Here is a 268,872-nt window from a genome sequence, read left to right as displayed (position 1 = left end):
TGAAGAAAGTGCCTTATTCATCCTGGAGGTTAGCAAGGCCTCGGGAGAGAACAGAGGGGCCTGTGTCTCCCTCCGCCTCCTCCATGCTGACCCCGACCTGGCACCACCCACTGGGCCTGTGGATTTACTGAGCTAACATTTACTCAGGGCTCCCCCTGCCAGGCCCTGAGCTTCCTCAGGCCTGGGTCAGGCTGGCCAAGGGCAGAGGGCCAGGTTGGGGTGACGGTGGCACACCTGGACACTGAACCCAGGCAGTGGCCAGGCTTCCGGGCCCCAGGTCCTCCCTAACCGGTCAGCAGAGCCAAGAAGCCATGTCACTGGACCACTCGGAGGGACAGGACCCTCACGTGGCTCAGGAAGAGGGGCTACCCAGTCTCCCACATGGACTCTCTGGCTGGCTGGGTGGCTTCCCAACTTCAGGGGTCCTGTGCTAGCTGAGGCCAGCACTAGCCTCGGACACCTCACTTCACACCTCAGTTTCCTCATCTGTACAATGGGACTATGCAAGGATTTAAAGTTTCAAGCTGGGACAGTGTACCCCACCCATGTACCATTCCTGTGTCCTACTGCACCCAGAGTGGGTAAGGGGTGGCAGGAGGAGTCCTGCCCTCAAGGGCCAGCCAGGACTGGAGGACGCTGGTCTCAGCCTCAGCTGGAGTGGAGCGGAGGGTCTCGGCAGGGCGCCGTAGGAGCAGACATGACAACCGCACCAATCACTCCCACATCCAGCATGGAACACACAGCCATCACTCTCGTCTGGTCAGCCTGGGCTCTGAGCAGAGACCCTCGCCTGGAAGGCCACTGGCAGGACCCAAACTGTCCTCAGCCCCTGGAATCCCCACCCAGTGTGCCCACTGACCACCAGGATGAGCCTTTATTTGTGCTTCCCACCGGAGAAGCAGGAGGGTGTCATCCAAACCCTGGGCCGCGGCCGGGAGGGGTGGGGGCGGTGCTGGTGGGCCTGGTGAGGCAGGAGGAGTGGTGATCGGCTGTGCCCACTGGGTGCCCGGGCAGGCCCAGGCCTCTCGAAGCGTCAGCCCAGTCACTCCGGGGCAGAGGCACCCTCTCAGCTGTCAGACCCGGGGGATGGCAGGATCTGGCCGGTCCTTGTCCTACCGCCGGGTGCAGGGGGCCTGGCCCGCGGAGCTGGCACGCTGGTCATCGGCGTCAGCTGGAGCCTCCCCCGGTGCTCCCGGCGGACGCGGCGAGGGGTCTGAGGAAACACGCAGGCCTCCATGTCGGTGGGGCATGCATTTCTGACAGGTTTGCCGGGAGAGGTGTGAGGGTCGGCAGGCCACAAGCTCCCCACCGGTGAGGGGGGAAGGGGGGTCACTGGGTGCGTGGTTCCTGGGTGGGGGGAGGGTAAGGCCAGGCTCCGGGAGCAGGAGAACCTTGGTCCCTGGCACGGCCGACTGGGCGGACACCCGGGGTCCTCCCCAGAGCCCAGGTCTCAGTGGGTACCCTAGGGGCGGGCCCCGGGCAGACCTGCCGGAGGTTGAGGGGACTTTTGGGAGAGGTGCTGGTTAAGGTGCAGACAAGCTCCTCTGGGCCCAAGCTTGGGGAGCGGCGGACCACAAGGGCTGCAGGGCTGGGCTGGGGGCCGACATCAGAGCAGAGGAGGGCAGGCAGGGAGGAGCAGCCCCATCTGAGGCTGAATCCCCCGGGACTGACCCCTCGGGGGCCCAGGGGACAAAGCTGCCCAGGGCACGGCTCACCCCTTAGGCACCCTCCCCGGGGGCCCGGCCAGCTGCTTCTCCTACGCGGCAGACTGGCTCCCGGCTGACCCCTCTCCTGCCCACACGTCCTCCTCCCAAAACTTCCCTGGCCCTGGCAGCCCCTCAGCCTTTAACCAGGGCAACCGCATCAGGACAGAAGCCTGCCACCAGCTTCTGCAACACCCCCTGCCTTGTACCCACACCCTTACCCCTTCCAGGCCCTAGTGGGCAATGCACACTTGTCCCAGAGGTGATGAATTGTAAGAGCGAGGGGAGAGGGGCCGGGACCGGGTGTTGAGAGGTGAGAGCAAGGGTGCACCTGTGTGCCAGGCCTGGGGCCACACCTGGATGAGGGAAACGTGTGTGCAGATGGTGGGGAGGGTGGCAGGGAAGGCCAGGCCAGGCGGTGCCCAGGCGGTAGAAGCTCATGGGGCCGGCGGATGGGCGGGGTGCGGGCTGGCTGGAGGGGTGGAGGACCGGGCGTCTGACTTCTCTCGGAACCCCTACGGGCTGCCCCTCACTCACCAGCAGCAGCCTGGCTCCGGGCGGACCCCCTCTGGGTGCCCTCTGGGGGCCAGCGCAGCTCCCCGCTCTCCACCGCACCCAGCTCGCTGGGCTCCACCACGATCGAGGGCAGCCGCTGGCCCAGCCGAGGGCCCTTCTCCCGGGCACCCACCATGGCCTGCGAGGGGGGTGGGCAGGGGGTCAAAGCAACAGCAGGCCTGAGCTCCCCACAGCCTGCCTCGCCTGTCCTGCATTGTCCATGGGGAGAATGGGGGTCCCTAACCTGCCCAGTCTCCAGGGCCAGGTGAGCTCCTGCGCATGCGTGCACATCCCCCAGAGGGTCGTGGCCCTCCCCCTCCCACCCCTGGAGCTGGGGCAATCAGCGCCCGGGCCACACAGAGCCCACCTGGGCTCAGCCCTCAAGCCCATTTCACAGAAGGGCCTGTGGCGGGAAAGGCCAAGGTCACACGGTGAGCGAGCTCAGGGCTTTGTGCCTCCCCGGCATCAGGCCCGGCTCCTTCCTGGGGTCTCTCTTAGGGCCCTTGGCCTCCTCCCAGCTCGGGGAAGCAGGGAAGCTGTTCCCATGGCAACCTGAGCAACTTCTCTGGGCTCATTGTTCAGTGCCCACAAGAGCGTGCGGGGGCTGCCTCCCCAAGCCCTCCTGGAGCCCTCGGCATCTCCGCCTCCCATTCAAGGCCTTCCAAGGTAGAGGCCCCGAGGCGCCCCGTGCCGTGCCCAGACCTGCAGCCCTGACTCTCCTGGGCCAACCCACCTCCTCCGGTTGGTCGGGCTGGTCCCCTTCCGGGAGCTCCCACCCCAACCTCTTACCCAGGAGGCCGGCTGCTTGCGCACTCTGCCTTCCCCAAAGGCGGTCAAGGCGGGGAAGAGCAGGCCCACGGCTGGCAGGACTTTGCTACATGGCCCTCGCACCTCCCCGCCCCCCTCAGCGGAACCGTCTGAACATGTGTTTCAGTCTACTGTCTGATCAGCCTTTGAACCAAGTACCACAGAGATCCTGAAGTGTGTCACTAGGCTGGGACTTCTGTGGGGTTGGGACAAGACCGGAGACCCCACCATGGCCCAGGGACTGGATCTCCTGGACCCCCCTGCTGGCCTTGCCCGTCCAGGGGCTGTTTCCGGCCCCCACCCCAGAACCACTCTCCCCCTTTGACCCCGCCAGTCTCCTTCGTGCCCTCCTCCCGGAAGCCCTGCTGGGCCCCACCCAGGGCCACTCCTCTGCCCAGATGCTGCGGGAAGATCTGGGCCAGTGGAGTTTGGTGTCCAACCTCTCCACCAGACTCCCCACCCGGAGGGCAACCCCAGGCCCCAGACCGGGCCTCATGCAGCCCTGGGCTGGGCCCCCTCAGTGGCCCGCTGGCCCCAGCAAGGAGAAGAGCCCAACTCCAGACTCAGAGCGGCAGGCCTGGGCCTCGTGGGCAAGAATCCCTTGTCAGCTCCATCAACACCTCCTGGAGAAGCTGAGGTGAGAGCAGGGGACCCTGGACTGACCTCACCCAGCAGAACGCAGACCAACCTGGGTGCAGGCCCTGGGCTCCCCAGGCCTGGTTGGGGTCTCCCCGAGTCTGGAGAGCTGGGCCTTCAACAACTGTGCGCATCAGACTCCTGCGGAGGGGCAAGTGCCTCCCCCACCCAGATGGGTAAACTGAGGCACCTGCTGTCACAGGCAGCAGATCGCAGAGCCCCCACCGCATACATACCTCTGCTGCGGGGCCTCCAGCCTCCTTGTCTGGGCCCAGCTTGGGCGCGGCGGCGGGCTGGGGGCCACTCATGCTGCGGCCGCCGTCCGGCTGCACGAAGACAAGAAGCAGAACCGGGGTGCGTGTTAGGGCCCGGATGTGGCGCCCCGTCCACTCCCGGAAGCCCCAGACCCCCCCTACCCCAGCCCACACCCACCCCAACCCCAGACCCACAGAAACCGCCCAGGCTGGGTCTCCACCTCTCGGCTCCCCGGCCAAGCCACCATCAGGGGGCGCTGGACAGGCCCCACGTCGGGGGCCCTAGGCTGCAGCAGGAGGGTCCACTCCTCCCCGAGAACAGATGCGCCCCCGCACACACCCGAGGCCCCGCCCTCAACCCCCACAGCTGAAGGGAGGCTGACCCCCTGCCTGCCTGTGGCCACTTCCCCTCAGGCCAGGCCCGGGCGCCAGGGAGCCAGGCCAGAGACCACACAGCGAGGGCGCTGGGAAGAGGGGCCCTGCCAGGACTGCTCGGCACCAGACTCCGACGCTCCACCTGCGCCAGGCTGGGCTGGGTCTGGCGGGCAGGCAGCTAACCTGGGTGGCACCGGCTGGGAGGCAGCCTCCTCAGCGCTGGGCAGATGGGGGGTACTGACCAGCCGGCTCCAAGGCTCCCGATGCCCTGCTGGTCGTGGGGGAGGGGTGCTGGGCACACCCAGCAAGAGGTGGGGGGCAGCTATTCCAGGAAATGAGCTCCTTTGACCAAAACCCAGCTCGGGTCAGCTCGGGTCCTGCTGGGACCCAGGGAGGCTAGGTGGTGGGGGGTGGGCCACGGGTAGCACGGGGTCTCCCGGGCAGTGGGCAGCCAACATACCCACCCGAGCCTCTACCCAGTCCCAGAGCACTTGAGAGCCCTCCCCCAGGCCCAAGACTCCGGGTCACCCATTCCTGGGATTCCACCCCAGGATCCCAGAAGCTCAACTGGAGCCCAAGGAAGCCAGGGCCGAGCCCAGGAAAGTGGACTTAGAGATCCAGACAGATGCGAGAAAGACCGGAGGGAGACGCAGAAAGAAACGCACGGGCCACAGAGAGGACGCAGGGATGACAGAACTGGAGGGCGAGATTCAGAGAGACGACAGAAAGAGGTGAGAGATGATGGAGACGCAGGAGGAGAGAGGGCGGCTGATGGAGAAAGACGGTGGAGCCAAGGGGGCTGCGGGCAGCAGGCAGACACCGGAGGGCTGCCTCCCCGCAGCCTGGCACCGGGGCCCCCTGCCAGTGGGGCATCCCCGCAAAGAAGGCTCGGCCACCCACACCTGCAGCGGCGGCCAGGTGTGGCGGCCAGCCCGCAGAGACGCTGCTCGAGCCCAAAGCCCGGCGTCCGGCAGCCCGGGGCTGGCTGTGGTCCCCACACCGTCCCCTTCTCCAGGAAGCGCCGACTCAAACCCACCCCTCGCCCCTTCCTGCTCTCCCAGACGCCGCGCGGGCTCACCGGGGGGCGCAGGCCGGACGAGGGTGGGGAGGGGGCGCGCCCCCCGTCTCTCTGACACTCACCGCCAGCGGATGCTCGCGCCGGCCGGCACTGTCTGCTCCGCCGCTCGCCGTCTGCCCGCCCTGGCTCGCTCCCCGCCTTCCTCCCGCGCGCTCTCCGCCCACAGGCGCTCCCTCGCCCGGCCCCTCGTCCACACTCACGCTCCCAGGTAACATCCCGGCCTCATCTCCCCGCTTGCCAAAACCGCAGGCCCCCAGAACCTGATCCTGGCCACTCCAGGCACACAGCCTCAAGTTTGAGGTTCAGGAATTCAGGGGCAGAATTCAGGGCGACTAGATACATCAGAGCGAGGACACCCTCCAGTTGGAAGGGGGAGTGAAGAGGACAAGGATCACACCTGTGAGGGCCATTGTGTGTGTGGAGGGAGAGTGTCACCACACCAGTCCCCTCTTCATCCCTGATTCCATTCCCGCAGAGGGACAATCAGTCTCATTCAGCCTGGCGTGTAGACCTGATACCTGAGGCCAGGATGCACGCCTGCTGGTCCACCCAGCCTTCCACCATCCACACCTAACAACCACCATCATCTACCCAACATCCAACACCCAGCCCACACCCACGATTCAGCAGCATCCACTTACCCAGGCACTGTCATCTACTATACCGATCTATTCATGTCTCTTCTACCATCCAATCATCATTCAGCCACTAGCCAACCTCAGCCATCTGCCATGCATCCCCCACCACCAATAAACCAACAACTGTCCATACAACCCACCACCTAACTTCCACCATCCAAGTTCCATCCACCATGCACCCATCCACAGTTTGTTGTGATCCACACAGTCAAAGGCTTTAGCATAGTCAGTGAAGCAGAAGTGGATGCTTTTCTGGAATTCTCTTGCTTTTTCTATGATCCAGCAGATGCTGGCAATTTGATCTCTAGTTCCTCTGCCTTTTCTAAATCCAGCTTGAACATCTGGAAGTTCTCAGTTCATGTACTGTTTAAGTCTAGGTTGGAGAATTTTTACCATTACTTTGCTAGCATGTGAGATGAGTGCATTTGCGCTGTAGTTTGAACATTCTTTGGCATTGACTTTCTTTGGGATTGGAATAAAAACTGACCTTTTCCAGTCCTGCAGCCACTGCTGAGTTTTCCACATTTGCTGGCATATTGAGTGCAACACTTTCACAGCATCATCTTTTAGGATTTGAAATAGCTCAACTGGAATTCCATCACTTCCACTAGCTTTGCTTGTAGTGATGCTTCCTAAGGCCCACTTAACTTCACACTCCAGGATGTCTGGCTCTAGGTGAGTGATCACACCATCATGGTTATCTGGGTCGTGAAGACCTTTTTTTGTATAGTTCTTCTGTGTATTCTTGCCACCTCTTCTTAATATCTTCTGCTTCTGTTAGGGCCCTACCATTTCTGTCCTTTACTGAGCCCATCTTTGCATGAAATGTTCCCTTGGTATCTAATTCTCTTGAAGAGATCTCTAGTCTTTCCCATTCTATTGTTTTCCTCTATTTCTTTGCATTCTTCACTTAGGAAGGCTTTCTTATCTCTCCTTGTTACTCTTTGGAACTCTGCATTCAAATAGGAATATCTTTCCTTTTCTCCTTTGCCTTTCGCATCTCTTCTTTTCTCAGCTATTTGCAAGGCCTTCTCAGACAACCATTTTGCCTTTTTGCATTTCTTTTTCTTGGGAATAGTTTTGATCACTGCCTCCTGTATAATGTTATGAACCTCTGTCCATAGTTCTTCAGGCACTCTGTCTATCAAATCTAATTCCTTGAATCTATTTGTCACTTTCACTGTAAGGGATTTCATTTAGGTCATACCTGAATGACCTAGTGGTTTTCCCTACTTTCTTCAATTTAAGTCTGAATTTTGCAATAAGGAGTTCATGATCTTAGCCACAGTCAGCTCCTGGTCTTGTTTTTGCTGACTGTGTAGAGCTTCTCCAGAGAAGGCAATGGCACCCCACTCCAGTGCTCTTGCTTAGAAAATCCCATGGACAGAGGAGCCTGGTAGGTAGTGGTCCATGGGGTCACTAAGAGTCGGACACGACTGAGCAACTTCACTTTGACTTTTCACTTTCATGCATTGGAGAAGGAAATGGCAACCCACTCCAGCGTTCTTGCCTGGAGAATCCCAGGGACGGGGGAGCCTGGTGGGCTGCCGTCTATGGGGTCGCACAGAGTCGGACATGACTGAAGTGACTTAGCAGCAGCAGCAGCAGTGTAGAGCTTCTCCATATTTGGCTGCAAAGAATATAATCAATCTGATTTCAGCACTGACCATCTGGTGATGTCCATGTGTAGAGTCCTCTCTTGTGTCGTTGGAAGAGGGGTTTGCTATGACCAGTGCGTTCTCTTGGCAAAACTCTGTTAGCCTTTGCCCTGCTTCATTTCGTACTCCAAGGCCAAACTTGTCTGTTACTCCAATTATTTCTTGACTTCCTACTTTTGCATTCCAGTCCCCTGTGATGAAAAGGACATTTTTTTTTTTTTGGTGTTAGTTCTAGAAGGTCTTATAGGTTTTCATAGAACCATTCAACTTCAGCTTCTTCGGCATTAGTGGTTGGTGCATAGACTTGTATTGATGGTTTGCCTTGGAAATGAAATGAGATCATTCTGTCATTTTTGAAAATTCACCCAAGTACCGCATTTCAGACTCTTTCATCGACTATGATGGCTACTCCATTTCTTCTAAGTGATTCTTGCCCACAGTAGTAGATATAATGGTCATCTGAATTAAATTTGCCCATTCCAGTCCATTTTAGTTTAGACTGGTTCAAAATTGGAAAAGGAGTACATCAAGGCTGCATATTAGCACCTTGCTTATTTAACTTGTATGCAGAGTACATCATGTGAAATGTCAAGCTGGATGAAGCACAAGCTGGAATCAAGATTTCCAGGAGCAATATCAATCACCTCATATATGCAGATGACACCATCATTATGGCAGAAAGTGAAGAGGATCTAAAGAGTCTCTTGATGAAGGTGAAAGAGAGTGAAAAAACTGGTTTAAAACTCTACATTCAAAAAACCAAGATCATGGTTCTGGTCCCATCACTTCATGGCAAATAGATGTGGAAACAATGGAAACAGTGACAGACTTTACTTTCTTGGGCTCCAAAATCACTGCAGATGGTGACTGCAGCCATGAAATTAAAAGATGCTTGCTCCTTGGAAGAAAAACTATGACCAACCTAGACAGCATATTAAGAAGCAGAGACATTACTTTGCTGACAAAAGTCTGTATAGTCAAAGCTATGGTTTTTTCCAGTAGTCATGTATGGATGTGAGAGGTGGACCATAAAAAAGGCTGAGTGCCAAAGAATTGATGCTTTTGAACTGTGGTGTTGGACAAGTCTCTTGGGAGTCCCTTGGACAGCACAGAGATCAGACCAGTCCACCCTAAAGGAGATCAGTCCTGAATTTTACTGGAAGGACTGATGCTAAAGCTGAAACTCCAATACTTTGGCCACCTGATGTGAAGTACTGATTCATTGGGAAAGACCCTGATGCTGGGGAAGATTGAAGGCAGGAGGAGAAGGAGACAACAGAGGATGAGATGGTTGGATGGCATCACTGACTCAATGGACATGAGTTTGAACAAGCTCCAGGAATATGCCGAAGAACAGGGAAGCCTGGCGTGCTGCAGTCCATGGGATCGCAGAGTCAGACGTGACTGAATGACTGAAAAACAAAAAAATGCATCCATCCATTCACCAAGAAACAGTACACCGTGGAAATACCCTTCAGTCCTATATTAAGTCACCATCCATCTATCCACCATCATTGACTATCTAACACCTTTCCATCAGTATTTAACAACTGTCTCTCCATCTATGGATGATTTATTCGTTCACCACATAGCTGGTTCTGTCACTAATCTACCACTGGTGCTACTAAGTCACTTCAGCCGTGTCCGACTCTGCAGGACCCCATGGACAGCAGCCCACCAGGCTCCTCTGTCCACGGGATTTTCTAGGCAAGAATACTGGAGTGGGCTGCCATTTCCTTCTCCAAATCTACCGCTACTGTCCATTTATCTGAATTTATCCACCACTCACCTGTTAGCCTCCAGCCAGTCAGTCACAGTTAGTTGTTGTTTAGTCACTAATCCTGTCTGACTTTTTGTGACCCCGTGAATTATAGCCTGCTAGGCTCCTCTGTCCCTGGGATTTCCAAGACAAGAATACTGGAGTGGGTTGCCATTTCCTTCTTGAGGGGATTGTCCCAACCCAGGGATCAAACTCTGGCATTGGCAGGCGGATTCTTTACCACAGAGTCACAATTCATCTATCCAGTCATGGATTCATCTATTCAGTCACCAGTCATGCCCCATCCCTAACCCATTCATACTTCTATGAGCCACCATCTACCATCCACCCACTTCTTATCTCTGTTCACCACCCATCTATCCATTCATTGCCCATCTCACGATATCCTCTATCCATACATACATCATCCAGCCATAATTCATTATTCATTCAAAACCCATTCAAGTATCATCCACTCTAGAAGAATTCATCGAGTGCCCTCTCTACACCAAGCATTATTTTAGATGCGGGGGATAGAGCAGAGACAGCAATGAGATCCATCCACCATTACAAACCACCCAGTAATTATCTGTACATCACCCCCCATTCATTATTCACTACTCACTCAATATCATCTTCACTTATCATCCATTCACATCCATTTGCCATCTACCAATATTCTTCCATCAATACATTAAGTCATTGATTTATAATATAGTACTGAGCACCTACCATCCATCTATGATCTCTTCACCATCTTCCCTTCCACGGTTCACCTTTCATGCATCTATATTCCAAGATGTATCTGTCATTTAGCCATCATCCACTCATCACCTAATTGACATCTATCCATCCACTATCTACCTTCCATCTGCATGTTCACAGCACACAGCCCATTATCTGCTCACCCAGCAACTATCCATATTTGCCATCCATGCACCATTCAGCCACCATTTATTTTTCCACCATTTATGATCCATCCATCAATCATATATCCATTCACATTTATCTATTAATACCATCTAGCCATCCATTCTCTGTGCCTAGATCCTTCATAAGCATCCACTATTTATCCTCCATCCACCCATAATTCCATGATTCAGCTATTGAATAAGCATCCACCACTCACCACTTATTACCTATAATGCACTATCTATAGATTATTTCAGTATCAGTCAGACCCAATTCAGTGTCCAAGTTCACCCGCCCTCCATCTATCAATCTATCCACTCATCGTACTTAACTACCATTATAGATTCATCCACCACCCACCATCGTCCGACCATCAGCACCAGTGTCTACCATGCTTCCAGCACCCAGCCAACCATTATGTGTACACCAGCCACCCACCCACGCACACATTCTGCATCCGTCATCCATCCTTTGGTTCACATCCCCATCCAGTCACTCATCCCCCACCAGCCATCTATCCACTGAGTGACTTACCCATCCACCATTCTGCCATGCATTCATCTATCACTCTTATATTTGTGCCATCCACACACATAAATATAAGTAAATCTTTCTCACTTCTCTTTTTCCACCACCCATCTCCACCCTTCACCCATCCACTCATCTTTTCACCAGTCTCCTGTCCATGCATTCATAAACTAAGCATTTATTTATTAATAACTATTAATATTAAACATAAATATTAAATACTACTCAGTGCTAGTGCTGGATTCTGGAATCAAGATGAATAAGATCCCATCTATATTCAGTCTGATAAATTCAGTCTGATCGTTCAAAAAAGGGAAACATTATAATAGCCAAGACATACAACCTAAATGTCCGTCAACAGATGAATGGATAAAGAACACACACACACACACACACACACGTGCGCGTGCTAAGTCGCTTCAGTTGTGTCCAGCTCTGTGGACTATAGCCCGCCAGGCTCCTCTGTCATGGGATTCTCTAGGCAAGAGTACTGGAATGGGTTGCCAAGCCCTCCTCCAGGGGATCTTCCCATCTCAGGGATCAAACGTGTCTCTTATATCTCCTTCATTGACAGGTAGTTGCTTTACCACGAGCACCACCTTGGAAGAATATATATACTGTGGAATACTACTCAGCCATCAAAAAGAAGGAAATAATGTAACCTGCAGCAACATGGATGGACCTAGAGATTGTATACTAAGTGGGGTAAATCAGACAGGGAAGGGAGCATCATATGATGTCACCTATTTGTGGAATCTAAAAGACGATGCAAATCAACAGATGTAGGAAACAAAAACACACTCACAGATACAGAGAGCAGACTTGTGGTTGTGGGGGTGGGGAGGGAGGGAGTGGGAACCTGGAGTAGCAGAGGCAAACTATTACATCTGGGATGGAGAAACAACAAGGTCATACTGTGTAGTGGAGGGAACTGCAGTCAGTGTTCTGTGACAGACCATGGTGGAAAAAAAATATATATATATGCCATTTCCTTCCCCAGGCGATCTTCCCGACCCAGGGATCGAACCTGGGTCTCCTGCATTGCAGGCAGATGCTTTACCATCTGAGCCACCCTACCTTGATATATATATATATATATTCATCTGGATATCTGGGTCACTTTGCTCCACAGAAGAAATTAACACAACATTTTAAGTCAACTATACGTCAATAAAATAATTTTTTTTTAAACAATGGACCAGGTCAGAGAATGATCGGTGTAAAAATGTGTGTTGTGTCTGAATCGCGGTGTGTCCACCCTCTGGCCACGGCGTGGCTGCAGCTCTTTGCACAGGTTTCCAAGGAGGAGGACGCGGGAGGCGGCGTCAGGGCAGGATCAGCAGAGGCCTGATCTGGGCAAGGAAGCTGCAGTGTGGGCGACCCGATGATGGTGAGGGTGAGAAAAGAGGTTGGCAGATACGTTGCGATGCTGGGAGGAGCGGCCAAGGGACTGGCCCCTGGTGATAGCGGGGAGCTCTGGGAGGGCTTTAGGCAGGCGGGTACCCCGCTCAGCTACGTGCTGAGACGGGACCCCTATACACACATCCACCGCCTCACTGGACAGACCCTGAACCTCAGGGATGGCGGGGGTGCTGCTTTAGGGTCAGGCAGCAATGCTGGGGCAGGCTCTGTGGCTGCAACTACAGCATCGCAACACCCTGGCGCCCTGTGTCAGGAGCGTGCGTGCTGGCATGCCCCCCCACCCCATCCCCCCAAAGGCCATGCCACTTCCTTCCCACCCGGGCGGGATTTTCTCTCCCTCCGCTTTAAAGAGGGTGCCAGCTGTCACCCAAAGCGCTGCCTTTCACCCAAGGTGTTAGCCGACACGGGCTCCTAAGAGGGCTCTCGGGAGTGCTCAGGGTCCCTGAGGTTCAAAGCCCTGGTGGAGGAGCAGCGGACTGGGGTCGGGGAGCCTCTTTAAGGACAGACCTGGAGGCCCAGAGCTGAGCCCACAGCGTCCCTCTTTGGGGCCCATCTTTGCCCCCAGCCTCCAATTCTGCCTCTCCCCCTCCCTGCTGCCCTCCACCCTGGGCCCTTCTCCACTGCGGACAGACAGAGCTGGAGGCGGGAGCTGTGTGTCCCGGTGGCGCCCAGCCTTTGCTGCGTGCCGTCGGGAGGCCCTGCCTGCCCTGGGCCGTGGTGTTCCTGCCAATGCAGTAAGAGAATGTTGTTCCAAATGAAGAGGAAGGACCAACCATCCCTGAGGCTCCCTGGCCTCGGCGAGGCTGCAGTTCTCCTCCTCCCGGCCCCTCCCCTACACGCACCCTCCAAAGCTTGAATGGAGGTGACGGCACCGCGCTGCTGCGGGCTCTCAGGGCGGGTGGAGGCCTGGCTCTGGGCCAGGGAGGCTTGCTCTTGGCGCCCTCTTGTGGCGATTCTGGAGTAAAACATCCCAGACTTCTGCGAGGGCCACACAAGAGCAAAGAGGAATTTCGGTGTTAATTTAATGTGAGCACCGTGGTCCAGGGCTTCCCTGGTGGTTCAGACAGTGAAGCATCTGCCTGCAATGCAGGAGACCCAAGTTCGATACCCGGGTTGGGAAGATCCCCTGGGGGTAGGGCAGTGGCTACCCAATCCAGTATTCTTGCCTGGAAAAGCCTGGTGGGCTACAGTCCCTGGGATCAAAGAGTCAGAAACCAGGGAGAGAGGAACACGTCTCCCTTTCACCTCCTCACGTGCTGATCCCTTGTGAGAGGCAGGGCCAGGACAGAGTCCCTCCGCCCTCGGTGGGCTGCTGGGCGGAGGGTCCTAAGTAAATGACCCCAAGGGAGGAGTGGACGGGGCCCTGGAGATGGGTTGACAATGAGGCAAGAGAGCAGTCCTGGCCGGAGCTGGAGGGAAGGGCCCTGAGGAGGGATTTCCAACCGTCTAGCTCCAACACTGAATCCCCAGCCCCTAAATTAGACGGACTGACCTCACAATGTTTCTGGACATTTCTCTTTAACGTAAACAATCCGATTTCAACCTTTTAAATGCAGCAATAAGGTAATCACACCAATAGAGGCAGCCCCAGGAGGCACCGGCGCCCTTCCCAGCGTCTCCAAGACCCCAGGAGCCGCCGACGTGGCCATCAGTCCCATCACAGCACCCCTCGAGGCCTGCGACGTGTCCACCCGGGCTGAGCGCCGCGCCGGGACAAGTGGGGGTCAGATCCCCCGGGGACAAGGCGGGAACAGACCCCCCCCCCCACCAGGACAAGTAGGCGCTGGGGGAGCCTGTCCTCCCAGAAAGGCTGCAGTGCGGATGGGTGGGGGGGACCCGGATCTGCCCCCAGACCCGAGCTGCCGTCCTTGACCTGCACGGCGGCTGCGCTGAGCCTGACGCGAGACCAGGCAGGTTGGGGTCCTGAGACAGGCGTCCGCCAGGCAGGCCGGCCGACGGCCGCAAGGCTCTGGGGTGCGGGCGGGGCCGTCCCTGGGGCCGCGGGCCTTCTCTCGAGCGCCCGCTCCACCCCGAGATCCTGCGCGGCCCCGGCTGCTCGCGCCCGCGAGCCGGACTCGGGACAGGCAGGTTGCGGGCGGCAGGCCCCGCTCCGACGGTGGGGGCGGGCGGCGGAGGAAGCGCCCGGCGCCGCCGGACACGCGCCCTCGACCTGGACGCGGGCGGCCCGGAGTCTGTCTCCCCGTCTGTCTCTCCGGGTCCCCGGCCCCCGTCTCCCCCCACGGGGCAGGGCGGGGATTCCGGCTGCGGGAGCCAGAGCGGGGCTCGGGCCGACCTTCCTTCCTCGCTCAGCGCCGCCGCCCTGGCCCGGCCTCAAAGACGGAGGCTCGGGGAGCGCGTGGCCTGGGAACCCGAGGCGGAGCCGCCGGGCGCCCTGACACCCCGCCCTCCGGCCGAGGAAGGGCTGGCTCCCCATTTCAGAGCCCCGGGGTGCTCGCTCGCCACCCGCTACCGCGACCCGCGCAGGAGCTCCGCTCGGGAGGACACGGGCGATGCGGGTCCGGCTCCACCCGCCGCGCCTGGACAGGTGACCTGCGACGGGGGCGGGGGTGGGGGGCTGACGGAAGCGAGAGAGGCTGCGCAGGTCCGGGAGGGCGCCGCGGGCCAAGGGGCGAAGGGCCACTGCGGGGTCCAGAGTGCAGGCCACCGCGGAGCTGACCGAGGCCGCGGCCGCAGGGCCCACCCGGTCATCCCGGCCGCAGGGCTCCGCCCGCAGAAGGGCCGCTGTTAGCGCCTCCCCGCCTTCTGCCTCGCCGCAGCCCTCCACGCCGTCCGCAGGGCGAGGACGGGGCTGGGCAGGGCTCCGGGTCCTGGGTTTTAGGCTCTGAGCCTCCCGAGGACCCGCCCACGGCCAGGAGCAGAGGCCAGCACCCAGCAGGCCTGCAGCCCGGAGGCTCCGGGTGTTGCCGCATGTGGCCACCCCCGGCACCCCAGCTCAGCGGCAGTTTCTGCCTCACAGATCCGGGGGCGGATTGCTCTCCAGGTGCATGTGCTCCACCTGCCTCAGTTGCGTCCGACTGCAGCCCGCCGGGCTCCTCTGTCCACGGGGATTTTCAGGCAAGAACACTGGAGTGGGCTGCCATGCCCTCCTCCAGGGGATCTTCCCGACCCAGGGATCCAACCTGCGTCTCTTACGTCTCCTGCATCGGCAGATGGGTTCTTCTAGTGCTGCCTGGGAAGCCCACCGGCGCTGGGACATTAGCAATGACTGTCCTGAGCCCCATGTGTGCTCAGCTCCTAAGCTGAGTCCGACTTTGCGACCCCACGAATTGCAGCCCGCCTGGCTCCTCCATCCATGGGATTCTCCAGGCAAGAGTGGGTTGCCATTTCCCCCTCCAGGGGATCTTCCTGACTCAAGGATCGAACATGCCTCTCCTGCGGTCCTGAGCCCCTTTGCATAATAAGCAGAAAGTTTAAAATATGTGCCCTTTTATGCATGTATACGTTGGTACAGCATTGAAATGTTCTGGAAGCCCAGCGATGTTTTAGCTGAGCCTGCATGTCTCTTCCTGCGTACAAGTCATGGTTTGGTGCTTTGCCAAGCTCATGTAATCTTGGAAACTCTGTGAGATGGTATATTATTATCTCACTCTACACATGAAAAGACCAGGCACAGAGAGGCTGAGGAACCTGCCCGGAGTCACAGAGCTTCGAGGCGGGGCTCTGCTTTGAGTGGGCACGTGAGACCTGCTGCAAACCCCTGGGCTAGGCTGCTGTCCTGGGGTGTGGGGCTGGGGCGGGCAAGGCGGCACACCTCGCCCCACACATCCATTTAACACTGTTGGGCCCCAGCCTGGTCGGGGCCGCCCAGCCGGCTAGGTCCTCCAGACATCACAGCAGCCTGGAATCAAGGGGCTCCGACACCGAGACCAGAGACCAGAGCGGAAAGCGGCCTGCCCCAGGGCTCCCAGCACAGACCCCAAGCTGGGGCTTGAGTCTTCCTAGCCCCTCCTGCCTTTCAAGGGGAGCCCTGGAGTCTTCCCTCTTCCCCCCACCATCCCCACCCCAGGGGCGGACAGGATGGATGGACGTTAAGTCCTTGACCTCATGGAAACTGCCCACTCCCCCCTCCCTCTCGGTTTACTGGTTCTCCGCAGCTGAACTCTAAAAGTGGCTACAGTGGGATGTCCCTGGCAGTCCAGTGGTTAAGACTCTCCGCTTCGACTGCAGGGGATGTGAGTTCGACCACTAATGGGGGGCTAAGGGCCCACAAAGTGTGAGGACAAAAAATTTTAAATTAAAAAAAAAAAACCACAGCCCCTGAGTGACCCCACCCCCGCTCCACGCCTGGGGGCAAAGCCCTGACTGTGGCAGGAGCAAGCCCTGAGCAAAACCGAGGTGGGGCCGGTGGGGAGCAGGCGACGGCCGTCTCCTTTCTGGGACCCAGCCCTGCCTGCTGGTGGGCGCGGAGTGGGGTTCAAGGCCTGGAGGCCCGGCGGAGCTGCAAGCCCAGGCCTGGTCACCGGTCTCCCCGACCCCAACGCCACCCCCACCTCCGGCTGGACCTTCAGCCACGGGGCCACCATTTCCTCCTGTGTCCACTCACCACGTGCCAGGGTGAATCAGCTGCTCGGGGCGCACCTCGCCAGTGGGAGCAGAGACCCCCTAACCCCATGCCCCAGGGCCCCGCGCTCCGGGCCCTTCCCTAGTTGGGCGGGAGGGTGGGGGAAGGCTGGAAGAACTGCTGGGAGGGGTGACCAGGCAGCAGGCCCCATGAGCCAAGACCCCGACTCAGGGGAGTCAGCAGGGGACTCGCCCCTGGGTCGTGAAGGCCGTTGTAGGGAGATTATCCCTGAGCTCGGCTAGCAGGTGCGGAAGGCGAGGGGTGGGGTGTTAGCTCCACCGCAAAAATAGGAATTTTAACGGTAATATAGATGACACCACCCTAATGGCAGAAAGCAACGAGGAACTAAGGAGCCCTTTGATGAAGGTGAAAGAGGAGAGCGAAAAAGTTGGCTTAAAACTCAGCATTGAGAAAATGAAGATCATGGCACCCGGTCCCATCACTTATGGCAGATAGATGGGGAAACGATGGAAACAGTGACAGACTTTATTTTCTTGAGTTCCAAAATCACTGCAGATGGTGACTGCAGCCATGAAATTAAAAGACACTTGCTCCTTGGAAGAAAAACTATGACAAACGTAGACAGTGTATTGAAAAGCATAGACATTACCGACAAAGGTCTGTCTAGTCAAAGCTATGGTTTTGCAGTAGTCATGTATGGATGTGAAAGTGTGAAAGTGAAAGTCCTTCAGAAGTGTCCGACTTTTTACGATCTCATGGATTATACAGTCCACGGAATTCTCCAGGCCATAATACTGAACTGGTAGCCTTTCCCTTCTCCAGAGGATCTTCCCAACCCAAGGATTGAACCCAGGTCTCCCACATTGCAGGCAGATTCTTTACCAGCTGAGACACCAGGGAAGCCCAAGAATACTGGAGTGGGTAGTCTATCCCTTCTCCAGCGGATCTTCCTGACCCAGGAATCGAACTGGGGTCTCCTGCATTGCAGGCGAATTCTTTACCAACTGAGGAAGCTGCATGGATGTGAGAGATGGACCATAAAGAACGCTGAACGCCGAAGAATTGATGTTTTTGAACTGTGGTGTTGGAGAAGACTCTTGAGAGTCCCTTGAACTGCAAGGAGATCAAACCAGTCCATCCTAAAGGAAATCAGTTCTGAATATTCATTGGAAGGACTGATGCTGAAGCTCCAATACATTGGCCACCAGATTCAAAGAGCCAACTCATCAGAAAAGACCCCGATGCTGGGGAAGATTGAAGGCAGGAGGAGAAGGGGCTGACAGAGGATGAGCTGATTGGATGGCATCATCGACCCAATGGACATGAGTTTGAGCAAGCTCCAGGAGATGCTAAAGGACAGGGAAGCCTGCTGTGCTGCAGTCCATGGGGTGATAAAGAGTCAGACACGACTGAGCGATTGAGCAACACCAACAGAGGTGACGGAGAGTGGTTTAGGAGGAGTCTTTTGTGCTTAGTCTGCCTGTTACCTCCCTTACTCCTCACAAATTTGGGAGGTGGGAACGTGCAGCAGGGGAGGGGGATTGGCTGTCAGATGTGATCATCCCTCGGATTCCATCAAGTGAAGGGGGGACTGGCTGGGGCATGTCCAAGCTAGATGTCCTCCCAGAGGTCCGGGCTCCCCCCTCCCCTTCTCACTCAGCTCTGGGGGACTGAGGGGAGTAGGCGGGAGGCGAGTGCTCACCAGGGCCCAGGGCAGAGGCCCTGAAGCGAAAACAGCTCCTGGCGGACCCCAGGCTCGATTGTGGGACAGAACGGCATGGAGGCCCCTGGCCTGGCGGTTCTGGGTCCTCGGGTCTGGGGTGCATTTGTAGCAAGTTCCCAGGGGTTAGACGGAGCCCTGGCCCCTCCATCCACTCCCTGTGTGCCCCCAGACAGGTCTCCCACCCACTCTGAGCCGTGAGCTCCTTGTCTGCACGGTGGGGAGGAGGACAAGCTGTGTGCAGATGAGTGTGAGGCCCTGTGGAAGGTGCTGGCACATAGACAGCGCCAGGGCTAGCGTTCCTCGTGGAGGTTTTGTTTCTTCCCAGGAAGAAGCCCCCAGCCTGGGCTAGAAGGAAGCAGGGAAGGCAGCACAGCGGTGGGCCAGGGTGCCTGGGCTCGGAAGCAGGCCCTGCCACATCCCGGCAGTTACTTGGCCTCACCCAGCCTCAGTGTGTGCCTCTGGGGAAATGGGGTGACTCCTGGCCTGCCTCATCGGGTTCTTAGCAGGCTAGTCTGTAAAGAGCTGTGCTTGCAGTCTTTGCTCTGACACCTTGAAGTCTCCACGGAATCCCCCACCCCACCCCACCCCACCCCACGCCTCCTCCCTGACTTCCTGGTCAGGCCTCCACACCAGCAGAGAGTAATTCCCTCTGGCAGGGCAGTGCTGTAGGCCCTGAGAGGGGTGGTTGAGTCACTCAGCCGTGTCTGACTCTGCGACCCATGGACTCTAGCCCACCAGGCTCCTCCGCCCATGGGATTTCCCAGGCAAGAATACTGAGTGGGTTGGCATTTCTTTCTCCAGGGGGATCTTCCTGACCCAGGGATGGAGCCCAGGTCTCTTGCATTGCAGGTGGAGTCTTTACCAACTGAGCTGCCAGGGAAGCTCCTAGATTAAAGGCTCAAGAGGGCACTCTTATCCTTGAGGGAGTGGGGAGCCACCCATGCAAGAGAGAGCTGCGGGCAGAGCCCACCTTCGGGAAGGTGTGCGTGGCAGCCATTGGCTGCCCCCAGCCAGTGGGTGGGGGACTCCTGGCTCCAGGGGTGGGGGCAGGGGGAGAGGGGGCCGCCTCCTTCTCTCGTCTTCCGCCGCTGTCACTGCCGTTAGCTCCGGCCTGGTCGTGTGACCGGGCGAGCTGCACTCAGGTCCCCGGCGTGGCAGCACACCTGTGACCGTGCTGCAGTCTCCCTGTGACTCTGCCAGTCAGGGTCTCCAGCCCCCTTTCAGACGGGACTCTGGGCTCCCAGAGTCGGCCGGGGTCACGTGCCCCCACCCAGCGCTCGGAGCACCCCGCGTGGGCAGCTGCGGAGGACGGCTGGAGCGGGGCTCAGTGTCTTTAGATGCAGAGAACATTCCAGGTGGCAGTGGGGCGTTTCCTGCAAGGATGTGCCTGGGGGACCAGCGGGGCGGGCGCTCGCAAACCAGGTCTGGGGCGCTGCCCCCCCGACTCTGTCCTGCACACACATCCAGGGGGCACTTTCTCCGGCCCACCCTTGGCAGAGGACTGGCTCATGCCCCTGACCTTCAAAGTCCTCCATGTCGTCAGCTGGAAGGCCGACAAAGAGGAAGAGAAATACCCTTCAGGAAGGGCTGTGGCCTAGAGAGCCGGGCAGCAGGAAACCTCAGGAACCACTGGCGGGGTCACCGTGGTCGAGGGACCCAGGCGGCCACTGGCAGGGAAGACTAGGTCGCTGGGCCTAGCCGCCAAGACCTGGCCACGCACACGCAGGCCTGCCCGCCTCTCTGCTGGTCCGCCTGGGCCGCCTTCGGTTCCCGCTCTGAGCCGGGGAAGCCTCACAGGGCTGCTTCTGCTTCCTTTCCATTCACTTCTCAGTGTCCTGGCGACAGGGGTCACCCCCATCTGCAAGGCAATCCCCGCCTCATCACTGTCAGCACTGCCTCCCAGGCCCTCACTCTCTGAGACGCTCTCTTTCCACTCCTCTGTGCGCAGCTCTGTAATCTGTCCCTGGACCAGAGAGGACGCTCGGGTGACAGTCTTGGCTGCTGCTATTTCTTCGGCATGTGGCATCCCAACGGGGATCGAACCCTCGCCCCTGGCACTGGGAGCATGGAGTCTCAACCACCGGACTGCCAGGGAAGTCCCTGTTTTATTTTTTTAATGTCTCCATGGAATTCCAAACTTTGGAGATACCATTATGTATCTATTTGTCTATTGAAGGACACTTTCGTTTTCATTATTTTAATTGTAAGTAACCGGGTCATGAGTGTTACTGTACGTGGGACTGCACTGATCAGAGTCCCAGCAGAGGCACACAGAAGCGGATGAATCCAGGAAAGCATAAAAGCGGGTTTATTTCCTGGGGTCTCAGCAGGATCCCGGACACTGGGGGAGGGATGGTGGCTCCCGAAGGCAGTGACAGGTAGGTGGGGGAGGGGCCGTGGGAGGGAGGGGTGGCTGGACCCTGGGGGCAGGTGTGTCAAAGAGAGGGGCCCGGGGCAGGCTGTGGGTGCAACTATGGGATAGGGGCTGTGGGGCCGGGATCCCAGTCTTCCTCTTCCGAGCTACCCCCGCCACGGGTACGGCTCGTCTGGGGCACAGAGCAGGCAGAGAAGGGTGGAGAGTGGCCCTGGAGGGGCATCCACCCCACGGCCTTCAGCATCCACCCCTCTCCCCTGGGGGACGTGTGTCCTCAACTCAGGACACACGGGCTGCACCAGCCTCTGATCACCCGGCTGCACCAGCCTCTGATCACCCTGGGTGATAACAACCGAGGAGGGGGCCGGCCTGAAGCTGGAGGCACCCCTCCCCAAATAAGGTCTCAGGGGGTGGAGCCAGACAGCTGAGAAGAACACAGCCACCCCTCCCCCCTGCTTGCTGGGACAGAGTCTGCTTCTGACATGTTCTGCAACCACTGAGCCCTGGGTCAGCCCTTCAGCAGCAGTTTTTTTTTTTTTTCTTTAGTTGCAGCTTTATCTATTTACTGGCTGTATTGGGTTTCGTTGCTTCGAGGGCTTTTCTCTAGTTGCAGCAAGCGGGGGCTGCTCTCCAGTTGCGGTGCGTGGGCTTCTCATCGCGGTGGCTCCTCTTGTTGTGGAGCGCGGGCTCTAGGTGCACGGGCATCAGTAGCTGCAGCTCACAGGCTCACTAGTTTTGGTTCATGGGCTTAGTTACTCCATGGCATGTGGAATCTTCCCCGACCAGGGATCAAACCCGTGTCCCATGCATTGGCAGGTGGATTCTAATCCACTGTGCCACCAGTGAAGGCCAGCAGTGCTTATTTTTTAGCCTTTGGGTGGGATGACCCAAACTTTTGTTCCCTCGGGACCTGAGTGCTTTCCAAGCCCATCTTTAAGGAGCGCCCTTCCTTTTGCCCAGTAAGAACCATTAAGCACCACAGTGAAATCCCAGGGCGCCACACGTAGTCCACCTGGCCCCAACACGTAGCGCCAGTTGGGATCCCCTCTGATGACTGGTATCAGTATGCCCTTCTCTGCCTGCTGGTTCAGTGGCATGAGGAACCAGAAGTACCCAGTTGGGGGAGGAGACAGCCTCAGCTTTAATTCATCCAAAGCATGAATGCGTTTCCTGATGGAGACATTCCTTTCTTGGACACTAGTCCAAGGTCACAGGAAGGAAAGCAAAAATTCCTCCAGTGTGTTCTTTGGTGTAATTGTGGGAGGGCCGACTCCCACCTCCCACTGCTGGATTCCTGGACCCAGGCGTCTGGTCTGTGGGGGAAGGGCACCCTGTAATGCCTGGTTGGTCAGGCACGCCCCACACCCTGGAGAGCAGCACTTACACCTTGCAGGGTGTCGTCTCTCACCCAGCGCAGTAACGAGTCTTCTGCAGACCAGCCCACCATTCTCCCAGGCCAGTTGCTTCTGGAGGATGGGGCATGGGGTAAGTCTCTGGGCAGGAGCTCTCTGCCTCACTATCTTCATCAGAAAATGAGTCCTTCAGCCCAAGGCGATGTTGCCTGGGTTGCCATGGTGATGGATAAATAAAGCATTCTCTGAGTCCACAAATGGTGCTGCCGGTAGAAGGAATGTGACCGGAAAAGCCTCACCTGAAATAGGCAAGGGCAAATTGCTGCCCTTTCCATGATGAAAGAGGTCCTATGTTATCACGCTGACCACCAGCCACCAGACTGGTCCCTGTGGGAAATGGCACCAATTAGGAACTCAGTGTGGGTCCCCGCTGGTGACAAGGTGGACACTCAACCATGATGGAAGCCAAGTCAGCCAGGGTGAGGGTCTGTGTGGCTGAGTCCCTGCATAGACTCCATTTCTGCCCTCTTGGTCACTGGTACATGGACCTGTCGCTCACTGGGGCAGGGGAGGGGAGAGGCTGACGTCCTCAGAAACAGACTGTCTTGTCCACTCGACACTTGAGAACTTCCTCCATGGTAGATGTCCTTCGGTGTGTATTCATTCTCGCTTCATGCCCTTTCTGACAGTTAGTTCCATCTGTGTGCCTTTCCCCCAGATCGCCAAGAAAAAGTTCATTCTTTCCAAGTCTCTGATCAGCTGGCCAACCTGTTAGCCACTGCCCAGGAGTCCACACAGCATCGATATATTTGCTTCCTGGAAGAATTGCTCTTCACCATAGTCTTTTAGGGCTTGTCCTGAGTGTGTCTGTAAAGCCACAGCCATCCTTCTCTGGTGGGAGTCACCACACCAGCCAGACCAGTCTTTAAACCAGACACACACATTTTTGTCCTCCATTGATTATCACAACACTTCCCCTGGGAGCATAGCTGTGGGTTTTTGAAGAGTTGGTAGAACCAGAAGCAGATACCAAGGAGTCTTAAGTCACCTACTCATGAAGTTTACTTGTTCCTTCCAAGTCTGTTTGGGATCACTTCATTTTACAATGGAATGTTATGTACGTATCTACATTTAAGATTTAGTAGGTAAGACAATATCTATTTTAGGATGGACATCTTGAGTCATCATTTCTTGGTTATCCATGGTTAGGCATTAAGTCTCCATCTAGATCCAACAGCAAGCCAGGAACAGTCCTCGAAATGGAGAAGAGTCGTTGGCAGAAGACGACATGGTCTGCAACTTCCCTGGTGGTCCAGTGGTTAAGAATCCACCTGCCAATGCAGGGAACCCAGGTTCAGTCCCTAGTCCAGGAAGAGTCCACTTGCTAAGGGGCAACTAAGTCTGTGCAGCACGTGCTGAGCCCACGTGCCACAATGATGGAAACCCCCACGCCTTAGAGCCCATGCTCCACAGCAAGAAAAACCCTGCGTGCAGCGACAAGCACCCAGCACCACACTCTCCCCACAGACACACAAACCAACCCAGGGTCTGCTGGATCTTGGGCCTTAACTGCTTATGTGGCAGGGGAGTTTGCACCAAAGCCTGGACCTGCACTGTTCGGAACCCACTTTTTCCCTGGGTTTCACTCACAGTTGACAGTCTTCATGGGTACTCAGTAAATGAATCAGAGGACTTTACTCAAGTAGTAAACATGTCTAGAAAAGCCAAAGAAGGGAACCAGGCACTGTCCCTCTGCCTTCTTGGTGGACCTTCATATATCTGAAAGCATCTTCATTTCCACCTTCATTTTCGAAAGATACTTTTGCTGGGAATAGAATTCTAGGGTGGCAGTTATTTTGCATTTCTTTTGGTACTTTGAAGATGCCATTCCAATGACATGTCTTCTCATTTACACAATTTCCAATGAGAAATTTGATGTCATCTTTGTTCCTCTGCACATAATGTGTCTCCCCGCCCCGGCTAATTTTTTCTCTTTATCAACAGGTTCTAAGCAATTTGATCATGATGTGCTTTAGTATTACTTGTTTGTCTGGGGGATTTTCTTATTTTTTCTCATGTTTCTTATGCTTGTGTTTCACTGAACCTCTCGGATTTGTGATTTATGGGTTTCATCGAGTTTGGAAATTTTTCAGCCATGATTTCTTCAGATTTTGTTTTCTGTCCCTTCTCTTTCTTGTTCTTCTCCTTTGGGACCCCAATCCATATATTGGATCACTTGATACTGTCCCACAGCTCACTGATGTTCATTTAATTAAAGAACTTTTTTTTTTGTCTGTTCTGGGTCTTCACTGTGGCATGCAGGCTCACTAGCTGTGGTCTGAGCTCTGGAGTTGCTATGCACAAGCTTAGCTGCCCCATGGCTTGGGGTTTCTTAGTTTTCCCACCAGAGATCAAACCCGAATCTCCTGTACTAGAAGGCAGACTCCCAACCACTGGACCACCAGGGAAGCCCCTTAAATTCTTTTTTTTTTCCCCCTTGCTTTTTAATTTTTTTTGGATAAGCTCTACTGCTGTACCTTCACATTCAGTAATATTTTCTTACATGATGTCTAAGCTGGCATTAATCCCATACAGTATGTTTTTCATCTCAGAAAGTATCGTTTTAATCTCTGAAAATTCTATTAGGTTTTTTTAAAAGTCTTTTATGATTCTACTAACGTTTTGAACATGTGGAATACAACTGCTTTAGTGTCCTTCTCTGCTAATTCTAACATCTGTGGAAGTTCTGGGTTAGTTTTGATTATTTGATAATTCTCTTCATTGTGGGTTGAGTTTCCCTGACTGTTTAAATGCCTAGAAGTCTTTGAGTAGATATGAGACATTGTGATTTTATCCTTTTGGGTGCTGGATATTTTTGTGTTCCTATAAATTTCCTGGAACTTGGTTCTGGGATGCAGTTAAATTACCCGGAAACAGTTTGATACTTTGGGGTCTTGTTCTTATGATTTGTTAGTAGGCAGACCTGGAGCAATCCTCAGTCCCAGGCTAGTTCCCACACCCAAAGCACAAGCTTCTAGGAAATTCTGCCCAGTACTGAATGATCGAGCTTTTCTAGTTTGGCTGGTGAATAACAACACTGGTTCCAATGTATGTGAGTACCAGGCACTATTTCCTGTAGCCCTTTTGAGTGGTTCTTTCCCCAGCCTTTGATAGTTTCCTTCTGCACAAGTGCTGGTCAGTATGCTGCTGGAAACCTGGGGGACCCCCTGCAGATCTCCAGGGGTCTCTCTCAGTGCAGTTCACTCCTCTTGGGTTCTCTGTCCCAAGTCTTTTACTTGCCAGACTCTCAGCACTGCTTCCTCATCTCAAAACATGTTTCCTTGCAGTTTCAGAGCTGTGTAAAGATGCTCTTAAGACACACTGTTCGATTTCATGAGAAAAGAGGTCAGGCGAGAGTGTTCCTTGAGTGTTGACAGCCATACCTGTCGTTACACTGATCAGGTGAGGCTGTGTTGTGGCTTGACTGCTGCATGTTAAGCGTGTTTCAGGGCCTAGGGATAAGGCTAGGCTCAGTGTGATGTTTTTTAGGAGGTGGGGCTTTGGTAAATGATTAGGTCATAAGGCTGGAGACCTCGTGAATGGATCTGTTTTATAATCTGTTTTATAAGAGACCAGAGCTACCCTTTTCCGTCATGTGAGAGCACAGAATTACAGCCCTCTGTAACCAGGGACCGCGCAGTCACCGAGAACCAGACCACACTGGCATCCTGATCTTGGACTTCCAGCCTCCAGAACTGTGAGGAATAAACTTCCGTTGTTTATAAGGCACCCAGCCAATGGTGCGTTGTTATAGCAGCCCAGAGTGATTAGGAGACACAGAGGAACCTCAAGGATGGATGCCTGAGGACTCTGGGACTCCCTGCTCTGGGGAACCCGAGACACTTCACCCATCAGCTGGTCACAGAGCCCCTGCCCCTGGTTTTAGATCTAACAATTCTAGTGCATGACGCCAGCTATCAGTGCGTGAGCACGTGCGCCAAAGGGCAGTTCAAGGTGCTCTTGGGGTATTAATTTAATTCTTCCAGAAACTTACTGAAATAGTGGAGTGGGTCCTATTATCATTCCCTTTTTTATCTTTTTTTTTTTCTCTTTTTTATCTTTGAAGAAACTGAGGCACAAGAAGATTTCTAGTATCCAGACTAATGGGCAAGACACACAGGTACCCACTTTGCCAAGTGCTAAGGAAAACGATGCAGTGGGGCCTGGGGAGTTAGGCAAGGCTGCCCTGAAAGGACAATTCTGAAACAGATTTGGGCTGAGCAGACAAAGTGAAAATGGTCAGGGAGGGGCATCCAAGCTGAAAGGGCTTGGCAAGTGCAGAGGCCCTGAGGCAGGAGGGAGTAGAAACAGCAGAGGAACAAGGCAGTCAGTGAGACTGAAGTCGGAGATTCAGGAGAGGAGAGTAAGGACAGGGCTAGAGGACTGAGCAGGCCCAGGCCAACCCTGCTGTGTCTGGGGGCGAGAGAATACACCGCATAAATGGGGACATCGTTATACATACACTGGGACAATGGCAAAAACTGGGACTGTCCCAGACAAATTCAAAAAGTGACATTTGATCACTTAAAATGTAAGATGTACAGCAGAAACTAACGCAGCATTTTAAATCAACTATACTCCAAAAAACAAACAAAAAAAGATAAAGTGAAGAATTTGGTCTTTACCCTAAAACCAGTGGGGCATCTTTGGTTTTGGGCCACTTTGTCAGTTTGGCCTTTTTATTTTTTCAATTGAGGTATAATACATGTGTTTGTGTGATGAGTTGCTTCAGTCACGTCCAACTCTTTGTGACCCTATGAACTGTAGCCCACCATGCTTTTCTGTCCATGGGATTCTCCAGGCAAGAATACTGGAGTGGGTTGCCATGCCCTCCTCCAAGGGATCTTTCTGGTCCAGGGGTTGAATACGCATCGCCTGCATTGGCAGGTGGATTCTTTACCACTGAGCCGCCTGGGGAAGCTCCGTGACACACATAAGTGTGCAAATATTTAAGAGCATGGCTTATTGTTTTGTTTTGTACCCTATAGTGGCTCAGTTGGTAAAGAGTCTGCCTGCAACACAGGAGACCTGGGTTCGATCCCTGGGTCAGGAAGGTCCCTTTGAGAATGAAATGTCAACCCACTCCTGTATTCCTGCCTGGAAAATTCCACAGACAGAGGAGCCTGGTGGGGTACAGTCCATGGGGTCACAAAAAGCTGGACACCACTAAGTGACTTATTTTTTATTTTTTCCTTTATTGATTAAACTTTACGTATGCATAGACCCATATAGCAAGATGGGTCAAGATACAGAATGTTCCTAGTCCCGCAGCACATTTTTTCCCTGACATATCCACTACTCTGACCTCTAACACCAAAGATTGTTTATGCCTGCTTTTTAAAAATTAAGGTATAATAGGTATGCAGTGACACGCACTACTCAAGTGTACAGTTTAAGAATGTTCCTTCTATGGAGTCCTGCATAACCACCATCCAAGTCAAATTACAGAATATTCCTAGAAGCCCAGAAGGCTCCCTGCTACCCATGGCACTCAATGCCTCCCCAACAGAGGTAGCCACTATTTTGATTTTATGTTCATAGGTTAGTTTTTTCACAGGCTTCTTTACTGCTCCATCTTCAACCACATCTGCTCCGCCTGGCTTGCCCTGCTCCTCCTGAAGCTGCTCCGTCTCCCCTCCTCCCACTTAAGGGATTCCCTAAGCCTACGTTCTCACCGGAAAAGACCCTGATGCTGGGAAAGATTGAAGGCAGGAGAAGGGGACGACAGAGGATGAGATGGCTGGATGGCATGACCGACTCGATGGACATGAGTGTGAGCAAGCTCCGGGAGTTGTTGATGGGCAGGGAAGCCTGGCGTGCTGCAGGCCATGGAGTCGCAAACAGTCGGACACAACTGAGCGACTGAACTGAACTGAACCTACATCCTGGCTCCCCAGCCCTTGCCTGCTCACCCCCAAGGCCTCAGTGACGCCCCACGAGTTCTAGGCTGCCCCTCCTCTTCCGACGCCAAGGGTTCCTCTGAGTGCAGATACTCTCCATCACCCTCTCCTTCCCCAGACACACGCAGAAACCCGCAATCTTAGTACCAGCCCAGAGGAAACGGCAGGCCGCTTCCTACGAAACTGCCACCCCAAGGCATCTGCTTGCATGGAGGGGACAGTGGGCAGTAGAGTTTGAAGCGGCCGTTGGGGGTGCATCACGAATTCATGGGGCGCTGGGTGGCCCCTCTCCGGCAGCCCCCACCCAGCCCGGACCTCAGTCTCCCGCCCGTCAAGTCGGAGCAGGGCCCGCCTTCTCCCAAAGGCCGCTCCCAGCTCAGAGGAGGCCCGCTTTAAAACACCCTGTCGTGCGGTCGAGGTCGCCAGCACTGCGGCAGCGGGGCAGCCTTGACGCTCGCCTTAGCGCACCAACCCCGAAGCCCCCGGGCAGGCCAGAGCCCGCGGGCGTCGCCTCGAGCCTCGGGGTCCCCTCCTGGAGCTGCGTCGCGCGCGCGCGCGGCGGGAGCGCGGGCCCCGCACACAGAGGCCGGGTCCCGCACCAGACGATCGCGCGCGCCGCTCGGCCGCCCCCTGCGCGCGCGCCGGCCCCGCAATCTCGGCGGCGCGCTGACCGCTCGTTTGGCCCGCCCCCGCCGGGCGGTGCTGCCCGCCGACCCCGCCCGCCCGGCCTTCCCAGCATCCCGGCCCCGCTACGGCAAGCGGCGAGGTCCGGCCCCGCCGGGAGCCGGGAGCCGGGAGCGCGGGGCGGGGCGGCGCGCTGAGGTCAGCGCGGCGGCGGCGGCCGGCCCCGCCGTGGTTGGCTGCGCCCGCGCTGGCCGCGCCCTGGTTGGCTGCGGGCCGCGGGGCTGGGCCGCCAGGTCGGGGCCTGGGGTCGGGGCTCGGGCGCCGGCCGGGCTTTGCGCAGTAGCGCTGGGCTCCGCGCTGCTCCAGGCAGACGGCGAGCGGCGGCGGCGGCGGCGGCGGCGGCGGGCGGCGGGGAGGGCGCGGCCGCGGGGCGCGCGGCGGGGGCGAGGCGAGCGGCGCCGGGCGGGGCGGGCGGCGGCGCCGAGGGGAGGGGAGCGGCCCATGGACCCGCGGGGCCCGGCGCCCCAGACGCTGCGCCGCCGGGCCCGAGCCCAGGAGGTCGGCCTAGGCCGGGGCGCGACGACGCGGACGGGGCGGCGGCGAGGCGCCGCGGCTGCCGGGGCTCGCGGCCGCCGGGCCCCCGCGGGCGCGCCCTGACGGACCGGCCGGAGCGGGCCGGCGAGAGGCCCGGCGCGTTGGGAGCGGGCCGCGCGGCACCATGTCGGCCAAGGTGCGGCTCAAGAAGCTGGAGCAGCTGCTCCTGGACGGGCCCTGGCGCAACGAGAGCGCCCTGAGCGTGGAGACGCTGCTCGACGTGCTCGTCTGCCTGTACACCGAGTGCAGCCACTCGGCCCTGCGCCGCGACAAGTACGTGGCCGAGTTCCTCGAGTGGGGTAAGTGACCGGCGGCCCTGCGACCCCCGCCCCGGCGCGCCCTCCCTGTCCTCGGGCGGCCGCCCGCCCCGCCTCGTCACCGCTCCCGGGCCCGCCCGGCCGCTCCTCGCGCCTCTTCGCGGCTCTCGGCCCGGCCCTGCCCTCCTCCCCGGCCTTCGCACGTCCGCGCTGGGCCGTCCCGCCCCCTCATCCTGCCCCTCCGAGCCACATCCTCCGTTCCCACCCCCGCTCCCACCGCCCCGCGCCCCGGCCGCTTCCTAGATCCACCCTCCCCGAGCCTGGATATCGTTTCCTGCAGCCCTCCCCGGGATATCCGCCCCCGGCCCCCGCCTTTGGGGTCTCGAGTCTTCCTCGCCCCCCCGCCCCCCAAACTCGCCCTGCCGGGTCGTATGGGCAGCGGCGCGTGCCTTCTGCATCCGCCTCCCCACCCCCGCGCGTCTCCTGGGAGCCCCTCCTAGGTGACAGCCTGTCCGCATCCCTTGGTGTCCAGCGCCTGAACATCCATTTTACTGTACCACCTCCAAGGGAATTTTAAAGTCGAAAGCCTTCTAGTGAAACGCCATGCGAGAGTCGGTTGATTTTTTTCATTGTAATTTTGCCAGACCCTGGTAATGCTTGGGGGGCAGAGGGCAGGGCAGCTGGAACTGTTAGTCTATGGAAGTCACTGTAAAACTTTCTTTATCAGACCTCTGCATGCTTTTTAATAATTGGTCAGCTAAATTATTATGTTCTACTACGACAAAAATTTGATTAAGCTGTGTAATGGTTAGAACCCCAGAAACAACTACACGTGTAAAGCGACATCTTATCTTTCTCTCTCTCTAACTGGGGCATCTTGTCAAGACCCTCAGCCTCGTTTAAAACTACCTGGAAGGAAGATGAGACGCTTCTGTTCAGGGTTCAGGTCAAATCTATGAAAATCTTATCCTTGGGTCTTTTGTGTCGTTGGGCTCAGACTCTGCCGTTTGAACCAGTAATTTCTAACCTGTGGGACTGATAAAGCTGACTTTTTTACATAAAGAAATGAATGTGTTCTGTAGTTAGGACCCCTGGTCTGCCAAAATGGTAATTGGAATTTGGGATTTTGTTTACCAAATAAAACTTAACGTTGTTACATTTTTTAGAGAGCTTTCTCTTCTTCCCTCTTGAGTGAAATTTTGAAGTCTTGTCAGACCAGCAGGAAAAGGAGGCCCACAGTCCGAAGACAGCCTGTTTCGCGTTGTTTTGGGCTTCATTTTGGTGCTGACCACCCTTCCTGGTTACATACAGTATCAATAAAATGAGAGTACTGTTCATCTTCTGATGTCATTTATTGGTGATGTGATGGCCAGCTGAATAATTAACCTGACTTCCCAGTTGCTTTGAAAGTGGAGTCTTTGAGGCCTCTTACATCCCAGCCTTCTGAGGATCCTGTTTGCTCTTCCTTGCTGGGCATTTGATCTTGGAATCCAGACAGTTTCACAATCAGGTTCAACTTGGTGCTTGGCATGTGAGTCAATGTGTGACTGAAAGGAGGAAGCAGATGGAAGGTTGAGTTAGCAGGTGAGGTGTGGTCCCAGAGGCCTCTGGCCTGGGAACCTGCAGTGCCCAGGAGGGGCTTACTCATCCCAGGGCCGAACAAGGGGTTCCCGTGTAGCCTCTTAAAACCAAAGGGTACCAGCCACTCTGAACTGGTGGGTTTCATTGGAGGAAGCTCTCAGCATGTGAGGCGGTCTTATGTTGTGAGGTTGGACTTTCCCCCAAGTCTAAATAGAAGTTGTGTGCTGTAATATAGAAATATTTTGACTCTATGGAAATTATGATTACAAATAAATGACATTACCTCCTAAGAATTCAGTCTGCACTGAGCTTAAATTACAGATAAGAGAATGAACTCTAATTTAGGTGGCATTTTTCGTGGACTAGTAATATATTTGAGAAGCGGCATTTAGTGTCACGTATGTTAACACATGCGCCATTGTAACCCCACAGGGTGTATCCCTCGTTAGGGTGTGGGCAGTCATTATTTAGTGTTGCTCGGAACGCCCAGTTACTGTGTTGGAAAGCAAAGAGTGGTCTTTCAAATGGAATTGTTTGTGGAGCATTATTAGGTACTCTGACTTCCTAGTGGAATTACTTCTACTCCACTCAAGAAACACATATATAGACCGTCACACTGCGAGTTGTTGATTTACACTCTGCATGATGTTTGCAGCCTCTAATGTGTCGAGTCCTGGCATGCAGAGGACCAACCTTGGTAGGTATCTGCTGACAGTTATGTAGAAGTCTTAAAGCTCAGTGAAGAAAAATACCCGATGCAGCCCAGATTTGACAATTGGGGACTTTGAGGAAATTTGGAAGGTATAAGTAATAAAGTTTTAAGTTTTAAAAGAGAATTTTCCACAGTGGTTGCATGGGACTAGACTCATCCTAGCCTTCACTGTAGATTTTGCCTTTAATTTTCCCTTGATTATGTTTATAGTTTGATTAGTTTCCTCTATGAAATCCTGGACTTTAATTAAAAGTTGGAAGTACCCTGCTTTGCATGTGTATTTCTTTAAGCTATTTTTTAAATGCAAATTTGGTACTGTTTGAAGCAGAGCACGTGAAACACTTTGAAATTTCTACAAGTAAACAGCAACAAATATGGACAACTAAATGAAGTTGTCTTTCATCTTCATTATATAAAAATACTTGTACATGTGTTAAATTTTTTTCCCCCGACTTAAAAAAATAATGACGGGTATTATGTTTGGACAGAGACGATGTTGGAAGTTCCAGCCCATTGGCGTTAGATGGACCACAGTGGTCCTCTGCCCCGGCCCCCAGGTGGCTTGCAGACCAGGCAGGAGGCAGACCTCAGCCTGGTTCCCCGATTCCCAGTCTAGGCCCGCTTCTCGCTCTGTGCCACCATGTTTCCTCTGGAAGTGGTAGAATTCATCTCTGTAGCCCTCTGTTTAATTTCCTCATTGGTGATTTTTCTTAGGAATGAAGCATTACCTTGTCTGGAGTTCTCTCTCATCTGTGTGAATTCCTGTAGCTTTTGGCACGGGGATGCTCAGCGCCCAGTGTGAGTGGGATGTCTCTACCAAACTGAATGTGTTCGGGACTTAACTGATGGTGCTAAATAGCTCAACATACATTTTAATCTTAGTGGCTTCTCGAGAGAGAATTTTTGCATGACATGGAACACTTTTTTTTTTTTTTTTAAGTAACATTTTAAGAAACAGATCTTTTGAATAATAAGATGTAACTTAGTAGAGGAATACTGGGATTGTGTAATAAAAATTAGGTTTAACACAATTTGGATTTGTAAATAGCTATTTGAAGTGCAGAGTGATATTGATTATGGCACTGTGACGGAACAGCTGAAACCATTAAACATTAACCAGCCAGCCTTAGCTTTTCTCTCTTGAAACCTCCTCCATTGACAGCTGGGCTTTGAAATAGACAGCGGTGTCTCTGTTAAGTCTAGACCTGCGGTAAATGAAACTGGAGTTGGAGTGAGTTGCCCTCACTTGAAGATACCACTGCCTGAAAGAGCTTAGGAGGTGCGGTGCATTGGTCTTCAATTGCAAATGCACATAAGGTAAAAACTCCAAACACAGCGGCAGAGTGGACAGGAGCACCCCTTGGCTTTGCCCTGCCTCCTATCGTAGCACCTGACGCCCTTGGAAGTCTTGTCCTGTCTGTGCTGACGTCGGTGATGCCGGATAAACATGCGAGCAAACAGGACTGTTAATTCCAAACTGTATTAAGTACAATGAAACTATTGAACTCTATTCCTGGTAAAGAGACAAAATGTATTTTTTTGAGACTAATAAAGTAAAAGGATCATGCTGGAAGAAACCAAATACATATTTTTACCCTTTTTTCCCCCCTCATCAAAAAGGTGATAAAATGCAAGTAAAGAAGATTTTGAAAGAATTAAAAAGACATAACTCCCTGTAATTCCCTCACCCCAATCCCCATAATATGACATCTTTTAGTCCCTGCCCTGAATTTGATTCTTAAGTTCCAAATGACAGTATGTTAGCGTCATCTGAAATTTGTGTGAGAAACTCTCTTAATAATGAAAATACATGAGAGGAAAATACACTTTCCTTAGATTTAAAATCATAAGTATTTGGGGACTTCCCTGGAGGTCCAGTGGTTAAGACTCCACCTTCCATTGCAGGGGCGGAGATTGACCCCTGGTTGGGGAACTGAGGTCCCATGGTCCTTGGGGGTGTAGCTAAAAATTAAAAAAGACATAAAATCATGAGTGTTTGGCCAATATAAACTTCATATGGTAATTTTTGAAGACTTTATTTAGGCTTAAAATCTATCAGAAATTTTGTTAAGACAATAAAACAGGTACTGTGTATGAGATGAAGGTCACACGTTATAGTATGATTTTAAATATGTTCCATATTAGATATTTGGTCAGTGTTATTGAGTGGTAGGTAACTGGCAACAAAATTGTTTTCAGATTAAAACTTTGTGAAAAGGATCAGTTATGTAATATAATAGACTTGGATATTTTGTTATCTTTAGGAAAGAATTAGAGATTTGAAGAAAATATTGAATTATATAATTTCTTATACTGGAGCATCTTTGAAGACATATGAGATTTACTCTTCTAAGGAGACTGCTGACATTACTGACGTGATGATGCTTCCTCTTCCAAGTTGTGGGTTGGAAAACTTCTGGGAATTTGAGAGAGCGCATGGTCTGTCCTCCACCCCCATCTCCCCTCTCTGTTGGGTAAGCCAGGCTCTGGACTTTTCCCCTGATCATTTCTGAGCAGCTAGCCCTCCAGCCAGGGTTCCTCTCCTCCATGGGCTCCTGGTCAGCCATGGGCCGCCTTGCCGGCACCTGCTATGTAATATCTCAGTTTTATTTTAACTTTTTTTTTCCCTTCATTCCCATCCTCACTGGCCTAGCTGAAGATCTCAAGAACTAAATGAAAGCCTTTCTCCCTTGAATATTTCAATATCTCTGCCTGATTAGTCTTCAACACTGCCTTGCATTTCATCCCTCCCCTTTTGAAAACTTCTGCCATGACTTTGGATTCTGTTGCCTTGAGAAAAATCAGATCTGAAATCTGCGGTCCAACGTTGGAATTTAAAATTGACCTAAAGGGGACTTCCCTGGTCGTCCAGAGGTTAAGAATCCCCTTGCAACGCCAGGACCGTGCATTCCATCCCTGCTCAGGGAACCGAGATCCCGTGTGCTGTGGGGTGGCTTAGCCCGTGGGCCGTAACTGCTGAGCCTGCACACCCCAACTCGGAGCCCGTGAGCCGCATCAGAAGATCCTGCAGACTCAAAACGACGATCCTGCGCGTCGCAGCTAATACCTGCTGCAACCAAAAAAAAAAAAAGAATGAACATTACTCTTTCAAAGTAAATAAATAAAACTTACCTGAGAGATTTCCCTGGTTCAGTGATGAAGGTACTGCACTCCCAGGGCAGGGCATGGGTTCCATTCCTGGTCGGGGAACTAAGATCCTGCACACCGCACAGCACGACAGAAAAAGAAGGAAGAGAAAAGAATAAAGACCTAAAAAGATAACAACTAAGCCTAGTTTTAGAGGCTGAGGTGAGCGGCACATCTGACCATACCCTGTGGAGTGATTTTCTTTAAATGTAATTTTACTTTTATCAAAGTAATGCATTTACTCAGTTTTAAAAGTGAAGTAGTTGACAGAGTTAGGGTGAAAGACCAAAGTCCCTTTACCAGCCAGCCTGCTCTGGGTTCTCACTTCTCAGTAGCAACCAGTTTTAACCCTTCTGTTTCTCCTTATAATCAGCTTACACTGCCAGTGACAGAGAATCAGATAACAGTGACCTAAACAAAATCAGGGCTTCCCTGATAGCTCAGTTGGTAAAGAATCCGCCTGCAGTATGGGAGACCTAGGTTTGATCCGTGGGTTGGGAAGATGCCCCGAGACTGGAAAGGCTACCCACTCCAGCATTCTGGCCTGAAGAACTCCATGGACGGTGTAGTCCATGGAGGCGCAAAGAGTCGGACATGACTGAGCACGTTTCACTCACTTCAAACAAAATCAAGGTTGATTTGCCTTTCATGCGACTTGTGAGCAGTCCAGGGCTGGTTTGACAGCCTCATTCCAAGAAGTCTTCAGGGACCTGCCCTCTCCTGCCCAGTCTGCTGTCTAGTCTGAGGGTGACCCTCTTAGCTACATTCCAGACAGAGGGCGAAGGTGCTATTAAGTGGATGGGAGAAGAACCTTGGGTGCTGATGCTGGGGTTCTTGAGTCGCTAAGCTGTGTCCGACTCTTTGCAGCCCCATGGACTGCCGCACGCCAGGCTTCCCTGTCCCTCGCTGTCTCCTGGTTTTTGCCCAAGTTCATGTCCATTAAGTCGGTGATGCCATCCGACCATCTCATCCTCTGTCGTCCCCTTCCCCTCCTGCCCTCAATCTTTGCCAGCATCAGGGTCTTTTCCAGTGAGTCGGCTCTTCGGATCAGATGGCTGAAGTATTGAAGCTTCAGCATCAGTCCTTCCAGTGAGTGTTCAGGGTTGATTTTCTTTAGGACTGACTGGTTTGATCTTGCTATCCAAGGGACTCTCAAGTCTTCTTTAGCACCACAATTTGAAAGCATCAGGTCTTTGGAGCTGATGATTACTTATTTAGCAATTCCTGCCTCAAATTTCATGTGTCTCTGTAGCATGCTTATGCTGCTTATTTCTGATTTTCCATTTTATATGTTATCTTTTAACTTTCTCTGTGGAAGAGAAGGCTGTAGAACTTTAGGTGTCTACTGCCCTGCATTGCCGAGACACATACACCCTTCCTTCTTCATTTTTCCAAATCTGGCTATATAATAATTAGTTTAAATTGATATTCAGTGTTTATTATCATTGGGTAAACATCTTAACGGCTAAGCCACATAGGATGCAGTTAATTCCCTCCCAGTCTACTAAGACAAGGAATTATTTTTGTGTTAATTGGAATGAATTATTTTTTCTCTCCCTTAGCGTGGATGCAAATGTATAGTAATGAATTCAGTGCAGGTTTTAACTAGAACTCCCCAGTGCAGTCAGCCACGTCGAGTGATCTCTCACTTTTCAGCCCTTGTAGAGCCTTTCATTTTCCTGTTCCACTTGAGGCTGTGTCTTCTGTAGGCCTGCTGCTTAGCTGCCATCCTGGGATTTCTCTTCATTCCTTATGGGAATTCTTTCTGTGCCTCTTCCTCTGTTGAGTGAGAATTCCGGGACCCCGTGTCTTATGTTCTGGTGGCTTCCCTGGAAAGAGTTCATCAGAGAGATATTTTTGAGAACTAAACTGTCTGAAGATGCCTTTTCTTCCTTTGTATTTGAATGGTAGTTTACCTGGGTATTGAATTCTAGGTTAAAAGTCATTTTCCTGCAGAAGTTAGAAGGCCGGACTCAGCTGTCTGCTGGCCTTTGTTGCAAGGGGAAGCCCGAGACCATTGTGATCCCCACGCCTTGGTGAGATTTGTTCATCCCCAGTGTTCCTTGGGGGTCCTTTCTGGGGGTGGCACTTGGGTCCTTCAGCTCTCCAAAACTTTCCTGTATTATTTCTCTATGAGCTCTGATTTCTTTATTCTAGCCTTTTTGATTGCCTGTTATTCATATGTCAGATCTTCTGAGTTTTCTGTTAATTTCCTTTCTCCTACTTTTTTCTAGTTGTTGACTTTTTATCCTTCTTTTTCTGGGAGAGATCTCCAACTTTATCTTCTAGTCCGTCCATTGCATTTTTCTTTCTGCCATCATCATATCTTTCATTTCTAAGTGTCTTTGTCCCTAGTATTCCTTTTTTATAATATCTTGTTTCTGTTTCATGAAGGCAGTCATCTTAAAAACCATTTCTGTTTGTTGTTCAGTGGCTAGGTCGTGTCCGACTCTTTGTAACCCCATGGACTGCAGCATGCCAGGCCTCCCTTTCCTTCAGTATCTTCCAGAGTTTGCTCAGACTCATGTCCATTGTGTCAGTGATGGCATCCAACCTTCTCCTCTTGCCCTCAGTCTTTCCCAGCATCAAGGTCTTTTCCAGTGAGTCAGCTCTTGGATTGGATGGCCAAAGTATTGGAGCTTCAGGTTCAGCAGCAGTCCTTCCAATGAATATTCAGGACTGATTTCCTTGGGGATTGACTGGTTTGATCTCCTTGCTGTCCAAGGGACTTGTAAGAGTCTTCTCCAACAACACAGTTCAAAAACATCAATTCTTCGGCACCCAGCTTTCTTTATAGTTCAACTCTCACATCCATAGACAACTACTGGAAAAACCATAGCTTTTAACTAGATGGACCTTTGTCGGCAGTGATGTCTCTGTTTTTTAATATGCTGTCTAGGTTAGTCATAGCTATTCTTCCAAAGAGCAGGCATCTTTTAATTTTGTGGCTGCAGTCACCATCCACAGTGATTTTGGAGCCCAAGAAAATAAAGTCTGACACTGCTTCCATTGTTTCCCCATCTGTTTGCCATGAAGTGATGGGACCGGATGCCATGATACTAGTTTTTTTAATGTTGAATTTTAAGCCAGCTTTTTCATTCTTTCACCTTCATCAGGAGGCTCTTTGGTTCCTCTTCACTTTCTGCCATTGAAGTGTGTCATCTGCATATCTGAGGATGTTGATATTTCTCCTGGCAGCCTTGATTCCAGCTTGTGATTCATCCAGCCCAGCGTTTCGCATGGCGTACTCTGCACATGCGCACGTTGGAGTTATGCAGGCGTTTTCTTTTTTTTCCTCTGTTGTCTTCTGTCTCTTCTGAGTCCTTTTTATCTGGTTTCCTACTTTGGTCTTTGACGTCAGAAACTCTTCGTCAAATGCCTGGTGATTATTGGCTGTCTTCCACAGTTAGGAGTGGACTGGTTGGAAACTCTTGTGTGTGCGTAAACTTTACATGTGAGCCTCACCATTAGGAAATAGGATGGGGCCCTGGCCCACTTGAGGGGCACTAGCAGAGTTGCTAGAGTAGTTCCTTCTCTGGGCCCGTCGGTTTTCCCAGAGCAGGGCTTCTGGTCTCCAGCCTGGATGGTGGCGAGTGTGGTACAGGCCCAGCTGCCAGCATTCTGGGAAGGTGGGGCGAGCTGGGGGTGGGGGGTGGGCAATGGGATGGGGGTGGGAGATATCTGGAGTGTAACTGCTTCTTGTGCAGACTTAAAGCCCATTCTGTTCTCTGTCCCTTACTGTTTGCATGCGTGTTTAGTCACTCAGTCCTGTCTGACCCCCTGTAGCCCGTGAGGCTCCTCTGTCCATGGAATTCTCCAGGCAAGAATACTGGAGTGGGTAGCCATTCCCTCCCCCAGGGATCTTCCCCACCCGGGAATTGAACCCACGTCTCTTGTGTCTCCTGAGTTGGCAGGTGGATTCTTCACTGCTGTGCTGCCTGGTGACACTCATTTCTGTTCAGTTTGCAGGATACTGGTGCTGCTGGTGATCCCTGTTTCTTATCCCTCCCTCACATAGTTAACTTCCGCTTTTCTATCTTGGCTGAATTAGTTGCTGCTTGTTCATTTCCTCTGTGCAAAATTGTGTTGACTTCTCTAGTCTACTGTCATCGTCTATCATTGATTCAACAAGTACTCTTTTGGACTTAAGAAGTGCCCAGGCACTGCAGTGGTGAACAGAATTCCTGTTCTCTGGAGCTCATGCTGTCCTTGAGGCTACGTCCCATTGTAATCCATGCTATCATTTTAGTAGAGCTTCCAGATGGTGCAGAGATAAGGCTGTTCTATACAGGAGAGGTAACTGAAAGGTACCCTGGTTTTCATCTCTAAATGAAGTCAGGGTGTACAATTACCATTTTAGTTTTTTTGGCTGGATTGTGTTTCTGTTATATTTACTCATGTATTAGAAAGCTTCCCCTGTAAGTAGAAGGGAGAAATGCAAAGACGGTAGGGCAGCGTTTTTTCCCAGTAATTGCACAGCATTGGAAGAGAGAGAAAGGCGAATGGGTAAAAGGGCGTGAAAATGGGGGACTTGGATGTTTTGAGAGCTGAAAAGTGTCAGGAGGGATGCCGGGGCAGCACCCTGGGTGGACTGGGGGTGAGGCAGGGGCGGTGTCTGAGCTGGCCGCTTGTGCCTCAGGGACCCTGTGCATGAACTTGATCTTTCTTGAAGTGACGCAGACTGGTTTTGTTTAACTCCAAAGCTTTTGGTACGTAGGAAGAAATCACTAATTTAAAACAAAGAATAGAATAAGAAATGCTCTTGCCAGTCATGATTTTCTAAAACCATAAATAAATGAAATCCAAAGGTAGACAGACCTCCCTTAATTAACCATGACACTCAAACTGCATTTTAAGACTGCTGTTCTCTTGTACTTTACCCCATTCATATGAAAGAATTCAATTGAAAACACTGAGTTTCTCTCTTTTTTGTTTAAAAAATTTAAATTAGGGGGGTTAATTTAATTTTTTAACTTACTATTTTTAACTTGAAATAGCATCTGTATTGATTCTTTGTTGAGAAAGATGTTGATTTTATAATCAATGAGTTTGCAGCAATTCTTTTTTTTTTTTTTTTTCTGCAGCAATTCTTAAAAAACTAATTTTGCAGCTCAGATTTGTTTCTTTTTTAGCCCTGAGTGTTTGAAATCAGATTGTTGAAACATCTTTAAGTATATTAACAAATCATCTTTCAGATGAATCTGGGAGAATGGTGATGAGGTATTGCTTTCAAATATGTAGGATATATTGTCTAATTGGCAGCAGATAGGGAAATTATTGAGAATGCTCTATGCCAGTTTCACCAATTAAGCTGTCAAGGGTAGCATTTATATTAGACTGTTATTAGGACATAAAAAATGTTCTCAAGACATCAGGCTTTATTATGGTTTTATGTAATCAAAGTGATAAGCCTGGATAAATTTTCTCCTACAAATATATATATTTTTTTAAAAAAGCAAGATTTGTGTTCATGAAGTTTTGATAATTTTTGTGAAATGATATGTTAAGAAGGTTACTGAACAGAAACCAGAGGTCTGTCAGCAGTATGAAGCTTGAATTGAACTGTACAGCTAACTGATTATTTTAGTGAAAAAGGAAGATTTCTCTGCCATTTACAGTTATCAAATGATTTCTTTTGTTTGTAACAGTTTTATTGAGATATAATCCACATGCAAATTACCTGTGTAAATTGTAGAGTTCAGTAGTTTTAGTATTTCACAGAATTGGGTAGCTATCTGTGTTATTTATTTCCAAATATTTTCATCACCTTAAAAAGAAATCCTAAACCCTTTAGGTATGAGTCGTAACTCCTTCTTTCCCTCACCACGCCCAGGCAGCCAAACATCTACTTTTATTATATATTTGCACATTCTGGCCATTTCCTACAGATGGAGTCATGTAATACGTGGTGTTTTGTGATGGCATTCTTTTCACTTAGTGTAATGTTTTCAAGGGTATGTCTGTGTTCCATTCCTTTTTATTGCTGAATAATGTTCCGTCGGATGGATACTCCACATTTTGTTTACACATTGCTCGGCTGATGGGCATTTGGGTTCTTTCTCCCTTTGAGCTGTTCTGAGTAATGCGGCTGTGAACGTTAGCGTACAGGTTTTTACGTGACACGTGTTTTCATTTCCCTTGAGCATGTGCCTGGAAGTGGAGTTGGTAGGTCCTTTGGTAACACCGTGCTCTGCATTTTGAAGACCTGCCAGGTGGTTTTCCGTGACAGCTGTCCCAGTTCACATTCTCGCCGGCAGCGGTGGGGTTCCAGCTTCTCCTCATCCTCACAGATGCTTGTCGTTATTTGTCTTTCTTATTCTAGGCATCCTGGTGTGTGTGTGAAGTGGTGTTTTGCTGTGGTTTTTTTTGCTTTTGCTTTTGTTTTGTCTTGCTAATGATGTTGAGTATCTTGTTTATTGTTTTGTTATTGGCCGTTTGTATATGTTCTTTGGAGAAATGTCTCTTCCGGGTCTTTGCTCATTTTTTAATTGTGTTGTCTGTCTGTTTTTCTGTTGTTGTAAGTTATGTACCTTCTGGATACAGATCCTACATCAGACCTGTGATTGACAGATATTTTCTCCTGTAGGTTGTCATTTCACGTTCTTACAGGTTCCCTCTGAGGCCCAAGTTATTTATTTTGATGAAATCCAATTTGACTTTTGTTGCATTTGGTGTCATATCTAAGAATTTGTTAAATCCAAGATCACAATGATTTTATACCTGTGTTTTCTTCTAGGAATTTCATAGTTTTTATAGTTTTAGCTTTCACATTTAGGTGTTTGATCTGTTTCTTTTTTTTTTTTAAGAAATAAGGTGTGAGATGGGAAGTTCTAATTCATTCTTTTTCATGTAGCTGTCCTGATCTCCCAGCAGCATTTGTTGAAGAGACTCCCCGCCCCCCCACCCCCCCATTGAATAGTTTTGGCCCCCTTGACCATAAATGTGTTATTTCTGGGCTCTCAGTTATGTTCTGTTGATGTATATGCCTGTCTTTGTACTATATAGTACCATCCTCTCGTGATTACTGTTGCTTTCTGCTAAGTGTTGAAATCAGGGAGTTTGAGTTCTCCACCTTTGTTCTCTTCTAGGATGGTTTCGCTGTTCTGGGTTCCCTGACTTTTCATGTGCATTTTAGGACCAGTGTGCCAGTTTCTATAAGGAAGCTGTCTGGCATCCCGAGAGGGACCACGCTGAATCTCTAGGTCACTTTGGGGAGTATTGCCGTCTTACAGTATTAGGTTTTGCTGTGCATGATTATGATGTGGCTTTCTGCTTATTTAGATCTCCAAACTGAAATGTGTATGTGTGTATATATATATATTTTGTAGTTTTCAGAGTTTAACTTCTTTTTACTTTTTTATTGTGGTAAAATATATATGATACAAAATTTGCCATTTTAGCTTTTTAAGTGTTCATTTAGCAGCATTAATTTCATTCACAATGCAAAATGTCAGATTTGTACTAATTTTGTTAAATTATTCCGAAATGTCTTTTTAAAAATTCTATTATAAGCAGAATTGTTTTCTTAATCGCATTTTTGGATTATTTATTGCAAATTTATACACATACAATTGTTTTTTTTTTTTTAATAGCGATTCTGTATACTGCAAAATTGCTTAACTTTTTTATTAGTTCTAATGGTTTTTTTAAGTGGATTTCTTAGGATTTTTATATACAAATTCATGTTACCTGTGAATAGAGGTTGTTTTATTCCTTCCTTTCCGGTTTGGATGCCTTTTGCTTATTTTTGTTGCCTATTTGTCCTGACTAAAACCTCTAGGACAGGGTGGAATAGAAGTGGCAAACATGGACATTCTTATTCATAATCTTAGGGAGAAAGCATCTTAAGTCTTTCACCATTAATTATGCTTTTTTCTGTGTTTGATAAAAGTCAGCTATGAAGCCAGCTGGGCTTTCTTTGTGATTAGTCTTTTGATTACTAATTCAGTCTCTGTAATTTTACATCTGCTCACATTTTCTGTTTCTTCTTGAGTCAGTTTGGTAGGTTTTGTCTTTTTAGGAATTTGTTCATTTTGTTCAGGTTAGTTTGTTGGCATACAGTTGTTTGTAGTATTTCTTAGTCCTTTTATTTCTGTAAGATCTACAGTAATATCCTTCTTTCAGTTTTAGCCATTTGAGTCTCTTTTATTTTTTAAAAATGATTAAAATGACAAATTTCATATTATATATCTTTTACCCTAACAAAAAAGTAATTGCAAATGAAAGTGATTGAGATCCATCCGTGTTATTGAGTGTAGGTAACAACAGCTAGTTCTTTCTGGTTGCTGTATTCCACTGAATTCCTTCCCCACGGTTTATCCATTCATTCAGTGTACATCTCAGCTATCCAGCTTGGGGCTATTAATGAAGAGTGATACTACCAGAAATTGTTTTGGCTTTTAAAATTCTCCAGAGAGAATAAATGATTTTTTAAATCCACTGCCTGTTTCCCTTAATGTTGACTTCTGTTACAGTTCATGGATGGTGGTCACAGATGGTCCAAGTCACAGTTCTTTGTCATTTAGGATTGTCCTTTGTACCAAGCATTAAAAATGTCAGCACCTGTATCACAAAAATTGTATTTGGCCAGTACTGTTTTTGTTTTAAGTAGTGTTAAAATTATAAAAAATGACATATGCTCCTGGTTTAGTGAATTCAAGCAGTATAGAAGGGTATGTCACAGAGGAAAAAGTCTTCTTCCCTCTAGTTGTATTATAACTTCTTTTTAGATTTTAGAGCATAATCTAGAATTTCCATTGAAATTGAATATTGATTTGAAAGGTTTTTTTAATATCAAAATATGTTTATATTTATTTAAAATTTTTCATAAGAAATTAATGTTGGAATATGGCTTCCCTTGTGGCTCAGCTGGTAAAGAATCCACCTGCAATGCGGGAGACCTGGGTTTGATCCCTGGGTTGGGAAGATCCCCTGGAGAAGGGAAAGGCTACCCACTCCAGTATTCTGGCCTGGAGAATTCCTTGACTGTACATAGTCCATGGGGTTGCAGAGAGTTGGACACGACTGAGCGACTTTCATTTTCACTTCACTTTCACCAATTTTATGTTGTTAGAGTTTATAGCATTTATGTTATATTGTAACTTACAGAAATCTTTTTTGTTTTGTCTAAGTTGGTTGTAGGATTTGGAAACTAATAAATAGAATTTAAAATAGTTACAGATATGTAACTGTTATTCACTGTGAAACCCAGCTGTGTGACTGGACCCAGAGAGAAGGCGCCTATCCTGCATCTTGAGCGAGAGGGTCATCCAGGTGCTGGCGCTGAGGAGTGCCTGGGCTTCCTTCCTAACTCCTTTGCTGCCTCTGGGTCATACGCAGCTGCCTCTGTTTCTTATGCTCATGTCACTTTCTTGGGCTAGAGTCTTTACATGGTGGACTAATGCTGAGTTGCTTCAGTCGTGTCCGACTCTTTGTGACCCCATAAACTGTAGCATGTCAGGCTCCTCTGACTATGGGGTTCTCCAGGCACGAATACTGGAGTGGGTTGCCATTTCCTCCTCCAGGGGATCTTCCCCACCCAGGGATCGAACCCACGTCTCTTAGGTCTCCTGCATTGGCAGGCAGATTCTTCACCACTAGCGCCACCTGGGAAGCCTTTCATGGTTGGGGGGATATGTATATGTTATACATACACACATTAGTGTATATAGCATTTCCCCCCCATGTAAGATTCAAGGGTGGTAATCTTTCCAAGTTATTGCATTTCTAAAAATGTCTTCCAGTGCCCTCATTTTAGTGGTGTGTGTTTGACTGAGAATGGAACTCTGGGGTCAGAATGTCTCCCTCTTGGAGAAGATATTGCTCTTTGATTGTGGTGAGGTGCAGGGTGGTAGGAGGCTAGACTCTCTCCTCTCTCTGAGAATATTAATCAGATTTTTTTTTTTTTTTTGGCTGCACTGGGTCTTTGTTGCTGCAGGCAGGCTTTCTCTAGTTGTGGTGAATGGGAGCTCCTCTAGTTGCTGGCTTCTCTTGGGTTGTAGAGTATGGGTTCTATGTGCATCGGCTTCAGTAGTTGTGTGTGGGCCCCGGAGCGCAGGCTCAGTAATCATGGCACATGGGCTTAGTTGCTCCACAGCATGTGAAATCTTTCTAGACCAGGGATTGAACTCATGTCCCCTGCATTGACAGGCATATTCTTAACCACTGGACCACCAGGGAAGTCCATTAAAGTTTTCTTCTTCCTGATTTATCTCTTTCCTCTGGAGTCAGTTCTTTGTTCAGCTTGGAACTTTTCCTCTTAATGATTTTCCTTCAATTACTGATAATCCTTGGTGGTTCTTTTTGTCCTGGAGTATTTAGAAAGCTTCCCTAATAATAATATCGAGTTACTAGTTGTCCCTGTTGAGGGTGATGTTTTTGAGTACTGCTAGATCCTTAGTCCATCAGGTTTGATAATTTTCTTCTCTGATAGCATTTTTGTAACAACTCTAGTTTGTAATATATGTATAAAACTTGATTTCATAAGAATAAAAAACAAAAAATTCATACCATTCTTAATATCCATTTCACAGTACCACCCGTGTTATCTTTTCTTATGGCTTATTTTTTTCCCCACTACAGTAATTATTTTGAATTGGAAGTTTAATGATGCTTAAAATATTACATTTATTATCTGAGAAAAATATCCGACAATAAAGTGGATTTTAAATGTTTTTTAAAATGAAGTTTGGAGTGGAGAATTTTAGCTGTTTTCCCCACTTCTCCCACAGTGTTCTCACTTCCCCACAGTGAAGGAGATCCTTCGGTGAACGTTCAGCAGTCGGAGCATCACCTGGCCCTTCTGAAAGTGGAGTTTAGAGTACGCAGTGCTGTACTAGCATCGGTCAGGTCAGGGGAGAGATCTGTTATGCGGAACACTGAAGCTGTTCGTCATGGCAGCTTTTCAGTGTTCGTATGAAATGTTTACCAGCTCATAAAACTGTTTTATGATCCAGAAGGAATTCCAGCAATAAAGCAAATGAACTCATAACAGATAACCTGGGCATGTAGTTGATTTTTGTGCCCAGATACGCTTCCAGTGAGGAAAACTGCTGTGTGGTTTGTGACAAGAGAAGAGCTCTGGTGATCTGAATTCTTTCTGTTTGGAATTCAATTGGTTTGAGTATTTGTAAAAGGAAACTAATTTTTCAGAAACTTCTAACCTAATATCCCTTGTCATGCCTTCAGTTGTCCTCCATTTAGATATGAAATAGTCAAGGACACCATGTTTGAAAATGTCATTGTTCCTTTTTGGAGGGGCTTGAATTTTTCATATATTGATACTCTTTGTTTTTATGATTAGTGTTAATAAAAGTGATAGCTATTGATTATAATTCCATTGAAAATTTTTACAATAGGGACTTCCCTGGTGGTACAGTGGGTAAGAATCCACCCGCCAATGCAGGAGCCACAGGTTCTGTCCCTGGTTCAGGAAGATCCGAGCCGCCATGGGGCAGCTAAGCCCATGTGACGCGGTTGTTGAGCATGTGCTGTAGAACCTTTGCTCTGCAACAGAAGCCACCACAGTGAGAAGCCTGCATGCCACCATGAAGGGTAGCCCCCGCTCACCGAAACTAGAGCAAGCCTTGCACAGCGACAAATAGCCAGTGCAATCAAAAACAAAATTTATTATAGGAATCTTGAACGTGTTAAAAAGTAGGGATAATTGACTAGTGAACCCTTGTTTCAGTTACTCCCTTCAACAGTTGTTAAGTCACTGTCCATCTTCATTTTGATACCCTTTTCCCCCCAAAAGAGTGATTTTCAGGGAAATCCTAGATATCTGTCATCTCATTTGTAAATATTTCCCTGTATGCCTCAGGAAGATAAGGCCTTAGCCACATAAACATAACATATAACGTAAAAACATAGTAGTATTATGTCACTGAAAAAATGACCATAATTCCTCAGTACCATCAAATACGCAGTCAGGGTTTCAATTTCTCATTTTCTGCTGTTGTTTTCAGTAAATTTGTCCTGTAGCGGCCAAAACAAAGTTACTCGTGGCGTTTGGACTGCCCACTTCGCCGTTCTCCTTTAACCTATAGGTTTCTTCTCCATCTTCTCCCCAATTGCAGTTTATTTGTTGAAGCAACCAGACCACTTGTCTTATTCTGCTCCTACCATTTGAATTTATTTCTAGCTGGACAAATTTGGCTTTTGACAAATCATTCCTATACTATTGGCCCTGTATATTTTGTGGAAAATAGAGCTATTAGGGGACCAAACTGATGTAAAAAATCAGATGTTTCTTTCTTCGTTTGAAATCCCCCTTTTGTGAGGAGTATCGCAGTCAGTACCTGACTTGGCCTAAGATCCTGTGTGGGCTGGGTGCCCGAGGGTGCTGTGCCAGAGGTCAGTGGTTGGCAGTCTGGGTGGTGATGCAGGGGCTTGGTGGGGCCTGGGGTAGTTACTGCCTCTCCCGCTCGGTCCCTGTGGAGACGTGGAGGCACCAGCTTGACAGTGGGCACCTGCCTTTCTCTGGAGCCCACCTGTCTGATCTGCCCCTCCTATCCTCTTGCCCCCCCTCCCCCAGTGAACACCGTGTGACTATTTGAAGAGTTGATTAATGTCTAGCTGGTATCCTTGCCCTTTCTCCATGCATCATATTGGTTTGTTCCTAGAAATTTCTTAGAGCTTTATGTTCTAACATTCCCTGATATGTCCCTGTTATATTAGAGGAATTAGCCTCTTTTCTGTAGTCTTTACTTAATAGTTTTCCTTTGGTTTTTGTCAGTACTTATTGGTGATTTGTTCTTAGTTTTAATACTGCAAGTTGAAGTGGAGGGTGCCAGGGTCTGACATTTCCGGTGCTGGCCCCTTCCTGTGCCTTATGCTCCCATTTCCTGTGCCGAATGCTCCCACTTCCTGTGGTGGATTCCCTCACTTCCTATGCCAGATGCCCCACTTCCTGTGTGGGTTCCCCCACTTCCTGTGTCAGATGCCCCACTTCCTGTGTGGGTTCCCCCGCTTCCTGTGCCAGATGCCCCACTTTCTGTGGTGGGTTCCCTCACTTCCTATGCCAGATGCCCCACTTCCTGTGGTGTGTTCCCCCACTTCCTGTGTCAGATGCCCCACTTCCTGTGTGGGTTCCCCCGCTTCCTGTGCCAGATGCCCCACTTCCTGTGGTGGGTTCCCCCACTTCCTGTGTCAGATGCCCCACTTCATGTGGTGGATTCCCCCGTTTCTGTGCCAGGTGCAGCCCGCTCCTTTTCTGTGCCGGATGGTGGGTAAGCTAGGCTCTGTTACCAGCTCCCTTATAGCTTCCTCCATCTGGAGAAAGAGAGGCCTCGCTGAGGTGAGCTGGTCGCAGAGGAAGATGGAGTTTCGCTGGGTGAAGGGGAGCACTTGTGGGGAGCGGGGTGGCGGCGGTGACTATAAGGTGCCGAAGAGTTTCATGGAGGTATGGGCTGGGAGCCGGGAACCCTGAGGCAGGGAAGGTGGGTCAGGGCCAGACGGAGGGGCGAGAGCCGTCCTCAGAGGGTGGCAGCTATTTGGGAGCGGAAGGAGGTGTAGACAGGTCTGGCCTGGAAGTCACTGCCTGCCTCAGGCCCCCCTGCCGCAGCCAGGCCAGCCCCAGGTCATCCCACCAGCCCTCCCCTGGCAGGCCCTCCCTGAAGGACCCTGGGGTTGTGGGAGAGGAGGTGCCATCGCACACGCCCTCACCCAACTCCAGACACACCTCTGGCCAGTTCTGTCTTAGGAGACAGAGAGGCGTTCTGGCCTTCCCGTCACCTCGCACCTTCCCTTCACCACCTGCCCTCTCACGCCAGTGTGGCCCCTCTACTCGGGTCTGCACCTGCGGGCGCCCTCTCCGCCTGTCTTCCTGTAGGATTCTGTAGTGCTTCGTGGGATGCAGGGCAGACCGGAGCCCAGCCGGAGGCGGTGGTGGACGGGGCTCTGGATCCCTCTGTGCCGCCTGCCCACCCCGCCGCTCAGCATCCTCTGTTGGCCGGGTGCTCCCATTCCCCGACCCGCTGCAGAGGTCCAGGGCCTCTAGGTGTGCGGGTGCTTTGTCCCACAGGGAAGTCACAGTGACTCTCAGGCTCTCCTCTTTACTGGGGCTCGCACGGTTAGGGTCAGGATGGGACGAGTCTACGAGGCCGGTTGGGAGGTTGTCCGTGTCATCTGCACTGGAGGAAGTGACACCTCCCCGTGGGGACTGGGATGGCGTCCTGAGACCAAGCCTCAGAGTGAGAAGTGAGAGGTGCGGTGTCGCTTCCCGGTTCCTTCATGTCAGAAACGCCCACGCTGCCCTTTCAGATGCTTATTCAGCTTCGGTGACCGGCAGGGAACTCTGAGAGACACCTTGGCCTCAGAGTGTCAGATATTTTTTTATTATAAGACAGGTCTTACATAGAACATAGCAGTTGTTTGCTGGAGACACTTCAGAATTAACATTGTGACTTCTCAGTTTTTAATACATCTTCAATTAAGTTTTCGGTTTTTTTAATCGGACTTCCAAAAAAGTATTTCCTACTTGTTGGTGTAGGTGTAATGCTGTACTCTCCAGTTCATCCAGGTCTTACTTTTTCTTTAATCCAGTTCTGAAAAGTCAACAGGCCGGACAAATACTGTGCTCTGGAAATATTAGGTGAGCCAGGCAGCTTCCTGCTGAGAACATTTAGGGAAAGAACTAAGTAGGAGTGTGTGTGCAAATTTAGTTCACTCCGAATCACCAGACATTCTGGGAATGTGTGATTTAAAAACAGAACAATGACAACAAAAAATCAAATAACACTTGTAGTATAAATCTTTCATTTTTACTGAAGGATTGTTTAAGAAGAAGGCTGTTTTTTGATTGGTTCTTAGGGCATGCAAAAGTAGGCTCCACAAAACTAAGTGTTCTTTTTTTGAAATGTTAAACATGTGCCAGCCTTTCAGTAAAATTCTGTTGATTTATGGGAAGCTTTTGTCATTTGCTGATTTTCACTGTGTCTCATCTCTGGCCGGCTAGTGGAAAGATGACCATTTACCAATGGCTGGATAAAACCAGAATGACACTTTAAAAAGACTTATGTACAAAACAGCTTCCTTCCTACTTACTAACTCATTTGTTTTGTGATGCTGAGCTAAAGATAAAAGACGAAGAAAGACATTTACTCTCTTTCTCTACTTTGTGGCTTGATTATTTCCCTTTGTGTTTCATTCTCTTTATGCTGACATTTTATTATAGATAAAATATCAAGCAGGGGGCTTGTTTGCTTATTTTTAAAAAGTGCCTCATAAATGCATGGGTTCAATTGGATAATTCAGTGCAGATAGTGTGGCATCCAGTCGTGGACACATCTAATTGTTGATGTTCAAATAAACAGCATTGAATGTGAGTTAAGCTATTTTTATCACATTTAAAATACAACTTCTCCTTAAACAAGCTTCTTTAAAAAAAAAAATCACACAGTTTGGTTCTTCTATACATTCATGAGCATTTTGAAAATGCACGATTTCCATCTTAACCTTACAGGGCAAGGGTGTTGAAACTGCCTCGAGTACCCAGAAGCACAAGCCTCTGTGGGACTGAGGTGGGTGACAGCAGGTCAGAGGTCAAAGCCGCTGGGGCAGGCGGAAAGACCGACTGCTCCCCATTTCCCCCTTTTGGAAGGGAAGTGAGTGTGTCGCTCGAAGGGCCGCTTGCTTGGTTCTTCCCCTGGTTCAGAAGCAGTTGCCTTGAGAGTAGGTTAAGTACTGCAGTTGCTGGGCGAGTTGCTATTGCCGTTTTGATTGTTGTTGTTCTTCATGTCTGGCCACGGGGGGCTTCAGTCTACAGTATTTTTGTCTCCTAAGATGTCTGGCATAGGATTCGGTTCTGGAAAAGGCATATAATTTTTGGTAGAAACACTTCTTTTCCTTCGGAGACATTTATTCCTTGTGTAAAAATATACAAAACTAGTCACTAAGTATGGTAAACAGCTTGAATGAATTTTGGATAAGAGAAGATTACCTGTGAAAAGATTTAACTTTTTCTTTTAAACATCACAGTACTCCTTGTATATCAACCGTCCAACTCAGAGACTTTGTCAGATTGGACTTGGATCATTTAGTATTAAGCTCTGTACAATTGTTATGAACACTGATGTTAAGGTGGAGAAGGTTTAGGAGCCTAAAGAACATGTCCTGTTGGTCTCAGGACGTGTGCTAGAATTTTTTTTTAGAACTGTGACATAAATTTGTTTCTCTGTTGTTTTCAGTTGTATGAGTTTAAGAATAAATAACACTCCCGTTAACCAAGAATTCCACACACTTGCGCCCAGACAGGAGAGTCCACACTGTAAGCACAGATCCCAAGTGCAGAGTATGAGGAGGGTTACACGGTGGTGTTGGGAAAGCCTTCTTGGAAGCAGTAGATCTTGCTTTATTCAGACTGGGTCAGTGCTCAGGGGCCCTTCCTCAGGGCCGGGCGGGGAGTGGCCCTTAGTGAGCGCTGTCTGTGGTCTGAGAGGAGCAGCACAGGCGGTGCCGTGGGGCCAGGCGGGGCCCGTATCCGGGAGAGGGCCGGGCCTGACGCCTGCCTGGGCTCGGGCTCACCCTGGGAGGCGAGTCCAGGTGGAGGGCACAGTGAGTCTTCTCTGCTGAGCCTGCGATCGTACACGCTCACAGCGACCCGCGTCTGGAGACACTGAACTCACGGTCTTCGTCCACAGCTCATGTAATTCTCCTGATGACCCTCAGTCCTGCATTATCCCTCATTTACCATTGAGGAAGCCAGGGCTCGGATCAAGCACTTGCGACACCAACAGGGCCGCGAAGTCTTAAGTGCGTGCTGTCAGTCACTGTGTCTGCTTCATCTCAGTGATTTTTTTTTTTTGGCTGCACCGGGTCTTCGTTGCAGTGCACAAGCTCTCTGGTTGTGGCAGGCAGTGGCCCAGTTTCCCCTCAGCGTGTGGGATCTTAGTTCCCCAACCCAGGACTGAACCTGCGTCCCCTGCATTGGAAGGTAGATCCTTAACCAGGGAGATCCCGGTAGTTTCCGTAAATACCCCTGATGCCTTTTGAATGAATGAATGAATGAATGAGTCAGGAAACGCGCAGGCCCTGCCGTGCGCTCTCCACCGCTCAGTGCACGGCTCCTCCCCAGAGTGGGGAGCCCTGCGTGACCTGCGTCACACGGTAGCTCATGCCCGGGGTTTTTTTTAAGTTTTTTTTTTCAAATGTATACAATTCAGTGATTTTTTTTTCCTTTTTTGTATATTCACAGAGTTGTACAACCATCACCACTGCCTAATTCTAGAACATTTTCATCACCCTGCAGAGAAACGCTATACCTGTTAGTCACTCCTCATCCCCACTGCCCCAGCCCTTGGCAGCTAGTAGTCCACTTCCTGCCTCCATGGTTTTGCCTGTTCCGGGCATTTCATATAAATGGAATCATAAAACACATGGTTTTTGAAACTGGCTTCTTTAACTTAGCATAACGTTTGTAGGAGTCATCAATGTTGTAGTGTATATCAGCATTTCTTTTTTATGGCTTACCTAATATTCCATTGTATGGATAGACAACATTTATCCAATTAAATAGAAAAGAAATTTTCCTTATAATATGATAAAGAGGCACAAACTTTCAGTTACAAAATAAATTGAGTCACAGGTATGAAATGAACAGTATGGGGAATATAGTAAGTAATTATGTATAATTATGTATTCTAAGAGTTCTCATCACAGGGAAAAATACATTTTTAAAATTTGTTTAATGTCCTGTCTGTATGAGATGATTGTTGTTACTCAGCTGTTAAGTCATGTCCGACTCTCTGCGAACCCCTAGACTGCAGTATGCCAGGCTCCTTTCTCCTCTACTGTTTCCCTTAGTTTGCTCAGTTTCATGTCCTTGAGTCGATGATGCCATCCAGCCATCTCATCCTCTGTCATTCCCTTCTCCTCCCACCTTCGATCTTTCCCAGCATCAGGGTCTTTTCTAATGACTCAGTTCTTTGCATCAGGTGGCCAAAGTACTGGAGCTTCACCTTCAGCATCAGTCCTTCCAATGAATATTCAGGACTGATTTCTTTTAGGATTGACTGGTTTGATCTCCTTTCAGTCCACAGGACTCTCCAAGACTCTCTGTTGAAGAGTCTTCGGCACTCAGCCTTCTTTATGGTCCAACTCTCACATCCATTCAAGACCACTGGAAAAACCATAGCTTTAAGGACCTTTGTCAGCAAAGCGGTGCGTCTGCGGTTTAATACAGTGTCCAGGTTTATCACAACTTTACTTCCAAGGAGCACGTGTCTTTTAATTTCATGGCTGCAGTCACCATCTGCAGTGATTTTGGAGCCCAAGAAAAGAGAGTCTGTCACTGAGATGTCCATGAGATGATGGATGTTTACTAAACCTGTTGCAGTCATCATTTTACAGTGTATGTAAGTCAGATCATTACGCTCTGCACCTTAAACTTGAAAAGATTTAAAAAAAGGATTTACTCTCTTTACATCTTGCATATATAATGTACAGCAATGTTATATTTATAATGTTGTACATTGCACCAGAGTACTTACTCTTCTTATGACTGGAAGCATACATTTTTAGTTTTGATGAAGTCTAATTAAAATTTTTAAAAAATTTTCTCACTTGTGCTTTAAAAAGTTCATTGCCTAATCCAAGGTCACAAAGGTTTATAGCATTTCTTTTCTAAGAGGGTGATAGTTTTAGCTCTTCCTTACAGGTTTTTGACCCACTCTTAGCATTCTTAGTTGATTTTCATCTTCGGTCTGAGGTAGGAGTACACTTGTTCTCCTGCGTGTGGTTGTCCACTGTCCCTGCACCACTGGTTGAAGAGACTGTTCTTTGAAGTCTTTGAGTTTCCTTGAAGCTGTGTCTGCTTTGAGCTTCATACAATGAATTATGAGTATTTTGTGTCTGACTGGTTTCTTCTTTCAGGATCATAGTGTGTGCTTTATTTTTGGCAGTGCTGGGTCTTCCTTGCTGCTCTCAGGCTTTCTCTGCTTGGAGCGGGCAGGGGCTGCTCCCCAATGGCGGTCCCTGGGCTCCTTGCAGGGACTTCTCACCGTGGAGCACAGGCTCTCAGGCACGCAGGCTTCAGTAGCTACGGCTCCCGGGCTCTAGAGCCCAGGCTCGGGAGTTGTGGCGCACCCCTCAGCTGCCCCGTGGCATGTGGGGTCTTCCCAAACCAGGGGTCAGACCCGTGTCTCCTGCACCGACAGGCGGCTTCTTTACCACTGAGCCACCGGGGAAGCCCTGTGTCTGATTTCTTGAGCGTCCCGCCCTGTCCTTGAGCAGCATCAGTGCTGTGTGCCACAGCGGGTCACTCTTTGTTCTTGATGAGAAGTATCCCACTGCAGGAATGGGGTTATTATTATTATCACAGGTACTGTTGTTATAATAATAATATTACTATTATTATTATAGTAATAATCTGCTATCACAGATTATTCTCCATTCCCCTGTTAGCGAATATCTGGGTTGTTTTCAGTTTTTGAGGGTTATAAATAAAGCTGCTGTGGAAATTCTTGTATCTTTTTGATAGATGTAACTAACAAGGTCATAGGGTATGTTAACTTAAGAGAAACAGACACAGATGGGGGAATGGAAGGGCAATAAATCAAATACTCTGTTTAGAGGATAGTGAAAGAATAGTTTACTTGGATTACCAGTTTTCAAAGAATTTGAATGAGACCGTTCACTTTCACCTAAAATGATACTGGCTACCACTGACTTAGTCCTCAGGAGATTTACTAGTCATGCAGTTACAAGCAGCTGGTGCTTTCCTGTGCAGAAAGAAAACCAGGCTTTTGTGAATTGCCAGCAATAGTACACAAAATTTTGATAGAATGCTACCTACTCAATGATTAAGAATAACAGGAAAAACAGTGGAGTTAATTTTTTTCCTTTGGTTTTTAACATTGAAAATTTTTAATGTTATAGGAAACATGAAGAGTCACATATGTGGGAAATAAAGATAAATAAGAAGAGAATAAAAATGCCGTATATTTATAGGAACTTGGGCTTTGTGTTTCAGTTGGTTTTTTTATCAGAAGCAGATGATATCTATCCTACAGGTTTTAGAGACTATTTTATGAAATTTCTGAAACATATGTAGCTGTTCAGAAAGTGGTGATGATTTTAAAAACTATTTGGGGTGCAAGAGAGAGTAAAAGACAAATTTAAAGTATTAAGTCAAGATTTTATGTTCTTAGGTTTCTTAAATTGAACCATGCTGTAAGTTTGATTTAATCATAACGGAATGCCAGTGGATATTTTTGGTTGCTAAAAGTTCCCCTTAATGACTGATTAGTGAAAATAAGTTGCCTTCCTTTCAATGTATCAATTTGCTGGTGATTTGCAAACTTCCTATTTCACTCTTCCCACTCCCTTCTTAGTTGCCCTTTCTTTCCAAGATACTGTTTTTATCAACGTCCTTTGTAAAAGAGTAGTGTCTTCTAGGAATGTGCCAGCAAGGCTGGGAGCGGGGGGGAGGGGGGGGGCCAGGAAGAGTGAATGAGGACTAACCCTAACCCTGGTACAGGGTCCTAGGGGCGGGAGCTTTGAGCTCCTCTCTGTCCTGTCTCAGTCTGGCAGGCTTTGTGAATCCATGCATCCTGGGAGGAAGAGCTGCAGACACCCACTTCCTTGTCCTGCTCACGCCTCCTTCCTGCCCGAGGGTCACCGCCCAGTTGTCAGTGCGTGGGAGGGCAGCCGGTCTGGCTGTGTGCTGGGAAAGGGTGAGGAATTCAGGGATTTCTCTTCCTGCTCCACACAGCAGCTCAGCTCATTTCCTGATCCCTCTTCCTGGTGACGGCCTCGCCCTCCAAGGGCGTCTGAGCGCTGGGCGAGTGCCGCGCCCTGACCAGAGGACCCGCCGGGCGCCTGTCACCGCAGGGCGCACTGGGCACCGCCTTCTGCCCTCGGGGGTAGTGTTGATAGCTCAGGGGTGGCTCCCATGTGACTCCGCGACCCCATGGGCTGTAGCCCGCCAGACTGCTCTGTCCATGGGATTTCCCAGGCGTGAATACTGGAGAGGGCTGCCGTTTCCTTCTCCAGGGGATCGTCCCAACCGAGAGATCAAATAGGAAAAGCTGAAGGAAAACCATTCTGTAAAATCAGTCATTTCTCCCCCAAGGCGCTTGTGAGGGTGCCCGGGCGGGAGCCTGGTGCAGGCGAGCAGGCCCCTCAGGGAAGGGCACCGCCAGGCCCTGGTGCTAGCCGGAGATGTGTCCTGGGCCGTTGAGTTCGTTTTAAAGAAATCGCTGTGTTCTGTGGGATGCTATGGTGGGAGCTTGAGACGTTGATCTTTGTGATCTAGAGTCATGGTTGGTTGTTAACAACCAAGCCAGTGAAAATGAACTTTTTGTTTACAACTTCTGACATGTCAGTGATACTCACCCCAGCCCCATGCCGGTGGGCTAGGTGGTCATTGTGATGCCAGCTCTCCGAGATGAGTGGGGATGTGCCCTGAGGGATCTTAGGATCCCCACCAGGAACTGGACCCCGGCCTTGGCAATGAGAGCAGAGTCCTAACCACTGGACCACAGGGAGGTCCCACCGTTTTTTAACAAAACATTTGGTGAAAAAGAATTCAAACATTTAAACTTGCCTCCCCCACCCCTTTTCTTTCTTTAAAGCAGCAGGCTCTGTGGCGTTGTCTGTTCTGTGTCTCCACTCCCTCTTCCCGGTTCTTAGACTCAGTCTAATCAGACTGCTGTCCCTCCCTGCTCCTTCAGACTGCTGCCTTAGTCAAGGCCGCCCCTGGCCCTTAGTTCTCAGCCTCAGGTTGGAGTCCTGGCTTCCTGCGCCCATGCTGGCCGCTCCCCCAGGCTTCCTTCTCTTCTCCCGTCCTCCTCCTGGAGCTCCCTGGGCTCCGTCCTTGCCCTCCTCCTCTGCCCCACTGACTCCCTGGGGCCTTGTCCAGGCTCCCAACCCTAATGCAGTCGGGTCCCAAGACCCCAGTTCCCACCCCCAGCCTGGTCTCCTCTCCAGAATCCAGATTCTTGCAGCGGCCGCCTCGGAGAACCCGCTGGACACAGCAGCTCACCCCGCGGTCTGCGCACCACCGGCGCCATCTCGTCTGAGGCAGCTCCCTCCTCCCGCTTGCTTAGGCCACTCGGATAATTCTCCGGGCACACATCCAGTCCAGCGGAAATCCTGTCCGCTCCACCTTCAAAATACAACCAGGATCCGACTGTTCAGACCACTGTCACCTTGGGAGCTGTATGTGAATCTCCCTGCCCCACCACACTCCCATTTTCCCTGCCGTTTTTTTTTTAATCTGAAGGGTTTACTATTTTCTGTGTCATCTACTTGTTCCTTATATGTGTTTTTTTTTCTTTTCTGTCTCATCCCACTGAAATGTAAGCTTGATGATGTTAGGGATTTTTGTTCACAGGTTTATTCATGCCGTGTAGTGTTGTTCTCTGCAAATAGTGGGCGCAGTCCTGTGTAAACATGCTGTCCTCCTGCTGTGGTGATACAGTGACTACCACCTGATCAATAAGAACCCACGGGGCTTTGTTCACACGTTGCAAAGTCAGAATCAATTAACTAGAAATTTACTAAGTGCCCAGCTTCTTTTCCAGACAGCTTGTCACAGGATGTTGAGTCTAGTTTCCTGTACCTCACTGTCTGTCCATCCTGTACGGAGTAGTTTGCACCTGCTGATCCCAAGCTCCTAGTCCAGCCCTCTCCCAGCCCCTTCCCCCGTGGCAACCACAGTCTACTCTCTGTTTCCCTGATTCTGATAAATTATGAAAACTTTATGAGTTAAATTCTGGAATGGGGTACATTAGAGGGTAACAAAGCCTAAAGCTTTTCTCCGTTTATATCCGTCTTTCCAGTGTATCCCCCAAAGCCAGAAGGTGGCTTAGGCGGGATCTTGGGGAAGATTACTGGAACTGACCCTCCTGACACGGTCCTAGCACTTTCTAAGCTTCTAGCTGGCGCCTCGTTTTTCTTCTGTTGGATTATCTAAGACACAGAAGGACGAGACAGCACTCCCCACCAGCCCCAGAAACCCGACCCCAGGGCCCTGAGAAGACCCAGACCTGAGGCCCTGCTCTGGCTTTGGGTTCGAGAAGCTCTCTGGTGAGGGCGAAGATCCATAGTCCTCTTGCTCGTAGGATGGGGTGAGGCTGCCAGGCTTGTGGGGCGGTGGGCGCGGGACTCAGCGCATACCTGCTTAGGCCTGGCGCCCACTCAGGGCTCCGTTCAGTGGCCACTCGGCTGCTGGCTCAGCCGCGTGAGCACTAGGAGAGGCTCTGAGTCGGTGGGGTCCTGTTTCAGTCACGCTCCCTGTAGACTCCGCCCTCCTCTCTGCCCTCGACCTGTCTTAACCAAAATGAGGTCAAACAGAACAGAAGGAGAGCTAAAACTCTTATATCAGAAATTCTACTTACTGCAGGAAAAAAAAATACGAATCTCTTAAAAGGTTTTTGTCCCCTTTTCCCCAAAAGCAGAAAGGCGCCAGCCAGACCCACTGTGCTCTTTCAGGCCTGTCTTCAGCACCTGCGTTTTGCTGGTCGCTGTACTGTAATTAATTTTGAGCAGGTCTGGGAAGCTGACAGCGGCTGAAAGCCCTGACCTAGGGGCCTATTGGCCTCTGCCTCAGGCAGAAATTTTACTGCAGTGACCCTTTGTGTTTTACGTTTAGAAATAGGTTCTTAAACTGAAAGAAAGTAATTTGTGTGTGGAGATGTGAAGGTCGTTACAGCGGTCAGAAGGTTCTGCCACGCCTCCCACTGGTCACGCTGCTGCGGTGTGTGCTGGGCGGGCAGTAGAAAAGCTGATTACAGTAGGGGGTCAGTGCCGCCTAGTTCCCTGGGGGTGGGGGAGGCAGAAGGGAGGCTGTCGGGGAGTCTGGACCTTTCGGGTGAAGTTGCCCTCCCTCCCCTGGTGCAGCAGCTCCAGGAACCTCTGCTCCGCGGCGGCGCAGCTGGGTGAGGCGTGCCTGTGGGGTGCGTCACGCCCTTCTCTGGAGAGACCACCCCCCGGGGCTGTGTGGGGCCCTCTTGGAGCACTCGGTCTACAGGGCTGATGAGCTGCCGTCACTGAGTGCCACCCAGGAGTCACCTGCGTGTCCCCTGCCTGGTGGAGCTTGTTCATAATGAGTGTCCCTTCTTGGTTGGTGATACAGCTGGGTTCTAGGATAATTTAGGCGGGGGTATCCTTTGTTGATTTGCTGGTTGCAGTTGTTCAGTCGCTATCCCGTGTCCAGCTCCTTATGACCCCATGGACGGCAGCACGCCAGGCTCCTCCGTCCTTCAGTGTCTCCCGGAGTGTGCTCACACTCCTGTCCCATCCAGTCGGTGATGCTATCCAACCATCTCATCTCCTGTTGCCCTCTTCTCCTTCTGCCTTCAGTCTTTCCCAGCATCAGGGTCTTTTCCAGCGAGTCAGCTCTTTGCATTGGGTGGCCAAGGTATTGGAGCTTCAGCATCAGTTCTTCCAGTTGAATATTCAGGATTGATTTCCTTTAGGATTGGCTGGTTGATCTCCTTGCGGTCCCAGGCCCTGTTGGTAAATATGACATATAAACAAAAACAAAAAGAGAAGTGTCACCCAGAAGTAATGGCAGAGCTCCCGAGCAGTGAGAACATACTGTGTGCTGGCCCAGTGCTGAAAGCTTTGTGGGTTGGTCGGGTCTAATGCTCCTGTAACTCCTTGGATGCGCACTCTTACTCTCCTTCTGCAGGGGAGGAGACAGCCTCGGAGATGCCTCGTTAGTGTGCCGGGCTCCTGCAGCGACTTGTGGTGTTGGGCTTCACCCCTGGACCCACAGTGGTTGCAGTTGGCCTGGCCACGTGGGTGTGCCTGTTACTGAGTGACAGGAGAGTGATCTTCAGCGAGCTTCCCCTCCCCTGCCAGTTGGTTACCCACTCTTCATTCTGGACTCCTGAATTTTCTTTTCCTTAAATTTAGCAGGTAGGTGGCAGGATGGCTGTGACTCAGTTGGAAGGGCCTGGACGTGCACGGCCTGCCTGGGGCACCCGTCGAAGCATCTTGCCGTCGTCTCTTGTTCTTAGGTCACGTTTTTGCAACATGTGCACGGGTGTTCCTTGCTCATCAAAAATTAGGTTTTTGTGCAGGACCTATACTAGTACCTGTTCTTGGTAACGAAGAGAAATTCTTGGACAGTTTTCACGTTTAGGAAAAAAAAGGCAAAAAGTGAAAATACTGATGAGTATGTATGTTGCAGAGCACCGTTTATAGAGGCAGCACCCCCAGCAGTGAGGGGGCCCCGCCAGGCTCCCTTCCCAGGAGCTCCCCCAGCTCAGCAGTGTCTGTGAGCATCGTCTCTGTGGATCAGTTAGCAGACATGTCCTGAGGCGATAGCATCTCAGCTTAGGAAAGATTTCCATTTCCTTCTCCAAGGGGATCTTCCCCACCCAGGGATCGAAGGGTGTCCTGCACGGCAGGCTGGTTCTTTACCATCTGAGCCATCAGGGAAGCCCCAGGGGAGATTTCCTGGGAGCACTCTATTTTGGGTAGCGGGGAACCCGTGTGTGACTGTTGGCTCTTCCATAACGTGGCATTGTACACTGGGATTTTTTTTTTTAACAAAACATATATTTGTATTCACATCCTCGAGGGATCTGGCTTTAGAAAAGAGACACATGTTGTGAAGGTCACTCACTTTACACGGGTCTTTGCTTTGACAAAGGAGCCGCAAAGGACAGGGCCGCGGCCGCTCGCCGGGAAGACTCCGTAGTTCCCGACTTACTGCCTCCTCGACTGGGAGCTGCAGGCAGGAAGGCAGGCAGTTCTGAGTGATGCCCGTTAGTGAGGCAGCAGGGTTTTATTGCAGTGATGGCAAAGCCAGAGGGACCACATGAAGAGGAATTGAGGAAAGCAGTCCATCGACTCTGGAGTGGAGGCAAAGATGCATGGTCACGTGACCGACCCCAGGGTCTGTCAGGGCAGGCTCGCCGCCTTCACATGACAGCAGGCTGTTGGAATGAGATTTTTCCTGGTTTTCTGTTGACTCACTGCGGCCTCCCCACCCCTGCTTCTCAGATTTTCACTGACTCAGTCTGAACCTTACTTGTCTTCTGAGTCAGAGTATTAAAGGACTTCCTTCTCAGTCCTCTCAAAATCTTACACTTCTTTAGGTTAAAATTAATGTTTGTTCACTTCACAGTATTGTACCCTGATTATCAGCTTATCTGAAGAGTTCATGTTTGGAGAACTTTTATTTGGGAGTTAAGGGCTTCTTGGAAGCTTCCACTTTCTCAGCTCCTTAGAAAGTATAGTATTCTGTCATTTAACAAAAGATCTTCATTGCTACAAGTTGTCCATTTAATGTAACCTAAGCACATTTTCCACAAACTCGGACAGGTGTGACTCCCATCGGGGTGTCGGATCTGTGCTGTGGGGACAGACCATCACCCCGTCTTGGAAGCGTGAGCTCCCCGGAGCTGGTGCTAGGGGTGGCGTTTGCTTCCTGCCCGGCGGGGTCCGACACCCCGGGAGCCCTGCCCTGGGCGCGCAGGGGCTGAGGTCACGCCTTGCGCTTCACTCTCCTCCGGTGGCCGCAGTCCTGGGTCCTCGGGGTGCTGTCCCGCCTCCCTCCACGTGGGATGCCCATCGCTGCACCCGTGAGTGGTGGGGGTGGAGGCCTCCCCGGGATTGGGGCTGACTGTTCGCAGAAGAAGCAGAGCTGCCCCTCGCTTCCTCTGCGTGTCGCCTGGCCCTTAGACTCGTGTTTCCTCCCTGGTACTAGGTGACCTGAAAGGCTGTTGCCAGTTCCCGGGTGTGAGTGCGGCGGGGCTGAGGCCGGGCCGGGGGTGGGGGCGCAGCACGCCCCGCCCTGCGCCACCAGGCCGCCCCTCCCTGCAGCCACCAGGCCGCGCCTCCCGGCACCCCTTCCAGCTGGTCCGCTCTTTCCTCTAGATAAACAAGCTAGAGGGCGGGGCATCAGTTCTCATTTCACATTTTCAGTTACTTTCAGCGAAAGTGTCTCCCTCCGCCCCAGTCCTTCCTGGGAAAGCCATTCTCTGTTTAGAGGGAACACAGGGATCCCCGTTTTCCCTTGCAGTTGGGACCTCACATTTGCCAGTGGTTGTCCTTGCTTGGCTGATTGATTCATTGCCCTTTAGAATCATGAGAAGTTCTGTAGGAAGAGTCTTAGGTTGTAGAAGAATGAAGAGAATAGGAAGATTTTTTTCCTAATCAAGGGTTACCTGTCTAAGGGCTAAGCTTTATTCTGTTTTTTTTTTTTTTTTGTGGAAAATATCCCAAGTTGTTGAATGTATTCTAAAAAAAAACAAATAAAGGCACTCTCAGTGGAGATGGTCACTTTTCCTAATGACTGGTTGCTGAGGCAACTGTGTTTGCTGGTTCCCTGTGTTCCACTTGTGGGGGGCGTGGGGAGCGGGGTACCCCTCACAGGGCCCTGCTTCGGAACACCACCTTCAGGCCCGGGGCACTGAAAGGTGGGTGTCGTGGGGCTGAGGGGCGCATGGGGTGTTGTGGGGGAGGGGCAGCAGCAAGCTCTGTGAGCCTTTAGGTTCTGTTGAAGGATGCTCAGGAGTCGTCAGCAGGGAAGTGATGGGACGGTGCTGGTTTGGGAAAAGATGGTGCTGGGGGGCTGGAGGGTGCATGCAGGCGGGCACCCGAGGGCGGGATGGTGGCTTTGTGATTCCTGATGGGGTGGGCTCTTGGGGGTGGTCTCGGACGGCAGCTGCAGGTTGCCGTGCGTGTGGTGCGGGGCTCCGAGTGGTGCCCACCCCAGCAGTCGCTGAGCGCGGGTCCCCACGGGCTGGCCAGCCCGCGCCCGCCGCGCTGCCTCAGTGCAGAGCCCCCCCCACCGTGTTTGCCGGTTGCTGCATGGGAGGAGAGGGTCACCTCACTGTTTCTAAGGTTCGGAGTAGTTGTGTTGTCTTACTTCAGAATCCAGTGGTTCATTAATGAATCTGTTTTCTTCAAGTTACCCATAATACCTGACTTCTGAGAGAATCTTAGTGTAAGTCATGTTTACAGCGAATCCCTAACGGCGTTTTGGCAGTGGTGATCTTGCTCTGCAGCCTGCCTGTTCCAAGTGTCCTGACAAGCTGCTTGCTCCCCAGCGGGCAGGGCTCGTAGAGTCCTGGCGGTGACGTCCTGTGTTCTGAGGGGCACCGGAGCTCTGGGCTTGGGCAGGGAGCAGCCTTCAGGGTGCTGCTGCCGGGGCTCCCTCCCAGGGGTCTCCAGTTTCCTCCCAGCAGGAGACCAGAATCAGCAGTAGGCTCTTGTGAGAGCAGGCCCTTGGTCTCTGTCTCTGACTCTGCAGCAGGAGCCCTGAAGCCTGTCCGTCACAGCTCCCCTCCCACTCGCGCTGGAGTCTTGCCCTGCGTCAGGCCGTCACCCTGCAGTCCCCCTGCTCCGCCCACATCGCAGGCAGTGCTCCTCCAGAGGGTGACCCGAGGTGGCACCGTCATCCTCTCCCATGCTCCCTCCCGTGGTGGGAGGCGGCGCCCCCAGCCCCCCCACCATGCCTGCCCCACAGGCCCCGCCCGCTTACCTGATACCTGATCTTTAAGAAGACATTAAATTTTTTTGAAACAGTTTCAAACTTACAGAAAAGCTGCAGATAGCAGTATAAAGAATTCCCTCAACAGGTTGAGGGGGAATTGCTTACAACCCCCCCCCCAAGGTTGAGTGTGTGTTCCTGGCCCCCGTAGTCTGCACCCCCAGGTCAGGACTGTAGCCCTGCGCTCCCCCAGCCCCGCCGCCCCACCTTCTCCCGCAGCAGAGGGCCCGAGATCCCAGCCCCCTGCGCGTCCGTCCTGTCTCCCTCCCTCAGCGGGGATGTGCCTGGCTTTGCCCAGCTGTCATGGCTGAGCCCTCTGAGGCCAGTCATCTCGTGGACCATCTCCACAGCTTCGCTTCCCTCCTGTGTCCTGGTGATGGAGTTCCCGGCGCAGAACGCGGTGATTCTCGTCGTGTCCTCTGGGTGGCGCAGTCTCACTCCGATCCCCGAGTGTCGGCCAGGCTGCACTGTGAGGTCGCTGTTTATCTCTTTGATCCATAAGTATCTCGTTTGGATGTGCTTTGAAACTGTAAATATCCCCTTTCTCATCAGATTTGAAAACTTCTCGATTAATTTGTTATCCGTGTGTGTCCTGAGTTTGTTTATTTACTGGGCGGGATGATCTGTGACTGAGTGTTTGTTTTGGTTCACCCTCCTTCTTGGCGCGCTTGCTCACTTTCCGGCACAACAGGGCGCTCCAGGCTCACCCGTGCTTGCCTGACCCAGCTCTGGAATCGATGGAGGAGCCCTGGTTCCTTAGTTGGAGAATGGTGTTTAGAAACCAAGATCTTTCCCTAACGATGCTTCTTGTTGAGGTGCTGCTGCCTCCTGGCCCTCCATGGAGACAGCGGGGCTTCTGTGTGTGTGCACACCCGTTACGTCCACACATTGAAGACAGTTCTCACCGCTGCCTCCACTTCTAATCCAGTTCGGCAGGGCCTTTGTTCTCCCTTTTCTGACAGTCGTGACCCTGGCTCCCATTGTCCTGGGTCTGGTTACTGAGGCCATCAGGCTTTCCGTGTGTAACAAGCCCCCTATGCCCGCTGTCACCGTGTCCCCCGCATGGATGTCTTCCTCACCTCAGCATCGCCCAGTTTGGGCTCTGAAACCTGCTTCTCGTTGGGCTCTGCCCAGGGCGCACCAGAAGGAGATAGAGGGGGCTGGAGGAGGGAGAAGGGCCCGGCAGCTTCCTGCCAGCTCCTGTTCCTTCCAGGGGGATTTGTGAACCCTGGGCAGAGGGCTCCACGCAGCTGAGACTCCTTCCCGAGTTTCAGAGTTGAATCTGGGCTCAGCTCTGCAGGGGACACCTGGCCCCCAGCTTCCTCCTGGCAGGAAGTGTCTTCTGGTCGTGGGCCACGGGTCCCGGTTTGGGTGTTTTCCCATGCTTGCAGAGACCCCAGCAGCGGATGGCCAGTGCCCCTCTCAGCTCCCTGGGCTCCAGCCCCTACGGCCTGCCTCTGTGCTCAGAGGCCCTGGCGGCCAGCCCTCCGGGTCCCCGCTGCGCGGAGCCCTGTGCCCAGGCCTCACCAGTCCAGCTTCTCCTTGTAGTTCTCCTGGTCCCCAGGTGTGTCGGCTGCTTCCTGCTCCTGCTGTTTCGTGATAATCCCGTGCCTCCATCTTTTCAGTTACCTAGCCACCAGCCCTGTCTGTGGTATTTTCCTCAAACAGCCCTGTGCGTTCTGTCTCTAGACGCTGCCGGGTCCGACCCGCGGAGCCCCGTGTCTTTGTGCTGACACCGGCGCCCTGTTTGAAAGGTGGCTCTTCCCCTTTCCGCGTCTTTCTCAGCCCCTCCCGTCGAAGTGGTTTCTGGCCTCTCAGTGCTGCTGTGGTTACAGGGGGTCTGCTGCTCTGATGTGATTTTCTGTTCAAGTTCTAGCTAATGCAGTTTCAATGTTTACCTAGCATTGTGATATTTTTACTATGTCTTCAGAACTATTTGCAAATATTTAGGATTCTTTAGAAATACCACTTTCCTTCTGGATTCTTTTTAATGCTCTTTATTTTAAAAACTAGATTTTGTTCTCATAGTTAATTTCCTATTGCTTGAGTCTTACTTCCTTTATCTTTTCAAGCTTTCATTTGGGGTGTTTCCATGGTTCTTTGCCTGTTTATCAGACTGGACCTGATAAATCCGTACTCATGCATTTCAGGGAAGTTGTTCAGAGCTGTGTAGAATGTATAAGCAGTAAAAATAGGTTCTATCAAGAGAGTAAGAGGACAACTTGAGGAACATCAAGTAGGACCGTTGATGCGGAAAGAAGGGACGCTGAGAAAGCCAGCTGGGGCTCCTCCGCCACAAGGGCCTCCCGCTTCCCTCCCTCAGCCCTCGCTGCTGATGGGTCCCTGAGGAGGAGGGGCTTTTGCCTGTTTTATGGAAAATTTAGTCGGAGGAGCAGATGCCTTTTCTAAGATAGCAGGGCTACCAGGTGTCCCACTTAGAACTTGACTCCCCTGAATGGAAGGAAACCAGGACTATCCCTGGTCCCCACAGCTGCGTGGCTGCCTCCTGCCAACACGGGAGGAGTGAGCAGAACTCGGGGACGTTTCCCTGGACCATTTATGTGCTTATAGATCGTCACCACTAGAAAGCAAGACAGACGCTTCACACCAGGTTCTGGAGTTCTATAAACAACAGATGAATGATGGGTTGACTGTTTTAAAAAACCGTTTAGCCAAAAGTAGGGTTGACTATCAGATCTTTTAAGAGTTATAACTTTCTAAGCCCTATTAGCAGAATTACAGGAAAAGTGAAGTTGGTTTTATTAAAAGTAGTAATTGCTATAAAATAAAAATAGCACAATTCAGATGAAAAGAGGCAGCAGAATGGAGGCCTGGTGTTTACAGTTGTTATATCTGACAAAGCCAGAGTAAAGTACTGAAGTGCAGTTGATTAAAAAGGATGAAGCAGATGTCATGAGATCATGGGGTCAGTGAGCAGATGTCATGAACGGATAGTTAACATCCCAGGGCATACAAACGGATATGGGAGAACATTACCTCACCAGGCATCAAAGAATCTTTTAATTTCAAAGAAAGACGAGGCATCAGTGTGGGGTGGAAGGCAGGTTAGGAACCAGATAAAATGTTAGCACCCAGAGGAGAGTCCTGGAATTTCATCCTAAAAATTAACTTAAAATAGTTAAAAAAAAACAAAACAAAAAAACAAGAAAGATCTGTGTGCATGAAAAGTTTATTGCAAATTTATTCATCATAAGGAAATAATTTTAAAGAATTAATCTCTGCATTAGGTAGACACACAATTTTAAGTTGTGGGTGTGTCAACTTACTGAAATATTATTCAGCTGTTAAAATAATAGTTGAGTGGTTTAGAAACATGAAAAATGTAAGAAAAGCAAAATATGAAAAAAAGCTATACGAATATTTGCTGTGTCTACCATCAAGGGCTGGAAAGAGAACATGGAAGTTACAAGGATTTGGGGCACAGTTAGGGGTGGAGTTGTCTTTGATGTTCATGAACACCGCTGTTGGACCTGCACGTTTATGATAGCGGCCAGCAGGCTGTGTGAGTCTCCGGGGTTTTTGCAGCAGAGTGCCAGACTGTGTGGAACCCCTGCCAGGAGGAGTGTCTGCGGGGCACACCGCGTGCCAGGCTCGGCTCCTTCCCAGGAGCGCTGCAGCGTCGCCTTCCTAGGCTTGCTCTCCTGCTGGGGGAGTAGGGCACGTCAGCTTTGTCGGGAGTGTGTTCTTCACAGTAAAATGAAGGTACCATTTGGTTCCCCCAGAAGATTCCAAGAGAGGTGATGGTCTTCAGTGGCTGTTGAAGTCTGTATTTCCATGAGGATTCCTGGGAATGGATATTTTGGGTGATGTTTGAAATACATCACGAGGCGCCATAGGTGACCTTTTAGTTCTGGCTCCAGGGTTTTCTTTAGCCTTGCTTTCTGCCCCCTAAATAATTCAGGCCCAGGGGGTTCTGTTCCCTAACCTTAGGGCTGATGCGTGTTTACAGTGGCGACGGTGGTAATTTACTACCAGCAGGAGCCAAGAGCCTTCTGCTGTTCTTTGTTCCTTGGATCAGCGAACCTTGCTTGTCAGACCTTGGTGGACTAAGCAGCTATTTAAGGAGAAAATAATTGAGTTAGATTAAGAATGTGGAGCTCAATTGGAAGTCCAGAAAAGATGAGATTTGCAGGTTTTGGGGGAGATAATGTGGGTGCACATGCATTTATAACAGACAACCCAGAGAGAACCCTCGTATGTTTGCCCACATCCCCTCAGGGGAGTGCTGGCGAAGCTGTCATCATGGAGGACCTGAAAGAGAGCTGTGGAGAACAAGTCCAGATCGGCAGGGACTCGGGGCTATAGGCTTGAGGGTGTGAGGGGTGTGACGGGCCAGGCGAGGGCGGGGCGGACGCTCACGCTGTGTCCTGCATCAGTGGGGCTCCCGGCCCTGGGGCTGCCCTGACAGCTCACCACCAGCTGGGGGCCCTAGAGCAGCAGAGAGTTGCTGTACTCCCACAGCTCTGGGGCCTGAAGTCCCAAGTCAGGAGGTCAGCAGGGCCGTGTTCCTTCTAAAGGCCCTCGGGGAGAGCCTGTCCCCTCTCCTGGTGTCTGGCGGCGGCAGCAGTTGGGGGGCGTCCCTTGCTTGTCGCTGAATCCCTGGGCTCCGGGCCTCCGTCTTCACGTGACTCCCCTCAGTCTCTCTGGTTTAGGTCCTTTGTATGCGGACGCCAGTCATGGTGGGTTTAGGGTCCACCCCGTTCCTGTTTGGGACCTCCTCTTAGCTTTATGACATCTGCAGGGACCCCACTTCCAAGTCAGGTCACATCCACAGGTGTTGGGGAGACACTGTTCAACCCGGTCCACATTCCACAGGAACCTGGCTCGTTTTCTTCTCCCTGAAGCGTGGGTGATCACACAGTGAACCTCAAGAATGGTGTGCGGCCCTCGTGGGGGCGCGGTGCTCCCAGCCCTGCCCCCTGGCACCGCCAGGGGCTCCAGAGACTCAAGGTGGTCACTGGGAGTCGGGAGAGTGCCAGTCCCGCAGGCTAACAGGTGGCACCCAGAGCTCACGGACCTGGCCTGCTGGGCCTCTGCTGTTCCTGCAGGAGAGTCGAGCATCCACAGCTCACTCAATGGGGAGAGCCCCACTGCCCTGAGTTTCCCAGGGGGCCTTTGTGTGACAGTGTTTGTTAGGACACATGTCGAAGTACGTGTCCAGTATGAATGAATGCCCACCTTAATCTGGCGTAAATGCTGACTCTCCAGATGTCCATGACTTCTCAGATGTTGGTGTTTAGTCGCTATGTTGTATCCAACTCTTTTGCAACCCCATGGCATTTCCCAGGCAAGAATACTGGAGTGGGCTGCCACTTCCTTCTGCAGGCATTGAGCCCACTTTTCCTACGTTGGCAGGTGGATTCTTTACCACTGAGTTGCCAAGGAAACCCTTACAGATATTACATGTTTTAAAAAGTATTCATTTAAAAAGTAAACTGCTTCTAAATAAAATATAACTTCTTAGAATGCCCCAATTAATAAAATTTTTATGTTATCAACTTAATAAATTGTTAATTTGACTTCTTTTCATTTGTAGCAAAACCATTTACACAACTGGTGAAGGAAATGCAGCTTCATCGAGAAGACTTTGAGATCATTAAAGTGATTGGAAGAGGTGCTTTTGGTGAGGTAAGGTAGACTTCTTCCGTCCCTCCTCCCTTCCCTCCCTCCCATCCTTCAGTTTTGCCTAGCAACTCTTATCTAGCGTTTCTAGGGACCTGTAAGTTGATTTTGAGATGAGGTAATTATTGGTATCATTTGGAAAGTTCTTGGTGGATAAAATCTGAAAGACAGAATTAAGGAGAAAAAAAAAAAAAAAAGGTGGTGACTGGTGAATTACCCTAAATATTGTCTGAACCAGAATAGTTCTTTCTGACAGAGTAATTTTTTAAAATTATCCATTTGTCAGCTGAAAAAAGTCTTGGCAGTCATTTTAGAAAAAAAAAAAAAAAGAACCATCGTCTCGGCGGTGCTCACTGTTGGTAGCCTGCCCGCCCGTCGGTCCTCGTTGGGCTGTGAGTCCAGGCGTGTGTGTGTGTGTGTGTCGGGGGTGCAGAGGGGAGCAGCCTGTGCACCCAAGGTGGTCCTCGGCCCGAGCCGCTGACCTCCTGTCTCCGCGCCCGGCACCCGCAGCGGGCCAGGATCCGGTGCGCTCGCAGGGGGCCCGTCACCGAACTGCAGTAACGCCGCTCCTCCGGTCTTGCCTCCGCGCTCCTGGGCCGGGAGCCGCGCGTGTTGGTGAGCCAAGCGCTGGGTCACGTCCCAGCTGCGCGTGTGCTCTGCCCGCCGGCGGCCCCGCTGGAAGTGACTCGAGTACGGACTGTGAGCCGGCGTGCGCTTCACGTGGGGCGAGATAGGCGCGGAAGGAGCTGAGCGGGGTGTAATGAGATGGCTCCCCTGCTCTGCAGTTCCTCATGAGTGCTGGGGACTGGCGTTTGTTTTAGAAAGCATCTCAGCGTTTCTGATGTTTCTTGCGCTGCGAGCACGTGCTGACAGCCCTGCTGTAGCTGCAGGGCTTCGGTAGAATGCACAGAAAGAGGGTGCTTCCGGGAAAACGCTTCGGAATACCCGAGTGAGAGAGCCTGGCCTGCTAGCGCGAATGTGGGTGGCTGTGTGTCCTGCTCTTGTTTCTTCCTTGGAAACCCCCGGCCTCTGATCAGACCCCAGCCCCACACTCTGTGGGGGGCCTGTCATCCTCATACCTTCCTCTCCACCCCCACACCCCCCAGCCCTGAGAGCGGATCTCTCCAGGCGGCAGGTGGAGGGGGCTGCCTGCCCCTGGGGGCAGCTCTGACCCGGGGCGACCCTGGATAGGCTGTGGGCTGGGCCAGGACAGGGGGTTGTTGGCTGTTGCTTTCAGATACTGAGGTGTACCTCCCCGTGAGATGCAAAGATCTGGGCGAACGGTTCCAGTTATGACAGGCGTCTGCTCCTCTGCAACCAGCTCCCCAGTCAGTACGGAGCATCCTATTCCTGGGGAAGTCCTTCCCCTTTCTCCCCAGATCCCCCACCTCCCCGGAGCCCTGCCCTCCCCCAGCAGGGAGCTCCTCGGAAAAACAGCGGCTCTCTCTAAACACTAAAACCCAGCTCCGTTCAGTATATCCTCCCACCGACCGTCTCCCCTGCACCAGGAGCGGGCGGTCTGCTGGGCCCAGCGCTGGCCGCACAGAGCTCCTCGCCGACAGCAAGCCCTTCAGGGTGTCGGGGTGGAGGGCAGGTGGAGGCCCCAGGGCAGGACAGGGATGGCTTTTGGGAGGAAAAAACGAAAGCTCAGGAGAGGGCATGGTTGTGCCAGAATAGTAGACAGTTATTTTTAGTGCTCTTCTTTGCCAAAGAACTTAATGCAAAAATCAGTTTCTGATTTTCAAAGAGGATAACACTGATCACCTTTCAGTTCCTCCCAGATCAAGAAAGACGCATCCTTGGAGTCCAGCCTTTGCTCCCTCTCCGGGTTTAGCAGCTTCTCTGTATGAGGCACACAGTCAGCCCACCCTGGGCCCTGTGGCCTGGGCCCCCACACCAGCTCTCCTCACGCAGCTCGTCTGACCAGGTGTCCTGTGTCCATCGGGCTCACCTGCACATGAGCGCCGCCCTCGCCAGTGCAGCCGGAGTTCTGGGCTCTGTGACTCCCATTCCCACCACCGCCTGTTGCTCCCTGGGGTGGTCTTGTCATCACGTGCCTGAAATGTGACCCCGTTTCAGTTTCTCTGTCTCCAAAGCACCAAGCGGATTGTGGAAATGAGGATGCTCTAATCATTGCTGTTTCCTGAGTGTTCTTCACACGTGGTTCTAATTGAATGATTGTTTTCTCGTGACACGCCAGGGATGGGGAGAGTCTGTGTGCAGGTCTGCCCTGTGTGTGCAACTGTCCACAGACAGGTGTGTGTGCACCTGTGCCTCTGACACCATGGTGGCACCATTCAAGAGCCCTGCCTATAGGAAGAACTCGCAGTCTGCCTGGAGTGGAGTATGACCCTCTTATCTCAGAATTGTAGCAGAGCTCAGCGAAATTTCTAGGTTATTATTCAGCCAGGGCTTGGAATCTCAGGGTGTTGGCTTGTTCCTGAGCTTTGAACACGTCTCTGTCCTCCCCTCAGTGTGGAGAAGCGGCCCGGGAGGTTCCTCCAACCCTGTACTGCAGTGGGGGCTCACTCCCCAGCTTCCAAGTTGCGGTGCCAAGGGCCGTGGCTTTGGATGTGACGGCAGGTCCTGACCGTGTGCCGGCCACCACAGGCCTCACGTGGTTTCACAGACACGGAGTAGATGTGAGACTGAGGCGCAGAGCGGGGGGCCTGGCCCCAGGGTGGGCTGTGGGGGGCAGCACTGACCCCTGCCTGACCCAAAGCCTGTGTGTCCAGCCACCCTGCCCTGCTGTCCCTTGTTCCTAGGATGACTTAAAGAAACAAAGCTTTGAAAGCTTTGTTTAGAAACAGGTTCAAATTAACAGAACAGCTGTGTGTATAGAACGGTTCAGAGACCAGTCCAGCCCTTTACTCAGATGCCCTTTTGTTGACGTTTTATCTCATTTTCTTGGTCATACTATAACTGTGCTGCTTTTGCTTTAGCTCCCTCCGCCCTCCTTCTCTGCCTGTGTGTGTGTGTTAACAGAACCGTTGTGCGTGTTATCTGAAAATGGTCTGTGCCCTGGCAGGGCTCCTCTGCAGAGCCACGCTCTCTTGTGATCTGCGTCTCATTCCCGCAAGGTCTGGATCGTCACTGACGCGTCTCATTTTCAGAATCTCATTCTTTCCCTCAAAGGTTAGCAGCTCTACCCAGCTTGTCAGGTTAGACCATTTCTGTACTAAGTACTATGTAGTTTTTGGGGTTTTTCTTCCACTTGATATCTCACCCACCCAGATTATATAATTATATAATTCCCAGGAAGAAATAGACACTCCCCACTTGATGACAGAGTGTGTGCCCAGAGTTCCTGTTCTTAGACATGTTGGAGAGCCCACTAAACATTCATTTGTTGTTGTTATTTGTTATTCTTAGTTTATTCCGAGTTGTAGCGAGTTTGGTCAGTGGTTTCTAAACTTTTCGGCAGCGGACAGACAGCAGCTTAGGTGTGGTGTGAGGGGAGCAGCTCTTGGGGTGGCAGTGACGGGGTGAAGGGGGTGAGGGCCAGAGGGTGGTCATGGGCACTTGTGCGGAGGGGGCCCTGGCTGGGCGCCCAGCAGTGCAGGGCACGCACCTCCGACCCTCTGCAGGCTCTGGGAGGATTATATCTGATTTGTGACCATCTTTGCAAGACAGTCCTTCCCAGCGCACGCCTGAGGGCGTGAGGCTCTGCCCTTCTTAGTTGTGTTGTTTAACCCCTCTGCACCTCAGGTGGCACACCTGTGAAGATATTAGAAATAGCCCCCATCTAGGACTGTGGAGAGGGTTAGCTGAGAGAGAGTGGGTCCACTGCTTGGCACAGCTCTGGGCACAGGCGGTGTTCTGTGCGTGTCAGCTCCTGTGGCCACTGCAAGGATGTTGCTGTGTGGTGTTGATTAGAAAGCAGGGGAATAAGTGGTTCACTTTCGGAACTCTGTCCCATCCCTGTGTGTGGCAGCCCCTGGCAGCAGAGCCCAGGTGCAGGGGTCAGTATCACTGCTTATGGTTTTGTGATGGGGACTTAGGGCAGTGAGTGAGTGATTTATTTATATAGAATAGGATGTGCCATACGATGGTGCAGACATCACATCTCCTGTGCCTCAGTGGAAGAATTCATCTAAGGGGACCAGAAGTCCAAGAGGACTTCCTGGACGAAGTGGCATTTGAGTTGTCCCTTAAAGAATATGGCTGACAGCCAGCATGTTGAAGGCTAATAACTATGTGCCTAAACCATCCTGAGTCATGTTGAACGTGTCGAGTCTTGATTCACACAGCAGTCTTAGGCTAGTCCTGCTGTTGTCCATTTCCTAGTTGTAGAAACTGAGGCACAAAGAAGTGAATCTGCCCAGGTTACACTTTGGAGCCCCCTGTAGGGAAAGAGCAAATTAGCCAAGACGGTGGTGGTCAGGCTCTCTTGTCCCACAGCCTGTCACCCTGCGTTTATAAATACATGGTTACGTAACAGCTGAGATCGCATACAGCACCACACATGCGTGTCACGACGCACCCCATGGGCCACTTCTGTTCTGTAAACATATATAAGCTCCACCTGAAAAGCCCTTGCAGCTACGCTGTGGTCTGTGGTGGGGCTGCTGCGCCAGCCCAGAGAGAAGAACATGTCTGTGGTTCCTACGGCTCCTCGAGTTTTTTTCCAGTTTCCCCACTTGCGCCTTGTCCACACTGGGTTCAGCGAACAGTGAGATACAGCAAGACATCCCCTACCCCAGTTACTCACCGCTGTCATGAATAAAAAATCCCGGAGGCGAGTCCTGGTGCATGCAGGGCTGGCTGTGGGACTGAGAGATGGAGGTGGGTGGGTGTGCGGGGAGATGAAGCTCCAGAATGCCGGAGGGGAGCTTGGGAGCCTCTGACAGAATGCAAAGCCATCGCTATGCAAATGCCCAGACCCCAGAGAGGCCAGCAGACCGCGTGCTTTGGTGCTTCAGCTCCAAAGTGATGGGGGCCAAGCCAGCGACCGAGGTCATCCAGGCCGCATGTGGCTAGAACCGACTTCTTTTTTAATCAGTTCATTTTTATTTTTGTTTACACTGGGTCTTTGTTGCTGCTCGGGCTTTCTCTAGCTGCGAGAGAGCAAGCGGCTGCTCTAGGTTGTGGTGCTCAGACTTCTCCCTGCGGTGGCCTCCCCTGTTTCCGAGTGCGGGGCAGGGGCTCGGGGGTTATCAGGCGCAGGCTTTAGTTGCCCCGAGGCACGTGCAGCCTTCCCAGACCAGGGATTGAACCTGTGTCCCCAGCATTGGCAGGTGGATTCTTAGCCATTGTGTCACTAGGGAAGTCCTAAAGTCAAATTTTGATGCTTAAAAGGGCAAATCTTTACTTATATAGAAAACTTTACTTTGCTTAACAGCTCATTTTCCAGGGTTTCCAGGCAGCTGAATTTTCACAGTAATTAATGAAACGTGCTGCTGACCTTTTTGTGCTCCGTTAACTAAATTTTTGTTGAACTCTCATTTGTATGACAGGTTGCTGTTGTCAAAATGAAGAACACTGAACGAATATACGCCATGAAAATCCTCAACAAGTGGGAGATGCTGAAAAGAGCAGAGGTTAGTGTGACGCCTTGAATAAATCGGTAAACAGGCGGTTTCTCTGTCAGGAGAGGTCTGATGAAGCCCAGCAGGTGAGAGCTGCAGTCCTCACACGTCTGGGCCTTCCTTCCTTCTGTCCGTCCTTCCCTCCTTCTGTCCGTCCTTCCCTCCTTCTGTCCGTCCTTCCTTCCCTCTGTCCGTCCTTCCTTCCTTCTGTCCGTCCTTCCCTCCTTGATGAGAGTCGCTGCTTTCTGTGGTCAGGACCTCAGCCCCTCCCACCCACCCCTCCCCGTGTCAGCTACTGACCAGCTGCCTCTCTCTTGAGCGCCCCCTCAGGTACGTCTGCGGGGGCAGCCACCAGTGGTTGGGACTCCTGAGCTTCTACTGCCCGGGGCGTGGGTTCAGTCCCTGTCCGGGAGCTGAGATGCCACGTGCCTGGTGCAGCCAGGAAAAAACCCTCGGGCATCTTGTCTCAGTTCTGCTCCTCCAGCAAAGGGATTCTTGAATCTGGGAATGTTTTGCCCTCCCTCCTCTAGGGAAGGGAAGGTTAGAAATAAAAGTAGGTGACCACTGCACGGCAGCCTGTTTCTCTCTTCCTCATCCACTTGGGTGGCGGCTGTTTCGTGCCCCTGGCCTCACTCTCCCTGCCCCCCACACCCCAGAGGGCTCAGGCTCCCCTGGCACTCAGCAGACCTGCTTCCTCTGCACCCAGGCCGCGGCTGCCCTTTGTCTGCCCCGGGCACTCCCCTCCAGAACCACCACCTCCTCCTCTGCAAATTCCTTCTCATCCCGTCACTCTGAGCCCTCCTGGTCACTCCAGGTGGCCCCTTCGCCCTTTCCCTGGAGGTTTACCTGCCGACGCCAGTGGCCACGCTGTGTGGACAGTGCCACGCGGCTCTCCTGAGCGCAGGCTGTCTCTCCCGCCTCACCCTGCTGGCGTCAGGTCTGTCCTCCTAAACCACGTGTGGCTTCTCCCCTCCGCTGCCCACACTCGTGTCCTCTGTCCGGCCGCAACACCCATCACACGGTCTTACACATGTCATTGCTCAGACGTGCGCTGGTTGATCGAGTTGTCACTGATGTTGTGGTCACCCGGACTTGAAATGCAGGCGTCCCATGACTCGGCCTTCTCTGCCTCCTTCCCGGCCCCGCCCTGTCCACTCCGTGTCCCCCCTGGCCCTGCCCCGTCCACTCCACGTCCCCCCGGCCCCGACCCTGCCCCGTCCACTCCACGTCCCCCCCCTCCCCAGCCCCACCCCGTCCACTCCGCATCTCACCCTCCCCAGCCCCCCCCCGTCCACTCCGCGTCCCCCCTGGCCCTGCCCCGTCCACTCCGCGTCCCCCCCCTCCCCAGCCCCCCCCGTCCACTCCGCGTCCCCCCCTCCCCCGCCCCCCCCCGTCCACTCCACATCTCACCCTCCCCAGCCCCCCCGTCCACTCCACGTCCCCCCCCTCCCCAGCCCCACCCCGTCCACTCCGCATCTCACCCTCCCCAGCCCCCCCCCCCGTCCACTCCGCGTCCCCCCTGGCCCTGCCCCGTCCACTCCGCGTCCCCCCCCTCCCCAGCCCCCCCCCCGTCCACTCCACGTCCCCCCCCTCCCCAGCCCCCCCCGTCCACTCCACGTCCCCCCCCTCCCCAGCCCCCCCCGTCCACTCCACGTCCCCCCCTGCCCCAACCCTGCCCCGTCCACTCCGCGTCTCCCCCTCCCCAGCCCCCCCGTCCACTCCGCGTCCCCCCCTCCCCCGCCACTCCGAGTCCACCCCGCCCCACCCACTCCGCATCCCCCCTCCGTCTTCACCCATCACCGACGGCCCCAGCAGCCCTCCTTCCTGTGATTACTGGCAGGTTGGCAAACACAGGAAAATCATTGGAGCAGTTCTCGGAGGGAAAAGCTACTGTTACGTGAAAGTTATGGGACCGAATAAAGTGCTTGGGGAAAGAAATACTAGTAGCAAATTCTATTGAAGTTTAAATTTTTACAGAAGTGATTGATTTATAAAAGATGCTACCTGGGCCATATGTAATGTAACTTGTTATGTTAATCTTGAGTGAAATGTGCATATAGCATAAACGTTAAAAATTGTAAAAGCTTTAGGGGGAGATGACTCTCACCTTATCACACTAGTCATGGTGCGTGAGCACATTTAAAGAGTTGAATATTGCTTTTTAAATTTAAACCTGGTTACACAGAACCTGTGATTGGCATACTGTGCACCAAGTCCAAGTGTGAGCTGGGCTGAACCTCACATGTTGGCCCTGGAAGGGGCGTATGGAGGGGTGGGTGCAAGTCCCCTGCGGGGAGGTGATTTCTCAGCAGCCCCGACACTCTCGGGGTGGGGCCGCAGGGGCAGGAGAGAGCAGAGATCCCGCTGCTGCTGTGGGCGCCCAGGAGTAGGTGGGAGCCCTCATGGGGAGATGCCACGCGCCTGATCCCTGCGTCCTGGAGGGCAGGGGCCGTGGCCTCAGAGCCTCTGTCCACTCAGATCCTGCGTCCACTCAGAGCCTGTGTCCGCTCAGAGCCTCCATCCACTGCAGGGCTGGAGGGCAGGGGCCGTAGCCTCGGAGCCTGCGTCCGCTTGGGGCTGCGCCCTGCAGGCGTTTTCCCAGTGGACACAGCCTGGCTTTCTCCCCACTTCTTCACAGACGGCCTGTTTCCGGGAGGAGCGCGACGTGCTGGTGAACGGGGACTGTCAGTGGATCACCACGCTGCACTACGCCTTCCAGGATGAGAACTACCTGGTAGGTGTGGGCCCCGCGGACCCTGTCCCGTGGCGTCTCACCCGGGGTTCTGGCTCCTGTGTGCCGCCGCGGAAAACGAGTACGCTCTCTGGGACTGTCATTGCCTAAGTGTGTGTGTGACGGTGAAACCGAGGGTTGGTTTCAGTGTGGTCATCGGGTGAACTTTTTCTCTCTGATCATTAGATAACGTGCTTATTTTTCTCACTTGGTTTTTTTTGAAATGGGGGTTTTCTATCTTGAATTATATGTAAGAATACGAAACTCTGTGGAAATTCAGAACGTTGGAGCCTTGGACCGAGTGGTTTTTTCTGTTGCATTTCCTTACAGTCACGTCGGGCGGCAGGTGCTGTTTGCAGCCCTCCCCACTGGGGCTGTTGGTGTAGGCTGGGGCATGACTCTTGGTCCCCCTGTTCTTGTCATCTGTTCTGACTGGAGCTGGGGCTCACTTCAGTGTCAGCTCATCACTTTGTGACTCGCGCGTGTGGGTAGGATGAGCTTGGACATGTAAGAGAACAGGTGCAGAAGACACAGGGATGGCTGACAAACACATGAGAAGATGCTCAACGTCACTCGTCATCAGAGAAATGCAAATCAAAACCACAGTGAGGTACCATCTCACACCAGTTAGAACAACTGCTATCGAAAAGTCTACAGACCGTAAATGCTGGAGAGGGTGTGGAGAAGAGGGAACCTCTTACACCCTTTGTGGGAATGCAAACTAGTATAGCCACTATGGAGAGCAGTGTGGAGATTCCTTAAAAAACTGGAAATAGAACTGCCATACGACCCAGCAATCCCACTGCTGGGCATACACACCGAGGAAACCAGAATTGAAAGAGACACGTGCACCCCAGTGTTCATCACAGCACTGTTTACAATAGCCAGGACATGGAGGCAACCTAGATGTCCCTCAGCAGACGAGTGGATAAGAAAGCTGGGGTACATATACACCATGGAATGTTACTCAGCTATTAGAAAGAACACGTTTGAATCAGTTCTGATGAGGTGAATGAAACTTTTATATAGAGTCAAGTAAGTCAGAAAGAAAAACACCAATACAGTATATTAATGCATGCATATGGAATTTAGAAAGCTGGTAAAGACAATCCTATATGTGAGATACCAAAAGAGACGCAGATAAAAAGAACAGACTTTTGGACTCTGGAGGAGGCGAGGGTGGGCTGATTTGAGAGAATGGCGTTGAAGCATGTATGTTACCATATGTGAAACAGACGACCAGTCCAGGTTCGATGCCTGAGACAGGGCGCTCAGGGCTGGTGCACTGGGACCACCCGGAGGGATGGGCTGGGGAGGGAGGTGGGAGGGGCTCCAGGATGGTGGGGACACATGTACACCTGTGGCTGATTCATGTCAGTGTTTGCCAAAAACCACCACAACATTGTAAAGTAACTAGCCTCCAATTACAATAAATTAATTTTAAAAAATGAACAGGTACAGGGTAACCAGTTTGGAGTGAAAGGTAAATCAGACCTTTGGCTCGGGCCCCGAGTGACTCATGACGGCTTTGTCAGGACTTTTAACTCTGAGAAGGACTTTCCAGCTTTGCCTGAACCTGGGAAACCCGTCTCAGCCCAGCTCTTCCGCCTGGGGAGCAGCCGGCACATTTCCCCAGCAGTGGCCGCCCGGGGCTTGCAGGTCAGGGCCTCGGGTGACATGTGAGTTCACTCTCAGTAGTGGACTCCCTGTGCTTCTAGGAAGTGGGATCATGTAGAATATTTTTTGTTTATCTTAAAATAATCTCTTTCAGACCCCAGAGAAATCCCTTAGATTCAGTAGGCCAGGAGTAGGTAACATGGTATGTTAGACTCTTTATTTAGAATTGAAAACATACATGTTTGTTTTGAGGGGGGACAGCTGGGGTTTATTGGACACAGCCTGTGGGTTATCAGTCAGTCTTCCCGGTGGCCAGGCGAGTCAGGCATCCGTGGTTTTTCACCATTGTATGAACAGTTTCTGGGGCAAGGGGAGAGGATGTCACTCATCCCAGGTTACCACACAGATCCAGGGTCGGTGCTGGGACCTGGTCCCTACCCTCTGGCAGGAGGGGGGCCTGGGGCCATCTGTCCATCAGCCCCTGCTTCCAGATGAGTGTCGCTACTTCGAGTGGACTGTCTCCAGTTCACTTCCTATTTTGTTAAGAACTGAATGAAGTCTCTAAGGAGTACTAGGAAGAAGGAAAACCACGCGTTTTTTTTTTTCCACTGATACTTTTCCTGCAACCAGCACAGCGTATTGCCGGCTTATTCTGAGTCACGATGGCCAGTTAGGGATTCCGGGGGAGTGTAGGGGCCTGCCCCTTCTGAGGTGCAGGGAGGGCTGCGAGACGAGCCAGGCGGGGCCCGGTGCTGCCTGCTGGGAACCCAGGGCTGCTGGCCGGGCTTGGCTCCCGCCTCCACCACCCAGCGTCGCTCTTTACGAGCAGTTATTGCCTTGTGGGGAGGATGTGAGGAGGAACGAGGCGGGAAGCGGGCGGCCTGAGCCCCGCTGGGCACGAGGGGTCTCGTGATGGGGAGGCCACCTGCAGAGCCCGTCCGCGTCACAGCTTCTGCTGTGGGCATCTAAACTGGGCGTTTCCTAGAAATTAAAGCTGTTTCATCAGTCTGAAAGGGCGTTGCCTTGTTGACTGGAGTGAGGATCCTATGTGACGTGACAGGCGAAATAGCCGGTCGCTTTCTCTGGTTCCAGAAATGAGTTTCTAGTTGCCTGCCTATAAGCCCTTGCAGGTTCCTTTTCCTGTAAACTTGTTTTCCAGGAGCCCACCGGTCATTTCTAGCGCTGACTTTCTCTTCAGATTTCTAGGTGGACAGGGAAACAGTGGAGGCTTGGCTAGCCATGGCACTGCCTGCCCCCACTGGTACCTCTAGGGACCGAAGGTCTTGGCCGCTCATTCCCTGGCTCTGCCTCACCCCGCGTGTCCAGCCGCAGGTGCTGTGGTCTTTTCCCAGGTTACCCGCCCTCTGTCGGGTGGTCTCCCCTTCCACCCTCCCACGCGCCGTCAGCCTCACCTCCTGCCCAGCCCACTCTGGTCCTGCTCTCCTCCCGCCGGTCCGTTCACACGGGGCAGGCAGGGGAAGCTGCGATCTGTGTTGCTCGGAGTGGGGCCCGGCCTCCCCCCTGCACACGCCTCACTCGCTGGCTCCTTTCTCTCAGACCCTTTGTCTGGCAGGCAGCCCCTGGCCAGGCCGGCTCCCTCCTGCCCTCAGAGCCCCCTGCCCCCAGGATCCACACAGGGGTCCCTGTGCAGCAAATACCGGTGAGGCCTCCGACACCTGCGGTTGGGTTTCTCCTGGCCCATCGCTCTGAATTCCATGTTCCCCTCCCTCTGTGTGATGCCAGCCCCATGAGGGACCCGTGGCCGAGCAGGTGCCAGCAAGTCTGCTGCTGAGACGGGGAGTGAGCGGACGCTACGCTGGTCTTCTTGTCGCAGCCAGGGTGTTTGTCCCCTCCATGTGCTTCTTCTCCTGAAGAGTTGGTGTCTCCTGCCTGTGCTGGCTTGTGTGTGCCTCTCAACATTATTTGTAAAGTCCGTCTAATTTTGGAGGGAGAGGATTTCTCACAAAAAGTTTCCTCTAGGAAGTTGTCATTCTGGTCTATCTTCTGAAGAAGAGAAGTCTGTTTTTCATAATCAAAGAAGTTTGTTATTTCCACATTTTTAAAAAATGAAGTTGGCGTTTTCTGCCCGTGCCAGTTTGTGGTCCGTTCGAAGAGCACCCAGTGCTGGGCATCCTGTCGCCCCGTCCCCGCGTACTTGCTCCCCTCTCTGCACTGTTCACAGCTCTTAACCGCCCTTGGCCCTGGGGGAGTTGAATCCCCCATGGAGTCCAGAGTCAGGCAAGTCACCAGCAGCAGTTGGTATAATTCCTGCTGGCATCACTCAGATGAGCTGTGACTGCCCCCGAGGTTCCCAGGCAGAGAAAGCAGGTCAGGTGCAGGCGACAGAGCTTCGCTGGCATAGTGACCGCTCAGCTCACCAGGGAGCACAGCCCGTGAACAGGCCGCAGCGTGTACTGAGCCGGCAGAGCCCACGTGGGGCTGGAGCCCGAGGTGCTGTCTCTCACACAATGTGTCCTCCACACACGTGTGGAAGCACCAGCCCCGCATGGAGCAGACCCTTGGGAGACGGAAGCTCAGCTCATGCCCGTGGGCTGGGTATCTGCTCTTACCTCGGCTGCCTTTGCTATAGGGGAAGTTTCCATAAACACTTTTCTTTTCAAAGTTTATATCTCATTAGACTCTCACGTTATCTATGAATCAAAAACGATTTTAATTTCCAGTTCTTTATAACATATGTTATGGGACTTCCTTCTCTTTTATTCTTCAGATATTTTGCAAATATTGTTTACTCTTCTTTAACCCAGTTAAAAAATGGGTGGAAGAACTGATTAGACATTTTTCCAGGGAGGAAATGCAGATGGCCGACAGGTACGTGGAAAGATGCTCTTCATCCCTAGTCATCAGGGCAATGCAAATCAAAACCGCAGGGAGATGTCACCTCACACCTGTCAGAATGGCTGTCATAAAAAAGAACATACGTAACAAGTATTGGCGAGGTTGGGGAGAGAAGGGAGCCCTCATACTCTGTTGGTGGGATATAAACTGGTGCGGCCACTATGGAGGACAGAATGGCAGTTGCTCAAAAACTAAAAATAGAAATACCACGTGACCCAACAGTTCCCCTTCTAGGTATATATCCAGAAAAAAGCAAAACACTGATTTGAGAAGATACACCCACCCCAGTGTTTATAGCATTTTTCTACAGTTGCCAGCATAGCTGTCCATCAGCAGATGAATGGGTGAAGATGTGGTCGTGTGCGTGTGTGTGCTCGCTCACTCTCTCTCTCTCACACACGCACACGCACAATGGAATACTACTCAGCCAGTAGTATCCAGTGAGACACCGTGGATGTGTCTTTATCTCACTGGATAAAGAATAAAATTTTGTCATTTGTAGGAATATAGATGAACTTGGAGGGTATTATGCTAAATGAAATAAGTCACAGAAAGACAAGTACTGTATATGTCCCTTATATGTGGAATCTAAAAAATAGAATATAAACTGGTAAACATAACAAAAAAGAAGCAGTCTTACAGAGAACAAACCAGTGGTTACCATTAGGGAGACTGAAGGAGGAAGGGTAACAGAAGAGTAGGGACTAAGAAAGGAAGTTTTTATGAGATTATATGTATGTAAAAATGTATGTATGAAATTATATGTATGAAGCTTGAAATTTGTGAAGCACTATAGAATAAAAGAACCATTCAATAAAAACAAGGGATTGGGGTAAAACATTTCGAAGAATATGAAAAAAATATTTGTACAAATCAGTAATAATACACTGCTAGTTTGCATAGGAAGATGTAGCGATATCAAGAAATCAGCAGTCCTCTCATCAATTTGTGAATTGAGTGTGGCTTCTATACTGATACCATCCCTATCAGTATGGCATCTATACTGATACAACACAACTTCTGTTGTGCAGGCAGAAGTTTTATTGGCAAGAATAGATACTTACTGCGCTCTGTTCCCTGGCGGATGTGTCACCTCGCACCTAGCAGTATCTCAAGGTCCACATTCCGGGGGCGCGTGCTGGGCAACAGGAGCCTCTCGGGAGCCGTCCCTCTGGACCCTCCAGAGCGGGTCCAGAAGCTCCGCGGCGGGAGCGTGGCCTCTGATCGTTAGGTCTGGTGGTGATGGATGCTGTCTTCTCTGCCCATTTGCAGTACTTGGTCATGGATTACTACGTAGGTGGCGATTTACTGACCCTGCTCAGTAAATTTGAGGACAAACTTCCAGAAGATATGGCAAGATTCTACATTGGTGAAATGGTGTTGGCCATCGATTCCATCCATCAGCTTCATTACGTGCACAGGTAATCACTTTGTTATGTGTTTTATGGAAACCACCATTAACATGTTAAAGCAGTCCTTTCAGAGCCCCAGCGCCAGGCTCTGCGGAGAGTTTAGCAGGGTGGGGTCCTCCCTTTAGCTGCCACGATGTGGGGTGCCTTCCCAGGTCGCAGCTCTGTGGGCTCTGCTGTCAGCTGAGGTCACCTTGTCCTTTGGTGTCTGCCTGCCATTGGCTCGTGCTCTGCCCTGCCCACCCCCCAGAGCTCGTTTCCTGGTCAACCACAGAACATTAGGGGGGTTGAGTTGAGGGGGCTCCCACCACAGCAGCAGAAAGGACTCAAACTAGCGTAACTGCTCCTGCATGGCAGACGGGGGTGGCAGCGTGGAGCAGGCCCCCTCCTGCTCGCCACACGGCCCCCGGCCCCCGCCCCCCGCCTCCAGGACAGCGGCCCTAGTCGTTGCCCAGCCTGCACCTCTGTGTCCGTCTCGTTCTGCTGTTTAAGACAGGGATTCAGTCCTGGGGGGTCGGGGGGGGGGGTTGTTGGTTCTGTTTTACTTCTTTTCATCAAAGTGTTTCATGGCGATAGTTTTAGAAATTCAAATAGGTGTACAGGGCTTATAACAAAACATGAGTGTTCAGTCCTGACACCTGCCACAGGTAACTGTCATCAATTTGTAGTTGTTTCTTCTGGTATTTGCTTTCATATTTCCAGCTAACAGAAATGTATCTCTGTTGTTGCTGCATTTTGTGGGGTGGGGGCGGGGGTCTGACTCTTTCACATAAGTACCTCCCTCTCATCTCTCCTTCCCACCTGGTCACAGTTAATGTGCAGCTCCCCCCTTGGACACCGTGAGTGTGAACTGCACAGGTCGCAGATTTACACCGGCTTCTTTCACTAAGTACTTTCTATGCCTCTGAACCTGTCGGGGATTTTCCTGACCAGATGCAGTTTGTGTTCCTGGGGTAGCGATGGTGCCCAGTGTCAAAGGAACAGCCCTTCAAGTCCTGCCACGAGTGTGACCCTGTTGCCCTGGGAGGGGGCGGCTTGCCGGGGACCTCGCGGTCCTGCCCGGGCGCAGGTCTCCGTGTCACGGGGGGCCCGGGGTGCTGCCCCCACAGCGGGTGCCGCTCTCAGGGCGGTGAGGTTTGGGCCAGAGTCACTGTTGTCTTTCCTGTGTTCTGTAATGCCATCATGCCTGCTGTTATAACCATCACTGTTCTTGTTTCCAACATCAGATTTTATACTCTTCTTGATGGAACTTTGCTTAATTCACTACAGAGAGATTTGTAGTTGTCACAGATCTCCAGGGAAATTAATTTGACTGCCTTTTGAACAGTTTATTCTTTCCTGTTTTTCCCTAAGTAGATAGCTTTCTGCTCATTTTCTTAATTGGTTGTGTAGAAGCTTTGCTCTATGTTTTAACTTTAGGGCATAGTAGGAAAATTAAAATACATAGTTTGACGTTGTTTTTTCCCTTAAAGTCAACGCAATATTCAGACTAAGTGCTTGAATGACCTAGTCTAAAAACAGAAGAGCTCGCAGAGTTCGATAGTACAGGAAGTCAGTCCTACCCCCATCTCAGGGGTGTGCCTGAGTAAGTTAAGGCTGCCTGTGGTGGGGCCAGAAGTGAGTGACCCCCATCAGAACCATGGACACGACGGGCAGGTTCAGACCGTAGCTTTGGGCCCCTTTCCCGTGGGAGGACGTGGGCCACGGCGACTTCTTCAGGCAGTGCCCGCCACACCCCAGCCCGGCTCCTGCAGACAGAGCCACTGCGCCCGGCCTTGGCAGCCGGACCCCTGCGAGGCCCCCTGCAGGAAGCAGCAGGGACCTCCGACCCAGAGCCGAGCTCCCCAGTGGGCGCCGCCCTTCCAGGAGGTCAGCCTCGGAAAGCAGCAGAGCAGAGGCCAAGAGGCCCAGGCTCCCAGGGGTTGCAGCCGGGCAGGGTTTTGTTTTTAATTTTAACGTTTCCATTCAACTCTTTGTTTAAAAAAAAAAGAATTAAAAAAAACACAATTATTTACTTGGCTGCGCCAGGTCTTATTTGCGACACGAGGGATCTAGTTCCCTGATCAGGGATTGACCTCAGGCCCCCTGCATTGGGGGCCCAGAGTCTTAGCCACTCCAGCGAAGTCCCACGGGCAGATTTTTTAAACGTGTTAAATTTATTGGTTGTTTTCTTCTAATGGTTTCATTTTTTATATAAACTCCATTTGGAGTTTATTCTAATATAAAGAATGGATCTGATTTTATCTTTAATTAAAAGGCTGTTCATTTGTCCCAGCACAAACTTAACTTATCTGTGTCTTTGCCCACTGATCTGAGGTAGCGTCTTTATGACGTGCTCAGTTTCTGTATGAGCTTGGTCTGGTCTGGACATTCTGCTCCGTTGTCTTTCTGTCTCTGCTCTGGGACCACGTCATGGAGGCTTGAAACTCCATGGGGCCAAGTCCCCCATCACACCTCTTTCTTTTCAGTGTTTTCCTAGCTATTCTAACATGTTGGTTGTCGCATATCAACTTCAATATCAACTGGTCTGGCTGCAAAAAAAGCAGGACACTTATTTCTTTTTCATTTGATGGGTCCTTCAGTCTGCAGATTCAAGTGTTTTTTTTTACCTCTGGAAAGTTGTCTTGGGCTTCAGCTTCAGATGTGGTGTTTTATTGTTTCGATTCTTCAAGGGCTCTTGTTACGTGTATGTTGTGCGTTCTTTGCCTCTGTCTTCCATTTCAGTCTCCAGGTGCTTTGTCCCTGACCGTTTTGAATTATTTGTCCCATTTTTACCTTTTCAGCTGTTTTCCTCCATTTCTTCAGTGCCTTTCATTAGATTTTTTTTTAAATTTTTTTAAATTTATTTTTGGCTGTGCTGGGCCTTGGTTGCCGCACAGGCTTCTCTCTGGTTGGGGAGCGCGGGCTCCAGGGCGCGGGGCCTCAGGAGCTGCGGCGCACACACAGGCTTCGTTGCTCTGAGGCCCGTGGGCTCTTCCCACGGCAGGGATTGAACCTGTGTCTTCTGCATTGGCAGGCAGATTCTTCACCACTGAGCCACCAGAGTGGCCCTAGATTTTTATTTAAATTGACTCTTCTTTGGCATCTTACACAATAGTTTTCATTTCTGTTAAGACTGTCTTTTTCTTCTGTTCCTCCCCTGGGTTAAATCAAGTCTCTTTTCTCTTTTCCTTATTTTTGTCTAGGTCTGTTCTTTTTTTTGTTTTGCCACACCTCGCCGCATGTAGGATCTTAGTTCCCTGACCAGGGATCAAACCTTTGTCCCCTGCAGTGGAGGCTCAGTCTTACTAGAACACCAGGAAAGTAGTTTTTATTTTTCTGACTCATTGAGGGATTCTTTTGTTTTCTCTTTCATATTCCTGAGTATTTATTTAAGATTTATTTCAGTTTGGAGTGCTTTGCTAGAGGGTTTTTTTTTTTTTTGCTTTGCTTTTTTTGAATTAATCGTCTTTTGCTCGCACGTGTTTGTGAGACCTACCTGTGTTGTTGGGAGTACCGGGGGCTTTCATGTGTTTGCATCAGGGTGTAGCATTCTGTCAGGCATGAGTGGCCTGGCCTCTTCGTCCATTCTGCAGGTGGACTTGAGGTGGTCCAGGCTCAAGCCCCCCTGCAGAATTTGGCCTTGCCACAGCCCCTCTTGGCGGCTGTTTTCGCTCTTCTTGGTGAACACCTTCCTTTTCTTTTGTCATGCTGTCCGGTCACACACACTTAACTCCGCCAGGAAGGAGGATTAGTCCCTTGACGTCCACCGCCCCGCCCCGAACCCCCGCCCGGTGTTGGGCAGCACACACAGCAGGCGGTCGGATGGCGGGTTGAGTGCGGCAGCGTTCACGTCCCTGCTGCGGGGTAACCGGCAGCCTGCCCCGCTCCCAGCTTCCCTGTCGTCGTCTGTAACACGCACTGCGGGGCGGGGCCCGCGCTGCTCAGGGGTGCAGGGTACACGGAGGACACCGACCGTCTTGCCCCAGTTCCTCGCCTGACTCCGTTAGGCGTCACGTCCCCGCTCAGGTGTCTCTTCTTGGGTCACAGCCGCCGGGCCCCCTTCACACCTGTGAACGCAGGGCTGCCTCCTCTGCTGTCCCTCCCGTTTCCTCGCAGCAGCTGCCGCACGGCTGGTGCTCTATGATTGATGCCGAGATCCTGTGTGGCGGGGTCTTGTGTGTTCATGTCCCGACATCCCGGCCGGAGGGAGGCTTCCTGAGCACAGGCGGTGCGGTCCAGCCCCTGCCGTGGCCCTGGGTCGAGAGCAGCGCCCAGCACGGGGGAGTCCTGGGCTGGCGGGTGGGGGCCGGGGGGGGGGGGGGCCGTGGCCGAGTTCCAGCGGTGAATGGGGGTTCACCGCTGCTGCCCGCAGACCAGCCACCGCAGGGGACACTCTCCTGGGTCCTGTCGTGACGTGCTAGTGCTTCCTCTGGTGATTCTCTGCTAGTGAAGGGCTGTGACCTACCTAACGTGTTGCATGGAAGTCGTTAATTTGTGTGTTTATTTTACTAACAGAGACATTAAACCTGACAATGTCCTTTTGGATGTAAATGGTCATATCCGCCTGGCTGACTTTGGATCCTGTTTGAAGATGAATGACGATGGAACTGTAGGTATTTTTGTTGACACCCTTCCATTTGGTCTTGTGGTTTGCTTGCAGTTAGAAGGGGCTTATTTACATTTTCAATTTGAGATACAATTAAGAAACCAAGTTTATTAATGTAAATTAAGAAGATAAGTCCGTTTAGAAAGCAGTTGAAATTTTCTGTTTACAGTTAAAACATCTTGATTACTTTTTGTGTTCTTGGAAGTGATACGTGTTATGCCTTCTGCAGAGGAGGGGTCAGGTGTCCTCAGACCCCCAGGCGGCCCCGGTGGGCCAGCCCCGGGTCCTCCTGAACCGGGAGTCGGTGCCTTCTCGTTTCTGTCTGGGGCAGGACTTCCTGAACGGGGGTCCTCCATACCCCCTCTTCCAAGGGCCAGTGGACGGTCCCACTGCAGAGCGGGAGGACGCCCCTGGAGTGGCTATCAGACCCCAAGGAGGCTGGGCTTGGGCCGGGTCACAGCCCCCTGGCCGGGTGGCCCCATTGAGCCCCCCGCCCCCCGCCTCACTGGCTCCAGCACATGGCTCTGATCGTCAGGGACTCGTCCGCATCCTTCCGGTGGCCCCGGTCGCAGTTTGAGTTTTCGGTGTTTTGGGAGTCTTTTCTTTAAAACCTACGCGCGTCAGAAAGTCTACTGTAACTGCTTCTTCAGAGAGAGCAGCCCCTCGCCCACCCCTTGCTGTGGGTTTTCAAGCCACAGTAAAAGAACGTAAAGCTGGCAGCACTTGGCGGCGTTTTAAAAAGAGCGAGTCGGTTTACTCCCCCTCGCTCCACAAAGCCAGTCCCTTATTTCTAATGTGATGGGTCTGTTGGTGCTGTCCCCAAAGCCAGTCTTCTAACGAGGGAGCACAGGCCTTGGGCCACGCTCACGCGCTGGGCACCTTTCCCAGGGGCTCACCTGCCTTACCTCCCGGTAGCTGTCCCCTGCTGCCCTGTCTGACTCCTGAGGACTCCCTGCTGAGTCCTGCCACCGGCCCTGGGCTGTGACTGGGGAGAGGCTGGCCTTTTGGAGGACAGGCCTTCTCGGCTCCTGTCGCGCCTTGCTGACCCCCAGTCCTGTGGACTCCACGTGCTCTGAGGCCGGTCTCTGACCTCTCAGTCCCCAGGTTGTCTCTGTGATGGCTGCAGCTCCCCACCTAGGGCGTGTCCAGCACGCAGCTGCTCCCTGGACCTACTGCCAGACGTTCCAGTTTTGGAGCTCGAGGGTAGGGTGTGGGTGAGCAGCCAGAGCTTCCCCTGGGAGCATGTCAGAAAGGCAGCGTCTTAGGATCTCTGTCTCGCACGCGGTGGTGTCTATGCACGTACAAGTCCAAGGAGGCCTGGCGTGGATGCACTGGGTGCCCGGGCCACACTGTGAGCTGCGATGGAGGGTGTGGGGCTCTAGTGCCCTGTGGGGCTGGGTGGGCATCTAGGGACTGAAAAACCCAGTGGGCAGGAGAGTCTGGTGCATTCTGGAACCTGCCCAGTGTTCAGAGCTATAAAGATAGTTCTAAGTTGTGTCTGACTCTTGAGATCCCGTGAACTATAGCCTGCTGGGCTCCTCTGTTCATGGCATTCTTCAGGCAAGAATACTAATACTGAAGTGGGCTGCCATTTCCTTCTCCAGGGGAACTTCCCAATCCAGGAATTGAACCCAGGTCTCCCGCATTGCAGGCAGAGGCTTTACTGTCGGAGTTACACGGGAAGCCCCGGTTTAGTGCTATAGGAACATTTATTTGCACTCAATTTTTCATTATGGGGTTTTTAAATCATGACCATGTGAAGGTTTATCCTGTGACGTCCTTGGGTTCCCCTTCACCCTGCCCGCCCTCTCCCCTAAGGTGCAGTCTTCCGTGGCTGTGGGCACCCCGGACTACATCTCCCCGGAGATCCTGCAGGCAATGGAGGACGGCATGGGCAAGTACGGCCCCGAGTGCGACTGGTGGTCTCTGGGCGTCTGCATGTACGAGATGCTCTATGGAGAGACCCCGTTCTACGCCGAGTCCCTCGTGGAGACCTATGGGAAGATCATGAACCATGAAGTAAGCCGGCGTGTGTGTCCGAGTCCCTGTGGGAGAGGCACAGTGGGCGGCCAGACGGGTGTCTGAGCAGGCTGCCGACCCGGGAGATGACGGCAGAGGGGGCGCTCCCACTCCCTGGTGGAGGGGGGCGGGTCCCTCGAGCCGGAACCCTGCAGGAGACGTGGGCTTCGGGAGCACGACGCAGGTCCGTGCGGGGCCAGGTGGCTGGGAATACTGCCCGAGGGGCTCGCAGGCCACTGTCACCTGCGCGCCTGCCCCTTCCGTTAGACGTCGGCTCTGCCGCCCCAGCCTGCTTGCCCCAAAGCCGTCGTCAGGAGCGGGCCGCACGGCTCGGCGCAGTAGTGCTCTTGGTCCTTGGTTGAGCCTGTTTCTTTCCTTCCTGTTTTTCTCCCTTTTCCCAGCTATTCATTTTTCACTCTGTTTCCCTCTTTTTCTGTTTATTATTTCTTCTTCCGTCTAATGTTTCTGTCATCTGTGTTTTTTCTTTTTACTCCCCTTTCCCCACGTCCTTCTGACGCCAGGGTCAGTCAGCCTCTGCCCGTTGACTCACGGCACCCTTCACCCGTGCTCGGTCACTCGCCCAGACAGGTGCTCATTTGTCTGCTGTCTTCCCCCAGCCTGGCCCCCCAGTATTTGCTCAGATAAGGAGCAGATTAACATTAAAGTCCTAAAGTATCTTTCGTTTAATTCTAAATCAAGGAAAGTTATGCCTTAAGAAAGTTTTTTTCAAAGTAGAAATACATATTTATTTATAAATTAGTACATACTATTAAAAACTTCAGACATGCCGAAGTGCATGCAGTAAGTTGATGGCGAAAGTCACCCCATGAACTTCTGGTGATGAGCGTGGTTAAGGTAACAAGTGGGACTTGGGTACATTCTAAGACCTGCGGCCCCTGAGCGCCTGCCGCCTGTGGGGCCCACCTGGTGGTCTCTGAACACCATGAGGCAGCGCTGCCATCCCTTCTAGAGATTACAGGTGAGGCCTGAACCGCAGGGGCGGCTCGGCACACAGGTCCGAGGTGCCATGGTGGGTGTGTGGCCTTGTGAACCTCCTAGCATGTGGGAGCGGGGGACTGTCTAAATAAATGGTATCATGGTCACATATTGGCAGGGTTCCAGCCATCTTTCTACTCAGTGCTCAGAGGCAGACCTTACCACGTGTGTGTGTGCACTGTATCTTGTTGTAACAAGTCCCTCTTTGATGAGCATTGAGGTACTTTCCAGTTTCCTTGGTCAGAGTAGAATGGCGTCACAAACATGTCGTGTTTTCTCACTGATAATGTTGGCAAAATGCATACTGAAGGATGGGTCCGTTTTTCTCCCACCTACAACCTGTTGTCGGTGTTCTTTACCACCTTGATAGGTGAAAATTTATCACCATTTTAGTTTACATGCAGCTTGGTAACAAGGCTGTCATGAGTAAAACCGGCGAGTCTAAGGGTTTTCTGGAATGAAGCTTCATTAGCTTCGGTTGCACTTGGTTACTGGGACATAGGAAGTGACTGTGGCTCTGGAGCTGTTGCCTCTGCTCTGTTCCCCGTGATGTCTGTGCACCTTGGAGTCCTCTGACTGCCCCCCTGCCCCCCCCAGGAGCGGTTTCAGTTCCCTTCCCACGTCACGGACGTGTCCGAGGAGGCCAAAGACCTCATCCAGAGGCTGATCTGCAGCCGGGAGCGCCGGCTGGGGCAGAACGGGGTGGAGGACTTCAAGAAGCACGCCTTCTTCCAAGGGCTGAACTGGGAGAACATCCGGAACCTGGAGGCGCCCTACATTCCGGACGTGAGCAGTCCTTCCGACACGTCCAACTTCGACGTGGACGACGACGTGCTGAGGAACATCGTAAGTGTGGCGGCGCCCTGCCCCCCGCGTTGTGTCACAGGTCTGCCTGAGCACGGCTTGCTCATCAAGGTGGTGAATCTGAGAGCTGTACCAACTTCCAGAAACTTGGGCAGTTGTCTCAAGGAATGCACCTCTCATTCTGGCCTTCAGCTTGGTCCTTAAAGCGATGGCTTACTCAATTTTAAATAGCTGTTCTATTTTAGGATTCATCAGAATTATTTTGATGCCTTTGTGCCTTTGCAAACAGTGTCACGTACATTGCTGCATCAGCGTCCCTTCTGCCCTGTCCCCCTGCCAGGAGCCTGCCCACGGCCCCACGGTGGTGTGGGTCTCTGGGTCTCCACTCCTCACTGTCCCTGTGCCCGAGAACACATCCGCTCTTCTGCCGTCACGTGTGTTCAGCATGTGCATGACCGTTTGCTCACACGGCCGGAGGTCGGGAGCGACAGGGATGAGAGGCCAATCTCGAGGCGCTGATGTCTCAGACTGTGGGTTTTCCACATTGGGCGCTGGCCGAGGGGCCCGTCTGGTATCTGACCTGGTCTCCCGGGGCCGCTGATAAGCTCGTCATTGTACCTTTTGGGCCCAGAGGGTTTTGCTCATGTCTTGTAAAATTATTTTGTTCTCATCAGACTCAGCATTCAGTACGCATTACTCTGTACATGCGTCTTGGGGATAGAGAAACTGAGGTTTAACCAGGGAAAAGAAAAATGTGTTTGATTTAGAGGCTTTAGAGACTCTTTCTTAGTAACATAAGAGTAGAACTTTAGATGATGTGAGGAAAGACCGAGGAAAGTGTTAATGTTATTGTTGAAAGGATTTTTCCTGAACTTCAGATAAACGTGTTTCCACACTGAAATTTACCAGATAAATAACTTTGCTTTTATTTTTAATAGAGAAGGACCCTCAAACTGAAAAATAGCAGTAAATCCATGTGAAATAGTCTCCCTTTGGGTTCCAGACCCCGCTTCTGCCTGTGGCCTGTTTCAGGGCAGGAACCCAGTGCCCCTGCCTCTGCCCCACATGCCCCTGCCCCACATGCCCCTGCCTCTGCCCCACGTCCCCCCTGCTCAGGGACATGGTGAGCGGCGGCTCCTGCCGCTTTAGTAGGTTCGCAGTTACCTGATCCCGGTTCATCCTGTGCATTGCTGTCTCAGAAGCAGTGTGTTTGTCCCCTTCACGGCCCATGCTTTGGTCAAGCCGGGAATGAGGAGGGAACCAGCAGGCATCCGGCCCCACGCGGGCAGCGTTCTGGGAGGCACCGCGGGGCTCCCGCTGCACCGTGGACTCCCCGTGACCCTCTCCCCTCCTGTTCTCGTTTGTTTGAACATGGTTTCATTCGCATCGTGTGTTCTCGTGCAGGAAGTGTTACCTCCGGGTTCTCACACGGGCTTCTCTGGATTGCACTTGCCGTTCATCGGGTTCACGTTCACCACGGAAAGGTGCGTCATCTGCCTTCCCCGCACGCGGGGGTCTTCCTGGGGTGGGTGAGCTTCCGTGTGAGCCGGGGACTCTGACGTGTTCCGTGCTTGAAGGGAGCTTCTCCTCTAACAACCCGTTAAAAATGTAAAAACCATTTTTACCTCAGACTTGAGGGGGTTCGGCCGCAGGCCCTCGTTCGCTGACCCCCGAGCCTTGCAGGCCATCAGCTGGGCAGGGTTTGTGCGGATGGGACACCACGGGCCGTGGCCGGCGGCGGGGTGTCTGGTCACACCCGGCTGAGCGTGCCCTTCGTCTGGCTCTGCTGGCTGTTGTGGGGATTTTCGCTGCAGCTCCAGGGTTTCCAGGGGAACGGGGAGGGGCTGTAGATGAGAGCCAAGCCCTGCCTGTGAGCACAGCCCTGGGAGCCCCGGCTGGGGGTCGTGTGTGTGGCCTGTCTCCGGGGGGCCTCTGACAGAGTCATGGTGCCCGTGGTGCTCTTAACTCGATTTTAAAAGGACACTGCGCCAAGAAGAGGGGGCTAAGGAAGAGAGCAGTAAAATAAGACAAATGGGGCTGCCTCAGCGCCTGGAGCGAGGTCACTGAGCTTGATTCCTGGCTGCTTCCAGTCACGGGTGCCTGAATTGGTATAAGTTTCTGCGGAAGCGGCCTACTTCTGCTCGAGCCCGTGAAAGTGCTCTTCAGGTGTGAGATGCCGGAGTTAGTAGCACTTAGGCCAGAGCAGTGGTGGATGCCTTCCAGCCCAGAGGAGGCGTTCTGGGTGCGCTCGGCGTGTTGACTTACTAGCACCTCTGCAAGGTTCTAGACCTTTCCACCGCACTCAGCGCACTGCGTGCCTGTCACACCTGTGGGCCCTGGGCCCCCAGCGAGGCTCCAAGTTTGTCAGGTTGACCCAGGGACCTCTTCCTGAAACAGACCCCAGCAGTACTGGCTGGCACAGCACCCTTGGGCCACCTTTGAGAAACACCAGCCAGGCCCTAATGTGAGAGAGGGAGTGTGTGTGTGTATGTGTGTGTGTGTGTGTGCATGTGCGTGTGTGCACACGCACTCCCTGTGAAGAACTCAGAAACGCCCCTGACTGCCCTTCTGTGTGTGTGTATGCGTGTGCACACACTCACTCCCTGTGTGGAACTCAGAAACGCCCCTGACATTGTCATCACGTTAAAAGCAAGAGGAGCCAACTGGATTGTCCCCAAGTTCAGCTCTGACGGAGAGAACCTTCCTTGGCCCGAATCTGTGCATCAGAGTGCGCTTACGTGCAGGCGCATCGTGAGTCGCTGATGGCTGGTGAGGACCTTGGCCCTGGTCCAGGGGCTGGACCTGAAGGAGCCATGTTGGGTGTTGACAGTTTGCGGGGGACGGCCAGGGCAGAGCCAGCACGCCCTCACCCCGGGGTGAGCCTCGGGGCGCCCAGGTCCTCGTGCAGGAGGCCTTCTCCTTTCAGGGGTGACTTAGAGATTACACTGCGCCATCACAGCGAAGTGAATCCACGTTGTTTGTTCAGTCAGTAAGTCACGTCCAACTCCTGCAACCCCACGGACTGTAGCCCACCAGGCTCCTCTGTCCATGGGATTTCCCAGGCAAGAATACTGGAGTGGACTGCCATTTCCTTCTCTAGAATCAACTGTACTTCAATAAAAAAAAGAAAGGGTTATACTTCCCAGCCCTCCAGAGCTGCTTTATCTGACCAGTCCTCTCCACTGCCCATTGTCACCAGTGGTTTGCGGTAAGGAAGGCTCTTGTCTAATTTTGGCTCCATAAGCAATAAAGTCTGTTCACAGCTGGTTTTGTTTGCCAATTTGAAAAGGCTTATCTTTTACCCCAGGAAGTTTCTAAACGCAGATGAAGTCCCTGTAAAGCCTCGGTGGGTGAGAACATGCTGTTGCTTTATCTGCAGCTGCTTCTCTGACCGGGGCTCTCTGAAGAGCATTCTGCAGTCCAGCACACTGACCAGAGACGAGGGCGTGCAGCGCGACCTGGAGGCCAGCCTGCAGGTGGAGGCTTACGAGAGGCGCATCCGGAGGCTGGAGCAGGAGCGGCTGGAGCTGAGCCGGAAGCTGCAGGGTGAGGGGCGGGGCCTCCGCGCTGGGACCGCCCCCCTCCCCGCGGCGGCCCGCGCTCACACACGTCTCCTCCCCAGAGTCCACGCAGACCGTCCAGTCCCTCCACGGCTCGGCCCGGGCCCTGAGCGGCGCAGCCCGGGACAAAGAGATCAAAAGGCTGAACGAAGAGATCGAACGCTTGAAGAATAAGATAGCAGGTGAGTGTTCTAAGGTCACCCTGCTTAGTCTGTTCTCAGATCTTCCTTTCTGCAAAGAACATTCTCGGAGTCCTTTCCATTGGATGGAAAAGCAGGGGTGGGGAAAGTTAAATTTTAGCAAAGAGTTCTGGTGTTTTGCCACTTTATTTAAAATTATTTCTCTAACGTGCTTAACACTGTAGGAACTGGTTTGAGCTGTGTCTGTAGAATCAATGCTTTATCTATGATCTCTCTGAGTATTTACATTTTTCTCTGTTAATTCTCCTCTTTGTCACTCTGAGACAGAACTGCCGTAACTCCTCTCTTTCTGGAGCTCTCACCCATGGCTGGGTTTCCTCTTCAGTGTTAAAGTGCTAGATCTGGTGTCCCCAGAGTGCATGTTCTGTGGCTCCCAATTATCAAAACTTCCAGAAGACTCAAGGCACCTATAAGTCCCAGCCCTTAGCCTGACACGTGGGTCGGCGCTATACCTGACTCATCTCAAATCAAACCCAAGTCAGTGGCCGTCTTTCTGCTTCCTTCTGGGACCCACCACCCTGATCTGAGAAAAGGCTGCTACTGAGAGCATTCCTCACCGGAGCCCTCCTCACCACCCAGCTGTGCTCGTTACACGGGAGCCAGGGCGGGACGGGGCTCACGTCCCCGGGGAGAGCATGTGGACACGTCAGAGTCAAGTCTGCTGGGTCTGTCAGGCGTGCCGGTGGCCGTGCGTGTGCAGGGGAACCTGACTTGTTTCCTGTTTTGCTCAGATTCCAGTAGGCTGGAGCGGCAGCTCGAGGACACGGTGACTCTCCGCCAGGAGCACGAGGACTCCACGCAGCGGCTGAAGGGCCTGGAGAAGCAGTACCGCGTGGTGCGGCAGGAGAAGGAGGACCTCCACAAGGTAGGCAGGCCCGTCTGTGGGGAAAGCGCGTGGTTTTGCAGAGTGTGCGGTTGTGTTCATGGGGGTGTCAGAGACTTGCAAGCCTCATCTGCCTCTGTGATCATGTGATGACACGGGAGAGGTCGGGACTCCCGCGGCAGACAAGCCTGGGTGCCTCACGGGGGCTCCCTGGGCAGGTGGCCTTCAGGCTGTGCTGGGGCCGGCAGAGGGCCTTCCCAGGAGCTCAGTTTTTGGGGCCGAGGCTGCAGCCTTTCACCAGCATTTGCTGTCACTTCAGCCCCTCGCCACAGCAACAGGTGACGCTCCTCACCTTCGGTCCTTGTTAGGCAAACGTAACAGCCTGTAACTCTCTGTGTTCAGCAACTGATCGAGGCCTCCGAGCGGTTGAAGTCCCAGGCCCGGGAGCTGAAAGACGCCCACCAGCAGCGGAAGCTGGCCCTGCAGGAGCTCTCAGAGCTCAACGAGCGCATGGCCGAGCTGCGCTCCCAGAAGCAGAAGGTGTCGCGGCAGCTGCGGGACCGGGAGGAGGAGGTGGAGGCGGCCATGCAGAAGATCGACACGCTGCGGCAGGACGTCCGCAGGGCCGACAAGGGCCGGAAGGAGGTATCGTCTCTGGGTGTCAGGGCCGTGTTGATGGGGCACCTGGAGGGTCCCCATAAGGTGGCTTTGAGAGCTCAGGTTGCATCCCGTAAATCACTGGGAAGTTAAATGGATCTTAAATTTCATGTGAAGCCAAGTAAGTTGCTCTGCCAAGTGTTTCTCTTGTGGTTCTCAGCCCTTCATACATATTTGTGAAATTATTAAAACAGGTCCCTGTAGTAGTAAAATTTTAAAGTAAAGTAGAGGGCTTTGTGCACGAGAAGTACCATGGAAACACACCATGACGTGACGTGGCCTGGCTTCCGAGAACTGAAGGCTAGAAGCAGGTGGAGGGCCAGTCTCAGCCCACCTCACCTCAGGGCAGCGTCCTGAGACTGACTCTAGGACCCTTGACACGCAGAAGGTCACCAAGGCCCTAGAGAGCTTTTGTGCATGTGGTTATGGGCCTTAATGTTTAACAACTTAGGAGTTAAAACTGAAAAATGTTCAACATAATCACAGACTGATTCAGTTTGGTTCATTTCAGTCGCTCAGTCGTACCTGACTCTTTGCGACCCCATGGACTGCAGCACGCCAGGCTTCCCTGTCCATCACCAACTCCAAGAACTTGCTCAAACTCATTCCATCGAGTTGGTGATAACCATCCAACCATCTCATCCTCTGTCATTCCCTTCTCTCGCCTTCAGTCTTTCCCAGCATCAGGGTCTTTTCCAAGGAGTCAGTACTTCCCATCAGGTGGCCAAAGTATTGGACTTTCAGCTTCAGCATTAGTCCTTCCAATGAATGTTCAGGACTGATCTCCTTTAGGACTGACTGGTTGGATCTCCTTGCAGTCCATGGGACTCTCAATAGTTTTCTCCAACACCACAGTTCAAAAGCATCCATTCTTCAGTGCTCAGCCTTCTTTATGATCCAACTCACATCCATACACGACTACTGGAAAAACCATAGCTTTGACTAGGTAGACCTTTGTCAGTAAAAGAATGTCTCTTGCTTTTTAATATGCTGTCTAGGTTCGTCATAGCTTTTTTTCCAGGGAACAAGCATCCTTTAATTTCATGGCTGCAGTCACCATCTGCAGTGATTTTAGATCCCAAGAAAATAAAAGTCTGTCACTGTTTTCCATTGTTTCCCCATCTATTTGCCATAAAGTGATGGGACTGGATGCCATGATCATTTTTGTGCATTTCTTTAATGTCTGATTAGCACCCAGGTTCTCATATGTGTTCTCGTCTGTAGTGATAACCTTTTCTGTATAATTTACATGAAGAAAACCCAATTCCTAAGATAGGGAATTAGAGGAGGAAGGCATTGCAGACCTTCAAGGGTCTCAGGACCCCACTTTGAGAGCTGCTGTCCTAGATGGTTCCATGTATTCTGCTCTTAACAGGCAGCATATTTCCTGCAAGTCTTCCTGTAAATTTCTGTTGGGGTTCCCTCAGTAAGCTGCCAGGAGGACCTGGAAGTACCTGCTCTGTTCCATGCATGTTCAGGGCTCTTAGTCCTTTGGCCTCAAGATGCCTGTGTTTTCTTCTTAGACAGTTGGTTCTGCAACCCCAGGACATTTGTGTTAATAATCACAGCCAACTGCAGCTCTCTTCACTGAACCCCTGGTTGGGCACAGCCCTTCGGTTCTGGGGGTAGCCCTGCAGCCAAAGCAGCTGGGCCCGGGGCGCTCAGCTTGAGGCGGGGTCATGGTGCACAGACCTCATTACCCTCCATGCTTGTGTGTGCTTGGAATCTCCCATTTGGACAATGAAGCTGTGTTCTGCAGGCATCAGAAGTCCCTGTTTTCACGAACTTGTATCTTTTCTTGAAATTTAGTTTCAGTGTATCAGTTTAAATTAGAATTTAAGCTAACCAGCCATTCCACTTAAGTCCCGATTCTCAGCGGTTAACTTGTGTTGGAATCTGAGGGAGCATGAAGAATCAGGAAGCTTTCTGGAGGCTTGGTTCCCTGGAACTTGCCTACCCGGGAGGGCTCCAGCCCCAGCGGGCCCAGCGGGTGGCAGTAAGCAGCACTCTTCTCCCTCCTCAGCTGGAGGCACAGCTGGAGGACGCGGTGGCCGAGGCCTCCAAGGAGCGCAAGCTTCGGGAGCACAGTGAGAACTTCTCCAAGCAAGTGGAGAGCGAGCTCGAGGCCCTCAAGGTAGCGATATGCGTCTCCTCGCCGAGGGAGCGGGGCCAGACCGGGGTCCTTGGCGGCCGCTGGGTGGGAGTCCCGGGAACCCGGCGTGGAAGCTCATGGGAGTTTTCCCTTTTCAGAACCAGGTCCTTCACTTGACCTCCTAGAACCAGCCCTCGTACACCAACCCCTCTTGCTTTTTCTGTGTCTTGGTCTGTGAATTCAGTGCAGGTCATTCTGGAAGGGCTCCTCACAGCCCAGGTGCGGCTGGTCGCCCGCAGAGGGGTGGGGGGGCTGTAGGCACTCTGTTAGCTGGGAGACCTCAGGGACGGGCCTCCACTTCCTGAGCCTGCCTCCTCATCTGTGAAGTGGAGACGGCGGTCTCCTCGCCCTCCAGCTGGCCCTTCGCCTGCACTTGGCGCCATGACCGCGTCTCCCTGCCCCCGTCTTCACCTCTGCAGTCTGCCCTCTCCAGGCAGCTTGTCACTCTGGAGTCGGAGCCCGCTGGGTCTCTGCTGGCCGCTGACGGCTTCCTGTGGCTCTCGAGTAATCCCAACCCCTCTCCAGCCTCCCCAACGCCCTCCTGTGCTCCAGCCTCTTGCAGCTGACCCCCCACCCGCTCTCCTCACCCCCTCACCCCCACGCTCAAGACCTTTCTGGCCTGACAACTCACTGCCCACGTCACTGCCCATGACAGCAGAGGCCGTGTGACCCTGTTAGCAGGATGTACCTGACACACAGCCCTCCAGACCGCACAAGGAGACCTTGAAGGCCATTCACGGCAGTGTGAGGCAGGGCCTCAGCGTCCCCGGCAAATCTGGACTCACCCTTTCCAGGGCAGAAGCGCCCCACCCCCCGCAAAGCCTGCCCTGCAGCCGCTGGAAGGATCAGTGCCCACTGTGGGGAGCGCTTACTGTGTCTGCTGAGGACGGGGTGAGGCGGGGCCTCGAAGAGGAGAGTGATCTGTCCCAACCTTTGTTCTCAGATGAAGCAGGGGGGCCGCGGGCCAGGTGCCGCCCTAGAACATCAGCAGGAGATTTCCAAGATAAAATCTGAGCTGGAGAAGAAGGTCCTGTTCTATGAAGAGGAGCTGGTGAGACGTGAGGCCTCCCACGTGCTGGAGGTGAAGAACGTGAAGAAGGAGGTGCACGACTCCGAGAGCCAGCAGCTGGCCCTGCAGAAGGAGGTGATGGTGCTGAAGGACAAGCTGGAGAAGTCCAGGCGAGAGCGGTGAGTGCGCCGCGCGGGGACGGGGCGGGGGCGGGGACGGGGCGGTCCCCGGGGGCCCCTGACGCCTGTCTGCGTCCTCAGGCACAGCGAGATGGAGGAGGCCGTGGGCACCGTCAGGGACAAGTATGAGCGTGAGAGGGCGATGCTGTTCGAGGAGAACAAGAAGTTAACTGCCGAGAACGAGAAGGTGCTTGAAGGGATCTGAGCTGTCGCTCTCTGGAAGCTGTCATTCTTTTCACTCTTGAGTCTTAGAAGTTGGGTGTTTTAAGTAACTTAATTTCTAAGTGATGGAATATGTTTGCTCTTTAAAGGGGGATGTTTTCATCTAGTTACAAGCTGCTGATTACCTGAAACCACTAGCTCTGATCACTTTGACACTCACATTTGTGTTGAAACGGAGTTTAAGTTACCTTTGGCCAGGAACCCCACATTGGAAGTTAGGTTGGCAAACCCTCATGATGGGGAAAGAAAATGTGAAGACCGTTCAAAAGAGCCTGCAGTTTGCGGTGCTGACATCACGTGTAAACGAGTAACGAGTCGTGTGTCCCGACTGTTTCTCTCCAGCTGTGTTCCTTTGTGGATAAGCTCACGGCTCAGAATAGGCAGCTGGAGGACGAGCTGCAGGATCTGGCAGCCAAGAAGGAGTCGGTCGCCCACTGGGAGGCGCAGATTGCGGAAATCATCCAGTGGTACGTGCCCACGCCCGGTCACGGTTCCCCAGCCACCGCCCCCGCCTCCACACCTCACGCTGCTCCTCTGCGACTCTGTACCCAGCTTGCCTCGGTCTCCCCCAAATCGGTAATGTCTGGGGGCCGCAGTTCAGTCCAGTGATCGTGAGACGGGACTGCAGGTGGGAGGCAGCACACCCACATGGTGTGCGTTGGGCTGACCCCTGCGTGCGGAGCCGGAGCAGAGCTTCTGGAAGCCCGGGAGCCCAGAGAGTGAGCTGGGACTGTCCTGACCAGGAGTCGGTGGTCACAGTGCCTGGGGTGGCATGGTGCTGAGCCTCCGTGTCTTGAGCAGGGACAGCAGGCAGTGCTCGCTCACAGGACGGCCCTTTCCCCTCTAGGGTCAGCGATGAGAAGGACGCCCGGGGCTACCTGCAGGCCCTGGCCTCTAAGATGACCGAAGAGCTCGAGACGCTGAGGAGCTCCAGCCTGGGGTCAAGAACACTGGTAGGTCTGGGCCTGGAAGCCGCATTTGTGTTGCTGTGTGGCTGTCAGTGGCTCCACCTTGATGTGAGTTCAGTGATGCGAGAGGCTCCTGTGAGGCCTGCGTCTTTGTTTTTATTTAATAATTGGTGGTTGTGTGGGGTCTTTGTCGCGGTGCAGGCTGCTGTCTCGTTGTGGTGCGTGACTTCTCGTTGTGGCGGGTCTTCCGTGGGGCACGGGCTTAGCCGCTCTGCGGCAGGTGTGGTCTTCCCAGACCAGGGGTCAAAACCACGTCTTCTGCATTGGCAGGTGGATTCTTTACCACCCACAGCCAGCACCTTGTCAGTGGTCAGGGGATCACAGATCGCTTCACCACCATGCACTTGTTTAGCAAATCCCTGTTAGCAGGCTTAAGTTAGGACAGGACTCTGCCCTTGGAGAGGGCGCTTGGTTAGTGTGATGATCCGTTGTCCGGTGGCCTGTGTGACTGCGAGCCCGGGCTGCGGCCAGTCCCTCTCTCCTCGGTCCCCCTGGTTAAAACATGCACTTACCTTGTGAGAATCGCAGAGTGAGAGTGCAGGGAAAGAGGAACAGTTTCATTAGAATTCCAGCTAGAATTAAACTTCGTGGACCCACAGTTTCATTCCGTGTTCTCCTGGTTTGAGGCGGGGGCCAGGGAGAGTGAGCTGCCTCTCCCAGCACACAGAACCCGCAGCACACCCGGCCCGTAGACGCGGAACCTCGGGAGTCCATCCCGGACGAGTTCCAGCACATCCTCGCCTGTCGCTCTTCTCACGCTTGCATCATTAAAACACAATACTTTGGAAAACATTGATGGTTCATAATCTTATTGAAGGAAAAAAAAAAAAGTTGTGTTCTTTGTGATTGGAAAATGTATTTAGGTTTATAAACACCAATTAAAGAAAGCAATTTATGTTTTTCATTTCTACTTTTTTCTTCCCATTGTGTTCGCAAATTCACTGGTGGCTATTTAGAAAACTTCATTTATATACATTTTGTGCACAAACTTCATAAAAGATGAAAGAATATTACCATAGCTTATAGCAAAATGGAATTCTTGTGATTCTTGTTGCAAAATATTGTATGGACAGTTCTTTGAGTCTAAGGACTAACTTGATGAGAAAATATTTCCTTTCATTCTTCAGTGCATTTCAGTCGCTCAGTTGTGTCAACTCTGCAACCCCATGGACTGTAGCACGCCAGGCCTCCCTGTCCATCACCAACTCCTGGAGTTTACCCAGACTCATGTCCATTGAGTCGGTGATACCATCCAACTATCTCATCCTCTCTTGTCCCCTTCTCCTCCTGCCTTCGATCTTTCCCAGCATCAGGGTCTTTTCCAAGGAGTCAGTTCTTCCCATCAGGTGGCCAAAGTGTTGGAGTTTCAGCTTCAGCATCAGTCCTTCCAATGAACACCCAGGACTGATCTCCTTTAGGATGGACTGGTTGGATCTCCTTGCAGTCCAAGGGACTCTCAAGAGTCTTCTCCAACACCACAGTTCAAAAGCATCAATTCTTCGGTGCTCAGCTTTCTTTATAGTCCAAGTCCTACATCCATACATGACCACTGGAAAAACCATAGCCTTGACTAGATGGACCTTTGTTGGCTAAATAATTCCCTGCTTTTTAATATGCTGTCTAAGTTGGTCATAACTTTCCTTCAGAGGAGTCAACATCTTTTAATTTCATGGCCACAGTCACCATCTACAGTGATTTTTGAGCCCAAAAAAGTAAAGTGTGCCACTGTTTCCCCATCTATTTGCCATGAAGTGATGGGACCAGATGCCATGATCTTAGTTTTCTGAATGTTGAGCTTTAAGCCAACTTTTTCACTCTCCTCTTTCACTTTCAACAAGAGGCTCTTTAGTTCTTCTTCGCTTTCTGCCATAAGGGTGGTGTCATCTGCATATCTGAGGTTATTGATATTTCTCTTGGCAATCTTGATTCCAACTTGTGCTTCCTCCAGCCCAGCATTTCTCATGATGTACTCTGCATAGAAGTTAAATAAGCAGGGTGACAATATACAGCCTTGACATACTCCTTTTGCTATTTGAAACCAGCCTGTTGTTCCATGTCCAGTTCTAACTGTTGCTTCCTGACCTGCATACAGGTTTCTCAAGAGGCAGGTCAAGTGGTCTGGTACTCCCATCTCTTGAAGAATTTCTCACAGTTTGTTGTGATCCACACAGTCAAAGGCTTTGGCATAGTCAATAAAGCAGAAATAGATGTTTTTTTCTGGAATTCTCTTGCTTTTTCGGTGATTAAGCAGATGTTGGCAATTTGGTCTCTGGTTCCTTTGCCTTTTCTAAAACCAGCTTGAACATCTGGAAGTTCACGGTTCACATATTGTTGAAGCCTGGCTTGGAGAATTTTGAGCATTACTTTACTAGCGTGTGAGATGAGTGCAGTTGTGCAGTGGTTTGAACATTCTTTGGCATTGATTTTCTTTGGGATTGGAATAAAAACTGACCTTTTCCAGTCCTGCGGCCACTGCTGAGTTTTCCAGATTTGCTGGCATATTGAGTGCAGCACTTTCACAGCATCATCTTTTAGGATTTGAAATAGCTCAACTGGAATTCGATCACGTCCACTAGCTTTGTTCGTAGTGATGCTTCCTAAGGCCCACTTAACTTCACATTCCAGGATGTCTGGCTCTAGATGAGTGATCACACCATGGTGATTATCTGGGTCGTGAAGATCTTTTTTTTGTACAGTTCTTCTGTGTATTCTTGCCTCCTCTTCTTAATGTCTTCTGCTTCTGTTAGGTCCATACTATTTCTGTCCTTTATTGAACCCATCTTTGCATGAAATGTTCCCTTGCTATCTCTGATTTTCTTGAGATCTCTAATCTTTCCTATTCTATTGTTTTCCTCTATTTCTTTTCACTGATCATTGAGGAAGGCTTTCTTATCTCTCCTTGCTATTCTTTGGAACTCTGCATTCAGATGGGTACACCTTTCTTTTTCTCCTTTGTTTTTCACTTCTCTTCTTTTCATGGCTATTTGTAAGGCCTCCTCAGACAGCCATTTGGCTCTTTTGCATTTCTTTTTCTTGGGGGTGGTCTTGATCCCTGTCTCCTGTACAATGTCATGAACCTTCATCCATAGTTCATCAGGCACTCTATCAGATCTAGTTCCTTAAATCTGTTTCCCACTTCCACTGTATAATCATAAGGGGTTTGATTTAGGTATTACCTGAATGGTCTAGTGGTTTTCCCTACTTTTTTCAATTTTAAGTCTGAATTTGGCAATAAGGAGTTCATGATCTGAGCCACAGTCAGCTCCCGGTCTTGTTTTTGCTGACCGTATAGAGCTTCTCCGTCTTTGGCTGCAAAGAATATTATCAATCTGATTTTGGTGTTGAGCATCTGTGATGTCCATGTGCAAAGTCTTCTTTTGTGTTGTTGGAAGAGGGTGTTTGCTATGACCAGTGTGTTCTCTTGGCAAGACTCTATGAGCCTTTGCCCTGCTTCATTCTGTACTCCAAGGCCAAATTGCCTGTTACTCCAGGTGTTTCTTGACTTCCTACTTTTGCATTCCAGTCCCCTATAATAAAAGGATATCTTTTTTGGGTGTTAGTTCTAAAAGGTCTTGTAGGTCTTCATAGAACCATTCAACTTCAACTTGTTCAGCGTTACTGGTCGGGGCATAGACTTGAATTACTGTGAAAGTGAATGGTTTGCCTTGGAAACGAAGAGAGATCATTCTGTCGTTTTGAGATTGCATCCAAGTACTGCATTTTGGAGTCTTTTGTTGACTATGATGGTTGCTCCATTTCTTCCAAGGGATTCTTGCAGCAGTAGACACCATGGTCATCTGAATTAAATTCACCCATTCCAGTCCATTTTAGTTCGCTGATTCCTAAAATGTCGACGTTCACTCTTGCCATCTCCTGTTTGACCACTTCTGATTTACCTTCATTCATGGACGTAACATTCCAGGTTCCTATGCAGTATTGCTCTTTATAGCATCAGACTTTTACTTCCATCACCAGTCATATCCACAACTGGTTGTTGTTTTTGCTTTGGCTCTGTCTCTTCATTCTCTCTGAAACTATTTCTCCACTCTTCTCCAGTAGCATATTGGGCACCTACCGACCTGGGGAGTTCATCTTCCATTGTCCTATCTTTATGCCTTTTCATACTGTTCATGGGGTTCTGAAGGCAAGAATACTGAAGTGGTTTGCCATTCCCTTCCCCAGTGGACCACATTTTGTCAGAACGCTCCACCATGACCTGTCTGTCTTAGGTGACCCTGCACGGCATGGCTCATAGTTTCATTGAGTTAGACAAGGCTGTGGTCCATGTGATCAGATTGGTTAGTTTTCTGTGATTGTGGTTTATGTCTGTCTGCCCTCTAATGCCCTCTCATGCCCTCTCTCAGCGCCCTACCATCTTACTGGGGTTTTTCTGACCTTGGATGTGGGGTATCTCCTCTTGGTCGCTCGCCGCTCCATCCTTAGAAGTGTGTTACCTACTTCCTCGCGGGTCTGGTCACTTGACCCTCCTCCTGGCTGGTCCCTCTGTAACCACTCGGTGGCACCCCGCTCTGCTCCTCCTCACCCTGCCCCCCACCCCCGCCGTCTCCTGGCTGTCTCCCTCACTCAGCTTTCTCCTCTTTCCTCCTACATAGGAAAAATGAAAAATTCTTAACTGTTTTCAATGAAAACTTAAATAAAAGTCTACCAAGACAGTCTCTCCAGATTTCTGTTATACTCTTGAAAGTCAGTGAAATACATCTGGCATCTCAGTAAGAAAGAATGCTGTCCTCAACTAGTTTATTTCACTGTAGCTTCATCCTTCAGTTCATCCCATCACTCTTCCTTTCTCTTATTATTTTAGTCTTTTAATGATGTAATTACTAAGATGATAACATGGCACGATGTTTCAAGATGTACAAAAATAAGAGTAACTGGGACCCTACAATATAGCTTAACTTGGTAAAAGAGTGTAGTGGAGCCATAGAGAAATTACCCTGTCAAGTCAGTTTAATTTTTAAGAAAGTAAATTTTATTCTTTAGAAGACCTCTAAGAAAGAAGTCAAAAAATACCAAAACTAAAATTGGGTCCCATGGACAACATCCGAGAGTTAATATTTAAACATAATAAAGTCTTAAGATTCAGTGAAGATAAATTACCTGTTAGCGTTAATGTTGTTCAAGGAGTGAGTTGGTTCAGAATGTGTTTTAACATCTGAAACCACCTCTGCAGGACCCCCTCTGGAAAGTTCGCCGCAGTCAGAAGCTGGACATGTCTGCACGGCTGGAACTGCAGTCGGCCCTGGAGGCAGAGATCCGGGCCAAGCAGCTCGTCCAGGAGGAGCTGAGGAAGGTCAAGGACGTGAACCTCTCCTTTGAAAGGTGCCTGCCACCCCGGGGCTGTTGGGACAAGCAGAGCGCTGTTTTGACGCTCGGCGCTCAGGCCTGGGGCACGGATGTGCACATACAGGGTTTTCAGGACAGAATGGGCGTGTGTGAGTCTGCAGTTGTGAAGCATCTGTGTCTCTTTCAGAGTGTGAATGCGGTGCTTGCTGCCCTGAGCTGGATGACAGGACCCACATGTCTGTGGACACCTCTCTGGCCTTCCTGTCCACCTCAGGCTTGTCCACTCCTTCAGCTTAGCTTTTTTCTTTAAAAGCTAAAATCAACACACTAAAATATTCAGAATTTTTCCCTCACCTTCAAGCAGTCATAGAAAACACTGACAAGGCAGTGAATTCAGCAAACATTTGATGAGAGCCCACCGTCTGCGGGTTCTGTTTTGTTCCCTCAGGATCTGTAATGAGCTGCAGCCTTAGGAAAGCCGGGCCACCCTGCCTGCGGTGGACCTGTCCACATGGGTGGCTAACCTCTGACATGTCTTCATAGGGGGGACGGGGGAGACCTGGAAGTGCTGGTGTCACTAACGGGACAGTGACACTAACAGTCAGTTAGGGGCTGAAAAACTGATCATGGTAACAGCTGCTATTTAAACACACTGCCTCTGTGCTTGGAGCTGCCGTGATACTGTTATTCTATGAAAGCATGTGACCCTTCCAGCATCCCTGAGAGGCAAGCGCGTGTACCACCCCCACTTCACGCGGGGGGATGAGGGTCGGTGGTGAGCCAGTTCTCCTGGCATCACCACAGTCAGCACCGGGCTCTGAGCGAGGGCTGTGCTGCTCGCCTCCCCACCGGGGCCCGGGGGGGCCTGGCTCTGGCTCGGGCAGCGGCGTGGCCCTTTGGTGCAGCCCGCTGTCACGCTCATTTTGGGGAAGACACTTAAGGGTCTGACAGCTGAGTAATTGAGCCGCATGTCCTCAGAGGATGCATTTAGAAAGAGATGGGGACCATTGGGGACTCCATTAGGGCCTCGTGAGATATACTTTGTAAACTGTGACTTTTAAAGTGAAGATTGTGTATGATTCATAATGCAGTGAGCGGCAGCTGATGCCAAGAGTGGGCTTCAGTGTCTGTCCAGTGGGTCTGGGTACTTTCCCAGACACCTGGGATAACCCCCCCCCCCCCCACACACACACAGATACACACACACCCAGGTGCTTTCCCAGACCCCTGGGATAACCCCCCCACACACACACACAGATAGACACACACACATACACAGATATAGACACACACACCCGGCTGCTTTCCCAGACACCTGGGATAAACCACCACCACCACCCCACCACCCCACCCACACAGATACACCCTACTAACTACCTTGACACTCTGAGCCAGCACAGAGATGACCTGAGCTCAGGGCACTTAAAGCCTTTTATTTTGTATTTTAGCAAACTAAAGGATTCTGAAGCCAAAAACAGAGAACTACTAGAAGAAATGGAAATTTTGAAGAAGAAGATGGAAGAGAAGTTTAGAGCAGATACTGGTAAATTAGGATCATAAGCTTCTGAATTGTTTACATATAAAGCTTTTTTAGTGAAATGGTTTTATTTTAGATTTAATTTCTTTCAATTTTAATGGTTTTTAGTTCTATAAGGAAAGCACTTACCCTAATCCCAAAGCCCAAATTCTGAAATAGGGTATGTCCAAAGATGCCTTCCCAAAAAGGTAGTCACAGTTTTCGGTGTATTCTTCCTTTTCCATTGTGAACATATAAAGCAGGTACCTGTGTCTGTATCGTTAGGCCTCACAGAGGCCTGCCCTGCCCTATGCTCGGGCGAGGCCCACGGCCCTTGCCTGACCCAGGTCCTTCGTGCAGCCGGCCCGGCACGGCGCCCGCTGGGCGTCCTGCTGCTCCAGTCCCCTGCCGCGGGGCGTGCCGCGTGTGTGTGGCATTTGCTGCGGGGCTGCTGGTGGAGAGTGAGCATGTGCACACTCAGGCTTGGCCGTGCTGGGTCTGGGTTCTGCTCCCGGGCTGTGGGTTTGTGTCCCCCGCACCAGGCAGGCGAGGGTCCCTGCCCTGCAGCCTCACCCGCCAGGGACGACCTCGCTCGGAGTGGGTGAGATGGGGCACCACCTTCACGCTTCTTACCAGTGAGGCTGTGCATCTTCTCGTGTTTGAGGGCAATCTCTACCTCACTCTGTGGTTTATAGAGACGTATTTTCTACCCAGTTTTAAAGTCCAGATTGTGGCTTTTTTTTAATTCTTAGAAGCCGTTTATATGTTGAGGACTAGCGTCTTGTTTGACAAAAGTTGCAAATATTTTTCTTAGTTTGTCTTTTTACTTTGCTTTTTTTAATTTTGTCTGTTCTTGGCTGTGCTGGGTCTTCATTGCTGCATGGGCTCCCGTTGCTGTGGCGTCTCTTGCTGCGCAGCATGGGCTGCGGGGCGTGCGGGCTGCCCTTGTAGCGGCCCCTGGGCTCCAGCACAGAGCGGTGGTCGTGGCACACAGACTTGGTTGCCCCTCGACCAGTGGGACCTTCTTGGGTCAGCGATCACACCCGTGCTTCTTGTGTTGGCAGGCGGGTTCTTTACCACTGGTCACCAGGGAGGCCCCCGATCTTTTTTTTTTTTTGGCCAAGCATTAGGTGTTTTTTTGGTTACTGTTTTCATTTTGTTTTGTTATTTTAATTTTTGTGTGTCAGATTTGTTCGTTTTTTTCCCTTTTTTTAAGTCATAGGGAAATAGTCCCCAAATCCCCAGTTGTTCAAGTAATTGGCCCATGTTTTTTTCAGATACTTCTAAGACTTCATTTTTAAAATTTAGATTACTGATCCACTGGAAAGGTACTGTGACATACAGTTTGAGGAGGACCCATTCTGCCTTTTTTCTGAGACTTGTTAGTTGTCTGATGCCAGTTATTAAAAATTTCCTCTTGGTACTGACTTCAGATGTCAGTCTCAACCATAGATGAGATGAGTCGTCATGGGGGCTGGGGGCTGTTTCTGGGTTTCTACCCTGTTCACTGTCCCTGGGCAGGACCCATGCTTCTAATTAGAACATGTGCTTCAGTGAATCTGCGTTAGTATTTGGTAGGTCTCCTCCCTTGTTTTTAGAGACTTGTCAGGTACTCTTCCTTGGTTACTCCAGATGTCCAGCTCTGGGGCAAGTCTAATGGTATTTTTACTGTAATCACGTCAGATTTATCAGTCACTTACAGAGGATTGCTATCTTGATAATACTGAGTCTTCTCATAAAACTTAAGAAACAGTCTTAAATTTTATACCTTGACAAGTCTCGTTTTATTCTTACAGGACTCAAACTCCCAGATTTTCAGGATTCTATCTTTGAGTATTTCAACACTGCACCTCTTGCACATGATCTGACATTTAGAGTAAGTATTTTTTTTAAGTGACAAATGAATTTACGATAAATTAGAAATATTGATAGTTTAATATGGTTTGGCTACTTGTGACCACAAACATACCAGTAAGTTAACATGTGACAGTTATCTCAGCTGTTGACCAGGGATGCTGAATGTGTGAGGTTTGAGATGGTTAAGGTGCGTGAAGTGTACCCGGAGAAGTGTTCCCACTTTCTCAAAAACCATGGGGTGAAGGAAGTGCTCAGCACCTTCAGGGAAGAGACCCCCGCCAGCCCCCGCCTAGGTAGCGAGTGTTTCAGGCAGTTTTTAAAACACACATTCTCCCCCTGCAGCCGGTCACGTTACCCTTACAGTGGCTTCTGTGTGGACTCGCCGATGGATGGAGTGGGTGGTAGGGAAGAACAGCCTGGCTCCGGGCCCCCTATTGAGGTCCTGGTGAATCAGCTCAGCGCCTCCACTCAGGGTTGACCCAACCGGAGGCGGCCAGAGCCCCCGTGGCGCAGGAAGCAGCTCCTGGGAGCAGTTGGCCCATCCTCCTCGGCCACTGAGGCTCGTCATGGTACCCGTTGGAGGTGGGGCAGTCGGTCCGTCTTCCTCCAGACTGCAGGGTGGACCCTTCCTGGCCGCCCCGAGACAAGCCAGTGAACATAGTGATGGCAAGTCTCACTAACGGGACCTCTGGTGTGTTTGTCATTGCTTTTGTTTGCCTTTTACCAGAAACTTTAAACCTGCAGGAAGGCTGAAAGTAACACAGTGAACATACACGTGCCTCTCGCCTGGCATTCTGCCCATTGCTCTCCCTGTATGTACACATGGAGCTTTTTGAGCGTGAGTCGCAGGCATCATGACCCCCGGACACCAGACTCTCCGGTGCTTCCTTCCTGAGGCCCCTGAGCACAGTGCGGCCCCCCGCGGGGACGGTTTGCACAGCTGCCGCCCCTCCGCCCAGGAGCCAGCGCCTCTCTGGTCCCCTTCCATCTGGACCTGCACCCCCACCATCCCCCGCTTTTATAACCCTGATATTTTTGTAGTGTCCAGACCAGTTGTCTTATAGATTGTCCTCCACTCTTCCTCTTGATTAGACATGGGTTGGACGTTTTGACGTGAACTCTGTACCGGAGATGGTATGTTCCCACGAGGGGAGGCCACTTGGCTCAGCACTGGGGATGCTAAGCTTCTTGACCCTCAGGTGGACGTGGTGTCTGCAGACCTGCCCCAGAGGGACTCAGGAGGCACCAGTGGTCATCCGTGGGTTAGCGGACCACTGTGATCCTAGCCTAGACCAGTTGTTACAAAACCCAAGCAGAGCTGTGCTGCTCACAGCGTTCTGGGCACCCACCTATTTACCTGCACCTGTCAAAGGGTTTTTATTGAATTTGTGATACCGCCTTTTCCCTTAAATCCTCAGTTTTTAAGAAGCAAATACATGTAACTGTTCACGTTGGCGGCTCTTCCAGACACCCGCTGCTGGTCAGCCCCGTGCCTCCTCCCAGCACCGCAGAGCCAGACAGACTCCCGAGAGGCTGAGACTCGGGTCGTTGACAGGATGGGGTGGCCAGAATGCAATGGCTTTTCTCTAGAACTGGTGGACGGTAGCAGTCCCTGGGCCAGGTGGTTTCTAGCATGTCTCTTTGTCGCCGGGGGCGGCCAGAGGAGCAGGCTGCGCATGATCCCTAGACCCCATCCGCTGTAGCCAGCACTCCTGCCGTTTTTCACATTTAATTTTCATCCCTCACTACCCCGTGACTTAACTAGGAAGAACAGTTACTGATGAAAAGGAAAACTCCTTGGTCAGAGTCGGATGTGTTAGGAGGGTTTGCAGGCCTGAGAATCTTCTGATAGAAGCTCCTGGTCTGCTTTCCCCATGTGAAGCTGTTGTTTATACTAAATGTTGGCCACAGCACTGAATCAGCAGATTTTCCTGGAGGTTTGTATCGAGCGCGAATGATGGTTTTCACTCCTCCCGTCTGTCACAGTCGAGGGCTCTGTCTACTCCCGCGGGTCCTCTCTGCCAGCCTCTTGGAAAGAAGTCAGTCACTGCCAGCGTCAGGCCCGCCCTCATCGCCTCCAAGTGCGGACCCCTCCCCCATCCCATCTACATCCTTTTGATTAGTTGTCTAGCTAAATGAAACTAGTGAGGCTGTTCCTCGGCTACAGTTAAATTACGAAATGTTCTTTTGCCCTTCGTTTATCTAAAAATGCAGCTCTAACTCATTTATATACCTCATTTATGGGGGAAAGTTGCTCGTATTTGTGGCTGATTGATCCGGCCTTTCCCTTACGAGTTTGCTTACAGACTCACACATCGCAGTACGTAGTCATGCATGCGTTTATGTGTGCGCCCTGCCTTCCCGGGTGAATTTGGCTCCTTAGGCAGCAGCCTGACTAATTCAAGCCATTGGAAAATGCTTCTCAGATGTGGTTTGATGGGATTTCGGTGTGGAACTACCTGCCCAGCCACCCTGGGTCACCTGTTGATGAGGCTACATAAATGTGTGCGTTCGTAAAACATAGTTGCTGGTGACGAGGGAACGTTCGAGTCAGGAGCAGTCCTGAGGTCATCTCTAGGTGGTTTTAGAATGCTGCTTTAGCTTCAGCTTGTGAAAGTAATTTGAGAGTCTTGAATTCTTAGAACCAAGCTTTGCTTCCCTGTGTCATGGAACTTAGAGGGAAATTCCTCCTTCTGGTCATAGGTCCACAGCCCTTTTTGATGTTAGAATTTATTCTCGGTCCCAGAAATGAGGTTCTGGAGAGCATGGCCACTTCCGCTAAGGACTCCCGGGTGTAGAGTGGGTCACGGTTTGTGAGCTCAGAGGGCGGGCGGGCCAGGCTACGGTTGGAGGGCGAGGCCTTGGTGGTAACCCTGCCTCACGGTCGCCCCCCACCCCAGGACGCTGAGGGCAGCGGTCTCGGGAAGGCAAGACAGTTGTGAGTGAGGTGGGGTCCATGGTGGGACATTGCAGGACTGAGTCTGAACTGGGACCCCAGGCCCCCAGTGAAACGCACTTTTTAAATGAAAAATGTGCCGTTAGCCTCTGACTTCCCTTATCCCCACAGTGTTTCTCTGCCTTTGTTTTCAGACCAGTTCCACTAGTGAGCAAGAAACACAAGCTCCAAAGCCAGAGGCGTCCTTAGCGGTTTCTGTGACCACAGGCGCAGAGCCGCAGGAGGTGAGCATCGCCCCGTCAGCCCCGGAGAGGCGGGATCTGCCCCCCCTCTCCCCCGCCCCGTGTCTGCGCACCTTGCGGACCCTCGCAGATGCCACCCTGACAGCTTGTCCCTCTGAGGCTGGCTCATCTGAGAATTCCTGTCGGGGCCTCAGCCTGCCCAGGGGGGCTCCACGGCTGTCCCGACCGCGCAGTATATCAAGACTGCAGAACCGTTCCTGCTAATCAGTGTGCTGAGTGAGGGGCGTGCTGAGCTGGGCGCGGCTTACCTGTCCCTGCTTGTCCCCAGGACATGGCCCGGGCCCCTCAGAGGCTGCCCGCCACACCGCTGCCCACCGCACAGACCCTCACTCTGACGGGACCAAAGGTAGGGGCCTTGCTCTTCCCTGGGGGGAGGCAGGGGTTTCTTGCTTTTAGGCAACTTCTGTGTAAACAAGCCAAACTTAATATTTTCATTTACACAGTAATATTTTGTTCTGAGTAGCGTGTTGAGCCATAAAGGGTCAGGACCCTGTGTTTTCTTAATTAAACCAGTGACACATGACCTCATTTTAATTGGAAAATCTCAGAGTCTGATCTCCCTGGTCCTCTTCCCTCGCTCCCCAGACCACGTTTCCTTCCCCAGTCACGTGCAGCTCCGTGTTACGTGTCTGTTCAGTCCCTGCTTCACATGTATCCCCGTGTATCTGGCTGCACTTGGAACCCTCGAGAACCATGTGGTTTGTGGGAGGCAGTTTTCCCTCCACGTAAATGGAAAGCTGCTCAATGTGCCACTTCCTGACTTGTCTTGCTCGTCACTGTGTCGTGGAGAGCTGAGCCCGACGTTCAGGGTGTGAGGTGGTCCTAGGTTCCCAGCTCAGCAGGCGTCTGGCCTCATGTGCTGGGTGCTTTTCTTCTTTAATGTGCATGGCCTCTCTTAAGGCTTCAGCCGCAGACGCCGTGCCTGCTAGAGACAGGGCGCTTGGTTTCATTGGAGACTAGCCAACAGCCAGACTTAGGGCTTGCAGCTCTCAAGGAGGCAGAGAGCAGGCAGGGCTCTGGCTTTTGTGCTGGTTGAGCCCTCGTTGTGGCAAATGGCTCTACATCTTCTGTGCCCTGAAGGGAACTGATTCCTCCTCTTTGCTGCCTTGAACTTCATCAGTGCTGTGGTTCTCACTCCATTATCCATGGCGTCCCCGTCCACTCTCCCAATGAGGAGTATTGGGTCTTTCCAGACTCCTCCTGGGAGGAATGAGCTGCCGTGGGGGGGCTGTGCACACCAGAACGTGGCCCAGGCCAGCCCTGGTGCCCCTGCAGGCGAGGGCCTCGCGCCAGTGTGTTATCAGCGGTGTCTCTGCGGTGCCCCGGCCCGCCAGCCTCGCTGGTGTGGGCAGCGAGGGTGCTCTCTGTGGGAGGCGCGTGTGGTCTCGTTCTCTGGGTCAGCCTCTCTGTGGATGACGCCCCTGGGAACCGTGTACCTCGTGGTGAAAGCATGCAATTCAGCCTCTCGAGGTGACGCCCCGGAGGTTGAAACGTTTGCTCACGAGCAGGTGGCCCCACCCCCACCTCCTTGTCTCACCCTGGACATCCTTCCTGCAGCCAAAGGCGCACCAGCTGAGCATCAAGTCCTTCTCCAGCCCCACGCAGTGCAGCCACTGCACCTCCCTGATGGTGGGCCTGATCCGCCAGGGCTATGCCTGCGACGGTGAGTGTGCCCACTCGCCCGCTTCGAGGGCCCAGGGGTTGGGTGTGGTGAAGGCCCGGAGCCCGGGGCAGCCCCACCAGGAGGGGACCCCACAGGCTCCCCCGCTGGCCAAGCTGGGCCCAGCCACGGTTGACGTGCTGCTGCCGCGGACAGTGCGCTGCTCCAGGGCGGCCAGGGCACCTGCTCACCTCTGTTTGCTGTAAAACGTAACATCCACGTCTGTTCTCCAAAGTGAGGGAAAGCAGAGTAAAAACTTTAAAATATTTCACTACCAAGTCGTCGGAGAGATGCGCCGCCGTGTGTGTCTGTTCTCCTGGGTCTGTTGTCACTAGCGCGTTACGGCTCCGAGTTGTGTGTCTGCCCCGGGCTGGTGCGTGAGTGTGTGGAGACGTTCGTTACTCGACACCCGCATCCCCGAGTGTCTGGGGAGCCATCCCCTTTGGGGGTGCGCACGCGTCCCCCGCGGCCGCTGCTTCGGGGCTGCAGGCCTCAGGCGTGTCCCGTGCCTTTCCAGTGTGCTCGTTCGCCTGCCACGTGTCCTGCAGAGACCGCGCCCCCCAGGTGTGCCCCATCCCGCCCGAGCAGTCCAAGCGGCCTCTGGGTGTGGACGTGCAGAGAGGCATAGGAACAGCCTACAAGGGCTACGTGAAGGTAGGACACGACCCATGGCCCTGCTTGGGCGGGCGGCCAGCCTGCTGACCACAGCCACGCCCGGCTGCGCTGGAAACCCTCCCCTTGGCCCATGTTCCCCTGCCCTCCTGAGGGACCCCGCAGAAACACTCACCCGAGGCCTCTCGTCCCACCTCCTGGGCTGATGGGCGTTAAGCCCAGTGCCGTTTGAAGGCTCTGTGCCGGGCCCAGCATTCCATGAGGCTCCACGTCTGCTGTGAACATGCCCGTCCGCTGAGTCACCCACCTTGTCTCCTGCAACCCCTTCGGTCATGGGGGGCCCCTCCCCAGCAGCATCCTGAGCTTTGCTGGGCCCAGACATAGCTCTGCTACCAGCCCGGGCCGGCCCAGCAGCAGCAGGGGAGGACCCCAGCACGGCAGCCACCTCCAAGAAGTCTCCCGGGCCTGCCCCTCCACTGTGTGTGGCCAGCGCCCTGGCCCTGGCGGACACGGTCACTTTGATCTGCAGATCCCCAAACCAAGCGGGGTGAAGAAGGGGTGGCAGCGAGCCTTCGCGGTGGTCTGTGACTGCAGGCTCTTCCTGTATGACCTGCCCGAGGGCAAGTCCACCCAGCCCGGCGTCCTGGCCAGCCAAGTCCTGGACCTCAGGTCAGTGTGCGCCCGCCCTCGCCCGGCGGTGAACCCTGACTTGTCGTGAGCGGGGGTTCGCTGCTTGGTCGTCGTTAACATTGTTCGTTCCTTCACCTCCTTGGTCGTCGTGCCACTCTGAAACGGGCCCGCTAGAAACCTTCCTTCTCTGGATGTTTTTGCCCTGAAAGATTTGCCAAGCAGGCGTCTAATGAGAAAACTCTGTACCCCGCGACGAAGAGCGCGCCCCACGCACCGCGCAGCCTGGGGCCGCCTCTGTGCCCTGTGGCCGCAGCGTCCGCTCAGCGGCGCCTCTCGTAACTCCCTCGTGTCTCGTCAGGGCCTTCCTGCCGTCGACACGTGAAGACGTGGCAGCGCCCCCCCCCCCCCCCGCCCCATGGTCAATGTCTCGCTCCTTGAAATGGGCAGAATAGCAATGCTTGAGGCCCGGGGCTCTGGGAGAACTGAGCCAGTTACGAGACAGGGTGAGCTCAGCTCAGAGCCTGGGGGTGCAGCTGCCGCGGCGGCCACATCCCCCACGCGCAGAGCCTCTTCCCCCCAGCCCCGGCCACCTGCTCTGGCGTCTGCCCTGGGGCCACCTTGGCAGCATCGGTTCTTGGGGGGCCCGTGGGGCAGGGTAACCAGGGGTACCTGCAGTTTGGAAATGTCCCCAGGTGGTCCTGCCACCCCCCCCCCCACACGCACACACGCGCACACACACACACAGGTGTGCCCGGCCCAGCCGTGCTGAGGGTGTGCTGGGCGTCCCGGGCGTCTGCTGCTCGCAGCCCAGGGTCGAGAGCGGCTGGGGTGACTCCCTGGCTGCTGCCGCAGACTTCATTTCCCTGTTTATGGCCAAGCAGAGGGCAAGGCAGAGATGTGGCATGCGTACCTGCGAGTGGCCTGGCCCAGCCAGAACGGTGCGACTCAGGGAGGGGTTTAGTCCCGGACACCCCGCACCACTGAAGCGCATGCGAGATTCTGACTCTTCAGATTCTTACTCTTGGCCTTGTCAGTATCAGTGTTTCCTATCCAGGTGGAGGCAGGGAGCCGCCCTTGTGTTCTGGAAGGTCGTCCCAGAGGTGTCCTCTCCCATCATGGTCCCACAGGTAGAGGACAGGCCCCTGTTCTGATCGTGTTATTTCTTACAGAGATGAAGAGTTCTCTGTGAGCTCCGTCCTGGCTTCAGACGTCATACACGCCTCACGCCGAGATATTCCATGTATATTCAGGGTACGTTTTCTTTCTGGTTTTTCAACATGTTTCATTAATCATTAAAGAAGTGCATGTGGTTAAAATGAAAGGGTTGTTAATGAGCATTTCCTAGTGTGGTAGCAAGGGGCTCGCGTGAAGGGACCTCCTGTGTCTCCAGACTGTCAGCCTCTCTGCTCATCCATCCACTGCACCCCCCTCCCCCCCACCAGTCCCCCAGTGCCAGGCCTTCCAGCTCCATCCTCTTCCTCGGTCAGTCTGTCTTGGCTCCTCCATCCAGGATACTGAACACTGAAGCTACCTTACGGGTTGGCTCTAAAGGAAACGGGCCCTTTAGTCTCCCTCTCAGGGACTCACTGGCCATTAACCTAAGCAAAGCAGGAAAGAAATTGGTAGATGCTGCTGTCAGCAGTCTTGTTGGCAGAGGCGGGGAGCCTTCCACTGGGCACCCCCTGCTGGGCTGGTGGTGGGTGCTGTGGCTTCAGGAAGCTTCCAGAAGACTGAGTTCGCCCTCCATTGGGAATTGTCATAGCTACAGTAAAATCTGGTTGACCACAAAACCAAGACCACGGATCATTTTCTGTTAAATCACATCTTTATTGAGAACCTGCCTCTGTATATAATAGAATCGCCGTCATTGTGCACCCAGATGATTCTATAGCAACTAGAGTTGTGCGCGTTCCCTGGTGTTTGGGGAGCCCCCAGAGAGGCGGGTGTGCGAGAGTCCATTGTCCATGGATTTTTTTTTTTTCCCCCTTTCTTTTTGTCTTTTTTCTTTGCTTTGGCTGCACTGTGCAGCTTTTGGGATCTCAGTTCCCTGACCTGGGGTTGAACCTGGGTCGCTTGGCAGTGAGATTGTGGCATCCTGAACACTGGACTGCCAGGGAACTCCCACCCTAGCTGGACACGTTCTGAGAGTGGGTTTCCCGACTGTGACAAGAGCAGTTAAGAGTGAACAGTCAGCCGGTTTTGGTGAGAGTGGAGTGCCCTGCACTCAGAGGTCAGGCTGCTTGTGGCCCCTGCGGGCAACTGGACCAGGATCCCAGCGGCCCCTGGAGGGTACGCTCCGGGCAGTGGCCTCGTGCTCACCCCTCCAGGCCACGTGGCACTGGCTCCGTGTGCCATGTCTTATGACTCGTTTGTCTTGTTTTCTGTCCTGAAGGTGACGGCCTCTCTCTTAGGTGCCCCTTCTAAGACCAGCTCGCTGCTCATCCTGACGGAGAATGAGAACGAGAAGCGGAAGTGGGTGGGGATCTTGGAGGGCCTGCAGGCCATCCTCCAGAAGAACCGCCTGCAGAACCAGGCGGTGCACGTCCCCCAGGAGGCCTACGACAGCTCGCTGCCCCTTATCAAGGCTGTGCTCACGGCCGCCATCCTGGGTGTGTGTCCTGCGCAGGGGGCCGGGTCGGGTGGACAGTGTGGGAGCTCGTAGTTACTCAGGAGACAGAGGATCGTGACTTCCTTTGTGTTGTCTGCAGACGGGGACCGAATCGCCATTGGCCTTGAGGAAGGGCTCTACGTCATAGAGGTGACCCGGGACGGTGAGTGCGCGGGGCACTCGGGCCGTCCGCGGTGCCGCAGGCAGGGTCAGCATTGGGGATGCACGGGCATTAATGTGGGTTCCCTGGACGGCAGAGTCCAGTCTCCGCGTCAGAGAGCTTCACAGAGGAGAGGAACAGGCCACAAATGAGGCAGGCGTGGACAGCTGTCTGGCGCTTGTCCGCCCGCCCCATGGGCTGCAGGCGGGGCCCGCCTGGTCCAGTGAGACGCCGAGAGTAGCCTCAAGAGTCCTCCCGGGGAGGACGGGGCGAGGGGAGATGGGTCCTTAATTCCCGGGCACACCAAGGCCTTATCAGACAAGACACTCCTTTCTTCGCTTCACGTTTTGACCTTTCATTCCTCCCAGAAGCAGCAGCAGGAATATCCCCAAGTCTCCCAGAAAATTGGCCGGGCCTGACTCCGGGGGTCCCCCTGGGAACAGGGGGCTGCCCTGAGGAGGCGGCGGCCCCTTCCCCGGAGCCTGGGGTCTCGGCACTCTGACCCTGGGGAAGAATGGGGAGCACGTGTGGCCCTGGGGTGGCAGCTGCTCTTGCAGAGCTGTTCCTCATCGGGATCCAGACCCAGGGCTCTGACTCAAACCCCAGTGGAGGTCCTGACCTAGGGAGGGTGTCGAGGGTCCTGGGTTGATCTGGGCCCCCAGGAACAGGTGGCTGCGTCCATCCCCTGAGTGTATCTAAGGCGCCAGTGAAGCTGGAGACAGCCCTTTGTTTTCCAGATGCGGGGTCTCGAGTTCAGGGATTAGGGGGGATCCAGGGTGCATTCTCAGGGCCTCCCTGCACTCAGCACCTCCCAGCCAGGGTTCTGGGCCAGGGATGTGAGTGAGACGACGCAGCAGCGGAGACAGCGGGGCGTGTGAACCAGGAGGGCTTCCGGGGAGGCGGGGGGGTGTCCGCAGAGCCCTGGCCTTACACTCCGGCCCTATCCCGCAGTGATCGTCCGTGTGGCTGACTACAAGAAGGTGTACCAGATCGAGCTCGCCCCCAAAGAGAGAGTCGCCGTCCTCCTGTGCGGCCGGAACCACCACGTCCACCTCTGTCCATGGTCCTCCTTCGATGGGGCAGAGAGCAACGTGGACATCAAGCTTCCAGAGACAAAAGGCTGCCAGCTCGTGGCGACCGGGACGCTGAAGAAGAGCGGCCCCACCTGCCTGTTCGTGGCAGTGAAGCGGCTGGTGCTTTGCTATGAGACCCAGAGGACTAAGCCTTTCCACAGGAAGCTCGGCGAGCTTGTGGCCCCTGGCACTGTACAGTGGATGGCCGTGCTCAAGGACAAGCTCTGTGTTGGCTACCCTTCCGGGTTCTCTCTGTTGAGCACCCAGGGCGATGGGCAGGCTCTAAACCTGGTAAATCCCAATGACCCCTCGCTCACGTTCCTCTCACAACAGTCTTTTGATGCCCTTTGTGCTGTGGAGCTCAAAAGTGAGGAGTACCTGCTTTGCTTCAGCCACATGGGACTGTACGTGGACCCGCAAGGCCGGCGGTCACGCGCTCAGGAGCTCATGTGGCCTGCGGCGCCCGCTGCCTGTAGTATGTATATGTTTTCTGTTGCCATACCCCGTCGCTGCTGCCGCCCGCCGTCAGCACGCGTCCTCGTTGTCTTGGTCTGTCCTCCTGCCCCTCAGCCGAGTGCTCGGGGGGCAGCAGGAGAGGCGGGCTCCCCAGCTTGCTGCGGGGGACAGGGTGGGCCCGGGGCCACTCGCTGGCCATCCAGCTGGGCTTGCCCACCCTCCCTCGGGGGGCCTTCAGCCGAGGCGCCAAGCAGACGACTGGCCTCGCGGGGGGAAGGCTAGGTGGATGGGAGAAGGACCTGCGTTGTTTTACTTTTTAAAAGACGTTCTTGGTGACGGGTAAACTTTACGCGGTCATGACAAGCTAAACGTTTCTGTGGGCAGAAAGCACTTGGCCCCAACCTCTGGGCCGGGGTCCTCTCGGGACAGATGCCAGGCTGCGGGCAGGAGCCGCTCCGGGTGGCTCAACCGAGCGCCCTTCTGACAGGGTGACAGTGCCGGCTGCTGGAGTCTGTGCTCCGCGCCCTGCCGGCCTGCCGTCTGCTCTCATGGCAAAGATTCTAACCTCAGATTCCACCTGCTCGATACAGGGCGTAGCAGCTGGTCTGTGTGGTCACCTGCGGGTCATACATCAACTTCAAGCTGGCAGGGTGGGAGGGGGTGTTCTGTTTTTCCTTGATTACTTAAAAGTACCTTCCTGGGTCTGCCTTGTCACTGGCCTCACCAAACTGGCAGAACACCCACGGGCGCTGGGACCATGAACCGGGGCCAAAGCGGAGCCGGCTGTTCCCCGGCCTTGTTCACGCTTGGCTGGGGCCCGGGCACGGTGCGGGCAGCCATGGCCTCAGCGCCTCCCCTCCTGGTCTCCCCTGCCGTGCCCCCTTGTCCTCGTGGGCAGCCGGTGCAGGAATGGGCTCATAGCCACTTGGTAACTCCAGCGGGATGCAGGTTGCTGGGGCCGCGCTCTCTGATCTTGGCCGTGAGGGAGCTGGCGCCGAGGTTGCTGCATTCTCTTCCAAGTCCAGCCCTCTCTCGTCCTCTGTGCTCGGTTCATCTCCATGCACAGTACAGACACCAGCTAGTTCTAGAGCAGTCATTCAGGAGCTCTCATGGTGGAGAACTAGCACTGCTTCCTGCGCATCACGAGCCCCATGTGAGCACGCGTGTGTACACACACACACACCACACCACCCCGGTCACGGGAGCCCCATCCTTCTAAGGAGCAGCCTGGGAGCCACACGGGGAGGTGACCTGCCCACCACACAGCAAGGGCCTTCCTGCTGACTTAAACGGTTATGTCTTTTATAACTGGGCAGCAGAGTTTATCAGTCTTTTGGTAAACTGTCTGCAGGCGGAGCCCCACGTGCTCCCGCATGAGGGGAGCGGCCCCCGGAGGCTCCAAGTGGGCGAGGCCTCCGAGGTCCTTCAGGGCGCTCCGTGCCTCTGGCCATCTTCATGTGTGGCACTCAGGAGGCCTCACAGTTTGTCTGAAATGTCACTTCCAGGACAGTCTGGCGACTGGTTTCAGCGCGTTTGTTTCCTGAACCCTATTGTATTTTCTTTTTTGTGCTCCAAAGAGCAGGTGTGATCAGGCAACCCGTTTGGAATCTAATAGCAACATAGCAGAAGGTTTTTAGAAATTCGGTTAGTTAAGTGCTACATGGTGAGGAGTAACTTTCAGCCCTGGGACGTGAGAGGAGAGGAACCAGGCTGTCAGGGCCCCACCTTGCCGCTCCCCCCCCCCCCCCCAGTGCACTGTCTGGGCCGGCTCACACGGCCTCCCTGCTGTCCTCACGGGGGATAGGCCCCCTGGACCTCAGGTGCCGGCGGGCCGCAGGCCTCGTCTCCCAGCCCTGGTGTCCCAGGAAGGTTTTCCATCCAGACGTGCGGACGCCCATCCCTCGGGGTGTTCTCCCCGAGAACAGCGCCCGTGGGTGTTCTCCAGCGCGTGGCAGGAGAGTGATCGTCTCCGTGTGTGTGTGTGTGTGCGCGCAGGAGGGCGGCCTGCAGACACCTTCGGGGAAGGCCGGCGCCTCGCCCGGAGCATAGCGGCAGTTTCTTAGGAGAGATTTTAACTATTTACTCAAAAGTCTGACTTGCCGGCATCTTTCAGAGAAGGAGTTTGCCTTAAGGAAAAAACGTTAGGCCCCTACCTGGATTTGCGGCGCATTCAGCCTGAAGTAACAATAAGAAGTTTCTGCTGTAGCTGTATAGCAAGCAAGCTAAATGCAAAATGAAGTTTTGAGCAGGTCGTCGTCAGCACTTTATACGCGTGGTGTTTAAAACGCTGTCGGGGTGGAGGATCCCTCCGCAGTGGGCGTGCACGTTCCCTCCGCCCCGCGCACGGCGGGCGGCCCGGGCTCACCCTTCTGCTCCGTCTGCGCCAGGTTGCAGCCCCACGCACGTCACGGTGTACAGCGAGTACGGCGTGGACGTCTTCGACGTGCGCACCATGGAGTGGGTGCAGACGGTCGGCTTGCGCAGGGTAAGACTCGGGGTGCGTGTGCGGCGCCCGCGCCCCCCGCAGGCAGCCACCTCACCCATCTGGTTTCCAACACAGATCCGGCCCCTGAACTTGGAAGGCAGCCTCAACCTCCTCAACTGCGAGCCTCCCCGCCTGATCTATTTCAAGAGCAAGGGCTCGGGTGAGCCCTTCTTGCGGAGGGAGCGGAGGATGGAGTGGGGTGTGGGGGGACTTCCCAGGAGTCAGCAGCCGTGTGACCCTTCCCCGGCCCGCAGGAACAGTGCTCAACGTGCCCGACACCTCGGACAACAGCCGGAAGCAGATGCTTCGGACCCGGAGCAAGAGGCGCTTTGTCTTCAAGGTCCCGGAGGAAGAGCGGCTGCAGCAGCGGAGGTAGGAGACGCGGGGGAGGGGCGGGACGGGGCGAGGCCAGGCCGGGCCTCACGCCGCCTCCCTCCACCTCCCTCTGCAGAGAGATGCTCAGAGACCCAGAGCTGCGGTCCAAGATGATCTCCAACCCCACCAACTTCAACCACGTGGCCCACATGGGCCCGGGCGACGGCATGCAGGTGCTCATGGACCTGCCTCTGGTGAGCCCCGGCCGCCCTGCCGCACCCCTCACCACGCGCCCTGAGGGTCTGTGGCCGTCTGTTACGGTGTCAGGAGGAAATCGCTGTCAAAAATGACTGCTGGAACAGCGCAGTAAGGGCAGGTAGCATACTTGGCCCTCACTCTCTGCCAGTTCTTGGCGCAAAGCTGACCGACGCGGCTGTCCAGAGGGCCTTCCCAGCTGTTTCCCCACAGAGGCCCAGGGCCCCCGCCTGGTGCTGCTACAGGCTCTGCCCGGAGCCTGGCTACCCGCCTTGGGCAGCTGGTGCATGTCCCCGAGCTGACACACTCCTCTCTGCGCAGAGCGCTGTGCCCCCCGCCCAGGAGGAGAGGCCGGGCCCCGCCCCCGCCAGCCTATCCCGCCCGCCTCCGCCCAGGAACAAGCCCTACGTCTCCTGGCCCTCATCAGGTAGGGGCCAGAGCGGGGCCTGGAAACGGGGCCAGGGCTTGCAGCTCTGCTCGCGACTGTTTTCCCCAGGGTGACGGCCGTCTTCACTTTGCAGGGGCGTCTGAACCTGGAGTGGCTGTACCGCTAAGGAGTATGTCTGACCCTGACCAGGACTTTGACAAAGAGGTGAGGTTCGCCTGGTGAAGGCTGACGCCCCAGGTCTGAGGCTCCATCTGCCCTGGAGCGGCCACCTCGGGCCTCCGCAGCCCGCAGAACCGCCCTCTCTGGGCTGCTCGGGCTGCGCCCAGAGCGGGAGGACACGGGCTCCGCGGCTGAGAGTCTGTTGGAGAAAGCCGAGGGTTCTCCTTGCTGCGTCGTGGCCTCGGGAGACCGAGGCCTCCTTCAGGCCCGGCTGCCCAGTGGCCTGGCCCCCTGGCCTCGCTGAGGACGGTGCGGCCAAGGGCTGCTCCTGGGCACTGCCTGGGCGGGCGGCCGGATGTGTGAGCACGCAGGGAGGCTGCTCCCGTGGAGACGTTTCTGCGTAGCCTCGCACACATGGCTGGAACCCCAGGAGGTGCACAGGTGGCTTTGTGCGTCCCGCCCTCTCCCCTCCGCCTCCAGCAGCCCCGTGGGATCCGTGTTGGGGATCCCACTGCACATGGCAGTGTCTTCCGTCCCCCGTGTGGTGGGGGGAGGAGAGCAGGAGGCAGCGTGCTGAGGGCTGGGCCCCGGCAGCACTTCTGTGACAGGAGGCTGGGGGCGTAGGGCTGCCGCGGTGACGGCAGAAACAGGGCTGCACCGCAGAGTCCCTCACCTTCCTGGCGTGCCCAGAACTCGAGGCGTGTGGGGCAGCCCTTTCCAAGTCCCCCTCTGCACCCTTCACCCGGCTGGTCTTGAGGGACTGTCTCCTACTTGTTCACAGAAACTCTTCATAAATTGTGGGTGTTACCTGCTGCAAGTACTTTTCCCAGTATCACTGACATTTTACTTTTGTCTTTAATTGTAAGGGTGGTGTCATATAGAACTATAACATGTAGAAATTTTTAGTTCTTGTACAGTCTGTCCTTTTCAACTAAGACAAACTCTCTTTTACTCTGAGAACCTGGCAGGCTTTTCCTCTCTGTCTGTCACCGTGTTCTGAGGGGCGTGAGTGTGTCTTGGCGTGTGTGGGTGAGGATCTGAGCCGCTTTCTCTCTGAAGCACATGGCACCACTTCCTGCCCTCCATCCTGTACGGTTACCCTTTAGTATTTGTGAACTTCTTTTGCTTACGTGCTTCTATTCCTGGAGCCTCTGCTGCACCACCTGTAACCTGAGGGAGCACAACGCATCTGTTCATTCCCCATTTTCAGGGCAGTTTCTTAGCTTCTCCTTCAGACTGACTGACTTGTGGCTGCGCTGGGTCTCGGTTGCTGCCCGGGCTGTCTCTAGTGAGTGAGTGGGGGCTGCTCTCTCGTTGTGGTGCAGTCCTCATCGCGGTGGCTTCTCCTGCTGTGGAGCGTGGGCTTAGTTGGCCCGTGGCGTGTGAGATCTTAGTTTCCTGACCAGGCATTGAACTCACGTCCCCTGAATTGGCCGGCGAGTTCTTAACCTCCAGACCACCAGGGAAGTCCCAGCAGTACATTGTGAAGCAGTGAGTTTGGGAAGTGTGATGCCTCCAGCTTTTTCTTAGGCAGTTTTCTTTTGACTCTTCTGGGTCGTCTGCAACTCTGTGTGAATTTGAGGGCTGGCTTTTCCAGTTCCATGCCTCCCCAAGCCCATTAGAATGTTGGTAAGGATTGCGTTGAAACTGTAGATTGACCACAGTTGATGCCATCTTAGCAGTAGTCTTCCAGTCCATGAACATGGGATGCCTTTCGATTTATTCAGGTGGTCTTTTTAAATTTTTGCCAGCAGTGTTTATAGTCTTAGTATACAGACCTTTCCTCTCTGCTTAAATTTGTTCTTATATTTTATCCTTTTGGATGCTATTGTAAATGGAATTGTTTTCTTAGTTTCTTTTTCAGATTGCTGATTGCTGGTATTTAGAAGCAGAACTGATTTTTGTGATGACCTTGCATTCTGCAGCTTTACTGAATTCGTTAAGCGCTTTAGTGTTTTTATCCCTACAGAGTTGGGGCAGCTGTGAGCAGAGATGCTTTTACTTCTTCCTTTCCCTGGTGGATGCCGTCTTTACTTGCCCAGTGGCTGGACCTCGTAGCGCGGTATTGAGCAGCAGTGACGGCAGCAACCTGGCCTTGTTCCTGCCCTGAGTGGGGAGCTTTGCCTTTCACCACTGGGCGTGACGTCAGCGGGCTGCTCCCTGACGCCTTTGTTGTGTGGAGAAAGTTCCTATCATTCCCTGCGCTTTTACCGTGGAAGAGCCGCCCGCCTGTGGCCTTGGCCCAGTTGGTCGCCGCACTGCCTGGTTTCTTCATGGCAGTTACTCCTTTTTGTAATAGCTACACGAGTCACGGGGGTGGTGGGCCTTGGATTGTGATCTCTCCTGCAGGAACCACGTGACAAGCCTGTAGAGCGTGTCGCCGCGACTGGGAAGGAGACGGCAGGGGCTGCCCCGGCCCAGACAGCTCCCCTCCGTGACGGTTCTCACGCTCTCCCCATTCTGTCTTCACAGCCCGATTCAGATTCCACCAAACACTCGACTCCATCCAACAGCTCCAACCCCAGTGGCCCGCCGAGCCCCAACTCCCCCCACAGGAGCCAGCTGCCCCTCGAAGGCCTGGAGCAGCCGTCCTGCGATGCCTGAAGCCGCCGGCTCCCGCCACAGGGCCGGGGGCCCAGGTGCTCTGCAGCGTCAGTGCCAAGACTGAGCTGAGCCTCCAGTGTTGTCCAAGGAAATGTGGACTCGATGTGTAGATACGGAGATGAAGAAAATGCTTTATTATAATAACAATCAGTTCCGTTCCGCACTGTCTGGCGGTAGACCAGATCACCCTCTGCACAGCTGTGAGGCGACACAGCTTGTTTGCACATGAAGGACGCCCCCGGCCCCTCCCGCCCACCCAGGGCCGGCCACGGCCTCCGCGGGACGCAGGCAGCTCACGACGGCCTCGGGGCCGCATCCGGCCCCTGATCTGAAACCGTTTCCTAGGCGCTTAGGAGCATCGTAGGAAGTTGTATATCGTTCCCAGTGTCACTAGAGTCTTGAAGACAGGAAACGTGGAGGTTAGTCCATGGCCTTTTCGTTCATTTAGCCCATACACAGAGGCGGAAGTCCTCCTGCCGAGCTTGTAGCCGTGGACAGGGGCCCTCTCGCGTCAGTCCGTTCCCGTCACAGCCACACGTGTCCCGTCTCTACTACTGTGAAGTCAGCGTGCTCTGTGTCCTGCTCGCTTCCACAGCTCAGCCTCCGCCCCGAAGCCAGTGGGTGGTGGGCGCTGGGCCCCGTGCCCACAGGCCGAGAGGCCGTGCCGGGGCGCCCCGCCCCCCATGGAGCCCGCGATTCGTGCCCGCTACTGGATGGTGTAGACGCCGCCACACTCCACCCCCAGCACCCTGCGCGCTTCTGCCTCCCCTCCCGGCCCGGCCTGTCTCTGAACGCTCGCCGGGAGCCGCCGGCAGGCTTCCCTCTGCCCCCTGCCAGCCGACGTCCTCGCCACGCTGTGGAAGACGTGCGTTTCCCGTGAGTCGGCGCTGAGTGACGTGGGCCACGGCCTGCCCGTGCGTGCCACGCGCCCTGCACCTGCTGCCCGCCCCCCGGGCCTTCCGCGGGGGCTGGCACCTGCTGGGGGTTCTGGTTTTTACTTTTTTAATGTAAGTCTGAGTCTTTGTAATTATTGAATCGTGAGAACATTTTTGAACAATTTACCTGTCAATAAAGCAGAAGACGGCAGTTTTAAAGTTCTCGGTGGTTTGTCTGAATGCACTTGCACTCAGCTGGTGCCTGGGGCCGCCAGCACCGGAAGGCGCCCCTGTGCTGGAAGAACCAGCTTGCCTTGCAGTGGGGGGGGGGCAGAGCCCACACGGCAGGACCTGGAGGCCAGGACCTCTCGCCTGCCCAGGTCCCCGGGGGCCTCCGGGGACGCTCCGCCTTGGGGTGGGCTTCTGGCTGGAGGGAGGGGCTGTCTGGCCAGTGTCCCTCCTAGGCTTCAGAGAGAGAAAACAGGACTGGCCGACCATCCCCAGGAGGGGGCGCTCACGGGGAGGCTGGGTGGGTACATGGCACTCAGGGGCTCTTGGTGACATGAGGGCAGGGGGCGCTGAGGATGGACAAGATGCAGAGAGCTGGCACGCAGTTCCTGGGGAGCATCCCGGGCCCCCTGCAGCTCCGCCAGTCAGCGTGGTCAGTGGGCCCACCACTGCCCCAAGGGGAGCAGGAGCCCCACGAACCGCCTCCAACTGTTCCTACACAAGGCACAGACAGACGCCCCCGAGGCAACGTCCAGGGCCTAGAAAATGCAAGTGCAGGCCCAGCAGGTGGTGGGCAGCGGGCTCAGAGAGGGCGCGGGGTATTGCCCCCCACCCTGCCCCACCCACCCGGACGTCTGCCCCACAGGACCACCTGTTTCCGGCCTGAAACCCAGGTGCTCAAGTGTGAGCCGTTTTTAAATGAAATACTAGCTATTGTAATAGCGCCAAGAGTAACCACCGCCCACGATGTGGGCAAGCTTCACAAGGTGCTGGCCGCGGAGCACAGAGCGATGGGAGCGTAAGAGTGAATTCACCGTCAGGAGGTCGCCGGCAGTCACCCTGGGGGCGGGTGTTCCCAATGCTGGGCATGAAGGTGTCTCCCTGACAGTTCAAGCTGGTCACGCTGTCTGTACTCTCACACACACATCACCGTCCCAGTGCCGGCCCGTCAGTACCTACCAAGTCAGGGTCCTAGCCAGGGCGGCTCAGCCCTCACCCACCGCGGACCCCAGCCGCCCGCAGGAGCTGGGCGCGGGCCAGTCCTGGCCTCAAGGCCTCCAACACCAAAGAGCCCCCTCCCGGCAGGACACACACCAGAGTGCTGCCACTCGCGAACACGGCGAGTGGGCAGCTCTGACCCCGCCTGCAGAGGGGACAGACCCACTGTGCCGCTGGGCACCCAGCCCCACGGAAGTCCAGGCCCAACTGTTTGGCCCCGGCGCAGCCCGAGCAACCTGGGCCTGAACAGCTGGCAGCCGACTGCCACCCTCCTCGGCGCAGCTCCCGACCCTCCCCCTCCCCCAGTAAGGGCTTCTTTCTGGGCTCCTCCGGAACACGGCAAGCCGTCCTGGCTCTGGGAGGGCCTTCTCAGGCCGGAAGCCTCGGGCCGCCCCAGCCTACAGACAGCACCCAGGACTGCCCTGGGTGGCTAGGCGCCAGCGGGCACAGGCTCTGAGGACCACCCCTCACCATCCGACCTGGCCCTCCCAGCTCCGACCAGGCAGGGGCAGACGGACGCAGGATATGCGCGAGGTGTCCGCGCTGACAGCAGGTGCAAGAAATCGCTTTATTGGGCTAGGCCAGCAGAGGGTGGGGGATCCCGCGGGGCCCGCGATGCCCCCTGGATGGGGCTGCGGTCGGGGTGCGACGGGCCGGTCACGCGGCCGCTCAGGCCTCGGCCTCCGCTTCGCCAAACAGCGGATTAAGGAAGTAGCTGCGGCTGGAGCTCCTTTGGTCCGACTTCGGGGTCGGGAGCTGCGGGAGCGCAGAGTCAGGGAGCCCGATCGCGAAGAGGTCCCGCACCCCCGACCCCCGGCGCCCCTCACCGCCTCCGCGGAGTCCGCCGCGTAGAACACCGGGTTGTGGAAGCCCAGCGGCGCCCCGGCCCGCGCGGGGACCGCCTCGTCGCGCCTCCTCCACCTGGAGCAGGGATGCGTGTGAGCCCGACACACCCGAGCTCGGAACCCCCGCCCCGCGTACCGGAGCCCAGAGCCCCCGCCCCGCGTCCCCGAGCCCCGCGAACCTGAGCCTCCCCTCGCGGCGCAGCAGCAGCGCCCCCGCCAGCAGCGCCAGCAGCACCAGTAGCCCGGCGACCGCCAAGCCGCCCGCCAGCCCCGCGCGGGCCGGCGCGTTCAGCCCCGCCGCCGAGCCGCCCCAGACAGGCGCGCCCGACTCTCGAGCAGTCGCCGAGAGGATTCCGAGGGCCTCGCCTGCAACAGAGGGCGCCGGTTCAGAATCCCGGGGCGGGACGAGACTGGGGCGAGAACCGGGAAAGGGGATCCGCGGTTACCGTGCTCCGCGATGTCCGCCAGGAGGGCCCGGGCCAGGCGCCCCGCGCCGCCGGTCTCGGGCCCGGCCTCCACCAGCACCACCTGGATGTCCGTGTCCGCCTTCGCGCCTGAGGCTTCGCGGAATCCGGGCGGGCGCGGGACCTTGGACACAGCCACTTGCAGCCCTTGGTACTGGGGCTAGAGAGCGGAACAGAGTTTGCTCGGGGACTCCGTCCCTCGGACCTTAGGGGACGAAGCGGGCAGGGACAAGCGCTTTGCAGGCGGAGAGCGAACGCATCACGGAGGAGTCGGAGGGGGTGCTCCCAGACCCCGGCGGCGGAAGGGTGGGGGCGCGGCCGCAGTACCAGAGCCAGGAAGGCGTGCAGCAGCCGCGCCCGGTACCGCTGCAGGTCAAAGCCAGGGCCGTGGGTCAGCGAAACGACAGCTCCTGCAGCAGGAAGGGAAGAAGTCAGTCCCGCAGGTCCGAGCCCGGCAGGGAAACTGAGGCTGGGGCGAGGCCGGGTGGCCGCGCCGCCCCAGCTCTGAGGGGCGCGGCGGGGCGCTCACCGCAGAGGTCGCAGCATTGCCCTTCGGGCCGGAGGGGCTCCAGGCAGGCGGCCTGGGGGCAGCCGCCACCCAGGGGTTGAAGCAGCGCGGCGCAGATCCACGGCTGCGCCTGGAAACGGGGAGCTGGGGTGAGGAAGAGGGGCAGACCGGGAGAGAGCGCCGCGCGCCCGGGGAGAGAGCGGGGCGAGACGGCGGGGCGCAGCGGCACAGCCCCGACCTCCCGCCACTCCAGCCGCCCCGCGGCGGGCCGCCCTCACCTCGGCGTTGCCGCAGACGCAGCCCGACGGGTCCGTGCAGGGCTCGGGGTCCACGCTCAGAGCGCCCGGCCCGTGGAAGCGCAGGCGGCCCGCGCGGGACGCCAGGAAAGCCGCCAGGTCTTCCTCGCGCGCGAACGTCTGCAGGTGGCCGGGTGAGCCCGGGAACCAGCCGGAGCACGAGAGCGCGTCTGAGCGCCCGGAACCGACCAGGCTAGCAGGGTAGGAGGCGCTCCGGGGAGACCCGCGCCCGCCCCCGCGCGCCCGCCCCACCTGGCCCAGCGCCTGGATGCTGCGGACGCGCACGGGGCCTGCGCCCGGCCCCAGGCCCACCCGGAAGGAGGCGTCGGACGGAAAGACGACGTCGTCGTGGAGGCAGGGCACGCGCTCGGCGTCCACGGAGAAGAGGCCGCGCGCCGCGTCCCCGGGGCGCCACAGGAGCGGGTCGAACCACAGGAAGCGGTCGGGGTCGAGGAAGCGCGCGCGGGCGCCTGGGCGAGCGCGCGACCCTGAGCCCCGCCGGGAACGCGCCCTCCCGGCCGGCCCCGCCCGCGGCCGCGCCCCCCGGACCCCGCGCCCCGCGGCGCGACCCCCTCACCTGTGCCACAGTCCGGGCGCGAGCCGGCGTCCGCGGCGCCGAACCCAGCTCCCGAGGCCAGGACGAATTCCCCGTCCAGCGGCAAGAGCTGCGGGAGGCACCGCAGGGTCCGGCTGTGCGCCCACCCCCGAGCCCCGTCCCCGCGGGCGGGAGAGTCTGGGCCGCCGAGGTCGCGGCCGGGGGCACCTCGCCCCGGCTGAGGGCCCGCTGGGCCGAGGGAGGGGGTAGTTTGCGGCAGCGCGGCTCTCGTCAGGGCCGCCGTCCCCCCGAGAAACTACAATTCAGGGGCCCGTCGGCTCCACGAAGCCAAGCCGCCGGGGCCCCTGGAGCAGCCCTGACCGTGAGGGAGGGCAGCGGGGCGGCTGGGGAAGCGGGAGCCGGGGCGGTGGGGCCGTGGAGCCGCGCGCCTCCCTCCAGCGCGGGCAGCTCCTTCTCCACAGACGCCCAGGACTCGGGTGTCAGAGGCCGCGTGAAGGCGGAGGCGGGCACCGCTCCCCCACGCCCAGCCCGGGGACCCCACCCCACCGTGGGGTCGGGGCGGCAGGTGAGGGCGGGACCGGGGGGCCGCTCGGTGTGGGGGTCCCCGACGCTTCACACCTCGGGGGAGAGGCCCCAGCTTGCGCCACGGGGTCTGCTCTTCAGCCCCCCAGGCACTGGGCCTGCTCGGCAGGCTGACGCCGGGCAGAGTGGAGGTCACGGGCCAGCCTCGTCCGCGGCTGGGGGTGAGTCCCGTGCCAGCCAGGCGGAGACCCCGCAGGCGCCAGGGCCGAAACCTGGGGACCGGGGGGCGCAGGCGCCTCGGGAGGGGCGGTGGGCCTCCGCAGTGTGACGCTCCAACAAGAACTTGGTTTTCAACCGGACCAAAGGGGGAGTGTAAATAATACACGATGAATGCCACAGGTGAAAAACAGCAGGAAAGGGCCGAGAGAGAGAAGCCAGGAGCGGCGGGAGCGCGACACGCGCACCAGCATTCAGACACGAGGGCCGGGCGCGTCCGAAGAGACAGTGAAGCGGAATCCTCCGCATCTGAGCAAAGCTGGGAAACCTCGGGTTGAAAGGTCTCACTGGGGACCTCCCTGGCAGTCCAGTGGTTAAGCCTGCTTCCAATATAGGGGCTGGGGTCCAGTCCCTGGTCAAGGAACTAACACACAGCACTGCCAATTATGTATGTAAGAAAGAAAAAATATTTTAAAAAGGAAAGGTCTCATTGAATGCCAAATAAGGAAAATTACAGAATGCCATGTTTGTGACCGTCAAAGACAAAGAGAACACCGTAAAAGCGGCAGAGGGAAAGAAATCACCCAGGAAGGAAAAACATTCAAGGACTGGGTTTCTCAGCAACAACGCAAGCAGACAGCAGAACAGGCTGCCTGAACATCCCAAGTCCGCAGAACAGACGCTGCCCTGGACATGACTCTGCCCCCCAGAATACTGTGTCAGATATTAAAGGATAATAAAATGGTAAAGACTTCAGAAGATTGCCACACAGAGACCTACCCTGAAAACATGCTTGCAGGAAGTAAGGAAAGAATCTAGATGCTAAGAAGAGAAATGGGAACGAGGGTGATGAAATACTTTTGTGAAATACTTTCATGATGACATAACAAAAATACTTATTGCTGTCTCTTAATAAATGTTTAAATCAAGGACTAAAATGTGATGGGGGAGGGAGAGACCGCAAGGTCATGGACATACAGTAAAGACCTCACTTGTTCAAGGGAAAATACAGATACTGAAAAGGTTAACCCATCAGTAAGACTGCCAAAAACCTAGAGGAAATATACCAATTTCAAGGAAAGTTTAAAATATCAAAATTGATGCAAGAGGCAATAGGGAATTTGAACTGACAAGTAAGCATTAAAGAATTTTAAATGTCAGTCAAAGACCTCCTATTCCCCAAATTCCCAGTCCAACCAAGGGATTTATAGGTGAGCTCTGCTAAACCTCCAAGGAAAACTTAATTTCTTCTTCCCGAAGTTGTTCTGGAAAACAGAAAAAGAGTGAAAAATCACCAGTCCATTTTATGAGGCCACTGTAATCTTCATTCCAAAACCAAATGATGGCACTTCCCTGGGGGTGCAGTGGATAAGAATCCACCTGCCAACGCAGGGAACACAGGTTCGATTCCTGGTTGGGGGAGATTCCACATGCCACGGAGCAGCTAAGCCCATGCACCACAGCTCCTGAAGCCTGTGCTCCCTGGAGCCTGTGCCCCACAAGAGAAACCACTGCAACAAGAAACCCATGCGCCACGAAGAGGAGGAGCCCCCCTTGCAATGAGAGAAAGTCCACTCGGCAACAAAGACCCATGGCAACCAACAATAAATAAACCAAAACCAAATGAACGACAGTGAGAAAAAAATTATAGGCTCAGTTGACTTATACACAAAAATGTGAGGATTCTAAATAAAATATTAGCTGGCTGGATCCAATAACGTATCACGTGCCAAGAACGCAGCGAGGAGGAAGGGATGAGAAAAGCCCCCATCCCGTGTTCTCTGCAGCTCGTCTGACGGTGTCCCAGCAGATGGCGGTGGAGCGTCTTGTGCCACCAAAACCAGCGTGACAGGGAAGGCGCGCTTAGACCTGCACCTGAAGGAAGGTGCCAGCAAGGCGTCTGTCTCACAAGGACGGTTCTGCCTCAGAAAACCCCATTAATAGGCTACAGGAGGGGGGGCTACATCTCAGCCAATGTAAGAAAAAAACAACTGGGAAATTCAACAACCCATTTATGATTTTTCAAAAAGCTGCCCGCCAACTAGCAATGGATTAGAATTTCCACAGTTAAAGTTATCTTCAAAATCCAACAGCAAACATTACACACAGTGGAGAACCTTGACATGTCTTCCCTTTTATGCTGGAACAAGACAAGAATGCCTGTTTTTGTCACTTTTGTTTGACATAGGGGTAGATGTCCTGGACAATGATATAAGGAAAGAAAAAGAAATAAAAGGAGTTGGGACTGACTGGACAGGAAGAGGAACAATGGTCATTAATTTCAAAGATAACCACACAGACAATATCATTCTTAAAAATAGAGCACCATTCACAATAGGAACCAAACTACATAAAGGATTTATAAATTAGTCACTACTGCACAAAACCTCAACAAAGGTCCGTCTGGTCAAGACCATGGCTTTTCCAGTGGTCATGTATGGATGTGAGAGTTGGACTATAAAGAAAGCTGAGTGCCGAAGAAATGATGCTTTTGAACTGTGGTGTTGGAGAGGACTCTTGAGAGTCCCTTGGACTGCAAGGAGATCCAGCCAGTCCATCCTAAAGGAGATCAGTCCTGGGTGTTCATTGGAAGGACTGATGCTGAAGCTGAAACCCCAGTACTTTGGCTGGCCACCTCATGCGAAGAGCTGACTCATTGGAAAAGACCCTGATGCTGGGAGGGATTGGGGGCAGGAGAAGGGGACGACAGAGAATGAGATGGTTGGATGGCATCACTGACTTGATGGGCATGAGTCTGAGTAAACTCTGGGAGTTGGTGATGGACAGGGAGGCCTGGCGTGCTGCGATTCATGGGGTCACAAAGAGTCAGACATGACTGAGCGACTGAACTGAACTGAACACAAAACCTCTATGTGCACCATTTTAAGACTCTAGTAAAGAGTTCTATGGCCAATGACCTGAAATATTTGAAGAGAAAATCCATGCTCTCAAGTGGATGACTTGTATATATAAAGTTGTTATTCATTCCCAATCAAATTCCAGGGTTTGGGTGGTGGTGGTGTTACCTGATAAACCTACTCTGTGATTTCTCTGCAACAGTCAGGTCCACAGAGAACTAGTCAACCTTGAACCAGAGGGTGAAGAAGGCACAGGGTGGGTGGTTTCCACCTGGGTCCTCTGAGGGTTGACCTCTCAGAGTGGAGGAGAGGCAGGGGAAATTGACCTGGTGGGTTTTAAGACAACTCACAGAGCCTCAGAGTGGGGACACTGTGGTGCTGGCAGGAGAACAGGCAGAAAGATCAAAGGAACTGCAGGCAAAGCTCGAAGAAAATCCCCACCACACCTTGGGCAGCTGGCGAACAGTGACCCCAGTGCCGCAGACCAAGGGGCAAGGCTGGTGGTTGGAGGAGGACATCAGAAACCAGGCTTGATCCAAGGATTTCCCTAGTTAGCGTCCAGTTCAGACATGTGCCCCTGATGGGAAAACCATGAGTGGACAGACATAATCTATGGTTGATTATGGCTGTGACCGAGAAGCAGGGAAGAGATGCTTAAACAAAACACGGAAAACACAGGTATAAAGCAATCGATCTTGCATCTGATAGATTAATAACGGGGGGTTCTTATCAGCAAAGGGAAACGCAGGCAAAGTCCATAGTGAGAAGACATTGGCAGTAACTCGACAATTAATGGGGAGAAAATAATAGATTCCTGGGCAATCTGCCCAGAAATGGGAGGGGAGGTGTTCGGGAAGAGAAAAATCCCAGGGAGAGAAGTTCCAAGCCAAAGTGAAAAGTGAAAGTGCTAGTGACTAAGTCGTGTCTGACTGTTTGAGACCCCACTGACTGTAGCCCGTCAGGTTCTTCCGTCCATGGCATTCTCCAGGCAGGAATACTGGAGTGGGTTGCCATTTCCACCTCCAGTGGATCTTCCTGACCCAGAGATTGAACCCTGGCCTCTTGGATTGCAGGCAGATTCTTTACCGTCTGAGCCACCAGGGAAGAAATGCAAATTAAATACCTGAGCTGCTGTGCCTCCTAACAGGCGACATCTCAGCAGCTGGACTGGGGCCCCGCGGTGGGGCTGGAGGACGGCCCTCAGACCACACTGGGTGCTTTCGGCCCCGTCTCTGTGCCCCTGGGCTGTTTCCAGCCAGGACCTCCGGGGGCTGCCCTCTCGCGGCAGAGCATCGGCAGGGGAAGTGAGGGGGGCGCCCCACGGGGCCGTGCAAGGGGTACTGACGTGCGGGACAAAGAGGAGCGCTGGCTGGGCCAGGGGAAGGAAAGGGCAGAAAGAGGGAGTGAAGAATGAATGAATGCATGACTGTTGTCTCTTTTGAGATCCCCAAGCACTCTCCAAGGAGATCATCAAGGCAACTAAGACAGCCAGAAGGGACCTCCAGGTCCCAGCACCCCCATCTCCAACTGGCTCCTCTATACGCGGGTTCCCGCCAGTTCCAGGTGCCCCCACCCCCCTGCCTTCTCCAGGCCCCTGTCTGGTTGCCATGGTCACCAGGGCTGTGGGGGCTCCTGGGTGCAGCTATTCGGCCCCCCTCGCTGGCTGTGCCACTTCCTCCTCCCCCTCTCTGCCCCCTCCACACCTCAGTCTTTGGGTTGGACGCGTGGGAAGGGCGTCTGGACCTGGGATCTATAGGAACCGGCACATCCTGCCCGAGGCCCCCTTCCCGGGCTGCAGGTGAGGGCTGGGGTCTCTAACTCTCCCGCCCTGTCCCCAGTGGGGCCAGGCTCCCAGAACTGATGCCGCTTTCGAAAACCATCAATTAACCGAGCTGCCTCCAGGTGGTGCCTCCAGGTGGAAATAAAGCGCACCCAGACCCTTCATCTGGGCAGCAGAGTGAGTGGTGCCCAGGTCTCCTAGGCCACCGGCGGCCCCCACTCACCCACAAAGTCCAGTGGCCTCCGGGTGAGGACCCCACCCTGGAACTCACACTGTGAATCAGTTTGAGAAAAAGGTTCCCTGAGTTCCCATGCACAGGCCAGGGAAAGGCTTTGGTGGGCAGGGAGGGGGGCTTCCCTGGGGCAAACCTTAGCGAGGACAGACTCCTGGGCGACAGGGCCCAGAGGCAGGGGCAGGAGGGACAGGGGGTGCCCGCCACACCCCTTCTGAGGCTGGGCACAGCCTGGGCTGTGACTGTGGGACCAGTGTCCCCTCCTTGAGGTTCCCCACCCTTCCAGAAACCCCTCCACAGGCTAAGGGCCGCGGATTGTAGGGTCCACCCCCAGGTGGATGCCAGTCAGGAAGCAATAAAGAGGCGTCAAGCTGACCAGGGCAGGACCCGCGGGCCCCTTCTGACCCGGGGTCCATTCCCAGCCCTGCTCACCATGTCTGAGATGCTGTGACCTTCTCGCACCAGGACCGACACCGTCTGCAGGCAGAAGGGACGTCAGCGAGTGCCCCCCTCACTGGGCTCCTGGGGCCTGGACCACGCGGGGACCCCCCCCCCCACGGCCCCAGGAGTGGGGTCAGGCACCTTGTCCGCGGGGAACTCGACAGCAGCGCCTGCGCACGGGGTCCGGTTCTGGCTCCAGTTGGTGGCATCGTCAAAGTTGGTGTTGGGGACCCAGACTTTGTCGGCGGCCTGAGTCAGGGCTGGGGAGGGGTCGGCTGAGCGCCGGGGGTCCCGCCCGGAACCCCCCGTGCCCAGGAAGGACGACCTTATCCAGAGAGACCTGGAGCTGGAGGGTCCAGGCGTGGGACGGGACCCTGTGGGAGCCTGGCCCCGGGCCCCCCAGCTTCTACTGAACCTGCAGAGCCCGTTCAGACGCGCCTTCCTCAGGGACTCCGCCCCCGCAGATCGCCTCCTCGCCCGCCCCCAGCTCACCCTGCCAGGATGGTGGCGACCACGGGACAGAGGCCATCGGGGCAGGGAGGCCTCGGCCCAGTGGAAGGAACTGGGGGACGGGGCGGGGGGCGGGCGGCAGGCCGGCTGTGCCGGGGAGCTGCGTCTGGAGGGGTCGCCAGGGGCTCAGAGAAGGGCCCGGGGACCGGGCTGCGGTTCTTACAGCTCCGGGGAGTGGGGGGCCGCTCCGAGGGCACGCCCCCGCCTAGGGGCCACGCGGGGTCAGAGGCGCCCCGGGGCTGGGGGCTGGGGGGCGGGCGCGGCCGGCCGTCGCTCTGGCCCGGGGGCTCCGAGGAGGCCCCCGCTCGGCCCCGCGGGCGCTGCGCGAGGAGGGGCCCGGCGGCCGGCCGGGTTTCGCAGCTCATCACGCTCCCGCCGCGCGCCCCTCGGGGCCATGGGTCTCCGGGGGCGTCGGGCCCCCGGCGCACCCCCCACGCCCTTACCCAAGAGCTGCAGCCACAGCAGCGCCCGGCCCGGCGCGCCCATCCCGCCGGACCTCGGCCTCTCGGACCCTGAGACTTTGCCCCGCGGGGCCCACGTGACCGGGCGGGGCGGGGGCGGCCGGGAAGGTTACACATTCACCTCCGACCGCCCGCAGCGACTCCCGGGCCCCTCCCACACACCCAGCTCCAGGACCTGAGGACCTTGGGCGCTCAGAAAGGGGGCTTGTGGCGACCACTTCCCAAGGAAACGGTGCGCTGGGGGCGGGGCGCCTCCCTGCCCCAGATGCAGCGAGGGCTGCACCCAGCTGCCTGCATTGGCCGGGTCCAGGCAGGGCCCTCCTGCCTCCTAGGCTGGTGGACTGTGGATGGTGGCAGACGGCTGGTACCTGGTGTCCGGTGTGGAGGACGGTGGGCAGGTGACCCTGGATGCATGGTGAGTGGTGGATGGTATTGTGCTGGCTGCTGGATGGATGAGGAGTGGACTGATGGGAAATGGTGAGTGAATGAATGAGTGGACAGTAATGGAGTGATAGTGGGTGGAGAATGAGTGGTGTGTGATTCATGAGTGTTGGAAGGTAGAGAGGTGCATGAATGACTAGATGGTGGATGGTGGACAGAGGCTCAATGGTTGGTGGTGAACAGATGTGAAGAGTGGCAGGTGAATGCAGGTGCATGGGTGATGGATGGCTAAATAGATGATCGCAGACAGTAGATGGATGGAGTAGACTGGAAGATAGGTGATGGATGGTGGATGGTCGCTGGATGAAGGATAGTGGAAGGGTGGAAGGTAGAACGGTGATTGGATAAATGAATGGTTGGTGGGTGAAAAATAAACTGTCAGTGTTAAATGGATGTGTCTATGTATGGATGGCTTGTTGACCCGGATCAATTCAGTTCAGTTCAGTCGCTCAGTCGTGTCCAACTCTCTGCAACCCCATGGACTACAGCCAGGCCTCCCTGTCAATCACCAACTCCCAGAGTTTACTCAAACTCACGTCCATCGAGCCGGTGATGCCATCCAACCATCTCATCCTCTGTCGTCCCCTTCTCCTCCCACCTTCAATCTTTCCCAGCATCAGGGTCTTTTTGGATGAGTCAATTCTTGGCATCAGGTGGCCAAAGTGTTGGAGTTTCAGCTTGAACATCAGTTCTTCCAATGAATATTCAGGACTGATTTCCTTTAGGATGGACTGGTTGGATCTCCTTGCAGTTCAAGGGGCTCCCAAGAGTCTTCTTCAACACCACAGTTCAAAAGCATCAATTCTTTGGAGCTCAGCTTTCTCTATGGTCCAACTCTCACATCCATACATGATTACTAGAAAAACCATAGCTTTGACTAGACGGACCTTTGTTGGCAAAGTAATGTCTCTGCTTTATAATATGCTGTCTAGGTTGGTCATAACTTTCCTTCCAAGGAGCAAGCGTCTTTTAATTTCATGGCTGCAATCACCATCTGCAGTGATTTTGGAGCCCCCAAAAATAAAGTCTGACACTGTTTCCACTGTTTCCCCATCTATTTGCCATGAAGTGATAGGACCAGATGCCATGATCTTAGTTTTCTGAATGTTGAGCTTTAAGCCAACTTTTTCACTCTCCCCTTCCACTTTCATCAAGAGGCTCTTCAGTTCTTCTTCACTTTCTGCCATAAGGGTGGTGTCATCTGCATATCTGAGGTTACTGATATTTCTCCCAGCAATCTTGACTCCACTTGTGCTTCATCCAGCCCAGCGTTTCTCATGATGTACCCTGCATAGAAGTTAAATAAGCAGGGTGACAATATACAGCCATGACATTCTCCTTTCCCGATTTGGAACCAGTCCGTTGTTCCATGTCCAGTTCTAACTGTTGCTTCTTGACCTGCATACAAGTTTCTCAAGAGGCAAGTCAGGTGGTCTGGTATTCACATCTCTTTAAGAATTCTCCACAGTCTGCTGTGATCCACACAAAGGCTTTGGCATAGTCAGTAAAGCAGAAATAGACGTTTTTCTGGAACTCTCTTGCTTTCTCGATGATCCAGCGGATGTTGGCAATTTGATCTCTGGTTTCTCTACCTTTTCTAAATCCAGCTTGAACATCTGTAAGTTCTCGGTTCACGTACTGTTGAAGCCTGGCTTGGAGAATTTTGAGCATTACTTTGCTAGCGTGTGAAATGAGGGCAATTGTGCGGTAGTCTGAAGTTTCTTTGGCATTGACTTTCTTTGGGGTTGGAATGAAAACTGACCTTTTCCAGTCCTGTGGCCACTGCTGAATTTTCCAAATTTGCAGACATATTGAGTGCAACACTTTCACAGAATCATCTTTTAGGATTTGAAATAGCTCAACTGGAATTCCATCACCTCTACTAGCTTTGTTCGTAGTGATGCTTCCTGAGGCCCACTTGACTTCACATCCCAGGATGTCTGACTCTAGGTGAGTGATCACACCATCGTGATTGTCTGGGTTGTGAAGATCTCTTTTGTATAGTTCTGTGTAATCTTACCACCTCTTCTTAATACCTTCTGCTTCTGTTAGGCCCCTACCATATCTGTCCTTTACTGTGCCCATCTTTGCATAAAATGTTTCCTTGGCATCTCTAATTTTCTTGAAGAGATCTCTAGTCTTTCCCATTCTGTTGTTTTCCTCTATTGCTTTGCACTGATCACTGAGGAAGGCTTTCTTATCTCTCCTTGCTATTCTTTGGAACTCTGCATTCATGTGGGTATATCTTTCCTTTTCTCCTTTGCCTTTCATTTCTATTCTATTCACAGCTATTTGTAAGGCCTCCTCAGACAACCATTTTGCCTTTTTACGTTTCTTTTTTTTGTGGATGGTCTTCATCAATGCCTCCTGTACAGTCACGAACCTCCGTCCATAGTTCTTCAGGCACTCTGTCTATCAGATCTAATTCCTTGAATCTCTTTCTCTCTCTCTCTCTCTATATATATATATAATCTATATGTATATATATAACCTATATATAACACATAATATATGATATATATTATATATATACTGTATACAGTATATAAAATAAAACATTATACATTGCATATTATATGTATATAATAATACATAAATATATGTAATATATACACATATACATATATATTACATACATATTATATATTATATATCATATAGTATATAGTATATATTATTTATTATATAATATATATTGAATATTCAATATATTATATATATAATTTCATTTATATATATTTTCATAATATATTTTTGTAATATATTTAAAATATATTTTCATAAATATATAATTTCATTCCAATCCCCAATATATTATATATATTATTATAATTATCTATAATTAATACATTATTATATATAATATATATTGAATATTTGATATATTATATTAAATATATATAATGTAATATATAATAATAATATATATCATATAATTATATATTGTTATATAATATATATTATACATATTACAATATATAACTTATATTACATTATATATTATATAATTATAATATATAATATATAATATATATATTATATAATAAATACATAATATAAATATGTAATATATATGCATATATGTATATACATTATATGTAATACATGTATATGTACATATATGTAGTATATATGATATATATTATATATTATAAAATATGTTATATACATTATGTTTATATATTATATGTTTTATATTATATTCTATATATAGTATAGAATATAATAAACATATAAATATATATTATATAATATATTATATAATATAATAGGTAAATATAATTATATATATTTATAAATATATATTTATATTATATTGTATATTTTATACATATATAATATAAATACATATATATAAAACATATATATATAAATACATATTGTATATTTTATACATATATTAAAATATATATATATAATTCCTTCGTTTGAAGTCACTTCCCCTGTATAGTTGGATTTTATTTAGGTCATACCTGAATGATGAAAAAAAGTTTGTGGATATTTTTATGGTGATAGGATGGAAATAGATGGTAAATGAGCTGAATGGTGGATGAATGAATTGATGGCAGATGAATGAATGGCAAACGGGATGCAGGTGAATGAAGCTGGGTGTTCAGTAGAATGGTGGTGGTTGGCTGGACGTGAATAGAGTGATGACCAGATATAAATGGATGGGTGGGTGGACAGGTGAGCAGAGTGAATGAGTACAGGGTGGGTGAATGGGTGGAGGATGGGGGATGTGGAAAGATGATGGGATGGCAGAGAGGGAGCGGTGGGCAGATGGATGGGGCTTGGTAAACTGGACGGCGGGTTTATGGGTGACCTGGTGGATGGTGAAGTGATTGTTAGGGGACGGGCTGTGAATGAATGGTGAGATGAATGGGGTGATCGGTGGATGGAGGGAGACCAACGCATGATGCCTGATTGGTTATGGTTGATGGAAGGGAAAGGAATGGTGGGGCCCCTGGCTTCAGGATGCCCTGGTGGTTGATGAATTAAAATGCAAGACAGGTCAAAGGGTAGACTGTGGAGGTGGGTGTGTAGGCGGAGTGAAGGGGTGAAGGGCAGCGACTCCCCCCAGCCTGTTTCCACGCCACCCTCACCTGCAGACCTTCTGTCCTGAGGGCTTTTCTCTCTGGTCTCTGCTTCTCCCGGGCACAAGGTATTTCGTCCAAGGATGGAGCCCACCGCTGGCGGCACTCAGATCACTTTCTGCCATGGGACAGGGACTTCTCTGACTGGGAGGGAGGGAGAGAGCCCCCCAGCTTGTCCCCCCCTTTCTCCTGGGTGGGATGGGGCACTCAGGAGCTCAGCGCTGCAGGATCTGCCTGACGGGTTGGCCCCCAGTTCAGCCTGGGATGGGGAAGGTGGGTCTTTGTGGTCCTGAGTTTGACTTTGGTCACCTGTAGGGCTGACGGGAAGCTCCGTCCTCCACAGCAGTCAAGGCAGGCTTCCTGGAAGACGTGGTGTTAAAGCCAGACTGGAAGTGTGAGGTCACAGCTGCAGTTCCAGGTCGGGCTGAAAGGGGCAGAACAGGAGGAGCCGGGGCTGCTGGGCTCGGGGTAGGAGCGTCCGTTGCCCAACACGCCATCCTGAGCGGAGGCAGGACGGGGTCCAGATGTCGGAGGCCAGCCCGGAGAGGTGCCCACGGCGAGGCAGCAGGCTGGCACCGGCCCTGACCCAGAGCCGCCACAGGGTCCCCGGGGCGACCCGGCAGCAAGGACGCGGCGAGGAGTGGCTGGACCACAGCGCGGGTGACGCGTGACCGCCGGAAGCCTGCCGCTGCACAGGCCCCGCACACGCACTCGCACAGAGGTGCGCACGTGCTCTCCGATTGGCCAGGACTCCAGCGGAAGTGAGAAGAAACGCACATCCCGAGGAACTTCTTCCGGTAACTAGGAGGTTCACCGCGCAGCTGCTTCGGGCGCGGGCGGGTGCAGGGTCCCCGTGTCTGTCCGGCTCTGTCTCGGCCTGACTGCCCTCTGCGGTCACCTTCCCCAGCAGAGCTGGAGCGCCCCCGCCCCGGTTAGGCCACAGCGCACCTCGGAGGGTCCGGCTTCCGGCTGAGCGCCAGTCCCGTGGCTGCAGCAGCCCCTGCAGCGCCCCTTGGCTGAGGCCACCGCGAGCGACTGCCCTGCTGCCCCCAGGGTGGGGGTGGCCCCCTGCCCGCAGCCATGGTCCGCAGGCTCCCCCCGCACCGCGGCTCCGTGGGCACAGATCCACCCCCAGGCAGTTCCCCAGCTCCGTCTCCCGCGTTTTTGTCCTTGCCTAGCTGTGTGACCTTGGGCGGATTCCTGCACCTCTCTGGGCCTTAGTGTCCCTCTGGAGGGCCCGAGGCTCCGGCTTGCACGGTTGGGTTCCTGGGTCCGGGGTGGGGAGGGGTGAGGACGACCCCCATCTGCAGGGCCCCCTTCTCTCAGGTGTCTGCGCAGGGCCACCCCCCGACCCTGGCCACATACACACCCCCTGTCAGCGTCTGTCACTCACCGCTGCCCCGTGGGGCTCCCGGGGCTTTGTCACAGGCCAGGAACCGCCTGGAACACCAGACCTCCACGAAGGGGAGGGAAGGCTGGCCGCCCTCCCCCAAGGCCGTCCGGGCACCTCCCAGGCCTTGCGGTCCGCTCAGTCCTGCGGGCCCAGGGCTTCTGAGCCCTGGGAAACTCCTCCCTGTGGCCTGCAGCCTCCCTCCAACCTCTGGGCCTCTCGGTGGGCCGCTCCTTCATTCACACCTGGCTTGGCGCCAGGCCTGCAGGGGCAGGGCGTGTGCGAGCACTCAGGCATGGTGGGAGGCAGGCCTCCTTGAGGAGGGGCACCTGGGTGCAAACAGCAGGTGCAAAGGGCCTGAGGCAGGAGCGCGCAGAGGTGGGCGGGGCGTGCTGGGGGCTGGGCTCCGCGTGCACGTGGGGGAGCACGGAGGGAGTGAGCCAGGGTCTCCGCCGGCTTGGAAGGGGCTGAGCTGGTCACCTGTCAGCCAGGGGGGCCGGTGGGCGGCTGGCGGCTCAGCCATGGCGGCGGGGGGCAGGCTCAGACGGAGGCTTGGACGCAGGCTGTGCCCGGTGTGAGTGCTGTGGGCCGGCGGGTCAGCTGGCCCGTTTCCTCCCCTGCCTGCAGAGCCAGGCAGCAGTGCCTGCTTACAGCCCGGGGTGGCGGGGGGCGTGTGAGGGGTGCCCCGGGAGGGCCTAAGTCCTGGCCAGCCCGCCCCTTCTCCACCTGCGGACGCTGGGCAGACGACACCCGGGAGACTGCCCCCAGGGGGTCGCTGAGCCCCCCACCTTGGGAAGGGTTCTGGCAAGGGTCGGTCAGGGGCCCCCTCCAGCGGGGTTACCTTGTCGCCTGCCCCCGTGGCCTCTGTCTGGGGGGGCAGTCCGTCAGGGGAGCCACCCCGGGACCGACCAGGCAGCGAGAAGCGAGTGGACCCGAGGGACGAGTACAGGTGACCAGGCTCCAAACTCGGCAGGGGGTCGGGGGCCTGTACCGCGCCGAGGGTCCCTCCCGCCCCCACGCCGTCCGCGGCAGGAGGACTCGCAGCTGAATGATGGAGCCCGCGTCCAGGCCGCCCACCCCGTTCAGTGGGCCGAGGTCGCCGCGAGGTGTTTCCGCCCAGGGGTGTGGGCCCCGTTGAGGAGCGGATCCCCCCCCTCCCCCGCGCCCCTGCCCTGGGTCTCGTGCGGCCTCACGAATGTCTGGGAGCAGATGAAACAGCGGTGCCCGGAGCAGGGGCCCTGCCCGCAGCCCCGAACCCCCGCCCGGGGTCAGCTGCCCTCCGGTCCTCAGATCCCGGGTCTCTGAGCTCTGCCCTCTGGGCGCGGGGTTCGGGCCCCTCACAGCTTCCCCTCAGCCTCCAGCGTCTGATGGAGTGACTCAGGCTCCGGACGTGGCCCCCAGCCCGCCGGAGCGCTGCAGGGACACAGGACGCGGGCCGCCGCCGGGGCAGCACTGATGCTGCGTGGGGGGGGATGCAGAGGCCTTCAGTCCTCACCTGGAAGCACCCCCGCGAGGCCGCAGCGCCCCACAAGCCAGCCACGCGGAGACAGCAGGGCGCAGGGTGGGTTCGGGGGGCCACACGGCTGTGGGGTGACGGAGGGGCAGGGGTGGAGGGGCAGGGGTGGAGGGGCGGGCGGAGCTGGGGCCTTCGCGCTGTGCCTGGGGTGCTGGAAGGCAGCCCCCACGCCTGCTGACTCGTGGGGAGCCTCGTGGGAGCAGCAGGGCTTCCTGCGCCAGGGCTGGGCCCCCCTGACTACCCGGGGAAGCTGGCCCCGGGGTGCTGGGCCTCTGTGAGTGAGCTGAGAAAGAAGCCGAGACTCCTCAGTCAGGTTTATTTTCCTCTAATGAGACAGTTTCAGCATTTCAAAGTTGGGCATTCTACACTCTTACAGACTTCAGTTATTAGCATCAGGAACACAAAAACGTTGCAAGACCTCAAAACACAAATAAATACCAAATAAAACCACACACGATATACAGTAAACAAAAATATCAAACATAATAATGCTATCAGGAAGTCAGGCATGTTGTTGACCCACAGTTAACAACATGATTATTGCTGGGCAATAACTTACACGGTCCTTTTGTGTCTTTTTCTCAGAAGAGCAGAAGAACACGGGACGTGATCACTGGTCACAATCACTTGGACTGTCAAGATGGGTCCTCACAGCGAGCGGTTGTACAGACGCAATTTTTTTTTTTAATTTTTTTAAAACAGGCAGATTAAAAATACAGAGTCACACGAGAGATTGGCCTTCTTTGGTCTTTGTTTTGGGTAAGAGAACTGAACGCAGAGGTGTGCCATCAGAGAAAGAACCGATTCTCAAAAGTGTCTACGTGGATGTACACTTTCTTGACCACAGACTCTGTTAACTCTACAGGTAATTCTCATAGAAATCCTGGAAAATAATGCCAGCTTTTTGTGTTTACCAATTAAGTCGTTGAGTTTGCTGTGGATGTTGTCTTACTGGTCTAAGGGGACGGGTTGGGAACGGATCACCACTAACTGCAGGAGTGGTGGTCATCCTGGACTCCACCTCTTTAGCTGCGAGTTCACAGACAGACTAGACACAGCAGCAGCAGCAGAAATGAAATGCGAGCCCTGCTTCAGGCCACTTGCTCGGGCCTCTGCTGATGGGGCCGACCCCCTGCGCCCCGGCTCTTCGAGGCCAGCAGAAAACACCTCCACTCCCACCGCCCCAGCTCCCCGGGGGCAACCAGTGCCGCCCCACCGCCAGCAGAGACGGCCAGGCCAGCTGCGCTGGCTGCAGCCCCGAGCCGACCCCGTCCGACCTGGACCCTCGGGCAGGGACATGATCTACTTTGGAAGAAACAGAGCTATCGAGATTTGCGAACAGAAGGCAGAACCATGGTCTTGGGCTGAGCAGCAGACGGTGACGGACACCCCCCCACCCAACATCAGGTCACGGAGCAAAGGAGCGCCTGGATTCCCCCAGCCCTTCTCGGCGGCCCGGTCACTGATGGTCTGGACTAGAAGTTACCAAGCGGGGTTTCCACCTCTGCCTGAGCCCTTTCCAGCCCTGGCGGTCAGCACCAGCAGAGGGGCGGGTTTCGGAGGGCGGAGGGGTGGCTGAGCCCCACGAGGCTCCTGGTCCCCGGCCCGCGCCTCGAGGACGGGCGGAGACACCGGGACTGGAGCGGTCTGCGCCCAGCTCAGGGTGACGGTCGCCCCTCCGAGCGCGGGCGCGGAGGCGCAGCGGGCCTGGGCGCCTGGAGGTGTGTGCCCCTGGGGCACACTCGGAGGCCCGCGCCTGCTGTGTTTAAGGGTTCGGCCGGCTGCCCACGGGCTGCAGGCTGGATGCCAGGCCTGGCACGGGAGACAGTCCCCTCGACACCGAGTGCCGGGGGGTGGACGGGGACGCGGGCCCCCAGGCGGCTGGGGACCCTGTGGGAGACGAGCTGTCCGGAGACCGGCTGCCCCTTCCCAGCCAGGTTGGCCACGTGGGCCCCCCCGCCGCCACCTGAGGGCCTGGTGGAGCCTACATCAAGGATGGAGGGGGCAACTGGAGGGCAAGGGGGGCCGCCCAGCCGGGAGCTGCCTGCTCAGCTGGCGGCGGGGCTCCAGGGCTGGTGGGTGGACGGCGGCCCTCCTCGTCCACCTGCAGTGACCGTGCCGCCCTCCCGTGGGACGGGCCTTTGAACAATTCACAGGAGTCCCTGCTGTCTCCGTGCCACTGATACACCTGGCCAACAAAACCTGTGACAGAGGCCCAGACGGGACTCTGTTTCCACACCAGGCAACGGGGCCGGGACGCAGGTGGGGCGACCCTGCGTGGGACTCACCACGGTTCCTCTACAGCCTGGAACGGCTTGTTCTGTGGGGAACTTGTCACTGAGTTAATGTGAAAAATGCACCCGCGTGCCGCGTCCCACACCCATCCCTTGTCACCAGGGCCCGGTGGGGGGGGGGGCCAGAGGGCACCCAACATCAGATGGAGTGTGAGAGGGCTGCCCCCCTGCGTGGCCGCGGGTTCCCGCTGACTGTCACCGTGGCCTGAAGCTCCCACCACGTCCCAGGGTCTGCCCCGGGCACAGTGAGCTGGGTCCCAAGGCTCCCGGGGTGGGGGTGAGGGGCATCTCCCACTAGAAGGAGCTCCTGGAAAGCGCCCTCCCCTCCCCGGCCAGATGCTTCTGGGGTGCTGCCAACAGGCTCCCCACCCAGGGCAGGGGAAAGAACTGTTTTATAACAGACCAAGATGCTGCTTATGTCAGTATTGTCCGTCCTTCTAGTGGAGCAGGAGGAAGTGGCAGGCGGTCCCCATCAGTCACCTCTGGCCTCCCGGGAACACCCTCTGGAGGCCAGGTGGGGCCCTCCGGGCGGCCCCCCTCCCCCGGGAGTCCAGGCACCTTGGAGGGAGCGGTGGTCCCGCAACAACTGCAGGAGCCCCTCCTCTGTGAGGACCCGGGGGCGGAACCGAGGACGCCGATCCACGCTCAAAGCAATGCAGGGTTGGGGCGGGGGGGGGGGCAGGGAAAGACACGGAGATGAAGAAGACAGAGTGGTAACTGCCGGCGGGTGTGCGGGCGGGTGCTGGGAACCCATGAGGTCACTTATGGAAGCCCGGGGACGCGGTGGAGAGGAGGTGCTTCCAGCAGGCACTGGGGCAAAGGCACACCCAGGGCGGTCGGCAGCACCAGAGACGCGGGGCCGCCGGGCACCCCTGGCCGCCCCCGCGGCCGCCGGCAGCCCGATGCAGGCAGTCTGGGGCGCGCGGCCCGGCTGGCCCGCCGTGGGCGCGTCTTTTGGACGCGGGCACAGATGCGCGGCTCACACACGTTGGTTTCGCCTAAGAAGCACCCGTCACGTGTAGCACCCATCAGTATAAGAGCACCCATGGAGCGGGGTGCATAGCAGGGGCGCAGGGCAGGCCCGCTCTTCACAGTTGGACCATTGAGAGAAGGGAAACGGGGTGAGAGGCGCCCCAGGCGGGCGCGGGCCGGACGACGGGTCTCGGGGCTGCCCTCCCTGCCAGAGGGCGGCCCCGGGACACCTGTGGCCCAGCTCTGCGGCCCGGGGTGGCGGTCTCTGGAATGCTCAGAGGGCTCCGCGGCGGGCGTGGGGGCGCCCGCGCCCGGGACACGGAGGCGCAGCTCCTGCCCGGCCCTGCCTGCGCCCGTGGGCCCGAGAGATTTGGAATCTGGGATGACGAAGCGGCGGAGGCTCCTGGGGGCCCGGCGGACGGGGCTGTGGGAGGGCCCCAGAGCAGGCAAAGGTCTAGTTAGTGGTCAAGAGAGAGTCTGGCTGAACCATCGCCTTCTGGAATCACGGGGAACACAGAGCTGGGGTCGAGAAGCAGCAAGTCACATCTAAGGCACGTGTACAGGATGCCACCATCTCTACGCAAAGGCTGGAGCGAATGCAGCAGTTATGACTGGATGGGGAACACGTTTTCTGCTGTGGCCGCCGTCAGCGCAAAATCGCCTGCCCACCCCCCCAACACTGGACACGGAAGTCGGTGTTGTCAGCAAGAGAGAGCGTGTCTGAACACATGGGGCAGAATTTTAAAAACCTACAGGATTTTGTTTAGAACTCCAAAGTTCAACTAATGCCCTATTTTAGGGTGAAAACAATTATAAATCTGAAAATGATGCACAGCATCCATGAGCAATTTTCCTTTCATAGTAATTTTGAAGTAGTGTCATTAACTACGACAGATATTGAAGGTTTACATTTCTAACGAGAAATAACAACAGATTGAATATTCTCTTTCCTATCACAAGTGATAACCAGTGTTTGATATTTTACATTTTCTTCCAAGAAATATCAGTCTATCAACGTTTTAAAATAAAATGTTTGCAGTAACAATTATCTTAGAACTTTAAATTAAAAAATGATTCTGAATTTAGAGACTTTCAAAAAAGACCTAGGTGTACTTCAGGGTCTTCTGACAAACAAATTATTAAAACAGAGACCAGATGAGGCCTTAAAAATAGACAATATACTATATTTGAAACAAGATTGCACTCTTGAATTTTAGAATGAATATATCAGAATTGCATTATTATTTCATAAATTCTTCTTAACATGCTGACATGTCCAGCTATCCCCAGGTGTGTGTGCGTGTGTGTGTGTGTGAGTGTATGTGGTGTGTTCTTTTTTTTGGTGTTCAAGTTTAAGGAAGAAAAAAAAAAATTCATGGTTCTTTTCTTTAGCATATATGTTTTCCACCTTAATTAACTAGATCTTTAAAAATGAAAATGGAAACCTCCTCTGACAGCAGTATTTATCTCGTCGAAGGATAAATAATTCTCCAGAGTGAAGTGTTGCTAGTCTATTACAAACGTGTTGGGTGCGTCCTCACGCGTGGCTCCTCCGCCGGCCCGCGGCCGCCTTCTGCCGCTTCCTGCGTCCCCCAGGGTCCTTCTCGGAGCGCGAGGGCCTCGGCGGAGACGGCCGGCTCAAACCCCGGAGGAGTTGCCTTCTGCTCGATCCGCCTCCCCGGGGGCGCGTCAGGGGTCCGGCAGGTCCGAGGTATCCACTATGACTTTGATAAAAATGGTGTCGTCTTTGATGTACGTCCCGTTCTCCAGCACGGTCTGGGCCACGAAGACCGGGCAGCCGGAGGCGATGTTCATCTCCCCGGTGGGCTTCTTGAAGCTGCTGCTGTTGGGGTCGGGCTTGAAGGCGTCGCCCAGGTGCCGCCGCGAGGACCCCTGGTCCATGAGCATGAGCGTCACCTTCTGCTTGAAGGGCCAGGGCAGCAGCGCGTCGTACTCCCCGCGCATGATGACGAAGAAGAGCGAGAGGTGCGTGCCCTTGCCCATGCCGTCGCCGTTCAGGTAGACCCTGGCGCACATCTTGTAGCCGAAGTAGCCCGTGTAGAAGGGCTGGCTGTACAGCGACAGCGTCTTGCCCATCACGGCCTCCTGCTTCCGCCGCTTGTAGTCGCGGATCTTCCAGATGAGCACGCCGTTGTAGCTGGCGGTCTCCAGGACCTGGAAGCGCAGGTCCATGTCGGCCAGGCGGATGTCGTGCACGCTCAGCATCTGGTCGTGCCGGCTCAGCTGCGACTCCAGCAGGCCTGGCGGGAGACACGCGGGCGCGCGCACGTGACCCACGGAGGCCGGCCCGCGGGGCGCCCACGCCCGCGGGGGGGCAGAGACGCACGCCCCAGACCCCCAGCCTCAGCCTGCGGGGCGGGGACACCCCGGAGCGCCGGCCTGCCGCCCCCGGCTCCCCAGCTTGGGGCGATCCCCCCGGAATTGAAGCTGCTCCGCTCTCCGCACCGCGTCCTTGGCCGGCTTAATCCGGCCCCACGTGCATCCCCGTAATCGCGCTCCTCCCGGTTAATCCTGCTCAGGCGGTTTTAGGACGCTCCCTCAGCAACCCCCCTCCCTGCTCCAACGGCCCGGTGGCTTCTAGGCATCAACCACGCTGCCGGGCTGGCCGGGTCCCCCGCCGCCTGCTGTCCCCTGGCCTTCCTGAGCAGCTCCGCAGGCCCGCTCCTCCGGCGTCTGCCGTTGCCCTCCGCGCCTAGCGCAGGAAGCTGGTCACCCCGCAGGCCCGCCCCGCTCTCACGCACAGTCGGTCCCAGCACCAGCCTGGGACCCAAGGGCTCACCAGTGTTGCGCGCCGCCTGCCCCGCGCTCTTGTCCACGCTCTCCAGCTCGGTCACCCGGTTCTGGAGGGACTCCACGCTACTCTTCATGCTGTCCGCCTCCTCCCAGTTCTGCCGGAAGGGCCGGATCTCCTTGTCGAGCTCCTTCAGTTTCTCTGCTTGGCTGTCGATGACTCGCTTCCAAATCAAAGTGTCAGAAAGGCAGAACATGGTTAGGACCTGCTGTGAGCACCGCGCCTCTGCAGACCCCTGCCGGCCCCCACAGGGTGCCTCCGCTCAGGCCCACAGGACCTCAGGGGCCCACAGGCCCTCAGGGACCCAGGCCCTAGGCCCAACTGCAGGGCACACAACCCCCATGTCCCTCTCTCCCAGCGTCTTAGCTGGGTCTGTGAGGGCCTCTGTCCCATGAAAGGTCAAGTGACCAGCAGGGGTGGAACTGTGAGCCTCCAGGGCCAGAGGGGCCGCTGTCTCTGCAGCTGCCGGGAGCACCAGAACCCCTGGGTTCCCGCACTGCCCCTGCTGCAGAGAGAACCCCTCCCCCCAGCAGGACAGGACCCTGGGGGAGGGGGGCGTCCTCGCCGGGTGAAGCAAAGAGGCCGGCGCCCATGGTGCCGGGTGAAGCAAAGAGGCCGGCGCCCATGGTGGGGGGGGGCTCTCCCTCAATGCGCTCGGTGCCCAGTGCCCTGTGCCTCCGTGGCAGAGGAGCTCTGCTGACAAACACGTGGCTGTCGACAGTGAGGCTTGATTTAAATCACTCAGAAACCCCCTTTTCCAGAAGCACATGACCAGCACACCTGTAGCCGTCACTGGAGGGGGGCCTGGGGCTGAACTGGGGGGTCCAGTTGGCAGGTCTGGCCTGCCCACTTGTAGATGAAGCCAGGATCTGAAGGGTTTTCACCTCGAAAACAATCTGCATTTTTGAAACAGAGCACCTGAAGGGGGGCGGCTTAGCCCCTGGAGCTGTGGGGCGAGGGGGCCACCCCCGAGGTCGCGGGCTGAGCAGGGGGAGCCCCGGGGGGCCTGCCGAGATCACTTCTCCTTTTGGGGCCCTATTTTTAAACCTCGAGGTTTCAGCGCCTTTGCTGGGTCTTAATAGCCGTGAAGGAACAAACATGCAAGCATGGGTTACTTTTCCGGGTAAAAAGTACAGTGTTAATCTTCCTCTTCTTTCCAAGAAACCCTGATATCAGCTAACATCTAAAAAGGAAGGATGACTTCTCTAAAGAACACGTCTCTCCACACTGAGAACACTTCGTTTTAAACACACATGGCGAGAGGCACGGCTGGCTCACAAAGTCTCTTTTCTGGGGACAGTGCTGTTGACACGTGTGAACACTCAAAGCCACGATGAATGTCTGACTGTTCTCCACCCGCTCAAGTGACAAAGCGACCACCCAGGCTGACGTGGGTGCTCATGAGGCTGGAGGGCGCTGACGGAAACCTAGACGCTCAGCACGGCTCCGAGGGGGCCCGCGGGGCGGCTGGAGCCCGGGGTGAGCGCGGGGCGGGCCGGGGTGGCCGAGGCCAGCTGCTCCTCACGTCCGAGCCCCCCAGCGGGGACCGCGCGGGACAGCAGCCTGAGGCCACGAGGCGCTCTGGGGACAGAAGCGACCGTAACGCCCCCACTACACACCAGGGGCGAGGAGTCAGCGGGCGGCGCCGGGCAGGAGGGGACACAGGACCGCAGGTGAACACACGTGCACACACACACACACACACACACACACACACACACACACACACCACCTACAGGAAGGGGAACGTGAACACACACACGCCCCACCCACAGCAAGGGGAGCGCGCAGTTGTCGAGCAGCCCCGTGGCTGGGTGGAGGCTGTGGGTGAGGGCAGCATGAGGACCCAGCCCCGCCTTCCCTGGAGGGTGCAGCGGACACCTCAGGGCTGACGAGCCGCCTCTGCCCAGCTGCCGCAGGATCTCTATAAACACAGACCTTACATGCAGGTGAGGGTTTTATTAGACAAAAGGGCTCAGGAGCTGAGGCGTGCACAGACCGCTCACGGCGTACGCACACCCGCGACAGGAGACCTGCTCACAGGGCGCCGGCCCCTCCGTCGCGCGCTCGGGCCCCTGGCGCTTACATCGCTGCCAGTCACCCGGCTGACGCGGGTGGGTTCTGGGCTCAGCAAGGGGCCCGGGGACAGGGTGGGACCCGCTGCCTGGGGGATCGCCGCATCATCCAACTGTTTAAGGAGAAAGGGACTTCCGCAGCGGTTAAGACCGTGCGCTCCCAGTGCCGGGGCACAGGTCAACCCGTCAGGGAGCCCAGACCCCACGTGCCGCGTGGCACGCAAGGAAACAGAACAGAAACGTCGTCACAAGTAAAGTTTCAAGAGACCAGCCTTCCAGGGATGGAAACACACACACTCTTCGGTTCCACCCTTTAAGCCCCTCTGCCTGCCCGGCCCGGGGCTGTCAGGACGCTGCCCTCCATGTGGACTCCTTCCAGGCCGGTTCGCAGGATTCAGACGGGAAGGACATGATGCAGAGAGCTACAGGCCTGTCACCAGTAGGTGGTCCGAGGCACCGGCTGGGGAAAGGCTTCCTGGAGGAGGGGGCAGCTACCCTGTCATCCGAGGAGGAGCCAGAGTCGGGACAGGAGGCGGGGAGAAGGTCCGGCCCGCCGCAGAGAGAGTGGCTAGGCGGCCACGTTCAATGGCGGCCAGCCAGCGGCGTCCTGAGCTGTGGTCCAGCCAGGGACCCTCCCCTGGCGGCCGGAAGGCTCTGAGGTGAGGACTGAGGTGCAGGGCTGAGCCAGGCTCTGTGGAAACGGTGGGGGAGTGCATCCACGACCTCGTTATGGACTCTCTCTTTTTCTTTTTGGTTATAAATGAACCTACCACTTCATACATACAATGGAATACTACACAGCCATAAAAAGTGAAATGATGCCAGATGGCACGATGAAAGTAGATGAAAATAGAGATTATCAGGTGAAGTCAGAAAGAGACAGATGTCATACGATATCACTTACATGTAGAATCTAAAACCAGACCCAAATGAACTCTTCTACGAAACAGAAAGAGTCCGACATACACAGAGACAGACCGACGGCTGCCAAGGGCGACGGGGTTGAGGGAGGGATGGATGGGGGCTGGGGTTAGCCAATGAGAACTACTGTATGTAGAATGGATAAACAGGGTCCTGCTATATAGCACAGGGAACGACATGCAACACCCTGTGACAAATCATAAAAGAAAAGAAAGCTAACAAAAAAGAACGTACACGTGTATCTATGTCCCTTCACTGTGCACCTGAATCTGTCACAACACTGTTAACTGGCTACACCCCAATACAAAATAAAAAGTTAGACAAAGGCAGAATGTATACACATCACTTTACTGACAAAAGCATCTAGTCACAGCTATGGTTTTTCCAGTAGTCATGTATGGATGTGAGAGTTGGACCATGAAAAAGGCTGAGTGCTAAAGAACTTATGCTTTCAATGGTGGTGCTGGAAAAGACTCCTGAGAGTCCCTTGGACTGCAAGGAGATCAAACCAGTCAATCCTAAAGGAAATCAATCCTGAACCTTCACTGGAAGGGCTGATGCTTAAGCTGAAGCTTCAACACTGTGGCCACCTGTTGCTAAGAGCTGACTCATTGGAAAAGACCCTGATGCTGGGAAAGACTGAAGGCAGGAGGAGACGGGGGTGACAGAGGATGAGATGGCTGGATGGCATCACCGACTCGATGGACATGAGTTTGAGCAAGCTCCGGGAGATGGTGAAGGACAGGGAAGCCTGGGGTGCGGCAGTCCATGGGGTCGCAGAGTGGGACACGGCTGAGCGACGACATGTATGTGTGTGACTGAGTCAGCCTGCAGTGCCGCGGTAGCTAACACAAGATTGTAAATCAACTACACTTCAATTAAAAAGTTTGGAAACCATTACATTAAAATAAGAACTAAATTTAAAGAAAAACAAACCCCTGCCTACTCATCCTTCCTTCGGTTGCTGACAGGCTTAACATCATTTCAAACCCTACGTCACCTCCTCGGCCCTCCCGCGCACCTCCGCCAGCCTGCGCACGCGGGCCCTGCTCACAAGACGCCGGCCTCGGTCCCAGCGTGCTGACCAGCGCCTCCGGGCCAGTGGCGGCACGCGGGGGGCCTCCCGCAGGAGCCCTGATGTTGTTTCACATGGCATCGCGCTTTTCTGGCTTGATTCAATACCTGTGACTGGCACCTTTTCTACTATAGCCTAATGTTTCATTGTGCTTTTCCTTGTCTCTGGACAACCACCAAGTTTAATACAGATGAAATTAATTTAGTAAGTCCCTATGCAATTCAAAGCACTATAACTAACCTCGACAATAAGATGGGAGGCAAGATGATCTCAAAGATGCTGTGACTCTGAGCTATTAGAAATATTTTATCTTCCAGGTAATTTAGGGAAACCCTGGGCACAAGCACGGGAAGACCATTCTGGCCACACAGGAGCGATTCTCGCCTGGAGCGTGTGATACACACAGGAACTATGGCCCTGAAGGCACACCCGAGTCGGCCGACAGGAGGACAGTGTCTGGACGGATGACCTACAGCAAGTACCTGATGGAAGCCCGAGTGGGTTACAGAGATAAGGAGCCACAATCTGATCGGGCGAGTTTGGGCGTCACCCTTCGCAGAGCAGCGAGGGCTTCCGTGTTTGGGGTGGAGGTACCTTTGGGTCACTATGGTGAGATAAAGTGATGTGAGTACCTGTGTCATTGGAAGATTCAGAACAGACAGTTTGGCTTCAGTTCACTTTAGGAAGTGAAACTACACAGTTACTCAGGAACAACATGAAATCTTAAATAATATTCATAAAAAGCTAATTGTAAAAAACCTAGGCTTTGGTCTTATTTCACCAACAATGAAGCAAAGGCACAGGAGAGAGGCGATGGGGCTGGGCCTCCAGGAACAGGCAGGAGGGGTGCCTGCAGCCTTCCAGGCCAGTTGCGGACCCAGGCGCCCCATGGACCCAGGCTGCCCTGTGAACCTAGGTCACCCGTGAACCCAGGCTGCCCCGAGAACCCAGGCTGCCCCGAGAACCCAAGCCACTCACGAACCCAGGCCAGCTGCGAACCTAGGTCACCCACGAACCTAGGTCATCCGTGAACCCAGGGCGCCCCACAAACCCATGCCTTCCTGTGAACCGAGGCCACCCCGTGAACCCAGGCCACCCTGCGAACCCAGGGCACCCCACGAACCCAGGCCACTTCCCGAGTTTCACTCAAACAAGAGAAACAAGCTGCACTGTGGACCAAGGTCAGGGCTTTGGCTCGGACGTCTCCCTGCGACAGTCCTGGTGGAGAACACGGACACATTCCCTCCAACCCAGCCACAGTCTTACACTTCTTACCTGTAAATGCAGTATTTTGGATTCATTATTTCGAAGCATTTCCTTCTGTCTCTCAATTTCAATTTCGAAGCTACATATCTGGTTGTGCAAACTCTGTATGCTCTTGTTTTTTTCTACACTTTCATTCTGCAGCAAGGAAACCTGAAAAAAGAAAGTGTCCAATTAAACAAACACCATGATCTTAACAAGAATTAACAACAACTCTAACACGAGTAATGAAATGTTGACAACACAGGTCCGCTCACTGGAAGTAGTTCCAGGAACAAGCCCCTCCCCACGGGAAAGGGGGTCCTGTCGTTCAACAGGGACACGAACCGCAGTTCTCAGAACCTTTCCTAGGAGTCAAGTAAGATGAGCTGAGTGCCTTTCAGAATAAGCAGGACGCTTTCTAAAGATTTTGCTGAAAACAAATAAATCTTTTATCAGAGTGGCTTTCACACTCTGATGAAGAAACAGTGGGAAACCCCTCCCTGCACCTCACCTCCTCGCTACGTACCTTGAACACATGTGCCTATTCCTAAAACAGGATCACAAAACCAAACCTGTCCTAATCAATTATAACGTACCTGGCACTTTCTATTTTATTCTATTTTACTTCTAAAAATGCTAGTTGCAACCCACTAAATTATTTCACAGCCACCAGTGGGCCACTCACCACCCTATGAGAAGCTCTCAGCAGAATGAGGGAGCAGGAAGGGGAGGGTCTCACATGTGCCGCAGAGAGTCCTTGGGGCAGCCTGCCACCCCACAGAGAGGGGATGCAGGTGGCGGAAGGGGGTTCCGGGGGACGGGGGTGTTGGGATTGCCAGGGGGTGGGGGTTCCGGGGGACGGGGGTGTCGGGGGAACTGGGGGCACCAGGGGATGGGGGTTCTGGGGGATGAGGGTATCAGGGGAACTGGGGGTGCCAGAGGATGGGGGTTCCGGGGGAAAGGAGTGTTGTGGGAGCTGGGGGCATCAGGGGATAGGGGTTCCGGGGGACGGGGGTGTCGGGGGAAGTGGGGGTGCCAGGGGATGGCGGTGTTGGGGGGATGGGATGCCGGGAGACCACGGCAGACCAGGAAGGGCCTGCTGGGGGCAGTTCCAAGCCCACCTTTGACATTTTCAAAGTTCCTTTCTGAAAAATAATCAGCTCCCAAGAACCAATTTACACAGATTTAAAAGCCCTGGGGTGAGGAATTCAAGGATGACTCTACAAGGCGTCTTCTCACAATGCTTCCACAAGGGGCACTCTGGACGGCCCTAGGGGCTCAGTGGTTAAAGAACCCACCAGCCAAGCAGGAGACCCCAGGGCACTTCAATCCTCGGAAGGGCTCCCTCTGCCAAAGGCCATCTCCGCCCACAAGCGCTGGGCCCCCCCGACACCGCCCTCCCCCCTCCCGGAAGACGGTGTGTTCCACCGCAGCTCCACTCGGAGATGCCCCCTAATACTGCCAGCACCTGAGGACCACCCAGCCACGCGACAGCTCATGGGCATCTCAGGTGACTTCTGGATTCCTGACCTCGTCCCCCTGAGGAACCACCAGCCCAAAGTCAGCGTCCTGCTTGGAGGCAGTACCTTTCGGGTGCTGTCTCAGTCTGTTTTATTTATAACAAACATATTTACAAAAGAATACAAAACCTGCAATATATATTTCAACTCCCCTAGGGTTTCACTCAGCACAAACACACTCTCTTTCCTAAACTATGCTGTCTCACTGGTCCTTGGTCTCCTGCAAGGACCAGCCTGTAGCATCCAGCCTGGGACGTGGGTGGCTGGCAGCAGTACCTTGCTTTTTCTAAAGTTACCACTCCCTCATTCCCATCCGTTGGAGATGGACACAGTTCCTGGGCTCCGGCCTCCCGCCGTGGTGGCTCTCGTGCTGCTAAGCCCGGGCTCCAGGGCGCGCAGGCTGGGCTGCTCTGCGGCACGTGGGATCTTCCCGACTCAGGGATTGAACCTGTTTCCCCTGCGCTGACCGCAGATTCCCACCCACTGCGCCCCCAGGGGAGTCCGCCACATCAAACTCTTGATGTCTTTATAGAGGGATTGCCCTTAAACTTAGTTTCCTTTATTTACATATTTTAATGAAGGATGCCAGCCCCTGGGTGCCAGCAGACCCCCGCTTTCATCCTCCCACCAGGTGACGCCGCAGGCAGAGGGAAGCCCACCGGCAGCTGTGCTTCCCAGTATCCACGCAGCAGACCGAGCAGGGTCCCCCCGAGACCCTCTTCCCCGAACATACCCTCCACCCCCGCCTGTCGGGGGCACCCTAAGACTTCCTTGTGACTTAAGCTTTCCTAAAATGTAGGATGGGTGTTTTCAGGTCCGGACTTTAAACAGTTTTGTTGTTCTTTTTTTTTTAAGTTGGACTGTGCATGTAATAATTGGTCTTTCCAAATCAACTCAAATGTTCTATTTTCTACCCTAGATGAACAAAATAACTCAAGATCCAACTGAATAGTTCTATGATGAGAAACAAATTCCCACTTGAAGAAAACACAAACATCTCCATTTGTTGTCCAGGTTTGCTCTTGGGCCCAGAGAAGAGATGCCAGCTTCTCACGGACACAGGAAGGGTGCGCAGGGCAGAGGCCTGGCTGTCCCTAGTGGGGGGTGGGCTCAGGGAGGGGCTCACCCCTGAGCAAAGCCACGGGAGCAGACGTTTCAAATCCCCCCCCCCCCCCGGCTGGTGTGTGCTGTGCAAGGGGGAGGGCCGCTGGGGAGGGGGTGTGGGCCGTGAAGCCGGGTCCCGGGGTTCCCAACGGTGCCAAGAGGATGCCCTCAGGGTGCTGAGGTGGCAGGGCAGGAGGGCGCAGGACGGGATGACCCCCATCTCCCCTTCCTGCATCCTGGACGGGATGACCCCCATCTCCCCTTCCTGCATCCCGGGAGCCCTCCTGACAGCCCCGCCAACAACCGAGGGGGTGAGCATACCCCCAGCCCACAGTTATGTAACCAGCACAGCTGGAACAAAACCAATACACTTTATAGGAAAGGGAGAACCTTTTAGATAAATGAGAAGCCGTATCTGTGAGAGACCAAAAGCCCTGCGATCTATGCCCATAGTTTGAAAACGCAGAAACAACGCCTGCTTCAAAAAGAGGAGAAAAAAGGATTCATAGGTAAACCATCGCTGAACTCAGAGCAAATATGTGCTCATGGGAAAGTTATAAATCATTCATGTAACACAGATTCTATTTCACGGTCAAACAGAAGGCTCTTCCTGTCCCACACAGCACACAAAGCCTTTCACAGCTTCTCATCTCCAGCTTAAGCATTTATACTAAAAAAAATTTAATGTCATATTTAATAAACATCTTTTGATTTAAAACTTTACACTCCTTCAAGCACATTTACATTTTAAATTGCTTGGGTTTAACACTCAAAACAAGATATTCAAATCTTTACAAACCTTTAGAAAGCAAACATCAACTCCCCGGGCTGCCGAAACTCATCCCAGCGCCCTCCCATCACATGTTCTCAACACATGTTTGCTGAATATCAAACTAAGTTCTTATTTTTGTATACAAGCCATAAGCCACAGTGGGAGATCTATAACCTTCTTCTCTTTCAAGCCTTGGAGGTTTTCATCCTTTCTTTGGGAAAGCAGGCCTGGCAATCTGAGCACCACATAACGAACCCCCCCCCTGCCCCCGGAAGGAGTGTTCTGTGGGCAGGCGCCTGCTAATAAGGAGGGGAGTGCAGACCCCACAGCGGGGCTTCGGGGAGACGCCCAGGAGAGCAGGTGTGTCTGGGGAGGGGCTGTGTGGCCCCCCAGACTTCCACAATCAACTGTAACCCTGGTATCCCTGGTTGGGGAAGTAAGATCCCACATACTGCGGGGAAGCCCGTGCGCTGCAGTGAAGACCCGGCACGGTCCAGAAACAAAAAAGGACAACGAAGAACAGTAACACTGGTGATGTGGACACGTCCTTCCCTCCTGTCTCTCAGAGGGCCACACACGTGACACCGGCACCCTTCCAGACTGGGGCTGGCAGACTTTCTGTAAGCAATCAGAGAGTAGTATTTGGGGGCTGTGCAGTCCACACGGTCTCCGCGTCAACGCTGCCGTCCTGGTCTGAAAGCAGCCGTGGGCAATAGGGAAGTGAGTGCGCGTGGCCCCGTTTCAATAAAGCTTTATTTACAAAAAGACAGGGTTGGGAGGTGGACACTGGAAGCGACAATCCCTGTTCTAACTCAATACTAAGAGAATCACCATGTGAGTTTTTTAAAAAGCACTTTATACACACTTGGCAACTAAAAAACAAAAAGCAAGCTAGCAAAACCACACACCTGCACTTATAAACTCAAGATCGCTTGAGAAGAATTTACTTTTTTGACACTTCATGCTGTTTCTTTTATCCAAAACCCATTACTAAATAAAAAGAAGGCTTTCTTCTTCACACAACAGGAAGAAACTGTAAGAAGCCAGCAGAGGCCGGGAACGGCGGGGCGTACCTTCTTCTCCAGGGAGTTGCTCCACTCCTTCAGCAGGTTGACATGCTGCACTGCGGAGCTGGCCTCGTGGGCCTTGATCTGCTGGTTTGTCCCCTGAGAACAAAGAGGAGACGCGGTCAGCCAGCCTCCCTCGGTCAGAGGCTCCGACCCTCAGACGACCTCACGCCAGCACCGGACATGAAGGGGGGGACTGAATCGGGGAAGGCTCACAGGGCATCTCCAGCCTCCAAGGGCTGCGCTCAATGACCCCTGATCTACCGTGTGCAGGTGAGGGGGCTGCGCCCAGAGGGACTGCGTGGCTCAAGGATGAGGCGCTGCGATTCCGCGCCCACTGCCTCGAGGCCGTGTGCCTCACTGACCCCTCAGTTTACCTACGCTTCAGACCTCCAACATTGAGAAATTAAATTTCAGACATATCCCTTTTGTTCCTTAGTAAGTTTTCTGCACTAAAATATAAACGGAAAACGTTGAGACATCTGCAAGTCGTAGCTAGATGGTGCTACAATAATCTAGTGAATGGGTAACCAAAGTAGGATTCTAAGTAATCTATTAAGATATTAACTTACTAGTGAAATACTAGTATCAGGAAATGCACTGTCCCTAACTATTCTAAGTATACTTAGAAAGTTACGTACAGAACATAAACAATCTACAGAGTACATAAGATGTAGACCATCTCAGAGTCAATAATGAGCATGTGAAATAGTACTTCACATATCTAAGAAAATAAATGGTATAAGAATGTAATTTGTTTTTGATCCTGGAAAATTTAAAAGCCATGGAAAGCATTTTGATGATCTCCAAAACATATACTCTGTACATAGAATATTCATATATATATGTTCATACAAGTATTGCTATATATCAACATATATATATATACATACACAGAATGAATGATATATAAGTACATACGACATAACAGTGGTGAGGGCTCAGTCTCCTTAAGAGACAAGCAGAGGGAAAGCTATCTTCATCCTTACTCTCAGGCTTTTTACTTTCTAAGAAAATGCTGAGATGCCAATAACTCTGCACTGATTCCATAATAATGTATTGATAATACATAAAAATCAAATATAAAATGCTTTAATTGAAGTATATACTGCCCTTTGATAGTTCTAAAATGAAGATATACATTTAAATGAAAACTAGTTCAAATTCACTAGCAATCTCAGGTGTGTTAAAAAAAAAATCACTTTCTAAGAAAATGTTGAGATGCTAATATCCCTGTTCTGACTTCACAATAATGTATTGGTAATACATAAAAATCAAATATAAAATGCTTCAACTGGAGTACATACTGACCTTTGATAGTTCTAAAATCAAGATATACGTTTAAATGAAAACTAGTTCAAATCCACCAGCAATCTCAGGTATGTTAAAAAAACAAGAAAACCAGGAACAGATTTCTCACGGCACAGGCATGGCAGTGGAAGAGACTCCTCTCCGCCTGGCAATCTGGGAGGTGTGGCATGTACACGGGACACACTAGGGACACACGCGTGTGCAACCCTCACCGTGGGGCACTGGTGCACACGCTGCTGAAACCACGTCCAGGGTGCCGCAGTCTACCTAGAAACCCCACCCCACGTCGGTCCTGCCGGTTTGAATGGGATCCTTCTGCTGAGGCATTAACTCCCCCTCAGCACAGGCATCCACCTGAAGGCTCACGATACCCCCGGCCTGAAAAGCGGCCCCCACGGCTGCCGCACACGGTTTGTCGCCCGTGTGAAGCTGGCGACTCAGTACCGTAACAAATCGGAAAGCCCAGAGCTCGCATGTTAAAATGTCAACACAGTTAACTTTCTCTCATGGAGGAACGTCAGTGACTGGGAAGGACGAATGTCGGATACTGACCTGAAAAATGCAGCCATAGCGCTTAAAACTACAGGTGCTGGGGGCATTGACACACTCTGACAAGTGTGCACTCAACTGCAACGGGAAAGAGACGTGAGTTGTGGCACAAACGTTTGCATGAAAATGTTCAAACATATCAAGGGCACAGGCAGCATCTGGGTTCCACTATTACGAATGGGGCTTGTCGGCTACAGGTGTGTTTACACCACCTGCTTCCTAGACTTCTACCCAGTAAATATACAGCGTCATCACGTGTATACACATATATACACCAATATACAGAAATACATTTACTGTAACATTTCTTACATTTGCGGCTATTTTTAGAACAACTTTTGTGACACGCTGTCTGCAGAATTTTAAAAAGAAAGGAAAAAAAAAAACATAAACTGAAAAGCACATTTAAAGACTATAAACAAAAAAATTGCATGAAACACAAAAAATAGAAAGCATTCCGATGTAGCTGGGCCACACACCTCGTATACAGTACACAGAAGTAGGTGTCTCTCTCCAGGGAAGCGCACACAGGCACCCCCAGCCCCCCATGCTCACGACAACTGCAGAGGGGACTCTCCTTCTGAAAAGACTCTCCTCCCTCAGTTTGGCCAGAAATTCATGTGGCTTTTCAGAGACCCCTGAGTCATCTTAACAACATGGATCGTAATGTGCTCCACTCCACTTCACGGAGGACAACTACGAGGGACGGGGCGGAGCTCGTCCGGCCAGGAGGAAGCCCGTGCTCCGCTTCAACGTTGGCAAATTGTCAAACACACACTGCTCAGGGTGCCCCTCAGGAGAGGGGGAAATGGAAACATCTGCATTTTAGAGACACGGCGTTTTGCGTTAGGCTAATACAATTTTAAAGATGATCTCTTTCTTTACTGGAAACTCAAGGGACAGATCTTTACAGAAAACGATCAGACCCTGAATCAGCGGAGCGGTTTGTGAGCGCGGTGCAGGGGGGCCCGGGAGCGCGCCCTCCCGGGAGCCAGCGCTTGTAGGACATTGCTCTGGTGGGCGCAGCTGGGTTCGATGCCTTCTCTTCTGCTCTCTGGGACAAAGTCCCCTCCCACCAGGTCCGTACTCAGGACGACAGGGAGAGGCTCACAGCATGGCCAGACTGCTGGCCGTGCCAGTTACAGGACAGGCCCGAGGGGCCCACCTGCCCGTTGCCAAGGCCACCCCGGAAGAAGGTCCGGGCCGGGGCGGGGTGGTGGTGGCTGCTCCTGCAGGAAGCAGCCAGGAGGCATGTGGCAGGTGGCAGGTACAGAAATTCAGCAGGCAGCCGTGTGTGCAGGGACGTCAGTGTGAAAATCGCAAAACGTTTTCTTTCACTGCCATCAGTACAGTTGTAAATCCAACCAGCGAACACGTCTAATGTTAAAATTGGGGACATATCGAGTTTAGCGCTATTTTCTACACCTATAAGCTCAGGATGGTACTTCCCCTAAATTGGCTTCATCATCATTAGTCTCAGAGCCCTACAGAATTTAGGGGAGCTCGGGGCTAGAGCAAGAACCATCCATAAAATGGTACCCTTCACCAGAAACCCGAGATGAATGCAGCTTTAAAGATTTTTAAAAATAAAGATAACTTAAAGGCAAATGGAGACAATTTTGTTCCTAATATAGATAGCCCTGCGTGAGTCAACACTGAGGAAAGTATATGGAACCCTGGAAGTTATTTCCACAGCAGCCTCTTCGTAGGTTCACTTTAACAGAGGGACTCCCCAGCCGTGGAGACAGGGCCCTCGCTGTTCTCTGAGGCATGGCCAGGGGCCCAGGGACCACCGTCACACCCGGCGAGACCGGCCCCTGCCCAGCAGGGACGTCCGGGACGGGGCACCTCGGTGAGAGGGGCTCTGGGGTCCTCCTGCGCCCGTGTCCCTGGCCTCAGGGACGGGAGAGGCTGACCTCCCTGCCCCTGCAGTGTCCAGGTGTCAAATCCCAGGCGGCTGAGAAGGGCTGAAGTGAGCAGGTTCCTCAGGCCAGAGCACCGAGGCCCGAGGGCGCTGGGCGTGGGGACCAGGGCCGCGGGCACCCCAAAGCCCATGGGCGCCCCCACGGCTCCCAGAACAGCAGCTAGATATACCCTGGTCAGACAAGGCGACTGCGGAGTCCACCTGCCTCAGGGACAGTCCAGGTTCGCCAGTCCGCCGTCCGGGCACCTCCCCACCGCCCGCCACCCGCCACCCTCTCACCCCAGGGCAGACCCCGCACAGCCTGTGTGGCCGAAACGGCTCATGAACATCTCTCAGTTAGCTGATTTTCCTGAGACGCTCATAGAGTCATTCCTATTCTACAGATTTAAACCTAAAAAGGGTCGCCCCTGCTTGCACTGTAAATATTCCCGTTTTCTCAGTTCTTAATGATATTTTTGCTCTGAATTCACCACTCTGTAGCTTTTAACTGCTTGTTTCTGAAATATCTGATTTCCAAGAATAGCATGAGTTTTTTCATCGTCCTACGCTATCACCACCATGATCTGTGACGACCACGGGGCCTCGGCGTCAAGGGGGAAGTGGGGACCCGAAGGACCCCCAGCTCCTCCAGGGGCCCAGCCACACCCCTCACCTCGCTCCTCAGAAGGGTCTGGACGCTGCACTTGTGTGGGCAGGACACCACCACGCAGGGACACTCTGTGTCTTCGTGTTTCTGGAGGAGAAAGAGAAACCGTTGCCAACTCGGAAACACACGACCCGCCTTCCCTCAGAGGCCGCCGGCGTCCCCACGAGGCCCCAAGAGAAGCCCTCTGTCCACAGTCCTGTCCTCGGGTCCCAGGGCTCCCACCACACCTGGACGGGTCGCTCTGTTACAGAAGCGTGAGTGCTGAGAAGGCAGGCACTCACCAGAGCGCCCCAGAGCTGACTGGTCGGAGCGACTCACGAGCGGCCACGCTGCCCCCCGGCCGCGGGCCCCGCCCCAGCCCGCCTGTGCCCTCCACCTGCGTGCCCTCCAGCCGCGTCCCCGGGGCCGACGCCGCCCCGCCACCTGTGCCCGGCAAGCTCGCTCACTCGGGGGTGGACGCCGGGGCCCAGCCTCTGATGGCTGGGGCGGACACTTCCCCTTGGCTTCTCAGCTTGGAGTCTGGAAATGATGCTTCTCCAGAGCCTGAAAACAGTGTGATCCCCAGGAAGTTAAATGTCTGTGCTGAGAGCTGGATTTCCTTCAATGCAAGGGCAACGTAGGGATGTTCCAGTGAAGCCCTTCTCTGGATGGCACAGATTTCAGCACAGAGCCTGGGTGGTGGCCTCTGCCGAGCTCAGTGCCACGGGCACCTGCTGGCACCCGTCTGTTACACCTGCCACCAGAAAAGCACAGGCCAGAGCTCCCGAGGCCAGCAAGCCCGAGCAGGCCTGGAGACAGCACCTCGAGACACGTGACAGAGGCCGCACAGGCAGATCCAGAGCCGCCATGAAACACGACTGTGGGGCCAGGCTTCAGAGGGCAGCACTCGGCAGGAGGAGGGATGGTGGGCTCCCCTCGGGCCCAAGAACACTCCGGTTCTGCTGGCACGCTGCACCGGGCAACCCTAGGCACGTGCCGTCTGACCGGCAGGAGTGCGGGCCAAGGACACAGCGCCCGCAAGGACGCTTCTCTGGCCCAGAGGCCAGTTGTCCTGCCGCCTGCAGTCCCCGGCCTGGCTCAGCCGGGCAGGCGGGCCGTGTGGACAGGACCCCTCTGCTCCCGAGTGTGGTCCCGGAGGCCCCCAGAGCCTCCAGCGCCTGCAGCGGGCGAACCCATGGCTGTCTTGAGCTCATCGGAAAGCTCTTGGCTGGACTTTGCCTGACCAGCACCTCCCGCGAGGGGACCCCCTCACCCTAGGAGTTCCCCGGTGACAAGTCAAGGCTTCATGCGTCTTTCAGTGGGACATCTCGGCCAGACAGCGTCATCTCTAGGCGGGGAGTGACCAGTCCTCCCTCAGAGGGCAACGGTAAGAATGGAGTCAGTCCCGGGCCTGGAGAACGGACGTGGCCACTGCTCCAGATGCCATGCCTCCCTCCCAAAGCTGCCCGCGACCCCAGCCTCATTCACCGGGCCGAGCCTGCCTGGCCTTGGGTCAGCCTGGCCCAGGACAGCAAGAAGCGGGGATGGACAGACCGTCACCCCGCGGCAGGGGTGTGGGGAGAGCGCCGGGGCTGGGGTCACAGGAGCAGCACTGAGCTGACGCAGGGGAGGGGCCGTGCGCTGAGGAGGCAGGCAGGGGGCCGCGGGGGGAGAGGCTGGGGCTGCACGCCAGGCCCGTCAGGAGCTTCATGTGCGCTGTAGACCTGAGCAAGGACGATCAAAACTGGCTTTTCTGGCTATCGGAGGGTAAGCATCTCACATGGGATTTCGGGGGTTTTGCTAGTTCTGTCAAACCTTCCCATCTCCAACAGTGATGGGTGAAAAAGGCAATGGTGTGACTTGCGATTCTTTAATGTGTAGCTATCAGCATGCTCTTTATTTTAAGCATTTCTATTTTCTGTGACTTGCCATTTATAGCTTTGCCCACTGCAGTGGGTCGAACAGTGACCCCTGAAATATCCCCCCCGGACCTCAGAATGTGACCGTGTTTGAAAAGAGGGTCTCTGCAGATGTAATGAGTTAAGAGGTGACCCTTGGCCACCCTTTATAATTCTTGACTTTTCACAAATTAACAGAACTGTTCAAAGAGAATGATACACTATAATCTCTGGGCTAAATGGAAGAGTTTTTTTCTGATGCTTTATGCTAACAGACTAAAAAAACAAACTCAAAAAGACCTGACACACCAATACCATGGTTTAAAGATAGAGAAGAACTGCTCATAAGAACTTGAGTGTCTCTGTGCTTTATCAGTCTACACTTTATCAACACTTGATGTACTTGTCACAGCACAGAATGCAGGATGAGGAGGAAAGTCAGGATGACCTGGGGCTTCAGGCCCAAGTTAAACAACTGCGCTTTTTAAAACCAGACTTAAGGCCTGAGAGGACGAGACTGTAGGAGAGCTGAAAGAACAAGACTTGGGAGTCGAATTCCGCCACTGCCGACAAGATGGGGGCCCTTTCCTGGCGGGGGAGGAAGCACAGGTGTGGCTGCCTGCTGGCGCCGGGGCCCTGACCCCCAAGCAGGCGTGCTCCCCACAGTGATCACAGGCGGACAGAAAGTAAGATCTGCCCCGAGACGCACTGCAGGGTCCACACCCTGAAGACACACCAGGACATCTCCATCACTGAAGGGCAGGAAGATTTAGGAGGAATATTTACTCGGACAACTGAGGTCCCAAACTTGTAGGCACTGCTTTGCGCCTCTGCACCTGCTGTCTCTGTCTCCTCTTCGCAGTCAACACATTTAAGACCCCACATCAGGTCAGATGCCACTTCCTCTCCACAGCCTCATGGACCCTGTCAGGCCAGGTGAACCGGCCCTTCCCACACCAGCATTTACACAGTTGTGTAACTGGCTGTCTCCCCCACCAGAGGGTGGAGTGAAGGGGAGAGACTGTGATTTGTTCTCTTGTGTGTCCTGGGCAACTAGCTTGGGGTCTGGTGCCCCGTGGGTATTCAACAAGCATTTCACAACTCCACGAGCGATGCTGTTATTCCAAAATCCACCTCTTCGCAGGCTTGACTGAAGCTCAGAGTTAGCTACTGACAAGCTGTTTAACTCACATGCTCTACAATTCTTTCTCAAATGAAAATTAATTTCTGAATTCTATTCTGCAAATAAAGGTAATTGATTTCTGCAAGAAGCAAAGTATAACTTTGATAGCAACATAGTGATATGTGTAAGGTCAGGAGGATTGCTCATTGGGTACATGTTGCCTTCACTCAAATTTAATTACTGAAGAAATTATTCAATTATGAAAAATACTACTGCTATTTTCCAAAGGGGAGGGCACTTAAAGGTTATTAATAACCAGAAACAACAATCTTACAGGAAACAGACTTCACAATGGAAGAAAGTCACAGGCACAGAAAAGTTAAACAAAGAAGGTCAAGTGGAGGTTACAGTGATTACTCTCACATCATACAGAAAAACAAAGACAACCGTTTCTAAATGGGGGTCAGTTCATGCTCCCGAACATCTGCCAGGAACGAGACGTGGTCCTCAGGCCTGGCTGCCTGTCCACGGTCCCTCTGTCTGTTGACCCACCAGTCACTGGCCTGCTGGGTTCAGAAGCCCAGCCCCGCCCCTGGCTCCACCCCCCAGCAGCACCACCCACCTGCCCCACCACGCCCCCGTCTCCCTCTGAGACGTCACCTTCGCAGGAATCACCCTCGGGGCCCTGGCCGCCCCTCCGCTGGATGACCCCCCTTGCTTTGCAGGCTGTAAGCTCTGTGCAACCAGGCCTCTGGCCTTGCCTGGCCCTGCTCTCTACTTGCTCCAGGCCCTGGGCTGCCAGGACCACCTGTTAACACACCCTGTGGCCCAGACCACTCCCTCCTCCCCAGAGCCCGCTCTCGCCCTCTGAGCCACACCTCAGCATCCCCTGCTCTAGTTATAAGCGCTGGGCATCCGTTCAACTCACACTCCACGCTCAAGTCACTGGCTAATCCCACTGGCTCTGCATAATGCTGACCACATCTGCCCCTTGCTCAGAGCTGCCCAGACCCCCACCTCTAGTCTGCTCCCATCAACTTCCCACCTCACCCCTGCCCTGTCCAAGGCAGCCCCTGAAATTCAGCTGCCGAGTTCACTCCATCTCAGAGCCAGAGTTACCCGAGGCCGCTCCCTCTGCCCCGACGCTCTTCCTGCATCGACCCGACAGCCTTGGAGGGGCCTGCCCTCACCACCCCACCTCCCATCTTTATCGTATTGATGACCTCTTCCCACTGGAAGATGAGGTCACCCTGAACCCCCAGCCCCGAGAACAGCACCCAGCACACAGTAGGTATGCAGTAAATATGTACTCAACAAGCAAATATTCGACAGTGTCCACACCGCTGACTCTTTTGGACGCTTGTCCTCTATCCCAACACCTGTTTCTCTTTAATTTACACATAAGTGATCTGATTCTAACATGCGCACAATATAAAACTGTGCGGAAGCAGGGGAGGCACGAAAAAAGGTTAACTTCTCTCTCCCCAAGAGAGACAGCTGTACTTCAATGCTGCGGGATGGATCCCCCTGCTGGAGTCATGGTTACAGTCTTAGAGCCGCAGAATGGTTACGTGATCCAGCAAGATTTTGAGGCTATTCCCTGGGACAAGTGGAAAATTCTACCTTCTTTTGAATAATCAGTCTTCATTCTTTTTTTTTTTTTTGACAGCCCAAATGACAGTCGATCAAGGCAACGGCAAATGCTAATTGCATAAATCAAAATGGGCAAAACAAATACAGCTTAGCTCTGAAATAAAGTCAGATGAAAATTGCTAGTTATGCCTATCTTTTCTCTCTATTTCTGAGAACAGTCATTTGGCAAGCTATTCTGCGGACAAACGGCACCTGGATGGAGTGGAAGGTGGGGGGCGAGAGAACACCGCACCTTCTGTGGACAAAAGGCGCCTGGATGCAGCGCAAGGTGGGGAGCGAGCAAACACCGCACCTGCAACGTGATCATCGGGACCTGGCTCTTGCAGTGGCTGCAGGTGGCCTCGCGGTATTTACAGGCCTTCTCCACGTGGTCGCGCAGGTCTTTCCTCAGGACTTTCTCTTTGCAGTCTGCTCGGACACATGAGAGCTCCTCAAACTGGCAGTCATTCTTCAGATGTACCTGGAAGGCAGACAGTTCGTTTGGAGCTCTTCATCGGCAGACCTCCAGTCTGAAATACCAACTCTAGCCTCTGTGCAGTCAAATCCTACACAAGCGTCTCCATCTGCTGCTCCACCAGCTCCTCTCAGAGGAGAATGACGAACATATCAAGAGGTGCTGAACTTCATACTCCACTGAGTGATTACTCAAACCATACTGCTTTTGAAGAACTCAGTCTATTAGCCTTTCCTCCTGGATAAATAAATAGTTATCCACCAAGGACTTCATTTTGTTCTAATTCAAATATCCTTCCAGGAATAAATATGACAGTAATCAAAAAAAAAAAAAAAAAAAAAAGAAAAAAAAGAAGTTACATGGAATTTTATGGTTATAAAAAGGAGAAGGTTTAAATGGGCCTTCTATAATTAACATTCAATTCAGATTTCTTTCTGCTCTAAATACGGTAGGGTGCTCAAAAACCAATTGACATCTCTGTCTGTGATGTCATAAAAATAACACTTGACACCCAAGTGGCTCTGCCTGCTCTCCTACTTGGCTGTGTCTGAGAGATGAATGCAAATACGGTCTCAGGGGCTCCTCCGTGCTGATCGGGGACCGGTGTTTCTGGACAGCTCGCCGCACTCACCAGCAGGTGCCCCAGGGCCAACTGCTCTGCACAGCCCCGGCCCTCGTTCCGACAGAATATCTGAAGGGCCAGAATCTCCCTCTTGCAGCAATTATCCTTAAACACCTGAAATTGAAAGATAGCTATTTTAGAGGATTAAGATTTCTTAATCTCCGCATGCTGCTACTTTAGACAAGGCAAAACCACTCTAAAAAGTCATGAGCACATCCCTGAAGAGGGTTCAGAAAGCACTAAGGACCGTTTTAACGTCTAAGTGCGTAGAATGAAGGAGCCATCCCCACCAAGAGACATAGTTTACATGATACAACCTTAACTACCAACTTTCAATGGATAAACCCAAAGAAAGCAAATTATACTGAACAACGGAAGATCACTTTGGAGCATCCAAACGTTTTAGATGGACTCTGACATTCTCAAGACAAGCCCACACCAGGACCGAGTTCACACTTGGATCCTGGACACTCCCAGGCTCCAGCCTTGCTGGGAGTGGAACCTCCCATGGAGGAACGGGGCGGTGGGCGCGGGCGCTACAGCTCGAGGCCTTGCTAGATCCTTGCTGGGGGAACAGAGAAACCACCATAAAAGACAATGAGCTGCAGACGGTCTGTGCAACATTTATCTTGGTTCCTGCTCTGAAGGCTGTATCACTTGTAACTAACTCATTTTTCAAAAAGAAGGCGTTAGCTTGCTATTTAAGAAACTTTTAAAAACATGTTGCAAAGATATAGTTAATCCAACAATGAAAATGTTCCCCTTTGAAAATGAAAACCTTCCTTTAATTTTCTTTTTCCCTTAGAAAACAAGTACTCTCACTCCTTCTAACAATACAAGCTACACCATCCTAGTACTCAGGCGCTTCTAAGAAACTCCCATGCACTAATGCTCTGTAACAGCAGAAAACCAGAGAGCTCAACAGACCCTTCTTGACTTCACAAGCAAAGAAATAGAATCAACAGCTGCTAAGAGTTAAAAATAAATTAATCTGGAGCCAAATCTAATCTTAGGTAAACATGACTTTTTTTTAAAAGGTCATAATTTAAGATGTTGAAGTCAACAGAACAGGTATTTTTAACCAGTAAGAAATCACGTGATCACAGAAAGTGATCCTTCTGTGCCATTAAGTTTCTTTTCTCTTCTCTGGGCCGCCCCTCATGGCTTGTGGGATCTTAGTTCTCCGACCAGGGACTGAACCCGGATCCACGTCAGCAGAAGCACGGAGCCTTAACTGCTGGATCACCAGGGAATTCCCTAAGTTTCTTAAATCAGCAGAGTTTAACTTTGGTTCCCTAGCGGCTCAGATGGTAAAGAATCTGCCTGCAATGCAGAAGACCCAAGTTGGATCTCTGGGTTGGGAAGATCCCCTGGAGAAGGGAATGGCAATCCACTCCAGTATTCTTGCCTGAAGACTTCCACAGACAGAGAAGCCTGGTGGGCAGCAGTCCATGGGGTCACAAAGAGTCTGACACAACTGAGTGACTAACATAACTTTATAACTTAAGGAGGAAAAAACATAGATTGAAAACATCAGAACAATAAAAGTACAGAACTTCAGGGCTGAGAAAGAGCTCGCACCATTTCTGCAACCATCCCATTTTACAGACGGGGAAGCGGAGGCCCAGGGGCATCGCCATCCTCAGTGACCTGCCCAGTGGCTGAGGTCAGTCTCCCACGGCCCAACCAGACCTACAGTTCCCCACGAGGATTCCTGGCTTATTCAGTCTCACTTACGATTCTTCATCAAATTCCATATTGTTTTTCAGCTATCAATGCCATTGAAAAATAGGGATGACAATTCTGAATGATGAAACGAGGCATTAAAAAGCTGATCTCAGCCTGTCGTTTCAACCTCCTCTCTCAGTCACATTGGTTTGTTGTTATTTAGTTGCTCAGCCATGTCTGACTCTTGTGACCCCATGGACTGTAGCCCACCAGGCTCCTTTGTCCATAGGCACTTCCCAGGCAAGGATAGCAGGGTGGGTTGCCATTTCCTCCTCCAGGGGGTCTTCCCGACCCAGGATCAAAACCGCCTCTCCTGTACTGGCGGGTGGGTTCTTCACCACTGAGCTACTGGGGAGCTCGTCACATTGGCTAGATACACGCTAACAGGTTGCTGTGTTAAGACAAGGGATAGCGCTGCGTCGTGACCTGTGTTTCTTCCAAACAATCCCCTCCCTACTGCTGGGCAGGTAAGTGCTGAGGAGGCACAGGTATGCGGATTTCAGACAATTCTGTCTCTGACCTGCCCGGAGCAGGTGACGCTGGGGCCTGCCCTGGCAGCCCTCGGGCCCGTCACCAGCAAGCCCGCGCTCACCGGTGCCACTGGACAGCAAAGGCCACGGGAAAGCCCGAGTGAGAACTTCACTGTACAATTTAATGGCCTACACTTAAAATATGGTTAGGTTCATTAATCAGAATATCAGAACCACATATTTTTATTGATCTTTTAAGTACTTCAAGAACGGGTGGTTTCAAACGAGAAGTGTGCCCAGGAGGGCTCGGCAAGGTGCAGAGGACCACACAGTCGGTGAGACGGGCCCAGGCCCCTGGGTGCTGGGCTGCAGGGCCCTCACGAGCTCTGAGGCACCCTCGGCCACGCAGGGGAGGGGAGGGCTGCAAGCACACGTGTCTAATGACTTCAAGACGCTGTGTGGGGGCAGGGAGAGAGCACATTCGGTGGGGCCCGCAGACCAGCGCCGCCAGAAGGCTGAGTGCAGCCATCTGGGAGGAGGGCCCGGGGTGACGGCGCACATCCCCCACCCGGGGTCTTGGAAGGTGGAATCGTGACCGACCCGGGGAGGAGCCAGGCCCGGGGGCTGAAGCACTGGCCCAGCGTGTCTGCCGGGTGTGTCAGGGTGCTCGACCCTGCTCCGCCAGCCATCACAGCCAGCATGCGAGACGCAGACCTCACGGCAGGCACCCCCAGCGCAACATAGCGACCAAACAGCTTGTGAAAAACCAGCAATACCTTGTCTTTGATGATGACTTCTTGACAAGCAGTACATTTCGGGCTGGAGGAGCTGAGGGGAGAGACACAGTAAACGTGTTAGAGGGCGAGCACCTTCTCCGGGAGCACTGGGAACGCTGAGCCATTCACTTTGGGGTCGTGTCTGCTGTGCGGAGCTCGGAGCAGCTTCAGAATGCCAGGATGAGTTTGGCTTAAATATGGTCTAAATGGGAGAAAAGGGCTAAGATTCTTTTTTAGTAGTGATTTTTCATAAGGAAGTTTTTTAGCAGAACAGCTTAGATCAGTCCCTTTTGGAAAGTCCCTTTCAATTAAAAGTGAAATTTCATTTCAGAAACCAAAAGCAGCTCCCCGCGGAGGGGCTCTATAGCGTGAGTGCCCCCAGCTCCCAGGAGGGCCTCTGAACAGTGCGGATCCGCAGGCTGTCTCCTTCGCAGCTGCTGAGAAGCTGATGGAGTCCCACGGACTTGAGTCCTATGGGAATCGAAAGCTGAGCCTGTCTCCAGAGACCACGAGTCTCCTACATGATTCTTGTCCCCAAACTCAGGACACGAGCCACTGCTCCCTAGCTGCCCTTTTTTGGACTTGATTTGTTCACCCCCATCCTGTGCTGGAAACCACCTCTGAGAGATTAAAAATAAAAAACTAATTTTGAGTGCTCCTTCCTTCCAGGGCCCCTGCCCTCGACAGCCTAAGGGCACCTGGCGTCCAGGCCTGGGGGCACCCCGGAGGCTCCGGGAGCAGCAGGCAGGTGGGCGGGGGGACCCGATTAACAGGCTTTAAAATGACAGCTCGCTCATCCAGGCTTCACCAGCACGGAGCCTGGAGCCCGTGCTCACCTGTTTTAATCCTGGGACTCGTTCAGAGTCCTTAGGCGCCGCTCCGCCGCGGGCGGGATCCCCTGACACCTGCCAAACTCGGAGCAGGAGGAGCGCCAGGAGCAGAGGAGGACACTAAGAGAGACACTGTCCCGGCCTGCCCCGGCCCACAGGGGCCGCCCCGCAGGGACAGCGGGCGCCCTGGGGCTGCGCCGCCGTCACCGAGCTCGTTCCAGAGCTGAGTCCTCAGTCTGGGGGAACAGGACACGAGCTCAGCCGCACGTCCCCAGAGGGGGCCCTGGGGAGGGAGGCTGCCTTCCGGCTCCCGCCGCCGGCGAGGCCCAGGCTGAGTGCGGTTCTCAGCACCCCACTGGGTAAAACCCGCGGGATGAACCAGCTCGCTCTGCTGTACAGCCCCAGCCTCCCTGACGCGGGGGGTTTGAGTGGCGTCAGTTCACAATGACAGGCCTGCGAGGGCTGCTGCAGCTCCTTGACACTCAGCTCCAGGGCATCCTGTCCTTACCGAGGCCCTGCCCCCCACATCCCGAGCCCCTTGCACACCCCTATCCTGGGGGCTCGCCTCGAAGGGCACCACCATTGCTGGTGGATGGGCTGGCTCCTCCCCAGAACGTGAGCGCCTCCAGCAAAACTGGGCCACGGACAGGGGCCAGGGGCCCCAGGGGAGAGGCCTCGCGGGGGGCGCTGGGGAGGGGCGCCCCGAGTCTGCGGCACCCACCTGAGCAGGGCGCCCATGCAGGTCTCACAGAAGCGGTGCCCACACTCGGTCTGCTTGGGGCTGCAGAGCACCAGGCGGCACTTCTCACACTTGTACTTGTCCTCCACGGCCTTCACGAAGCGCTCCTTGTAGCCGCCCTGCTCGGGGACCAGCACGGCCGGCCCGGCTCCGCGCTCTGGGTGCAGCTTCAGCGGGGGGTTGGCAGGCAGGGCACCGGCCGCGTCCAGCTTCTTACTGGGCTCCATCCTAGGAGAAGGGGGTCCATCAGAGCGGGAACGCCGGGGGGTGGGGGCGTGGGCCCGGGCAGCTGGTCGAGGCTCCCTGCGGGCCTCCCACCCCAGCACCCAGGTCCCCACCCGGGGACCTGCTGCGAGGCACAGACTGCATTGTTAAGGCTCTTTAATTTAAAATGCAGATGAGGCTCTGCATCACTTCACATTCTACAGACCATTCTGATGGTGCAGCTCCCGTCGTCACCCAGCGACCACCTCCCCTGGGCGGGCTGCCCAGTCCCATTCTCGAGCCTGCCCCGCAGCCTCGGAAGCCGCCCTGGGTGTGCGGGACCCGGTGCCTGGGACTGGACGCCAGCGGGGACTCTGGGGCTGGCCAACCGCACGGTGATGCGTGTCTGGTCCCCACCTGCGAGGCCCCGTCCCAGAAAGTAGGAGCTCAATTCAAAACTCACCGGTCTCTCAAGACCAGCTGTGCTCCTGCTCAATCCATCTATTTCTGCGACTGACACAAATCAGGGCCAAACGCCTTCTCCTTATGAGGTGCTAGGCATCCATCCACCCACCCCCCACCCTCCTCAGCCCAAGGCCCCCAGCCAGCGAGGGCGGGCCGGATGCGGGTTCTGCGGGAACGGGGCACGCTGCACCCCTGGGCCCAGGGCACCTGGGTGGGCCGGGGGCAGAGGCCACGCCGCCTGAGCCTCACTCCTCACGTCACCTCTTCCCGCCCCTGGACAGGGTCGAAGGGAGGCGTGCCCATGGCCGGGACGTGCAGGAACCACGCAGGAGGCAGAGCCCATGACAGGTACATGACCCATCTTCCAGCCACACGGGGTTACTTTTAACAAAACACACACTACTGTGCAGAGCGCGGGAGCCTCCTGTGGCGTCTATTTGTGACACCCAAAAAAAAAAAGATTTCAAAGTGACCCAAAAAGGCCAGCAACCCTTTGCTCACCAATTCACTGACTAGAATCCTCTTTGTCAAGACGCCAAGTAGGAAGGTGCCTGTCTGGGAAACGGGTCAACCAGGAGTCGGTCTGCTGCCATGGGTCTCCCGCCCTGCCCTCCTGCAAATGCTGACCCCAGCTCCGCCGCCCTCTTCTCCACACGCCTCCCGCCTTCTCACGGAGCCCACCCTGGTCAGCCCACTCACTGCCCACCCCCCGCAGTCCACCTTCCCAAGACTGCTGCTTATGGTTTATTTACTGCCGCACTCCCTGAGGCAGGGCGTGGGTTTGGATCTGCTTTGTTGAACAAACCCTGGGCACCTGGAATCACTGGGGCCCGAGTTAAAAGGTTCTTGTTACACATCTGCTGAGTTAACAGAGGGAAAGGTGAGGTCTGGGCCACTCACAGCAAACTGTATTTCTGTGAAGCCAGAAAAAAGAAAGAAAAACTTCAGTTTTCAGAACTGATCTCATGGCTTCATGCCTTGAAAACCTTTGCTTAGATCAGACGCTACTTGTAGTATTTTATCCTATAATGCGTGAGGAACGTGTGTTCCATAGATAAACAGTTCTCAGTGAGACATGTTTGACTCTTTGGTTGTGAATTCCTATTTCAAATATAAGAGACAACTCAGGATGAAGCTAATGACGAACAATAACTGTTGGTTTACCTATAACTAGGTAGAGGTCACATGTCCTCTGAACAGACAAGTGAAGAACACAGGTTTGGATCCTTGGTTTTTACAGGCTGTTTAAGACAAGTGAAGTGTATGAAAAGGCAAAACGATAGGACACTGAAAGATGAACTCCCCAGGTTGGTAGGTGCCCAATATGCTACTGGAGATCAGTGAAGAAATTACTCCAGAAAGAACGAAGGGATGGAGCCAAAGCCAAAAACAACAACCAGCTGTGGATGTGACTGGTGATAGAAGCAAGGTCCGATGCTGTAAAGAGCAATATTGCATAGGAACCTGGAATGTTAGGTCCATGAATCAAGGCAAATTGGAAGTGGTCAAACAGGAGATGGCAAGAGTGAACGTCGACATTCTAGGAATCAGCGAACTGAAATGGGCTGGAATGGGTGAATTTAATTCAGGTGACCATTATATCTACTACTGTGGGCAGGAATCCCTTAGAAGAAATGGAGTAGCCATCATGGTCAACAAGAGAGTCCGAAATGCAGTACTTGGATGCAATCTCAAAAACGACAGAATGATCTCTCTTCGTTTCCAAGGCAAATCATTCAATATCACAATAATCCAAGCCTATATACCAATCAGTAACGCTGAAGAAGCTGAAGTTGAACGGTTCTATGAAGACCTACAAGACCTTTTAGAACTAACACTCAAAAAAGATGTCCTTTTCATTATAGGGGCCTAGAATGCAAAAGTAGGAAGTCAAGAAACACCTGGAGTAACAGGCAATTTGGCCTTGGAGTATGGAATGAAGCAGGGCAAAGGCTCATAGAGTCTTGCCAAGAGAACACACTGGTCATAGCAAACACCCTCTTCCAACAACACAAGAGAAGACTCTGCACATGGACATCACCAGATGGACAACACTGAAATCAGACTGATTATATTCTTTGCAGCCAAAGATGGAGAAGTTCTATACAGTCAGCAAAAACAAGACCGGGAGCTGACTCTCAGATCATGAACTCCTTATTGCCAAATTCAGGCTTAAATTGAAGAAAGTAGGGAAAACCACTAGACCATTCAGGTATGACCTATATCAAATCCCTCATGACTACACAGTGGAAGTGAGAAATAGATCTAAGGTACTAGATCTGATAGACAGAGAGCCTGATGAACTATGGACGGAGGTTCGTGACACTGTACAGGAAACAGGGATCAAGACCATCCCCATGGAAAAGAAATGCAAAAAAGCAAAATGGCTGTCTGAAGAGGCCTTACAAATAGCTGTGAAAAGAAGAAAAACAAAAAGCAAAGGAGAAAAGGAAAGCTATTCCCATTTGAATGCAGAGTTCCAAAGAATAGCCAGGAGAGATAAGAAAGCTTTCCTCAGTGATCAATGCAAAGAAATAGAGGAAAACAACAGAATGGGAAAGACTAGAGATCTCTTCCAGAAAATTAGAGATACCAAAGGAACATTTCATGCAAAAATGGGTTCGATTAAAGACAGAAATGGTATGGACCTAACAGAAGCAGAAGATATTAAGAAGAGGTGGCAAGAATACACAGACGAACTATACAAAAAAGATCTTCACGACCCAGATAATCACAATGGTGTGATCACTCACCTAAAGCCAGACATTCTGGAATGTGAAGTCAGGGGCCTTAGAAAGCATCACTATGAACAAAGCTAGTGGAGGTGATGGAATTCCAGTTGAGCTATTTCAAATCCTGAAAGATGATGCTGTGAAAGTGCTGGACTCAATATGCCAGCAAATCTGGAAAACTCAGCAGTGGCCACAGGACTAAAAAAGGGTCAGTTTTCATTCTAATCCCTAAGAAAGGCAATGCCAAAGAATGTTCAAGCTACTGCACAATTGCACTCATCTCACATTGCTAGTAAAGTAATGCTCAAAATTCTCCAAGCCAGGCTTCAATAGTACGTGAACTGTGAACTTCCAGATGTTCAAGCTGGTTTTAGAAAAGGCAGAGGAACCAGAGATCAAATTGCCAACATCCGCTGGATCATTGAAAAAGCAAGAAAATTCCAGAAAAACATCTACTTCTGCTTTATTGACTAAGCCAAAGCCTTTGACTGTGTGGATCACAATAAACTGTGGAAAATTCTGAAAGAGATGGGAATACCAGACCACCTGACCTGCCTCTTGAGAAACCTGTGTGCAGGTCAGGAAGCAACAGTTAGAACTGGACATGGAACAACAGACTAGTTCCAAATAGGAAAAGGAGTACGTCAAGGCTGTATATTGTCACCCTGCTTATTTAACTTCTATGCAGAGTACATCATGAGAAATGCTGGACTGGATGAAGCACAAGCTGGAATCAAGAAATAACAATTACCTCAGATATGCAGATGACACCACCCTTATGGCAGAAAGTGAAGAGGAACTAAAAAGCCTTTTGATGAAAGTGAAAGAGGAGAGTGAAAAAGTTGGCTTAAAGCTCAACATTCAGAAAACTAAGATCATGGTATCCAGTCCCATTACTTCATGGCAAATAAATGGGGAAACAGTGGAAACAGTGTCAGACTTTATTTTTGGGGGCTCCAAAATCACTGCAGATGGTGATTGCAGCCATGAAATTAAAAGACGTTTACCCCTTGGAAGGAACATTATGACCAACCTAGATACCATATTAAAAAGCAGAGACATGACTTTGCCAACAAAGGTCTGTCTAGTCAAGGCTATGGTTTTTCCAATGGTCATGTATGGATGTGAGAGCTGGACTGTGAAGAAAGCTGAGCGTGGAAGAACTGATGCTTTTGAACTGTGGGGTTGAAGAAGACTCTTAAGAGTCCCTTGGACTGCAAGGAGATCCAACTAGTCCATCCTAAAGGAGATCAGTCCTGGGTGTTCATTGGAAGGACTGATGCTGAAGCTGAAACTCCAATACTTTGGCCACCTGATGCAAAGAGTTGACTCATTCGAAAAGACCCTGATCCTGGGAGGGATTGGGGGCAGGAGGAGAAGGGGACGACAGAGGATGAGATGGCTGGATGGCATCACCGACTTGATGGACATGAGTTTGAGTAAACTCTGGGAGTTGGTGATGGACAGGGAGGCCTGGCGTGCTGCAATTCATGGGGTCACAAAGAGTCGGACACGACTGAGCGACTGAACTGAACTGAAGACAAGTGCACACACGCCCAGAATCGCAAGCACATGAGGAGAAGCTCCCTGCAGCCTGTCCTGAAAGGCAGACTGCAGACCTGTCAGGACTCCCCTGGAATGTGGGGTGCTGACTGGGCACCTATGCCACACACCCCAAGGGCCCCTCAAACCCCGCCCAGGGTCCCCGCCCCGCCCCATGCACGGCCCATTCCTGAGCTGAGTTGCTGGCTGGATAACGGGCTTCCAGGGATGGAGGGGAAAGAAAGCGCCTGGGCAGCACAGACAGGAAAAGCATCGGCCCTCCTTGAATATCCGCAAGTGAGGTCAGAGAAGACAATCTGAACCCGACGCGTCCAGAAGAGGCAAATCCCAGAGCCCCATAGCAGGTTCTCAGTCGGCAGGGGTGGGGGAGTGGGCGCACCTACTAATGGGAACCAGGCTTCCCGGGTGACTGCACATTCTGTGTAGAGACTAAAAACCAGTGAACCATACGCCTTAAAGGGGGTGGACTCTATGGTATGTGAATAATATTTCAATTTAAAATCTAAACAACATTTCAAAGTAAGTGTTTAAGCCAGTTCCATTTAGGTTTGGTTAACGTGTGACGTTAACACGTAGCGTCGTACACTTTAAACGTAAGGCGTGGCTGTGCCCTGTGCTGGGGAAGCGCCTCGGGAAGATCTCTCTGTAGCAGCACCCGCTGGCAGAGAAGACCATGGCCCAGGGGCAGACGCTCTGCTGGTGTCCCTGCGAGCGTGCACACACCCAGAATCAGCACACGCACGTGGAGGGAACGCGTCTCCTCCTTCCTCCACACAAACCACGCTGCGTGTGCAACACGTGCAAACTAGCCTACGGCTCTCCTGTCAGCGCCAACAGCGCATCCCGGGCATTTCTCCACAGTGGCCTGTAAACAGGCACCGCATCACGGGGAAGGGCCACACGGCACTGCACGTGGGGCTCCCCAGTGCTGCTCACGGACCGCGAGGCTGGTCTCAGCTGATGCTATAAATGACCTGCAGAGAACACTCCTGAACGCATCTCCGCACTGAGGCAAGGACGCAGAAACACGGCTGCTGGGTCAAAGGTCACGTCAGTTTTAAAATACATCATTATTCGGTTGTTAAAGTCGTGTCCAGCTCCTTGTGACCCCATGAACTGCAGCATGCCAGGCTCCCCTGTCCTTCACTATCTCCCTGAGTTTGCTCAGACTCATGTCCATATACGATCACTGCCCAGTATCTTTCTAAAAAGGTTGTCCATTGGATACTTCCTCCAATGGTTAGTAAACTGTTAAACATTGTTTTAGAGGACAACAGCCGGTTCTGCTCCAATGCTGAAGCTCTGACTTTATTTCGGCCTCAGCCGTGTTTTCTGGAGGCCCTGCTAGCCACGAGTGGGCAAGTCTCAGGTTCTCCCACGGGTGCTCGTCTCCTGAGAGCCCCCAGCAGGCACAGCCAGGCCATGCAGGACGGCACACCACTGGCCTCCCACCAGGCGGAGAGGCCTCAGCGGAGCGGCTCTGCAGGGGCTGCCAAACCAACTGAATTTCATTTCAGTAGGTAACTGAGGACCTCCAGCATACACGGCACCATGCCTTGCATGTCAGGGTGAGCGGGTGAGGGGGACTGTCCCCGCCCCTTGGGAGCTCTGCGAGAGTTGTGAGCAAAGGGGGCACTCCAGGGTCAGCAGTGGTAACAGCGGCAGGAGCGGGCAGCACCCCCTGAGAGCTTACAGAGGCTGCAGATGCTCAGACTGGGAGGCCTGCACCCTGTGCTGGGGAGATGGGCTTCTTGAGTGGGACCTGGGGCAAGATGATCCCAGTTCTGGCGGAGGACAAGGCAGAGAGACACAGACGCAGCATGGCTGGGTGGGAGTGGCTGGCGGCCAGGTCCTGGGGGCTCCAGGGAGGGTCGGACAGGCAGGGGCTGGGAGTGGCCTGGGTGGGAAGGCAGGCCTGGTGCTCCCGCCCTGAGGCAGGTCCTCAGGCACAGCTTTCATCCTTGAAGCCTCAGTTTTTCTTTTCCCATGAATAGCAGATGGCGCCCTTAATTCTCTGGCATTTTCAGGCATCACTGAGGTATTACATGCAGGATCCCTCTGCAAATTGCAGCACTACACCCAGAAGACACACTCTCCTCCCGCTGGATCGGGGAGTCCATGGGGATCAGTTGCTTCCTCACTCTGGATAGCTTAAAGCCTTGTCAAAAAGCCCTTGCTCAGCAATTAGGCAAGGAAAAAAAGAAATAAACAGCTTCCAGACTGGAAAGAAGAAGTAAAACTATTTCCATTTTCAGATGACATAATCCTGTGCATAGGACATACTAAGGAACCAACTAAAAACAAGCTGAATTAATAAACTTGCTCAGTAAAGCTGCAGGATATAATAGCTCAGTCAGTCAGCTGTGTCTGACTCTTTGAGACCCCGTGGGCTGCAGCACGCCAGGCTTCCCTGTCCGTCACCATCTCCCGGAGCTTGATATCAACACATAAAGTCCAGTTGCATTTCTATACACTAGCAGTGAACAATTCAAAAATAAAATTGAGAAAGCAATCCGATTATAAGAGCATCAAAAATAATAAAATATATTCTGAAAATGATAAAACACTGCTTTTTATCCTAAGCGGAAAGCTTCCACACTTACGGACTGGAACCCTTAACATGGCTCAGGCGGCCCTACTACTCTGCCTGACCTACAAGCCCGTCCCAACCCAACTGAGCCTAGCTGGGGCTTGTCTTGCAGAAATTAATAAGCTGAACCTAAAACTCACACTGAAATATGAGGGACTCAGAATAGACAAAACAATCCTGAAAAAGAAGAACCAAGTCTGAAGACTCACACTTCCTTATTTCAAAACTTACTACAGATGAATCAGGATACTGTAGTAGTGGTAAGAAGGACAGACAGACAGTCAGTGAAGCAGAACCAGGAGTCCAGGCAGAAATGCTCACATTGATGGCCAGCTGGTTTCGGACAAGGGCGCCAAGACCGTCGCTGGGGAAGGGGCAGGGTGTGCTCGGGCCGGCGAGCTCACGGTCGCCACAGAACGGAGCGGGCTGTGCCCCCGCGCATCCCTTCACGGCTCTGGCAGGCCGTGCTGGCGGCCACTGCCCAACGCCTGCGGGCCACCTGCCTCCTCCTTCCCAGCTGGTCAAGTCAGTACAACGCCGGTACAGAAGGGCCACTCCCCGGAGAGCAGCGGGGTGGGCTCTTAAGTCCTCCCTGGCTGACACCCTTCTCTGCCTTTCAAGAAAAGGTACTGTGTGTACCAGACACATAAAAACGATTCTGTGCAATATCCACGCAAGGTTAAGAATACAGCATCAACAAAGCCCCAGGACCCAGCACCCACGTGACAGTCACCATCGTCCTGCGCCCCCCACCTCAGCCATCCCCTGCCTCGCTCCAAAAGCCAATGTCACCCTCAACTTCGTACTTATCTTTGTACTTACTCTTACTATCACACATTTTTCTTCTTAAACAAAACATTTCGCCTCTTCTTAACCTCATAAAAATGATAAACCATATGCAGTCCTCCGCCATCAGGGTCATATCAGTGTAACGCCACGTGTGCTGTGTGTAGTAGACATATTTCATTAATTTTTACTACAATATAATATTCCACAGTGTACCTATCTTTTTATCACACTGCTTCCATTTTCTGCTAGTATGGACACTCTGTTGTGAACATCCTAGAGCATCTGTCCTGGGGAAATTTCTCTAGGGTATACACTTGAGATCACGGGACTAGGGTTAAGCAACTGTAAGCTGCGGGTCATATATGGTCAGTAGCCTGTTTCTGCTAGGCTCTCAAGCTTAACACGCTTTTTACATTGTTAAAGAGTCAAACAAACAAATGAAACAAAGGCAAGTGTGTGACAAGACCTTATACATTGCCCACAAGGCCTGGAATATTTACCACTTCGCCCTTTAGAGAAGAATTTGCCAACTCCTGCCCTGAACTCCACATCTAGAGTTCACAGGAACGGCTGGTCTGCAGGGTGTAGGCACAGCCAGTTCACGAGCTTCGCTAACCCACCCTCTCACCAGCACTGGGCATCATTAGACAGCTTAATTTCCACCAATCTAGCAGGTATGAGGGTCCCTTTTCTTCCTCACTCTGATACTTAAATAGGTTCAGCATATTTTCATATGCTCACCGGCCACTTGTGCTTTTCCTTCTGTTGAAATGCCTGTGTCTGAATTTTTTAACTGCGTTATTGGTCTTTTAAAATATTGATTTGCAGGGGTGATTCATATGTTCTGACTGCTAATCTTTTGTTAGTTATATGTATATGTTTTCCCCTTAGGTTGTGGCTTCACTTTAACTTTCTGCATTTTAATGAAGTGAAGTTCTTAATTTTAATGTAGTCAAATGTATCCTTTTAAAGGATATCTTTATCTATACCTCTTGGCCTTTTAAAAATATTTCGATGAGCTTACGGGTGATGCTGATGAAAAAGGACAACCTAATACATAGGGAACCAAACTGAAAGCAGTTCTTCTTCTATCACAGAATCATTTCCAAATAAAGGATATTCTGCTCAAATAACGAGTCACCAACTATGTTGAATAGACTCACATTACTCAAGGGAAATATTCTACCTAAACAAGAGCTTGTTTAAGAAATTACATGAACCCCAAGCAGGGCCCAGTGGGCAAGCCCACGCCCTGCTCTATCGGTGAGATGGCTGATGTGGGCCTCAGCTGGCCCACAGTCCTCCCTGGTGCCAGGACTGGTGGATGAATGGACCCTCTCAGGTTTACTGATCCCAGACTCCGCCAAGGATCAAGGTCACTATAAGAAGCCAGTTCTGATTTAAAGCACACAAATCACCTAACCACCTCCTAAAACTACTAAGACAATAGGATGATATCTTTAAGTCTTAAGACAATTATCCACCGACTGTGTCCTGAGGAAAAGGAAGTTTTTGGATTTAGGAAGACCATCACTGGAGGCAAATTTTCCACAACCAGCCCAGAGGCAGCCGGTAGTGAGAGTGAGCATTGCTAAAGCTGGATGCCCATGGGTGTGTCACCCTAAGACCACACACAAGGTCAGGCAGGAGAACCACCAAAGTGAATCTACTTCAGGTGCCCTCCCATCTGTGGAGCAGGGGGGATGAAAACCTCAGCATCACCAAAGGAGATAAAACGTCTATCTGCAAGACCAAAGTTTTCAAAAGCAACAAGGGAGGACACGAGTACTAATGAAAATTTATCTCTCATACTGTTCACCATTGAAAGTCAACTTAACTCCTTTCTGAAATCAGCTAGGGTGGACATAAATGAGGCAAATTCAAAATTGGTCGCCAGGTTAAGAACAGACGTTGAGTGATGTCAGTGAAGACGGCTGAGTACATAACTCTAAAAGTCCATCCTTCAATAAAAGCAAGAAAACAGATGGCGAGATCTGTCAGAAACAACCTGTGTGGAACTCTAAAAACTAAACAGAAAGCTTACAGCAATCAGAGGGATGCTTAATCAACAGAAACCTGCTGCATCTCGGTGAGGACAGTGAGCTCTGCCGCGTTTTCCCCACCCCTGGCCCCCTCCCCAAGAGGCAGGGGCCTGGAAGACAGATGCCTGCAATCCCAGCATGGGGACTGGCTGGAGGCTGGGGGCAGGTGGAGGGGAACAGACTCATGTGCAAAGAGTTTCAGGAGTAGTTACGACCTCTCTGGTGGCTCCCCAGAAGACCCGCTCAAACGGCTTGACCTCATTAGTCTCAGGACTCTCCTAGCACTAAGGCAGCCACGGTGGGGCTGGGGTGCTATCCTAAAAACACTCACAGGCAAATGGATGAGTCACTGCTGCCTGGGCCAACCAGTAATAGTAGAAGAAAACAAGAGACAAACCAAAAGACTGACAGGAAATGCTGGGAAACGAGGGCTCTGAAGAGCTCCAACGTGTTACTGGGATCCCAGAAGGCCACGCACATGCTCCGGGCTGTGTGCACACTCAGGAGAGATCTGAGAAGACCCTGAACTCTCACCTCCGGCTGACCTTCAGGTTCTGTACAAGCAGGAAGTGATGCTAAGCCAAACTTGTCAACTGCCTGGCTGGGTGCTCAAAACATACCCCGACACTCACACATACCCTGTATGAAGAGATTCGGAGATAATTTTGGTTCCAGGCACTTAAGAAAAATCTCTGTGTGATTCTTAGCTGACTACTACACTGGTGGAACAGAGACTTCAGTGAGTGCACATGATAAAGAATACGGACTTTACAAAATCAGCTCAAAAAAGTCATTTATGCAAACTAACTAAAACAAGTGGCAAGAAATACTGGAGAGAAGCTCATTTCCATATTTGCCATATTATAATATCCAAAATGTCCATTTTCAACAAAAAAATTGTAAGTCAGGCAAGAAATAAGGAAGCATGGCCCATATACAGGGCAAAAAAAAAAAGCAAGTAATAGAAACTATCTAGGAGGAAACCCAGACATTAGACTTAAAATTGTACATGAGTTCAAAGAGATAAAGGGAACCGTGTCTAAAAAAGTAAAAGAAACCATCTGAACAATGTCTCATGAAATAGAAAATATCAATAAAAATCAATAAAGTTTAAAAGGAACCAAACGGAGATCCTGGAGTGAAAAAGCAAAATAATGGAAAAGAAAAATTCAATAAAGGGGCTCAACAGAAGAACTGAGTAGACAGAAGAAAGCATTAGAGAGCTTGAAGACAGGTCAATTGAGATTTGAAGATAAGACAATTGAGTTTATCCAGTCTAAGTAACAGAAGGAAAAATAATAAATGCAAAGAGCTTAGAGACCTATGGGGCACTATCAATCATACCAACCTATACATTACTCTGGAAGTCCCAGAAAGGAGAGGAGGGAGACAAAAAGGTGAAAAGAATATTTTAAAAGATAATGGACAAGGATTTCCTATTTCTGATGAAAAATATTAATTTGCACATTCAGGAAACTCAACAAACTGTGTAGGTTAAACTCAAAGAGATCTATACTAATACACATTACCATTGAACTGCTGGAGGAAAGAAGGAAAATTTTGAAAGCAGCAAGAGAAATGATTCCTTACATAAAAGGACTTCCTCAATAAGATCAACAGTTGACATCTCATCAGAAACAATAGAGGACAGAGGACAGTGGGATAATATATTTGAATGGCTAAAAGAAACAAATATTAACTAGGAATCCTCTGTCCCTGACCCCCCAAAATGTTTCAAAAATGAAGAAGACTCAACAAAATACTAGAAAACTAAGCCCTAAAGCACATTAAATGTATTCTACACCACGATCAAGTGGGATTTGTCCCAGGAGGGTAAGAGTGGTTCAGTATAAGAAAATCAATCAATGTAATATACCACAGTAAAAGAACAAGGGTAAAATACACATGATCATCTCAACTGGTGTAGAAAAAGAAGTGGACAAAATTAAACATACTTTCATTAGAACAATCCTTAGAAACTAGGAATAAGAGGGAACTTCCTTGACAGGGGGCTTTCCTGGTGGCTCAGATGGTAAAAGAATCCACCTGCAATGCAGGAGACCTGGGTCTGATTCCTGAGTCAAAGAAGGGAATGGCTGGAGAATTCCATGGACAGAGGAGTCTGGCAGGCTACAGTTCATGGGGCCATAAAGAGTCGGAAATGACTGAGCAACGAACACTTTCATCTTCACTTTTCCTTTACATTATAAAGGATAAAAGGTATTTGTGAAAAACCCACGTTTAATGGTGAAAGATCAGGAAGAAGGGAAGGATGCAAGCTTTCACCACTGTTACTCAATATTATATGGAAATTCTATCCAGAGCAATTAGGCAAGAAAACGAAATGAAAGGCATCCAAATTAGAAAGAGAGAAAGAAAACCAGCTCTATTCACAGATGATATGATCCTAGGTATAGAAAATCCCAAAGACTTCACAAGAAAGTACCTAGAACTAATAAAAGAATTCACCAAAGTTGCAGGGTACAAAAGCCAAGAAAGAAACATCATTTCTGTTTCTACACAACAGCAGCAAACAATCTGATTTAGAAAGCAACTCCATTCACGATAGCATCCAAAAGAATCAACTACCTAGGAAAAAATTTAACCAATCTGTGAAAGATCTGTTCACAACTGCTGAGAGAAAGAACACACCATTCAATGTTAAGGTATTTGTCTGCTCCAAAACAGATCTATGTACATGGACCGGAAGACAATGTTATGATGGCAATACTACTTCTGACGGTTAATTTTATGTGTCAACTTGTTGAGGTCACAAGGTGCCTAGATATCTGATCAAATATTATTCTAGGTGTTCCTGTGAGGGCGTTGGAAGAGATTAACATTTAAATTGGTAAAATGAATAAAGCAGACTGCCCTCCCTAATGTGGAGCCTCATTCAATTAAATGCCCAAATAGAACAAAAAAGTCTGCCCTTTCCCCAAGTAAGGAGGAGTCTTTGTGCCTGTCTTCAAATTGACACACTGACTTTTTTCTTGCCTTCAAACTAAAACTGAAATATATATCAGTTCTTCCTGGATCTGAAGCCTGGGTTTTGGATAGAAACCACACCCTTCCTGTCCCTTCTGCACGAAAGGGAACATTTCATGCAAAGATGGGCACAATAAAGGCAGAAACAGTAAGGACCTAACAGAAGCAGAAGAGATTAAGAAGAGGTAGCAAGAATACACAGAAGAACTATACAAAAAAGATCTTCATGACCCAGATAACCATGATGGTGAGATCACTCACCTAGAGCAAGACATCCTAGAATGCGAAGTCAAGTGGGCCTTAGGAAGCATCACTACGAATAAAGTTAGTGGAGGTGATGGAATTCCAGTTCAGCATTTCAAATCTTAAAAGATGACGCTATGAAAGTGCTGCACTCAATATGCTACCAATTTGGAAAACTCAGCAGTGGCCACAGGACTGGAAAAGGTCAGTTTTCATTCCAATCCCAAAGAAAGGCAATGCCAAAGAATGCTCAAACTACTGCACAATTGCAATCATCTCACACACTAGCAAAGTAATGCTCAAAATTCTCCAAGCCAGGCTTCAATAGTATGTGAACCGTGAACTTTCAGATGTTCAAGTTGGTTTTAGAAAAGGCAGAGGAACCAGAGATCAAATTGCCAGCATCCGCTGGATCATTGAAAAAGCAAGAGAGTTCCAGAAAAACATCTACTTCTGCTTTATTGACTAAGCCAAAGCCTTTGACTGTGTGGATCACAACAAACTGTGGAAAATTCTGAAAGAGATGGGAATACCAGACCACCTGACCTGCCTCCTGATAAATTTGTATGCAGGAAAAGAAGCAACAGTTAGAACTGGACATGGAACAATGGACTGGTTCCAAATTGGGAAAGGATTATGTCAAGGCTGTATACTGTCACCCTGCTTATTTAACTTATATGCAGAATACATCATGAGAAATGCCAGACTAGATGAAACACAAGCTGGAATCAAGATTGCCGGCAGAAATATCAATAACCTCAGATATGCAGATGACACCACCCTTATGGCAGAAAGCGAAGAGGAACTAAGAGCCTCTTGATAAAGGTGAAAGAGGAGAGTGGAAACGTTAGCTGAAAACTCAACGTTCAAAAATGAAGAATGTGGAATTCTGTCCCATCACTTCATGGCAAATAGATGGGGAAACAGTGACAGACTTTACTTTTTGGGGCTCCAAAATCAATGTAGATGGTGACTACAGCTATGAAATTAAAAGACGCTTGCTCCTTGGAAGAAAAGTTATGACCAATCTAGACAACTGATAAAAAGCAGACATTACTTTGCCGATAAAGGTCTGTCTAGTTAAAGCTACAGTTTTTCCAGTAGTCATGTATGGATGTGAGAGTTGGACCATAGAGAAAGCTGAGCGTGGAAGAATTGATGCTTTTGAACTGTGGTGTTGAAGAAGACTCTTGAGAGTCCCTTGGACTGCAAGGAGATCAAAACAGTCCATCCTAAAAGAAATCAGTCCTGAATATTCATTGGCAGGACTGATGCTGAAGCGCCAATACTTTGGCTGCCAGATGTGAAGAAGTGACTCATTGGAAAAGACTCTGATGCTGGGAAAGACTGAAGGCAGGAGGAGAAGGGGACGACAGAGGATGAGATGGTTGAATGGTATCACCAACTTGATGGACATGAGTTTGAGCAAGCTCCAGGAGTTTGTGATGGACAGGGAAGCCTGGTGTGCTGTAGTCCATAGGGTTGCAAAGAGTTGGACACGACTGAGTGACTCAACTGAACTGAACTATACCATTAGCCCTCTTGATTTTGGGCCTTTTGACTCAGACTGGAACTAAGCCACTGGCTCTTGTAGTTGCCAACTTAAACTGCAGATTTTGGGACTGGCCTGCCTCCATAACTGTGTGAGCCCCAATTCCTTAGAATAACTATCTCTTTACACACGCACATACACACACACACCTTATTGGTTCTGTTTCTCTAGAGAACCATAACAAACATACTACCCAAAGCAATCTACAGATTCAATGCAATCTCTATCAAAATTCCAGTGGCCTTTTACAGAAATGAGAAATCTGATCCTAAAATTCTGTAAAGCAATTATCCTTCACTTAAAAATAAATTTTTAAAAAATCACATGGAACTGCAAAAGGGACCCCAAAGAGCCAAAACAGTATTGAAAAGGAAAAACAAAGTTGAAGAATGAACTTAGACCCCTGCCTCACTCCATACATGCGAACAAACTTAAAATGGATGAACAACTAAAATATAAGAACTAACACTGTAAAGGGCTTCCCAGGTGGCGCTAGTGGTAAAGAACCCACCTGCCAATGCAGGAGATCTAAGAGATGCAGGTTAGATCCCTGGGTCAGGAAGGTCTACTGGAGGAGGTCATGGAACCCACTCCAGTACTCTTGCCTGGAGAATTCCAGGGACAGAGCAGCCTGTTGGGCTACAGTCCATATGGTTGCAAAGAGTCGGACATGACTGAAATGACTCAGCATGCATGCAACACCATAAGTTTTAGAAGAAAACACAGGGACAGATTTTCATGATGCTGGATCCGGCAAAGGATTCTTAGACAGGACCCCAAAAGCACAAGCAATGAAGAAAAATAAGATAAACTGGCCTCACAAAATTTGAAAACTTTGTATATAAAAGGACACTATCAAGAAACCAAAAATGCAAAAAAAAATGGGAGAAAGTTATTTATTTCCTTGGGCTCCAAAATGACTAAAGATAGGGACTACAGCCATGAAAAAAGATGCTTACTCCTCAGAAGAAAAGCTACAACAAACCTAGACAGCGCACTAAAAAGCAGAGAAATCACTTTGCTGACAAAGGTCCATATAGTCAAACCTGTGTTTTTTCCAGTAGTCATGTACGGATGTAAGAGTTGGACCTTAAGGAAGGCTGAGTGCTGAAGAACAGATGCTTTTGAACTGTGGAGCTACAGAAGACTCGTGACAGTCCCTTGGACAGCAAGGAGATCAAACCAGTCCATCCTAAAGGAAATCAATGCTGACTATTCATTGGAAGGACTGACGTTGAAGTTGAAGCTCCAATACTTTGGCCACCTGATGCAGAGTCAACTCATTGGAAAAGACACTAATGCTGGGAACAACTGAGGCCTGGAAGAGAAGGGGATGACAGAGGATGAGATGGTTGGACGGCATCACTGACTCAATGGACTTGAGTATGAGCAAGCTCTGGGAGAGTGAAGGACAGGGAAACCTGGTGGACTGCTGTCCATGGGGTTGCAAACAGTCAGACACGACTTAGCGACTAAACAACAAACAAAATCTGCAAACCATGTATAAGAGTCTAATATTCAGAATATACAAAGAATTCTTACAGCTCAACAACAAAAAAACAACTCAATTAAAAAATGGGCAAAGGATGTGAACAAACATTTCTCCAAGAAAAACATAGAAACAGCCAATAAGCACATGGAAAGATCTTCAACACCATGAGTCACTGCTGCTGCTGCTGCTGCTGCTAAGTCGCTTCCGTCGTGTCCGACCCTGTGCGACCCCATAGACGGCAGCCCACCAGGCTCCCCCGTCCCTGGGATTCTCCAGGCAAGAACACTGGAGTGGGTTGCCAGTTTCCTCTCCAATGCATGAAAGTGAAAAGTGAAAGTGAAGTCGCTCAGTCGTGCTGGACTCTTAGCATCCCTGTGGACTGCAGCCCACCAGGCTCCCCCGTCCCTGGGATCCTCCAGGCAAGAGTCCTGGAGTGGGGCGCCAGTGCCTTCTCCGACCATGAGTCACTAGAGAATTACAAACCAAAACCACAGTGAGCTATCACTTCAAGCCCACCAGAATGGCCACGATTTTTTAAAAGGTAAAACAACAAGCATTGTTGACAATGCAGAGAAACTGATGCCCTCATATATTGCTGGTAAAATGCATTGGTTTTTTGTGGAAAACATTTTCAGTTTCTCAAAAAGTTAAACACAGAATTGCCAATATGACCCAGCAATTGCATTCTTAGGTGTATCCCCTAAACAACTGAAACAGGTACTCAAATCAACATATGTACAGACATGTTTATAGTAGCACCATTCACACTACTCAAAAGGCAGAATCAACCCAAATGTGCATCAACAGATGAACAGATAAACAAAATGGGGGGGTGGGGAGTGTAAATATTAGCCATAAAAAGAAATGAAGAGATAATGATACAGGCCACGACATAGATGAACCTGGAAAATATTATGCTAAGTGAAAGACGTCAAAAAGAAAAGGTCACATACCGCATGATTCCATTTATATGAAACATACAGAATAGGCAAATCCAGAGACAGAAAAACAGATTGGTAGCTGCCTAGCAGATGAGGAGAAGGACAACGAGGATTACCAGCTTAACGCCTTCAGGGTTTCCTTCTGAGGTAATGAGAGCATCTGGGACCAGGAGGAGGTTGTGGTCACAGCCTGTGAGTGTGCTACATGCCAGTGAACTGCTCACTTTAAAATGGTTCATTTTACGTTCTGTCAACTTCATGTCAATTTTTAAAAACTACCATTAAAAAAACAAACCAACATGAGATACTACTTCACAGCTATTAGTGTGGCTGTAATTTTAAAAAAAAAGGAAAACTTCAAGTGTTGGTGAGGAATATGAAGAAACTGGAACCCTCATACACTGCTGAATATAGTAAAATGGTTCATCATCTGTAGATAACAATTTGGCAGTTACTCAAAAAAGTTAAACAGAGTTACCACATGACCCAGCAATTCTACTCTTGTGTATATATCCAAAAGAAGTGAAACACAAACGTTTACACAAAGACTTGTGCGTGAATGTTCACAGCAGGAATATTCAAAACAGACAAAACTATTCAGTCCAAATGTCCGTCAAGAGATGACTGGATACACAAAATTTATATATGCCTATATGATGCACTATTATTTAGCCATAAAAAAATAAAGCGCCAACACATAATACAGCATGGAAAAACCTTGAAAGCGTCATGCTAAATTAACAGAAGCCAGGAGCAAAAGGCCACATATCACATATTCCATTTGTGTGCAATGTCCAGGACAAGCAAATCCATGGAGACGGAGGGTAGAGTCGTGGTTGACAGGGGCTGAGACGAGAGGAGAGTAACAGAGAGACCGAGGGGAGTTTCTTCTTGGGACAAAAATGTTCTAGAAACAAACAGTGATGATGGCTGTACAACACTGTGAATATACTAAATAAAACCCACTGAACTGTACATTTGGAATGGTTTAAATGACATTTTCCATAATAAAAAACTGTAAAAAAAAGTTTTTATGAAAAGTATGAAGTCTAAAGAGCTTAGACACTCTGATTTCTTTCTTCATCACTGAGCTTCATAACCACTTCACACAGACCCTGGCAAAAAAAATAGCAGAACCCCATCTCGATCTTCGGCTGGAACAACACCTGCTGTAAGTGCAGCAACAAGAGCTAACACTATGCTCAAAGACCCCCGAACTAAAAGCCACTGTTAAAGAAAGCTCCTTGGTTCTAACTATCACTCTCTAAACTGAACATACAAAATTAACTTGCTAATTTTATCTAAAATACCTGTGATGGTCATTTCTCACCTACAACTATATCTGTTCATTCACACCCACCTGGGGGTGGCCAGGAAGCCCACGTGTGCCCCACGCAGAGGCTGACCACCAGAAGCACTGGCGAGTAAGCAAAGACCCATCTCTGGAAGCTTCTAAAACGGGGGACGTGTGGAAACCTTTGACTAGAGTTCCTGACTTAAAATAAATACCTTTATTTCACTTACTTATACGTGGGTATAAAATAGTTAAATTTCCCCTTAATCCTAAAGTTTAGATGTGACAATCACACGTTAACAAAAAGTATACTTAAAATAATGATTGTGCTGATGAAGCAAAATGATGCAAACTCAGTCAAAGGCCTTAAAGAGCTGGTGGAGATGGCTTTCGGGGGCCTGCAGACGTGCTGACAACCTGATCTGGGGAAGCGGCTCAGGGGCTGCAACACCCACAGACGGGAGGCACATGGCTCCGGTGAGCACACGGGGTCACTGGGAGGTGGGAACCCCGGGCCCAGTCGTCGCATCACCTTCCCGGCCTCATCCCAGCGTCAGGTCTGGAAAGAGGATGTCTGCTCCCACACACAGCGGAACGTTCTGCCTAACAGGAACAGCAGACATGCCAGGTGGAGACAGCGTGGGAGTGACCGTGAAGGCAAGTGTGGGCTCGAGAGCGGGGCCCCACGTTGGTGCGCTCGGAGGACCCCGACAGAAGGCAGGACCGGAGCCCCAGGAGGCAGTGGCCTGGGCGTGGGCATCCTGGGCCCACACCGCGGGGAGGTGGGCAGGGAACGCGGGGCCCGGCATGCACAGGGCAAGAATTCCGATGCTGCAGCTTCCAACGGAGCAGAATTACTGCTCTGTTACTATATTATTTATTGCTTGCTATGTGTTTAGGTATGAACTTACTGCATTTTGAGGCCATATTTTTATCCAAAAGAAAAAAGTCTCTATTTGAGAAATCGGTTTCATAAAGTTTTAGCTTCTAACCAGCTCCTCACTCGGTTGCGGCATCACTCAGTCAGTTCAGTTGCTCGGTCGTGCCTGACTCTTTGCAACCCCATGGACTACAGCACCCCAGGCCTCCCTGTCCATCACCAACTCCTGGAGCTTGCTCAAACTCATGTCCATAGAGTCGGTGATGCCATCCAACCATCTCATCCTCTGTTGTCTCCTTCTCCTCCTGCCCCCAATCTTTCCCAGCATCAGGGTCTTTCCAATGAGTCAGCTCTTTGCATCAGGTGGCCAAAGTATTGGAATTTCAACTTCAGCATCCGTCCTTTCAGTGACTATTCAGGACTCATTTCCTTTAGGATTGACTGGTTTGATCTCCTTGCTGTCCAAGGGACTCTCAAGAGTCTTCTCTAAAACCATAGTTCAAAAGCATCCATTCTTCAGCGCTCAGCTTCCCTTATGATCCAACTCTCACACTATACATGACCACTGGAGAAACCATAGCTTTGACTATATGGACCTTTGCTGGCCAAGTTGAGGTGTACCTGTACTCAGAAACACAGTGAAGAGTCAGACTGGGTTCTCTTCACTTTGCTCTACATCTCCATTACACTGATAATTTATTTTATGTTCCTGGCTTTGGTGGTTTAAGTTGAGCTACACTTGGGAGATTAGAAATTGGAAACAAACGCACATCTGCTGACAAAAGGATGTTCCAAGGGCTGGAAAGCCCGGGGAAAACCAAAGAAGGGAAGCGTCAGATAAACAGAGAAAGCGGCTCCTGCCAGCAAGAAAGTGCTAACAACAGAGACGCAGGACAACCAGCTCCACGTCAAGCCCAGGAGGGAGACTAAAACACCATCCACGCGAGGCCAAGGAAGGGAGAGAGCCACAGGCAGACAGGAGTGCCCTGCTGATAAGAAAGCGCGCTGGCAGTCCACAGTTATGCAGACATTTCGGGACACTCACTGCCCAGGACACCTGCCGCCAGGCGCTCTGCTCAGGGCCGCCTGTGGCTAACCCACTGGGAGAGCACAGAGGGGCCTGGACTCTTACCCAAACAAACAGGCCGCTCCTCATCGCACATGGAAAAGCCCCGCGCCGGAGAGAGGGGGGAGGGAGGCTGACGCGGGCAGACGCTGGAAAGGAACCTGATCAAACCATAACACGCAACTTGGTCTTAGATTCCTTAGGAAAACAACAGCCGCCCGAGACCTAGCACTGCCATATCACTCGGTTCAAATGACGCAGGATGTTAAACAAGGGTTCATTCAACTCTGGCTGCTCCTGGACCAGGGCCAGAGCCCAGCCATCTGGACAGGAAGGAGCTGAGGGCTCCGTCCGCCTGACAGCGACTCAGAGCAGGCAGCGCCTTTCCCGGAGAGGCTGCCCGAGCCATGCCCGGCCTGGAGGCTCTGGGGCTGCAGGCTGTGAGAAGGCGCACTTTCCTGAAGCACCGACTTTACTAGGAAATCAGAGTGAAAAGCGTGAAACATGGCGCCCTTCAGGAGTGGATTACAGTATCTAGATCACTCGGAGGATACGGCATGAGATGCCAAAAGTCAGCAGCTCTTAGCTCTGAGCTCCTGACTGCACTCCTTCACCAGCTCCCCTTTGCCGCCGGTGGTGTAGAGGCGGGAGCTGTTCAGGTGCTGATCCAGGCCCCTTCTCTGTCCTGCTGGGTGAGCAGACCCACTCCGAGCCCCACCGCGGAGCTCCTGGACAACCCACTCCCCCTCAGCTGCATGGGAGCCCCGTGGTCAGGGCAGCCCAGACGGAATCTGCTGTCTTCGGCTCTTGCCATGGCTGTTCGGCAGGCCTCAACCTACTCAGAGACAACCCACTCTCATCTTGGGGAGTGACGCCGTCACCTGGCTAGCTTCCCACGGCAGACCTGCCCTTGCCTCCCTGATTCTGACACACAATCAATCACTCAACAATACCTGCCGATTCCACAGCACCGTCACAACCCTGGTTATAGGGTGCTCACTCTGCGGCCAATGAGATGCTCTTAGGTACAGTTTCCTCATCTGCAGTCTCCTTCAGCTACAATAACTCACCCTGAGTTTCTAGTCCAAGTCTTTTAGTTTACCCATAAGGAAAACCAGGCCAAGGTTAGCAATGTACTTGCCAAGTCCCAGAATTACTGGGAAATCTGCAGCTGGACAAACGGATGACTTTTACATGCAGAAGAAGCACATACTGAATAATGTCAGCATATTTTTAAGTTAGTCTTCTTCTATAATTTAATAACCAACATGGAATACTATACATTAAAACGGGTGAGGAGAATCTCTGTATGCGGCTATGCCGCAAGTTCATGATATGCTGCTAAATTTCAAAAAATATGGAGAAAAGCTTGTACCATACACTACTGTTTTTTAAGAAAGAGGGCTGTGGGCACAGACACACACAAGTACTTATATTACAGTAAGTAGGTAAGTGTTAGTCGGTCAGTCATGCCCGACTCTGCGACCCCATGGACTGCAGCCCACCAGGCTCCTCTGTCCATGAGATTTTCCAGGCAAGAATACTGGAGTGGATTATCATTTCCTTCTCCAGGGGATCTTCCCAACCCAGGGATCGCACTCAGGTCTCCTGCACTGCAGGAAGATTCTTTACCTACTGAGCTACAAGGGAACCCCATATTACAGTAGATAAACCAACAATTAAAAAAATATTACCTGTGGAAGAGAGAAGAAACAGGCTATAAAGTTCAGAAAAGGGAGCTAGATTTCTGAAAATACTTTGGCCGTCCACCAAAAAGGTCCAGGACAGTAACCAGCCCTGCAGCAACAACGATCCCGAGTGTACAGGTTGTGGTCTCAAGACACCATGTTCTACAGGAGGGAGCCAGAGCTGCTTAGAGAAACAGCCAGTTCCAGGTCTGGGGTGAAAAAGTACACAACAAATCAACAACCTCTTACCATTTCAGAGAGCAAAGGACAAGGAGTCAACTTGCAGAGGCTCCACCGCAAAAGTGGCACAATCCTCGCATCTATTAGAATAACTACCGTGTTTTAAAACACGTCACAAATGTTTAAATTCACGAATTTATACTGACACTTCTTCCCTGGTTACTTGTGAAGCGGCTATGAGACTGTCTCATTGTTTTGAGAACCCATAAAGAAAGAATCAGGCATTTGTCCTACTGCTTCTATCTGAACTGTCCCTTAGGGAAACCAAATAGGATTTCAGTGAATCAAGGCAAAGTAAAGGATGAGACTTTTACCATCATCATCTGCAACCCCTAATGACCACGAGTCCAGGTGCCGAGAGCCGCTAGGACCAGAGCAGACGCACGTACCGCCACCTCCAAGCGCACGCGCTCAAAGGCTGAGCCGCTCGAACCTCTAGATCCACCTCCCACCTCCCAGGAGATAAAAGGACAGAAGAACGTGTTCCATGTAAATAGGGACACCCCTGACTACAGAACAACCAACACAGAAAATGCCAGGAAGAAAAGGGACGGGGTGGAGCAATCAGCTCATTGACAGAGACTTGGGAGGCAGATTAGCTAAACGTAATTGTTTGGACCCTGTTTCAAACTAAAAAAAACCTGAGACTATTGGGGAAAACTGAATGGTACTGTGATTATGAATAAAATTTTAAATACCAGTTTTCTTGATGCTTCTGAATGTTATAAAAAATAGCTGTGTATTTAAATCTCACTTTGGATGCAAACATTTCAAACCTATTTTACATTCATGTTAACGTTCTAACATATGAAAGAGTTCTTAATTTCAAGAATAAAATGCCACTCAATCACAAATTAAGAGATTAAGACACAAGGTGTTCTGTTTCCTTTCAAACTCCCAGAGAAAGACGGTGAAGGAGTATGCAATTCCTGTATCAAAGATGCAACCCTCGGCTGGGCAGGCCTCCACCCTCAGCGCCGGCACCTCTCCTGCAGCGGCACCCTCCCGGGAGAGGCCAACCCCGGTTTCCAATCTCAGCAACCGTCCCTAAGCCATCAGGGGTAATGTCTGTTACTCACAGAGTTTAATGCTGGTTTAAAAGAAGTCAGAGACACACACCCAAATACGCTGCCACATATCCAGAAGACACTCAGATACACCTGTTACAGAACGAAACTGCTAAAGCCGAAAATGAGTAAGCGCAGGATGTTTCTGAATTTAATTACTTCATTGTCATGCAAAGGCACACCGGGAACAGCTGGAGAAGAAAACCTACACAAGTGGAAACTTCTAGAGACATACCTGTGTGTTTGTGCTGCAAGAGGATATATCTGAGATTGACCAGGCAGGAAGAGACTTCAATAAAGAAAGAAGCAAAGCAGAGTCAACTTTATCCTTCTTCAGATAATGTAGTGGAGTCCTTCACCTGGGAAGTAAGAAAGACACGTGGTTAACTCACATGTGGAAAATTTTTTGAAGCTTTTAGAAAACAGAATTTCAAAAATGGAAATTTCTAAAACGTGATAAAGTAAGAAGCTTAAGAAGAAAACATTTTTAACCATTCTATATAAACATATGCTTTGGATTTTCTCCATTTTTTGAGGTGAACATAAATTACAAAGGCTGGATAACTTCAGATACCTTATTTTAAAAAGTAACGTTTATCATGAAATATTATATATACATAGTAAAGCACAGGAAACATGTATGTACAGTTTCATAAGGTTATTACACAAACAAAAGTCCAACTACCATCCAGGCCACGGAATGGGGGCACTGTTGGAATCCCCAAAAAGCTGGGTGCCTGTCTCTGACCCCTAACCCTTCCCTTTCCCTCTAAGTATCACTCTAACTCACTTATCATTCCCGTGCTTTTCTTTAGCTTGCCCCAAGGCACGTCGCTCTGACCGTTTATTTTTGCCAGCTCCTGAATTTTACATAAACATGATCACGTCGTGTATATCCTTTTGTCTTGCTTTGTTTTTGCTCCATTGTTGTTGCTGGCCCTGCTATTTACTTTCACTGCTGTGTATTATTCCTTTGTGCAACACACCATCGTTTACTTACCCATTCGGTTTCTGCTTTGGAGCCAACACAAGCACTCCTAAGATCTTTCTGGCATAGATTTCTTAAGCATTTGGGCATACATATATATCTAGTGCATATATACATGCAAGAGTGACTGGCAGACTGTGAGGTAAGTGTATATTCAAACGCACTACATAAAGCTAAACAAAGTACTTCCCACAGCAGTTGCAGTCATTCACACTACCACAAGGAGGGTATGAGAGTTTCCATTGCTCAAGGGTCTCAATACTTGTCAGACTTATTAACTCTTGGTAACTGGATGGCTACGTCCTGAGGTCCTAAGAATTCTTTATTATGTAGAATTTCATAATTATTTTGAAGGAAAACTCATGAGATTTTACATCTGACAACTGCTGTGAGATATAATTTTGAAACCAAACACTCGTGCACTTTTCCAGGTGTTACTGTGCTCCAATTTCTGACCAGCTGAGACCCCGCGCTCTTGGTCCAGCAGCTTCCAGAGATATTGGTTACAACCCCCAGGCACAAAGGTGTGTGTGTGTGTGTGTGGCACAAGGGGATGGGTGTGTGTGTGTGTGTGTGTGTGTGCGTGGCACAAGGGGATGGGTGTGTGTGTGTGTGTGTGTGTGTGTGTGAACCAACCAGAGTTGGTTCATCTCTGTGAGCACACAAAACCCGAGTCAAAATGAATCAAGTCTTTTCTTCCTCCTCTGGGACTTACAGAGGTTCTCCAACTCTTTCCTAAAGAACTTGAACATGAGTACATGGGCGTCAAGAGGCTCTCTGAGGCAGACACCAGGGAAACTGACCCAGCTGCAGCCAGCCCTGCCTGATGTTTCTTAATTAGGTGACCAACAAATCCCCCTTTGCTGTTAACAGCTAAGGCCCAGTTATATCCAAAAGAGCCCGCACTGATATGATCAGTCATTATAAAACATGGGTTTTAATCTACTCAGTAAGCCACACAGGTCAATTAAGGCAACACGTGTACATACACACACAACCTTAATATTTTTTCAATCACATTTTATAAATCAAAATGGTTTATCACTCAAACTATAGTTCTTGCCAAAAGGCAAGTTAACTCTGAATGTTTCTTTGGCAAGAGAATGAAAAATCAATAGCTGTAAAGTATTTGTTCTTCTCTGCTATAAACACACTAATTGTACCATCCCTACTGGATTTTAGTAACAAAGTTATGATAACCTCATAAAATAAACTAGGAAGTGTTCCCTGGTTTATTCTGAGAAAGTATTTGGGTAGAACTGGAATTATTTCTTCTTTGAAAGTCTGGTGGAATTTAACAATGAAGCCATCTGTGCCTAAAAATTTTAATTACTGATTCTATTTTTTTAGTGGTTACAGAAATTTCTTCTGTAGCTACTTTTAGCAACTTACATTTTCCAAGGAATTTGTTTATCTCATCTAATTTTCAAGTTTACTGGCATGATGCTATTTCAAATCATGACTGTTGCTGAAGCTCCAACACTTTGGTCACCTGATGCAAAGAGCTGACTCACCGAAAAAGATCTGCTGCTGGGAAAGACTGAAGGCAAAAGGAGAAGGCGGCAGGCAGAGGATGAGATGGTTAGATAGCATCAGTGACTCAATGGACATGAATTTGAACAAACTCCAGGAGCCAGTGGAGGACAGGGAGGCCTGGCATGCTGCAGCCCATGGGGTCTCAAAGAGTCAGACACAACTGAGTGACTGAACTCTATCAGCGACGCTGCACTGGGAGCTCAGAGTCTTAGCCTCTAGACCGCCAGGGAGGCTCCCAGTCTTGGGCAATTTTTAAAGATGTCTATGCGTGCCTCAAAATAAAGTATATGATGCAGGTTTTGGATAGAATATTATTTATGTGTGACATTGGACCAAGGGTATTGATCCTATGGATCTGTGCTTAGAGAGTTTTTTCTAAATCTATCAATTAGTGAGACGTGTATTGAAATCTCTACTATAACTGCTGTTGTTTGTTGTTCACTTACTAAGTCAGGTCCAACTCTTTGAGATCCCATGAACTACAGCACGCCACGTGTCCCTGTCCTTCACCGTCTCCCAGAATTTGCTCAAACTCATGTTCACTGAGTCGATGTGCCATCCAACCGTCTCATACTCTGTCATCCCCTTCTTTTCCTGCCCTCAATCTTTCCCAGGATTAGGTCTTTTCCAGTAAGTTGGCTCTTCACATTATGTGGCCAAAGTACTGGGGCTTCAGCTTCAGCATCTGTCCTTCCAATGAATATTCAGGGTTGATTTCCTTTAGGACTGCCTGGTTTGATCTTCTTGGAGCCCAAGGGACTCTCGAGAGTCTTACCCAACATCACAGTTCAAAAGCACCAGTTCTTCGGCGCTCAGCCTTCCTGAGGTCCAACCCTCACACCCACACGTGGCCACTGGAGAGACCAGTCTGACTGTATGCCGCTCTGGCGGCAAAGTAACGTCTGTGCTTTTTAACGTGTTATCTAGGCTTTCATAGCTTTTCTTCCAAAGAGCAAGCTTCTTTTAATTTCATGGCTGTAATCATGTGATTTTGGAGCCCAAGAAAATAAAATCTGGCACTGCTTCCACTTTTTTCACGTCTATTTGCCATGGAGTGATGGGACCAGATGCCATGATCTTAATTTACTGAATGCTAAGTTTTAAGCCTAATTTTTCACTCTCCTCTTTCACTTTCTTTAAGAGGCTCTTTAGAGTTGTTATCATCTGCATATATGACACTGTTGATATTTCTCCCAATAATTTTGATTCTAGCTTGTGATTCATTCACTCTGCATGGGGTGACAATACACAGTCTTGACGTACTCCTTTCCCGATCTGAAACCAGTCCATTGTTCCACGTACAGTTCTGTTGCTTCTTGTCCTGCGTACAAGTTTCTTAGGAGGCAGGTAAGGTGGTCTGGTATTCCCACCTCTTGAAGAATTTTCCACAGTTTGTTGTGATCCACACAGTCAAAGGCTTTAGCACAGTCAATGAAGCAGAAGTAGATTTTTTTCTGGAATTCCCTTCCTTTTTCTCTGGTCCAAGGGATGCTGGCAATTTGATCTCTGGTTCCTCTACCTTTTCTAAATCCAGCTTGCACATCTGGAAGTTCTTGGTTCCTGTACTGCTGAAGAATAGCTTGAAGGATTTTGAACATTACCTTATTTGCATGTGAAATGAGCGCAATTGTGCAGTAGTTTAAACATTCTTTGACATTGTCCTTCTTTGGGATTGGAATGAAAACCGATCTTTTCCAGTCCTGTGGCCACTGATGAGTTTTCCAAATTTGCTGACATATTGAGTGCTACACTTTCACAGCATCATCTTTTAGGATTTGAAACAACTTAGCTGGAATTCCATCACCTCCACTAGCTTTGTTCATAGTAATGCTTCCTAAAGCCCACTTGACTTCGCATTCCAGAATGTCTGGCTCTAGGTGAGTGATCACACCACCATGGTTATCTGCGTCATAAAGATCTTTTTTGTAAGTTCTTCTGTGTATTCTTCACCTCTTCTTAATCTCTTCTGCTTCTGTTAGGCCCTTACTGTTTCTGTCCTTTACTGTGCCCATCTTCGCATGAAATGTTCCCTTGGTATCTCTAAATCTCTTGAAGAGATCTCTAGTCTTTCCCATTCTATTGTTTTCTTCTATTGCTGTGCATTGTTCACTTAGGAAGGTTTTCTTATCTCTCTTTGCTATTCTTTGAGAAATCTGCATTCAGATGGGTATGTCTTTCCCTTTCTCCTTTGCCTTTCGTTTCTCTTCTTTTCTCAGCTATTTGTAAGGCCTCTTTAGACAACCATTTCACCTTCTTACGTTTCTTTTTCTTGGGCATGATTTTGGTCACTGCCTCAGGCACTGAGTCTACCAGAGCTAACCCCTTGTATACGGTGCAGTTTTGGATGGAGCGTTACTTATATGTACATTAGACCAAGGGTATTGATCCTACGTAAAACATCTGTGCTTACAGGATTTTTTTTTTTGGCCTGCTTATTCTATCCATTACTGAAAGTGCTGAAGTCTCTACTGGAACTGTAGGTTTGTCTGTTTTTCCTTCCTGTACTTAGGGCAATCTCTACTTTGGATATTCTGAAGTCATATTGTGGCTTATCCACGTTTAGAATTACCATGACTTCCCTTTGAATTGAACCTTTTATCATTACAAACTTCGGCAGAGACTACATGCTGACCAGATTTATTTCTTCTACCTCCTGGGCACAGCCTCCCCTGCAGTGAAGGCTGGTTTACAACCTGGGCTCCGCCTAACAGGATGCAATCCTAATGTTCACCGCCCTCCAGCCCAGCCGTGAACACCTGTGTGACTCACTCCTTCCGCCCCACACAGAGGCGCCTGCAGAGTATCCTGGGCCTCAGGAGATGACAGAGACGGGGGGGAAGCAGCTGAATCCCCAAACGACCATCGAAAAAACATCTGCCAACCAGGACTATGTGTACTGAACTTCATGCAAGACATGAATTTGCTTAAACTACTGACTGCTTTGTCAAAGGAGCCAGCTGCCAACTGTATTAAGTGAAATGACACCATCTCCAGAACTGATTGTTGCTTTCAACTGTGTTTTCTCTGACACTACACAATTTTGCTTTTGGCTACAGTTCGCAGTTTTGGTTTTGGTTTTTTTTTTTCATTTTTCTTTCAACATCTCTTAATGTTCATATTTTAGGTGGGTCTCTTATAAACAAAATACAGTTGAGTTTTTTAAAAACTTAATTTGATATCTTTTTCTTTTAATTCAGTTCAGTCGCTCAGTTGTGTCTGACTCTTTGAGACCCCATGAATCGCAGCACGCCAGGCCTCCCTGTCCATCACCAACTCCCGGAGTTTACCCAAACCCATGTCCATTGAGTCGGTGATGCCATCCAACCATCTCATCCTCTGTCATCCCCTTCTCCTCCTGCCCTCAATCCCTCCCAGCATCAGGGTCTTTTCCAATGAGTCAGCTCTTCCCATCAGGTGGCCAAAGTGTTGGAGCTTCAGCTTCAGTATCAGTCCTTCCAATGAACACCCAGGACTGATCTCCTTTAGGATGGACTGGTTGGATCTCCTTGCAGTCCAAGGGACTCTCAAGCATCTTCTCCAACACCACAGTTCAAAAGTATCAATTCTTTGGCGCTCAGTTTTCTTTATGGTCCAACTCTCACATCCATACATGACCATTGGAAAAACCATAGCCTTGACTAGACGGACCTTTGTTGGCAAAGTAATGTCTCTGCTTTTTAATATGCTGTCTAGGTTGGTCATAACTTTCCTTGGAACGTTTAATTCCACTTACCTTGAAACAATTACTCACACTTAGGTTTAATTTCCTTTTATTTTCTATTTGCTTCTTTTGGATTACTTGTTATCATCCTAGTCCCCCAGTAGTCTGCAAGTTACATACTGATCCTACTCTTCAGTAATTGCTTTAGAAATTCTAATGTACAGGTTCTTATCAAAGTCCAGCGTTAATACATTTATCCTTCCCTTGGACAGCAAGAGCCTTGAAACATTAACTCCATCTATCATAATTTCCAACTTAAATTCTACTGTTGCAGAATTTGTATGCATGCATGTGTATGTGCTTCTGTCATGACGAATGCTGTATGCAATTTTATGCAATTATCCTGCCTTCCCTTCATGCTCCCCACACCCCCATCTCTTGGCCTCATTCTCCCTTTTCTCCTTTTGGTCCATGACTGTGGTGGGTTACACTGATTGACTTTCTAATGTTAAAACAACCTTTATTTCCTGAGATAAACTTTTCTTGATTATTACGTAATATCCTTTTTATATATTGCCGAGTTGGTTCTATTTGCTGATCCCCTGGAGAAGGAAATGGCAGCCCACTCCAGTACTCTTGCCTGGAAAATACCACGAACAGAGGAGCGTGGTAGGCTACAGTCCATGGGGTCGTAAAGAGCTGGACATGAATGAGCGACTTCACTTTCATGGAGGATGTACGTATGACAAACACCGCTTGGTGGTTTTCCTCTCCTATAATGTCTCTGTCTACTTTTGCTTCCAGGGCAGTGCTGGCCTCACAGAAGGAGACAGAAAGCATTCCCTCCCCTTCTGTCTGCTGAAAGAGTCTTTGTCAGATTGGCAAGGATTTTAACTACAAATTCAACTTCTTTAATATAGTTACACAGCTTATACATTTGCTGTTGAGTAAATTTGGTGGTTTATGCTTTTCAAGGGGCTTGTTCATTTTATTGAGGCTGTCAAATTTATTAGCATAATATTATTCACAATACTCCTTATTACCCTTTCAACGTCTATAGGATCTGTAATAATGTCCTCTTTTGCATCCAACTAATGCTTCCCTTGTGGCTCAGCTGGTAAAGAATCCGCCTGCAATGTGGGAGACCTGGGTTCAATCCCTGGGTTGGGAAGATGCCCTGAAGAGGGGAAAGGGTACCCACTCCAGTATTCTGGCCTGGAGAATTCCATGGACTATCCATAGGGTCTCAAAGAGTTGGACACGACTGAGCGACTTTCTTTCACTTTCAGTGGTAATTAATGTTTTTTTTTCCCCCACAGAGAGAGATCTTTCTGTATAAAATATGCATCTTTATCAGTTTACCTTCAAATAATACCACTTGAGACACAGTGTATTGCACTTTCATTTCTTCGCTCCCAAACTTTGTGCTCCTATTGTCAGTTATTTCCCTCTACAAGTATTGTAAGTTCCAAAATACACTATTAATTTTGCTTTAAATAGTCTAAAAAAAAAAAAAGATTAAAGTGTGAATATTCACCAATCCATGGACTATTTCCAATTCTTCTCATTCCTTTGGGTAAAAATTTCCATCTGCTATCATCTTCCTACTACTTGAACTTCCTTTAAAATTTCTCATAGTGCACTTCAGCTGGCAATAAATTCTGCCAGCATTTCTTGGTCCAGAAATTTTTATTTCACTTTCACTTTGAAAGATTTTATCACTGGGTACAGAATGATAAACTAACAGGTTTCTTCCTTTTGGTACTTTAAACACGGCACTGTTGTCGGCTGGCTGGCAACAGGTTCTGATGAGAAGTCACTGATGCTATTTTTGTCCCTCTGTAACATGTCTTCTTGCTGCTTTTTAGGACTTTTTTCTCTTCATCACTGATTTTTCAGCAACTGGACTGTATGGACCTTGGTATGATTTTCTTTGTTTACTCTATTTGGAGCTTGTGAGTTTCATGGTTTGCAATTTTCATCAAACGCGGACATTCTTCAGCCCCTATGTCTTCAAAGACTTCCTTCCTCTTCTGGAACTCTATAGTTACAGGGATCTTAAATCAGTTGATTTTGCCCCACATGTCACTAATGCTCTGTTACTTTGTTCCGTCTTCTTTATTCTTTGCACCATATTTTGGGTAATTGCTATTGCTGTGTCTTGAAGCTCACGGACCTTTTCTTCTGCGCTGCCAACTTGCTATTAACCTCTGCATTTTTCACCTCTAAAGTCCTAGTGCAGTCTTCCGCATATCTGTCACTCATGCTTGTTTTCCTCATGAGTGTGTACAACTTATTTATGACAGTTATTTTACTGTCTTTGTCTGCTAATCTCACAGCTTTCTACTGATTGATTTTCCTCCTGGTTACTATCATATTTTCTTGCTTCTCCGCATGTCTGGTAATTTTTATTAGATGCTGGACACTGAAACTTTTTTACATTGTTGGGTGCTGGATTTTACCACATCATTTTAAGTACAGCTGGGGCTTTGCTCTGGAAATGAAGTTAAGTTACCCGGAATCAGTTAGGGCAGGTGTGTAGTGGTCTTTTAGTCCTTGACTAATTCAGCCCCATTACTACAGTGATACCCTTCTGATGCCCTAGACCAAAGAGCTGTTCTGAATCCACCCTCGCAAAGATTAAAAACCACGCTTTAAAAGGGCCTGACACACCACCGAAGTGGGAACACAAACCATCCCAGCGCGTGTGACGTCCACTCCTCGCCGGGGCTTCTCTTCCTGGCTCTGAGGGGCTTTCTCTGGGGCAGGTGCAGACCGACACTCAGCCCAAACCCTGGGGGTGGCGATCCTTCTGCAGACCCCTGGGGTTCACTAAGTAGGTCTCTACTCTCTTACACGTTGCCCCTCAAAGCCCAGCTGCCTCTCCTCCCCCACCTCCGACCTGCTTTGTCTCCACGGCTAGGGGGCTCTCTGTGGTTTCTCTCTCCCTGACCTGCAATGCAGAAACTGTCTCTAGAACAGGACTGGCAAACTATAGCCTGAGGATTAAACCCAACTTGCTGCTGTTTTTATAAATAAAGTTTTATTGGGAACGCATCCATGGCCACTCATTTACATAACTGGTACGAAAGCAGCCACAGACGATAGCAGAGTTGAATGGGGTTGTGATAGAGACCATCTCATCTGCAACGCCTAGAGATTCACCAACTGGCCCTTTATTTTAAAAAGTTCGTTTACTCCTAGCCCTAGAGAATAAGCTAGAATATTTACAGGGGTCATTCCATTTGTTTGTTATTTCAGAGAACACAATCCTAACCTTCCTGTTAACCAGTGTCCGAAAACTGCTGTTCCACACATTGTGTCCGGTTTTCAAGTGTGTTAAGGTGACAGTCAGGTCTGAACCAGGGTGAGGTTAGTGAAGCACTTGCCTCAGGTACAAATTTTTAGGGAGTGACAAAAAACTCAGTAATAGGGGTAAAATCAAAATTAATGCAAAAAATCTATATGAAGCAAAATATCAAAATTTTAAATAAGGATAGTATCAGTAATAGTGTGAAGCCAAGCCATACTGGAGCTGAAGCAAAAGGGAAAGTTAATACTGACCCTGTCTATTTAAAATTTGACTTTTTTCCATCATGGATTATTTTTTTTTGCATCAGATTCGATTTTCTCAAAGTATTGCATTAAAATGTTATTAATCTCAATTACTGAGTTTTCTGGGGCATCCTGAAATTCTGCACCTGAGGCCTCACTCTCCTCAGCCCTCCTGCTGTCTCTGACTCTGTGACCCCGTGGACTGTAGCCCAGGCTCCTCTGTCCATGGGACGCTCCAGGCAAGAATACTCCATGCCTCCCTCCAGGTGATCTTCCCAACCCAGGGATCAAACCAGCGTCTCTTACATTGCCTGTAATGGGCAAGTGGGTTCTTTACTACTTAGCGCCACCGGGGAAGCCTCCAGCCCAACCCTGGTGGACAGTAAACCTGGTGTCTTATTCCATCAAAGGGGGAATGGACAACTCCAGGAACAAGCCTCGTGCCAAGCAGAATCACACTAATGTGTTACAACTACAAGGGTTTCAATGCTTTCTTTCTGAACAGAAAATGCTGCAATGTGAGGAGCCATTCTGCTCTAATTACCTCTATCTGCAACTGCAGTCTTCTATGAACACTTCCCATACATATCCATGTTGTAGAGAGGAACACAGTGTAAGAATGTAAACACTTATCATTAAATAATATACATGCACACAATGGGATTACAAAACAATATCATAATTATATAACATCGAGTCAACACATCTGCATTATGACACATAACAAAAGCAACCAGCCACAGCAAGTGCTACCGAGTCAACGTATTGATCAGTGAAAGCAGGAGCCCAGCCTCTGAACACACGAATTCAACTAAAAGCTGATCAACCAGCAAAATCCCTGTCCTGGTGCTGTGGGAGCACCGTCCTTCGGAAGCCAGCCGGCTCATTTCCCGAGGATTCTCAGCTCCCGCGCCTCTACAGTGAATGGGGCAGAAAAGCACTGGGCAGACAGAAGACCGCCCCATCCATGTGCCAAGTAAACAACCTCTACACAGAGTCCAGTTTCTACACAGGATTTATTTAACTTTATAAGGCACAGGTGCAAAAACATGCCTTTAAGTGCGACGACCAAAATGAGCATTTTTCTTTTTAAAAGATTTTTACTGGAGTAGTTGCTTTAGGATGAGGTGCTAGTTTCTTCCATTACAGAAAAGTGACTCAGCTACGCCCTCTATTAATTTATATACATGACCTCTTCTCTTTGGAGTCCCTGCCCAGCCAGCTCACCACAGCGCACTGGGAGCTCCCCGCGCTACGCAGCAGGTCCTCGCTAGTTATCTATCAGTATTTCAGGCATCGTACCAACAGTGTGTACGTGTCAACGCCCGTCTCCCAGTTCCTGCCACCCCTGTTCCCCCTGGTATCCACTCGTCTGTTCTCTGCATCTGTGTCTCTATCTCTGCTTTGTGAATAAGATGGTTCATACAGGCTTTTTTCAGATTCCACATATATGTGTGAATAAATGACATCTGTTTTTTTCTTTCTGACTTATGTCACTCTGTATGACAATGACTGTCTCTAGGTTCATTTATGTCTCTATAAATGACCCAAGTTTGTTCTTTTTTATGGCTGAGAAATACTCCATTGTGTGTGTGACGCGCACACACACACACACACACACACACACACACACACACACACAACCCCCCACATCTTTATCCGCTCCTCTGTTGATGGACATTTAGGGTGTTTCCATATCCTGGTTATTATAAACAGTGCTGCAGTGAACATTAAGGCTCGTGTGTCTTTTTGAATCATGGTTTGTTTTTTCTGGGGATATGTCCTCCAAAAGAGTTTCTTTTCTTAATTTAAAACATTATGCCAGCAAAAACCATGGATCTAGAGATTATTGCACTAAGTGAGGTAAGTCAGACAAAGACACATATCATATGATATTCCTTGTATGTGGAATCTAGTCTTAAGAAAAAGATACAAATGAACTTATCCACGAAACAGATGCAGACTTACAGATACTGAACACAAACTGGTTCCCAAAGGGGAGACGTGGCGGGGAAGGACACACTAGGAGCTGAGGACGGACACGGGCCGCCACCGCCATGTAACACAGGTGACCCACAAGGACCTGCCGGACAGCACAGGGGACGCTGCTCAGCCTTCTGTGATGATCTATACGGAAAAGGAATAAACATGTGCACACGTATAACTGAATCACTTGGCTGGGCACCCGAAACTAACACGACACTGTAAATCAACCCTACTCCAATAAAAGGAAGATGTTTTTGAAAATATTATGGTGTCAAATTTGGTGAAGAATCAAAAACTGTGAAATGAAAAGTTTTACTTTTTCGGAAGAAACAGTCTAGAACTCATGAAACTCAAATAAATGTAACAACTCAACACGATTCAAACTCACAAGGCGCCTCACACCCTTCTCTCCCCATGTGTCCTGATCTGGCCTATGGCGAGTAACCCCCCAGCACGCTTGCCCCCGCCCAGCCTGGCCCGGCAGAGACCCAGCCCCGCGCACCACGGGGCCCCTCTTCTTCACCTGCGTGTCTGTCACCGGATAGCGGTTGACTCAGGTTGTCATGGGAATCCATACAGATTTATGCCAGAAAATCGGGATTTGCTATTTGCACACTCAAATCATCTGTAAAAGGTAATACAGTCCAAATTCCTCCTTGGTCTACTGAGGAACTAAAAGAATGACATTTAGCTAGCTGTCCAAAGTTCAGTCACCAGGACTAAAGCCTGGTATCAGGACCAGTGCTCCCTCCAGGCAAGCTTGCCATGATGGCTCTGCAAGAAGCAAAACACACACCTCAAAATTCCCAAGACGTCAGTAATACCTAATGGAAGCATTTGCTCTTTTTAAAACCTAGCACCTTTTTTCATTGTTTAGAATGTCAGCACTGACATCCCTGGGTTTATTTATTCCCTTACGACTAACATATGGCATTCACGACCAGATGGACTGAAAAAGCACCTTTAGCTGAACCAAGCAAGGCTAGTTCTGACTTCAAGGAAGATGCTGAGACCTTGGCTAGGCTAAAGAGAATTTTCTCACATTATTTAAATAATTGTTTGCTGAGTTTCTAGCTACTTTAATATAAAAACAGAATAGAATTACTTTGCTTACTTTTGAAAACCATTATCCAAATAGATTTGAACAAGAAGGAGGAAGGGAGCTAGCTAAGAGTAAAATGACTACCCCATGCTACTGGGTAACAGAGTTAGTTAAAACTGCCCTTGGGTGAAACAAGCCTCGGTTTGGAACTATAAGGCAACGGTGAGTTTGGCTTTGTTTCTGACATTGTCACTAGTTTCTCTGAAGTCTTCTTACTCCCCTGAAATGGTAAACGAACACCCATTACCACTCTATACTCACTTTAGTCTTAAAATATACAAAGTCTGAAATATTTTTATACAGTCATGTGGAAAATTTATGAGATATTTAGTGTAGTATTTCTGTGATCACTTTTAATTTAATATTCTTCATGCTACATAAAGCCTCTAGAATAAATACACTTCCTAATCAAATGCAACCCCTGTTGCTAAGACTGCTAGACCCCCCAGTGCAAAGTTTCCGAAGCGGCATCTGCCTGTTCACATTATTTTAACTTAGAATTATACAAAAATGTGAAACCTTGTCAAGTCACCCTGAAATTTTCACCTGATCGGTCTTTCAAATAAACTCCATTCTGCAATGTTGGCTTTTGCTTAATAGAGTTATGATTCACTGCAGTTTACTCAGTGAATTTGAATAGAGGTTTGTTACGCAACATCAAATCTCTTTAGGTTTTCCCCAAAATTAATCAATATTTTGAACACAAAATAACTGTCAACACTTTTGATATGAATAAAATGTTTACATTAATAAAATTTTCCATCAGAATAATGTGAAAATAAATCTTGATTCGCAGGTTAGAGCAGTGCTGCTCAGCGAAGCCAGGACGGACGGGACCCGGCAAGCCAAGCCCTGACGGAGGGCAGGGGGCAAACACGTCCACACAGGGGCCCCGCCGCGCCAGCCCCACGCCCTGCACCCAGCCCCCGGGTCCCACGTGGTCCAGGGCAGGTGGGGCAAAAGCGAGGCCTGTGCGACCCCAGGGGCCGTTCTCACAGGTGCCGGGTAGATATTCTTGAATGACAGGTCCCTTCTCACCATCTGGCATCTGTCATGAGAAAAATGAAAGAGAATTTCCTATAAAGTATAGAAAGCACCAGGACAGGTTTTACTAGTTTCTCAAAACTACCTCATCCTCCTAAAGACTCTTTATCACTGAACTAGAAGGATCCCTCCACCTCTGCGCCCCCTACAATCCACTGGTCCACCTACATGAAGAAGAACCTGAGGAAGAGGAGAGGAGGAAGAACCCACACGGAGTCGTCTCTATTCTTAGTAGTTTCCACATCCTTGGAGGAGGAAGAAAACAGAACTACTCAAAGACTTGAAAAAATAGGAAGCTAGTAATGGAAAAAAAGATTTCCTGGCTGAATCAGACAGAAAACACTTGAAAACCTCCAAGACAGCCCCACAAAGGTAAGATGGGTACAGATCACAACCACCTCAGAGGAGGACGACTCTGGGACCCAGTCTCCCCTGGAATTCCACAAGCATCCAAGTGCCCAGGGTGGGGCAGGCTCAGCATGAGGAGCAGGGGGCAAGGAGCGGAGGGCCCGCTTTCCAGAGCTGCCCGCCGGGGGGAGTGGACACGAGCAACGTGAGAACTGCCCAAGGGAGGCACACGGTGACGTCGGGAACACCACCCGCTCGGGTGCGGGCGTGCCTCATCTGAAGGAGCGGAAGAAATTCACGATTTCTGAAATTCTCAAAGCGGCTCATGCGGAACATCAACTCAGTTTCTGGTTTTAGAGGGGAAAAAAAAATCCCAGGATCATTCTAGGGCATCAAACATTTTGCTATACTTCTGCTTGATTTTAATGAGTGTATGTATGTATATATAATTAGTGTATATATATTTATACATATAGTAAGGGTATAATACATACATAAACATATACACTAACATATATTTAGCACAAGGATGTACGTACATATACAAATATAATAATATACTATATTAACAAATATTAGTGTTTGATAAATACTAATAAATATTAACTGAAAGAGTAGCTGGCCAGAGCTTAGAAAACATGTTCATTGGAAAGATACTTTTTGGGAATTCCCTGGCAGTCCAGTGGTTAGGACTCTGTGCTTTCACTCCTGAGGGCCCAGATTCAATCCCTGGTCAGAAACTAAGATCCCACAAGCCATGCTGCATGTCCAAAAAAAAAAGATAGATACTTTTCTTCTCACATTCTTTCCAAGGGACAAACTAAAACCTCCAAAGTAATTCACTTTCATGCATTAAATTACATTTCAAAAGTATCTTTATTAAAGGTGATAGAAGAGCTGTTTTTCAACAACTCACAACAGAAGCCTTGTTCTAAATTAATAGCATAAACAGAACTTTTAGTGGAGCAAATCTGAATGTAGAAAACAAATCTGCTGTAACAAGCCACACTACTCCTGGTGATGAATGACAAAACTGTCCAGTGCTACTAGACATTCTCCAAGTTCAAGGCAGAACAAAAAGGAAAGCAATATTCGAGGAACTGTGGGTTTGGACTTGAGGTTCCAGGCTAAGAAAGATTCCAATACCCTGGGCAACAAGACCTATGACTGGGGGCCAGGCGGGATGGGAGCCCAGAGGCCAGGGGTCAGACACACGCCTCTGCACCCTGGGGTGGGTTAAAGTGAAACAGAGGGCTGGGGGGGAAGGACGGAACGAAATCCTGTCCTGAGGTTCTAACATTTCACAATCGATGTCTCAACCCCTCAGCGTATCGAAGGCGTGTCTTCAGCCCCACCCTGACTACCCCCTCCTCTGTAAGCTGGGAGCTCAGGGACACAGTCAAGGTGCAACAGTGGGGTCTCTCAGGAGACAGGAGTCACCTTGTCTCAATGTCCTACCGCTGACCACAGGCTACAGGGGAAGCGTGTGAATGGGGTACTTGTGCTGAGGAGGATGTGAAGACCCCTGCAAAATAACCCTAATTAATGAATTTTGTAAAATGCCATTTTGTAACATGAAGGAAGTTCCCATGTGGCTCAGAGGTAAAGAATCCGCCTGCCAATGCAGGAAATGCAGCTTCAGTCCCTGGGTTGGGAAGATTCCAGAGGTAGAAACGGCAACCCACTCCAGGATTCCTGCCTGGGAAACCTCACGGGCAGAGGAGTCTGGCGGGCCAGAGTCCATGGCGTCACCGCGTTGGAGACGACTGGGCAACGGAACAACAGCAACACACACACAGAGGCAGGGCTGTGAAATTTTATCATTTTTAATTGAATATCTTTTCTTTTGACTTGCCAAGATACCTTCCTCCTTCAATTAAAGTAATTTTTATTCTTCTAAACCAAAGAACAGCTTTAATGAGATCATACTGTGGGATCCACCGCAGGCTTTTCACAGGTGCCTGACACTCGCACTCTGATACTCGCAACGAGGACGTGAACAGGGGCCAACAGCCCAAAAGCGTGCTGGCTTTTCTCCCTGGGGCTTCATCTCATCTAAACTCCTGGGAAACTGAACACCTTGCAGTTCACTAGGCACTTGCTTTAGAGACCTGATTATTAAGACTCTTTTTTTGACCATATGGCATTTGGAATCTTAGATCCGAGATGAAGGCTCAAACTCACACCCCCCGCAGTGGAAGTGCAGAGTCTTACCCACTGGACCACCAGGAAGTCCTGAGGCCTGATTAATTAGACTCTCAGTTAAGGTATTTAGATTACATGATTCCATTAAAACAACAACAAAAACCAGTGTCTCCCAAGATCTAAAAAGCAGAAATGTTCTCCGCCTGAAAGTTTACTTCAAAAGCTCCTGACGCAGTTCCTCTGACAGGTAATTTAACCTCAGTTCAGTGAGTGACCCCCTGGTCCTGGAGGAAATCTCTGAAGTCTGCATGCTAACCTCCTCACCGTCCCAGATTTCCCCACGTTCCACCACGTGCCCACTAAGCAACGGGGTCCAGAAACCACGGGACCTGCCCCCTGTCCTAACTGCTTGTCATCTTCGCCCACCACGCCCAAAGCCGACAGCCTTATCACCTTCCAGGGGCTCCAAAGCTAGTCAGACACTGCCGAGCTCCTGCTCCAACCTGCAAGAGGGGCAGGCTGCCCTGCTGAGGGCTCTGGGCTGGGGCAGCAGCCGGGCACTGACACCCACGGCCCCAACAGCCCCACAGCCTGGGCGGGAGTCGGGCAGCGCCAGCGAGCCGGCAGGTGGCGCCGACGGATTCCTGCAGGCCGGGGGCAGGCAGGCTTTGGTCCGCCGTCCTGTAACTAGTTTTGCTGGAACACAGCCATGCTCCTTGGTTTACTCATCGCCTCCAACAGAGGAGGCGCTAGGCTGGCCCACAAAGCCTAAAACATTTACTATAAAAAGTGTGCTGACCCCCGGTCTGGGTAGTCAGCAGCCCTGCCCTCTCTGGGCCGTGTCCTGGCTTCCGCCCAGGTGGTCAGCTTCTGCATGTGCCCGCGGGGCGGGAACAGCAGTGCCCACAGCCCACAGCGGGCCATGAGCACGTGTGGTACTCATGGAGGAGGCAGGCACAGGCACAACGTGGTCTGAATCTGCCCTGCCCGGCAAACACCACGTTCCTTCTCCCTTGACAGGGACGCATCCAGAGACGCCCTACCCTTCGGCAGCACAGTCTACAGCACTTTCCTTAACCCCCTCTCCGTCAAAACCCAGTTTCAGGCACCCTCTCACCAGAGACCCAGTGTGAACCCCCGTACATAACAGATGCTCAAAGTGCTGCAGCCAAAGCCAGCTCAACCCGCCAGGTTAACGCCCCCACCCTTCCATGTGAATTCACACGTGGACAAGCCAGATGGAGGCAGCGGCAGAGCATCCGCCTGCCAACGCAGGAGCTGCAGGGGACACAGGTTCCAGTCCTGGGCTGGGAAGAGCCCCTGGAGGAAGCAATGGCAACCCACTCCAGTATTTTTGCCTGAGAAATTCCATGGGCACAGGAGCGTGGCAGACTATAGCCCACGGGGCCGCATAGAGTTGGACAGGACCGGGCAGCGGAACTCACACGCGTTATCAGTAAACACGGCCTGAGAACCCAGTAGGTCCTGGACGCGCAGCACCACAGCTTAACACAACGCACAGGAAGTCTAATCTTCCGCTTGGATTTGTCTGTTAAATGAATGAGGTTAAGAGTCCGATTATCACTTTGAGGTGATAAAATTGCTCTGGATGAACAACTGGGAATATACAGAAAACTACTGAACTGTGTGCTAGAAGAGGGTAGAGCTTACATTATGCAAATTATCTCCCAAAAGCTGTTATTAAAATTTTTTCTATAGCTAATTATTTTTTTAAAAAACAGCAATTTCTTAATTTTTCTACATCTAGCATATAATAAAATGCCATATCTAATCCTGGTGAATGGAAACCGTGCAGACTACAGTAACTAGGCTCCGTAACGCTGCTGTTCAGTTGCTCAGTCATATCTGACTCTCTGGGACCCCACGGACTGCAGCCCACCAGGCTCCCCTGTCCTCTGCTACCTCCCGGAGTCTGCTCAAACTCATGTCCAGTGAGTCGGTGATGTTATCTAACCATCTCATCCTCTGCTGTCCCCACCACCTTCTCCTCCTGTCCTCAGTCATTACCAGCATCAGGGCCTTTTCCAATGAGCTGGCTCTTCGCATCATGTGGCCAAAGTATTAGAGCTTCAGCATCAGTTCTTCCAATAGATATTTGGGGTTGATTTCCTTTAGGATTGACTAGTCTGATTTCCTTGTTGTCCAAGGGACTCTCAAGAATCTTCTCCAGCACCACAGTCTAAAAGCATCAATTCTTTGGGCTCAACATTCTTTATGGTCTAACTCTCACATCCATACAAGACTACTGGAAAAACTATAACTTTGACTTTTTGGATCTTTGTCAGCAGAGTGATGGCTCTGCTTTTTAATACGTGATCTAGGTTTGTCACAGCTTTCCATCCAAGGAGCAAATGCTTTTTATTTCATGGCTGCAGTCACCTTCCACAGTGATCTTGGAGCCCAAGAAAAGAAAATCTGTCACTGCTTCCACTTTTTCCCTTTCTATTTGCCATGAAGTGATGGGATCAGATGCCATGATCTTAGTTTCTGAATGCTGAGTTTTAAGCCAGCCTTTTCACTCTTCTCTTTCACCTTCACCAAGAGGTTATTTAGTTTCTCTTCACTTTCTGTCAATACCGTGGTTATCATCTGCATATCTGAGGTTGATATTTCTCCGAGCAATCTTGATTCCAGCTTGGGATTCATTCGGCCTGGTATTTCTCATGATGTACTCTGCATACAAGATAAATAAGCAGGGTGACAATATCCAGCATTGTCATACTCCTTTCCCAATTTTGAAACAGTCTGGTTCAAACTGTTGCTTCTTGATCCACATACAGTTTTTTCAAGAGGCAAGTAAGGCGGTGTAGTATGCCCATATCTTTAAGAACTTTCCACAGTTTATTGGGATCCACATAGTCAAATACTTTAGCATAGTCAATGAAGCAGAAGTAGATATTTTCCTGAATTCCCTTGCTTTTTCTATGATCCAACAGATGTTGGCAATGTGACCTCTGGTTCCTCTGCCTTTCCTAAATCCAGCTTGAACATCTGGAAGTTCTAGCTCCATGTAGGGCTGAAGACTAGCGTGAAGGATTTTGAGCATGACCTTATTTGCATGTGAAATGAGCACAAGTGTGCAGTAGTTTGAACAATCTTTGCATCCTTCTTTGGGACTGGAATGAAAACTGGCCTTTTCCAGTCCTGTGGCCACTGCTGAGTTTTCCAAATTTGCTGGCATATTGAGTACAGCACTTTCACAGCATCATCTTTTAGGATTTGAAATAGCTCAGCTAGAATTCCACCACCTACACTAGCTTTGTTTGTAGTAAAGTTTCCTAAGGACCACTTGACTTTGCATTCCAGGATGTCTGGTTCTAGGTGAGTGATCACACCATCGTGGTTATCCAGGTCATTAAGACCTTTTTTTGTATAGTTCTTCTGTGTATTCTTGCCACCTCTTCTTAATCTCTTCTGCTTCTGTCAGGTCCTTACCATTTCTGTCCTTTATTCTGCCCATCCTTGCATGAAATGTTCTCTTGATATCTGCAATTTTCTTGACGAGATCTCTGCTGCTACTGCTACTAAGTCGCTTCAGTCGTGTCCGGCTCTCTGCGACCCCATAGACGGCAACCCACCAGGCTCCCCCGTCCTTGGGATTCTCCAGGCAAGAATACTGGAGTGGGTTGCCATTTCCTTCTCCAATGCATGAAAACGAAAAGTGAAAGTGAAGTCACTCAGTCGTGTCCGACTCTTTGCGACCCCATGGACTGCAGCCTACCAGGCTCCTCCGTCCATGGGATTTTCCAGGCAAGAGTACTGGAGTGGGGCGCCATTACCTTCTCCAGAAGAGATCTGTAGTCTTTCCAATTCTATTGTTTTCCTCTATTACTTTGCATTGCTCACTTAAGAAGACTTTCTCATCTCTCCTTGCTATTCTCTGAACTCTGCACTCAGTTGGGAATATCTTTTTCTCCCTTCCCTTTGACTCTTCTTTCCTCAGCTATTTGTAAAGCTTCCCCAGACTATTGCTTTACCTTCTTACATTTCTTTTTCTTGGGGACGGTTTTGGTCACCACTTCCTGTAAAATGTTACAAACCTCCATCCATAGTTCTTCAGGCACTCTGTCTGTTAGATCTAATCCCTTGAATCTATTCATCACCTCCACTGCATAATCATAAGGGATTTGACAAATCACCCCAAACAGAGTGGCCTAAACCTCCACCCATCTCAGCCTCTGTGGGCTGCGGATCTGGACCGGGCACGGCGCTGACGGCACAGCTCTGCTCCACGGTGTCGGGGGTCTTGGCTGAGAAGTGAGAAGAGCAGGATGCAGCCTCGCCTGCCGGGAGGCTGCTGACTGGGCCCAGAACGGCTCCTTTGGGGCCTTGCACGTGCTCTTCCTGAACGAGCTGGCTGGTCTTCACAGCACGGCACTGGTTTTCCCCACAGCAAGTGTCCCCAAAGAGAAGCCAGGCAAAACCTGAACCATGTTTTTAAGGCCTAGCTTGGAAGTCACGCAGCATCACTTCTGCCATACCAGTGGGTGAGGTGGGTCACACACCTGGCCCAGGGTCACAGAGAAGGAACAGAGACCCACCTCCTGGCCAAAGTCCCATTGTGAGACCGTCTGCAGGATGGGAAGTGCCACTGCGGCCACTTAGGAAAACACAATCTGTAATACAATCTCAATCTTCTGGAAGACCAGCAAATTAAAAATCTGGGTTGGGGGACTTCCCTGGAAGTCCAATGGTTAAGACTCCGAGCTTCTAATGCAGGGGGTACGGCTTTGATCCCTGGTCCGGGAACTAAGACCTCGCATGCCAGGTGAGGTGACCAAAATCTTTTTTTAAAAAAAATCTGGGTTAACCAGCATTTAACACGACGATGATGTGTCAGTTGTTCAGTCACGTCTGACTCTTAGCGACCACATGGACTGTAGCTCACCAGGCTCCTCTGTCCATGGGATTCTCCAGGCAAGAACACTGGAGTGGGTTGCCATTCCTTTCTCCAGGGGATCTTCTCAACCCAGGGGTCAAACCTGGGTCTCCTGCATTGCAGACAGGTTCTTGACCATCTGAGCCACCAGGACTCTATCAAGTTGTACTTTATGTCTCGTGAGCTGAACCTCTTACTACCTGTAACAAGGTGTAACTGTGAGGCTGCACCCAATATTGCTAGGTTGTTCTGCCCCAGGGAACACAGTATTGTGACCTTGATTCAACAGGTGATGACTCAGGTTCACCCTTGGTGACCACTGGGCCATGAGCGTCTCTGGAAAACACCTCAGACAGGAAGAGTGCCGCTGTGGAGGCAGAATTCCTCTGGGCCCACAGGCCGCAGGCCCCAAGCACAGGGCACTGGCCCCTCAGGATGCCACATGGCCTGGGGGCAGAGCCGCCTCCTCCACCCCACCCCCGAGGCCTCCAGCACACCGTGCTCAACGAATGGTGGAGGAGAGGAGGAGGGGACGCAGGAATATTCACACTGTGAACTGGAGCGCACCACTCCAGTCACTACGGGAGGTCTCCTTGGATAAAAAAGGAAAGCGGAAACGCGGCCTGAGAGCACACCTCTAAGTCAGCAAAGGAGCCTCAGGAGCAGAGCGAGCAGGTCTCTGGTCCCTGAGCTGCTGTGCCTGGCCCTGGGACCCTGACCAAGCGGCCTCACCTGCCTGGGCCTCAGTCTCCTCCCCTGGGAGGTAAAGGACTGTGAGGTGCCAACTCCTAACCAGGCACCGCGGGCCGTACACCCAGCGGCAGGAGCCTGGAAGATCTAGTCTCCTTCAGGATTAAAGTTTAAACTATATGGTCCGAACGTCTGTCAACAGCGAAGAGGAGGGTGAAGTGTCCTCCAGGAACCCAGTGCCTCTCTCAAGAGCCGTCCTTGCCCCGGGGCTGCCTCAGACCCCAGCCCCCAGGGCAGCAGGCTGTCTAGACTCCTTTCACAAAATAGGAGCAAACAGGCATTTCAGTCCCATGCAGTCAGGATACCAGTAGAGTTTCAATGCACAGGGGAACCGATGTTCAAACAAACAGGCTGCACGCACTTCCAAGACCAGCAATGAAGATACTAGGCACATCAGGCCTGCGCTTATTATTTCCACAAACTTGGTATACTGAACATGGGTCTTTCTAACCGGGGCCTCCCTCTCCAAAACCAACCTCCGGGACATCCAGGAAGCAGAAGCAGATGGGGCCGCCTCCCTGGAGCCGGGCGCTCCTGGAGCCCCGCGGCGTCGCTGGAGAGCGCCTCGGGTGGATGGAGCGCGCAGGCCTGCACCCGCACAGGGGGCAGCCACCATGCTGGGGGCCTTCAGGACGGCCAGCCCACGCCACGCTGCCCGCCGGCAAGCCGAGGCACAGGACACTGCACACACACGCGTGCAAGTCGGAAAACCACCTCTCAGCCGGAGTCTGTCACCAGGAACTGAGAGACCGAGGCGATGAAAGCAGAGGAAGACCGAAGCCGGAGGTACAGCTCTGGTAACAGAGAGGGGGACGCGCGGCTCCGGGGAGGCTGCGTTCATTTACACTCATCGTGAATGCAGGCTCTCGGCTGGAACATCTCACTTAAAATGCCAGAAGGTTCAGAACCCATTCATAAGCTTTCCGGAATGCATGCAGTCACCATGGCAACCCTGACATTATATTTCTTGGCCGCTGCACATATAAATTACCACCCATAATGCATTTAATACAGTTTGGGGCCACCAATTCAAAGCAAAATAAATCTGAGTTCTGACTCTCAGCCTGCCTCTTAGATAAACAAAGAGGAACAGCTGGAGGGAGATCCAGCTGGCCCCAGGATGGGACAGGGCTGCACACACGGGGATGCTCCACTGAAGGTCCATGAGAACCAAGGACCCCAGACCTCACCATCCAGCACCGGACAGCTGTGATTCTGTAAAACAAAACGTTCCACGCCAGATCAATGGGAACTGTCTTGTCGCTCCTTACGTTAAAGATACAGCACATTACATCCATAGCTACGTCCCTGAAATTCGACCGTGGCTGTTAGCAAAGCAAAGCAAAGGCAGATCCCTTTAAACACCATCTTTTATGATTCATTTCGAGCACATGTGTCAACACAAATAAGGTGGCTGTTCACACTGTCCTTAATAAGAAACCAAAGTTTTTCTCTCTCAGGTTCAGAAGACATGTACTCAATCATAATTCTTTGCCTTCACCGGGGATACTGATAAATATTTAAAATACACATCATGCATGGTTTACAAAGTCCCTTACCTTCTCATGATCCACCGTGAGCACAGAGAGGGAAACAAAACCGCCGTGCGCAGACTGCAAAGGCACCTCCAGCCTCACGGCCCCCAGCAGCCCACGGCATCAGTAACTTCACAGACCTGCTGCAGGACAGGCCTGTGCTGGCCACAGTGCCCACAGAACCCACCTCCGCCTTCACCACTGGCCGGCTACGTCCAGGGGGGCATCGCCTTCCCCGCCTCCTCCTTCAGACTGCAGGCCGCGGGCAGCGGCTGTGGAGGGGGGCCGAAGACCTCCCCGCCGGCTGCTGCCATGTTAACAGGCGCTTTGGTAGCCGCTGCATTGCAGTCTTTCTGAAGCAAGCCACCAAGCTCGGAAGCAGGAACGCCGGAGAGGGACTCCCCAGCACAGGAAGCTGCCTTCTGAATCACAAAGATTTTCTAAAGATCTTTTAAAAAATAAATGCTGCAAAAACCTGGGGTGGTGGTGGGGGGCGGTGCGGAGAGCATTTCTAGATTTCCAACCTGTTTCCTGCAGGCTGGCGAGTTCGTGGCTTTCACTGGAGGACGGCTCTGACCATGTGCTGTGCTGGGTGGAAATGCGGAGAGGAATGAAACGCGCTTGGTGACAGACCGTCTTCACTGCTCAAGCGCCCCGTGAGAACCTGCACCTCTGCTGCCTCCTGCCAGCCCCGGCGCCCGAGGGGAGCCCCGGGTGGCCGGAGGACTCAGGCCAGGAGGTGCGGGCGCCGTGGGGGCCCGGGTGGCGGCAACCAGCCTGAGCGCCCAGCTACCGCCTCCGACAGCGCCCTTGAAAGGCTGAACCGCGACCACACAGCCAGCCTCGGAAGACACTGAAAACAGCAGCGCGCTTACCAAGCGACCTTTAACTTTCGCTGCTTCATTCGGTCTACCCCGTGAGCCTCAACCGCGCGCTGGCTGCGAACAGCCACCATCCTGCTGGCGAGGGCCCGCTGGGGTGACACCCATAGGCCAGGTCGTCCTGGCGTGGGGGCTGGGGGGCGGGAGGGCGGGATGGAGGGGGACCGGGCTGGAGGCGGCCCGGGGCCCAGGACAAGGCTCGGTGACAAGGAACGCCTCACAGGAGCTGATGGACGTGCACCTCTGGGAAAAAGGGGAGATGAGGGCGGCATGCCCTCAGAATGGTGCAGTGCGCACACACATCTGAGACCCCCAGCGAAAGCGGTTTCTGCCCTGAAGCCCGTGGGACCCTCACCGCCACCACCAACGCCTGACAGACACCCAGGCACCCGGTCCTGAAGCACACGGTCGCCCTGAGCACCTGGCCACCAAGCGCAGGGGGCAGAGCCCAAACCGAGTGGGGGGCCCTGCACCAGGCTCCCCACGCCGCCACCCCTCGGAGACGCCAGCTGTCTGCCCTGGCTCCAGCCACTCCCCACCGAGCCCCACGCTGAGCCGGGGCCCGAGGGCAGGTGTCCCTCCTCCAGGGACACGAAGCGGCCCGCGGATGCCTGCTGACGTCCGCTCTTCTCCCGGGTGGGGGTTCTGCTCCGCCTTCCCTGCCCACCTGGTTCCCCTCACGCCTCCAGCTCTGGATTCTCCTCCAGGAAGTCCTCACCACTCCACTCCCTTCCCACCGCAAGCAGCAAGGCCCTTCCTCTGGGCTCCCATCCGCCCTGGAAGTGACCATGCCACGAGAAAATGAGGTTGAGCGCCCACAGGGCCCAGCATCACTGGTGCACAGGGGCGGGGGTCCAGGACAGACCCCTGGCCCCACATCGGGAGATGCCCTCCACGTTACCTCCGCCCAAGGCCAGAGGATGTCAGCCACCGCTCAGGTGGGAGCCCCAGTGTCACCCCACGGGTCCAGGGGCTCCCCCTGGGGAAGAGGGTGCTTCCAGGTGCTTCACTCCGGGAAGCGGGAGAGAGCACGTTTATGGAAACACCACAGCCTTCCCACCCCGTCTCTCCCCAGGAAGGTGTGGTGTGAATAAATGAATATCCTGGATCAAACCAGATCACCTCGAGTCAGCTCTGACTGGCTGGATAACTCACAGCACGAGGTGGCTGATCAGAAGGGAAGGCAGAGACAGGCAGCGTGGGGACACTACGCTTTACAGACACTCACTGGCGTGGTTTAATGGACTCGGAGGAACTTCCATCAAACGTCTCCGGGCACAGCTAGGAGCTCCCCACAGACTCTCCCCTAGACGCTGCCTTTCAGATCGGGGATCAAGGCTGCTGTCTGCAGCGGCACCACTGTCTGACCACCAGAACCCCGTGCTCTGGCTCGAGCGGGCTCTCCCAGGAGGGTCTGGAGGAGGGGGCAGGGGCCTCACCTCAATACGCTGTGCCCCCTGGAACCAGCGATACCTCAAGATGGGCCGGGGAAGCTGCCCGGGGCTGAGACCCAGCCCCCCGGTCCAGCACCGAGAGCGCTTTCAGGGCAGTGCCCTGGGGGAGACGGTGCCTCCAGAGCCAGGGGAGGAGGGGGAGCAGGCCACAGGACCACACAGGACCACCTGCCAGGGTCACTGCCTGAACAAGGGTGGCAAGCCAGGCCCCCGCCTGCCCGTGGAGCGGCTTCCTGCTGTCTCCTCCATCCACTGAGCGGGCAGCCAGGCTCCGACATGAGGAGCAACGTCAGGTTCACGACTAGGTGCCGGGCACACAGCCCGCTGCCTCTCAGCCCGGAGCTGGGGCAGGGCAGGAAGGGCACCCCGTCTCCCTCTGACACGGCCCCCCCACAACCGACCACTCGCTCCTTCTGATTCTGGAACCTCCTGCCGACAGAAAAAGACTTGTCCTATGAACCTTAGTGTTGATTCGATTCACTGCTATAACACACGTGAAAAGTTGCTGAAAGCATAGGCTTCTCAAAACATAGATACAACTGTTAAAAAAATAAAGCCCGCATCTGCAAAGCACTCGATCATTTCTCCAAGCTTAACTCAGTTCAAATACATGATGAGAGACCTGAAGGGCTCTCCCCATTCACTGAAATGACCACACAGAACCTGCTCCTTTACTAAACAGCAGTGATGACATTCACAACCTACTCAGGCAATTAGCTAATGCTGTTAACGTACATTTACATGAACTCCATACAAATTATGAAAACTTCCCTGCAGGTCTCATTTGGACACTTGCCAAAATGCTCAAGAGCATCCTGACTATCTTAAGGTGTTTATTACTTCAAAATAGACAACCCAGTTACCAAAGGTACCCTGAAAAGAGCCAAAGGAGTGAGCGTATGCTGCCTGAAGGGGAGACACACAGACAAACCACTCACTCAGTCACCCTGTGCAGCCGGGGCCAGAGAACAAAGGGTGTCCCTCAAGAAAAGCGGGGGGAAGAAAACAAGAAAAATATAAAGTACAGATAAGGGTTAGTTGGCTTAGAAGCGGAACAGACGTAATTTGCTGCAGAAAGTCTTCGCAACACTTACTTGGTGAGTGTCAGATGTGATGTGATCTCAGGAAAGCAGGGGCTTCAAACATGAAACAGGAGCCAGCAGGTCACCAACAGAGGGCAGAGAGGCCCCAGTTACAAGCAGCAAAGCTTCTTTACACATTTAAACGGGAACCGGGACAGCACGGCAAAGAAGCACCCCCAGCTGATGCCAACACCTCCAGGTCTGCACCCGAGACACGAGGATGTTCACCTCACCAACGCCTGCAGGCGAGTGTCCCAGGGCGCGCTGCTCACGACGGCCAGAAAGGCGACGCGGCACAGAGGCCCCAGCGGGCTGAACGAGCACCACCCCGACACACGCTGTGTCCACACACGCAGCCGCACGGCTCAGCCACGAAAAGGAGCAGCCTGCCCACACACAGCACAACACGGGTGAGTCCTGAACACGCAATGCTGCGAGCAAGAAGCCAGACACAAAAGACCACGTGCTGTGTGCTCCAGGTCCCATGAAACGTCCACAGTGGGCAACGGCCGCACGGCTCTGTGAACATACTGAGCACCGCTGGGCTGGACGCTTGGAGCGGGTCGACTGCGCGGCGTGTGGCTGCGCAATCGAGGCCTTGTGTCTCTGACAGTCGGCCTCCCTTACTGAGATTCAGCTCACCATCTAAAAGAAACATGACAGGGAAAATGTTATGAGTCTTCATTTTGCCCCCTACTAAAACGTATTATTCTGGGGTGCCCCTTCCAAATAGTAGTAAATAAGCTGCTCACTGTTCAGAACTCACAACTGTTTTTGGTAACTCCTTCTCCCCCAAATCTCAGAGTCCAACAGCTTTGTAACAAGTAAATTGATTTGAGCTTTAATGTAAAATAGAAATCACACCTACATGCAAATGTAGCACTTTTAAACACAAGGGAGGACGCTAATTAGGGAAACTAGGCACCCCACCACCATCACCAAAAAGTACTCATTAGTTTTTTCCGCTATGAAATAAATATGAGCACTGGGGTTTTTAACACCCAGAAATATTTATAAAAGTTCAAGTCAATACAGGCGAAGAAAACACATGCACTAACTGAACATGAAACTCATAAAAACAAAAACAAGCTTATGTATAAATAACAGATTTACAGAAAGCCTATTTCCTCTACACCCAGCAAACCGCTCCCACTCACTCCCGTTGCCGTGTGTCCACCTGAGCGTCCTCCACAACCCAGTCAACAGAAGGCAACGCGCCATCTGAGCAGTTCTGTCATTGGCTGAAACCGTCATTACGATAATATGTGTTTCTATTTTCCGCAGGAAGAGAATCATGTCTACTCACAATTCACAATGAGTCAACCGGTGTGTAAAATATTTTACATAATGGGAAAATTTATCGTGACCCAAAAGTTCAGCGTGTTCTCATTAAGTTACCAGAAATTACATGTGTGATGATTCTTTTGTTAACTTAACCAAAATCAAGAAAAGAAACTAACTCAGATATACACACATTTTCGGTTTGATAGATCTAATTTTTTTTTTTTAACGCTACTGTATGCATTTCAAATTACTCAGATTGGTAAATCCATACTTTAAGTACTGAATAAAGAAAATCTGCATGCTGACAACATAGGTAGTTTGAAATTGGTTTTGACGCTGCGTCACTTGCTACCTAAATAGCTAAGCAATGTCAAAACCTGGCATAGGAGGCTTCAGTCTTTGTAAACACCCCTATGGTGAAGTGGTTTTTCCAGAATTAAGATACCATCTAATGAGTGAATTAATGGAGCCTTCCCAGTGTGCCTCACCATGAATAAAAACTTCTGTGGAAAATCTTATACGTAGTGTTGCATACATTTAACATTTTCTCACATGGTACAGTCACTGTTGTGTTTTTTTAACAATCCCAGGAGGAAAAAACACATAAGCAATTAAAACACACACAACTTTTCTATTCTGACCTTTTAAAAAACCCTCAGTCTTCTATGATACTCTAAAGGCTACACTGGGAAACTGATCTGTTTATACATGCAATACAGATGCAAACATTTTAAACTACATAATCTATCTATACACACACCCTAAGAAATCAAATATTTCCAAGTCTATAAACATAATACCTCTGTAGCAAACATAACACCACCAGATATTTTTTATGTTACAGGTTAGTCCCCCCAAAAGGGTAATTATAAAACATGAGGAGGAGTCTCTTTAAAACTCTGTTAAGTAAATTACTTGCAAATACTGACCACAAAACTCTGGGTAATGCCAACATTAATCACTCATAAAACCCCAGAACGTGTCTTGAAGGAAGATTTTACAAAACAAACTCTATTCTTATCGTTCTGACAAGTCTTTTTGAAAACTACAATCTCTCTTATAAAATCTAAAAGATTTAAAGCGTGTTTCTGATCCAGTATCATGGCTCATTAAATCTTTTTTTTTTTTCATTAAATCTTAAGTCCAGTGCCTTGGACAAAAATAATTCTAAATCTTTGGAAAGGCTAATATTTAATACACATGTTCAGATGAGAGTTAATACAATCTACATAATTTATCAAAGACCACAGAAAACTGTCAGAAATAATACAAAGTGACATCTGCTTCAGGAATAAACTTTTGGACCCCATATCTGTTTCAAATGTCTGAAATACACATTTTGAGACATATTTCAGTATTGGGTCTTCATTTTCTAACAAAAAGGGCAGCCCTTCCTGCAGCCTGGCAATTAAACATTTTTTTCAAAATGCAAGCAACATACCAAAAAGCAGGTAGATTTTACATTAAAGAGTTCCATTTATGTCAAAAATGCATCTTAAAAACAGTAAAGCAAACTATACTCATATTTTAAAAGTCAGGAAACACCTATTAAATCCACCCAATGTTGAAAAGTCAAAGCTGTGGTTTTTCCAGTAGTCACGTACGAATGTGAGAGTTCAAACATCAAGAAGCCGAGCGGTGAAGAACTGACGCTTCCAGACTGGGGTGCGGGGGAGTACGGCCGAGTCCCTTGGACAGCAAGGAGGTCAAAACCAATCCACCCTGAAGGAAACCAACACTGAATATTCATTGGAAGGACTGACGCTGGAGCTCCAATACTCTGCCCACCTGATGCTAAGAGCTGACTCACCGGAAAAGACCCTGATGCTGGGAAAGACTGAAGGCAGGAGGAGAAGGGGACGACAGAGGATGGGATGGCATCACGGACTCAATGGACATGAGCTTGAGCAAACTCCAGGAGACAGTGAAGGAGGACGCAGGGCAGCCAGTGTCTACAAGCCTGGCACCGACCCGTCCCGCACCACATCCAGCGCCCTGCAGCCAGCGCCCTGGGGACACGCTTCTCGAAGCAAGGGGGGCGGGCGGGGACAGCAAGCCCCGTGACCACCAGAGGCGCCCCCCCCCACCCCCCCGTGCGCTCCTCCCAGCACACCAGGAGGGCTGGGGCCGTCTGCCTTCTTTCTAGCACCAAGGCCTAGAAATCAGACATGCACCCAAGCTGGCCCACAATCCCTCACCCGAGTCCCGAAATCCCAAAAGCTCTGAAAACACGTTTACAACACGCCTTGCCATGGTGTCCGCCTCACTCACCTGGAACAGTCACACACCTGCTGCAAAGCTCTTACTGCCTGATGACAAGGTACTCACTACCTAGGACGTTCTACAGTGTGTGGCCTACTCACTCATTCCATCTGAAAACCTCAAAAATTCCAAGTTCCCAAACACCTTGGCCCCCAAGAGTCATGAAGGGTTATTAAAGGATGACAGGACCAGCCTTGGCTGCAGTGACTCGAGCGCCCCCGTGGATGGCCAGGAGACAGCAGCAATCTGGACTCAAAGTCTGGATTCACACACACGCTTGTCTCTCGGGCGCACTCTCGGGGCACAAGCTTGGCAGACCCCTTGGCAGAGGCTGGACACACCAGCTGAACACGAGGCTGCAGTCCCTGCCTTCGTGGAGCTCAGAGCCCCACGGGAAACCAGGGAGGAAAGAGCGAGTCACACCTGGCGAACAGATGCCAGCTGCAGTCAAGAGACGGCGGCCGCGGCGGAGACCCTGCGGAGGCACCTCGAGGGGCCGGGCAGGCGGGCCCTCCCCGGTGCAGGCCCCTGCTCAGGGGTTCAAGAGGGCGAGGGAAGGAGCAGGTCCCCAGGAGGTCGGGAGAACTGGGACGCAAGGGCCCCGAGACCCGGTCATGCACATGAACGTTCCAGTTACAAATCAAGCTCCCTCTAAGCCCCGGCCATCTCATCTGTCAACACAAAGCGGGAAGAGAACGCCCCACAGGCTCACCTCCGGGAAGTGAACCCCACTGCTCACAGCACTTTCTGCTGAGGAGGCTGAAGAACCGAAACGGCGGGAAAGGGTGAGTTTTAGTCGCCTGGTGTGTCTGACTCTTTGCCACCCCCACGAACCGTAGCCTGCCAGGCTCCTCTGTGCATGGGATTCTCCAGGCTAGAACACTGGAGTGGGGTGCTGCGCCCTTCTCCAGAGGACCTTCCCAACCCAGGAACTGAACCCGTACCTGCCGCATTGCAGGCAGATTCTTTACCGTCTGAGCCACCATTGCGGGAGGGGGATTTAATTATACTAAAACTGTATAGGAAGGAAAGAAAGCAGGCCACGCGATTAAGTCCCTTAAAAGGCTGGCAGATGCACTGCCCTCAGCTCCCCCAAACCACTCTGCCAGAATTAAAAGCCGCTCAGGGCCGTCGTTAACCGTTTCGCAGAAACAGGAGACAGGCTCACAAAATCTGGCGGGTGTGGCGCCGCAGGGCCTGCTTTCCTCCCGGTCCTCACCTGGGAAGGGGCGGGGCCGAGGGCGGCGCTTCCCACAGACGCCCCGCGGCTTCCCCCACGCACAGCCAAGCGCCTGCCAAGCAACCATTAAGACGCACAAACAGGGAGATCTGGAGCAGCTGCAAAAGCTCTATAAAGGATAACAGAATGGGTAAGTGGATCTCAGCCTCTTTAAGGTTAAAGACTCGCCCGGGTGAGATTTAACACATAGCAACAGAACGCCATAACGAAGTGGCTTCTCAAACTTTTCCACCAAAACGCGCCCCAAGGCACAGGAGAGAGAACCCCGAGGGTACGCATTTTGAAGTGAAGCTTGAGGTTTCATATTAAAAATTCGTGCAAATTTTACATCTAACCCCACTGCAACTCCTACCATGCCCTTCCCCTCCTCACCACTCTCAGCTTTTAGAAACACTGGCAATCTGAACTTTCTTCATCCTCCCCCAGCAGAATGGAAGGCCTGCCAGGCTACTCAGCCTCTTCTCCGGAGCCAGTCAAGAAGCCCACCCTCCACCCTGGTCCTGGACCCCAGCCCCTGTGTCTCAGCCTCTCTCCGGGACCACTCCCACCAGTCAGGGTGAGCAGGGTAGGGGGGGAGAGGCTGTCTACCCCAACTCCCCACCTCCATCATGCTGTCCACTGACATCACACTTTTCAAGGAGCTGTCAGTACACACAACCCATCCTCCCTTAAACCCGGTACCTGCCACCCTGGGGCAGCTGACCGACACCAATACACACAACCCATCCTCCCTTAAAACCCGGTACCTGCCACCCTGGGGCAGCTGACCAACACCGCTCGGGTAGAAGTCCTCAAAGACCTCCAGGTTCCCAAGTCCAGTGCACAGCGCTCACTCAACCTGCCTGATGTCCAGTAGCTTTCCTGACTCCAGTCCCACCTCCCCTGTGACTTCCAGGCTGGTCTATCTCATTACTAACTCAGCATCTCCGTGGAGCCCCCTGTCCTCGGACCCACCTCCAGCAATGCCTGGCTCAGGAAAAAAAGGCCCCACCCAAGTGCTCAGGCCATAAAAGCTGGCCCTCACTCACACGCCCCACACCCAGTCCACCGGCAAAGACAGTCAGCTCCAAGTATATTCCCAATCCAACCACACTTCTCCCCAAGGTCCAGCCCCCCTGGCCTCCTTGATGTTTCCAGAACACACATATTCCCACTGCAAGGTCTTTGAACTTTGACCCCTCTACCTAAAAGTGTTCCTCTCCCAGATCTTCACATAACTCCCTTCCATGCTTCTGTTCCAGTCCCTACGTAACCGCTACCTGCTCAGAATGGCTTCCCGGAAGCCCCTGCCACACACCAGCTACGTAATCCTGCTCCTCCATCCTCCTCAGCCACTCTTCACCAGCCCGATACAGCCTCCAGTTGGATGACTGTCCCTTCCCCCCTTTAGAAGACCAGTTTCGGGGGGGCTCAGTCACCACTGTGCTCCCCACTCTTGGAACAGAAGCCGACTCACAGCGGGGGTGCTCAGTCAGTGTCCATTGAATCTGTCTGTAGTCTTATTTTGAAAGATTGGTTTTTGTTCATATGAAACATTCCCTCACTCACTCAACACTTTAACACAAGAGTTTGCATGCCCCTGATTTAGCAGTGCAGCAAACACACTTCCAAAGTCCTCCTTATGAATTCAGACCTAGCTACATGGTCAACTATCACAACACTGTGTAAAGTGGAGAAAACCGGAAATAGCCTAAGTGTTCAAACAACTAAGACCTGAAACAGGGAAACTGACACAACCATGTAATCGTGCATCCTATCAAATAGGATGCCCTTCTAGTAAAAAACACTTCCGTCTAACCTAAACATGAGAACCACATAATTTTAAATCTACTAGTAGCCACATTGGAAAGGTAAAAAGAAATAGGTCAACTTAAGTAATAAATATTATCTAGCCCAATATAAAATTTGTTTCAATATGTACTCGATATAAACAATTACTAATGAGCTATTTTGTGGCTTTCCCCACACTAACTCTTTACAGGCTACACTCGGAGCTCACCTCAATATGAACTGGCCACATTTCACGTGCTCACCAGCCACACGTGGGTCAGGGCTACTGCGTCACCCCAAGTTTAGACTAGGAGAAAGGAAAACGCTCACGATTTAATAAATGAAACAGAGAAAGTTACATGTTGCAGAAACTGATCCTAAAATGCATGAGGGAATGCAAGGGACTCAGAACAGACAAAACAATCTTGAAAAACAAGAACAAATTTGGAGGATTATTCCCAATTTTAACACTTACTATCAAGCTAAGTAATCAAGACAGTATTGACATAAGGACAGATATAAAGATCAACAGCAAAGAATTTAGAGTCCAGAAATAAGCCTTTATTAATTGTGACAGGGGTACCAAAACCATTTGATGGGGAAAAGAACGGTTTTTACAACTAACAGACAAGTGGATATCTAGCTGCAAAAGAATGAAGCTAGACCCCTGCCTCACACCAAACACAAAAATTGACTCAAAATGGCTAAAGGTAAGAGCTAAAACTATATAACTCTGAGAAGAAAACAGGAATAGATCTCTCTGATCTTGGATTAGGCAACAATTTGCCTAATCATAACCAAAAGCACAAGCAACCAAAGAAAAAAAACCAATAAACTAGATGTCATCAAAGCTAAAAATATCTGTGCAGCAAAGGACACCATCGAGAAAGTGAGAAGACACCTCACAGAATGGAGAAAATAAGTTACAAACGGTATTTCTGATAAAGGAACTGTACTCAGATTACATAAAGGACCCACATGCAAGGACAAAAAGACAACCCAATGTTAGCAATGGACAAAGAATATGAACAGACATTTTCCCAAGGAAGTTACCTAAATGGTCACGAAACACACAAAAGGATGCTTAGCATAACTAGTCTTTAGAGAAGTACAAACCAAAACCAAAATGAGCTGTCATTTCACACCCACTAGGATGTCTAAAATAAAAACGATGGACAGTAACAGTGTCTGGAAAAGAGGCACAAAAAGTGGAACTTGCATGCACTCCTGACGGGAAAGGAAAATGTCCCAGCCACCTGGAAGAACAGCCGTGCAGTCTTTCAAAAATGTTACACAGAGTTACCAGCTTTGTTTACAACAGATACAAAAACTTTTATAGGACTGTTCATGGCAGCATTATTTATTATATAAATAATAATAACTTTCCCAAAAAGGGGAAACAACCCAGTGTCCATAAACATGATGAATGTATAAGCAAATGTGGTCTGTCCATGCAATGGAATATTATCTGCCTATAAATATGAATTACTGTTACGTGCTACAACATGGATGAACTTCGAAAAAATTACACTCCATGAACGACACCCAGTACGAAGGACCACATACTACATGTCAAAATATTAACAGTAGGGAGGTGATGGGAAATATTTGCTTTTTCTAAGTATTCTATCATGACTACACTGGCTTTTTTCTTGAAAAAAACAAAACACATACACACACCGACACACACACCCACACCACTCTTTCAAGCATTAAAGTCCTGGTATGGGGGCAGTGTGGCTCTTGGAAGCTCAGCAAAAGAGCTGAGTGTAAGCAGAGGCTGGCAGTGTGGACGAACCCCTTCTGGAGTCCACAGGGACCCGTGTGTGTGCACTACTAGCTCCAGCGGGGCTAATCTCCCAGACAAGGGCTCCTAACAAGGGCAGACCGGGTCACACAGCCCCAGCAAGGTGATGGCTGCACCCCAAGGCCACGGCAGGTCTCGGGGACACGGTGCAGCGGGGGCTCCGGATGGACGAGCCTGGGGGAGGGTGTTGGGGCCTTGCTCTCCCAGGACTCGCCGTCAGGACTCCTCAGGGATGACCCTAGTGCGAACAAGACCTTTCTGAAGAGTTTGGTTCAGAAAAGCAACATCTATTTGGCTGGAACAGTATCTCTTTACAAAGTCAGCCCGTCTTAAGCAACTTTGGATGACACTGAGAATACAGATGTTAGAAGGCAGGCCTTCACCAGCATCATACTCAGAGACCAGGGTTCTGATTTCTGCAAAAAACAGTCCACACACCAATGGTTCCCTGTCAGAGAGGGCTCAGAATCAGTCGGGAGTGCCCCTCCTCTGCTCAGACGAGAACCACCGAGAGCAAGCAGCGAGGAGGCCCCGGCGAGAACCACAGAGACACACAGTGCCTCCCGAGCAGCAGGCCACACTGCGCCCCGCAGGGAGCCAGGCTGGGGCCACACGGGGCGAGTCACGGCGACTGAGGGACGCACATCCTGGAGGGTCAGAGACGGCACACCTGGGTGTTGACGGGGGGTGACGAGGAATTTTATTTTCTCTAGTTTCATCTTCATGCATTTTTCTGTGGGTGCATATTCTTATAAACTTAGGCTGTCTCCACCCAGCTTTGTCTTGGGAGATGCCCTCTGGAAACAGGTGACTGTCGAGGCTCTGCCTTCAGAGACAGTCCATCACGGGGGATCCAGTGTGTCCGCCCCTCAGGGCACCTCTTCTACTTTTCCCCTCTCGGAAAATACACACCTGGGTGAAGTGACAGAGTACACAAAACTAAAATTCTCCATGCAAAGGTTTAACAGTGCAAACACAATTATGGACTTCAGCAAGAATTTTTCCATCTTTCTAGAGACTCGTTCAAGTTCCTCAGTCGTGATCGCTGAGACCTCACCCGTGTCTGCTGCTGATCAGAAAACGTAAACAAGCATGAAAATCACATCGACTAAGCTCCAGTCTACACCAGGAATGCTGGACCCAAGGGCGCATTGACCGCCATTAAGTCAGAGGCCTATTAAGCAGTACAATCACTTCTGAAGAACTCTTTCACAGTTTGAGAGCATGACTCAGGAGAAAAAAAAAAAGCACTATTATTTCAATTTCTCACAATTAAGTCTAATCATGACATCAACATTCTCCTACTCAAAAGCTTCTGAGGGCTCACAAGTCACCTCAGTATCAAGTTCAGGCTTGCTGCTATTTAAGATGCGCCCCCTCCTTTGGTCCCAAGCCCAGGCTCCACCTACTGTGTGTGTGTGTTTCGGGGTACCTGTGCTCCCCACCCTATCTCTTCTCTCCCCTTTGGCCCTCCTGCAGCTCCGCACCCCTGCCACCTTAAAAATCAAAATGTTATTTATCCTATAAAACATCTGCTCAAATTTTAGTCTTTGTAAAGCATTTCCTGATCCTTAAACCAAGAGTCAGCAAACTCTACATTCTCTGTAAAGGCCAGATAATAAATATTTTAGGCTTCGCGGGCCACTATTTTAGGCTGTTTCTGGCACATACTCTTCTTTGCTTATTTTTACAACCTCTTAACAGCCTAAAAACCATCTTGAGGCCTGTCGTTTCCCAACCGCAGTTCTCAACACAGTGACCCCAAGGCCGCCCCGCTCCTCAGGGGCGAGAACAGTCTACTTGTATCACCCACAGCCCCTGCTGTAAAATACTCACACACGGGAGGGGCTCTGTCCAGGAACCTTTTTAAATGATCCCTTCTGAACAGACTATGCTGAATTTTAAATTGCTTATTTAAGCATTTTCCATCACAAGTAGCTAAAGAACTTGTTTTTGGTATAGGAGATTTCTGCTGAGCTGCTTCAACATGTGAAGACTGCCTGGAGGGAGACGTGGTGAACCCCCTTGGTTTCATTTCAATGAGGTGAACTTCTAAGCCAAACTGAGGTTTACCTTCAAAGATCTGCTGCTGTCCACACAGGTCTTTAAAATTCTATGCTGCGAAAGATTTTATTATAAAACCTAAAAATAATCCTCCTGTGCCATACACACTCTGCTTCCAGGAGATATGTAATCCTCAATCTTATCAACAAGCTCAGAACAATGCAAATTGAGACCAGGACTCGAATTCTTCTAGAAACGATCAGGTGTTAGAGGATGTCTCTTTGCCTCATTAGGAAACTGGACCTTCAGCATCTCCAGCTTATTACTTCTTATAAAATAGTTCTGTGTCCAGGGTCCACCTGCCAGACAGGCGCAGAAGCATCTCTGAGCAGCAAATCATCTTACATAACTTCTCTGCCATTTCCCTTCTCAGAGGCTGGGAATCCCTCTAGCTCCTGACTAGCTTGGGCCTTCTTTTGTACTCAGCTTTCCCCTTGGAAACTTGTGAATTCTCCACCCGCAGCCTGTGGCAGACGGGACAGGGCCAACTGGCCCCTCTGTGCCCACTTCCTACATCCTGCTCATCCGAAAACCCGAACCAGTTACACACACCGTGACTCGGCTGGGAACGCCTGAAGCGGGTGTTCTTTCTAACAAAACAAGCCTTCGCTTCTTCAGACCCAGCTGGGGCCCAGCAGAGCAGACACGGAGATGACCGGCCTTCCTTCCAGCAGCTGTCTGCATGCTGGAGCTCTGTGGCATACTGTGGCTCCAGCTTGCCATTTCCTTTTCTGCAGTGGGCAAGGCCTGCTAGCTCACCACACTTTACTTCAGAAGCCAGCAACAAAGTCCACGCGGGCCATCTCCCTGTGCTGTGTGAGGACGGTGGGATATAAGCCAGCCACAGGGGTAGAGGACCCCCGGGACGTGCGGGCACCGCCGCCCCGCACACCACTGCCGCGGCCATTAGTTCTCCAAAAGGGGAGGGAAAAATACCTGACAGAAAAATCCCCTCTGCAAAACCCCCAGCTCTGCAGGAGGAGTGGGTGGCTCCCGTGAGTCACCCACTCCTCCTCCCCGTGAACGCAGCAGGTGAGCGACTTCTCACCTGAAAACCTCTGACGTGGAGGATGAAGCACTGCCAGGACGAAAACGAGGCGGCAGGAACCCAGGCAGGGCGCAGGGGCACGGCGCGTGCCCTGCGAGGAGGAGCGAGGCAGACGCGGGCAGGGCAGGCAGGGCGCAGGGGAGGACGGACGTGGCCTGGCCAGGCAGGCTCGAACGGGAAGAGGTCCACGGGACGCCAGACCGTCTGGACTCAGCCAAGGAGGACGGTTCAGCGCCTGGTGAGTGGGAAGCCACCGGAGGGTTTTCAGTGAAGGGCAGGAGGCAGCCTGGGTTTCTAAATGACCTCTCTGCCCACTGTTCGGAGCACGGCCCGGAGTGACCCAGGGAGAGGCAGAACTGGTCAGGGGCCGCCAGCGTCAGCAAGAGGCCCGGCCCGGGCAGGGGGCCCGGGAGGCGCAGATAACCAGGATGTAGGCCTGCGCGCCTGTGAGGGAACGAGAGGCATCCAGGCCTGCTCTCCTGGCTGGAGCAGCTGCTGGGAGGCGGGAAGGAGTCGAGAGTTCTCTCGAGGGCCAGGTGGAGACAGGCAGCCTCAGGTGTGTGTGGTCACACCCGCTCGGGGCGAGCGGACAACGTGCCCCCTCCTTCTCCGGCAGGTGCGGGTCACCCGGCTGCTCGAGGTGCCCTGCTCTGGGTCTCCCCTCGCCCCGCCAACCCTCTCTCCCCGGAACCCGCCGGCGGACGTCCCTCTAGGTCCTCACGGCACAGGCCTCAGGACAGCAGGGAGCTGCCTGTGCTCACGGGTACCTGGTACACACTGGGCCCAAGCCACATCTGTGAAATCAACACTTGGGGCCAGTCTAAAGCTCAAAGAGAGCTACGGGTCAAAGACACGAATTTGGGGAACTTGGGAACCACAGCGGGAAAATTCTTTTATTTTTCTAATGATAGCTACCAAAAAATTCCCATCCTGATGACCAAAGTTTCAGTGTAAACTAGGGCATCGTGAAAGGGTTTATCCAGACTGACGTGAAGGACACCGGGCTTCCGTCCCCGCTGCTGATTATCACACCCTCACCGGCAGGACTGATGCTCCGGGCCCAGGGTCTGCTGTGGAGACGCCCTGGGAGCTAGAGAAGGCCTGCAGCACCCTGCCCCGTGCCCATAGACAGGAGCACGCCCCCACCCCCACCCCCTGGTCCATCTCCAGGCCCCGCCCAGTGTGCCCTGGGGACAAAACTGCAGACCCCTTCCCCAGCTGAGAATGACTTTCCAGCCTGAATAGTCTTTTCCGTATTACTGACATAAGCAAGGAGATGGGGGAAAAATTCTAAGTTTTAACCGCTCACTTAAAAACTGACCCCCCCAAAAAAACTGAGCCAAATTCCATCCTCTAGTGAAACCTCCCTTGTAGCACAAATGATAAAGGATCTGCCTGTGATGCAGGAGACCTGGGTTCAATCCCTGGGTCGGGAAGCTCCCCTGAAGAAAGAAATGGCAACCCACTTCAGTATCCTTGCCTGGAGAATCCCATGGACAGTGGAGCCTGGCGGGCTATAGTCCAGGGGGTCGCAAAGGGTCGGACGTGACTGAGAGAATAACAGAGACAGTGAAACTAAAAGCAAAACAGATACTCACACACACACACACACACACACACACACCACACACACACACACACACCACCACCACCACCACCCCCCCATCCTGATGAGGTTCTGAACCGTGACACCAACAAGCGGCTGACACGTCCTCTGTTGGGGGCAGTCTGACTCTGAACGTGAGAATCTTTGGAAGGGCTGCCCCCCGCTTCCTCCGAAGAGCTCAGCACAAGCCTGTCCACTTCCCCACGACAAAGGTTCCCTGAGGAGGATGCCCACGTGCCCAAGGCCCTCTAGGCATACACCGGAACACAGCCCCGGGCAGCTGTCTCCTCACCGTGCATAGTGGGTGGAAGCTCGTCAGCCCGGACGGGGAGCCTCCAGACGGCTCGGGCGGTTCTCACTCCAGGCCCCGCCGCATGGACCCCGAGGAGGGCTGTCTGCAGCCCAAGGGTGAGGCGCTCCTCAAGGGGGCCTGCGAGCACCCTGGGACCCATGGACTGAGGGCAGAGACAGCCTCTCGCGGGTGTCCGCTCTCCCTGTCACTGCCTTCACGCTCACCGCTCTCTGTAAAGGTTAGTAAGTCTTACTTTAAATCACCGGAGGCATTTGTAGTATCAGATTCCCACATCAGTTTACCACAGGGTTTTGAGGTTTTAACTTTTCCCTCTCATCTTAAAAGAACACTCACACACAAAAGCAAGCATCCAGTGTGTTTCTCAACATGCCCCCTGAGGTGACTGGGGATGCTGGTACCCAGATCAAAATTTTTAGTGAGCTCAAAACTGGTTTTCAATTACCTAAATTACATAAATCAAAAGACACCAAATATACGTGGAGAACAAACACTCCCTTGAGGGTCCAAAGGAAAGAAAACTGAAGACCAGAAATGTACGGATTAAAGACATATGTCAGTCTTAACAAAGACTGCTCTGTCCAAGGGAGACCTTGCCTGCCAAAGCGCAGGGGCGTGCGAGGGGGCCAAGGAAACATGGGCGATTTTCTTGTCTGGAGGGTCAGTTTTGATACACAGAAAGATTTTTTAGAGGTGTGTAATATTAGAATATATATAGGTAAATGCAAAATTCATACAGATTTCAGAAAAAAAACAGAAACAGAAAAAAAAACAAAACCCTGTGTGGCAAACACGCTGCTTTAGAACGTGGGCCGCACCTCAGCCCTCGGAAGGGTACGCGTCTCTTCTGGCGCTGGGGGCCTCCCGGCGGGAAGGCTGGGACACGCCAATACTCAACATCCGCCACTGTGAACTGAAAATGGCCCGCCTGTGTTCCCAGCCTGCGACGGTCACCAATCGAAGGCATCCTGATAAACACACCCGAGAACCCAAGCTTCTAAATCTCCAGAGAGAAAAATCAGTGTGGGGGCAGGGGTCAGGGACTGTTTATAACGGCACACAAGTTAACATACTACTATATCTGAACATTCAGCCAATTTCACAGGGTCACCTCCTCCAAGTCAAGACTGGTATTTGTGGTCAGAGGCTTCACAAACGACAGGACAGGCTGAGAGAGACAGAGACCGCCCGCGGCCACGTGGGAGCCAGCTGGCGCCCGGGTCCACGCCCTTCGCCAGCACGTGGCACATGCCGCCAGGGGAGGCCCCCTCATCCTGAAGCCCCCAGGTCTCTCATCCCCAACAGGAACCCCCTTCTTCTACAAAGGCGCCTCCTAACGCACCTTCTCCCCTTGGCTTGAAATCTGGTTTAAGTAGGTGCCTTAAAAAAAAAACTTTCTCATGTTTTCTATTTCCAGGACTAATTTCTAAACCTCCTGCCAGCAGGGACCATGTTATACGCACACTTTTACTCTCCTGGGACATAGAGCCCAGATACATGTACAGAATAGATGATGGATACACAGTTGCAGATTCAATTTACTTCTGATTTGTAGAAAATATTGAATTATCTGAAGAATAAAGTCTGGCATAACAAATATAAAGGTGCTGGGAAAACAAAGGAACCAAATGGGGAAAGTGTAAACCCACAGATGGATGAATTGCAAGAGCATTAACAGCTGAGTCTGCAGGACGCCTGCTTGTGGCGGGGAGTTTTACACACATACTCACCTGTTAATATGATCTGTACTGACCAGCTATGACCACCTATATTCAGAGTCTCTACAGCTCCACAAGTCCTTACCCCAAACTGAGGCCAGAAATGTTTCAGAGTTCAGAACTCAGATGTGTGTCAGAGTTCAGAACTGTCTGGATTTCAGAAAGGAAACAGTGTATGTGTTATACATTACATAACACTCCCACTGAAGTCTGGGATGGCAGCTCTAAGAACACACATTAACAGTCTGCAGTGAAATATGGGAATATTCATACCAAGCGGAATAAAGATTATAAAACGCATCACATCAGTTCAGGCCAGGTTTTGGCACCAAACCTGTGACAAAAGCAGTGTGTTTTCAGAGCTCTGCGGCTTCAGAACTGTGGCCGAGGCACCAGGGGCCGCTGTGCTGTCCCCGTCAGGGGGCTCGCTCGAGTCCACTCGGCCCCAAAGCCTGCGCTTCACCTGAGCGCCCCCTGAGACGCCCCTGGACTCACAGGTGTGAGGCAGACCTGGGACCCCGCCTTTCCAAGGACCAGGACCCATCCTCTGAGGAGAGAGAAGCGCGCCTTCTGACTACACCACAGGCTCTCAGCCCTGCTGGGGGCACAGCAGCAAGCCCCTGGGGGCCCTTTAAAGATGCCCGGGAAATCTGACGTCCGGGGCCTTGAGAGGGCGAAGCAGTCTGAGGTGGTCCCCGCGTCTGCTGTCCCTTCTAACAGCTCTAATGCACAGCTGGGACTGAGTCGCTGGGAACGTAAGCCTCCGAGAAGGCAGCTTGCCGTCGTCAGGAGTGCTGCTGACGAGTCCCCACTGCCCATCAGAGGGGCCTGGGAAGCTTCAAGGGACAACCAGAACACGTTATGAAGTTCTTCATGTATGGATGGAATAGTCCAGCCTCACTGGGCTCTGTGGATCGGGGGTCTTCCCTCCCCCGAAACCAGTGAGACCCTAGACACACCAGAGAAGGCAGGAGTCCCGGGGAAACCACACGTCGGTTCAGAATCAAGACGTGGCTCCTGCCCACCCGCCAGGGGGACGAACAGCAGAAGGTGATGAGGACAGAAGTTCAGATGCTTTGGCGGCTGCGCGCGGGCAGCCTGCTCTTCCCGCCGCCAGGGAAGCCAGCTCCCGCTGAAGGCGCCCATCACGAGGAGGCCCCTGAAGAGCCTCCGTCACACGCGTCTGCCCCCAAGGCCACCTCAAACCCAATTCCATTTCCCAAATCCCAAGTCAGCGGTCACCTTCCACACACAGACTCAGGCCACTCCCGACGGGACATGGACACACTCCAGCCTGCTCACCATCCTGCTGCCAGTTCGCTGGAGAGGCTCATCTGGTAAAAGTCCTCGTAGAAACAAAACAAGAATCCTATTCTGCTCCCTAACTTACTGACCCACCCTGTCATTCACCCCCTTTTATTTCTGTTTCACGGCTTTTTGGGCCACACAAGACGGCATCAGGGCTGCCTCCTCAGTCTCAGAGAAGGGTGGCCAGCCCCTGTGTTTCAACAGGCCAGACGGCAGCTGCCCAGTGCAACCTCCACGCCTGTGAGTCCAGGAAGCAGAGCGTCAAACCGGACAGGATGATTCTGGAGGCTCAAGATCAAGTGAATTTGCCTGTGACTCTGTGGACATGCCTGGGGCTGTCCCTACTTCCTTCTCGCCGCATTGTCTCTTCTCAAAGGGGAATGCTGGGATGCCTGTCCCAACGTTGTATGTCGGAAGCACACAGCTCATCTAGGTTTACAGGTGGAGAGGAATTCTGCTCAAGATGGATCACACCTCCCGTCTCACCCACATGTTATTTAGAGGATATCTATCAGATTGAACAAAAAGTTCACTCAGGTTTTTCCATATCATCTAACAACACGAACAAACTTTGTGACTAATCCAATACATAAGACCTTGGACTTTAGACTTCCGAGCTTAAGGTTTTTGTGGCTGTTGGAATGGAATGAATACATTTTACATGTCAGGAAACATGAATTTTGGGGTCCAGAAGAGAAGGCTATGGACTGAATTGTGCCCCCTCAAAATTCATATGTTGCAACTCTAACCCCTAAAGGAAAACTCTAATCCTAAAAGAAATCGATCCTTAATACTCATTGGAAGGACTGATGCTGAAGCTGAAGATCCAATACTTTTTGGCCACCTGATGTAAGGAGCCGATTCATTGGAAAAGACCCTGATGCTGGGGAAGACTGAAGGCAGGAGGAGAAGGGGACGACAGAGGATGAGATGGTTGGATGGCATCACCGACTCGATGGACATGAGTTTGAACAAGCTCCAGGAGACCGTGAAGGACAAGGAGGCCTGGCGTGCTGCAGTCCATGGCGTCACAAAGAATCGGACACAACTGCGCGACTAAACAACAACTCTAACTCCTAGTGTGACAGCATTTGGAGACAGGCCTCTGGGAAATAATCAGGGGCCAAATAAGAGAAGATACCAGACAGCCTGATTCCTGTCTGTCTCCCTACATTTAGGACGTAGTGAAAAGATGACACACCTGCACGCCAGCAACAGGAACTTCACCTGAAACTGAACTGGATGTCCAACGTCCAGAACTGTGAGAAATAAATTCCTATTGCTTAAGCCACACAATTTATGATACTTTGTTAGGACAGCCTGTACTTTGTTAGGACAGCCTGAGCTAACACATGCCTCTTGCATAAAGTGTAAAGTCCCAGGTTGAAATGAGCAGTCTGAGTTTCTCAAGAACAAGAGTATCTCAATTATTTATACAAACACACACACATATACTTACACGCACACACACCCCTAGCATGTAACAGCATGACTGGCATTCATGAAGTGCTTTATAAAAGTTTGCTGACTCCAGAAAGTAGGCAGAGAGAGAACATACGTCAACATAATAAAGACCATATATGACAAAATCACAGTTAATATCATACTCAAATGTGAAAGGCTGATAGTATTTCCTCTAAGATCAGGAACAAAACAAGGATGCCCACTCTCACCACTTTTATTCAACAGAGTTTTGGAAGTCCTAGTGAAAGCAGTCAGAGAAGAAATGGAAATAAAAGGAATTCAAATTGGAGAAGAAGAAGCAAAACTGTCACTCTTTGCAGATAACATGATACTATACACAGAAAATCCTAAAGACATCACCAAAAACTATTAGAGTTCATGAATGAATTCAGTACAGTTGCAGTACACAAAATCAATACACATAAATCAACTGCATTTCTTATATACTAATGAAGAGAAATTAAGGAAACAACCCCATTTACCGTGGCATCAAAAAGAATAAAATACCTAGGGGGAAAAACCTATCTAAGGAGGCAAAAGATCTGTACTCTGAAAACTGTAAGACACTGATGAAAGAAACTGAAGATGATGCAAATAAATTGAAAGATACACTGTGTTCTTAGATTAGAAGAGTGAAAATGGTTAAAATGCCTATACTACTCAAGGCAATCCAGAGAGCCAACACAATCAAATTACCAATGGCATTTTTCACAAAACTAGAACCAAAAAAAAAGAAAAAATTTTGATTTGTGTGGAAACACAAAAGACCCTGAAATAGCCAAAGCCATCCTGAGAAAGAAAAAGGGAGCTGGAAGAATGGAGCCTCCCTAACTTCAGATTATACTACAAAGCTACAGTACTCAAAACAATACTGTACCAAAAGAAACATAGATCAATGAGACAGGACAGACATCCCAGAAATAAACCTATGCACCTGTGGTCAATTAATCTACAGCAAAGGAGGGAAGGATGTACACTGGAGAAACGACAGTCTCTTCAACAAGTGGTGCTGGGGAAAAGTTTAACATGTAAAAGAATGAAATTAAAACATTCTCTAACATCATCTACAAAAACAAACTCAAAATGGATTAAAGATCAGACTTTCCTGGTGGTCCTGTGGTCTAAAATCGGCCTGCCAGTGCAGGGGACACAGGTTTGATCCCTGGTTCGAGAAAATCCCACATGCTGGGGGGGCAACCAGGCCCATGCCTCTCAACTGAGCCCACACTCCAGAGCCCGAACCCTGCCAACTACTGAAGCCCGCGCTCTGCAACAAGAAGCCCCCACAGTGAGAAACCTGTGCACCACAACTGGAGAGTACCTCTGCTCGCTGAAACTAAAGAGAGCCTGTGCACAGCACAGATATAAATAAAATAAATTAAAAAAAAAAAAAAACAGGAAAAGTCTTTAAAAAATGGATTGAAGACCTAAATATAAGACCAGATACTATAAAACTCCGACAGGAAAACGTAGACCGAACACGCCTTGACATAAATTGCGGCAATATCTTTTCAGATCCATCTCCTAGAGTAATGGAAATAAAACAAACCAAAAAATGGGACCTAATTAAATTTAAAAGCTTTTGCACAGCAAAGGAAACCATAAACAAAACAAAAAGACAGCCCACAGACTCGGGGAAGATATCTGCAAACAGGGTGACCAACAGGGATTAATTTCTAAAATATGCAGAGAGCTCAGACAGCTCAGTCTAAAAATGGGCAGAACAGAGAGATAAAGACCATTGCAGCATGCTAGGACATATATACGGAATTTAGAAAGATGGTAACGATGACCCTATATGCAAAACAGAAAAAGAAACACAGAAGTACAGAACAGACTTCTGAACTCTGTGGGAGAAGGTGAGGGTGGGATGTTTCGAAAGAACAGCATATATATTATCTATGGTGAAACAGATCACCAGCCCAGGTGGGATGCATGAGACAAGTGCTCGGGCCTGGTGCACTGGGAGGACCCAGAGGAGTCGGGCAGAGAGGGAGGTGGGAGGGGGGATCGGGATGGGGAATACGTGTAAATCTGTGGCTGATTCATGTCAATGTATGACAAAACCCACTGAAATGTTGTGAAGTAATTAGCCTCCAACTAATTAAAAAAAAAAAAAAAAAGAAAGAAAAAAAAATAATAAAAAATAAAAATGGGCAGAAGACCTAGACATTTCTCCAAAGATATACATATGGCAAACAGGCACATGAAAAATGCTCAACATCGCTAATTATTAGAGAAATGCAAACCAAACTTCACATTGGTCAGAATGGCCATCACCAAAAAGTCTGGAGACTTTCTGGCCATCATCAAAAAGAATGGAGAAAAAGGAACCCTCCTACACTACTAGTGGAAATGTAAATTGGTGCAGCCACTATGGAGAACAGTATGAAAAGTGAAAGTGACTCAGTCGTGTCCAACTCTTGCAACTCTACGGACTATACAATCCATGGAATTCTCCAGGCCAGAATACTGGAGTGGGTAGCCTTTTCCTTCTCTAGGGGATTTTCCCAACCCAGGAATCGAAGCGGGGTCTCCTGCATTGCAGGCGGATTCTTTACAGACTGAGCTATCAAGGAAGTCCAGAGAACAGTATGCAGGGTCCTTAAAAAACTAAAAATAAGAGTTGCCGTCTGATCCCGCAATCCCATTTCTGGGCATTAATCTGGAGAAAACTGTGCTCCAAGAAGATGCATGCACCCCAGTGTCCACAGCGGCACTACTCACAATACCCAAGGCGCGGAGGCGCCTAACGTCCACCAGCAGAGGAGCGGGTGAAGGAGATATGGTGTGTGTGTGCTGAGCGGTGGCATGCTGCTGCTGCTGGGTCGCGTCAGTCGTGTCCGACTCTGTGCGACCCCATAGACGGCAGCCCACCAGGCTCCCCCGTCCCTGGGACTCTCCAGGCAAGAACACTGGAGTGGGCTGCCATGTCCTTCTCCAACACATGAAAGTGAAAAGTGAAAGTGAAGTCGCTCAGTCGTGTCCGACTCTTAGCGACCCCATGGACTGCAGCCCACCAGGCTCCTCCGTCCACGTGATTTTCCAAGCAAGAGTACTGGAGTGGGGTGCCATTGACTTCTCCAAGCAGTGGCATACTACTCAACCATAAAAAAAGAAAGAAATAACGCCATTTGCAGCAACATGGACGGACCTAGGTATTATTATACTAAGCAAAGTAAGCAATACAGAAAAAAGACAAATATCATATAATATCACTTATCTGTAGAATCTTTAAAAAATACAAATTAACTTATTTACAAAACAAAAATAGACCAATAGACATAGAAAACAAATTCATGGTTTCCAAAGGGGAAAGGGTGAGAGGAGGATAAGTTAAGAGGTTGGGGTTAACACATAACACACTATTATATATGAAATAGATATACAGCAGAGATCTCCTGTTCAGCACAGGGGACTATACTCAATATTTTATAATAACCTGTGAGGGAAAATGTTTATGTGTATATAAATAACTGGATCACTGCTATATACCTGAAACTAATACGTCACTGTAAATCAACTATACTTCAATAAAATTTCTTTTAAAAAGTTTGCTGAGCTGAACAAAATCTGGTCAGTGTTCATTTAAATGTTTTCCCTTATACTCTTCACACACACACACACACACACACACACACACACACACACACACACACACACACACACAGCACTGAACTCGGCCAAGCGCCCAGCAGATGAACAGTGCTCAAACAGCGTCTGCTGGGCACGTCCCCTACTCTCTCTCCCGGGCTGAAACTTGCATGCTCCTTTAGCCTTAAATACCGTATTTCCTGTCTCTGGTGAATTCCTTTTTTAAGGCTTACTATTTCATTATCACAACAACCACTCCTGTCACCACTATTCCTGTCTAGCATGAAAGGAAACAGAGGCTGCAAAGTGTAAACATAAGTTGCCGGGGGCCACAAAGACTGGTGGGTCCTGTGCGCAGGTCCTGACGCCTGCCTGAACGTTGTGCCCCTGCAGCAGGGCTTCTGCTGGTGGGAGGCCCCACCCCCGACCCCCACCTCACCAACGGGTGGCCTCCACGCTTCCCATCACTTCGTGTAATTGAAAAACTTTACATCTGCAGTGTTACACTCAGAAGAACACAACGCCAAAGCTTTCAGAGCCCCACCTTTCACTGTGAATGCCACTGCCCTCCTGACCCCTCATCTTCCCCAGCCCGCTCGTCTCTTACCCTTCTGTAGCCCCTATGCTGGTCACCCCTGGGCCACAGTCACTGCATTCTGGTACAGACTCCCACAGGTAATAATGAATGAAAAAAGTAAGTAGTATCGAAAGACCCATCCCCCCAAACTTGCAGAGAGTAACTACTTTCTCCCTGATGAGAAGGCCACGGCCAGATTTCTGGAATTCGTAAAAGAATAAGGAATGAGAAGCCCACACCCAGAAAATTATATATATATATATATGTGTGTGTGTGTGTGTGTGTGTGTGTGTGTGTGTGTTGGGGGAGGGGGCTTCCTTGGTGATTCAGTAAAGAGTTACCTGCATAATGTACCTACATTGGCAGGTAAAGAATCCATCTGCCAACGTAGAAGATGCAGGTTCGATCCCTGGGTCAGGACGATCCCCTGGAGGAGGAAATGGCAACCCACTCCAGTATTCCTGCCTGAGAAATCCCACAGGAAGCTACAGTCCCTGAGGACTCAAAGAGTCAGACAAGACTTAGCGACTAAATGATAGCAAGGGACAGTCTTGGAAAGTTGTTTAGAACTGAGATTGCTGACCTGAAGATCTGGATTTTGTTTTGGGGCTTCCCTGGTGGCTCAGAGAGTAAAGAATCTGCCTGCAAAGCAGGAGATCAGACCTGGGTTCAATCCCTGGGTCAGGAAGATCCGCTGGAGAAGGGAATGTTTACCCACCCCAGAATTCTTGTCTGGAGAATTCTCCATGGACAGAGGAGCCAGATGAGTATGAATGTGTGTGTGGGCGTGTGTGTGTATATGTTTATGTATAATACGGGTGCACGTATACATATGGGTGTACGTACATGTGTGTGTGCACGTATGTGTGTGTGCAGTGTGTACACGTATGTATGTGTGTGTGCGCGTATGTATGTGTGCAGTGTGTGCACGTGTGTATATGTGTATGTGTGTGCACATATGTATGTATGCAGTGTGTGCACGTATGCATGTGTGCAGTGTGTACACGTATGTGTGTGCACGTATGTATGTGTGCAGTGTGCACACGTATGTATATGTGTATGTGTGTGCACATATGTATGTATGCAGTGTGTGTGCAGTGTGTGTACACGCATGTATATGTGTGTGTGCACGTATGTATGTATACAGTGTGTACGCACGTATGCATGTGTGCAGTGTGTGTACACGTATGTGTGCAGTGTGTGTGCACATATGTGTGTGTGTACACGTGTGTGCAGTGTGTGTACACGTATGTGTGTATGCAGTGTGTGCACATATGTGTGTGCAGTGTGTGTACACATATGTGTGTGCGCAGTGTGTGTACACGTATGTGTGCGCATGTATGTGTGTGTGCAGTGTGTGTACATGTATGTATACGTGTATGTGCGTGTGCACATATGTATGCAGCGTGTGTACACGTATGTATGTGTGTGCACGTATGTATGTGCGCAGTGTGTGCACGTGTATGTGCACGTGTGTGTGCAGTGTGTGTGCACGTATGTGTGTATGCAGTGTGTACACGTGTGTGTATGTGTGTATGCAGTGTGTACACGTATGTATGTGTGCGGTGTGTGTACACATATGTGTGTGTGTATTTATGGGCTTCCCAGGTGGCAGTAGTGGTAAAGAACCTGCCTGCCAATCCAAGAGCTGCAGGGAGGAGAATCTGATCTCTGGGTTGGGAAGATCCCCTGCAGCAGGAAATGGCTACCTCACTTCAGTGTTCTTGTCTGGAAAATTCCATAGACAAAGGAGTCTGGCGGGCTAAGGTCTAGGGGAGTCACAAAGAATTGGACACGACTGAGTGAGCACGCAAGTATTTACATAAAACTTTACTATAAGAGGCCTCAGATCATCTAGACCAGAGGTTCTTACATCAGGCCTGATGGAGGTGTCCGGAAGCTCCCAGGACTCCCTGAAATCCCATGCATTAGTCACTTCAGTGCATCCACCACATAAAGGTGGTGACTGTACACTCACCCCACTCTGGACAAAGGTGAGGTACCTGGGAGTGGTGGGCATTTGGGAACACAGGCAAGCCACGCTTGGGAAACACGAACCTGGGCGGCTCTGTGGCACCACCTCTGGGCCGGGACGCTGCCATGGCAGCACTGGGCAGGCAGGGCTCTCTGCGCAGGCGCAAGCAGAGGGGACACGTGGGACACAGCTCCACCCCTCTGCACCCCTATTATCCCGACACTGGGTGGCTTCACTGGAACCAAGATGCAGATTCCTTGTTTCATGATTTAAATCCACTTCTTCCATCCTCTCTGACCTCATCACATTTGCTCCCACTCAAACAGTGTTGCAATCATCTGCTGAGATAGGCAGAGAAGGCAGATTTACAGAAAATGAGATTTCTAGTTAGAACCAATGCAGACACACCTCTGCACGTGCTGTCAAATTATCCCATACTTTTATACACAAACAGCCCTAAGTTTATTCTAATAAATCCCTACCAGAATGATCTAGAGTGAAGACAAGGAAATCTGGGATATAGGCTTACTAATATATTCTTGATGAAATTTTAAAAACAGAGAATTGTAATACTCTTCAAAATGAAAGTGAAGATTTTAAATAACTTTTAAAATGAACTAATAGGAGGGAAATTTCACAGATCCAAAATTATACCTGAGAAACTTCTGACAAGAGATGATCGAGGATGCCCGAATAAATATAAATCACACATTTTATATAAGCAATCACCATTTTATGAATGGGTGTGTCCATTCGTGAATTCTTGGTTCAGAACACAGAATGCATTTTCTCACCAAAAAGGGTAACACACAACAGCTGGAATTTCCATTTTAGCCCACAACAGCCTCTCTCAGAAAGTATACACAATATGTGTATTGTTGACAGCACCACAGAATCTAACCACCATACATATAATGGGTTAAAGAAGGTCACAAGTCCCTGCCACAGCTCTCATCAAGAGGCAGGCTCTATGTCCCCTCTCCTCAGTGTGGGAGTACGCTGTGGGTTCTTCACCTAACAGACACAACAAGAGCAACGCTACACCGCTCTGTCAGCCCACCTCCTCTCCTACGGCAGTCACTCTAGGAGTCTTTGGCTGCCATGTAAGAAGTCCAACCACCCTAGCAGAGAGGTCACCTGACGAGGCCCTGACACTATGTGGAAAGTGAGGAACCACTAAGCCTGGCCTTCTAACCATCCACACAGGTGAGCACTGCCATTTTGGACCCTCCATATCAGATCAGAGACCAAATAAATTCTAGTGAGTAGCTTCAGTTAATGCCACATAGAGCAGAAGAACCACCCAGCTAAGCCCTGCCTGACCAACCCACAGAACCATACTATCTATTAACAATAACAAATTACTGTTTTAGGTCACAGATGCTTAGGATGGTTTGTGACTCAGCAATCATTATCTAGAACAATCTGTGGTTTTTTCAGGAAATAACAGAATCTCTGGCACTGGCATCAGGAATAGAGAGTCCCTTCCTCCATTCGCCAGGGTTGACATAGAGTTAAAGTGGTAATGTCAGTCCGGATTTTGCTAGCTATTAGCCACTGGAGAAGCCTCGTGTTGGAAAGCAAGGAGGTACACAGTATGATCATCATCAGAGAGCTTTCCTGTCTGCTTCAAAACCCTCCTAGAATTTTCTACACACTACTGAAGACAGGTTTCAAAAGTTTGAAGAAACACAATGTACAGTCAAAATGCAGCTGATACCTTGACACCAAAGCCAAAGATACAAATAAAGAAAATGAAGGACCAATATTCTATATAAACACAGATGAGAAAATTCTCAACAAAACAGTAGCAAACCAAATCTAACAACACATTAAGAGGATTATGCACCATGACAGAGTGAGACGTATCCTAGGAAAGCAAGGGAGGTTCAACACACAAAAATCAATTAATGGAGCATACCACATTAATAGAAGGAAGGGGGAAAACCACAGACACACAGAAAGCATTTGACACAATTCAACAACCTTTCATCACAAAATAATCAGTATGCTAGGAATTTAAGGGAACTTCCTTAACATGACAAAGGGCACTTATTTTTTTTTTTTAAACCACACATAACTTCATAATCACACTGAAAAGTTTTCCCCTAAGATCAGGAACAAGACAAGGATCTCTGCTTTCACCGCCTCTATTCAAACTGCAGGAGAACTCCTAGCCAGAGCAATGAGGCAAGAAAAAGAAATAAATGGTATCAACATTGCAAAGAAAGAAACAAAGTATCTCTATTTGCCAATGACATCACTATATATGTAGAAAATCCCATGGAATCTACCAAAAAAACTAATAGAAGTAATAACTAAATTCAGCAAGGTACATTATCAACACACAAAAATCAGTTGTGTTTTTATAAACCAGCACAATTCAAAAAGAAAATTAAAGAATTCCATTTATAATAACATCCAAAAGAATACAATACCCAGGTATAAATTTAACAAAGGAAGCGAAAAATTTATATACTGAAATTATAAAATCTTACTGAAAGAAATTAAAGACATCTCACAGTCATGAATTGGAAGACTCAGTAGTACATGGCAATTCCCCAAGGCAGATTTAATGCAATCCCTGTCAAAATTCCAATGACCTTTTTGAAGAAAGAGAAAAACTGATCCTCAAATTAATATGGAGCTATAAGTGGTGCCAAGTAGTCAAAGCAATATTGAAAAAGAAAAATAAAGCTAGAAGACTCACACTTCTCAAACTTACTACTTCAAAACCTTTTTACTACTTCAAAATCAAAATGGTGTGCTGCTGGCATAAGGACAGACATACAGACCAATGGAATAGAACCGAGAGTTCAGAAATAAATGCAAACACTTAGCATAATTTATCTCCAACAAAGGTGGCAAGACCATCCAATGGGGAAAGAACAGTCTCTTCAAAACATGGTGGTAGGACAACCGGATAATCAAATGCAAAAGATGAAGTGGGACTCCTACATCATTTATAAAAATTAACTCAAAATGGACCAAAGATCTAAATGTAAGAACTGACACTATAAAATATACGGGTAAATCTTCATGACTTTGGATTTGGCAATGGATTTTCAAGTTTGATACCAAAAGCAAAAGGAAAAACAACAACAAAATAAAGTGCAATTCATCAAAATTAAAACCTTTTGTGCATCAAAGGACATTATCAAGAATGTGAAAGAACAACCAACAGAATAGGAAAAATATCTGTCGATCATAAATCTATTAAGAGTTAAATACCCAAAACATATGAAGAACTCCTACAACTCAACAACAAAAGAGACAACTCAGTTAAAACACGGGCAAAGGACTTGAAGACATGTTGTTTCAAAACAGATATACAATGAAAAGATGTTCAATATCATTGGTCATTAAGGAAATACACAACCACCATGACATACCATTTTACATCCACTAAAATAACTTGAATCAAAAAAAAAAAAAAAAAAGGCAAATGTTGACAAAGATGTGCAGAAATTGGAACCCTAGTACATTGCAGGTGGGGACAAGTTAGACACAGAATGACCATATGGCCTAGCAATTCCATTCCTAGGTATATTACCCGGGAGAAATGAAAACACTATGTCCACACAGAAGCATATATGTATGTGCGTGTGTATACACACACACACACACACACACACACACACACACACACACACACACACACACACACACACACACACACATATATATATCTCCTAATAGCCAAAAGGTAAAAAATCCAAACATCCAACAGTGGATAAATGGATAAATAAACTGACATATACATAAATGGAATACTATTCAACCATGAAAAAGGAACAAAATACTGCTAAGTACTACAATATGGATGTACCCCAAAAACATTATGCTACATGACAGAAGCTAGACACAAAAGGTAAGGGACTGTACAGTCCTTTTTATATGACGTATTCAAAACAAGCAAATCTATAGCCATGGAAAGTAGATTAGAGGCTATTAGGGTTAGAAGAAAAGGGGGGATAGGGAATGATTACTTATTGAGTAGAGAATGTTTTACAGGGTGATAGAAAAGTTCTGAAACTAGAGCAAGCCCTGTGGTTGCACAGAATTGTGAATACACTACATACCCCTGAACTGTACACTTCAAAATAGTTAACTGAATGTTATATGAATTTTGCCTCAATAAAAGAAAATTTGGTTGAACCACTGATCAACTCATACAAACACCTGCGTATCTAACATCCTCCAGGCACTCTTCTAGGAAATGGGTTAAGGTGATGGACAAAAATTAAAGATGCAAAAGGCAAGTGACTAGAGAGTGAAGCAGGGGCCATCTTAACTAGAGTGTTGAGGGAAAACCTAGAAGAGGTGACATTTGAACAGAGACTGGAACAATTTTAATATTATTATGCTAAATAATGGAAGAAAATAATGTATTAAAATATAGTTTTAAATTTATAAAAAAAATCATCATATGTAAAAACTGCTAAAAAAATGAGGGCCTATCTATAGACATTCCTTTTTGTGCAAATAGTGATTTTTAGTTTCCAGATATTTTATTCTTTGTTATAAATAATTTCTTTACAGTCCAATAATATGCTTCTTCTACCCCTACCTGACTTACAGGGCCAGGCCCACTCCCAAGACAGTGTACTGTTCACCTTGTTAACAAGCATGTTCTCCCTTTAGGAAATCATGCAGGGAAGGAATTTCCACTCACGACCTGCCAGGTCCCCACATCCACTCACATCCTCACTTTTAGTCCTCACAATTACTCCTTCATAGATGAGAAAACTGAGGTTCAGAAAGGATAAATAACTTACTATCACACTGACCTAAAGGAAGGACCAGAATTCAAACTGGGTCTGACTTCAGACCCAAACTCCTTCCACATGTAAATTCATCCCATCTGAGATGGCCTGAGAACATTTTGGGCCAGACTGTGAAAATAGGATGAAGCGGCCCTGTCCTCAAGAAGCTTGTCATCACAACACTAGAGACCCATCCCAGATGCATCTCTAGCACCTCCCTGAAGCTAGAGAAGGCAGGGCAGGCTTCCCCAGAAACATGAGGCCCTTGCTACCTCTCCCACACACTGCCTTAACCCCACTGCCTCTAACCTGGCGTGAGGACAAAGAGGACCTACCCCTTGTCGCTTGAGGAACCTGACCTTGAGACCTCAGGGTCCAGCTGTGACCCCGCGTACACAGCCCTCCGCCTGGCAGGTACAGATGGCTACGAAACACGCCCCCGCCCCTCAGTCAACACCAGTTTCATGTTCAAAACTTTACAGTGGTTCTAGCAGAAGAGCCACGTAAAATCTTCAACAAAATACCAGTGACATCACTTCCTTGCTAACTGTGGAGGTTTCTTTGTCTTTAACTCATATTCCCATAAGCAATCTGCAGTTATAATTAAATTCCACATGAATGGGTGGAATCTGTCCATGTTGGGCTGTAACCAGCTCTATAGAGTGACCAGGCCTCCGGGACTTGTTCACCACTAACAAGCTAACATTTGTAAAAGCCTGTAAAGATGTAATGACTACATACTATCATTATTACTATACTTCCGGTTTAAATGTAAATTAAGAGAGAAAGGGGAAAGAAAACACATTAGTAAATCAAGTTTGGGACCGCTCCTCGGCAAGAACCACAGAGCAAAGAATGCCTTCACTGATCTTACTAAAAGGACATGGAATGCAGGGTCGCTGACTGTAGGAAAATGAAAGGGAGAGAAGGAACAGAGCACCAGCAGGAAGAGAAGTCCATACAGGCAGAACAGATGCTGGAGGAGAGGAAGGACCATGTGAAACGCATATGCTGGAAAAAACACACGATGCCAAACATCTAGAATCTGAAAGCAAAACTAAGAAGTCTAGAATAAGAACAAGATCTAAAAACGGATTGTAAATTCAGCCTAAACTGACCACAGAGAGGACTGGTGAAAACACCGACTCTGGAGTCCAGCAGGCCTGAGGCTCTTCCTTTTCGCCATCTGTAAAATGGGGACAAGTCTTACCTCCAGAGCCAGGCTGGCACCAAGGTGGTGCCCAAAGGCAGCCTGTTTCCTTCTGAGGCCGGCACCCTGCTCGGCAGCCACAGAGGGCCCCGCGGGCTCTCAGGCCGCCCCTCTCACTCTTGCTCGCCATCCCCGGAAAACACCTCTGCGCCAGGCACCCCGGCTCCCACGGCGCCTCTGCCCCTCCGCCGCACACCCACCATGCGGTGCTGTAACCGGATCACTCCTCTGGCTTACTCCTCTGGCAGAAGCTCCTTGAGGACAGTGCTCACACCGCGTCTTACTTCACTTTTTAGCGCTGGCAAACTAGCCCAGCTCCTGGCTAAGTTTTCCCCCCAAAATGTGACTTGATTAATTTTCAATTATCCCAAATTGGATAGAGGCCAAGCAGTTTCCCTGGGGCCAATCTTGGGGAAATGAAGACTGCAGGGGGCAAGGGAGAAAAAAAAAAGCACCTCTACTCTGGGTGAACCTTGCCGGCCTGCCAGATAATGGACTGACTTGGGAGCCCTCCTTACCCAAACACTCTCAGCCAGCTGCCTCCCGTATAAAAGGAGGGAACTTCTCTCAGACATTTCTCCACGGGCATCTGACGCGTTAGTTTAGGATTGACACATTCTAAGGTCTCAACCCTCTTCCTCTATTAGATCTCAGTCCTCTATTACTATAAAAATTAACATCAATAGAAGGTTCTCTTGTCCATTTCTTTCATAAGAAGCACGTCTGTGCCCGCTGCTGTTCATCCCATTTTACAGATGGAGACATTCAGAGAGGCCCAGCAGCCACTCTGGGTCGTTCTGCTGGTGTGCAAAAGGGCAGGACTGGGATTCCGATCTTTAAAGCTGGTGCCTTCCACCATGCCCACACTTCTCAAGTCAGAAGGTGGATGGCCCCTAGGACACATGGCAGGAATGCCAGGGGACCCCTCACCAACCCTGGGGGAGTCAAGGATGAACACAATGCATCCTCTGGAGAATCCAATGCACTCAACAACTGAAGGGGGCAAAGTGTGTTTACAGCAAAAGAAAAAAAGAAAAAACAGACATATAACTGAGTACAGCATAAAATTCCTATTAAATTTTAAGATAAAACTTAATGGGCTTGGACTCCTATCAAGGGTTTGAGACATACTGAACTAAAACCATGCCTTTCCCATTCCCACAGAGAAAAGCCTTCTGAAACCAGAACACTTAATTTACCCCATAATAACATTTCAAACACCAGGCTATATTAATCCAAAAAAGACAGAATTTAATTTCCAGAATAAAGTTGTGACTCCCGGGCATTACTGGGCAAGGCAGGACTCAGGAGAACAGATTTCCTTGCGTTTCTCTTTAAGTCATTCAAAGCACCCAGGAAAGTTAAGATGCTGGATGAAGACTCCCATCTTACAAGCCCCCTCACACAACAAACCTGGGAACTAAGCGCTATCAGAACTGGGGGTGGAGGGGGCACAGTCCAGAGACACAGCCACAGGGCACCCCCACCTGCAGACACATATGCCAAACCACACGGAGCCAGCGGGCGAGCATCTGTTACATCCCTCTTCCTTCCCAAACTTGCAGATTCCTGACACAAACACTGACTGAGCGTCAGTCAACCATGTGCCAGGCCCTGGGTGGGGAGAAGGGGGGTCTAACCAGCACCCCACCACCTCAAGTGTATGCAGGTCTTCTACTGGACATTAACCTTCCAGGGTACAGTCAGTCACTGAAAACCTTCACTACAATTTTGACTCCTGGAAACTAATGTTTTAGTATTTTTGATGCTACTGTCGTCCTGAAGATTACTTTATCCCAATCAATTAATGAATTTAGCTTTTCTCTCCATTCAAAGAAACCAAGTTTCCAATAAATATGCTTATGGTTCTTGCCACAGAATTGGTGTTTTAATTGGAAAAGAAATTAGGATATCAGAACAGCAGGTATGATATCTTTCTTGGTAGAATGGCCTCATGAGAAGTTACGAAGTAACCTCCATTAAAAAAAAAAACATGGAGTCAGGAATGCCCTGATGGTCCAGTGGTTAGGACTCTGCACTTTCACTGCCTCGGGCCCAGGTTCAATCCCAAGATGCAAACTAAGGTCCCACAAGCAGCGCACTGCAGCCAAAAACAAACAAACAAGAAACCGTGGAGTTATACATCGGCATGGAGTAAACCTTATAAAAAAGTAAACCATGAAATGAACTTACAGGGAGCTTTTTTAGTTCTTGAGAATTAAAGAGATTTAGGTCATTTCAGCATGGATGACAGAGCAGTAGGTTTGGGGGTGTCCCCTGGGGAAGGGGCGTTCCAACACTTACTCCCCTCCCCACCACCTTTTGAGACTTTCCACCTACAGTGAGAAACGGCAGGGACAGCCAAGTGTGGCCGTCCAGGTCAGGGACCACCGCTCTGTCCCCCACCCCAGACCTGGCCCACCGCAGGGCAGACCTCTTGGTCACAAAGGGCCTGGCAGGGGCCAGGGGCCAGCATGGGAATCATTACAACCGGAAACCCACTAACCACCAGCATCACCAAGACCGTGTCTACTGGCATGAAGCAACAGGACCAGCACACCGTCAGATGCCATCTTCCCAAAACAAAGTGGGGCGGGGAGAAGTCCTCTTCCTGCCAACCTCAGGGTGGGCCCGTGGCACCTGCCTTATTGGCACTTGGTCTCAACACTCACTTCCCAGAAACCTTCCCTGACTACTCCGCCAGCCAGGAGCTGTCTACCCCTCCCCTGAACTTCCACCATACTTCCAGCCCTCCGCACGACCCGCTAATCCACTTTAGTCTGCTCTGCAGGACTTTTCTAGCCTCTTCCTAGTGGAACTGCACTCTCTAGCTGAGCGGCCAACTTCCTGAAGGCAGAATGGTGAAACCTTCCTTTTCCCTCTCCCTTCCGGGCATAACCTTCAGTCCTGGTGCTACCTGGTCAAACACCACTGGTTTCCAGCATCTTCCTCCACCACGCACAGGGGCTGAGACCACACTCTCAAAGGCAGGTGCTGCAACTCCCTCATCCCAGCACTAGAACCAGAGCATTATAGGAAGTCAAGGAACATTCACTGAACATCAAATTCAAGGAGAATAAGACTCCCCCATTCCAGCCAATGATCTACTTATCCCGCAGAGTATACAACTCAGCAAGGGATTCCAACCTGATTTCTGGAGATGACAGAAACCCACAACAGTCACCTGCATTTATGACATCTCACCACCTGCCAGCGTCACCCCCAACAACTCTGCACAGATAGACAAGCAATTCTGGCCCAAAAGGAGGTTTTGATGCTTGATGACAAAAACCTCACCTTCTCCTTCCTAGAGTGGTCAGTCCCCCACCCCTCACTGTTGGGCAGACCGCAGTCGATGAAGGCCCTATAAAGTGAGAAAACCATTTTGTATTTTTAAATTATGAATACTAGACATTACACGGGCACACATAATGTTTTCTTACATTGTTTTTCCTTTTCTGTTGAGAGCTGCACTGTCCCCTACTCCATGAGCAGCTGTGGACCCAGAGCCTGCTGCGATGGCACAAGCCATCCAGTCCCCGTTCGCCTCTCGACCGCCCTCCTGCCCGCAGGTGTCGGGCCCCTCTTGCTGGCTTCACTCCCTCCGCCCAAAGCAGGTCGGAGCATCATCTCCACATTCAGGCCTCAGCTGCCTCTCTCTGAGCAGCTTCCAAAACCACTGGCCTCGCCGCCTTTCTCACTTTGGAGCTCTTTCCCTAGTTTCTCTCTGTATCTCAAGTCAGTATGGTGACTCTCCTCCACCAGCAAAATAATGATAATAATTTTCCTTCCTCACAGAACACTTGTAAAGAGGCACGCGGGGGGTCCAGATTCCATTGGATTGACACAGAGGCCCTGGCCATATGAGGTCTCCTCTGCTAAGTTAACAGTTCTTAAATTGACCATTACAAGGAAACTCAACTATTGCATAATATTTGATAGGTTAGATCACTTGCTGTTTGTAGAGTCTTGCTGTACAGAGATGAAAAAATAGAGATGGGCAAATTTAACGCAATTTCCTTTGTTTGCTTGAGCTAGCCCAGACTTGCAACACCACAGTGACAGTTTTTCTTAAAGTACAGCTTTAACATCATCAAAAAGGACTTTAACGGAGTGATAAATCATTCTTGTCCTTCAGCGTATTAGCATATCTATACGGACAAACCTCCGCCCCCCCAGGCCCCACCAAGGTCCTTCCCACTTTGCACAGCAAAAAATTAAAGGGATTCTAGTAGGGGTGTTTATGGCATCAAAACCCCAAACACAGGGGAAAACAGCTAGAAGCAGCTCAAATGTTACAGTTAAACTAAGAACTCTCTTCAAGACACAAACAAGAGTAGGAATATTTTGATTGTATTAACAGAAACAACGGGCCAGCTGCTACTGCTTGTCTCCAACGGAATATCTTTACACCATTCTTTACAATGAGTGAGGCCATCTTATTAGTTCCAAAATGAATGGACAGCATCCAAGAAAAATAACTGGTTTTCTTCTCCCTCACAGAAAAATTCACATGAACGTCTTAGGAAAAAAAGAAAGAAAAATGCTGGAATTCTCCCTGCCAGCTCTCTGCTTCCCTGCTTCTGCACTGTGACAGCTGGAACAGATGGCGTCTGGCGAGACACCTCACATCTCAGACCTCGGCCCTGGCGAGGTCTGGTTCTGACTCGCGGTGCTGGGATCCTAGGTCTGTCAGGGTTCCTGTCCTGAGCACTTACTCACCAGATTTCCAACCTTGTACATTTTAGGGTTTTCCCACTAATAAGGCTTATTTTTGTTTTGGCCAAAAAATGTTTCGTCTTGAACTAATTTTCAGTATGCATATACTGTCACCACACAATAGTGAAAAAGCAAACACTTCCTTTCGTTTGAAAAACGAACGTACACTATTTTGCCAGACATCCTACACATGATGCAGTCTTTTGAACAGGCCATTTTCAAAGATGTGAAAGACAGGAGAAGATTTTAGCACCAACTGATGGTCCACTTGGTCATTTCTTTAGATAAGGATTTTATATACAAATGCAAGGTTACAGAACACACAACATTTCCAAAAGCTTCACCAGCAAATGCTAAGGAAAAAAAAAGAAAGAAAAAATTATGGCTCCTCCTCAGTTGTATGCTGTGAATGTAAATTAACAAGCGGCAACAACGCTCAACACAGCCTTTATGAATCCACAAAAATAAATTAATAAATCATACACACACACACACACCCCCTCATCTCATTCTGAAAACTAATTCACAGCTTAAAACGAAAACCATGAAATAAAATTGCTTCCTCCAACGGACAATTATATGAAGGCTTCTTAGATTTCAAAGCACGTCCACAACACTCCATCCATTTCCATTTTGTTGCTATGTTTTCAAGAGAAAGGTAAAGAATTCTTTTTCCACACGAGATTCTTTCTAAAGGCCTAAATATTAAATAGATGTCCCCAAACGGGGTGAAAACGTGGCAAAGTGTGCGTGAGCAATTAACCCAAGGCGCAATGTGTGCCTTTCGCCCCAAGCTGGAACCCAGTACCCGCCTGCCTCCGAGGCCACTGCAGCTCTTCGGTTATGAATCAGTCAGAGGTTCATCTGCAGAGGAATGACTCAGTATAAACTTTTAAATAATGGCTTAAAAAAAAAAAAAAAAAGAACCCAAGCCAGCCCGGGGTGAACACGTTCGGCTATGGAGACACCCGAAACGGTCCGCTTCTCACCCCGCAAAACACACAGCCTCGCCGGAGATGCTGATCTCTCGCCACCCCGGGGAGGTGGGGGGGGGGGGGTCACGTTTCCAAGCGGCCTTGGCGCCCCGTTTCCTGAAAAGCTGCGGGAACCCCGGCCCGCGGGGCCCTCGGCCGGCCGGCCCGGGCCGGAGGACAAAGTTTCCCGAAGTTGAGGCGTCCGGGGGGCGGGCGGGCTCGGGCTGGGGCGGGGGCGAGACGGTGCCGCACCGGGCACTCGCCGCCGGGCGCCGGGCCTGCGCCGCCCCGGTCCCGCGCCGACCGACCCCGGGCCCGCCCGCCGCCCGGCGCCCGGCGCCCGGGGCGCGGGATGGAACCGCCGGGGATGGAGTCGCCCGCCGCCCGCCAGGCCCCTTACCCGAGTCCGCGCCGCCCGGCCGGCTCAGCAGCGCCGAGCCCGTCCTCCGCCGCGATCCGCAGCGTCCTGCTCCCCGGGCAGCCCCATGTCGGGGGGCGGGGAAGGGCCGGCGGCCGCCGCCGCCGCCGCCGGCTGGAAAGTCCCTGCTGGGCTGCAACCCGGCTCGCGCACGCGGCGGCCGCGCCGCGCCGCGCTCCCTCGCCCTCACGCACCCTCTCGCAGGCACTTCCTCTCGCGCGCTGGAAATCCCCGCCGGCCGCCGGAGCGCGCCCTGGCGCGCGCCCGCCCCGCCCCCGCCGCCGGCGCGCGCGCGCGTGGGAGCTGCGGGAGCCCGCGAGAGCGGCCGGCTCCCCGCGCCGCCGCCCCGCGCGCCCCCGCCCGGCCTCGCGCGCGCCCGCCGCCCGTCGCTAAGGCCCTCCCCCCGGCGCCCGCCGCCCGGCCTTAGCAACGGCGCCGCGGCGCGGGCGGGGGCGGGCTCAGCCGCCCCCAGCGCCGCCCCGCCCCCGCGCGCGCGCCCGGCCCCCGACGCCTCGCAGCCCCAGCCGCGGGCGTCCCCCCCTTTCCGGGTCGAAAAGCCACGCAAGCTGCGTGGGGACCCGAAAGGTGCAGGTCCCCTCAGGGTCGGGAACCATGGCGTCACGCGTTTCACCACGCGACCACCCTCACTCACACCGACACACATTGAACACACAGACTCACACAACTACTCACAGTCAGCGACACACAGCCAACTCGCGTTTTTACACATGCTCACAAGACACACACACGCTCGCAGACACACAGTTCACACGCACTCCAGGACACACTTGGTCACAGACCTGACCCCATGCGCTCACACCTGTACATGCATTCACACACTCTGACAGCCATGCGCCGTCGCGCCTGTGCACACTCGCCCCTCCACACCGCTCCCTCTCCTACGCAGGACCAGGTGTTGCGGCTGAGGGAGCCCATTGAGGGGGGGCTCCTAACCCTTTGGTGGGCCTTTCCTTGCTGCCGGGGCCCCTCCCACACTCAGGAAGTTGTGTCTTGATCGAGTATGAGCAGCGTGGCCAGTCAGCCAGAAGCTCCCAGAGCGCCCTGCTGGCCTGGGGACCCCGGGGCAGAGCGTGCAGCCGTGTGAACCCCCTCCCCGCCCTGGACCCCAGGCCTTCTGGGGCACCCGCTTCTCCACAGGCCTCGGCTCTCTGCCCGCCCCCCCCAAGCCGTCAGTGATTCCCCGAAGTCCTCTAGGTCTGTGTGTTTGACCTGTTTGGGCCTGGCAAGATGGGGCACGGCGGAGGGCCTGTCTATCCGTGAGGCTCCAGGCCAACCAAAGAGCAAGGCCATCTCTGCACCAGTTGATGGTCAACACGGAGGGGACAGAATGGACTGCCCCGTTTTCTCTTCCTCAGAAGGTTCATAGAGATCTCCAGACAGAGCCGAGACCAGTGTCACCAGCCTAAGTCAGTCTCCCTTCTTATACTTCTCCAATGACTCGTCGAATAAAGGCAGGAAGTTCAGCATCTCCTCCAGAGGCTGCCTCTGTGGAACGTTCCAGAACCCTCGGCAGTCTGGTCAGGCTGCTGGAACCCCGGCTGTGGCGCCATCAGCCCGCCGGTGTGTGCTTGTTCTCCAGCCGCAGAGGTGGGGGCTCGCTCTCTAGACTCTCAGACTGCAGCAGGGCCCCAGCTCGGGCCACTCGCTGAGAGGGCAGAGCTCCCTGAGTTCAGCCCGGAGAACCCAAGATGGCCGTCGTCCCCACAGCAACCATGTTGAGGTGGCGGGTCAGCCTCGGCCAGCCCTGCGCACAACCGCTGGGCTCTGACTGGAAGCTCAGTTACCAGAGGAGCTCCCCCCTCGCGGCAAGGGGAGCGTTCCCTTCTGCTCCCGAGCCTTGGGTGTCCCTGCCTGCCTGTCAGAAGCCTTAACGGCAGCCACTGCTCCTCCGGCCAGGCCCGGGGCTCCAAGGCCTCTGTGTATCTGCTCATCTCCTCCCAGCTCCCCCGGGCTGGCTCGGGCCGCACTCCCACCTCCTGCCTCACACTATACTGGGGTCTTTTTAGGACTTTGCCAGAAATTCTCTAGACTGGACCGTCTTTTGGTTCTTTTAGCACAAACAACAGGGTTGAAGTTTCAAAGACCCGTCAGAGGGGTTTTGGACAACTCTGTGTGTTCTCCACCAAAGCGGTGCCAAGCGGCAGTGCAGGATGAACAGACAGGTACGCCGCGGCTGAGCCCCCTGCTGGGCAGTGAGGACCTGCTCCCTGTCTTCTCCCCGCTTCTTTCTCTTCTCCAACCGTCTGAGCAGTTCTGGACCCCTTGCTTTGGGGAGTTGCAGGGGCCTGCAGCACAAAGTTTGCCTCGAAGCAGGAAACCGCTTTGGGGGGCAAGCGTTCCGTCCTCTGCAGTTACGGCCTCTGGGCAGCAGTGACGGACAGCGAGACTGGCCAATCACAGCGCTCCTCGCTGCATTTCAAAGGCTGAGCTCTCTCTTCCCTATGGCAACGTGGAACAACAAGCTGACACCATTTCTGGACAAAGAAATTTCTCGCAGGAATTTATGTAGCATTACATGTTCTGTTTGCTGCATTTCTGGGAGCAGTGCACACAGGATATTGGAGTGACTCACTTAAGTACAATGGCTCAGAAGCCATTCCTGTTTTTCTTCAGAGAAAAGGGGAAAGTGTCCACTGGTTGGTGTCAGGGTTCTAAAGGGGTTTCATCAAACTCTCCCGGACAGTCAGACCCGCAAGGGACAGCTCCCCACTCAAAGGCCGGTGGCCGGTGGGTCTGACTGGACTGAAATGTGCTGGCAACTTCTCCCACTCAAACGCCTGGGCACCTGGCAAAATAAAAAACCGTTCAACTAATTGTTCGGACAAGTGTCTTCCAAACTTTTGAATGCAATTCATTTTACAAACCCGTTGTGTGTAACATGTGTGCATTTATATACACACATATATACACATATATGTAGCAGATGCTTCATCTCAAACATGATGTATTCTGATAATTTCCATTTCATTCTATTTATTTATTAATGCTGGTTTTCACTGTCCCAACTCAACGTGGGTTCATGGCCTGAAGTTTGAAAACACTACATTACATTAAAAGAGCTGCTGAAGATGGTGGAAGTGGCCCGGGGTTTGGGGGTGGTCATCGTGGGAAGGGACCCTCTTCTTCCTGCTCTATCACACATGTGCTCTGCAAGGTGGGGCTGCAAAGCCAAGGACTCCAGTCCCCCCTCTCCTGCCCAGTCTTGTCCTTGAAGTAGGCCCTGGCTAACATCAGAGGTGTACCCGCAAAGAAGCAGGCTGCCAGTGCCCCTTCTCTGGACAAGGACTGCCAAAAACAAATGCAGAGGAAATGGGGCCTGGAGAGGCCCAGGAGGCCTTAGTGGGGTGTGCAAGCACAGCCATGGGTTTCGTGCAAGTGATGAGACAGAGGGAAGGCAAGGTGGGAGGTTTGGGTAACTGGCCACAGAAGGTTTTAATTTTCTCTCAATTCTCTGGGCCTCTTGGGGAGATGAAATTGTCCTCATTTTAGGGAAATCTGTTTTGGGATTTGTGTGCACGCCTGCACACACACCACCACCACCTCCTCCCCACCATCTCTGGCTCTTTCCCCTAGTCATTCAGGGGAACATGAGTCCCAGATAAGGCCAGCCTCCCACAGGCAGCCTTGATTGGAACCCCACACTCACACATCACTTCTGAGAAATAGACTCAACTCCACCAAGAAAAAGGATTTCTTTTACTGCAGGCCTCATGGGAGACAGGGAAGAGGCTCACACAGCAAAGTCCCGAAACCCATGAAAATCACAGAGCCTGCCTAAAGTCCCAATCAGAGGCTCCACCTGTCTTTGTGATCACCATCTCTCTGCTCCATCCCGGGTTGGGGGGCTCCTCATAGCCTCTGCATTCCACCCCCCCCCCCAACAACAAAGCTCTGGCCTTAGCTGGCAGACCCCACTCAGCAAACAAAACCCAGTGGCTCCTGGAGCCATCCCCTCGGGGTACCCAGCTCATCCCACCCCGGCAGCTGGTTCTCCCCCCACACACATTAGAAATGAGGAGGGAGAAGATGACTGGGTCCCAATCAAGTCTTGGATTAATGAGATAAACGGTCTGAAAAGTACAAGGATTCTAAACCGTTAGAAATGCAATACGCCATCTCCCTAGGAATAAAGGCATCTCTCAAGGCTGGTGACGGTAAGCCTGAAACGTCACACGCTGCTGGATCAGGACAGCTTGTTCCACCTTCGCCTGGTCCTTCTGTTTGTGTGGTCAAGACTTGCTTGCTGAGCGTGACCTGTGCTCGGCTCTCTTCTAGCATGAAACCAATTACGTGCTTGTCCTTTGGGAGTTTACCTTCTAGCAGGTGGAGACTGAGCAAACAAATCACAAGCGAAATCTGTAACAGGAGTTGCGACAGCCAGAGCCGAGGAGGGGAAGAGGGAGGCCTGGAGCGAGTGGCCATGGGGGCATGGGGGATCAGGGGCCATCTGAGTGCAGGCCTCAGGGCAGAGAGGGCGCCCTGTGAATATGAGTGGGAAAAGCATCCAGGCAGAGGGGACAGCGTAGGCAGACATCCTGAGGTCAGCAAGGCCTGGGGAGACCAGTGTGGCCTGAGCCAGTGAGAAGGAGAAAGTCACAGAGGATGGGGGTGAGGGCAGGGGTGAGGAGGCAGGGCCATGTGGGGTCACCAACAGGACTTGGATCTTGCTCTGAGGTGGGGGCCACTGTGAAGGTTGATGGATAACACATTCTATCCAAACAAGTCCTATATCTGATCTTATTTTATTGTCCTTCAGCACCCGGCAAATGCAAACAGCGGGGCATGACTTGGCTGTGGGGTGAACAAGGTCACAGCCAAGGACATTCAGCTCTGGTGAAGGTGCACACAGGTGTGAGCCCGCAACTGGAGCCCTGGAGGGGGAGGGGAGCCCTGGGACCCAGTGACCCACATCCGGGACTCTTCCAAAGAAATACAACCACACACTAGGAAATTACTAGGCACCTCCCACCTTCAAAGCCAAAGAAAGGGAGTGGGCCCTTTCCTGGCAGCCAGCAGGGCGAGGCTCTGAGTGCTGGACTTGCTATCAGATGGGGCCGAGAACCCACGGCCCATTGCCTGGAGTCAAGGCTCCAGCCGCAGCCCCGCTGTCCCGACAGAGCAGCCTCTGCAGAGCGGCTCTCAGTGGCCGAGTCCCGTGGTTTTCACCATGGGCCCCATGGCTGCCTGTGCTCACCTGCTCCCCCACACTGGTCTCCAGGGCTCCTCGTGGACCCAGGCTGATTCAGTCCAGGGCCTTGGC

At 51.5% G+C, this 268,872-nt stretch overlaps 4 protein-coding genes across 9 annotated transcripts; 1 reads left to right on the top strand and 3 right to left on the bottom strand.

Annotated features, from left to right (window-relative positions):
* Window positions 1–1,003: 1,003 nt before the first annotated feature.
* Window positions 1,004–15,106, bottom strand: LBHD2 (LBH domain containing 2). Its single transcript, XM_065905981.1, has 4 exons — window positions 15,027–15,106; window positions 3,938–4,027; window positions 2,241–2,397; window positions 1,004–1,213 (listed from the first exon to the last, which is right to left on the bottom strand). The coding sequence occupies exons 2-4, from the start codon at window positions 4,007–4,009 to the stop codon at window positions 1,113–1,115; spliced, it is 330 nt and encodes a 109-aa protein (XP_065762053.1). The 5' UTR covers window positions 4,010–4,027; window positions 15,027–15,106; the 3' UTR covers window positions 1,004–1,112.
* Window positions 15,107–29,387: 14,281 nt separating this feature from the next.
* Window positions 29,388–127,980, top strand: CDC42BPB (CDC42 binding protein kinase beta). 5 transcript variants are annotated; one of them, XM_065906851.1, is made up of 37 exons: window positions 29,389–29,794; window positions 69,200–69,291; window positions 74,742–74,825; window positions 77,452–77,547; window positions 83,290–83,438; window positions 87,924–88,017; window positions 89,833–90,033; window positions 91,627–91,875; window positions 93,238–93,317; window positions 95,213–95,379; window positions 95,456–95,575; window positions 96,325–96,458; window positions 96,819–97,061; window positions 99,097–99,207; window positions 100,169–100,413; window positions 100,495–100,600; window positions 100,978–101,102; window positions 101,483–101,588; window positions 106,795–106,943; window positions 108,356–108,450; window positions 110,220–110,299; window positions 113,371–113,460; window positions 113,747–113,824; window positions 115,036–115,141; window positions 115,656–115,792; window positions 116,280–116,419; window positions 117,550–117,631; window positions 118,773–118,989; window positions 119,089–119,151; window positions 120,100–120,696; window positions 123,065–123,162; window positions 123,238–123,322; window positions 123,423–123,534; window positions 123,614–123,731; window positions 124,054–124,159; window positions 124,254–124,324; window positions 126,752–127,980. In XM_065906851.1, the coding sequence occupies exons 1-37, from the start codon at window positions 29,620–29,622 to the stop codon at window positions 126,881–126,883; spliced, it is 5,133 nt and encodes a 1,710-aa protein (XP_065762923.1). In that variant the 5' UTR covers window positions 29,389–29,619; the 3' UTR covers window positions 126,884–127,980. The 5 variants fall into 5 exon arrangements, 3 of the variants coding, with proteins under 3 accessions (XP_065762923.1, XP_065762922.1, XP_065762924.1); XM_065906850.1 differs by having other exon boundaries at window positions 123,417–123,534; XM_065906852.1 differs by lacking the exon at window positions 113,747–113,824 and having other exon boundaries at window positions 123,417–123,534.
* Window positions 127,981–129,517: 1,537 nt separating this feature from the next.
* On the bottom strand, window positions 129,518–138,746 carry AMN (amnion associated transmembrane protein). The gene is made up of 12 exons (XM_065906798.1): window positions 138,657–138,746; window positions 137,845–137,963; window positions 137,695–137,739; window positions 131,676–131,763; window positions 131,351–131,568; window positions 131,081–131,218; window positions 130,824–130,932; window positions 130,622–130,704; window positions 130,277–130,454; window positions 130,010–130,196; window positions 129,813–129,906; window positions 129,518–129,741 (listed from the first exon to the last, which is right to left on the bottom strand). The coding sequence occupies exons 1-12, from the start codon at window positions 138,697–138,699 to the stop codon at window positions 129,655–129,657; spliced, it is 1,389 nt and encodes a 462-aa protein (XP_065762870.1). The 5' UTR covers window positions 138,700–138,746; the 3' UTR covers window positions 129,518–129,654.
* A 7,670-nt stretch (window positions 138,747–146,416) lies between these two features.
* Window positions 146,417–263,846, bottom strand: TRAF3 (TNF receptor associated factor 3). Of its 2 annotated transcripts, none has more exons than XM_065906255.1 (12): window positions 263,786–263,846; window positions 200,746–200,869; window positions 176,657–176,902; window positions 175,106–175,157; window positions 172,141–172,245; window positions 171,348–171,515; window positions 166,409–166,489; window positions 163,836–163,910; window positions 161,979–162,071; window positions 157,540–157,680; window positions 152,182–152,356; window positions 146,417–151,642 (listed from the first exon to the last, which is right to left on the bottom strand). In XM_065906255.1, the coding sequence occupies exons 3-12, from the start codon at window positions 176,899–176,901 to the stop codon at window positions 151,071–151,073; spliced, it is 1,707 nt and encodes a 568-aa protein (XP_065762327.1). In that variant the 5' UTR covers window position 176,902; window positions 200,746–200,869; window positions 263,786–263,846; the 3' UTR covers window positions 146,417–151,070. The 2 variants fall into 2 exon arrangements, with proteins under 2 accessions (XP_065762327.1, XP_065762326.1); XM_065906254.1 differs by lacking the exon at window positions 263,786–263,846 and adding an exon at window positions 263,574–263,779.
* Window positions 263,847–268,872: the final 5,026 nt, after the last annotated feature.

The sequence above is a fragment of the Muntiacus reevesi genome, chromosome 15 (genome assembly GCF_963930625.1).
Source record: "Muntiacus reevesi chromosome 15, mMunRee1.1, whole genome shotgun sequence".
NCBI lineage: Eukaryota > Metazoa > Chordata > Mammalia > Artiodactyla > Cervidae > Muntiacus > Muntiacus reevesi.
This window is presented reverse-complemented; position numbering and strand designations above follow the sequence as displayed.

What these genes read in the sequence shown, in the direction of transcription:
- CDC42BPB (XM_065906850.1), top strand. Translation starts at nt 29,620, where the DNA reads ATGTCGGCCAAGGTGCGGCTCAAGAAGCTGGAGCAGCTGCTCCTGGAC. An exon ending in GCGAGCTCGAGGCCCTCAAG is followed by an intron (nt 99,208 to 100,168) that starts GTAGCGATATGC and finishes CTTTGTTCTCAG; the next exon opens with ATGAAGCAGGGGGGCCGCGG. An exon ending in GCTCACGGCCGCCATCCTGG is followed by an intron (nt 118,990 to 119,088) that starts GTGTGTGTCCTG and finishes TGTTGTCTGCAG; the next exon opens with ACGGGGACCGAATCGCCATT.
- TRAF3 (XM_065906255.1), bottom strand. Translation starts at nt 176,901, where the DNA reads ATGGAGCCCAGTAAGAAGCTGGACGCGGCCGGTGCCCTGCCTGCCAAC. An exon ending in TGGCCCTGGGGCACCTGCTG is followed by an intron (nt 171,516 to 172,140) that starts GTGAGTGCGGCG and finishes TCTGCCTTCCAG; the next exon opens with GTACATCTGAAGAATGACTG. An exon ending in GCAGGCGGCGCGCAACACTG is followed by an intron (nt 151,643 to 152,181) that starts GTGAGCCCTTGG and finishes GTCTCCCGCCAG; the next exon opens with GCCTGCTGGAGTCGCAGCTG.
- AMN (XM_065906798.1), bottom strand. Translation starts at nt 138,699, where the DNA reads ATGGGCGCGCCGGGCCGGGCGCTGCTGTGGCTGCAGCTCTTGG. An exon ending in GCAATGCTGCGACCTCTGCG is followed by an intron (nt 130,705 to 130,823) that starts GTGAGCGCCCCG and finishes TTCCTGCTGCAG; the next exon opens with GAGCTGTCGTTTCGCTGACC. An exon ending in CGCCGCGAGGGGAGGCTCAG is followed by an intron (nt 129,907 to 130,009) that starts GTTCGCGGGGCT and finishes TCCCTGCTCCAG; the next exon opens with GTGGAGGAGGCGCGACGAGG.
- LBHD2 (XM_065905981.1), bottom strand. Translation starts at nt 4,009, where the DNA reads ATGAGTGGCCCCCAGCCCGCCGCCGCGCCCAAGCTGGGCCCAGACAAG. An exon ending in CTGGAGGCCCCGCAGCAGAG is followed by an intron (nt 2,398 to 3,937) that starts GTATGTATGCGG and finishes CCCCCCTCGCAG; the next exon opens with GCCATGGTGGGTGCCCGGGA. An exon ending in CCGGAGCCAGGCTGCTGCTG is followed by an intron (nt 1,214 to 2,240) that starts GTGAGTGAGGGG and finishes GTGTTTCCTCAG; the next exon opens with ACCCCTCGCCGCGTCCGCCG.